General features: G+C 49.9%; 6 protein-coding genes across 16 annotated transcripts; 3 read left to right on the top strand and 3 right to left on the bottom strand.

Moving 5' to 3' along the window:
- The first annotated feature begins 14334 nt into the window (after positions 1-14334).
- TCP11 (t-complex 11) lies at positions 14335-19183 on the top strand. The gene is made up of 6 exons (XM_075442911.1): positions 14335-14383; positions 14555-14617; positions 14857-14987; positions 15309-15493; positions 15946-16121; positions 17695-19183. The coding sequence occupies exons 1-6, from the start codon at positions 14335-14337 to the stop codon at positions 17994-17996; spliced, it is 906 nt and encodes a 301-aa protein (XP_075299026.1). The 3' UTR covers positions 17997-19183.
- Positions 19184-19228: 45 nt separating this feature from the next.
- On the bottom strand, positions 19229-131438 carry ANKS1A (ankyrin repeat and sterile alpha motif domain containing 1A). 9 transcript variants are annotated; one of them, XM_075443113.1, is made up of 25 exons: positions 131179-131438; positions 102927-103007; positions 102032-102188; positions 99992-100054; positions 93952-94248; positions 93196-93271; positions 92812-92913; positions 91422-91517; positions 91116-91312; positions 89203-89295; positions 85176-85293; positions 77575-78146; positions 60070-60136; positions 51258-51364; positions 32991-33089; positions 32436-32588; positions 32177-32284; positions 29280-29444; positions 28790-28915; positions 28511-28582; positions 28008-28094; positions 27533-27670; positions 26711-26881; positions 26154-26252; positions 19229-25458 (listed from the first exon to the last, which is right to left on the bottom strand). In XM_075443113.1, exons 1-25 carry the CDS (start codon positions 131382-131384, stop codon positions 25339-25341), a joined length of 3570 nt encoding a protein of 1189 aa, XP_075299228.1. In that variant the 5' UTR covers positions 131385-131438; the 3' UTR covers positions 19229-25338. The 9 variants fall into 9 exon arrangements, with proteins under 9 accessions (XP_075299228.1, XP_075299220.1, XP_075299219.1 ...); XM_075443105.1 differs by lacking the exon at positions 26154-26252 and having other exon boundaries at positions 19229-22354; positions 25361-25458; XM_075443104.1 differs by lacking the exon at positions 26154-26252.
- Positions 131439-133204: 1766 nt separating this feature from the next.
- TAF11 (TATA-box binding protein associated factor 11) lies at positions 133205-136249 on the top strand. Its single transcript, XM_075442692.1, has 5 exons — positions 133205-133393; positions 133476-133615; positions 133939-134026; positions 134539-134635; positions 135704-136249. Exons 1-5 carry the CDS (start codon positions 133205-133207, stop codon positions 135832-135834), a joined length of 645 nt encoding a protein of 214 aa, XP_075298807.1. The 3' UTR covers positions 135835-136249.
- A 276-nt stretch (positions 136250-136525) lies between these two features.
- On the bottom strand, positions 136526-178800 carry BLTP3A (bridge-like lipid transfer protein family member 3A). 2 transcript variants are annotated; one of them, XM_075442689.1, is made up of 30 exons: positions 178705-178800; positions 164941-165103; positions 163278-163316; positions 162728-162819; positions 162327-162516; positions 161740-161880; positions 160990-161160; positions 159709-159886; positions 158592-158678; positions 158119-158283; positions 157462-157604; positions 156564-156705; positions 155836-156029; positions 154955-155101; positions 154368-154508; positions 153618-153788; positions 152337-152514; positions 151220-151306; positions 150747-150911; positions 150090-150232; positions 149192-149333; positions 148464-148657; positions 146180-147729; positions 145739-145935; positions 145066-145217; positions 144817-144964; positions 143634-143905; positions 142657-142765; positions 141960-142075; positions 136526-140571 (listed from the first exon to the last, which is right to left on the bottom strand). In XM_075442689.1, the coding sequence occupies exons 1-30, from the start codon at positions 178746-178748 to the stop codon at positions 140446-140448; spliced, it is 5787 nt and encodes a 1928-aa protein (XP_075298804.1). In that variant the 5' UTR covers positions 178749-178800; the 3' UTR covers positions 136526-140445. The 2 variants fall into 2 exon arrangements, with proteins under 2 accessions (XP_075298804.1, XP_075298805.1); XM_075442690.1 differs by having other exon boundaries at positions 145066-145190.
- A 2259-nt stretch (positions 178801-181059) lies between these two features.
- On the bottom strand, positions 181060-186832 carry SNRPC (small nuclear ribonucleoprotein polypeptide C). Of its 2 annotated transcripts, none has more exons than XM_075443160.1 (7): positions 186741-186832; positions 185761-186102; positions 185476-185518; positions 184967-185075; positions 183471-183563; positions 182748-182852; positions 181060-181465 (listed from the first exon to the last, which is right to left on the bottom strand). In XM_075443160.1, the coding sequence occupies exons 2-7, from the start codon at positions 185766-185768 to the stop codon at positions 181341-181343; spliced, it is 483 nt and encodes a 160-aa protein (XP_075299275.1). In that variant the 5' UTR covers positions 185769-186102; positions 186741-186832; the 3' UTR covers positions 181060-181340. The 2 variants fall into 2 exon arrangements, with proteins under 2 accessions (XP_075299275.1, XP_075299276.1); XM_075443161.1 differs by having other exon boundaries at positions 183471-183560.
- On the top strand, positions 186512-220838 carry ILRUN (inflammation and lipid regulator with UBA-like and NBR1-like domains). The gene is made up of 5 exons (XM_075443159.1): positions 186512-186877; positions 201250-201404; positions 205038-205235; positions 207658-207986; positions 216752-220838. The coding sequence occupies exons 1-5, from the start codon at positions 186720-186722 to the stop codon at positions 216785-216787; spliced, it is 876 nt and encodes a 291-aa protein (XP_075299274.1). The 5' UTR covers positions 186512-186719; the 3' UTR covers positions 216788-220838.
- The last annotated feature ends 18996 nt before the right edge of the window (positions 220839-239834 follow it).

Below are 239834 nucleotides of genomic sequence, written 5' to 3'. Positions count from 1 at the left end.
ATAATCCCAGCCAATTCCAGTTTTGCAAGAGAGCAGCAGCAGCAGGAGCAGCAGCGCTGAAGGGGGGAAGCAGGCGCCTTGCCCTGGTGCTGAGGACCTGAGAAAGGGGAGTGGAAAGGAGAGCCCCATCCAAGCAACGCCCTTTTTCTCCCAGCCTTTCTTTCTTTCTATTTGGCTTTGGTTACTCCTTCCCGGCTCCCCCCCTCGCACCCCCAAGGCTGGGCTTTGCCTGCAGGAATTTACAGTCTGCGCTGGAGGAGAAGGGCCAGTAGCCATGGAGACTGCTTCCCTGGGAGCAGGGAGGTCAGGCGGAGACCATGGGCGATCAATGCATCAATGCAAAGCCCCCCGCAACCCCCAGACCCAGCCCGCGCCTCGCAGCCCCTCGGCCAGCCGAGGGCTTGGGGTGGTGGCGAGGGGAGGGGGGGGCAGGGGGAGGCGTATGGCATGGGAAAAGGCAATGGGTGGAAAAGAAAAGGGGAAGGAAAAAAAATATATATATACAAGAAAAAAAAACAAAAAAGAGTTTGCAGATGGCACAACCTGGCTGGGCTCGGCGTTTTGGGGTGCAGGACCGGAGAGCAGCTCTGCTGTTCGCAAGGGAAAGGTGGGGAGGGAGGACTGGAAATACGGGGGAGGGGGGAAGAAAAAGACCTTTCTGAAATATTCAAGGGGATTTTTGTTTGCTTGTGGGAGCCTCTGGCAGCCTGGCCCGCTGCAGACAGCATCCTGGGGGTGCAGGGGGACCCCGCGACCGTCCCTGCGCTGGGAGCTGCTGGCACCGTCACTCTTCCGGGGTGTTTCCGCTCCCTGAATCAGGAGAGGCATCGCCAGCCAGGAACTGCAGCAGGGGCTAAGGCTGGGAGCCGGGAGCAGGGAAGGTGTGTGGTGATTCCACCTGCCCAGGGATGCGGGGTCCCACAGCCCCTGCAGTCAGCCTGCTCCCGGGGTCATCCTGCCCATGGGGTCCTTCCAGCCCACCGTGCTGCCCTGCAGCCGCTCCTATCCCATTTTGTCCTAATAACTCCTAAAGATACAATAAAGGGGGCTGGAGGAGATGGAAAACGTCCAGCTAAGCCAAGACACTCACCGCCATCCCACTGTGGAGAGGAGGGGAAGGGAGCGCAGCTGAACAGGAGGATGCTGAGGAGTCCTGGGGTCTAGTTCTGCTCTCCCTACAAAAACGCATCACCCTTGGGCTGCCTTCACGGCACAGGGACCTTCCCTGAGGGAGGAGGTTTCAAGAGCAGGTCTGTTTTCACAGGGCAGATGCAGCGCAGCCAGCCCAGGAGAGCAGCATGCTGGGTCTTTCCAAAGGCAGAGACCAAGGACAAGGCTCTCTCTCCTGGCCCTGCGGAGCCGTCCTGCACCCATGCAGCTCTGCTTGCTGCCAGCGGGTCCCCCATGCTAAGCGTCGGGGTCCTAAACCCACATGGGAACTGACCCCTTCCAGGGGAGCAGGACACCGGCACCAGCGGAAGGACATATGCACAGACATGCCAATTATACCCAGCACAAACCTCCAACGTTCAAATTCATGTTTGGGTGGTGGCTGCAGGTGAACCCGGAGCTGAGGGAGGCTGCATGGCTCTTGTCTGCCCGCAGCTCAGGGCAAGGCAGCTTCCAGCCCACCATAGCTAAAAGGGGCTTCTCAACAGCGACAACCGGCTCCGCCACAGCCCACCCAGATAAGAAATCTAGTGGAAGAGCACTTGCATCAACAAGACCAGCCCCAATAACTCACAGAACATCTTGCTACGCTATATTGAATCAAACCAGTGAAGCAAAACCATCCCTGGCACAGCCAGGCTCCAGAGCAGCCTGGGAAGGGGCAAAGGTACAGAAATTATTATTAAAGCTGTAAAAGAACTTTATATATAAAAATACGAATGCAGAGGTGTCATCGTCAGGATGTATTGGGAGAGGACCATGACCCACCAGTGGTAACGTGCTGTCCCGCTCGGCACTGCTGCTGGAGCAGGCTCCTGGCACTCCTGCCAGCCCCAGTCTGTGCCAGGAGCTCTTAGGGATGAAGGCTGCTACTCCTCACATGCGGTGCCGAGCAGGAAGGGGCTCTGGTCCTTGCAGCCCACGTCCTGGCACAAGCCGAGAACATCGCTAGTGGGATGCCACCACCCTCCTGCCAGCATCGGCTTGGCAGCCGTGGCACCGCTTTTGTTTCTGGGCTGGGATTTGCCGTGTAAACACCAGTCTCTGTTACGGCTGTCGTAAAAGCAGAGTCAAAATGGAAACTCTCTGCTCTCTTACGCTGGCAGATCGCTGTGCCCGGCTGCCGCACCTCGGAGCAGGACACGCATGCATCCCATTCTTGATCCTTTATCATCATAACCAGAGGAAAACTAAACAGTCCTCCTTTTTTTTTTCTCTCTAACCTGTCTTCTAAATCTGGAGACCAATCTCAAGGCACGAGGGACAAGACCTTCAGTGATGTTGATTTATAACCGAGCTTCTAAATTACAGGTTTACGCATTAGTATAAACACCCATAAACCAGTCTTAAATACACAGTATCGTATGTAATCAAAATGCCAAAACACTGGGCAGCCATGTGACGGCACAGGGGCATGAGCAAACTCCTCATTCGTGCCCAGAGGTAAGCGCTCCCAGTTAAACCAGTGCCTTGCATTGGGCATTGAAGGCAGGTCCTTGGCCGACGGCAGCATCGCTTGTGCCGGGGGAGTGCAGGGGCTGAGCCCCACATCTGGTTCCTCCGAGGGGGTTGCAAAGCACCACGGCAAAGCAGCGGGGTTGGGGTGAGCTGCTGATGTTCAGAAACTCCCTAAAAAAAATTACATATAATCTTGCTTTCTTCCAAAAGCTTGCTGCCTGGCTGAGCGGAAAGAGGGCCGATGGAGGTCCCAGGGCTGCGCATGGCGTGGTGCCCCTCTGAGCGCAGGGCCGTCCCCCTGCCCGGCACACAGATGGGGAAAGTCAGGCAGACGGAGATTCCCGAGATCACACAGGGAGTCTGAAGGGAGGGCCATGAATCACACTTAAATCGCCTGCAAGACAGCCCGGCGCTTCGGCCCCGAGGGCTCCTTACCAGCTCCTGCTGCCGCGCTGTGGGGCTGGCATGGATCCGTCCCTGCAAGCCCTCTCTGGAGCTCTTCAAAGGCATCAGGACAACCCTGCCAGCCCGAGCCGCGTGCACACACGTGTGTGTGTGTGTGTGTGTGTGTGTGTGTGTGCGTGCGTTTTGGGCAGGGGAGGAGGTGGCAGGACTCTCCTCCCTGCTGCCTCCACTCCCCGTCGTGCACTTCTGGGCAAAATCCATTTGCTTTGGCTTCATGTAGAGCCAGAAGATTCGGTCCATTGTGCTGCGGCGCTGAAGAGCCGGTGAGGAATTGTCAACCATGCTGAAACGGTTACATGGGGAGTAATGAAAATTTACTGCACCCTGCTCCAGTCCCTAGCCAAGAAATAAAAGCAAAAGATCACAACAGGCATTTTTTTAATTTGAAGCAAAATTAAAAAAAGAACGGATCCGCACTTAGAAAATAACAACCACATCCACAGATCAAAGCATCTGTTCTCCTCTCATTCGGGGTTTTAAGAGGCTTCTGCAGCTACAGGGATGTTTACACAGGGAGAGAGATACATACATTGTGCTGTCTGGATGCTGCCTCTCCCCCCTTCATCTGGCAAAACATTCCCTGGGAGGCGATATGAGGTCATTCCTAGACCCTGCGTTGTTTTCCTCAAGCTGCAAGGCTTCGGGGCAAGAGGCAATTCATTTCCCATTAGCACACACACGTTTGCACTTGGAACCCTCCCACGGACATTTTGCTGGGGGAGCTCGGGACGGACGGGGGACCGGCCCTCGCCAGCTTATTACTGCGTTCCCGGAGGGACTTCCAGCAGCCAGGGCTGCCAGGAGGGTCAATGGCTCTGGCGAAGTCCCTGGGAAGGGACCTGGAGCCGGGAGGCGGGCTGGCATCTTCTGCAGACCAGCCTTAATGTTTCTGTGGCTTCCATCACTTTTATTACGAGAGGGGCTGAACGGCTCTGGGGAGCACTAATGGGCTGTAAAAAGCTTTTTCCCCTCTGCCTCCTTGGCTGGAGCCCAATTCGGAGCGGTGGTGAGCCCTGCTCCAGTGCTCGCACAGGGACGGAGGTCGCGGGAACCAACTCTCCCTTCGCCTCTTGGCATCAGCACGTTGGTCCATGTGCTCCACGGGCAGTGCCTGCTTCGGCAAAGCTGACAAATTCCGGCTTGTGAGCCACCCTGCACTATCTGTGCAAACAAAATGTAACTTTGAAACTAGACCTCCCCATCTCTAACACGAATCTCATGCCAGATGCTATGAACGAGCTGCATCTTCAGCTCTGACCGTGCATATTTGCGTGATGCTGGAGCCAAAAGGGCTTTCTGAGACTGCAAAAGAAGCTGCTGCGAAGTAACGGGCAGGAGCAAAACTCTCATAAAGCACCTTAGAGATCGCAGAACCAGTCATTGAATCAGGCAGGGATACTGGAGAAAAAAAGAGGCCTCAATGCTGCAAACTGGGAGATTTCCCTTCCCCTCGGGTTCACGAGGACCAGAGGCACAACCCTGCCAGTCCAGCGCAGGACCAGACCTCTTCGCTGCACCCAGAGCTCCCGGCAGCTGGGGCAATCGATGCTGGTACCGTACCCTGATGCTGCTTGCAGGAAGGAGCTGGCTTGAGAAAACAGCAACCGAGACAAATGTCTAGATGCCCTAGCAAGGGGCGCGGTCTACAACTCAGAACAGAATAGACTATTTTTAAAATTGGAGAGGAAAATACTGTATTCCCAGTAATACGTCAATGGCCCAGGCTCGAGCGACTCAGCCAGTCCCCATCGCCAGCTCCCGGCTACATCCCTCATTTCCCCAACCTACAATTTTATCAAGATGCCTCCAAGGGGGGTGAAAAAGCACCGAGTCCCACTAAATGACTGCCTGTCACCCTCTGACACCTTTTTTCCAGTGTCACGGAGCTTCTCAAAACGCTGCGTGCGGAGAAAGCCCTTGTTTGTAATTCCCGGTTTGCAGCAGGAGAAGGTGACACACGCTGAGGTGAGGTGACTTACCCGGCGTCACCAGGAAGGTCGATGGCAGCGCCAGGAATAGCCCCGTTCCCAGCTAACCACTAACCACACTTATCCCAGAATAAGGGTCCCTTTTTCCAGCTGAATTTATAACAGCTTTCCAAGTGACATAAGCTCTTACAGAAATAGGCAGGCTTTTATTCCAGAATAATTACTGGGAAATCATACTGGAGCATGTATAATTACACTGGTGTCACTGCTGCTATGAGTCGGACCCCGTGCTGCCGGCAGACTTGCTGCGCGCTCCGTACGGCTTTTATCTCGTCCTGCTTTTCCATGAGCATGCGTACATCAACCGGTAGATTGTCAGGATGTGGGCGGAGAAGGAGGGGGCTTTGGGTAGAAAGGAAAGTGATACATCACACTTTACAGCTCTTTTGATCGTATTTCCCACAGGCGATACCCCAGTAATAGCTCTTACAGCTCGAAGCCAACAGGAGTCTTTCGGGGTGCGCTGCATCACACCCCAGATGGATTCAGCAATGCTCTTTGCATCTGCTTCAACTTTGTCCCAGGCACGGCTTTGGAGCAGGTGTTTTCTTTCAAATGCATTTTATGTCCCACACAGGTGAAATCAAGCTCAGAGTTCAGGCTGAGGCCTGAAATGCATTTCTGACATAAGCGGTTGGAACACACCATCCTTAATACGCTTCAGAAATGAACTCCTAGCATTTATCAGGTGTTGATATGTCCGTATATTCGGCAAGAGCGCTATCTGCCAAGAACAGGGTTGCCTGCCCCGCCTGCCGTTACGCTGCGAGAAGGCGAGGGTTAACTCGGCACCAGTGACACCACTTTAACTCCAGGACCCAGCCTCAAGTGTTTAAAAGTAGCACTTCTCTCCTTAAAATAGTTTATGAATCTTACTCGGGGATAAATCCAACACCCCCGAGCAGAAGGAGACCTATTAATTCCTGCGTTTTTTCACGCTGTAGTAAAGCGGCGATTTTATTTGCCCGCCTTGCGTAAGATGTCAGTCATTTTCCCACTTGCATTTCCATCTACAATTTAACAAGGCAGCAGTTTATTTCCAGAAGCCCCAGCCAGACCCCAGCCAACTGCGTCAATATTTTGTTGCTTACACAAACGCCACCGTTAGAGTCAACACCGCGTTTTGGGGGAGGCTTTTTTCTCTTTAGGTTTTTTTTTTTTTAAAAAAAAAGGGTTCCTCCGGGATGATGTAGGTATAGTTCTTAAAATACTACGGGTAACACAAGCCTTTCAGAGCGGCTTACCTGGGTGCAGAGGCATTGCTTTAAAGTATGAAGCACGCTACTGGAGGGCACTGACCTGACCAAAGGCATTTGCTAATTAATTCATTCTTCCAAGAGACTTAACTGCCTCTTGCCTTCGGAAACCAAGGCAAACCCGAGCCAAATCCAAAGCCTGTCGGAAAACACGGAGAGACCCTTATTGACTGCAGAAAAGTTCAGAGCCGGGAGCTGGCTCCTGCTCGGCTGGTGCCAGCCGCAGAGCCGACGCGGGGCAGCCGGCCAATTCAAGCTGGCCACTGCCCTCGCTCCCGCACGGTTCCTCGGTGCCGCTTTCGGGATAGAGGAGGGACGCAGAGCCCAACCCCCCCTACAATGCTGTTTTGGGGTGTCTCTCCTATGCTGCAGCAGCAGCAAGGCACGGGCTTACCCTGGCTGTTGGCTTGTTGGATGGGTGCTCTTGCAGTCCGCACTGTCCTGCTGCCTTTGGCACGCTCTCCTGAAAACCCTCAGAGGTTTTCTGGTCCAGCGTGAGCTCATCCCTCCGGCCCAGCCTCCCGAGCACGGTTCCTGAGCCACGGGGCTCTTGACATCCCCCCAAGTTCCTCCTCACCTGCCGGCACCCCAAAAAACTGGGTGTTTTAACCAGCTAACAGCTAAAAGATCTAACGAACTCCTGAGTCAGGCACAAGCAGGGGAACAAGCGGAACCCAAAGGACAAGTTTCCTCCAGCACCGGCAGCCGGGAAAGCCCTGCAAGATCTCCCTGAGCCAGCACCAGACCAGTTTCACACAAGAACAGAGCAGGCTTAGTGTGTCAACAATCCCTAAACATCCGAGGGCAGCTGGAAGTGAGCTGCCATTATTATTTTTTTTAATTTAAAACGAACTTCTTAACCTACAGGAAAGTAAAAGTTCATCTAGGATGGCCAAGAAAACCACGCTGGGATTTTCCAAATGGCTATGACTGACTGTTTATGAGCAGAGGCTTCTAAACGCAGAAATAAATGGCTCGCTCTCAGCAGGTTTTCCTTTCTATATTTACCCTCACCTGAAGTGAACATTATTGCACACTGCAACATTTATTCCCTCTGATCAGGGGAGCGGGCGAAGAAACTAACCAGCCGCAACACGTCAAATAAATTGTTAATCTGCTGTTTGCTCTGGGGCAGGGGGAGGAGGGAGTCCCCAGGTTTTTGGGCAGTGCCCAGGTCCCGCTTCCAGCTTCCATTTCAGCTTTGCAGGAACGCTTCACTGTCCTGCTGCTGCTTGTGGCTGCCGAGAGCTGGAGCTGGGTCCTTGGTGGAGCTGACCTGTCGGTACCCACCGGGTCTCCGGCCCCCTCCCCATGGCACCCAAGCATCCCTGATCACAGGCAGCTGGAGGAAAGGGTTGCTCTCCCCATTGCACAGGAGGAACCGAGCTCTGAGGTGCAAGGACCTCCCTGAGGCTGCAGAAGCAGCTTTTCGCAGGTCAAGAAAGTGCACCTAGATCCCAAGCGAACGCACAAGCATGAGACAGCCCTCTCCAAAGCGCTGGGCTTTGATACCCTCTCGCATCAGTCCCAATTTCCGCACTGGGTGTTTCTCTGCCTGTTCTCCAGGTGCAAAGTCCCTACAAATGCAAAGGGGTGATCCCTCCCAGGGACGGGTCCCCAGCAGGCATGAACTGCCCTGCTGACATGCAAAGTGGTCATAAAAAACCTAAAAAGTCCTTCCTGACAAGGGGCCAGGGGGGCTGAGCCGTTGCAAACCAAATCTTAACGTGAAGCCAGCCACTCAGCTGTAAAATCTCTGCTAATCCCAGCCCTGGGGAAAGGAGAGGACGGGGAGATCACCTGCTTCGCCAGGACGTCGCCCACATCACATGGCTCCCCGGGTCACACTTGCGCCCACCACCACCTTCAAATCTGGGCTTGACCTCCAAATTACCTTGAAGTTCACTAACTCACCGCGCCAACCGCTTTGGTACGCCAGCCGAAAAAGGGGTTTGCACTGCTCCAGAGAGAACGGGGGGATTAATCCTCCGCCAGCAGCGGGGGAAGCCGCTCCATCATCAGGGCACATGGGTGCCAAGGACGACCCTTGAAGGCACCCCATGGATTTGGGCAGCGGGGATGAGAACAGCCTTGCTCTGTTCAAGGGCACGCACATACTCAATGCCACACAGGACCTGGCGCCTTTTTTTTCACCCCAGCTCAAACTTTTCATTTTATGGAAAAGTCTGTCCTCGTCGGAATAGCTGAGCAAACCCTTCCCCAGCCAGCCATTCCAAAAGCATTTGTGTTAATCCAGCCATTCCAAGAGCATTTGTGTTAATCCAGATTAACGAACATAAAGCAATTTAGATAAACCGCATTAAGCTAAAAACACTTTTGAACTTTTTTTTTTTTTTTTGGATCAAAATCCCTCCCCGAGCGCTGTGTGTGGTTTGGGCCTCCCCGTATCACAGCTTTGCCAGAGCAGAGCTCTCCACCGAGCAATTATTAAGTAAAGTCAGCACATACGAAGATTACCCAGAGCCAGCGGACCGGCCGTTTGCACATGGAGCCCAAAACTGATTCTGGGTCCGGGGGTGTCCGACGGGGCGAGACGGCACGAGGAGCATCGCCCCGGCTCCGTGCACGTCTCCTGGCCACAACACCTGGGCTCCGGCCAGGCAGCCTACGTGACCACGAGCCAAACCCCTCCAAGCCTCAGTTTACCCAGCCCCAACCCATCCCCTAAGTACGCGGATGACGAGATCGGTCTGAAATGCCCCGAGATCGGGCGCTGGCCACAGGAGGCTGGGCAGGACGGGTGATGGTTTGCTCGAAGTGACCAGTCCCCACGGCTCGGACACGTGCGCCGTGACCAAGGTGGCAACAGTGCGCTCATGCATATGGGAATGTCTCATGGAAAAGGTCACGCACAAGCTTAGGAGGAGGGAATTAATAGATGCTGTAGTCATTGGTGAAGCATGCGGTGTGTTAAGGGCACGTACACACCTTGCACGTCCACGCCAGTGCCATGACTGCAGCAGACACTCGCCTCTCCAAAGGACTCCCGAACCGAAATCGGGGGCTACGGCAGACCTGACGCCCAGACGCCTTCTCACCTGGCCAAGGCGGACAGCAACACTTCCTTCGCCTGCAGGGAAGCTGCGAGCTCCTCGGGATCCAGCCACCTGCCCACGTGCTTGCACCAGCATCCAGCACAGGAACAATCCTGACCTTGTCTGGTGCCCCAGGAGCTCCTGCAAAAATAGCTTTTCTGGCTGATGGGGCAGAGGAAAACCCCAGACTTCCCCAGCTCTCCCCTCCATACCCTCCCAAAACACCTGCTAATGCTTCCTGCCCTCGGCCCTGATTGCCTTCCTCCTAGGAGGAGGATTCTTAACTGAGCCAAAGCTGCAGCTCGTAGGCTCCAAGCTCCCTCATTTTTTGGAAGCAAGGGGCTGTAACACCAAGTGGACTTTGCCTCTCCCTTTGGGACAGGGTTCGCTTTTTTGCAAAGGGAGCTCTCCGCGGCTGGGCGGCCGCTGGCAGCCCGGTGCCCTGTGCTCGCCGAGCTGCGCTCCCGGGTGACTTGGATCAGGATACACCAGGAAGTTTGCTTTCGGCTGCCTCCGTCCGTGCGTGGGTGTGCAAACACTGACCCATTTCACTGCCGGTTCGACTCCTTTAAATGGGGACTTTCACATTTGTCAGGCTTGAAAAAACAACACCATCTTTTAAACAAAAAATCCATTTCCCCTTCCATCGGCTGCCGCTGAAGGTATTTCTGTTTGAACGAGCAAGCCCTTCCCAGCCGCTGCCGCCTCGCTGCGCCCGGCGGGGTCGTGCTGGTGGGTTTGCAAAAGCATGGCTGCTCCACCGGTGAGGATGCTCCAGCCATGGAGCGCTCTCTGCTTCTGCCAGCAAAATGGGAGCTTTTTTGGAAAGCTGAGCCCTCCCAGCGGGGCTGGTTTTGCTTTCTTAGGGGAGTTGCTTGAAACAGGGCAGAGGAGAGACCCACGGGCTCTCCACCACACACCACTGATGCTGTCGGTGATGCAGACAGGTTTGCAGCTTGGATGGTCCCTTTCCAATGTGATCATCGGGGTTACAAATTTCTGAGGTGATAAAAGGGCAAATTGGAAATGTCCCTGTGGAGTTTGCTGCCTGACACGCAAGCACTCACCCTGAAAGACTCAAAATCCCAATTTCCTCTGTTGGGATTTCAGTTAGATGGCTTAGCTAAAATAAATGAGATTAATCTAATCAGAGAGATGGATGGAGCTCATTAAAACAGTAGATTAAAAAAACCCACCCTGCCTATTACCAGTGCTCCTGAGGTCTTCTGCCTTTGTGGCAAGTTAAAGCCACCCAGGAAACGGATTCGCTTGCACAAACTTGCAGGAAATGCATTAAAAATACATTCTGCTGTTACAATTCTTCATGTCACCAATCACTGGGGAAAGGAAATGAATGCAGGGCAAGTGCATATATGTATTTAAGTACACAAAATTGCCTCCTCTGGGACCAGGATTTATATGCTGGGGGTGGCAGGCTCTGCTCTGAAACAGAGAGAGACAAGAGCAAATTGAAGTCACTTGAAGAGCTGTGCTGGTTTATTCTCTACAAATGCTGTTTCCCCACCCTCAGCTTCCTCGTATGAAGCTGAGGATCAGGAAGGGGCAGAAGCAGGTTTGACATTGCACGAAGCTGAACAGGGAGCACCAAGGGGGAATTCCTGAACAGGATCTGGGCCAGATTGGTCCCACAATGAGCTTTACTGGTTTTATTTCTCATGACCAGTTGCTTACCTGCCCACAAGCTGCCTGCCTGCCCCTTTGAGCAGAGCAACCAGCCCCAAAGCCTCTTTGTGCCACTGTCCGTGGGTGCAGGAACTCTTTTGGATGAACCTACCACATGGATGCTCCCACACGTGCAAATGTGACCTTCACATAACATGCAGAGCCCCATTGCCTTCTCCTGATGTTGAGTTTTCCATGCAGGAGCCACCAAGAGCTGCTCCAGTTGCCTCTCCGAGGCATCGCACATCATATTTTTAGAAAGTTTCACACAGTAATTGTCAGCTCATGCATGGTGAGCAGACCACCCTGCTTCTGCCCAGGGTCAGTTGCTGCACAGAGACACACATTGTTGCTTGGAAAAACAGTTAAAAAAAAAAAAACCAAAACAACAACCAAAAACTGTTGGTTGCCCACAGAGTGCACAGAAATCAGTGCTAAGGCCTGTGCCGCTCAACTGCACAGCCCTCTATTTGAGGAGGTGAATTTCCCTGGGGCTGGGTGACCTGGCAAACCCCACATGCCGGATGGGGCCCTGGGGTGCTTCGAGAGAAAGGAAAGAGCAGAGGAAAGGCCCACGCATCGGGGTGGATGGTTTTCCCAGCTCATTTCTCAGCAGTGTCTGCCCCCAAGCCAAGGGACAGCCGAAGCCTGATGTGGCTGCAGCGCTGCCCAAGCCAAGCCGTTTTCCTTTACTGCTTCTTGATGGGACAATTTTTACATATCCCTTGGGGCTTGAGGAAATCACCGACAGTTTAAGAACCAAGTTTAAGCTCCAACACAGCCTTGTGCTGCAGATGTACAGCAGGACAGATGTGGCGTCAGGCTCCAGCCACCCCCTGTTATGCAATCATTTATGACAGCTAAACTGGTTACAATTCATCAGCTGAGCTGCATTAATTGCACTTGTAGCTTGCTGCAAACCCAGGGCAATGGTGGCAGCTCCAATCTCCTCTAAACCCACCTGTGATATTTTCCTCTGCAAGGGCAGCAGGCTAGGAGAGCAGAGGTGTTCACACAACCCAGCTGTGAAGCTGTAATTAATTAGGGGTGGTAACAGGGTTGTCCGTCCCCACATGGTTTGCCAGCCCCATGCCTTTCATCCTCTGAATTTCTCTAGTCACAACAGCCAGACATCCTAAGTGTTTTGCAGACTTGGGAGGACGGGACTGTGCCCGGGCTGTTTTACAAGGGGCGGATCAAGGCTGCAGCTCCTGACAGGCGGGCTCTGTGCTGGTCCCTCGCACACACGGGGCTGGGCGCAGGCCACCGTGTGTGTGGGACTGGGGGACCCTGAGCCCCCCCATCCCCTGCCCCACGGCCCCGCTGTCCTCCGTCACCTCCCAGCTCCAGCCCCCAGCTGCGCAGGGGTCAGCGGGCAGCCATTATCAGATGCTTAGGAAATAAATCTGGAAGGGAAATAAATGATGGAAGGGAGAAGAAAGGCAAACGGTTCATGGGCACACAAGGAGCCTCACCTCACAAGGAGCCTCATCCAGACCGGCATTTTGTCCCACGGATGATTTAATCCCAGTCTCCGCAAAGTCCAAGGAAGGTTCTAGCAAAGGGGTAGACGGCTGGAGCCAGCCACTGCTTTCTGGGCCCACCAGTAAGAAAAATGGACAAATTCAGCTGAATAAGGCGAGCAGGAGGGACACCACAGCTCTTGCGAGGCCAGCAGCTCTCTCCAGAGCCTTACCGGCACTACACAGTCACCATTTCCCCCTCATGCCCTCCGGCAGGCCCGAGACTGACACCCTGGCAGTGACAGGCTCTGCAGCCCCTCACAGGCTCCACAACCCCCCATCAGGCTCCACAGCCTGCCCCCAGGCTCTGCAGCCCCCCAACAGGCCCCGCAGCCCGGCCCCGGGGCCGCATGGCAGCTCCTCACTGCGAGGCCTCGCCCGGCCGCTGCCCCTCTCCTCACACCCTCCGTTCCCGCCTCACTCCCCTCCACCCCCCCCCCCCCGCCTGCAATGGGAGAGCCCTGCCGCGCCGCTTCAGCCCAGCGCCTGGCGCGTTCCATTCGCAAAGCGGGGTGGGGGGGAAACAGGACACTGCGGCGGCGGCTGTTCCCGCTGCGGGGCGAGCCATCGGCACCGGCGCGGAGGGGTGCTCGACCCGCCGGGCTCCTCCAGCGAGGCCGCGCCCGGGCGGAGGCGGCTTTGCGCGGCACCCCGCGGGGGGTCCGCGGCTGTCGGGCTATGGCGAGGTGCGGCCGCCCGGAGGTTGGGCTCGGACCTGCCCGGAGGCGACGGTATCGAGCTCGGCCTCCCTCGCCCGCCGCGCCGTGGCTCGGCCCGGTTTGAAGGTGTGGCGGGCCGGGGCCGGCCGGCACCGCGGGGTAATGGCGGTTCCGTGAGGGGAGAGCGGCCGCACCGGGCCCGCCCGCCCGCGGAGCAGCCCCAAGCCCCGACCCGGCGCCGAGCGGACCCCGCGGGAGGACGGCGAGCCCTGCAGCGAGGAGCGGCCGGCCCCCGGCCCGCCACCCGGTACGGGGAAGGGGGAGTCGGAGCGGAGAAGCGGCGAGCTGCCGAGGCCGTCGTGTGCGGGAGGCCTTGGCGCTTCTTCACCTCCCCCCCGCCCCGTATTTAAATGAGGTTAATTACGATTAATTGGCTGCTCGAGGCTGTGCTCCCGGCCGCCGCGAGGTGTCAGCCGCGCGCCGTGGGACCCCGCGCTGCGTGGGCGCGGCCCGTGGGGCCGGGGCCGGGGCCGGGTAGGCCAGGCCAGGCCAGGCCAGGCCAGGCCGCTGCCCGTGGACAGACCCCGTCGTTGTCACTCTGCCACGTAGAGATCTGTCCGGGAATTGTTTTAAACCCTCTGCTCCTGGGAGGTGTTTGCGTTCCCTCACTCGTTCGCTTTTATTCTGCTTCTCCACAGCCCGGCCCCCCCCCACGTGCTCTTTCCACGAAGGAGCCACAGTGGAGAACGGATGGCGTTTCCCGACAGAACTGCGCTCAGCAGGGACTTCGGACCGCCAGCGGCCAGCTTCCCCCCAGAAGGTGCGGAGGTATTCAGGCGTGGCTTCTTTCTGTCACATTGCGGAAAACGTGGGAGAATGGGGGAAGGAGGTGGGTCTGGATCTGACTGCAGAATTAACAAGACAATAAGATAGCTCCTGAAATTAAAAAAAAAACAAACAAAAAAATAAATGGAGCTTGTGATTTACTAAAAAGTTCTTAAATATGATGACTGTCAGATCTGACTCACTAACATTGAATGGGTCCAGAGGCTACAGCTGCGTAAGACATCTTTGACATGCACAAAGCAGACTTTTCAGTGAAGATCTCCTCTGAGGTTCCTGCATGTTAGCTGAAGACGCGTTGAAGTGACTGGCAGTCTCTCATCACAAAAACAAGCACTCGCCAGAAAAACGTTCTGTTGATTTTCTCTGAGCACTTGGGGGGTTTCCTTGAAAAGCGCTATGCTCTTTTTACCCCTCGGTTAAGACAGGTGAAGTGCTGCATTTGATGAACAGGGTTGAAAGGGAGGAGCTCTACTTCAGAGAATTTAGGTGGAGATTTCCATGAGATAGAGAAAGGTGAGGTGCATTGCTGCTGGGTAGGAGTAAAGACTCGGGGAAGAAAATGCCCACGGATTTGAGCTGCACCGAAAGCCGAGGGGAATGGTCCCATTGAACGGAGAGGCTGTGTTTGTCTGATGTTAATAGAAAACCGCTCCCCTTTCTCCTTTGTTAGCCTGGAAAACAGAGTGAAGGAGACGTTGCACAAAGCCTTCTGGGACAGCCTGGAGGAACAGCTCTCTGCTAGCACGCTGCAGGCTCAGACCCCCCTGCACGCTGGCTGGGGGCTGTCTGCAGTAGCACAACTGTGCCAAGTCTCGGGTCCGTGCTAAATCGAGGATACTTGAATCTGCTCTGCTGGGAGCCTGGGCAAAAGGAACACCCTGAGGTAAGAGAAGTGCTTGGATACCTTTACAGCTTTTTCATAAAGACGTACAAAACGAACAAGTGTACCACTTCTACATCTTCTGTAGAAAGAACTGGCCAGACTCTCTGTGCCCTCTGCACCGTGAGCCATTGCACATGGCTTTTCCCTATGTGAAACAAATTGGATTTTTCATAAACTAAACCTCCCTGCTGCCAGGCAGCTGCCTTCTCCTCAGCTTCCTGGGGCTGTTACAGCCCTGCTCCATGGCTTGAGAGCCACTGCGTTACCACAGCTGCTGTTTCCACACCCCCAGGCTGGTCTGGTTTCCGTTTCTGTTCACAGACACTGTTTATGGATCAGGGCTGGCTGCAGCAAGCACAAGCACAGGTGAACCAGCTTGCCATCCTAGCTGCAGTGCTGCTGGTGACCAGCAGCACCTGTGGAAGCACCTTAGGTGGCTCACCTGGGTTTGTAGCGAGGCTGAAGTGGGTAACAAAGGTCCTCTTGGAAGGGCTGTCTTGTACCTGGTGGGTTACTTGGAATTTTCTTTTCCAGAAGGAGAAGAGTGAGTATGCAGGCACTGGCTGGTGGTGGCATGAGCAGCAGGAATCTTCCCTGGGAGATTGAGAGGATCTGAGATCCAAATAGCAGCCAGGTCTGCTGAAGGAGCCGGGGAAGCCAGCCAGCATTTTGAGCTGGGAGCTAACTCTCTAGAGCAATTGATTAGATGGGAAAATTAGTAGTGCTGATCGTTAATTTCTTGAGTCAGCCACTGGGCAGCCTACTGCTTGCCAAAGAGCGGGGAAGGGAAGCTTGGTGCACAGGGCTCTGGCTGGCTGTTGGTTGCCCTGTGCTAGCTGGCTGCCATGGCATGGTGCAGGCGCGAGGAGAGACCTCCCTCCTTGCTCTGTGCCTGCAAGACCCCTTGCCCAGCCACGGTGATTCGCAGCCTGAGTGCATGTACCTTTGTATCATTTAGGTATGAAGAAGCTTTAGAAAACATCAGTGACCAAGCGCTCCAGGAAGTCAGCAGGGCTCTCTCACAGCGGGGTTACGCTGCTTTGACCACCGACAGACAGGCTTCCCTGAAAGGCCAGGTAAAAAGCAGCATGGACAAGGACAACGCAGTCCGGCATGTCATCGCTGAGTCTCTGAGCTTATCTCTAACTCGGATTTGAAGCCACTTTGCACTCTCAGGCCACAGCTTAGGTTTAGGCTGATGACTCTGGAGGGTGCAGGACAGGTCTAGGATCAGTACTACCAAAGCAAACTCCCTGTGCTGAGCAGAACTTGAGGGTGGGAGCCGAGTTCAGTGTCTGCCCCCTCCACCCAGCCTGCACAGGAGGGGAGGTCAGGGGAGCTAGGTTTAGAAACTGCCTTCATTTTCCTGTTCCACCCTGAAATGCTCCCAAGCAGTAATTGCTTTGAAAAACCTCTTAAATCCTCCCATCCTTGCTAAAAGCTAAACAGGCCCAAGTGCAAGGTCTGCTCCTAGGTAGTGTTGCAATCTTCAGGCTAGCATGTAGAGTGAGAGCTTAATCACTGGCTGCAGTGAAGCACCATGCTAAGATCTTTAAATAATATTTATCCCTAGAGAGTGCACTGCTTGGTATTCAGCTAACCAGCCGCCCTGTAATGCTGCTCCATCAAAATATTTATTCAAATGGTTTGGGTAAGAGCTGGTTATTTTGACCTTTTATTAGTACTCTGAACGCTAACACTGCATCAGATTGCAGTGCCACAGGCAGCGAGTACACTGCAGGAAAGATTATTTCCACATGGAAGACTAGCTTTTATCAGCCATGAAAATAAGGTGAGGCTCTTCCTGCCCACCGCTTCATCTAGCTAAGTATCCTTCCCAGCCCCTGTGGACTCCACCACACTGTTTATTTGGGTTTATTCTTTCCGTGTCAGAGCAGGCTATTTTGTTTTAACGTAATTCAGAAGGCTGAATTAATAGCCTAAACCAAACCTCGATAACCAAACCTCCAGGCTGGGCAGCGTGTGACAGCAGTGACTCACCGACGGTGTGGCACTAGAAGCTGCAGAACTAGACAGCCTTCCCCCCCGCTATGTCTAAAAATCAAACCCGTGCCTTGCCTGCACTCTTGGCCACTAAAAACATTTTCTACCTACTCCCTTCAAGTGCGAGAACGTCTGACGCAGCCGGGTAGGTGAATCTCAACTCTGTGTTCCTCAGAGAGGTTTCTTGAATGCTTTCAATTTCAAAATGCTGCTGTGGCTCACAAGAGAAATCCTGAGCTCTGAAGTTTTATATTCCATTATGCTTCTAACATGCCTGACGCTTGAATGCAGTACAAAAGGTCTCAGAGTGAGTGAAAAATCTTTACTGTTGACCTGCTCCACTTTCATGCTGGGTTTGATGGATTTGAGTGTTCTTAAGTCCTTCAGCCCAGTACCGCAGCGAGAGCCACCGTTAGAAGCAGCTACCCAGGACACAGTGGCACCTGACACTCGAGTACTCTCCTTGTGTCCCACAGTTTCACCTCGGTTCCTGTGCTGGACGCTGTTTCATTCCCTTAGGATCTGGAAGAGGAACTGTGTCCCTGAGTCGATCCAGCGCGTTACTTGTCCACAACACCCTGCCAACAATATGCGGCTGTCCTCAGGTCTGCTCTTGACTGTGTGAGCTAGCCTTTGTCTCAAAACTAGCTTTCTGGGCAAAGGCTGATTATTTAGTTTATTTTCATGCTTTTGCTCCCTACAGAGCAGCAGATTCATTCCTTCCTCCGCCTTTTCATTTCTCCCGATGGACAGAATTCTCAGAAAGACTTCCCAAAGGGCCTTGATGCCATTCAGGAAGAGCAGCTGGAAGCTGGGCGCAGCTTCGGAAGCGTGATCCACCACAACAGGCAGGTGTTTGGACCTTACTACTCGGGAGTTCGCAAGAAAGCGCTTCTCCCAGGCGCAGAACCAGACTCAGACGCAGGGGTGGATTCTTTCTGGTCATCTTCACCACATTCTGGGACAGGGGTGGAACGCATTCTCCAGTCATGCTTCAGCTTATAAAAATCAATCAGACAAATCCACCGGGGCCTGCACTGCTACTGGGAAGTGACTCTTGGCACGTCAGTATCTGAATAAACCTCTCGAGTACAAGAGGTAGTGCCTTTTTTCCCCAAAAAGCTATTTGGTGGGGAAGGCAATGGGATGTGGAGTTCCTGAAACTGCCATGCAGGTCAGGCTTTTTTTAATCCAAGGTGTTAATTCTGCTGTGGACCTGTAACCTGCTTTGCTGAAACATTAGTCCCAGCCCAGGGACGCTGTTTGCATTTGATAAAGCCATGTGGTATTTAAGATCATTAAAACTGCTCAGTATATTTCAATGGTAGCTTGAAAACCTGACTTAGTGGATTATTAGAAATGGAACATATGGTATAAATTTAGCAATCCCTGGAGTATTTAGTATTTTACATCAGCCAGATTTTACTTGACAGAAAAATCTGAACTTTAACCTGTATTTAAATGTCTGGATTTCTCGCTCTATTTTTATATAATGAAAATGTCCTACTTCTTGGCAAGCCAAATATCTTTTCTGGGTAAATACTCATACAATGGCTGCCCAAACTGCTGCAGTTGTTACATGAATCAGTGGCTGCTGTGCTACAGGAAAGTGATGTTAGTGTTTATCATCAGTAAATGAGGGTCCTGACAGTCCCCCGTGGAGCAGTCCTTGCAGATGCCCATCAGCGGGGCTAAAAACGAGCTTTTCTCACCACGACGCGGAGAACAGACACAAAGCGGCTGGAGACTGTCATGCTAGAGACAGGTCTGTCCTTAACAGAACACGTGGATGCGTTTTTATCTATAAATTAGTTTGTTTCAGAATAACAATATTCAATATTTGGGGTCATTATGACTAATTGCAAAAAGAGCAGCTTCAACCAAAGCGACTGCTCGGCAGCCAGCACTCCCCGCCCCGCATGTCACACGCGACAGCACAAACCCGAGCTCCGCTGCCCAGGAACTACGGCAGGATGGCTCCCACCTCGTCGGCCTCCTGCGCTCTGCTCCCACAGCACCGCATCTCTGCGCGACGCTCTGACGCGGCCTTGTTCCTCACGTGGACGGAGCCGGGGAACGCAGGCGCAGTGCTCGGCCGCGCTAACCGAGCGCCCCGCTGCTGCCTGCCCTCACGCTGCTTCTCCTCCCTTGGCAGGTCGGGTCTGTTAGACGGGGACGAGAGCAGCAGCGCTTCAGCAGAGATGACCAGGAGCTGGAGGTGACAGTGACAATGGGGCGAATGTGTGTCTAAGTTTGTTTATTAATTCAGTCTGTTCTAAGTTGTACAATTATGAAAACAACAAAACGACTGCTGGAAGCCCAGGAATATTTACAATCTCGCCTTGTTGTAGTGAGGTCAGTCTATGTTGTTGCACAGATTGGTTATGTTTGGTACCACAAGATGTTTAAAATTCAGACAAATTTGAACAGATTAACAATTGTATATACAGGAAATAAAAGGAAATTCAAGTATCAAAATACAGACAGATTAAATAACATTTGTATTACAAATCAGTCCCACTGCCATACATCACAATTAGCAAAAATGTCTACATTGCAAACTGAACTCGACTGTTCTCTGCCCTGTTAGGGAATCTCAGGTTATTCTTCCACGGGTAGGAAAAATGTTTGAGCTAGATTGACTTTGCAAGAGCAGCACAGTTACTTCCTTTTGGAAAAAGAAAATAAAACAAAAAAAAAGCAGTAAGTAATGCCAATATGAGACCTAAAAGAGAGACCTTTTGCAACAAGACAGCGTTGCAAACACCATGCTTGCTCTAAAATAAAGATCTGATTGCCTGGAAGTGAGGCGAGCAGAAGAAAGCCAGGGGAAGTTCTGCTGCTAGGGACGTCTGAAGTGGGGCGGAAGGAGCGTTAAAGCAATGGGCTCCACTTCAGCCGCACACAGAACGGGACGTGTTCGGAGGGACGATTTGGCATTGGTCTGTGTCGCAGCAGCCTGGTGAAGGTACAGACTTTTCCCTAGAGGCACATCCTGGAAGGTGCCGTATCTTCGCCCTGCGAGGGGGACGGACATGTACCCCGCAAAAGTTGCATAATTTCTTCTAAAAAGAACAATGCCAAAGCACGTTCAAAGACAGCCGAACAGCTAAGATTAGGGTTTTTTTGTAAATACAAAATGAAAAAGGATAAAGCAGCTTCGATTTGGAAAAAAATCATCCCCTCTTACATAAAAAAAAAAAAAGACGACATCAACTCTGCATCTCAGTTGACCTGTCTTGAGTTCTCAGCCTGGACTCGTGCCATGCACACAGCAAAGTCTGTAAAATCCAGTCTGCCCTTAAAGAGGGGAGCCAGGCCCCGGGCAGCACCACCTTGCCCCAGGCAGGGATGCAGCAGGTGCATTTTGATTCAAAGTCTTATTCAGCACCAGAAATTTTAGGGCACTTTCCTCCAGATACCATGAAACCCTGTAGGGAGAAAGAGCCAGAATACTGTGCCGTGGCTGGGTTAACGGACTGCTGGGAGTCGGGGATGGGCATGGCCCAGGATCGGTCTCCAGCGTGCAGGTACCTTGAGAAAACCCATTAAAATAAAAGGGGAGATGCACTGCCAAAACAATTGCTTTGTCTGTGACGTGAGAAAGAGAGTATCTGGCTACAGAACTGCTGGGTCACTAAAGACAACCACGGGGTTACATGCGGGGCTGGGAAGGACCACCAGGGTCGCAAGCCCGGACCCCTGAAGATTGGAGTCTTCATCACCACATCGCCTCCAAGCCAACCTTCGAAAAGCTCATGCATCAGACAAAGAAAGGTGTCCCTCCTCCCAAGCAGAGGTTCAATTTGCAATCTCTTCAGAAAGATTTGTTGCCAACACACCAAATATTTACACTTACACCAGTATGAATTGCAACATATGCAGAATAAGGAATGTTAGGTTTCCTAAATTCATCAACTTAAAAAAAAAACACCTCTCCACTTCCCCCTCCTAATCATTTACAGGTCTATGCCCTTGGGATTACGGTTCACTTCTCTCCCAGCCTTCCTGGCTGGAGAGACTAAATGAAATCCTGACATACAGCAGCAACCGGAGTTAAACAGAAATCATTTGGGCATATCATTTTAGTAAAGCAGCAGGGTACCACCTCCCCAACCATCGCAATGCCTGCCGAGATCGTAACGGATGCTCTGCGCTAACATTTTTGCGTCTGAAGAATTGAAATCACAACCATTTTAACATCTCTCCCTTGAGGGGAACAGCTGTGTGGAAACACATCAGTCACAGCCAAAACTACTGTTAAATACTCTGGTAATTTGGAAGGAAAAAAGCAAGCACACAGCACCTTCGAGGTGGTGGTACCTGGGGACAGGCGGGGCCGAGCCATCCTCAGGTTGATATGATTGATCCTCAGGTTTGGATTGTTTCAGTGTAATGCCCAAAATTTAACTCCTTATTTGTTCATCTTCTGAAACTCTTGCACTAATTAAATAACGAGCTAGTATCAAAAAAGTGCTAAATCACAATTGAATATACTTAAAAAAACAACCCCACCCCTTCAGGGCATAACTGCATCTAAAACCAAGCCGGGTGCACAAGAGGCTGGAGAAGGGAGTCGTCTCCAGGTATTCAGTGCGTCAATCGGCAGAAATTGTGTCCTTGCCCTAGAAGTGTCAAGTATTGCATCGCAACAGTTCTCTGTAGGGGAAGCAAGCTTTGTACCGTCGGTAATACTTGGCTACGACCACTCTGGCGTGGAAGATCCTCTGCAGACTCCTTCCCTTAAGTTCTTTCCATTTGCTATAGAAGCGCGGAGTAGCTTTGCAAACAAAGGGCGCAGACTTACCCTGCGAGGCTTCTCGCACTGGAGGAAATTATTTCCAAGAATTTGGCGTTCTCTACTGTTCACCCAGAATTGAAGCAGATTTAAGTACCGTTAGAGATGTGCACACCACTCCCACTGCTAAGACTTTCTATTGTACTCCTTGCCGGACTGCGTGGATTCTCAGTAAATAAGGATTTTTTTTTTTTTCTTTTCCTCAGCAAAAAACTGCAGTGCTACATTTAAACTGTGAACTGGATTTGCTCTGTATCATTTCACACGTTAAAAAAAGCAACGGGTCGAAAGACGTTTGTCTCAGACTAGAAAAGGCGACATCGCTCTCGGCCTTGGAAGTCTCAGCTTTCCTTTGCTAAACGCGGCGAGAGCTGCTTCGCTCAGCTGGTGGCTGGGATCCCCTTCCCCCCTCTGCTCGGGAGCCCTCACCGAGCAGCCATGCACCCACTCCGAGGCAGACACCAGTGCCAGATGGAGATGATCTTCGTGTCAGCAGGCCACTGCTTCTTAGGTCTCTGCCCCGTTACTACATTTCCGTGGTAGGAGACAGCTGCCCGGAGATCAGCTTTTCAGAGGCAAACAGAAAGGAAGATAATGGAATGAATGATTTCCGAGTCATAGACAAAAACATGCGCTGGGAAAGACGAGGCGAACGGCCAGGAGATGAGACATAGCCGTGAGGGTTACGGACACACAGCGGAAGCTCTGTAGCGTGGGCACGGCCGCCTGTGATCCCAGCTGGGTTTGGATGGTCACCCTTAGAAAGGCACATGCTCCAGTGACCCGGGCTCAGGAGGTGCGGAGCAGCCTGCCCTTCCCTGCTGCAGGCACGGCGAGACGAGAGCTCCGACCTTCTAAAGCCAGGCGGACACATGGGCAACCGCATGGCAAATGCTCACACGCAGAAACCACGCTACCATCGCCATCATTAATTCAGTTTCCGAAGGATATAAAAGCCCTCGGGGCACTTTTAGAGCTTGGAAAGATGCTGGTCAAACCCGGAGCCAACCTCTGGGAGCACCTCAGACACAGCAACATTCTGCTGCCCACACGCAGCACGGCCTCTGCTTCGGGGGTCCTTGGGCTCTGCGCTCAGGCGCTCCATGGCATACGAAATACATGTACTAGATCGAGCTTCCTTTTTTTTTTTTGCTTTAAAACAATCCTTTTAGTCCTCTCACTTGGGTTCTCACTAGCCTGGCCTTTATCTTGAAGTCAGTTTGCTGCTCAGTGCCATTAAGCCACCAATGACTTGAGAACAAACTCATTCCTGAGAAAGAGCTAAATAAAGATGTTGAAACATCAGATTTCACCACAAGTCTGGGGAAAAAGAAGCTTTGAGGCAACAGCTCTCAAGGCCCAGCAAAACTCGGACAAGCTTGTCCTAGCCCCTAAATACCAGGTGTATGGATAACCAGGGCTGCTGCTCTGACTGCTCCCCGCTGATGCCAACTGGTGATCGCAAAGGGACATTTGGGGTGAATTCTAAAAGCTGCTTTGGAAATGGAGCTTTACTGGAGATCTGAGCGCTCCCCTCTTCCCCACTTCTGTCTAAGATGTCCACGCAGACACCTCATGCCGCGGTGGAGCAGGGAGCTGCCGCCCACCTCTCCTCACAGCTCTCCAGCAGACCCACCGTCACCACCGGCTCTCCAGAACCAGGCTGCGAGGGGATTTTTCTGAGATGCGAAACCCGCGGTGAGTTCAGGTGAGATCAGCGAGCTCTGTGCAGCCCAACCACCGTACGGCTGCAGCCCCTCTCCCTGGACGGGAGCGACAGCCGCTGCCTGCCAGGAGCTGGGCGGGGGCCAGGACGCAGCTTTGCTACGAGCCCGTCTGTGCGAGTTCAGTGCTTCATCTGCAGAGTGAGCGAGGTGAGCGCTGGGGGTTTGCTGCCACGGTGTGGAACTCGCTGCGCCTTTCACTGAAGGGTCTTAAAACTGCTCGGCAAATGGAGCGAGCCTCTCTGCCCCGAGCCGTGGGTAAGTACGTCCCCACCCTGGACACGGGGAAACTGAGGCAAGGAGAGGCGAAGTCGCTTGGACGCACAGCAAGTCAGGGAGAAGCAGCACCGGGGCAGCAGTCCTGCCTCCTAGCGCTGTTACTCATCAGATCCTCCTCCTCCTCCTCAGCTTCATCTCGGTGAGCTTTGCAAATGCAAGCGAAGGAACCAGGGGTAGGGCCACGGGTGGCTCGCTGGGGCTTTCACGGGGTCGTGAAGGGCCGTATGACATTCCCAGACCTGTCCCAGCTTTGCTCCCACCTGGGCCAGGTGCTCTGCGGTCTCCAGCAAAAGACTCCCAGTCACATTCTGGAATTAAAAGCAGCTTTTACTGAGATACACAGAAATGGGGACGTTTTCCCAGAGGAAAAACATGCGCACTGAGCAACTGCCAGAAAAGGCAGCGGTGCCCATTGCAGGGCCATCTCCAAGCGCAGTCCTCACTCCCGAGGACAGAAGGTGACAGATGTTTCAAGATCCCTATAGCCCTCATCGTGCAATGGTTTTAGACTGAAAATCAGCTTTGGGATCGGCAGCAGACTGATTTCAACCAGGTTTCTCCCTTCGGCAAAAGAAGTACAACTGCAGCAAGCCCACTGAAGGCAGCAGAGCTCCGTCTGCTTTCTCAGACCTCTCAGCGCGCAGTAGCCAGCCCCGCTCTAGCACCCTGCCTTCCCAACACGGGGCTAACAACATGTGCCTTTACAAGCTGAACCTCTTCACAATCTGCCAAGTGAGACCTGCGCCCACAGCTCACGAGAAGTGTGGCGAGTGTAAACAGAAGGGCTACGAGGGGGGAACAGATCCTACAAGGGACTGAAATGCATGCAACCAAACGGCACGGTGTCTCCAAGAGGGGACAGAGCTCACAGTGGGAAAGATCACACCCCGGCCCCAACCAGCACTCCCATCAGAGCAGGTTTTCTGCTCCAGGCTTCGAGGGGAGAGACTGTGGGCAGGGGCCCTGTGAGGAAATCTAGCGAATGTGTGTTATTTGCAGACAGCATCACAGTGGTTAGTGTCGATTCGAACGGCAGGTAAGAAGAGGGGTGAGTTCACTGGAACAGTACACAGCCGTGGCTCAGTTGGGAAGAAGAGGATCTAGGAGGAGTGAGTGCGTGCACCGCAGAGACAAGAGGCCTCCATCAGTCCAAGGATAAGAAGGTGAAATAGAAAAAAAGGCCTGGGGAGTGTCACGTTGCCCCAGGGATTCACAGTGCCAGAGCAAGGGGAAAGACGTGAAAACGGCAGGCGGCTTCCTGGATCCACATCTCCGACTCCCCCAGCCTGCTCCCCTCTGCACCCCCCACCTCACAGGAATCTAACAGCGCGTTACCCTTGTTTCCGAGTAAGGAGAATTCACAGTGTTCAGCAGTGATCAGGTACAAAAGCCGTTTAAGTCTACAGTCTCCTAAGTGCTGCTGCCTTTGACGTAGTGCCTACGCGGGGCTCAGTGCGAGCAGCTGGAGGAAGAGGGAGTTTAGAACAGCAGACAGATCAGATCGCAAAGGCACGGTTAGACTGGGTGGACACGGGGTGTGTTTGCTTTAGAAGATAGTGGTCTCATACTTAGTGCTGAGGGTCCGCTTGGAGTCCTGTTTGGGGTCCACGACCCAGGAGACACTGGCATGAGACTGGGAGTCTTGGTCCACTTCAGGGGGCTCCAGCTAGAAAATAAGGAGAGGAAGGGCATGTGAGGTCACCCATGCTTCTGGGAAGGAACAAGCGGGGATTCAAAGCACGGAGAGGCTGCTGCTCTGCCTAACGCCTGTCCCCAAAACGCGCGCGTGTGCAGGGGAGCGGCTCTCCCTGGAGAGGCACTCGAGTCGTTCACGGCTAAAACATGTCTAGCCGCGTCAGTCTCAACCCAGCACCCTGCGATGACTTCCCGAGTCAGGCCTGCGAGCCCTTGTTACCATGAGTGACAGCTTCGCTTCATCTCACAAACAAGCACGAAAAATTCAGCGCTATTAAAAAAACAAAAAATAGAGGCAAAGGGAGAGAGAGGGAGACAGCTCCAAGCAGGTGAGCTCCCACGTGATTTACTCTCCTGGTCAAGCCAGGCTCTTTCATCTTGTCCTCCTAAATCAGGATCCTACAGGAAGGTTAACAACACCACAAAGAGCAACGCAGTTAGTCGAGAGCTGCCACTCGGCATCACCGGGGACGGATATGAGCGGTTTGCTCCTGGGGTACATCTGAGCCCCTGGCATGGCCCTGGAACAAGCGGGAAGGGAGGACAGCAGCGAGGACACAGGACCACAGCAGGAGACACGGGAAGCGGGGAGGCAGGCGGGCCGGCGGCAGCGGGGGCAGCCCGGGTGGGATCGCAATGGAAGATGGCAGGAAGAAGCGTAAAGACCTTGGCTCCGGGACTAAGAGACTGCAGCGGCAGGTAGGAGGGGCGGTGTGTTGTACAGGTGTGACAGTAACAACAGCGAGAGTCGGGAGGGAGCGGCACCTGAGCGGGGGGAGCAAGCAGAACACAGACAAAAGGAGACATTAAAGGAAGGCAACGGCTTAGGCAGCAGTCCCTGCTCCTCAGCAGCTCCAGTCTCGGCTGGGTTTGGCTACAGCGGCAGTCCGGCGCTGCAGACCGCCGGCTACCTACTGATCACACTGCGGCTCGGCAGGGTTTGCACACAGAAGCTGTGCTGGACCCAGCAGGGCACGTCACCCCCATCCCACCGGGGCTATTTCCACCTCTGCCTGCCCTCCTCCTGCCAGGGGAAGCCCTAACACCGCAGCAGGACCACTAGCAGAGCCCAGACACCGCAGTACCGGCAGCGCCCGGAGCTACGGGCACTGTGTCTGCCATCTGGGCTCCCCCCACCACAAAGGGGGAGGTTTCAGCGTGTGGTGCCCAAGAAAGATCTCAGCTCAGACCACGTAGATCGCACCCGGCCTGCACATACGTACTGCGGATTTCCTCACGCCGGCTCGTGGTTTAGGCACCGGTTTGGAAGATTTTGTTTCAATCATTTCTCCTGCCGCAGCACCCAGAGGCTTCGCTCTCTGGGCTTGGAGGGCCAGCTGGTAGGCGACCTCGAACGCCTGCCCCAACGTGAGGATGATCTCGTACGTCAGGTTCTTCGGAGAGACCAGAGAAAACACAAAGCCGTTAGGTGCAGACGAGCTACCTCGCCCTGCGCGGAGTCCATCTGCTCGGCAGCTCGCTCTGGAGAGCCAGACCTCGGCAGAGCCCATCGCCCTTCGCGTCCTGCCGTACCCCTGGCAAAGCCGCTGAGCTCCCGCCCCGCCGGAGCCGGCACCGAGCCACCTCCGCGCCCGCACAGCCCTGGCTGGTGGGACCAGCGGCGAGCCCGCTACAGCCCTGCAAGCATCGCAGTTTAGCAGCGTTTTGCATTGTAAAGAGAAAAAGCCCAAGTGTCTTATACAGCTGATTCTGCCCAAGAATAAAAAAGCAAGTTAGGCTTCCACACTCTCGGCGAATTAAAAAGCTGTTAAATCAGCCTATTACGCTCAACATAATTGAGAGCGTATTAGGGTTTTGTTCACGGCATATTCCTCAGGAGGGAAAAACTCCTGCCCTGCTTTATTCAGCACTGGAGACTACAGTAATGGAGCCAGACAAATACTCTCCTTGTCGACAGAGCTCCGAAGTAAAAGCATTTTGAGCTCGAACGGACCAGATCGTGGTCTGTGACTCGCCAATAAAGCTGAGTGATGAAACAAGTGGACTGCAGCGCGCCAGGAGACGAGATGCGATAACCCACTCACCACATCCACGGTGCTGAAGACGTGGCAGTAGTGGTGGCTGGTCTGCAGGTCCTTGGTGATGTAGGCGAACGTGCAGAGATCCTCGGGGTCCTGAGCAGCGCAGGAGATGTTCCGGATCTCATGCTCAGCGATGACATTCTGCCAGGGTCAATGACAAGCACCCATCACCCTTCTGGGGATGGCAAATACACCCAGCTAACAGTGGTCGCGGCAAGCTCTCCCAGCCAGACCAGTCCTAGCTCCCTCCCATGGTGGGAATAAATGGCAGCACGGTCCACAAGCAGCGAGCTTGCCAAGCCTTCGGCGTTCAGGTGACCATCACCACCTTGGTGCTCTCCTTTAGTCCTGAGAAGCTGGGCTCCTCAGGACCAGCCGTAGCTTCTGCAGCCACCTGATATGACCTCCAGTCCCCCAGGCAGGTGGGACTGCCAGTCTTGTCCCTCTGGACATCAGCTTCAGGGCATCTGAAGCTCACCTTGTTAGAGGCATCGATGAACTTCACCCCCTTGTACGTGATGGACAGTATTATGGTCGGGATCTTCTTCATATGCTCTGTGGATTTCTTCAGAAACAAGAACATTCAAGCAACCAGTTATGAATGAATGCTGCCTTCCCCACCACTGCCCCAGCCCACCCGGGGACCCCCAGCCCACCTCCCCACAAAGGCAGTCCTGGGGCGCCTTGGAGCAGGAAAGCCTTCTCTTGGTGGAAGCAAAGGGGAAGGGACGGGGACCTGAAGTGAACCCAGCAGCCCTTTCCCCAGTGCAGATGCCCGTCCTCCCACTGCACAGACCTTCAGACTGCGGGAAGGAGTGCTGGGGAGGGACAGTTCACCAGCGACAGCGGCACTGCTGCTCTGCGCAGGGGCAGCTTGCCGGGACTGGGGAGCCGCAGCTTCACCGAGATCCCCCCATGCTCCTCCCCACATCACCCAGCACAGGCTGTGAGCGGATGCCCTCGGCCCCGTGGCCTCCGTACCCTCATCTTGGCACAGGCGTCCTGCGTAGACTCTGTCCCTCGGAGGTCTTTGATCAACATGGAGCCCAAGTACTGTTGGAAGAGGGAGAGAAGTTAAAGGCTTCAGGCAGGAAACCCTGCCAACCCCAGGGCGATGCCACGGCCCCGAGCGGCCAGCAGCTGCGGCTGGGGAGGGACAGGTCACCCAGGGAGGGGGAGGAAGGATGACAACTCCACACGCAACAGTCTGACCCCAGAGCCTCCTCATCCTCATCATCCCACAAGCTGAAAGCCACTTACGTTGGCCTCGTACCCGCAGGACTCGAAGATGAGCTTCTCTGGCTGGTGCTGCCAGTTTTGGACTGGGGCGTATGGGGCAGCCAGGCTGGGGGGGCGCAGGGTCAGCTTCGACTCCCGACGGTCCTCCTGGAAGGGAAGAAACGTGGATGTGAAGCCACAACAGGGCCAGCCCGGATTGAAACACGGATCCCAGGAGGGCTCTGTGGGTCGATGCAATTGGGGTTCACCATGGCCAAATCCCGCAGGGGCTGGGAGGAGGCAGCAGGCTGCGGGTGAAGGTGCCAGCACTCACGTAAGAGCGAGTTGCCCATTTTCAAAGTGAGACTGAGGCATAAATGAGCTGCTGGCTCTAATGCTTGAGGGGAGCTGCGCCTGACCAGCTCCCTGGCTCTCCATGCATCGCCCTAACTCCTCGCTGGCTCCAGAGAGGGGGGAACCTGCCCTGAACTGAGCAGAGGGGCCCCCAGGACCCACAAAAGCACCCACTGACCTGTGCCTTGTAGCGCTCAGCTCTGGAGTAGGGAGCAACCTCGGTGCCGCGGTCGTGTTGCCTCTTCCCGGTGTCCCCAGAGGGCAGCAGGAGATCGGCAGATCTGCCCGTGCAGGAGTCGTTCTGGCTCAGAGGCGACGACGTCTGGGACATCAAGTCCTGGCACTGAAACGAGCAGACACCAGGAACCATCCCGGTCAGCCTGGGCCACGGCTGTGCCCACCCCTCGCCCCCCTTTAGAGTCTGACACAAAGGGTGCAAGGAGCAGAGTTAACGGGGCAGCTCCTGCTCCACAGGCTCCTGCCTCAGTGCCACCCGTGACAGCATTTATTTCCCACGTGACGACACCCGGTTTGCTCCAGGACGGTTTCCAGCAGCCCTTTCTGCTGAGCACGCCTCCACCTCCCGTGAGCCGATCCCGGGAGGGCAGGAGACACGCCGAGCTGCGGGCAGGGTGTTTATAGGGGAACAGGCTCTGCTAAAGCCCTCCGCGAAGCCCTCCAAGCCGCTGACGATCAGCCACCCCAGAGAGAAGCCCCGGGAGCCCAGCGAGAGATGAGCCCAGATGCCTGACAGCCTGGCTCTTTCTGCAGGTAAGATTCGCTGCCCGTACGTGCCAACCAGCCCGGCAGACAACGCGGGCAGCTCGCAGCTGCAACGCGCATTAGTCCTATTCAACGGACTCGCTTAATTTGCCATTGACGTCCTTCCGCTCCCCGCGCCGGAGCCAGGCGCTGGATGGCACCAGCTGCAGCACCAGGAAACGCTGCAAATGGCCCATTCTCTTCCACAGCCTCCCCGTCCAGCATATCAATCAGCCCATGCCGCACCAAAGGGCTCCTCTCCCCACTCCAGTCTCCTCGCTCTCAAGAGGGTGTCGCAGGGAAGCCCAGATCCTCGGCTGGCTGCTGCCTGTCCGAGCTTTCGTTGTTCGAAAAGGGGGTGGGTGGTTGAGCAGCGGGGCGAAGGTGTGGGGTTCGTACGGACACGGGACCCTCCCGGCTCCCGAGCACACGCTCCGGGTGCAGTACCAGTGTGAATCCTCTCTTCTTGCACCCACACCCCAGTTCCTAAAAAATCCAGTGTGAGCAAGCAGGGCACAGCAGCCCAGCTTGCTTCAGCTAAGGCTGTTTTGGTTGAAAAGCCTCGGGAATCCAAGGCAGAAGGGAAGAGCTCTGCAGCAGAGCAAGGACCAGATGTTTGGGCCGGGAAACTCCAATCACTCCCAATTCCTGCTCCAGGAAGCTGATCTGCAAACACTGTGAGGAAGCAGCATGACACGCTCGCCCTCCGTGGCACGCTGCCCCGCTCCCCAGCCCACAGGTTAGCTGCGAGCACAACGGGTTTTGCCAAACTCAGCTCTCAACTGTCGGCTTTCAGGAAGAACAGCAAACGAGACGGCTCCCTCCCAGCCAACCCCGATAACGAAGGGCCTGACATCCAAAGGCTCCCACTCCCGCTGCAAAAAATCAACATCCACAAATCACATCGAGTGCTATTTGGCAGCGAGAGCAAGAGCTCTAGAGCAGCCCAGCCGGTCCAGGGAGACAGATCTCCGACTCCCAAACGGCGCAATCAAAGCACAGGTCCCAGCTGCATCCCGTCTCGCCCGCCGAGCCGTGCCACCCTCCTGCTCGGGAAGGCTGCCTGACACCCGGCCGAGAAACAAGGGGAAGAAAGGCAGCTCGGTATTCCCCTTCGGAGCAGGGTGCAGAGCGGGGAGTAGCACCCTGCTACCCGTTCGGTGCAGGCACCTGAGCCGAAGGAGCTGCCTGACCTTTCCCATGGGGCAGGCATCCAGAACTTGACCCGCAAGGGCTGAATATTATCTTCCCCCGCTCGCTCCGATAGCAGGGTCATGCCTGTGCCAGTATTTGCTGCTTGGGTCGCTGGAGTTGATAAGGTGAAAAGCTGAACTGACACAACTGGCCATGATAAGATTTCTCCCAGCACCGATGTGTTCGCACACTTCAGCTTGGTTTTGCACAGGGAAGATGGAGCTTGGCCCGCAAAGAAGCAAGCTAAGAGCGGGTAAAGCCGTCCACCGCTTCATCCGGAGCGCATCTGTCCCAACAAACAGTGACGTTTGCTGTTGTGGGGCCCAGCCACAGCAGAGTTTGTACAGCACAATGTCAAATCTGCAATTTGTTTTTACTCTGCCCAAGTGCTCCAGGTGCTCCGGCCAAGTCAGAGCCGGCCTGGCTGTTACATTTCCCCAGTTGTGCTTGACCACGCTCGGAGTGGGAGTACTGGGCTCTGCACCACCTCCAGCAGCAGCCAAGGTGCATCCGTGGGAACCGTTCAACACAACCCCCCTCCTCCGCACAGCCAGATGTGCGGTTGCCTCAACGCTTCAAGAACGTTCTTCCCAAACCACCAAGTATCTGAGAACCAGGAGTAACCCAAGCTTCCAGCTCAAATCAATTTGTTTCAATAAGAAACAAGCCATTTAGGTTTACCCTTTCCTTCTTTTAAAAAGCGATGCAATTTTCAAAGATCACTCTCTACACTTATTACTCTCAGTACTTACTTTCAAAGGAGTTTTAACTGAAATATTGACATTGTAGGGTTTTTTTCCCCTTTTTATTGATTTTGCTAGGTAGAATTTCTTGTGCATGAAAGCAGCAGAGTAAGGCTGAACGTGCCTCCCTCTCTGAGCCCAGATACCCACCCAGGACCTGAGCTCTCAGTAAATCTCCTCTGCAGATCTCCCAGCCCCCCCCAGATGACAGCTGCCAATCAGAAAGGGGCCGATCATTCCTGACAGACCCGGGTTTAGTTCTTTGAAAGAAAGGGAGGAAAGTGAAGGAGAGCCAGGGCAGAAGAAAGCACCCCGGCCGCTGCCGAGCACGCTCCGTGCAGACATCTCGGCCAGGCAGGGAAACACAGTGACTCACTCTCAGCTGCGAGAACCGCGGCGGCTTTGCCGGTGGCTCCTCGTATGGTCTGTCTGCCAGGGAGGCGATGATCCTCTTCCGATGGCCGAGCAGATTCACTTTCAGCACCTGCAGGGAGAGATCAGGGTCGCTGCAGGCTTTCCTGCCCTCGGCAGGTGAGCAGCGCTAATCCCATCGAACACGACTCCCCCCAGGTCACAGCCCCGGTGGGAACATGGGCAGGACCTCACTGCCGTGGCAAACGAAAGGCAATACTCACATTTACGATTTCAAGCTCCCAGAGATTCTTCACAGTGTCAATAGAGCTGTAGCCACTCGAGAGGAAGGACTGAACGTAATCCTGCAGCCCCAAAGAGTCGAGCCACGCGGGAACCGAAGGCTGGCTGTTCCCATCACAGCCTAGGGGTTTCAACTGTAAAAGCACAAGAGCAGCGTTAAAAGCCCCAGGGGGCTGGGATCCCAAGGCATACAGCATAGCTAAAATCAGTTTAAAGGCCATCACCATCTCCACCAGCAGCTTTAAAGTAAAAAAAATCACTGTATAAACAGGGAACGCACAAGGGATCAAGGCTGGCAGGAGGGACAGCCACCCTCTCCCCAGCACAAAGCCATCCCACCCACACAACTTGGTCGACCAACAGACTCGTCCTCTTCCCTGCTGTTCCCAAACCCCTTCCCACAGCCCCTGCGATCCCCCCGTGGGTCACAGGGACGCGGCTGGAGTCACAGGGACTGGCTTCTTGCTTCCTCTGCTTTCACAGCCATGCTGGGCAATGCCCTGTTCCTGCTTCCCATGAGGGACATCGGTGCTGACCTTTGGGAGGGAGCGAGCAGCCTGGAGGAGCTTCCGACGGTGCTGCGGGTCACTGATCCCGATGTCCCGAAGGTCCTGGTCTTCCATGACATTGCAGCCCTGTGGGGACAGGGAGGAGGGACATGGGAGCAGAAGGCAACAGAAGCCACATCAGCTGCGGGAGCAGAGACCATGCAAGGTTACAGCACCCTCCTGACCTCACCTCCCAGCACGTCCCCGCGACAGGAGGAGGAGGAAGGCTCCCAAGGATGGCAGCTCTGCCCCACACACCGACCTCGGGCACCGAGAGGGCTGACACGAGACGGGCTGCAGCATGCACTGCATCGCTGGGGCAGAGCGCTGCCATCCCCTCCCTCCCGCGGCCGGCTCCGCGGCGTCCTCTGCCAGGCGTCACAGCAACCTCCCTGCCTGACGCGCAGACGCTTTGATCACCGCGTAACGACGCCCAGGTGAACCCCAGCCCCTCCACACATGGTGCCTGAGAAGGGGCAGCTGGCTCCGCTCAGCGTCCCTCCGCAGACACAGAGAAATCTGAATTTCTTTCCGCAAGAGCAGGCGACCTGGTGAAGGTCAGATTTATCCTCCATCCCCTGGGGCAGCGAAGCAGCCCACCCCTCTCCAGCAGACGCTCTGCTTGACGTGCACCCATAAAAAAAGCCCATTTTCTGCCCTCTTTCCCCGTGCAGAACACACCGACTTCACCCCCCGCTGAAGAGCCTCCATCACAACCTGCTTCCCTGCCCCTCGTACCTGGGGAGAGCTCAGCAGGAAGCCCGGGCACATCTCCCCGTGGCTGGGAGAGCCACGCTGCTGTTTGACCGAGGGCTTCGGCTCGAGCCCGGACCCCCCTCCCCGGACCTGCCTCCCTCTGCTCTCAGGAGAGTCACAGCTGAAGGTCTGAGCTGACAGCGCTTCGCTGTTCCACATTTTGGTTTTATAAGAGAAACCTAATTAAAATTGGCTGTCGGGCACTACGCTGCTGCAAGGGCAGGCAGGCTGCGAGCACAGCAGGCTCAACGGCCACGGCTTCAGGAGGGAAGGCCAGGGGAAGATGGCCAAGTATCCTCTTGAAAGGACAGCAAACGTTTTATATTCCTTCCCACTCGGCACTTTCTTAGCGTTTTGCTAAGTACTACCTGCTCTAAACGGAGCAGCCCAACGTGAAAGCAGGGAGCTGCTCTCTGAGTGGCCGAACCACCGAGCGGGACCCCCGGGGGCAAGGGCTGCCCCTTCCGCTCTCCAACGCTCCTGGACAAGCCCACGGGCCCGGCTGCAGCCCGGGCAGCCCGCGGGGAGAGCTGGCCTTTGGCGGCGGCAGTATGAGAGTCACCGGGGGCACGTCGCGGAGCCAGGTGCCAGTCCTGCAGCCAAAGGCCAACCGGCTCATTCCCAGCATCGCCAGAGTCCGCTTCGCTCCGGACTCGCCTGGTTTGTGCCTGGTCCAGGGCAGCACCGCGCCTGGGCAGCACCACTCACAGAATCCCAGCATGGTCGGGGTTGGCAGGGACCTCTGTGGGTCACCCAGCCCAACCCCCTGCCCAAGCAGGGTCACCCAGAGCAGGCTGCACAGCACCGCGGCCAGGCGGGGCTGGAATATCTCCAGAGAAGGAGACTCCACAGCCTCCCTGGGCAGCCTGGGCCAGGGCTCCATCACCCTCAGAGGGAAGAAGTTCTTCCTCATCTTCAGCTGGAGCTTCCTCTGCTCCAGTTTGTGCCCATTGCCCCTTGTCCTGTCGCTGGGCACCACTGAAAAGAGTCTGGCCCCATCCTCCTGACCCCCACCCTGCAGATATTTAGAGGCATTTCTAAGGTCCCCTCGCAGCCTTCTCTTCTCCAGGCTCAACAAGCCCAGCTCCCTCAGCCTCTCCTCGTAGGAGAGATGCTCCAGGCCCCTCATCATCCTTGTAGCCCTCCGCTGGACTCTCTCCAGTAGCTCCTCATCTTTCTTGAACTGGGGAGCCCAGAACTGGACACAGCACTGCAGATGGGGCCTCACTGGGGCAGAGTAGAAGGGGAGGAGAACCTCCCTCGACCTGCTGGCCACACTCCTCTTGATGCACCCCAGGATCCCAATGGCCTTCTTGGCAGCCAGGGCACGCTGCTGGCTCATGGTCAACCCGCTCCCACCACCTCCACGGCCCGGCGTGATCACCGTGGGGCGGGATGCCAGGCGGCTCTTCCCCCAGCCACAGAGAGAAGTGTTCAGAGAAACCAAGAATGAACGCTCCAGAGAAGAGACGCCCAAAGCAGCGCCGCAGGGAGAGCTGCCCTCAGAGGCCGGGCTGCAGAGAAGCCATCACTCAGCGAGTGACAGCGGCAAATTAAAGCGGTGGGGAAGCAGGGTCTGGCCACCGCTCCGAGCATCAGCACCCAGAGCACCGAGGCGGGGGCTCCTCTCCCTCCACCCTCCCGTCTCAGGCAGGGATCCCGACACCCTCGGTCACTGGCCGGCCGTTGGGGACCGAGCCCGCAGCTCTGGAGCAGGCAGCCACAGTACAAAGGCGTTTGTCTATGAGTTGCTTAAAGAGCAGAAAGACCGTGCAGCTGATCGGGGTGGTTCGCTCCCCGTTTTCCGAAAGGTCAGTTTGTACCAGCAGGCTGTGGCACCGCGCCGACACCTGCGCCGCTGTCTCGCATTGCGCCCCGCATCCCGCAAGCAAGGCCACGGGACCCCCCCTGGGTCTCACCCGAGGGGTAACGCTGCGCACAGAGCTCCCTGCAGGGATGTAGCTAGAGAAGCTGGTCTGTGCACCCCTCAACTGCGCAAAATGAATAAATAAAAAAAGGCTTTTTCTTGGGTGAAGGGCCTGAAGGTGCCCATTTGGTGCAAGAGCAGCAGCAGGCTCCGCCGCACCGAGAGCAAACCCCTGCACGAGCGGAACGGAGAGGCTGCCGCTGTCAGAAGCAGCGATCACACCGGCTTGTGAGCAGCAGCATCCCACCAAAAACACGAAAGCATCCCTCCCCTTTCTTGCTCACAGATTTTAAGCCGAAGAGCCACATTTAATGTGCGTTCCCGTGACAGTGGCAGATCATGTGCTCAGCTCAGGGGAAGAGGGAAAGCACTAACGGCAGCTCAGCTCCTCTGACACGCAGCTTACCTGGCACGAGCGGTTTTGCGTGCTGCAGCTCTGCTGCGGGGGCTGCCAGCAGGCCCTTGGAGGCAGCACGTGCGAGGAATTCGTCTCTTAGAGGGAGATGGCTTTTAAAGGGCTTTTTTAAATGGACAGAAGAGGGCTGGGGCAAGCGATGGGCTTTCTCCCACCAGCCTGGAGAGCGAAGCATTACAGCGTGCCCGGGGGCGGCCGAGGGAAGCGCAGGAAGGGACTGACTCGCCTAAGTCATAAAATCATAGAACAGTTTGGGTTGGAAGGAACCTTTAAAGGTCATCTAGTCCAACCCCCCTGCAGTGAGCAGGGACATCTTCAACCAGATCAGGCTGCTCAGAGCCCCGTCCAGTCTGGCTGTGCATGTTTCCAGGGATGGCACATCGATCGCCTTCTCTGGGCAACCTGTGCCAGTGTTTCAGCACCTTCACCATAAAAAAATTCTTTTTTATATCTAGTCTAGATTTACTCTCCTTCAGTTTAAAACCATTACCCCTTGTCCTGTTGCAACAGGCCCTGCTAAAAAGCCTGTCCCCATTTTTCTTATAAGCCCCCTTTAAGTACTGCAAGGCCACAATAAAGTCTTCCCAGAGCATTCCCTGCAGCAGGTTATCGTCTCACCTCCAGGACCTAAAACCTGCAGCTCCGGACCCCTCAGCCCGCTCCGCTCCCCGGGCTGCCCATCCTGGTGCTCCGCCACTGAATTCCTCTGCAAGGAGCTGGGTGCCAGAGCCGCAGCAGGCGTGGGGGCTCCAGGAGGATGCTAGCAAGGGCACGGCTCACCACAAACCCATCCCGCCCCAGCCAGGACACCAAGGACGGTTTGCAGCCAAATGAGCTGTGCCAACGGGGCTGTGTAATTTTCCCATATAAAAATTAAACAAGCTTGCTGATCCTATTTACATTTTTACTCATGCCCATTTTTCAGCGTTGAGCCTTCCTGGCGCTAATCCACTTTTGCACAGCAGTGCCTGGCTGGCACGGCCACGCTCCCACGCCAGCAGCACGGGGCTGGCAGCTCACGCTCTCCCACGATGCCTGTTCTGCGCTGACACGGCCAGCGCCAGGCCTACAGCAAGGCAAGACGTGTTCTCCCTCTTTTGGTGTCTCAAAACTCAAGGAAAATTGCTGCCTATGTAGCAAGGATACGAGCTGGTTAAAGTCTACAGCTTTCTCCAATGCTTCTTATTTTTATGTGTCACATTGAATTCCCTCAGTGCCAGTCCGTATTCTCAAGGTACTTAACAAGGGTAGACAAAGCATAGCAGCTCCGAGTAAATCATGACAGCCTATTGTGCATGAGCCTCCGCTTAGAGAAACGTCCTCTAAACCCACCCCGATTTCATCTCCTATGGAAAAAAAAAAATAAATCTGCCGCTAAAATAGATAATTAAATGCAAACACACTGGGGATGTTTTAACCTTTGCCAGCTGAACAGATGAGCTGTTTAAACCAGACTTTAAACCCGTTTGCATTTAACACGCTGTTCAGACAAAAGCCGCCGGGCAGAGACGCTCTGCCTGGGCCACCGCTGCCGCCTGCCTCCGAGCCGCGCTCCTCCGGCGCAGCAATCGCCGCGGGTTTGGTTCGTGCCCTGCTCTCTGCTCAGGCTCCTGCGAAACCACCTCTCTGCACAACCAGCAACTGCTGACTTTGCACAAAAAGCCCCCTGAGCAAGGAGGGTTCCAGCCATGGACACCCAGCTGGGGGCTGCTGTGGCTTTCCTCCTCGCCTGTCTCTGCCGGCGTGTCCCGCTTGCTTCTCACCGCCATCCCCACCCGTCCTGACCGCTGCAGCACCAGCTCACATCAGGCACTGGGCTGTCGAAGGCTCTGCGGTCTGTTCCCGAGCCAGGAAACAGCCATTTCTTTGCTGTACCGAGCAGGGGATGACCGGAGACACGTCCACACCCAGCAGCTCTCGGAGGAGACGCGAATGAGGCATTCATCACCGCGATGAGACAAAGCCTCTTCGTTACAAAGGGCTGCTCAAAGGGAGACGGCCTTGACGCAGGGCTGCAAAATTTCAGAATCACTGCTGCGAGGGTTTGTCAGCGTTCTTTGGGGGAGGTAGTTTTTGATTTTTAAACACTATCCCAATGCAGGATTTTGTTTGGCGGGGTTTTTTTTTCTTTTGGTTTTTAAAGAGAAGTCCCCTTTGGTTCTGACAGCGGTCAGCACCCAGGGCAGAAGCTGCATCTCCCAGGTGCACAGTGGCCCAGCCAGCCTGGCCCCGCGCCCCTCTCCGGGTGCTTCAAGGACGGGCTCAGCGAACGCCCAAGGCAGGGGAGAGCAGAGCTCCCAAGGACTCACTCTGCTGCTAGTCTGGTCCTTTGCGATCCTCCGGCAGCAGCCTCAGAAATGCCAACTGGAATCAAAAAGACTTTCCAAAAACTTATTTCAGACTTTACTCGTTGCGACAAGCGCTTTTTACCTTGCGCTCTTCTCCCGGCTGCAGGGCTGAGCCGAGCGAGCGCAGCTCAGGGCTGCGCCCAGGCCAGAGCTCTCGCTTTCATCGTGCCGGGGGAGCGGGGGACATCCGAAAGCCCCGTTCATCCCCACACCTCACCCTTTTCTCCTCGCTTCCAGCAGGAACGAGCTCTCGGCATCTCCTGCACAGCAGCTGGCTGGTTCAGGGTTTGTTCCTAGAACACACTTCCTTGCGTTAATCCGGATTTTAGTATCGCACCACGCACCCACATTAACCAGTCTTGGAAGAAAAAGATCTTTGGTGGTTTTTTTTTCCCAGGAGAGCTGAGATGATCCCTAAAAAAAGGGATTCAGCAGAGGCTGAATTTTTTTTTGCAGTGGACACAGAAGCACAATTTCCCCCCCTAAGCCTCAGCTGCACACACGGGCGTTTGGTCGAGGGAGTGCTTCTCCAGTGGACGTGCACCTGCACTGGGGCAGAATGCATCACCCAGAGGAGTCCTCCGCTCCCACTGGCAATCCAAGGGCCCTGAATGATCAGCCGAGCTGCAGACATCTGAAATTGGGCAAGGTGAATCCCGCTCCCCGGGCCCGAAGTGGCAGAGAGCGGCTGCTGACAGCGTGGAGGAGCTTTCATCCCCCAGCCTGGCCTTCAGCTTCCTCGGAGCCGAACAGAGCTCCCACCGTGGAGAGGCACAAATACACAGGGCCATGACGGGCGCCTCTGAACCCTGTCTGCGCTGCCTCGGGGAGCCCCGACGGACGCTGCTGCAGCCGACCCGCCTGCCGAAAGACAAGCTTTCAGAGAAAGGGTCTGCTTTAGTCACGCTTCACATCTTGCACTGTAATTAAACAGCCCGCAAGGCTCCAGGTTTCTCATTAAAGGAAAGAAAAAAAAAGAAAAAGCACAGTCAGAGTCTACATTGCAGGAAGGTATCGTCCCCTCCTGCTAGTGAGGTGACCCCAAAGGTAAGCGTGCCAAAAGCAGAGCTGCTGAAATCTGCCAGCATTCCTCCTCCAGCCGGGCACTCGGCAGGCACTTAACTACCCAATTTTCGGATGCTGCTTCTTGCACAGAGCCTGGCTCCACTCCATTCTCTCTTTCCAGCTAAGGAAGGGCCCGAGGCAAAGAAAGTTCGGTATAGGACACGCAGTCCTATCCAGCCGGCAGTGCAGTTTAACGAACCCCGACCGTCTCGCTAAGCTCACGCTCACGCAAGTGCTGCCTTGGATACTGAACCCTGGTATTAAAGGCAGGCAACGGACTGCAGGGAGGACGGGGACCAGAACGCGTTTGCTATTAAAAGCAACAGATGCACAACCCAAACACAGCTTCTCCAGACTACAAAGGCTGCTGCAAACATCTATAGCAGAGTGCCTTCAGCTGGATGAGCCAAAGCATCCATTTTTTCTTGGATTAATGCATACAAAGCTCTTTTGCTTTTCCCCCTCAGTACATTCAAGACAATTTGCATCTTGTCAAGGATTTTGCTGCCACTGCTATTGCTTTACTTTTGGCAACCAAAAGCTTGGATGTGGGAGATGGAGACACACCCAGCTGCCCACAGACCCTGCCTAAACAGAGATGCTACGCAGCAAGCCCTGAAAACAGAGGTTGCACCTTCCTTAACCTCAACACCACTTCGATTTCTCCTTTTCAGGTAAAAAAAAAAAAGGATCCAGAATCTTCATTTTGGTCACCTTGGTACCAGCCAGCTGCAGCGTTCAGGAGCCCTGCAGAGAGTGGCTCAATTACATGCCCAGCCAGAGGACTTGGCAAAACCCGCGTGGCTCGGCCTGAGCTCCTGGGTGCTCCTGCTACCAGACTTTTAAACAACCACTGGGCTTCACGGTCCCGGGTGGCATCCCAAGGATGACGAAGGCAGCGAAATTCAGACGAGCTATAATGAAGGTATTCCTGAGAGCTGACAAAGCCACCGCAGCTGGCAACAAGGTTCCCGTCCCCAAATCTATCAGTAGTTAACGACGAAGTGCCTTCTTTCCCTGCCAGGGCTGGAGGCTGCGCATTTGGCCTCATCCAGCCCCTCGGAGCCGAGTGTCCAAACCCACCCCAGCAGGGTGCAGGGGGCTGCCAGCCGAGCCCTGCTCCCACCGCAGACGCCGGCCAGCCTCGAGCCCTTATGGCATGAGGGGCTGTACAGATCTGCACTTGGAGTAAAAAGCTCCGCTAATATATCTTGTTCAACGGGACAAGAGCAGCTAATGCCTCGTTAATGGACTAATTTATCAACTGATCCTAGAAATAAGCTTGCATTCTGTCTGTATATCTGCACGACTTGCAGCTAGGGGCTTTTAATCTGAGAGCCCCACTGATACCACAGAGCATCACTCCCTTTTACAGACAAAAAAAAAAAAGCTAAAACCTCCCAAAATACAGCTTTGATTATAGGCTAGATACCTACAGCTCCATCAGCCATCCCTGGCTGCTCGGCCCCTCCAAGCCCTGCACGAGGGGCTTCTTTATCTCAGAGCAGGCTGCCGACCCCAAAACCAGGACCTGCACACCCCAATTTCAGAGCCAGGGGACCAGGACTCAGTCACACAAGTGTGTATTTGTAATTGGCTTCGTGATCACAGCATCACAGCATGGCAGGGACCTCTGTGGGTCACCCGGCCCAACCCCCTGCCCAAGCAGGGTCACCCAGAGCAGGCTGCACAGCACCGCGGCCAGGCGGGGCTGGAATATCTCCAGAGAAGGAGACTCCACAGCCTCCCTGGGCAGCCTGGGCCAGGGCTCCGTCACCCTCAGAGGGAAGAAGTTATTCCTCATCTTCAGCTGGAGCTTCCTCTGCTTCAGTTTGTGCCCGTTGCCCCTTGTCCTGTCGCTGGGCACCACTGGAAAGAGTCTGGCCCCGTCCTCCGGACACCCACCCTAAAGATATTTAGAGGCATTTCCAAGGTCCCCCCTCAGCCTTCTCTTCTCCAGGCTGAACAAGCCCAGCTCCCTCAGCCTTTCCTCCTAGGAGAGATGCTCCAGTCCCCTCCTCATCGTCGTAGCCCTCCGCTGGACTCTCTCCAGTAGCTCCTCATCTTTCTTGAAGTGGGGAGCCCAGAACTGGACACAGTGCTGCAGATGGGGCCTCACCAGGGCAGAGCAGAGGGGAAGGAGAACCTCCCTCGACCTGCTGGCCACACTGCTCTTAGATGCACGGGAGTCTGCGCCTTCCCTGATGGTGTCTGCAGTTTGAAGGAGTTAGGCGGAAACTAGAGGAGAAGAAGTATTTGTCTAGCTAAGCGCACAACAACGAAGCCCCAGCTCTTCACAGAGCATTGATTATGGAAAGGGCTCGTATACAAAAACCTACAATAAATCCTAGATTAGCACACAGCCACTTCATTTTTGTTTAATTTTCTTCCCCATGCAGACTGGCAGCGTGACAATGGCAACGGAGGGAATCGGTCATGGTTGTCAAGTTCAGGCAATTTTATTGAGAGAAAAAAAAATTAACTGCTACTTTAATGGCTTTTTTAATGTTTATTGGGCCTGAAGCTACTAATGAATCAAATGTAAGCATCCTCTCAATTGCAAGTTCTGGTCCACCCACTTTGTTCCTCAAAATTCACTCTGAACTCGCTGCTCGCTGTGAAGTCCACTTTCATCATCTGGAGAGCTTCAGCGCAGCTCTGCCGCGCCTCCCTGCTCAGAGCCGTGGGGTGAGCGGCTGAAACGCCCTCTCAGACCCTGGATCATCGCATGTCTCCGCTCTCACCATTCCCTTCCAGAGAAAACCCCCAAACCCATACCATCGTGGACAAAGCACAGTCCTTGTGAACCACCCAAGGAGCATCTGAAACCCACTGGAGAGCTGTCCAAAAAATTTGTTTCATTGTATGAATCGAAACCCTTACGCAAGGGTCCAATTCTACTCCTACGGGGTGTTCATCCAGGGCATTAAAATCCATCTGGGGCCCAAGGAAGAAATGCATTGCCAGCAGCTGGCAGCAGTGATAAACAGTAGACAACACCACGCAGTGTGGCTGATGTGCTCCTTCCCCATGCCATAAAAATAAACAAAAGCCATCTCAGTAACAAATCTGCCAGTCGGCATGAACCAGGCCAAAGAGACCCCCAAATCTGATTAGCAGTCATTAAAGGGCAGGCTGCCAGCACGGCCAGGTATTACAGAATCACAGAATGTTTGGGGTTGGCAGGGCCCTCTGTGGGTCACCCAGCCCAGCCCCCGCCGAAGCAGGGTCACCCAGAGCAGGCTGCACAGCACCGCGGCCAGGCGGGGCTGGAATATCTCCAGAGAAGGAGACTCCACAGCCTCCCTGGGCAGCCTGGGCCAGGGCTCCATCACCCTCACAGGGAAGAAGTTCTTCCTCATCTTCAGCTGGAGCTTCCTCTGCTTCAGTTTGTGCCCGTTGCCCCTTGTCCTGTTGCTGGGCACCACTGGAAAGAGTCTGGCCCCGTCCTCCTGACCCCCACCCTGCAGATATTTAGAGGCATTTCTGAGGTCCCCCCTCAGCCTTCTCTTCTCCAGGCTGAACAAGCCCAGCTCCCTCAGCCTCTCCTCCTAGGAGAGATGCTCCAGTCCCCTTATCATCCTCGTAGCCCTCTGCTAGACTCTCTCCAGTAGCTCCTCATCTTTCCTGAACTGGGGAGCCCAGAACTGGACACAGCACTGCAGATGGGGCCTCACCAGGGCAGAGCAGGGGGGGAGGAGAACCTCCCTCGACCTGCTGGCCACACTCCTCTTGATGCACGCCAGGAGACCATTGGCCTTCTTGGCAACCAGGGCACACTGCTGGCTCATGGTCAACCTGTTGTTCCCCAGCACTCCCAGTCCCTCTCCGCAGAGCTGCTCTCCAGCAGGTCAGCCCCAAGCCTGTACTGATGCATGGGGTTGTTCCTCCCCAGGGGCAGGACCCTGCACTTGCCCTTGCTGAATTTAATCAGGTTCCTCTCTGCCCAGCTTTCCAGCCTTCACTTCCACCCGCAGCAGCCCAACACACACCGAGGTACAAGCTCAGTCACCAAACACCACTGCAGGGCAAGCCTTTGCAGCACGGGCTTTGGGAAGACCAAGCCCAGAACCAACCACTCCATAGCTCCTGCCTGGATGAACCGAGTTTGCTTCAGCTTGAAACCAAGCCTACCTGCCCAGGCACAGCCTACCCATGGCGGCTCACCTGGGTCTATACTACAGTATTCTTCAACAGCTGCAATCACGCCAAAATTTCTCTTTGTTTCACCAAGTGCATAAGCAGTAGAACCTTCTCCCTGGGATCTCCAATAGGTCACTGTTCTTCACAGATCATTACCGGGTGCAAAACACTACTGGAATCTGTCAGTTAAGTCCTCCCCGGATGACTGCTATAAAATGACAAGTTTTATATGAAAACAGAAATAAGCTCTGGGGCACACACATTCTCAGAGCATGCCAAAAGCCTGGTTGCTGCCCAGGGGACCAGCATCTGCGAGCCAGGCTGGGCAGTTGTGAAGTGGACCATGCAAAGCAGAGCTACAGCTCGCTGAGGACACCAGGAGATGCCCCGTGCTCCAGCAGGACGGGTATTGGGTAGAAAGGAAGACTGTGCAGATGTCAGCCAGCACCCAAAGCACAGGGATGAGCCGGGAGAAGGAGACCCAGGTCCATGCTGGGCAGGCTGTCCTTGGACCCAGCGTGGCCGACACTCGTGTCTGCAGAGCTGAAGTGCAGCCCAGCTCACACATCAAGCCAACGCCCCAGCTCTACGTTTTTACCAACCATTCACCTGCACACACACAGAGGAGAGAAGAGGAAGGCTCTTCCGCAACGAAGACCTCTGCAGGCTAACCTAACACGGCACTGGATTACACTGAATCAAATTAATGTCACTAAATTATTTGCGGACACCCCGTTCTTCCAATGCCATCATGTTTCCACCACTTCTCCCCAGTTATAAAGAAAAAAACAAAAAACCAACAGAGGAGCCCAGGGCACTACACGAGGAGAACAGATTTCCGTTTCTGACGCTGTCTCATTGAATCAGCATTAGCTGCTTTCCACACACTCCATGGGAATCCAGGCTTGAACAATAAAATAAAGCCATAAAACATGGTTTATGTTCTGTTTTACCTGCTCATTTGTGAAGCAAAATATCTTTGGACTGAATAAAAAGTTCAACTACAGAATAACCGTACAATTGCCAGAGCATGCGAGGTTTGCCCTTCTCAGATGTCAGCCTGAAAAGCTGTCTGGGGTAGCAGCAAACATTCAGCCCTCCGAGGGAAAGCAAAAGTTTTTCAAGCATCTCAGACACATTTATGGGATCTGTGGGATCACAAAGTACTGTAGTGAGGGTGCAAGTAATGGCATTTCCTTCCCTGCTTCCATGCGGGAATTCCACCATGGGTTACTGCAATTGCTCCTCCTTTACAGAATCACAGAATGGTAGGGGTTGGAAGGGACCTCTGTGGGTCATCTAGTCCAACCCCCCTGCCGAAGCAGGGTCACCCACAGCAGGCTGCACAGGACCTTGTCCAGGTGGGTCTTGAATATCTCCAGAGAAGGAGACTCCACAGCCTCCCTGGGCAGCCTGGGCCAGGGCTCCGTCACCCTCACAGGGAAGAAGTTCTTCCTCATCTTCAGCTGGAGCTTCCTCTGCTTCAGTTTGTGCCCGTTGCCCCTTGTCCTGTCGCTGGGCACCACTGAAAAGAGCTTGGCCCCATCCTCCTGACACCCACCCTTCAGATATTTATAAGCATTTATTAGGTCCCCTCGCAGCCTTCTCTTCTTCAGGCTGAACATGCCCAGCTCCCTCAGCCTCTCCTCGTAGGGAAGATGTTCCAGTCCCCTCATCATCCTTGTAGCCCTCCGCTGGACTCTCTCCAGTAGCTCCTCATCTTTCTTGAACTGGGGAGCCCAGAACCCTTACCCCGGCAGCGTCCCTTCTGGCCCAGAACAGCAGAGTCCAGCCTGGCCGCTCCCTCCAGGTCACTGCTGTGCTGGCCACGGGGCACTGGGATGCCCTGTGCATCTCCCAGCAAAACCAGTTTCCCGCAGACCTCCCAAAGGCGCGTCTGCTGCAGGGGCACTGGCAATCACAGGAGACACGATGGGACCAAGCAGCAGAATCCCTCTTGGTCCGTACTCCTGTGACCTTTCTCCTACTCCCCCAGCTCATTACCAGCCAAGGCCAATTAAGTCGATTTATCGTGCCTTTTTCTGAGTGACACCGCTCACTCACTGCCCCGGCTTTGTGATCTGACCTTCTGTTCTCCTCCTCCGGTGAAGGACGAGGCAATGGGTCTCCCGAACCCCGCACAAGGGCTGTGCTCCTCCACGTGGGAGGTAGCAGGGCTGCCTTCTCTCGGGCGGTGGGGTGCTCTCGGCTCATCAGCACTGCTCACATTTGGCATGCAGTTCTGCTGAGGATTTTATTCTACTTGCAAACCGTATTTTTGCTAAGTCAAGGATAGCACAGCCCATGCCAGTAACACTCAGCTAGCAGCTTCAATTCAGTTCTGTTTACCCATCACACAAATAAACCTTTCCCCTCGAACGAAAGAATTCCAGTAGGCTGAGAAGCAGAGAATGCGAATTTGAAACACCATCTCCATTTTAGCTTTTTTTTAATCCCCAGCTGGTGAACCGGCTGCTCTTTGAATTGAAGTCCCACATTAAAAGCAGAAGCTGAGCGTCACAGTCCGATTGCCCCAAGCCAGCAATGCCGGCAGCGAAGGTCACTCCGTGGCAATGGAGAGGATGAGCAAAAGAACCTGCAGGGTTCCAGCAAGGAAATCAGGGAAAGCCTCCTTCCCAGCACTGCACATGAAGACCACAACAAAGCTGTTGTCGGCAACTTATAGGGAATATAAGAATTTCTCCAGACACAGAAATGTGGCCCAATATGCAGATGTTGGTATTTGGAAAGAGAACTCAGTCTTCTAGAAAACTAAGGTACCTAAAATCCATCTTTTATAGCCGTTCTCTTCCCTCAACCAAGCCAAAAGATTACACACAATCCAAATCAACATAGACTTCAGTCCCTTCCCAGAAACACATTGGCAAGGAAGCTTTAGCATCACGTCAAACTGATGTTTAAATAATCCTGCTGACTGGTGTCAGCAATAGCCACCCCTGACTGAAGCCAATGCTTGATCCAGATCCTTTGAACTAGTCACAAACGTTCCTGGTTCTGCATCTGACTGTGCCACCAGTCAGCGTCCCCGAGACGCTCTCGCACGCCGTATCCAACGCTGCAGCATTTTGTTTTCTTCTGCACATTTAACAAGAATTTTACATTACAGAAACACTGATCAAGAGACTCTGCTTTCAGTGCTGGAACAAAGCGACGCAGCAGTGAGGCCACCACTGCAAACCCAGCCTGTCCGCAGCCTCCCAGCCCAGCTCCAGTTCCCACAACATCCAGTAGCTGCGTCCAGGCAGGGTGACAGTCATCGCACTTCTGAGTTAACACTTGCGATTCCCTTCTTACCGTGGTTGTGTCGACTTTCCTTCCCCAATAACCAATTCACCAGCCCTCAAAAATCGCTGCAAGTTCCAAAAGTGAGAATATTCCCAACAAGCCTCGTCTGACACCGCTCAGAACCAACTGGTACTACAAATAATACTGTTCTTTGTCCTCAATTCCCCTAAAAGGGAAACAGCCCTGGTAGAGGCGCGCACACACACGAGGAGGGTCAGTCCTGACTGCAGTCATCACCCTCTCGCCAAAGCAGACCTGAAACGCAACAGAGCTTGTCAGTTTGGTGACAACTGAAGTGCTGATCTCGCAAGCCCGAGGACAAGGGGTCCTGCTTGAGCACGAGGCCTCCAGCTACAAGTGACTACAACTTTGTCCCAGCTACTAAGTCACGAAGTGACTACAACTTTGTCCCAGCTACTAAGTCATCAAGTGACTACAACTTTGTCCCAGCTGGAATTCCCAAGAGCAGAGAAGCCTCAGCTCGACACCCACACCCACACCAGCTATCTGCTGAAATACACTTCTACCTTCCCTTTTCAGAGGAGACTCTGTAAAGCGTCCACAGCTCACATTTACATCCTGTGAACACTGCAGGTCTCCAAAGCCTGTGTCGGCCGCCAGCGCTGCCCGTCGGGGTGCGGGAGCAGACCCTGCCAGAGACGCAGCTCGCACCGAGCAGTCACCACCGGGACAGCCGGTCACCTGTCCGGAGAGCACAGCTCATCACCTGGGAACGACTCTCCGGATTTCTGCAAATAACGGGATTATTGCTCTTGGAAACAACACGTGTTTCTGCCTTCCTAGATTAACGCCTAATTAAGGAGCCCAATATATTTACAGAGCACTTTTCACAATCACTTTACCACGCTGTGCGTTCATGAATCATTTCCCTTATCTGGGGGGTACGGGCTGCGGTAATACCGGGTGCAAACTCACACAAGAGCCAACGGCAAATAGACAGCAAATCAGGAATTCCTGACAGCGGAACTGGCGAAACCAAGGGCTCCAAACGCACTGAACAAGCACCAGGCAAGCTGCTGCACCCTCCGCTTTCTGTCTCTGGCCAGCTCTGTACTACCTACTCGGTACATTTTAAACATCTATTTTTCCTAAGTGAAGAACAGCACCAAATGCCACTGTGCCATCAAACACGGGATTTCACCCAGTCCCCACCGCAGTCACAGGACACGCTCTTTGTCAGCCTCTTCTCTTCACCCTACTTTAAGCTACCAGTTGCAGGCTGAGCACCCTTCCTGGGTGTATTAAAGAGCTCTTCTCCCAGGACGCTGCCTCTGCTTCACGGCTGTACTGTCACTGCACGTCTAACACTTTGCTCTCGCCATGCTCTTCTCGTCCGCCCAAGGCAGAAGCTGCTCGTTTGCTCACAAACGGGCACCCGGGGACTCCGGCAGTGAAGGGAGCAGCCTCGGCGCGCTGAAAAAACCCCGCAGCACTGTACACAGAGAGTAACACAGTGCAATGCCTTACACAGAAAACAAGAGTGTTTCCGTATCAGAAGACTCCAACTTTTTAATTTTTGCTACTAAAACTTAATTAGCCCCATAGCCCATCCGGCAATTTGCAAACCGTTACCCAGTATACTTTGGACCTTGAAATCTTTAACACAGTGAGGCCCTAACAGGGGCTAATCCTTTCACAGAAACCATTTAACTCCAGGAAAATAACGCCACTTCGTTTGAAATATTCTTCATTAGCAATTGAAAGTGGCGGTTAATAAAGATATTGCTATGTAAAAAAGAAAAGGAATGGGCAGCCTGCGACGCCAGGAGCCAAGCACCCAGGTCCTTTCAGTACTCGCATTAGTCAGCTTCAGTGTTTACAACAACTTTAATAATTCATCTGAGAACATCAAAATCGCTGCTAAAACCATATTAACCACTTGTTCCTCATTTGTACTGTATCTGGAGCTTTAACTCCGACATCAGAAGCTGAAGGCAAGTAACACCACAGAGGAAAAGGTTCTTAATAATTCAACTCTCCTGCTGGGCTGACTGTATTAGCTTGAAGCTCCCGGAACTTGGGCGAAAGGATTTAAAGCCAGTCGTGACACGGGTGCCAGAGTCAGCTTCCTAGCAAAGGGGATAAGCAGCAAAATGGAAATCAGCCAGGGTTTACAGGAAATCTTTGTTAAATTATTTGACCTTTTAAAATTGAGAGGAATGAGCGGGGAGAGCGTCCCACTTCCCCAGCTGATTTCCTACACTGGGAGCGGTTACCCAGCATTGGATGGCGAAGAAAAACACCCAGCTGTGAACAACATTGAAAAGCAACTGCTTCCACATACACCACAAAGTCACAGTCACATGTACACAAGGAGCCTTCTCTTTCATCTTAGGACAAAATTCTGCATCAGACAGTTTGCAACTAAGTGTTGCTATTTACTGCAAATAAGCACAATCAATAAAAATTCCTGCTTCCGAGCCTCCAGCTCCTGCCTCTCTGGGGATAAGTGGAAAGTTAATTTCCTTCGTTATTAAACTTCTGTGCTGAGAGAGCTCTATCATCACGCTTGTCAGGCAGGGCCAGTCAGAGTACAAGTGCTTTTATCTGCTGACTGCGGGAGTGAGAGCAGCCCACTGATAGCACAAAGGCCAAAGCTCCGTCAGCAGAGGATCCCAAGCAGGGATCTATGGGGTATTATTTCATTTAAAGCCATTGCACCATCCCCAGAGCATCCCAGCAGCTGAATCAGACTGCCCCAGCACGCAGGGATGCCGAAACCTCGCACAGAGCTGAATGCACCTGCCTGAAGCACAGTGGTCCCAGTGCCTGAGGGCCCACCGGAGGGCTGGGACCAGCTGGGTGGGACACTGGGGGGGCCAGAGCCCCATTGGAAGGAGCTGCAGGAGCCGTCCCTGCTCCTGCATGGCTGCGGGCCGTGCCAGAGCCTGGTGAGGGCACCCAGGGCTTCTGCGGGAGCAGCTCGCCCCAAATCCTCCCCTGGGAAGAGGGAAGGTGCCACACACAGTGGTAGGAACAGGGTACGGCAGAGGCAGAAGGGTGCGTGGCAAGACCATCGCCTGCCACGGGCAGTTCCTCTTCTGAAGGTGCCCACACCACGGTAAAACCCAGCTCCCTCGGCGAGCGAGGTGCCCACACCACGGTAAAACCCAGCTCTCTCGGGGAGCGTTGGCCCTGCTGGGCTAAGCGGAGACAAAGGGACAAGCTGCTTGCCATGGAGGCCAGGAGGGATGGCTGGATACTGCCACGTTATTCAACTTTTAGTGGTGCCTGGAGATCCCACGACACTCACCAGGGCATTTATCCTGTTGGTCAGGTCATTCTTTAAAAGCATAATTACATCCTGCCTTTAAGTACCCCCGCCAACGCTGCTCCGACATGCGCGTCCTTGCCCCTCCACCCATGCCCTATCCAGTCTTCCCTTCTTTCTCCAGCTGCCCTCCACGCACCGTCGCCGCTGCCGGACGGCTGCTGTGTTTTCTGAGCCCCTTCACCCAGCTCGCCACACAGCCGCCAGGCACACATCCTCCTGGAAATCACCTCTCCACACCGTGCACAGGACCAGAGATGCCCCCCCTCCCTTTCCAGGGCAGGACATTACATTAGCCCAAATGACTTCTCCAAAGGTCTGCAGCCATTTTTCGAAATTCTTTATTTGCGAAACTTGGAGTCTGCACTCCAAAAGCATTTCTTTAAGCCATGCAGGAAAAACCCTGCCAAGGCACCAAGATTTTCTCCTTGCATTTCATCATTCCATATGAATTCTCCGATTTTCACATCATACAGCTTTAAGTTTCTAGACACTGGTTACTGAAAAAAACCGACCCCTCAACACAGAGCATTACTGGGTTGTCACCATTAGGTTTCAGAGCCAACAGTGTCAGTGCAATTAAGCACAGCTCATTAACATCCTGCCTGCATGCTTAGAGGAAGGATACTTCCAACAACAGGTCTACCACCTCCCTCATATTCCAGAACACAGACTGCTCAGTGATTTCTTCAAAACACTGGTGACTTTCAGCTCCCATTTCTGAAGTAAACTGGATAATACAGATTCAGTGGGCAGAGTAAATAAAATTTTACATCAAAACTATAGTGAAAAAACTGTCACACCTGAATTAAATGTGAAGATGAACGACCCTGACCCAACACAACCCTTCTTTCTTCCTTTTGTCTGACCCTCTACACACCGCCCAGATGGTTCTGCTGGGCTGCAGACCCAGCCCTGCTCTGCAGCTGACATGGGGCATCGCTCGCAAGGAAGGTTCGGCCAACACATTTGTTAGAGCCCGGGGTCCCACCCAGCGACTTACCAGGAAGCGGACATCATCAAAGCCGTTCAAAAGCAGCTTACTCTCATACTGCTGCAGGCCAATGGACTCCAGCCACTCCCCAACACTCTGCTCCAGCATCCGCGAACCTGACGAGAGAGGAATCGGCAGACGCTTGAAAAGGGAAAAACCGTTAAGGCGGTAGCAGCGGCACTCTGAGGAAGACAGATGGCATTGCCACATCATAGTCATTACCATAAAGAAACTCAAAAAATTATGCTCAGAGTACAACAAATCGGCTGGCAGACAGTTCCTCCTGTGTGCACAGACCATGGACAACAAGCTTCCAGTGCCTCCGCGGGCTCCGGGTTTAGTTTGTGTCGCAGTTAACACTCGGAAAAGGAAACACCTTGCCCTGGCAAACTGTTTAGAAGCGCTCCTGGGACCACGACATCACATGCACTGCGCTCAGGGCTCAGGCGAGGTTCTTGCCAGGCAAGCACACGAAGCCCAGCCCCACGGGGCTGCGGATCCACTCCTTGGCTCGTCCGGAGGGGGCGGGAGGAGGGCACCGAGCTTCCCCCCACGGCATTCCCAGCCAGGTGTAGGTGCAAGGGGACGCAGCGGAGCCGCTCACGAGCGCACCGAGCTGCGCGGGTCCTCTCGTCCACGCAACTTCGGGTGCACTACCCTGCTCGGCAGGCCAGCGGCGAGGGCCAGGCGCGTCGGAGGCACAAAGCAGCTAGAGAGAAAATGCATCTTCATGCAGCCGGGACACAAAACAGACATGACGGGCTCTCAGAAAAGCAGCAGAAGCCAGAGCAGAGCAGCTGTCCACGGGAAGACATGCAAGACAAAGAAAGCACACAAACTGCAGCAGAAGAAAAGAAGGGCTTATACTTTTTTTCCCCAAGCAATCCTGAAAGAGGCAAACCATGGCAAGGGCTTTTTGCTCGCCGTTATCGTGTTAAGAGGAGCAGAGGCGTGAGAGACCCCAAGCACGGGTCTGGGAGTCCTGGCATTTTACCACCTATCCGGACGCATGGCATTTCAGCACGCTGCTGGGACGGGGCTGGCTGCACCGGAGAGTCTGACTACACCGCTGCGCTGGGTGACAGCGGGAGAGACAGAGGAATCGGTGCAGTTGGCACCCGACACATCCAGTCCTGTCAGGTGTTTGCTGCGTGCTTGTATTTGCCCTTCCTTCATTTTCTTCAGCTAAGCACAGGCTGCTGCTGCCGAGCCCCTCACTCAAACAGGGAGCAGCTCTGGAGGAGGAGGCATTAGTTCCTTGCTTCCAAACCACGTCAAAACAAAAAGAAACCAAATGCAAGCACACTCCCTCCTCTTCTGCAGCAGCTCAAGTCCAAGACATGCCCTGGCACCTCCTCTCAGCCTCCGATAAACGAGATTCTTCCCAACACCCTACAAAAGCTGTGTAGACAAGCTCTCCCTTCCCTCACCCCTGGGAAGAGTCCAGTGACTTGTTACTCTCCTCTAGAACAGCTTGAGACTTTAAATATAACAAAGAAAAGTTCAGAAATCTCCTTTTCACCAGGGAATTTGCTATGCAGGACAGGCAGAATTTTTCAGGCTTCTTAGCACATCTGTTTCAAGGGTACAAGCAAATAAAAAGATGATCAGGAAAACCAAGTTTGCTTTCTTTGAACATTCAGGTCAGCTGGAGCTGGTTGGTACCTTCCAAGCCATCCTTCCCCCCCACCCCCCGCCCGCTGCAATGGCTGCACAACGCAGAGCTCACAGTGGTGTTAGGAAATTCTTGGGGTAAGGGATCCTGCTGCTCTGCTCCACAGGAGAGCTCCTCTGCCAGGCGAGCCGTGCTCGGCGAGTTCCAGAGAGCTGGCCAGTCTTTCCAGCGCACACTGCAGCACGAGAAACGCCGGGATCACAAAAGGTTTCCGTCTCCCTCCCTGAACACAGCCTGTGCAGAAGGGCAGCATCTAAACCCGGAATTCATGCAACAAGCTCCCGCTCGCCCGGGGTCTCCGTCCGTCCCTGCGTCGGTCCGCCGGCAGCCAGGCAGCCGTGTCCCCTCACCGAGCGACCGCGCGTCCTTGCCGAGCGCTGCAGCGGCGTGCTTTGTCTGAAGGCAGCGAGCTCCACGCTTGCCGTTCCACTCTCAGTCCTGTCTCCTGCTCTCGCATTGCCTGTCCCTCCCTTCTCTTCATCCTCTTACCCCTCCCAGCTCTTCCATCCGCTGTACAAGCAGCGCGCAGCCTTCGCAGCAGAAGCTGCAGGGGAGGGGAGGGAGACAGCAGCTTTATAACTAACTCTCTAGTGCAAATTACTGACTTCTCAATATTTACTCAGTGATGGACTACACAGCTTAGGTTTTCAAAAAATAATGTCACAGGTCTGCTTTGACAGTTGAAGTGATTTGTGGCTGGCTCAGAATTAATTTATCGAGAGAGGTGAGGAAACTGCTTGCTGCCTACTACAGCATTTCTGGAAGCAGGCGGAGTATTGGCAGGGGGAATGAAACCACAGCGGTTCCTTCCTCTGAGCACCTGAATCCCCTTTTAAGAAAATTATTTACTCTACTCAGCCTTTTGTACACTTGTAAATGTATTTCTGCTTTTAAATTGGAAACCTACAGTGACACCACGTGCAAGTTTACCGTTTTTAAAACCACTTCAAACAAAGACAAAATGAAGGGAGGAATATTTAAAGGAAGAGGAGTGGAGGGCTTTATTTTAAAAAGAAAAAGAAGAGAACAGATGTCCTGGAACATCCTAGGCTGAAAATAAGGAAGTCCAAAATACATTGAATATTTGCATTTTACAAGGATGACACAGGAGCAAATGAATCCCAGTCACTGTGCCCCTGAGCAAGAGCCTGCTTCACAACTTCTGATCAAAACAAACTCCTAATTCTCAGCTCCATCCTTCTCCTTCTGCTCCATATTTTAGGAATCCTGCCTTTAAATGTCTGCGGATGGCAGAGGGGGAAACAGTCTAATAGAGTGTAGTTAGAAATAATTTAAAGTATTCATAAGTTGCAAAAAAAGCCAGCTAAGCAGTTCAGTTCCTTTTGCAAGACATTTTTCAAGTAACATGGCATGCTTAAGAGAAAACAGTAAAGGGAGAGGGCTACCAGGGTAAGGAAAGGTCCTTTTAGGAGTTATTGTTTCAATAATGACGTTTAGTGCAAAGTTTGAGTCTGTTTGGAGGAAGAAATCAGCACGGGGGCCATGCCAGACAAAAAGCATCACCCCTTCTGCTCACGGAAACCGGTAACAGTTTAACACAGCCTGGTGTGGCCTGAAGACAGGTGACCAAGCTTCACCTGGAAGGAAAAATTGCAAGTCCAAGCAAGTGTTGCTGAAACCACTGTCCATGCACAAAGCGAGCATGCAGGACAACCACGTCAGGCGGTTATTGCCACAGCTGGGGCCGGTCTCCAGCAGCATGTCCTTAAATCCATCGCGGGGGGCCATAAACTCAGGCAGTGCATTAGGCAAGATGGATGGGCGAGGAGAATGTAGTCATTAATGCTATCAGATGGAAGAAATACAGCCAGCCAGCCGACTTTACTGGAACTAAGATCAATTAGCCAAATGCAGATTGCTAACAAATTTCTCCCTCTTTTGTCAAGTAAAGCACCAAGCACGTTTCTCACGTCTCAAGTCAACTGCAGAGTTCACTCACCAAGCCCCAAACGCGTCCCCTGTCCGGTGCAGCATGCCTCCTGCCTGCGTCAAGCTGATTTACTGAGCAGAGACCGCTCATCTCCCCTAATTTTGGGGAGAGAAACGCTGCCTGACAAAAACCACCATAACCCAGTGAGGAACACACAGGTTTCTTGTTCAAAGCCAGCGGCGAGATGAGATGCTGCAGTGGGGCTGAGTTTCTGCTGCAGACGTGTACTCCCCTACCCCTCTGCCCCACATCTGGAAGGAAGAGACGATCAGAAGTGGGCTGCTGCAGCTAAATAAATGTGTGACTGCAAAACACACCGGCAGAGACACAGACTGAACGCAAACATCTGCTTCCAGGCCAAAAAAAACCCTTTAAGGCAAAGGTTCGGTGGAATCTAATATCCTTTAAGAGACAGCGTTCCTCGATTCCCCAACCTCCAAAACGCACTTACCAACACGGATCAGTGACAGACTTCTCCCCTCCTCCTGCCCACCCCACCCCACCCTCGGGAAATACAGCTGGAAGAGTTTCTTACAAGCTCTACCAGGAAATCGGAGGGTCGAACCTGTTGGCCAAGAAATAGATTCTGGCTCCAAATTCTGTAACCATGTCAGGATGCATCTAACGATCTGATCACCCAGGGCCCTCAGAAGTCTGATGTGCTCGTCTACAACACCATGGCAAGATTTGGAAGTTTTCTCACCCTGTTTTATGGAGGAAAACTTGCTGGTACAGAAACTAGCTATTTGCCCAAATTTCTGCGGGAGGTCTGGGGCATGGCAGGGACCTGACACCCAGCGTCTCGGGGTTTGGGCTTCTTCCAGCACGACTCCAAGGGCCCCTGCTTTCCCTAGACCCGTCAGCTGTATGCAACAACTGCTTGAATACACAGACTGCAAGCACACTTCTCTCCACAGCAACTGCCACGCAAGGCACTTTACCTTTACTGGCTAATTAGTGATTCCACAGACCAAACTTGCCAGGAGTCCCCATACCCTCAGAGTCCACCCATTTCTGAGGATGTGAGAGCATTTGGAAAGTTCCCTGCAGGTTCCTGCACATTTGGACATGATCTGAAGTGTTAAAACAGCCCTAGCAAAGTCCTGAGGAGCAAAAGCTAAACGCTGCTAGAAAACCAAAATGCAAGGGTGCACGCAGCCCCAGCCACCCTTCCTCCTCGCAGCAAGGGGCTGGCAAAGCACTGCCCACTCTCTGGCCTTCAGGAGAGGAGTGAGAAACAGGGAGTGTGTACAGCAGCTGAGCTGTGTGCGAGGGATCCCAAACCACGTGTAACACAGCACAGCCCGCAGCAAAACACGCAGCTAAAGGACAAGGCAGCTCCCGGGTCCGCCTGCGTCCACAGACGGGTGTCCATTTTGCTGAAAACTCCCTGCATGCCAGCAGCTTTTGCTGAAGCGCTGGCTCCTCCTCTCCCCTCCATGTTAGACCTCTTCACTGACGGTATTGATCCATCACACGCACTGCTACAGCTACGGACCGGCTCGGGGAAGGGCGGGCTTGTCACAAAGCAGGGTGCGAAACGGTTGCCATCGGATTAGACCACAAACCACGCTCCGTTTCGCATCCCTCTGCAAAGGCCTCTGACCCTGGAAAACATCAGCCCTAATCAGTACGGAGTATCCAGGGCAGGCACAGGTTAAACTCCCACTGGGAATGCGTGGTGGATTCCTCCTCACCAGAGCAAAAACCCAAATGACAAATGGATAGGAGCTAAGCTTTATTCCGGCACGCGTGAGCTGCGTGTGCGGATGCACATTAGCATCTCATCAAGGGGAGACGCTGCCCACCCGGAGCAGTTCGGATGCGGCAGTTTGGAGGTGAAGGATTTAAAAGGACAGAATCCCTCGCGGTGGCAGCTCTCCAGCATCCTCCATCACGCTGCAGTAAAGGCAAACAAGCTCTCGAGTTCTGCTTTGTCTTTGTTCTTGATTTAAAGGCAGAGAAGGCCATTCATGTTTAAAGTACAGGGGGGAAGCACCCATCCTGCTAAACTACAGGGGGGAAGCACCCATCCTGCAAGCAGCCTTGTTTAGTGGATATCGGTACCTGCAGGAACACTCACAAAAAGCCTAGGGTCACCCAAGCTGAGGCACATGGCAGATTAACCACATCCAACGAGCATGGCCACCACGACACCTGTGCTGACCCACAACCACCATCAGCCCAGCCCTGCTCCTGGTACGGCTGCTGCCCTGACAGAAGGGTCTGGGGAGGACAATCCTCCCCCCGCAGAGAAACCCCAGAGGCATGGGGCAAGGCCGTGTCCCCGAGCAGGCAGGACTGCTCCCGGCTACTGGGACTGCGGCACTCGGGTCAGCCTGGAAGCGTCCCAGAGGACAGCACTGCCACAGCCAAACTGGTCTCACCAGCAGAAAGCATTTCCTACGACAACAATTTCCAGACGTAGATTCTTCCGAAACCCTTGAGCAGTACATGATATTTAGGCACCTTCGGTCCCCAGGCAGCAGAGTTCAGCGGCATCCATTTAATAAGCTCTGTGCCTCACTACAAACAGCTCCGCTTCAAAAGGCACCATTAAAGCCAAGCAGCTCTCTCCTCCTTTGAAGGCTGCAGACTCGGCTCCCAGGACCCACAGCTCTGCCGGCAGCAGCAGAGAGGACAGGTTCCTTAAACTGCTCGATCCCAGAGCGAAGCTGCATCCCGGGAAAAGAAGAATTAAAATAAACCTCCCGAGCAGCTCAGCAATGTAGAAGCGTCCAGAGAGTCGGCTGGGAAAGGGGCAGGTTATTTCCCGGCTCTGCAAACACTACAGAGACCCGCCTATGGGTATCTGCACCGATATCAAAGCCTCCTTCCTCCGTTGGTTCCACCTCTCCTTCATACCTCCTTTCCTCAAAACAAGGCACAAAAAGCATAGGAAAAAAAGCTGGAAAATGGCAAAACGATCCTGTTTGCTGTGCAGAGGCAAGGCACGCAGTGAGCTCGCTGCAGGAGCGACGGAGGAAGATTTTTAACCAAGACTTGGTTCTCTCTGCTGCTCCAGTCCAGACCCTGAACACAAACTGGGCGCAGGGTTCGCTGTTCCCCACACCCCGGCCGCCTCTACTCACAACGTTTCCCTAACTACGAGTGTTTTAACCCAGGATCGTCGCCCGCTGCCCTGCTGCTGCATTGCGGAGATCAGAGTTGTAATAGTCGCCAACATGGCTGGAGGAGGACGGTGCTCCGTCTGAGGAAAATCAATGCACTAAATGACACCGATTCCTTCTTCACCTTGTTTTATGGAAATGAGAAAAAGCAAAGACAAAACGGACAAATAAATCATCTCACGCTATTTATAAAGTTTTACTGTAAAATTAACAAAACTACATACTTCAAGGTCACAGAAATACGGAGATGAAATATACAGAAAAAAGAAATTGTGATGAGTTCTATCTTTTTTGAAGTAATAATAGAGCATCTAGCGTTTTACAGGTGGAAAATCAGAGAAGAAAGTTAAAATATTCTGGCAAAAACATTTTCTGGGCTGCAGAAAACCAGCAGCTTTGCTGGAAAATCGCCGCAGCACTCCAGCAACTCCAGACAGTTCTTGTTTTAGAGGCTGGGTGGTGGAAGCAGCTCTTTACGCCTTATTCTATTGCAACCAAACTAAAACCTGACCCTTGGTAAGCTCCAGTTAAGACAAATGGCCTGAGCAGGACCCTTCGCCCCGCACAGGGGTTCGCCCTCACTCAAGCGTTTCTGGTCCCAAGGAAACGCTCCTTAACCTGTGAAACAGGAACAGCCTCCCAGGGACAGCTTCTCACACAACCCAGCGGACACTGAACCCCACTGTGCCTCACCGGTGGCCAGGCAGCACCTCGGAGCCCACCATTCCTCAGAGCAAAACTGTCCCGATGCGCCCAGCAGTGAAGATTCAGCCGGGATGGGTGAATTCCCGGGGAGGTAACATGGATAGTTGGTATCTTGGCTATAGTTGCTCTGATGTAAAACTCTAAATACAAAATCCCCATCCTGTCCTCCCAGGGCTGAGAGGATTTTGTGAGCCTTAAAGAACAAAATACCAGAATGTGGAGGGCTACAGACAGGTTCTGCTCATTTCCAAAGTGAGACACCCACACTTACGTAACAAAAAAAGCCAGAAAAAAGAGCATCTTGCTACTGCTTTACGTATTTGAGACAAAAGCGAGACCGTTGTGGGGACTGTGAGACCAGCCAGACGACAAACGCGTGGCGGCTCTGTTTGAGACTGACTGCTTAAAGAAAATTTTGTTGCTATCCACCAGAGAAGAACAGAAACTTGCAACAAACACATTCTGCAAGGCAGGAGAGAACTGCAAGCAGTCTGTTCGACTTTCTCAGAGGGTATGTTGAGAGCAACAGTAGTTGCAGGAGCCAGGAGAGCAGCAGAGCTTTCTATCCCTGGGATACTGGCTGGAGTCCTTACACCATCTTTCAGCTGCAAATTAGATTTTTCTCGTATACACAGAAAACCTGATCTTCCTCCTCCACATTGAGCAAAGACCAGTTGTGAAGTTTTACGTATCAGAGCAGAGGGGTTATTGGGCTGTGCAAGCAGGGGCAATGCGCCAGCCACTCCGGAGCTGACGTTACTGCTGCAGAGCACAAGAAGCGTCCCAGACCCCTCTCATCTCCACCTAAAGGGAGGGACTATACGGAGTCACTTCAGGTATCAGAAGCCACCAGTAAAAACTCCTCAATTCTCAGCAATAAGCCTTTGTTTAAAGCTATTCAAAGATGCAAAACATCACCTCAAAATTTACCATGTCCTAAACAATACCAAGCCCAAACATTTATAAGCAGGCAGTTTCAACAAGAAACAAGAGCCCCTACACACATCCCTTTGCTGTCATTGGGTGAGTAGTAACGAACACTGGGGTAACCAGGGTGTCCCCCCCCCCATCAGGCTGGGGGTACCAGCTGCAAAGCTCTTCACCCACCCAAAAGCCTGCTGCGAGGGAAGGACAGCTGCATCATACAAAATCAAATGAACCTACCTAGGGGAGTATTGAATTAATTGTTGGTAACAGTATTGAGCATTATGCTGGGAAGCTGAGGTCTCCTCCCGTGCCAGAGCCTTCCCACCCCTTCCGGGAGCCAAAGCAAGTTAAAGAGCCCTGCACGCAGGAGCCAGCACCTTGGTTTTGTAGAGAGTACAACCAAGACGGACACACACGAGCTGGGTACGCTACCTGAGATCCTCTGCTGCTCCTGAGAAAAGTCAATGCCTTCGCCAATGGAACTCATGATTTTCTCAATCTGAAAATAGAAAAAAAAAAGCACATGCTGCATTATTCATAAAGCCTGAGGAAAAGCTAAAGCAGCCCCGGGATTTCACCTGCGACGTGACTGCCGAAGAAATCCAGGAAAGGATGTTAAGATACCTCTGACCCAGAAAAGGTACCCTTAACACCTTGCCCGGAGAAGTCTTGGTAAGGATGGCTGACCCGGAAGGGACGGGGAGAGACTGGGACTCCACCGAGCCTTCCCTTCCACACCTTGCTAGTGCCTGAAAACAAACCGCTCCAACAAAAACATCCCCCTGGAGCACAAAATTCGGGGGAAGGAAAGGAACCCCAAGCTCCCGGGCTCGGCCGGTACAAACATGCAGCCGCCCTTCACCAGCAGCAAAGCCCGAGAAATGCAGCGCTCCGACTCCTTCCCAGCACGCGGAAAGCAAGCTCGGCTTCGCCTCGGTCGAGGTTTTGTCGGGTATTTTTGGTTTGTTTTTTTTAAACCATCACATTTCCCAGTCCTGCGCATGTACGCTGTGCTCCTCACCACTTCCACTGAGAGCAGAGATGCTTTGGAAGAGTTTGGAAATAGATGAAGTTTGCAAAAGCAGCAACATGGCGGGGGCAAACGCCTTCACCACCCAGGAAAGGGAGCTGAAGGCAATTTCATCCCCCCAGATTTAAGCGAGTCACAGTCAATAGCTCAAGGCAAACCTCACACAATTAAGAAAAAAGGTAAAAACTACTGCCTGAGACGGTGTCCAGTCCACTTAGGAGCTGCATATAAATGGCTGCATTTACCACAAAAAAAAATATTAATGCCTGTTGCAAGTTTCATACAACCTACAGGATACTTTCTTACATGAGAATAGAAACTTTTTATAAAAAACAAATCTTGAGCAGAATTTGTAAATCAAGGCTTTCTAATGCAATGCTGCAAAGGCAAAACTGGCAGTGACAATTACCAGGTTAATTGTGTTACGGCGAAAGACCTGACAAAGCGCACCTCACTTAGTGCAGAATCTTCTGTGATCTAAAGCACTAAAGCCCACTGTTTTCCCAAGAGCAATGAGACACTTCAGAGGCTCAGGTCTGGCTGCTTACCCCAGTCTTCAATCTATACTCGAGCAGAAAAGAAATAAATAAATAAAAGAGCCCCCAGTGAGAGATTCCTGAACAGAAATCTTCCAAAAAATTGAAAAACTCCTCCGAGACACTTCAGGGCGGTTGCTGCTGAGTGCAAAGCTGATTCATCGACTGGCAACAGAGAGTCGGGGGGGGAAATGAAAGTCAGCTCTGACACAACTTCCCCCCCCCCCGGGTCTTTTAAGGACAGATTCGAGGGAGGAGTCCAAGTTTTCCCAGACCTCATCCCCCCGCTGCCCTTGCCCTGCTTTGCCTGGTGCAGCTGCGCGAGCTCCCCAAACCGCCCGGCTCTAGCGAGAGGGGCTCCCGGAGACGCCGCGGGGAGTGGGAGTTTGACTTCCGACCAAAATCAACGGCAGCTCGAAGCTGAACTCTACCGGGGAGGGCTTTTCTGGTGAAACAAAAAAAATAGACAGTCTTCCCAGGCTTCTGCCAAGTCAGATCTCCTATAAAGTCCTTCCTGTCAGTGGGGCGCAGACAGGCAGCGCGCTCGTCACATTAAATCTCACCAGGGAGAAGGCACTCATGTGATCTATAGAAGAGTCACTGAAGGATGCGGATCCTCTGCCCCTAAAAAACCATGAGGATGAGCACTTCCACTGGGCTTGAAATACAGTTAATACTAGCTTAGTGGGAGCTTTAAGATCAGTCTGAAAAAGAAAAAATCAGAATTGAAAATTCAAACATGTATGGAAGCAGAGTGAAGTATGTTCTAAAAAGAGATTTCAGTCAAAGGAAGGGTTCTGAAGTCGTGGACGCACGGGTCCTGCTGTCGGCACGCTCCCTGCAGTACGCCAGGCAAAAGCGTTCATTGCTCCTCTGCCCCGGCTCCAGCCTGGACCCGACCCTGACCTTGGCCAGAACGGCTGGGAGATCTCTGACCCCAACGCCGGGCTCTCCACTGGGCCACCGGAGCCGTGCTGGTCTCAGACAAATCCAGGCGCCATCCAGCACTGACACTGGGGTTAACAGTCACGAACAGGGTGGCAGGATGAGCGATCAGATCCCTTATTTCAGAGGAGGGTAAAAACGACAAAGGAGAATTGATGATAGCCTGGGACACGAAAGCTTTTACTCACACAAGACAAGTCAGTCAGAGCTTTAATCAAAAACTGCAAGCTAGCTGTACCAGAAATGGGATTTTGTATTTCAAGCTCAAGCTTAAAAGGATGCACTAAAAAAGGATGAGGCCACGTAAAAGGCAAAAATATCCCTGTTTCAAGTGGACGGAGGCAGGCCTTACATGACAAAAACCAAACACAGACAGGGCGGCTCATTTTGGAACTGCTCACATCACTAGCCCTTGCCTCAGATACAAATTACAGCGCCAGTCACCGCGTCACCTGATCCTGCTATTTAGACTCACCGGGGCTGAATAAGGCAGCCCCAGAAATACAGCTTTGAGATGGGCAGGAGAAAGTTGGGGTTTTTTTTTCCTCAGCTAACCTAAGGCTCTTGAGTAAATGAGCAGCTCTGCAGTATCAGCAACAGAACTGTGGGATCAGCTAAACTGGAACCAGTTACAAAGAAAAAAACGAATTTAAAGTCTGCCTCATGATGCCGAGTTTTTCTTCTCCCCCAATGATGCCTGTTAATTGTTCCCCTCCGTTGGAGGCGTTTGTGGCAGTCGCCTTCGCTTCATCAGCCCTGCTCCTCTCCACAAGCTTGGTTTTAGAGAACTTTTCCATTTCTGATAAGTTGTGATGGAGCTTGAAGAGCGCATGAGCGATACAGCAGCAGCTCCTCAAGCCCACAGACAATGCGAAATAACTGAAAAGTGCCAACTGCCTGGTATTTCTCAGCAGAGGTTACTGCCTGGAGCCTAGAGGCTCGATGCACATTTCTGCCGGTCACCACTGCGGTGAGAACCACCCGCTCCACCTGCTTTTGCCCCTCTGAAGCAGCAAACGCTCCCCAGCAAAGCCTTGAAATTCCGTGGTGCCCTGATGTATCGTCAGTACCCCAAGGCCATGCGAGACAGGAGGGAAGCACAAGGGATGATGCAAAACAGGCCTCAACTCCAAATAAGACCAAGAACCTTGGTACCCACTGTTTTCTTCACCTCCGTGGGTGGGCACCAACCCCGAGCTGCAGCAGGATTTCTGGGATGCTGCCACAGCCCCGAGGGCTCGCTGCAGAATTTGGGTCTGGAGGTCAATTCAGTTCAAGCTCCAGAAGTTTAAGAGCATAAAGCTCTGAAGACTTACGTCAATTAGCTTCATTACAAGGTGTATTTCTAAGCTGGAGTAAATCCTGTGCCTGCTGTCCAGGATCTTTATCTAAAAGACGTTTACTTCAGTGGGTCTGGAAGCCTGTGAGGTTCTTTAGTCTCACAGGATCATTTGGAGCAAGAATCACTTGGTTCCAGACAAGCTTTTCCTATTAACAGTCACCAAGCGGGGAAAAGAAAACTTAAAAAAAAAAAAAGAAAAAGGGTGGGGAGGGAGGGCAGAGAGGAGGCGAGGAGAAAAGCGTGTTTGTTCAAGCAGCCCCAGCTCCCTGCGACTGTCTCCCAGCAACAGAGGCAAAGCGCTTTGCAGATCTCTTACGCTGTGCCGGGACCCAGCTCTGCGGACGCGCGGGGACTGCTGCTGGCGCTGCTGGGAAAGGCAAAGAGCACAAGAGCATGTTTCCATGGCAGATTCAAACCCCACACTCACAGCCCCTCTTTGGTCAGAGCTACCACTCTGAACGTTATTTGGCAAGAGCCAGGTAAGCTCCTTCCCATCAGATGCTCGTTACAAAAAAATCCCATTTATTTCCCAGCATTTTTGCATCAGCAGAGCCAGTGTTTCACCCTCTCCCACTGCGCTCCATGCTTGGACGCCCTCTTCTACCCTTACCCACTTGCGGTTTTGCTCTTTCATGATGAAGGATGGGCAAGAGAAAGTTTTATCCCAATTTTAAGAAAGGTCGGCTCCTCTGCTGTATCTATTGCTGGGAAGAAACAATTCCTACTGCAGTACTACGGCCCTGGAGAGGACGGTGCCGGATAAAAGGACCCTCTCCATCTTTTCACTTCCTTTAAATGCAGAGATGAGTTTTCCAAAAACAACTTCTCCCCCATGCATGGAGGTAATGGCTGCCCAAAAGCTGCAAGAGGACAACATGAATCCAGGCCACAGCCCCTCTGCTCTCAGTGGACCAGAGGAGTTCCCCTGCCCAGGGAAGGTCACCATGGTCTGACACCGTGAAAAATTTGCTTCCTTCCCTGCATCCCTTTTCCATAGCTGGATTCAAACAGTTCACTCGTTTCCATCACGCTGCCCTCCCCGAATACGAAAGGGACTCGATGCTTTCCAGGTTCAGACCCCAGCACTGACAGCTCTGCAGTCCAAGCGCGGCGGTGAGGACTTGCAGGTGCTCCTTCAGCACTAAAACACCCACAAACTTTTCCTCAAAAGCAGAGAATGGCCTTGTGCTATCTAAAACTCAACGGCAATGAAATAATTGCACGGCACAGGATTACCTTTCACAGCCTGCCCTTCACTAAACACCAGTTTGATCTGGAGGCGGTCATGGTCAGGCACAGTCAAAACTGCATTACAGTTAATGCCAAGGGAAATGCTGCTTCACGCCCTCGGCTCTCCACGGAAGGGAAGTGCTCTCCCAAGCCACACACCAACCCCAACACTCGTTTACTGCTGATTACCTTGATTTAACTGTTAAGAGGTTGCAAAGAGAAGAATCCAGGGGAAGGACACAAACCTAAAGGGGGAATGAACACTTTAGAGCATCCCTGTCCTCCGCAGCCAGTCCTCAGCTGCACTCTACGGCACCCAGATGGGGCTGGAAGAGAATATACCTTGAAAATAGCCCACGCTACAGTTTTTAGGCTGCTCTTTCCCAGTGGTTAATTATTAAAATACAAAAATACCATGTTTAAATATAGCACTGCAGTTCAGACTTAGTTATAGCCTGAACACTCAGTTCTGATTTGTTTTGGCTTAACCTGTTTTTTTCCACTGAAGCACCACGCACCCATCTCCGAATAGGTTGGGGGGGTCGGTTGCGGGTGTGTATTTTTGTGGGTTTTTGGGACTTTTTTTAAACCCACAGAAATAAAGTCACAAAATCCTTTTGCCTTCTAAATTAATACAATCATATCTGTTATTCCTAATCTAGAGGGGTAGCTGGCTCCACACTATAATAACATTTTAGTCCATGGGGCCTTAAAGCCTACCAACAAAGGAGACAAACTATTGCAAAGCTGAGATACTCCGGGAGAAGGAAAGGCTGCAAGGACGGGAGAGAGCCCTTCAGTGAACCCCACAGCAAGGGGTGCGACGGGCAGGAGCTGTAGAGCGGTTACCAGGACTGAAGCACACCAATTTCTTTTTGCATTTGCCTACGTCTTGCCGAAAAATAAAAACACCCTGAAAAAAGGAGCTGGGTGCGGCTGAGAGTCGTCCTGGGGCTGGGGAAGCGGTCAGCTCTTCCACGCAGCCAGGCAGGCAGCCACAAAAACATAGCAACTGGCAATTTACTCCAAAACAGAACTTTATCTTAAAACAAACCATCCCAAGCGACCGAGTTCTGATTAATGGAGAGAAAGGTATTTGTTTGTAGAAGGCCAGTAAAAACCAAGCCTGCCTGGAGGACACGCTGGATGCTGAGGTTTGTTCTGCCGGCAAGACAGCGGACATTTCATCACCAGCATCCTGCATAGTGATTCCCCACCTCACAGCACTTGAGGCAGAAGCACCTACGGGCTTCCAACACGGGGAGGATGCAAAACATCCCCCTTCCTCTGGCACCAGCCTGCAGGACCAGCGGGAGCCCCGGAGATGGACGGGTCCCACCGCGTCTGCGAAGGGGATGCCAGGAACGGGGAGCCCTCTCCTCGGAGGGCACGCGTGGCCCCGCAGGCGCACGGCTCTGCAGCCAGCCCCGATGCCGCTTCCACCCCCCAGTCCTGATGGATGGGAAGCCGTGGCGTCCGTATTAACCTCTCCAGTTTTTCCCCCCCAGAGCCAACGCTGAAGTTTGGAGCCAGCGAGTCCACTGAGAGAGAGAGAGAGGACGATTAAACCAGTCCCAGGGTCTTTTATCACCAAAATAAAAGACAGCTTCACGCAATACAAGCCGTGTGCCGCAACTCATTTGCATGCAGGGAAAGGCAGCTTCATTCAGAAACCACAAAATAGAGCTGCACTCCATTAGTGTGACCCTCACCCAGGTTCGGGAGCATCTTTATGCTACTAGAGCTTTCTGGAATGGGCTCAGTATAAACCCTCACCTACGGCTGAAAAGCCCTTCCATTTACCATCAATGTAAATGCAGAAGTTTCGTGCTCAGTCTCTGCATGCAGCATCAGTGGTTCCCAAGGACACAGCAAGGTTGTCCTGGGAGAAGAAATAAAATACATATATGCGCATGCCACCATTTGGATAACCAGATATTGCCCAGGGCTGCAGCTATCCCACCTCAGGATATCCTATCCTCCCCCTTCTCACCATCCCCTCCGAGAACATTGGGTGGTCAGAGCACCCAGACGCTTCGGAGTGCTCTGCAGCTCCACAGGCGTCACACCCCGCAGCCCCAGCCCGGCTCCAGGCTCTGCGCCCCACAAAACACCTCTCGTTAGAGTAAGGGCACGCTTCCTTGCTTCGTAATTAAGGCGGCCAACCAGGAGGGTCGGTTTGCATATGTTAACCAGGAGGCTGGAAGCGTGCTTCAGATCCAGGCTCTGCTGGCCAACGTTTCCACGCAGCGTGGTCTTTCCAACACCTCCCTCACACACACACAAGCACACGCTCCTTCGCGGGGAGCTTATTTCTGAGAAGCCAGATATTACCATTAAAATCCAAACATGCCTTGACACGCAAAGGAGAGCCCCTTTCACGCTTTCATTGCGGTAAAACAGCTCTTGGAGATAACTCAGCGGCACTGCAGAAAAACGCCAGTGAAGCATTTCGCTCTTCAATCGCTGTGACAACTTCAGACTTGTTAAGTCAGGTATGAACAGAAGGAGCCGTAACAGTTTGCTTTATTCTGCTGCTTTTCACCGGCTCCTCGCCGCTGCATCAGCCCCTGGCACCCGGGCAGCTGAACGGGGAGCTGCGTGGTACCACCTAGGGATGACCTGGAGTTGAAGGTCTGTCTGTGCACAGACATAGGTGCACACATAACTACAGCAAGTTGCCTCTGGGAACCAAACCAGCAGAAAACAAGCTTTTTTTTTCCCCCCCCTTGTGGTGCTTTCTGTGGTTCAGCAGTTCACGCAAAGGTGACAGCAGCATCCCCAGCTCTGTGACATTGGGGGACTGTCAGCTCGTGCCATCACCAAGAGCGGTAGGGGACGGCGTAACAGGGTTTCTCCTCAAAACCTCTCCTGCCCTGTGCTTCCTGAGCTTACCTTCCCTTACGATACGATTGCTGGTACCACGCACCATTGCCCATCTCCTCCTGAGCTCTGCACGGAATAAGGAAAAGCCCCATGTGGGGTCAATGCCTTCTGCTCCCTCTGTGACCCCTTCCCAAACCAGCAGCTCAAAGTCACCAGTCCCAGTGCCCGGTCACAAGGCAGATCAGCTACGGCACGCCTGCCCACGCGTCCAAGAAACAGAACCATGGAGCAATCAAGTCACTCAGATAAAAGTCTGTAATTGAATAAAAACACATAGAAACAAATGGCACGCTATCTACCATCCGTATGGCATTAGTGCATTGTAATGACACCCTGCAGCATTAAGCATAATTAAGAATGTATCAGGATTCCCATTATAAATCCGTATTATTAAGGGGTTCATCACCTATTGTACAAACTCGCCTGGGGCTCGAGCTCGGCAGACAAGATAGCAGCTCCAGCAGCATATTTTATTCTTGAAAGCTACTTACAAAGTTGGGTTTAAAGGTTATCAGTATTTAAAATTTCTGCAATTCCAAGTAAGCGTCAAGGGTTAAGACTTCATTATTTTTAAGGTTCCACAGCGGAGAAATGGGGCAGATTTGGTTTAAAATTATAAAAAAATAACCCAGACAAGCTTCTTGTTTAAAAACCCCTCGGAGTACAACAAACACCTCCACTCACAAAGCAACCAGGCTCGTTACAGCTCGGTGGGCTAGCTCTAAATAGCAGGGGAGAAAAATAAGGGTGCTTTCGGCCAAAGGATGATGCTGGGGAAGCACAGAACGCCTCCATCTGATGCTTCTACTTCATACCAATACCACAGCAAACCCCAAATACAGATCAGCCAGGAGCTGTAGGGTTGTCTGCACACAAAGCTGACTCTCAGCCTCTACCATCACGGTTGGAAGTTTGTGGCAGGCAGTGCCGAGGTGACTCTGGCTGAACACGGCGTGTTACTAGCTGTTTACAACTCTTTTATGCAATTTCTAGCAAACAAGAACAAGTTATTTTGGGGTTGCTAGGAAGAAAAAGAAAGCAGAGCTATTTAATCAAGATTTAGGGTTTTCTTTTTTAATTGCTGACTTGTGAAATCATCTCTCCAGAGATGCAGTGTACGGTCCAGAGGGGACAGAAGAGGTCAGCACAAGCAAATGACTCAAGTGGCAATTGCACAATGGTGCTGAACATCAACACCCGGGATGAAAAACCCAGCTTTAACTCGCCTTTACGAGCATCTCAAAACTCAGCCCTAATTTACACCACAAGTCCTGTAAATGGTAATAATGCCAATTTTCCAGGCTTGTCGGTGCAGTGGTAACTGCAGCAGCCCAGCTCCCCCTGCTTCTCATTCCAAGTTTCGGGAACACACGGTGAACAGGCACCTCGGATAGCTTTCCCCAGCAGTCATACCGAGCTGAAGTCCACTACATTTGACACACTGCTTCACATTTATTGGCTGCATCTCGAAGCACTTGCTGCTCTTCCAGCCCGCAGCCCAGCAAAGCCAGTCACAGCGAGCGCCCAGGGTCGCACACTCAGCTCGCTGCCGCAGCTCCCAAGCTTTTTGCAAACTCACAGTAACTGAAGTTGGACGTGACAACAGCACAGATACCAACAGAGGGGCCAAAGCCAACAGAAAGGCAGGCAGCTTTTCTAAAAGCCAACACAATGCAGGCCCAAAACACCACTGTGACTGGGGCACTCGCGGGAAGCGGGCGAGCCCAGAGGACGCTGCGTGCAGACGTTCATCTGGGAGACAACGCAGCAGGTGCTGCTTTATCAAGCAATTCAGTCCTGCCTGCTTCCCTGTTTATCCTGCTGATGCAAGACATGAGTGATCTAAGGCATTTTCCCTGGAAGAGTCTTTGATTAATGGATACCTGATACTACTAACTGGTATTGCATCCCTGAAGGTGGAAGCAAGGCTGCTCAGACCCAGCTGGGATACGTCCTCGGAGAAGAGGGATGGCTGGATCGCAGCATCCACCAGGATCTCTGAAAGGGAGGGAGTTGCAAATGTGCAGAGCAGGAGGGGTATCTGGGACAATACCTGCTGGCTCCTTAGCGCAAGCGTAGTCCTGGGAAATCTGCATCTGGGACATGAATCTCATTTCTAGATTGGTGACAGCATATAAAGCACTTCCGGTTTAGTTTGTGATGTCTCGGCTTATGTTCCCAACATCACCAGCCCATAGAGCAGAAGCCTCATATTTCATCACCCAGTATATTCTGTGCATATAAAAGACACCAGCTTGTGTTGCAAACCCAGTATAACAAATACTGAAGACCCGGAAAATATAATGCTCAATTTATTAATTCACAGCTCAACTACAAACGCCAGTTGTTTGAGGCACATTTCAACACTTCAGCTCCAGAGTTCCCCACGCTATATCCTCCTCCAGCAGCATGCGCTCTCCACACACACTGTGAGGGCTCACTAGATCTGTTATTTATTTCAAGACGTTCTGCAACTGTTCATTAGTGATAAAGGCGCACGCATTTTCTGGCTTAACGTGGTCTCTGAGAAACTGCTTTGGATCAGGCTCAGGGACGGTCGCTTCACACCACTCTGTGTGTCCAGTCTGCGTTTCTGTACAAATCCCAAAATGACAGATCTCAACACATACCAGAAGAAAAGGAACTCACGGTACAAAGTTGTATTTCACAACCAGCGTGTGGTGGATCTGCAGTTTCAGAGCCCTCCAAATATCAATGGTTTTTGACAATTACCCAGTAAAACGCGACGTTCATATGACAAGAAAGATGGCCAAGTGCGACAGCGCATCTGCTTGTAACAGTGAAATGGCTGGACACTGGTTATTTCAAACTCACAATAAAAAAAGGGAAAAATCTCATAAGAATATCAAATCAGTTCACTGTCTTCACAGCTATATTTCCGTACTCTGACATCCTCAGACACAAAGCCACAAGTGATGTCCGGCTCTTGGTGCAAAGGTGGTGCCCAGCACGCAGGATGCGACACAGCACGGTGACGCCCGTCGGAGACTTCAGACAGAGCTACAGAAATGCTTTCTGGAAAATACAAGCTTCTGAAGTGCTGCAAGATGCGACGTGAAGTGGAAGAGAACATAATGAAAGGCTGAATTTAGTAAGGACACTGAGGCCGGACATTTCTGTTCATGAAAGAGTCCTGAAAACGCTAATGATCACAAGACCGTTACATAACCAAAATATCCGTCAGAGCACAAATAATTTACATAGAAGAATCAAAAGCTTCCGATTCAGAAATACTGAGTTAATACACTTGAAAAGCTAACAGAAACAGCAGCAGCGGACTGAAATTGCTGTATTATTCTAGTGCACTGGACGCACACACGCCAATTCAGACCCACGTTATGCCTGTAATTGGTGACCTATAAATAAGAGGAGAAAGAAGTCATTGTGCATTTAAATCTGTGTTAAGGGCATTTTCACAAATCCTTCTGAATGCGTGGACGGAAGCCTCTTCATGCACCGGGCAGCCGGTAAGCTGCAACATCTCATTGTGTTTTGCAAACCCGCCGCAGGCAGAGCCGCCCTGGATACCCGTCCAGTCCCAGGTGAATTGATACGATCCAAGGAGCTGGCAAATATAATCCTTGTTAGGTTTAAAGCTTGCTGCTAAATGTTGGAATAAAGTATGCTTGGTCTTCATATTGGCCTTTCAGACCAGAACACCAATCAAGTTTACCTACAAGACCAGTAAAATGTCTTAATTCGGCCTGGATTGGCTTAGTTCAGTATCGGTTTATAATTTAACAGGCTGCCCATCTGGGATACACAGAAAGCAAACCTGTAAGGTGGAAACACAAAGGCTTTCGCTTCCAAAAGTTAATCAGGATGGAGGAAGTCTCGCCACTGGGGGCAAAGGGACAAGAGATTCAACACGAGGGGTGATGTAAGAATTCCTGACCTTAGCACAGGAAAAACAAGAGGAAACATTGGGATCTGGAGATAATAGAATAATCAGCCCAATAATTAAGATCCCAATGGAGACGCTTGTTTAGAATAGCAGAAATCAGAACAAAAATACTGACCACGTTACTGCTTCTACCCCGAACAAACAAAAAAAACACCACAAAAAAAAACCCAAACCAAAAACATTACAAACAGGCAAAGGGAAAACTGGAACGAGAACTCAGAAACGAGGGCCAGCTCTGGGCAAGGGACATCAGCCAAAGAGCGTGCCAAGCACACCTCGCGTTGGAAACCAGCTCTGCCTGGTCCCACAGGCCAAACCCAGGGCAAGCGAAGTGTTAAGGTTTAAACACCTGCACCAAAAGGATAAATTGAACATTTTAGGAGGGACAGGCTTCTGCCAACCAAGGAAGGAGCCTTGTGACCCCCACAGCGGGGACGTCTTTGGACCAAGCAGGACCACACGAGCCAGAGGTGCGATGGCCAGCCTGCACACTGCAGGCGGTATGGAGAGGCTGAATATCTTGTTTTCTCACCGCGTTTCTCACTTGAAACACCAGTGTTTTGATCTATGGCACGGGCCATACGGCAGCCGTGACCCGGCAGGTAAGCTGCATGAGCTTGTCAGCACAAAAACCATGGAGCTTTTACAAGATGCAGTTTCACCAGGCACAGAAACAGCAGCTCTGCCCCTGCATAACAAGGGAAATATTTGCATTTTCTTTCAACACCAGCTCGCAGCTCTGAATTTCAACTTCTGGGCAACGTTTGAAGGCAGCAGCAGGTTTTGCATCAAGAGCTTTCCTGAAAGTTTCACATCTCAATGCAAATGTTGTTAATCCTCAACTGTAAGAGTGTAATTCGGGCACTAATTCCACTGGGTCCTTAAGCACCCAAGCAGCCCTGACAAGGTTAACGAAGCGCAATCATTTAAAGGCACCGCACAGCAGCCACAACCTCTAACAACCTGCTCCCCAGCTCTTCAAAACCTGCGATGGAAGGCACGACGGACGTGCCATTGACTCCTGGCATCCATCCTTCTGTGACGTTAAGAGCCCCAAAACAGATCAGCAACAGGTGAAACACCACATCCATAGTTGCTGCAAATGGGAAAGAATTCCTTCTGCGGCGACAGCGAAACACGAAGCAGCACTGCAATTATTCATAGGAGATGATGGTTGTCCAGTGCCATAATTAGTTACAGAATATTCATTAATTCTTCAACTAATTCACTTGGGGTGAAAAAAGGCATCAAAGTGGTGGACGGTGCATCTCCTTTTTTCCTAAAAAAAGCTAAAGTAAAATGCATGTTTTATTCAGATCCCTAAGTTTCTTTTGAAGGAGGTTTGATCTCTTCCTAAAAGACCTAAGGACAGAACACACAGCAACCACCTCATTTCGTGAACTTGATGCTGGAATCTCCGAGCCCAGTGCTCATTACAAATTCAGCACTGAAGCCACTTGATAGCAGACAGCTGGAAGTGGAGGATTAAGGGATGTCAGGAGCCAGGTCTCAGGCTAATTCTCAGCAGCCTGCCTTACTCTGCCCCTGAACACTTCACAGATCATTTTTCTTACCAACACCTATGACCCAGAAGAGCAGCTAACTTGAACAGCACCGTGCCTCAGCTCCCAACGTCTCCGCTCAGGGCGTGGATGCGGATATGGGCTGGTGACATCAGGTTGCACAGATTCATCTCCTGGACTGTACACATGTGAAGAACAACCACACTGTGACCTTCAAAAAAAAAAAAAAAAAAAATCCCCCAAGCAGGGCATCCTGGCCACACTGTCACACGGGCAGGAGCGCGGGGAGCGGAGCAGCAACAAACGACGGAGATAACGGCGGGAGCAGCAGTCCATTGCAAACCTATTCAAAAGGCACTAAACCTAAATTCCTGAAGCCAAGACACTACCCAACATTTCTGCATTTTCCAAAGCCAAACCTCTCTCCTCTTCCTCCTCCTCTACAAATGGAGCTTGTTCATCGGCTCTTTACATTTAGGGGCTTTCACTCCACCTCACTCGGTCCTGTGAGAAGCGAGGCTGCGCGGGACGCAGCTTCCAAACACCCCTACATCGCTTTTATCAGCCCGACAGCATCTAAGGGACAGCAAGCGTTTGCCACAGCCCGACTTCTCCAGCCACTGCAGTTTTTAGAGGACTGTTTTACAACATCCTCAAGCCCGGCCATAGCTCCTCCGCCGCTTCCCCCGGGAGATTACATCCCCGCTAATTACTCTCACTGTCAGGAAGCTGCTTCCCCAGCAGAGCGGTGGCAGCTCAGTGAGTGACTGTGATAAAGTTTTACTTCGTCTTGCCCGGGTTCTCTTCTTTAGCACAGACACGCTGATCTATCAAATGGATAAAGGGACCTGGAAAAAAAACACAACAGCAGCTAGGGCAGGGGGAGAAGTAACCATTCAACTCCTACACCTGCACGAGAGTGATCAGACAGCACGGGCTCAGAACAAAGCAAAGTTGCTGTACACCCCTCAGCCTCTGTTACACAGCTTACTGTTCACGTTAGACATGCGTGTGCTGCCTTTCAGCCAGACAGACCTGGAACAGCTTATGATGAAGAGAAATGAGTTCAGCCCCTCCTGGCTCACGCTCTGCGGGTGGGAGGGTTTGCTGAGCAAACTCCAAGGGACCAAGGGACTCCAGGAGCGTTTCACACGATGCACGACGAGGCTCGTGCCTGAACCCAGGCAGATGTGCAGGGCTGGAGCTGCTCTGCGGAGGAGGAAGGCAGAGCAGATGCGAACTAATCCACCCCGGAACGAAGGCTGGCAGCCGAGTCGGGCACCGAGAGCCCCCCTCCTCCTTCAGGAGTGCAAACACAGTTTACTCTCCTATACAAAATTCATAGTGAGCTGCCACTGCCGTGTGCTCATCTCCCATCTGCTAAATATTTACGAGCTGATTACAGAAAACAAATTTATCATTTTAGCCCTCAGCCAAGTTTGGAAGGATTCAAATATTTACGCTGACTAGGAGCTCTATCCCTCGCACGCTTCCACTCCCCCACCTTGCTTCCCACTCCAGCGCAGGACTGAGCATTTTCGGTCCTCACCCCTCTCCCTGGGAAATACATTGCTGTTTGCTTTCATAATTTCTCTGGCTTGCTTGCAAGGAGTTTCTGTCTGACAGCAGCTGAGGAGGAGACCACGTGTGCATTCACGCTCCCGCGAAGGAGCCGGTGGGTCAGGAGGCAGACGGGACAAGCCGAGCAGATTCCTTTGCAGCACGGAGCACAAAGCAGTGCTGTCGGCAGCTGTGATTTGGGCCAGGTCCTGGGAGCAGGGGAGCTGCAACTGGGAGCAGGGGTGAGCTTTGCCAAGTGAATCATTTCTTCCCCATCCCGCCCTTTTGGCAAAGCCGGCACCACCTTCCACTTCCAACAAAGGGCATTGGCAGCACTCGGCTGGGGAAGGGACGTGACCCTTCGCATCCAAACAGCGGATTTTCCTGCTGTCCCCGGCCAGCGAGACAGAGCAGAGTCACCCCTGGCCCAGAGCGATGCTAGCTCAGCCTCGGCCACGGATCCCATCTGAGAACGGACACAAACACGTCCCTCCCCAACTCCCCGGCGCCCCGAACAGACACACCTACTGCTGGCAAGGCCAGTGGGCAGAATCCTCAGCTTGTTTGCTACAGCTGCACATGGATCACTTTCCTTCTCAGTTGCCTGCATAAAGGCTATTAAAATTAACAGAATAATGCATATAAATCTGCCATTGTTTCCCCTCAACACAGAAGAGCCAAATGGTTGCTAACAGGGGCGGCTCAACAAGGTTTTATATTAGCCTGGTAAATTCAGGGGCTGCAAGTTGCATCTAATTCAAAGCAGCTGCATTATCCCATTCAGGGAACTAATTAAACCTCCAACAGCAGCACTACATTTATGTTTAAATCTCACTGTTGCAATTATGACCAGCTAGATCAGTCTCCTTCTGCACATACCAATTACTGCAGAAAACCCCCAAACATCCCCCACAGGCGCATCTTTACCATTTCTTCACAATCACAGGAGTCTGCTTCAGGATATTTTATAGCAAGAACTGGCCTGACCACATAAGCCACTGATTATCAGCAGCTCCATGTGATGCTGCTTCTCTAGAAAATTGCTCTGCCCCATGAACCATGCCCCTCCTGCCGACAGCATTAAAGGGTGCAACCGTTGCACCAGGAGTCAGAAGGAGACCCCAGATGCCTCTATACAGACTTTGGAAATTAAAGAACAAATCAAGCTGAAGGCAGTGAATCAACAGCTGCTGGCCTGTCTCCCTTCTTATGAGAATATTTCACTCCACAGAGTGTTTTTCAGTGAGAACAAAAACATGCTGCAAGAAGAGGCTATCGCCATCTCACAGACGGGGAAACTGAGGCAGAGAGGAGAAACTCTTCTCCAGAGTCATTCAAGCTGGTTTGTGACAGCCATGAGACCAAAGCAAACCAGAGCTCTAAGCCACAGGATGCTACTACCAGACTAAAGCAATTCCACAAAATGTTTAAGTTACACCAGAAACTGGCAAGACAAATAAACCCATCAGGTTTTGATAGTACAAATTCTCTGAAGTTAGACTTGCCCCATTGTAGGCAGATGTGCATTTTTCACATTCTTTCCCCGATTTCCTCACCTAAACATAACGGGAAGGAAAAGCAGATTTTCCTCTTGTGGCTTGTTAGGCTGACACTGGGTGGAAATGATGCTTTTTGTTTACAAGCAGGGAAGCAGATCTGCGGGTTCATTCCTCTGAGCAGAGGAAGCACAGGCACCCTAACACTTGACCTCTGCTACCAGTAAAGTCGTGCAGCACTGTAAAGCCGAAAGCTCCTTCTCTTTCAGTGTGTGCTGTAAGTAGTTCAGTTAGGCATGAAAAGCACCGTGAAAGTTAGCTGCTCCTTTCAAATAAGCCTTCTGCTGCACAATCTTGCACTCACAATCATAGTACAACTGACCCAGGTAATGAACAGCAAAGCCTCTAGAACCAAAACAGCTACAGAGGAAAACTGATCTATTTGGCAACCCTGAAACACTGCAGGGAGTGAGTGAGCTGAACGATGGGCTTGTACCGAGGATTCCCACTTTGCTTTTAGCATCTTCAAACACCCCCTCTTCCACCACAGAGGGTTTTATCTCCGAGTCGGGATCAGAGAGGCAGCTGAGCATCACTCAGAACACGGAGAACAGGCAAGTGGGGGCACAACCGTCCCACGAGTTCACACACCTGGCACGCACAGCTCCACACGCCCAGCACCACGCCGGGGGCTTTATTTCCTTTCAGCCTACAAAGAGCGGTTCATCTGAGCTTATCTCTTCCGCAGCGCTGCTGCTCTACCAGCAGAGAATCATCTCCAAAGAATGTTTCAGTAACGCTGCGGTGCTGAGTTTCAGAGGGACACTTAATCTTGCCTGAGTGGTTCACTAGGGCCAACTTTCTGAGCATGAAATATTTAACTATCCACGGGCCTCCTGCACTATAATAAAGTAACTTCTAACAAGCCTCCGAAATAAATATGTGAGGAGGAAAGCGGGAGCTATTAAATTCATAAAACACAGCCTAATTACTCTCTTCCTTCGATCTCCATGAACCCAGGACACCGCTTACTCCCCAGCAGCAGGAACCCAGAAACAAAACATCTCTGGATGCTGTGAGAGTCCACAGGGGAAGAACTGGAAAGAGGAGGTCAACAAAGATTTGTGAGGAGCACTGTTATCAACTCTCCCTCATTTTGGGAATGTAAAAATTTATCTGGCTTGCCTACAAGAAGTCAAGCCTTGTATTTGAGCAACTTAAATATCTTTGAAGAGCCCCTCACTTCTTGCAGTTCTGCTTCTCCCCCACTCCAATTAACTCTATCTTTTGGCATTTAACACTTAAAAGACTTACAAGTGAGTATTTGCCTCAATGTGATGTGAGAGTTAGTAAAAGTAACGAAAACCAGCGAGGACCCCCTCCGAAGGCCAGCGTGGTGGAGAGCAGCTCACACTGTACAGATTCATGCCCAGCACAGCAGCTCTGCAGCAAGGTCAGCCTTACCTCATCCCACTCCGAAGCGAAGGACGGGGACTTCTCCAGCCTCTTCTTCCCAGTGCTGCAGTTTGAGAGCGATTCGCTCCGGCTCCCCATGGCATCGTCCTCTGTTGGAGAGCAGGTCAGAAGATCAGAGTCCGATTTAGACAAGCTGCGGCTGAGTTTGAGCTCGGCTTTGGGCTTGCTCGCCGGGTGGGCTCTGCCCACAGCTCTGTCCCCCTCTTCCTCAGCACCGCCGGGGTGCTGCAGCACGTGGGGCGTGACTACAGTTTCAGGATCCGCCCGGTTGACGTGGGTGTGCTGGACGGTTGCGTAGACCGCTTTCTGGTTTTGGTCTGGAGAGCTGGTCCGTACTGATCCAGAGGCAGGTAAGTCAGCATCCTCCAGCTGCATAGCAGGTGGGTGGCTTGTAGCTTCCGTGCCTCCTTTCTCCGCAGAAGAAACGAGCCTGAAAGGGTCCTCACTTATCTCACAGATCGGGGAAGAACCGTGGAGCAACCCTGAAAACTGCTCCGGAACCTGGATGTCCTGGCCGTCGGCAGAGTCCTGGCTGCGGCTGCCACTGCTCCTCCTGTGGTCTTCAAGGGGATGAAAACAGAGGGGGGGGCAAATTAAGAACATGGAAGAAGCAGCAAAATTCCAGCTCTCCCCCTGCCCTCCCTCGCTGAGGGAGGGAGAGATAAAGAGAGAACAGTTCAGTATTGTTCTGCATGCTCAACTTGTACCCAAAGTCATGGCATTTACGAAATTCCAAACACTGGCCTGATTTATGCAGTCTGGCAGCTCTCCTTGTTGTTTTATTCCTGTTAACACTAACTATCAGGCTTGGCTATATAAGGCTAAGAGAAGTGCTAACTATATCCTGTAGAGAGAGCAAGTGAGGTAGGAGAAGCAGAGACAGAGGCTCCTGGAACATCTGATACATTTCCATAAAGGCCAGAGTGTTATTTAGAGCAGCACTCCCCGCTCTTGGCACGAGCTGCAGGGTGGGAGAACTTCTGGACTGTAATCAACCTGCGAGTTCCAAAACACGTTCCCCCAAAAAAGCCACTGCTTTCCTCCCTAGTGGTTTCCGAGTTTAACCTCTCCTCCTTACTCAGGGGAGAGAAATAAACAGTTTATGCAAGAAAAAACTTGATCAAAAAGTCTCTGCAAGCAAACCACTGAACACAGAATGATCTGATCTACTAACGCAGCGAGCTGCGCGGAGTACCAGCTGTCCCAGAAACACAACGCTGTTACTCAGCTCCTCCTGCACCAACATCTTTAATCTCGGGTACCAGGGTCCTGCATAAATCAGGAATAACTGACTGATCCCCGTTGCCAAGCATGTGCACAGACATACGTGTACTCACCTTGGTCACACCACACACATGGTCACACCACACACATGGTCACACCACACACATGGTCACACCACACACATGCATTTGAACGGTAAAAGCAAAACTTTGTAAAGCTGAGAAGTACAACTTCTGTTCATCAGGGATTTTATACCTGCCCATAATTGCTTGCAAATTTTAACCACTTCCATTTAGTGCTGAAGAATCTCTCTTCAGGCTGAGGATCAAAAAATGACGCTGCAAAGGCACAATAAAGCAAAGCACCCCGATAATGTGGCTCTGAAATGTGAAGAGGATGTTTAGATGTGAAGAGGAAATTGCTTGCTTTGCAAGACAGCAGCTCTTGGAAGCCAAGGCAAAGGAACCCTCATTTCAGTGAGGCAAAACACACTAATGAATTTTACTTCTCTTTAACTAAAAGCAGTCTATTAGCAACAACTGTGAGATCAACTCCTTCCCCCCAAGCATCCTTTCCAGCAGTAGGCTTGACCAGGTTGTTTCCAAACACTACCACCTCTCTGGTTTTGTGGTCTGTCCTCACGCCCAGAATGAGGGAGGAAAGGACTGAATTAGTCATTTCTCTTTGCAAGCCGCTTCAGATCCTGGGGTCTCACGTGACCTGTGTTTGATGAGCGTAGCTAGTCCCTCTACCAGGCATTTGTTTACTCCACAGAAATGCTAAAAGCAGCTTGCTCAGTTGGCAGCCGAGTCAGGAACAGCAAAAGCCTGAACAGAGGTTAACTGCCAGGGCAGCGCACCGGCAGACCTCGCTTCTAGCTGGGATCAAGTGATGCAAGGGCTTATTTCACTCTGGATCCTATGAGTTAAAGATTCCAGGACAATGAAGTAGTTGTTGATTATCTTGCACGGGCACACAAACCACAAGTTCAGCAACTGCAGTTGCCAAGGGGGAGGCACATCCCCGCGGGCAGGCGGCATCACCAGCATCACTCCTAATGCTGGCTGGGAGCGCCAACAGCAGCACCCGATCAGGAGATCTCAAGACCAGACTATGTTCAGTCACTTTGCATAAAGATACGAAGCTGTAGTGCTGGAGAGAAACCTTAGAAGAGAGAAGACATGCTGCATTCACGGGACAGACTGGTATTAATAAGCCAAAGCTACCGACCTGGTTAGAGGGACACAGCATTGATGGGACAGTCACGTTAACCTGATGGGGAAGGAAAAACTTTTGCAATATGGACAGCCTTTCTTCTTAACCTCTTTCCTTCCTTGGAAATAATTCCTTCCATGCCACAATTTAACCTTTACTGACATTTCTGCTGAGGGCAAAGAGGGCGGCCGGTGAAAGTTTCTGCCACATGCTGGAGCACTTGGGCCCAGCCAGAACAAAGTGCTCCAAATCCAGCTCCAGAGCCTCACAAAAGGGCTCCTGTTGAACAGAAATCACAGCCACCCATTCATCCTTGTGTGAAGGAGGACTTCGAAATGCAAGGCAGCTGCCAGGGAAGGAACGGATGAAGCAAGGGCAACAGCACTTGCCCAGATGATGTGAGGAACATCTTGAAGGAGACATTACAGAGCGTGTACAGGCCTGTGCCGAAAGCTGCAGACAGAAGAACCAACAGAGGCAGAGAACGATCTCACTCCTTTCCACCACTGAGGCAGGAACAGAGGGTTCCCCAGGGGATCCTGGGGTTTCAAGAAATCCTTTTGGGGTTTCAACAAAAGGTGCCCCAGGATGGGCAGCAGAGAGGCCGGAACAACCACTGGCTGTCTCGTGCAAGTGTACCTTTTTGGGGTAGGTGACAGACGTAATTCAGCTGAGCTGATCACTTCTGTCATGGCAAAAAGATGAACAGTACTCATTTTTCAAGGGTGTAGTGAATTTGGAGAAGGGGAAAATAATACGTAGGTGCTAGAAAAGTAGAGATACCCCAGTTCTATCCATCTGCTGCACTTCAAGGGATCCAAAAGCATCCTCCTCCAGTTACAACTTTTAACTGGGAAAGGGAGTCATCCCTTAACACAAGGACTTCTGTCCAGCTCCCTAAGCTCATTTTACACCCAAGCACAGACATCTGACTGGTCCCGACTTCTTCAGCCAGTGCCTGCTGCAGGTGTCACCAACAGGAGGAACTTCCAACACCCACTGGGAACAGGAGCCCCTTTCTGGGTACAGACTGTCTGCTTCCCAGGGAGGATTCAATTAAGAGCTTCCCCGCCAGCAGCCTGATGATTCCAGACACGAAGCACTTCCCTAAACTCTTAACACTAAGCTGCAACCGCCCTGCCACGATCAAATTTCTTTCCCTATATATCAGCAGCAGGATTTGTTTCATGCCCCTGGATTAGGAGAATGAAGCTGGTATTGCAGCTGCTTTTTGCTCAAGCTTCCCAACCTTAAAACTAGCGAGGGAATATGCTAGCCTCTAGCTTTCATATAGGAAAGGCTCCCCATGCCACATCACGCCAGAATTTGCAAGTGAGGAGCAGGCAAATCGATCTCCTGTGGCACAGAAGAGAGGGAAGCTGGCCTTCAGGGTGCTACTGTAGAGATGCAAAAATAACCTTCAACTTCAGTAAAACTAAAAGCAAGGCTCATTCACACAGTGAAGCACAGCCTGTGAAACCCAGAAGCGTACAGTACGCTTCTGTATTCGTCTCATCTAGCTCAATCATTTCAGGCAGAGTTTATCCTCCAAAAGCTACCTGAACTTGTGCTCATTTGCGCTCCCTCCTCTATTCCCCTTTTCAGACAAGCAGTAAAACACTGCCCTAGCTGCTAAGAGATCACTAATGGCACTCTGCACAGAAGCTTCTAAATACATCACGACAGCAGAAATGGAGGCTTGGACCTGAGACATGCGAGAAGGGTTTTCCTCCAGCAATGACAAAACCAAGGGAGGGCATGCAGGCTGTGGTTCTACACCATCACTCATCTCACGGCAAACCAAGAGGTTTCTATCCCTTCCAACATCTGTTTGCAATATCCGTGTGTCCCCACAGATTCCCTATAGCGGCACCCACCCCACTGCTTCTGTAGCCATACTCTGGCTCTGAAAAGATATTTTCTTCAAATCTCTCAGCAGCACATTTTGTCTTTTATCATTGGGTCAGACAGCTGGTTTTGAGCACAGCCGTAGGTCTGGTTGAGCCAGTACAAACCATAAAGAAAAACTCTGGCAGGAGGAGGGACAAAAGTAGAGACTTCAAGCTGGGCTTCCTATAGAAGCAGCACAGAAGAACCTCAACAAACATCAGTTTTTAAAAACCGTCAGAAGGAACCAAGTCAGTCCTACCTGCAGCTGGTTACTGCTGACAGCACTTGTGGATGACTCTCCTGAGAAGCAAGACAGACATCAAAACTCAGAAGTATTTTCCGTGTTCGTCCTCCACCAGATCTCTCTGAACGCAGCAGGAGCTGCACAGTCTCCTCCCGGTCAGTTCGCCACTCTTGGCCTATTTACAACTCCCATTACAAGGTCTGAATGCCCTGACTTCATGCCTGCGATTGCACGTAGTTTCCTTACCAAAGGGGATGGGAAAGCATTTGGCTCAAACCACTTCTGATACTCTGCCCAAAACATGAGGCCAACTTTTCCCAGTGCTCCAGCATGTGACAGCAAACTGCTGTAACACACACACAAAAGGCAACCAACGCCAGGCAGATAATACCACATTCATGTAGTCACTGGCTACAAGACAACTTGCAGCAAGAGGAACAAAGGCAGCTATCACATATGAAAGGCGCCATTAAAAACAGCAGTGCCTGAAATTCAGCCTTTCAGCTGCCCTGAAAAGCCCCTCTCAACAGCCCGCAAGAATCCGAGTCCTTCTCTTCTGACCAAAGGCTCCTCCAGAACTCATCTGGTAACATCTAGAAGCTCAGCCTCTCAGATCGAGGGCCAAGAAGCAATTCAAAGCCATGCTTCAGCCTGCTTCTTGTCTTGGGACCGAGCTGCTGCTTTTGATGCTCCAGGACCCTTCTGATCCAAAGGTGGGAAAATTCTCCAACACGTCAATTAAGGCTTCAGCCCCTCACTGAACCCTTGTTTAACTTTTTGCCAAAACAGCTCTGCTGCTTCCTAAATGCATCTTCTCCCCCCTCATCAGCACACACCTCGCATTTCATACTTAGCCACGTCTGCTTCCACATGCCCTTGTGGCATCTGACCCCAACGGCTGCGAAAGCCGGAAACACTGCTTTTGTTCCCAGTGTAAGGAAGCAGATTTCAAAGCGGATCCACCCTTCCAGATCAGCTATGAAACTCGTGCAGAAAGAAGCAACCGGTAACACTCTGACAGTAAGCAACGATGAACACCGCAAAACAGGAAAACAGTCAGTGCTAAACACAAGAGAAAACGGTCAGTGTCTCATCTCCTATGGGGGCTGAGAAGCCTGAAGTCCCCGAGAGGACAAGCAGCAGGTGAAGGATGACATGGGGCCCGGTCCAAGCCCAGCTGCTCCTGCAGTGCAGCGAGCGCTGCCAGCTGGGGCCACTGCCATGCATGCAGTCATGCCACAGGGATCACCAAGATGTTCTGGAAAACTGCCGGTGCCCTCTGGAGAAGGAGCGCAAACAACCGTCACCCTTTCTGCAGGTCCACCACGAGGAGCAGTGGGAGATGGCCCTGGCAAGCTTAAGAAATGCAAGAGATGAGAAATGCATTGGCTGGGCCCCTTTCCCTAGGAGCAGCTCTTCCCCTCCACCAGATCAAAGGCTCCACTGCACTAGTCATAGTGCTAATTGCATTTAAAAGAGCAGTCAAGTCCTGGAAGATGAAAAAATTCAACTGCATCCTTGGATTTCTCCCACTACAACAGTGGAAAGGGCTCTAGGTTTATTACAAACCCAGTAACACTTTCCACAGACTGCTAACCCTGAAGTCACAGCTATTACCTTTCTAGCCGTACATTAAAAGTCAGGACTCTGCTCTATATCCTTAACAGGCTAAAGACGCTTCCTGCAACCTCTCCATGAAATGGGGCGTAGCAGCCTGCAGTACCGACGGCTTCAGCATTCCGGGGAAGAGACTTGCATAAAGAACACGCAGATGCATTGAGATTTTATTTTAATCTGACACATAATTACGACACACCTTCACTCATATTAATCGAGCCTAAACATGGTAGCCAGAGAAAGGAGCAAAGCAGTCAGGAATAGCTCACACTTGAATCACCAGCAATAGCTGCACACTGAAAAGATAGCCTGAAAGCCTCTGGTTCAATGGCCGTCGCCCAAGGACTATTCCTGGCCGAGACCACAAAGCACCAACCTGGAAAGCATTCTAACTTTGCCTCCGGCAGCAAGTGGCTTTGGCAAACGCTGGTGGGAAAACAATGACCTCTTGTGCCACCCTATACAGGCCAGGAGTGCGGCAGAGCTCAAAGAATTAAAGCTATCATGCTGCAAGGAGGAAGAAAAAAGAAGCTGCAGGTCTTAAGGGCAGTCAATGAGGGATCACATCGAGTCCTTCTTATCCTCTGTTCATCCTCAAAGTGAGATGGTTTCCAGATTTAAGGTCCAAACAAAATCCTTCCAAATTCCTGCTCAGGACTTCTGCATACAGTAAGAGATGTTTTTTCCTCTAAACAACTCTTTTGTTGTTGCTGTTGCAGGAAAGCCGAAAAGCCCAGCAACAGCCCAGCACAAGCGACAAGGTGTTCCCAGACCCTTCCTAAACACCTAACACCGCAGTCCCTCTGCGAGGAGACAGACGAGTGCGATACTTAACCTGGCTACAGAGTGGATTTTCAGTCAGTTCGAGAAAGGGGCTTGCTCTGCTCATATTTGTTTTCCTCCTTTGTTATTTTACATCTTGAATTAGCTTTAATACACAGCAGGATGTTGTTTTTAAGACAAGGATAGCAGGGCCAGTCATCTGCTGATATGAACACGCAACGCCAGCAGGTCGTCAGATCCAGCGGGATGCAGAATACGGCTCACTGAAACGCCTGCATTGGGTCAGCTCACTCGTAACAACACGGCACAGCCTGCCGCCCCTCCGCATTTACCAGACTGTGCACAAGATTTGCTTATTTTCAAAGTTAACAGAGTAGGTCCTCGCAATCTCTTAGTTGTCAAAATAGCAGGGTTGCCCTTCCTCCGTGTACATTTTGTGCAGGAACATTTGAATCTCGCCTTTATAAAAGTGAAGATTACCAGGAAACAACACAATCGCAATCCAGACCCCAGCCGCCCCACCCAAAGAGTTTAATTGTTCCACTTGCTCTCTGCCCTCTATATTTTTGGTAAATGTATCTAAGCAAACAGCTCTGCTTTTTGGATGGTCACTTACCTTTTGTTTTCCTATCCGCTGCAACTGGCTTTTTAGTTTCTGCTGTAAGCAACAGCTCGTAAGGGTGTTCCTCTTCCTCAGCTCCGCTTCCCCTGCTCTTTCCTCGCGCAACAGAGGCCTGGTGAAAAACAGCATAGTGTAGTGCTCCACAAAGCAATGCTGTTTATCCCGGCAATTAAGCACAAGGTCTCTTTATGCCATGGTTTAAGCAAGGAATTGGCAGAGGCACCACCTTCGCTGTGGAGTGTGATCCAAAATGTAATACTCCCTTCCCCCTACCTCCCGTAGAAAAACAACCCAAACCCCCTTTATTTGCTAGTATTGGAGGTTGCTGACAGCTTTCTAGCACTGACCAACTGATTCACTGCACAAGGTCTGCTGACAGCCTGGAAAAGAGCTGAGATCGTTATTCCTGTTCATCCCAACTCAGACTTACTGTTGCTACTGGAATTTGCATCGTCATTCACTATTTAGTTGCTGGCCCTGTTAGGACACAGATTAAAAAAAAAAAAGGCCCAAATCCCTGCCACCTTCTCAGAAGTCTCAGCTCCAGCATTTCTAACCTCAGGACGCAGACCGTATTTAGGAACAAAGAGCCCTCAGGCAACACTGCATAAACTCAGTTTAACCTCAGAATGTGCAGCAGTGGTGGTGCTCATTTAAATCCCAGAAAGCCTCTGATTAGAGTTTGTTCGTAATGTTGGCAGACCCTCCAGCAAGCTGCTCTGGAAAGCCACCATCCATGTGCAGGGACATGGTCTCGATGCAGAATCCAAAGGAGCCTTGCTGCAAACTCGCACATGTTGGTCTCCCTCAGCGCCAAGGAGGGCAGGCGTTCGACATCCTTTGAGAGCCACATGGGCCATCCCAGTGCTAACGGGGCTAAACTGGGCTTCAAGGCACCCTGCCTGCATGGTCGCCTGCCTGTCAGCACCATCTCCTGGCCAGACCCCGGCAGGCTGATGCAACCTTGTCCCAGGAGCCACGGATGCCTACAGCCAACCACAGTGGGGTCAAACCCAAGCCAGAAAGCCAGTGACCCCAACCTGCTGCCAAGGCAGGGAAGAACAGGTCTGAAGAACACATCGCCCCAAGGAGGGCTCTCATACTGCTCATGGACTCCTGGAACTGCCGCTGTCTAGACAGTGGGCTAAGCACCACCTCCCATTTCTTCCCCAAAGTGAAAGCGTTGGAGTTGCTTCGAGGGCAAGCAGGTACCTACCTGCCTGCAGTCTAGCCAGGCTCTCTGGAAGCTGGGGGAGTCTTGGAAAGACACACGGGAATCAGCAGCCCGGACAGGAGTCCTACATCCGTGTACTGCTTCTGCATAAGCCCAGCTGGCTTTTAAATCAACTTTCTCAATGGGAGGAAATGGGCCATGTCCGGCAAAGAAAGTATTTATTCTGCCTGCTTCAAGCGTGAGCTGTCAGGCAGCCCTGCTCCTTTTCAGCTGAAGGAGCTCATAATGAGCAAATTAAGGGAAAAAACTTCTGACCAGATGGTGGCACAAAACCATCAGACCGTAACAGTAGGTAACCAGCTCTCGCAAGAGATCCTGGAAAAATACTGCACAGCAGCAGCCTGTCCTAACAGTGGGAGCCTGGACCTCCAGCCAGGCATCAAGACACTCCTCAGGCTCCTGCAGATGACGATTGCTGTGCTGCCCTCCTGCAAACGCACTGACCGCGTTCGAGGGCAGTAGCTCTCTAGCAGCACGCAACTCCCAGCTTTTGCTTTGTGGACTTCTGTGTGTGCATTTATAAGTCTGATTACAATTTATTTTCTCTCTCTCTCATCCTTCCAAGCTTTAAATAGAGTCTCAGGTTCAAACCCACTCAAAACGAAGGCCATTGTTTGCTGGAGAACTCTGCTTGCTCTGAAGGCTCTGCAACCAGGAGTAACAAACTCAAGTAAAACTTTCTTCCAGCTCATCTTTCATTTATTTATACGTGTTGGTTAGCATGTATAAATATTCGCTATTACCAAAGCCCCAAAATAAGAGATTGTTAATACTGAGCATGCTCTTTAAAGTGTGTTAATCCACAGCAGTGGACTTTGGAAGACTTTTTGAAGGGTAACTCATCTCGTTTCTCTCTTCTCCCCCACCAGAACTGCAGACCAAACTGCTGGAACAATCATGGCTCCTTGTCTTTTGTCTGCACTTCCCTTTTGGAGATGAGCAGTAAACAAATGAAACAAAGTATAATTTGACAACGCAGACTCTTACTCAGCTACAAACCCAGAAGGTTTCTGCAGATAGAGAAAGAAGGCACGCCAGCACCTCCAAACAATCAGCTTTTTTGCCTGTTTGTACTAATGTTTTCCCATGATGAAAGTTAAAAGTTTCTTGTTTATGCACATCTGCTTTGACTGATAGCCCTATCTTGGCAAGGCACTAAAAACGACTGCTTCTGAAACTAGAGTTGGGCCCAGCCTCAGAACGTTCAGTGACTAACTGTCCTGGCTCGAATGCGAGAGCAGGTCTGGAGGATGGCAGATCAGGATGCTGCAAGGAGAGGTTTACAGCATTCCCTGAGCATATTCCTGTTCACGCCTGCCCAACCCACGGAGAACATGTACGGAGATGATAAATAATGGGCAAGAGTCAGAAAAGCAAAGCACCCCAGAGGTGGTAAGCAAAGCAAGAATCAGACCCCAGCCTGCCTCATCGGTACGTCTAGCAGGTCATTTCCAGGCAGCGATGCACACTGCCTGTATCAATGAAATTGGTTGCAAATCAAGAACTCCCCAGCGAGTCACTCTGCGCACAAGTCTATTTGCCAGCAAGATTTCCTTTAACGGATCATGTTTCCAAAGCCATTAATGGCAGGACAACACAGCAGGTGTTTTATAATTAAATATGGCAAGATAACTCAGCAGGAGCAGTCAATGCACATTGCCCTCCCTCATGTTTATCATCATAAACCAGTTCTGCGTTCCAATTAAGCCGTGCCCTGCTACCCAGCTCTCCTCTGCCCAGAGCCGGGCACGGGACTGGTTATCCCACACTGGAAAACATTTTAACAGCAGCGGAGAGATCAGCCCGCAATTTCACATTTCAATTTTACTGTTTATGCACTGTTTGGAGCATTACTCTCCCTCTAAAAAGTCAGTTCTGCCAAAGCAAACAATGTTTACTCATGTCTGGTGTAGTTTTGACATACTTCAGAAAACAGATCGCATTTATGCCTCGTAGGAACTTCAGCAGATCAACACATTCAAAGCAAAGCATCTGGTGAGCTGGAGTCTGTTCCGACTGCTAGCGGCAGCACACGCTCCACTTGTTTTACGTACAACCCACTGCATTTGGAAACGCAGGGAAATCCACAAGGTCTGGGTTTGCATTGAAGATTTTCTTGGGTGTCAGCAGAAGCTGCCAAGACACATCTGTGGTTTCACACCCCCCCATACACAGGTCTCCCGGAGAGCCCTCACATCTGAGGTTCGCAGGCAGGTGAATAAAAATGAGCAATAGGAAGCCCAGGAGCAACCATGCAGAACAGCAGAGCTTTAGTTTCATCAAAAAGTATCTCACACGCATTGACCTCTGCAGAAGACAGCTTTAACACATGCTGGGCCAGATTCTTGGCTGAATTCAAGCCCCTGATCCCTGTTCACGCCAGTCAGGCCCACAAGCCCACGCATCTCTTCCACAGCTGGAAGCTCAGAGGAAGCAGGAACTAACAGCCCTCTGGGCTTCAGTCTCAAGTGAAGAAATATTTAGTGGGACCATTACAAGTGGGCAACAGTCCACATTGCAACGTGATTCAGAAAAATCTCTTCCTAAGGGAATTCTCAGCCAAGAATAGGAAAGTAAGGCTGAAGGTCAACACAGAGGTGCCCTGGAAGAACCGCGCAGAGGAAGTTCCCATGGCCAGTGACAACAGCAACGCTGGAGTGAAAGAAAACTTCACATTCACAACCTGACTTGCAAGGGAGCTAATATCCTAGTTGGCTCCTCCTACGCTATTAAAACTGGTCTTTAAACCACACTCCTACAAAACACCCCAGATCAAGTCCCACGTACCTCACATGAAGCACCATGGCCTATCCTCTTCTCTACATGCTGCTCCTCCTCTTCATCAGGCGGTGGCTTGGCAGGCGGGGGTGGACGCTCTCTCTGTGGTTTAGAAGATCACTGTCAACTGCGTTGTGTTAAAGCACGTCCCCTTCTGCTTCCACCAACACTACGCCCACACTACTGGGAATGCAGCATGGTAAGGACCTCCTCAAATTAATCTGGGTGGAGGAGAAGTTCAGTCCTAACAACACAGAGCCTGACAATAGCTTCTGCCTCTCCTCCTCCTCCTCCTCTCCAGCAGGACACCGATTCGGGCAGAGAGCCCTTCCTGCAGATTCACGGTGCTGCAGTCCCGTGGATGGACTGCTGTGACAACGCAGACCACCCACTTCTGCTCCACAGCAGCAGCACTGCACAAGGCCAGCTCGGACCCATGTGAGCACCAACTAGGCTTCCAGGAGAATGAAACTGCCGGGGTGGAAGGTGCTGTGTACACAGGTTTATTGCTTCATTACTTCAGCCGGTTCATTCAGACCCAGACTGGTAATCTCAATGGCACAGTGAAGGTCAGTAATGAACTCATGGGTAGAAAGGGAAGCCTCATCACTTGTGTCTTAATGAAACAATAACATGAATAAGTGATTCCAGAGGCACCTTTTATAGTGAAAAACCCTAGAGATCAAGAGACAATGCTGCACTGCATTCCTCAAACATCCCAAGATTGCTGGTGGGCAGCAAGAGCTGTCTCATCTTGTGAGAGCGCAACACCTCTCCAGGGCATCTTCTGCCCTGCAACAGCTCCATCTGATGGCAAAGCGAAAGATGGCTGAGGAGAACCGCTCGCTCCAAAAAACTCCAGTTTTGGGAGAAACTCCAGCAAGCTCCTGAAGCACGTCCCTCTTTCTTCTCCCTTTTCACTGCAGTTCAGCCTCTCATCTTTTCTTATTGGTGACAGAGCTGAGCTTATTTCACATCAGACACTAGTAACACAGCACAGTATGTAGAGGGATATAAATCACTGAGATTTAGTTAATAGGATAGTGCATCTTGTACAGCATCCCCTAAAGAGAGATCTGGCTGAAATGTCAGTCTTCTCAAGCTTTTGTCTCATTTTACTGTATTTACTAATAGCACAGGAAAAAGGATGCACCTCTCTGCAGAGAGAGGAAGCATGGTTACAGTACCACCAGCAGTTTAATTGTTCATTGCTGCTTTGCCTTTTGTCCAAAAATACATCTGTGGAGCAGGCTTTGTAAAATCAGCCAGGAAACAACCCCCGAAGCTGTCACAGCATGCTGCAAGGCCAGCATCCCATCTCCCCCATAGCGGCATTGCCTTTGATTTCTAAGGGGGCAGCAGATGCAGCTAACAGAAGGTGAGGAAGACTTCTCTGGAGGCAGTTCCAGGGGCTTTGCATTGCCTTGTAAAGCCTTGAGTACCCTCTACAGATCTCTGCAAGTAATACAGAAAAACGTTTCCACTGCTAACCAGTTTCCAACAGGATATTCTTCATTTCTTGTGAGCCTTCTCTTGTACAAAGCAGAGAGCAAGAGACAAGAAAAACGCTCCACACACAGGAGTTTCCAAAGCTTTCTTCCAGACAACAAGTTAGCCCTTCAGCTAAATGCAATGGCCTGAGAAACTAAAACTCACCGGCACCAGTATTCAACTGCCAGAAAACAGAAGGATGCAACACTAGGTGACAATCAGTCATGTGGAGGTGGCTACTTGTGGGCAATGCAACGCAGGTTATGTGAACAGGCCAGTGAAAAAGGAGAAGTACCTGTCTGCTCTAATCAAAGTCAGGGATGAGCTTAAAGATTTCCTCAACCTTGGCAGCCTGCTGCAAAATCATGAAAACAGTGATAAGTTACCCATCCTTCTAAAGCAAGCAGAGATGAATGCACATAGCTACATACAGGCCTGACTCCGGCTGCTTTGAGACCAGTTGATTCTGCTTCCTTATTCACAGACTCTCGATCTGAAGATCTCCCACTGGCAAGGCTGTCCAGGGAGTGGCAGGACGTTGCATTGTATAAAGCTTCATACGGGCTCTCCTCTTCTGGGTTCACATCAAAATCTATGATCAGTTCTGTCACTGCTTTCTCCACATCACCTGGGAGAGGAAGAGAGACACAAGCACATCACTCGGGGTTTCTGCCCTTGGCAAGGCAGCTCTTGCAGGAAGGAGAGTGCAGCGGCTGCCGTGTTGCATGGGAGCGTACCCTGAGATATCCGGCACACGGGATCAGTGGCTGGAACAAGCGGTGCCTGAACAGTCTTCTCTGCAGCTTTGGCACTTTTCTTCCCAATCGTGTAATCTGCAATGAGGTGGGGCGACAGGGTCAGTTTACATCAATCTAGTTTTACATCCACTTCAGCACATGGTACCTCCTCCCTTGTGGATGGAAGACCAACAGTCAGCTTATTAAGTCTCCAGAAAATAACCAAAGTACATTATTAAAACTTGCAGCTCAGATCCCAAAATAGAGGCAGGCAGCCTCTTTAAATCACATGCGCAAGGTTAAGGATGGTTCTTTGAACTTTTACAGAGTCTTTAATCAGAAAGCTGCAAAGCTCCTGTATAGACACATCATCAAGGAGCAGATTGTTTCACGCTGTAGACACAAGCTACATCACTGAACAGAGCAGTCTGGTCTTCTGGAGTCGTAAGACAGAGAAACCAATTCTAGCTGTGGTCCCCTAACCCGAGGCAAAGCCAGAACCACTAAGCTTGCAGGAAGAAAGTCAGCCAGAGACACCTCATGCAGCTAGTTCACCTACAGCAGCAAACTAACAGCGTTTATCTGCAAAAACTTCAGTTTTAAAGCCTACCTTTGTCTTCAACTTCAGAATAGAGATAATACCTACGAGCCTCACAGGCAAAGCTTAATTAAAAGTCTGCAAAGTGCTTTGAACCTGTGTAGCTCTCAAACACTAAGCATGAATAATGCACACCAGTTGCATACGCTTCTGATCTTTCTCCCCACAGCTGAGAGGAAATTGAGATAGCGTAATTACAAGGTATGAATTTAGCTAAGACGCCACATTTCATTCTCTAACTTGGACAGACACAATGGGCCAAGCTCCTTTATAAACCACAAGTAATCAAGGCCTTTTCTGTAAATCTCATCTGCAAAATCCATGCCGAAACTTCAAAATGAAGTGAGGACTAGGATGTAAGACCCACGGATGACTATTTGCCTACACAGACACATAAAGGATAGTTAATCCAAAACCATTTCTAAAGCTATTACTCTGCATTCTGCAAGCATATTTAGGCTATCCTTAATTTTAATTAACTTCTAAAGTGAGTTAAACAAAGCTGAATTAAGCCCATTTAAACTGTAAAAGTAACACTACACTCCTTCAGTAAAGGAGCTAATCCCCCTAAATGCCCCCTGCAAACATTTGGTCTGCAGACAGCTCACCCGAGCATTTAAGCATCACTCCTTCCAACAACTGTGAGATTCCCACCGAGGGACCTGACCTGGCCTGAAGCTGCTTTGCTTTCAGCACTTCCCAGAACTAGAGACCAAAATCCTGTACTCACACTGGCACAACTGGCACCCCAAACTTTTCCCTCCTGCCTGCAGACAGAGCTACATCACTTACCTTCGATGAGAGCTGCTATGTGTTGGCTTTTCTGAGAAGGAAGTTCCCTCACAATATCCAGAGCTGTCAGGCCTCTGTTATCCTTTATGGTCACATCAATACCTATGGCAATAGGTGAAAGCAAGAGTATTTTCTAACTATGTGCAAATTCAGGTCTTTCATCGAGTCACATCCTACATTTGTGATCATCACTGGGGTGAGTTAGAAAATGCTCTACAGAGGCAGACCTAAAGCCAACACCAAGAGATAACCTCTCCTACAACCCTCTCCGAGGAACTTCTGATAGCTGGTTGGAGACACATGTTGCCACTATTAGGGGGTTTCCTCAAGTTCTGGGCAAAGGGATCACCACGTTATTGCTTCGAAAGGGGATCACTCTCTCACCTGCAGCCAGCAATATTTGTACCACATCTGTCTTGCCAAACAAAGCAGCTTCGTGCAAAGCACTGCCTTTTTCAGTCTGCAAATTAAATGGAAAAATAGCATGAAGCTAGACAGTGGGGAATGGTGATGGAGGCATGTTTTTGAAGGTTACAGAAGCAATAAATACACAGCATCACATACAAAGTGTGAGCAACAATATCTACAGCTGAGGATAGACTGTCGATATCTTTACAACGCTGAGAATTTGGAATGGAAAATGGGAATGGTCTCTTCAGAGAGACATGCAGGCCCAGGTTAGAGACCAAGAAAGGACTTTCTACAGCTTAGCCAGAGGTCATGTCCTGAAAAGGTAAAACAAGACCACCACACATAAGCTACTGCTGTGGAAACCGCGTACTCTCAGGTGGCTTGATAGGAAGAGACTCAGTTTGCCTCCATCGCTGTCAAGGGCTCACAGTATTGCAGGGCAGAATAGCTTAAGCAAAAAGGCTTTTTCTCCTCCCTTGCTATGCGTCTGGGGCTCTTTCTCCAACTAACAAGCAGGCGTGAAGCATGCACAGCACCAGAATCCCTCTGAGCAGCTTCTCGGAGCAACCAAGAGCTGAACAAACAGTCCAGAGGAAAACAAAGCTATCGCTCATCTTTCTTAAACGATCCCTTTGGGAGGGTTGGGTGGAGCTCTCTGTATCATGACCACAGGGGTTCTCCATCCCCCAGCAATCAGACCAGCCCTTCACACACAGACACGCCAGATACCTGATAGTTGCTATCCATGCCAGCATCCAGGAGGACATGGACTACAGTTTTGTGACCATTCCTAGCTGCCAAGTGCAGAGGAGTGTGTTTCTTAGTGTTGCAGCTTAGAAGATTGGGGTGAGCATTCAAGAGCATCTTCACGACTTCCAGCCTCCCGTAGAGCGCAGCCAGGTCCAGGGGAGTCTCAAACTTGTTATTGCGCATGGTGGGGTCCGTCAGCTCCTCCAGAAGGACCTTCACCACCTCTGTGTGGCCGTACTGCGCGGCGCAGTGCAGCGCCGTCTCGTTGTCGTTGTTCTGCGGGGTCACAAACGCCAGCGTGTCAGAACGGGGGAGAACAGAGCTGCTCCGTGCCTCGCTCAAACCATTGAAGTTTAAATGCAAAAACAAGACAAAAAAAAAAAGCAATTGGGAAGCCGAGAGCCCAGTCTGAAACAGAGCCCAGAGCACTGTTTTCACCATCTCACTAGCCATTTACCGGGCACAGACATCCCCTCACGAACTCACCAACCGACCCACCCAGTAAAGGTTCCAAAACATTCAGAACAATAAGGTTTACTCAGACATGGGAAATCTGCTCTACGGGAGATCGGTGCTACTCATGGAATAGCCTGCTTTCAAAGCACTGGCATCAAAATCAAGGGACCACACTAAAGCTGAAGGGACTGTTGAGCTGTATGTGGATTCCCATTAATTCTGCTAGCACTGGGGGAAGGCAGTCTGTTGTTTGTTGGCAACATCTCATACTTTGGAGTGCCACAAAAATAAAAGGCTGCAATATATGACAGGCAAGCTGCAGCATGAATTCTACCTGCTGTAGCTTAATGGCCATCATTTTAGATTTAAACTTCAATTGTTTCAAATCCTACTTATCCTGATTATAACAGTCCTTCCACCTCTGCAATTCTGAAGCTCGCAGGCTGCCCGGTTTAGAGAAAGAGTGCATGAAGTCATATGCAGTTTGTAAATTAGAAAGCAGCGCAATTAGATCACTCCACTAACAAACCCTTGTAGTCAAGGTCTCAGGTCAACTGAGGGAAGAGATGTCTAAGCAACAAGAGAACACCTCCACAGTGAAAGCCAGATCCAATTAATGCATGCAGCATCTGTCAGGTTAAAAATCAGCAATGCCAAGCACCGAAAGGCAAGCAACCGAAGACATTTCACTTGCAGGTGCAAAATAGGAACTTAGGCAGATTTAAAAGAGCCCTTTCTCAAATTAAATTCAGCTCAAGTTTCTAGTTTTACTACTGTGTGTTATACACAGAGGGATTTCTATTTAAGGGCTTTAGAAACAAATACTTATCTAACAATTTCACCCAAAAAACTTTAGTACAAACTGTTACACACTTCAACTGTAGCTGAACTTTGGTTGAATTGGTCATTTTAAGAACAGTTCCCATTAAAAAAAACAAAACAGAGAATCTGCTTGTCTTGATGGAGTTAGAAATACTACTTTAGAAAGTGAATTTGATCAAAAAACTTTCCTTTTTGCTTTGAGAGCACATGCGCTTTTTTGGATACCAGCTTGTAGGAGCATTCAGTATTTTGCACCATTTCACCACCACACTGCAGAACTCGCTCTGCTGTACAAAGTACTTTAATCCTATTAACGTGTTAAGTCATTCTAGGGATTACAGGAGTCATGCATGCACACTCCCATTTGTTTTTTTCTGCTATTTGCATCATTTTTCAGCCACGTGAAAAGCATAAGGGAAGCGAGGGGTTCTGGAGAGGTTCTCTGCAGCTTGTACAGAAGCAAGGCTAAGGAAGCAGCAACAGCCACGTGCAAAGCAAGATATTTCACAAGGTAAGGAAAGCACGGCATCACTGTTAGCACAGAAGCTCAGACAGCAGGCTCTATGCTCGGAGTGGCAGAGGCAGCCATGGTGAAGGAAGGCACATACAAGTGGACAGAAGCTACTGTAGAATAAAGAAGTCTGCACATAAAATACACATACGGAGCAAGAAGGGGAGAGAACAGAGAGCTACAGAGATTACACCTTTCAATCAGCTTAAGGTGCTGGTCTCGAGGCATTTAAAAGGTTGGTAAATCACATTATTCTCATTTGACATGGAAAGGAACCCAGGTATTGGTGAGACCACGACCCTCAGCCTGCCCCACAGCACGAGGGAGGCTTGCTGCCCATTTCTGCAGCAAGAGCAGAAACCCCAGCCCGTCAGCAGCAGCAGGTATCTGCCAAAGAGCCATGGGGAGTATGCACTGCGCACGCCACGCCAGCCCTGGCTCCAGAGGATTTCCCCTGCTAGGACTGTCCCCCTCTCATCCCTCCCTGGCACAGAGACCTTGTCCCTCAAGGGTGCTTTAAAGCACGCAGCAACTCCAAACACCTGCCTGGCGGCTCAGAAATGGGAACATCACATCCTTTAATAACATAATTGTTGAAGACTTCCCCCATCTTCACTGCAATTTAGTCTAATTTTCCTTAAGCAGGTCGGGGCTCTGAGGCTCAGGATGAAATCCCCGGACTCTCCTCCTGCAACAGAGATCACCAGGTGGCAAACTCGTCATTACAGCAAGTCTTTCCCCATCTCAGACTACATACTGGAAACTCCCAGAATTGCATAAGTCTTTATTGCCTCCATTTTATGCGAGCTCTGAGCAGCCAAAAAGGAGCCGTTTGAGTTTGCCTCCTTTCCCCACATCGCCTCTCCAAGCACAAACTGGAGCAGAGCCTGAACAATGAGCATGAGCACTCAGACATACGCATTTATCGGAGATGGAAAAAGAAAATGCCCTTCCAGCAGCCAGAAGGCATCTGAGTTCAAATTTCAAAACTTCAGAAAAACAGAGCGCTCAACAGGGCCCAGGGGCTGCATTCTTGCAGGAGAGCCAGCACCCCCCAGTTCACAGCTGGGAGCGAGAAGCTGGGCTCATACGATGCCCGCCTACAGACCACAAACCGGGAACACAAGCAGAAATGTCTCTGCTTTCATATGGGCTCCATCAAATTTTTCAAGCCCTGGTAACTAGGTACCACATAGCCTTTATGCTCCTCATCACACAATAAAATGGAGCATCTACAGCTCCTTTACATAGATCTGTCTGCGCTCCTGTCCTCAGCGCACCGTAAGAGGGCTTCGATTCAAGAAAGGGAGACTTGGTTTAGATAAGGGAAAGTTTTCTAACTTTCTAACCTGCAAAGATTCGAATGGTCAAACAAACTGCTAAGGCAGACTATAGAGCTGTCCCTCTCTGAGGGTTTTGAGAAGCTGCTAGACAAACACTGCTCAGGAACAGTTTAGGTAGAGCTGATCCTGCCTTAGGGCTGGGGAAAGAGTCTGCACGAGCCTTTGGTCCCATCCAACCTATTTCTGAGATTCCTTTTCTGTAGGTTTTTTGCCAGCATGTGAATGTCTAACACAGGCTCGCCCTATTAAAAACTTGCAATTTCGCTGCTCCAGTGATGCGACCGGAGCACAGAGCAGGGCTGCCCTGCTAACACCCACTCCAGGAAGCTTCAGTTCAAGGCAGGCCAAAATGAAGGACAAAAAAATAAGTTAAGCAAAACCCAGACTTCACCAGGAGGTGACACCCAAGGCACATCACAACCTCGGGCACAAAGCAGGCCAGAAGAGTTGGCTGGAGCTGCCCGCTCAGCTGTACCACCTCCCACCCTCCTTTTGCACCACACAATTCCCATCGGCATCCCGCAGGGCTCTGCCAGGAGCCGAGTAAGGATGAACAGGTCCCCTTGCTTCCTACAGGTGTCCAACAATGCCAAACACATTTCAGAAAAAAAATTGATCCCCATATGCCCAACAAGCTTTCCGGAGCTCTGCGGGTGGGTTCGCTGCCCGGTTTCATTTGCAGACTCCAGATGGTAGGCTTCCACTTTTCTCAACAGCCCATTTAGATTTATAGCACTTTAAACTCCATCTGCATGATTCATTTGCTTCCAATTAAAAAAGACAAAGGTAGTTTGTGCAGTGCACAAGTGTGAGCTATGTGACAGCTTTCTCTGAGTTGGCTCTGCTCAACTGGTTGGTTCCTTCATAGAAATCAAATAACCAAATTCAAGACAGCAGCAGTTACTGCAGCAAAGTTGCTGCTCCATCTCTTAATTTTGCTTCTATCATTCGCTTCTCAGAAGCCCCCCAGGCCTCTAACAGACTTCTTGCAAGGACCACCTATTCAACAAAAGATGTTCAAATCGAAGGGGCACAGAAAGAAGCTGTCAACTATTTCTTTAACTTTTATGAGAGCAAGAAGCTTCTGGTATTCTTATCTCTTCCTCAACGGAACATTAAATTGTAGTCCAGCCTTCTATAAATGCTTTCCCCCTCTTCTAAATATCCCAAAATTTCTGGAAAGATGAAACATCTCGCTTCGATCATTTCTGTCTAACATCCCATCCCACGTGGGAGCTGGAAGCACCAAATAAGCAAGGACTCTTACACTTTGCACCTGGACATTTTTGGATTCTCCCACCTGCAGCCAGGCTATTGAGAAAACACCAGGCTTTGCAGGAGAGGTATGATTCCACATGCTCTTCATCAAACCTGGTCAGAGACTGGTGGAAAGCTGGTCAGAAGTTGTGATGAACCCAAAAGGCTGTGTATAAATCCTATCTCTCCTTAAAACCAGGGCAAAGTTTTCAAAAACATTAGCCTTGTTCTCAAGAGCCCTACAGCCCTCTTGATAATTGAGCTGAGAGTTTAAAATAACGCACTTGTCAAAAATCAAAAATCCAAAACAAAATACTTAAAAATCCACAAGAAAACAAGCTCAATTTCATCTTTATATTCCTTCTTCATTGAACATTTTAATGCTGAAGTGTAAAACTTCACTCTGTCATTGACAACGATTTAGAAAGCTCCTTTCAGGCAGTCGAACCCCTTGACTGATATGTTTCCACAGAAGACATTTGTTGCTATAAAATTCCCATCTGTATTTTTGTAAAAATCACCGATATGGATGAGCTTCATAAAAATGTATTTGTGCTTAAAGAGGTATGCACTGGAGTATTTCCCGAAATAGAAGTCTGCAAAAACAAACCTAATTCCGAGCGGTTAGCAAGCTCAGGAATTTTCAACGTGTGTTTTTAAGGTGCTGCAGATCAAGCAGAGTGAAAGTTTTAACCAAGCTTTGAGAGACAAATCTGCCATGGATGGCTGGATCCAAAACAATTGGCTGGAAGCAGCTGTGGTGTGGTGGCTTACAGCAGAAGCATCTCATGATAAATCAGCAGACTATTATGCCATCCCTGGCCTGCAGTTTCGCTATAAATAAAAATGAAAAATGGTGTCTGAGAAAACACCACCAGGAACCTTCTTATCTGCTTCCTCAATTGCTCAGCCTTGGTGCATCTTAAGTGCTGATGTCATGCCTTTTTGTAGCTGAAGAACAACTAAGAGCAAGAGAGGAGCAAAATAGGCAAGAAAACAGGAACAGCAGACTAGGGCTGAAGGGTCAGACGACACAACAGACTTCACATCAAAAAAGAGAGACTGATGCAATAAGCAGGACATGAAGGACTTGGGAAGGGGGGCACGAACGTTACTGCCTTCCCTTCTCCCCACCACCACCACAAGAATTAACTGTCCACTCAAACAACAAATACAGCATTATGCATTTTGTAGGAGAAAAGGCATGAAATTCACTCCAAACAGCCCACAGAGAAAACGCACTCATGTTTAAGCAGGAAAAGGAATGTCCTTCTTTGCATTTATCAACAACATTAGCGCACGAAACACAACCTGAAGCATTTTAATTGAAATAACATTACCTTTTGGAAGTTGTCCAGCCAAATCAAGCAAACTGACCGTCACCGTGAGTCCTACAAGGCTAAGCAATGAAGGAGCCCCCAGGAAAGTAAGGAAAAGCTTCCCTTAAATTATGTTTCTATAACTGCTTTGAAGAAAGAAACCCACAGTAAATAAAAGGTCACATTTTACTTTTCCCCAAGCAGCTGCAAACTGAACAGGTATTACTGCAACTGGATGACATTGCACCTGGAAGCACGCGAGTGCAGCTTGGAGTAATGATGCAGTGAAATGCTGACAGCAAAGTACACACCTTGGCATTGATATATGGGTCAAAGGGGCCGTACTTTTTGAGTTCTTTGATCTCAAGAGCATTCTACAAAAAGGAAGAGGAAAAAGAAAAAAATGTGATAATGAAATGGGTGAGATATAGCAACAAAGCAATGGGTGACTCCCAAGGGGTGGAAATGACAGAACACAGCATCTTGTTCCAGTCAAAGCCATTAGCAGCCGATTCCTGTAACCCGAACCACTGTGCATTCCATTTACAAGACTCCAAACACAAGCAGCACAGGCTATTCGGCTGACTTTTCTCATTTAAAAAGGTTCCTACTAAACAGATGTTAATGAAACATTATCTGGAAGGATTACACTCAGCTTTTAATCTTTCACAAAGGTTTCCCCTATACCTGTCCTACTCGGAGCAGAACAGTGTACACTCAGGGCCCTCAGTCAATGCTTATCAGACTGACTGTAAGCAGCTAACTACACTTCTCAAATCTGTTTAAGCACACTGAATGCCTGCAGCTGTGCCTGAAGACATTATTAAGCACAGCCCCAAACTAGAAAATTATCAGACATTAAAACACACACTCTTAGTTATTTCTGCTCAGTTGAACAGCATTACCACCATATTTTTCATTTCGTGATGCTTTAGAAGCAACCATTTCGCCTTGGACCAGCCTCGTACATCAAGTCAGCTGTCTTACACTGAGGAACAGAAAACCTAAGCACTGCACTTGGTCCCCAACAAAGTGTAGCTGGAAGCAGGATTAGGACTCCTAAACCGACTCTGAAGGGAGACGCTTCTCAGTTTCTGAAAAGTATACACTGCAGATCAAAATTAACCAGCAGAAACTCAGCTCCCAGCTGCTCACCTTGACTCTGACAGATTTTGCTAAACTTGAGCCATGAGCACCTGACCTACTTGTGAATTAACTTCTGAATGAATATACATTTTTAGCCTTGCGGTACTAAGGCAGACAAACTTATTTTAGTTCACCGCTCTCCTCCTGGATGAAAACTCGAGTGGTTTAGGAGTCGATTCCCAGGGACATTAGATATTCCTGCCTCAGGGACAGGACAGCCAAGCACTACCGATGCTTTAACCGTCCGATTTGGATCATAGAATCATAGAATGGTTTGGGTTGGAAGGGACCTTAAAGATCACCTGGTTCCAAGCCCCCTGCCATCAGCAGGGACATCTTCCATTATCTGTTACTGCATGTCTGCCCAAGCTGGCTCAGCCACAAGTGGTTCAGTAACACTGCTCAGCTGGCTGCACTCAGTAAACCAGTCCCTTTACCCAAAACTCTGAAACAAAAGAAATATTTGGGTCTTCTAGCAGCAGCATTTCAGAAGTTCCCTGGAATTGTAAGATACCTGCTGACTTCCACAGGGCAGTTACACGGGAGCCAGCCCTCCGAAGTGGACACAGCAGCTGCTGTACGGAATAGCCATCTCACACTAATCAATGCCTCTGCATCCGAGACCAAACGCTATCAGCTTGACAAAGGGAAGAAATCCACCAGATTATTTTTCTTGCCTGACTCGAGAAAATAATTCTTTAAGATTAAGCTAGGGAACTAACTGGGGGCAAGTAAGGTTAAAATTATCTTACAACTTACAAATTAGTTAACTGGAGCAAGTGCTAGAGACAAGCCAGGAGAGTAGCTAAGAGAGCATGGCCAAACAAAGACTAAATAAAGCTGCTTTGATTAGTTCCCAAAGAAGTGAGCCAATGTATCCTTCAACAGAACCAGAAACCTCAGCTATCCAGCAACTGAAAGGAAAAACTATGGGTTAGTTTTAGAAGCCCAGTATGAAAGCAGGAGACCACTCCCTAAGCCTTGAGTGGTTCTCATTTATATATCGCTATATAAACATACATATCTTACTCATTGAACTACTAAATCAGATCTGGAGGTGCTTTAGGCAGTGCCCTTCTTATCCCATTAGCAAGTAGGACTTTATAACCCCTGCTACTAATTTGTGAAGGGTCAGGACTCAGCTGAAGTAGTCTCTCCATCCGAGGGAAGCGATTCAAAGATGTATTAGAGAAAAACAATCAGACCTGCTCATTCACTTTAGTATGCGAAGGTCCCTGATGGATGAGGAGTTTCACTATGTCTGCGTCTCCTTTCCAAGCTGCCAGGTGAAGAGGGTAACAGCCTTTACAGTCTGCTACGTTGGTGAGCGCGTCATTCCTCAGCAGAACTTCCACCACATCCCTGCAAGAGAGGTAAACTTGATTCCATAAGATATAGTTCATCTTAACAGGAGTACTTCAGAGATCCTCTTGAAATGTCATTTTAAAGCATTCCTATCAAATGCTGCCCAAGCCAAAAAAAGACAGACAGCCAGCCTGCTGAGAGGAGCTCAGGAAAGATCTACATTACCTTCACACTAATGGGGCTGAATAGGGACTGAAGTCATCCGCAAGCCACTCTGGTGAAAAGCGAACTGCACCAGCACAATGAAGATGAATAAAGATTTTAAGTCTATTTAATTTCTCAATATCTTAAGTAGCAATGAACAATACAAGATTTACCACACTGAAGACTGGAGTTACTTCAAAATGTAATATGCACGAAAGAAAATTTGAAGTGGTGCAGGCACAGCAACACACCGGACACCAGACAGACTGCAGAGGACTGCTGCTGGGGGAGCCACCTTTAGTATGGTGTTCTCTCTTACCCAAATTGCTTATAAATAACAGGGTGGTCAAAAAACTCAGTGTTTCACCAAATCTTTAGAGAGAGGTCTGATCATACCGTGCAGCAGCCAATGCCTCTACAGCTTCACGGCACTGATGTTCTTCACCTCTTGGCCTGAAGATGGTGTAGTGCTGCACCATCGCCACATTTTCAGTGCAAACAGCATTAGATTGGTGAACGAATTCCACCCAAACGGTAGCTTGTAAAGCACATGGCATCCCCTGTGATCAAAGGCATTGTAAGATGACTCACTTATGACCATTCAAAGCAGCATGGTGCAGTGGGGTGTATCCAGTACTGTCAACGCAGTTCACATTTGGCCCTCTCCAGATGCTGCAAGACAGAAAATGTACAGGGAACACTTAGACATACACCAAACAGACAGACAGCGGGCAAGGACGAGTTTCAGCAGAGTTCTCGCACCGAGCTGGTTATCTGGGAGAAAACCAGTGGCTGGACAGCTGTGGTTAAGAGCCGTAATACAGAGCACAGACGGCACAGCACTGCGCCGAGCAGAGGGGTTAGTGTCACAAAGAACACAGCCGGTACAGGGATCCACTACTTGACGCTTTATCAGACCATCCTGGCTTCAAATCAGAGCTCCCATGTTCTCCTGCTACTAGACATCTTTCAGCCACATATGCGTTTTTCAAAAACCATCTTCAGAGGAACATATGTTTATCAAAGTCAACCACCAGAGACAGTAAACCACCAGGCCACCGCTAATTCACACCCCTCTGCAGGATTTGGATGGGTCTGGGAAACACTCTCCCCCCCATGGCAAGGGTCACTAGGGCTGTAAGTCAAAGGCTGTGGGATACAGAGCCTGGTCCGGGTCACCAGTGGGATTCCACACTGACTCCATACTGCCCAACAATCATTTCCATCTGAGAGCTGTTGGCAGTCTGTATGAAAGAGCAGGTGGTCCCAGAGCACTTCCGAGAATACTGTGAACTTCCCCCCCTTGTTCAAAAGTCGAACACCAAGGATTTAAGGATTAACCCTGTAGAGGATTAATCTTCCCTCCAACCCCTGCAAGGTGTCCTATTTAAAATCACTGGAGAAACGCACATGTAAGAAACTGGCACTGCTCTTGAACTTGCTGTTAGAGGAGTTTGGTTTCTAGTGCCACCCCTCACCAGTGCTACCACCCTGTCCCATAAAGAGTATGGGAACTCAAACCAATACGTTCTTACAAGCAAATTGAAACCCTTCACCTTTCCTAAAGGCAGCCAAATCCATTACAACCCATCATTCCTCGTATGCTGGCCTGTTTTAAACTTCTGACTTTCAAGAATTATACAAGATTTATTACAAGCCTAGACAATCATGCTTTTGCTAATACAGTACATTTTCCTGCTTTGTTTTCCTTAACTAGGGGTAGAACTTAACAGCACCCTCTAAACCCCATCTTAATTGGTTTAAAATAAAGTCAACTGTTGCTCTTTATGAAGTAGGCCTTTCCTGATCATTTCATTTCCTCCCCAGCATGTAATTGCTCCAACTCATTGTACAACAGAGGCAGCTTGAGCAGCAACTAGATTTTCTAAAACAACAGTCATTATTAGAGGGCTCCTAGCCAGAAAAAACTCCATACCACAGCGTATAAAAGCAGCAGGAAAGGCACCAAACCAACAGGAATCTCATATAGACCAAGTGGAAATTCAGAGGTAAACTAAGCGGTACGTTTCAGGTGGGATTCAGGAGCACACTCTGAAATGGAAAGTCTCTCCCCTCCAATCGACTCCTGACCAGGCAGAGCATTACCAAAGGCTTTGCAGTCCCTAGACAGACACGAGCTCCATTAGAGGAGAGGCAGCTAAGGGGAAACTTTATCCAAGAGGACAGGGAAGTAAGCCACTAAATCCACTTTGCAAAGGATCAGCCGTCTTATCCAGAAGCATTCCCGCACACCACACACCGTCCTGCGCCGCAGAAGCAAACCGCAAACCAATGCGTGCACGCAATGCATTCCAAGTGCTACTCGCATCATTTGCTGGATGACGGCTTAAAGCATGTCCAGAAGATATGCAAGACACCAAATAAACGATTAGATTGAGTCCCGGAGGTGCCCTACCCCATCCAGCTGCCACAGCCCTGAAGCATAAAGGGCATCTGAGTAATTCTCTGGCTCTGGTTTATTTTTGGCAGTGGGATCACGCAGTGTGGTTGCCCAAACAATTTATTGCTGGATTGAAAGTGGCAATTAATGGTTAAAACTAGTGCCAGCAAGACTTGTGTGCAGTCTGAAGCAGTTACAAACACTGCGCCTGAGCATCCCCTTGCACAGGCTGCTAACCTGACCAAAGCCAGAGAGTCCAGTGGTTTTACATATTAAACAGAGCTGGGTTTTGATGCTGAGCTCAAAAAGCTTCAGGGTGTACATATGAAAAAACAGTAGCATGTTATACAAATAATTCCTTCAGCTGAAGTTATGAAGTAAGGAAAACCAAGGCTGGTGGTGTACTGGGCGTAAACCAAAGCACTTGCTCCAAGGGACCCAGCCAGTCGGCAGCACGACTGGGGCCTGGAGCCCAGCATACCCATCTCCACCAGAACGTGGTCTCCCTGTGAGAAAACACACTTCCATAAACTTATTCAGAAATTTTCTGGTTAATGCTTTAGAGTAAAATGCAAAGTTCACTCAAAGGTTTCAGGGGAGGAGAAACGCTGAAGTCCAGGATGCGGCTGGTTCAACGGTGAGCACTGGGTACTGCAGAAATCAATGGCTACGATTTGAAGATCTTTAAAAAAAAAAAATCTGCTGTGTCCTTTCCTCCCCCTTGCCCTTTTATTCTTGCAAATAAAGAAAGCTTTTATCAAAGAAAGGTCAAATAATCCAGAAGTTCAGACTGAAAGGATCCTAGCTGTTTATATTTAGATGTGAGGACTGCAGTGAGTATATCAGTTTCTTCCCTCCTCTTCCTCTCCAGCTCTGCTAGGGAGGCCACACAGTTCTCCTGAGTTAAAAGAAACCAAAGCTTTCACCCCATTTTTATTTATGCAGTGCATAACATTAAAGCGACAGACTAAGATAAGATCCTGAACTTCTCATGTTAGATCTAAACACAGGAAAAGAACTCTGCTCTGATCTGCAGAAACTAGGAGCTGGAATAACACTAGCATGGGAATGTTCCTTCTGAAAGACACCGCAACTTCTCCAGAGCACCAGCGGCAGCGCCTGGTGTATGGGATTTCAGTGACATCTCAGGCACAATCTGTAGGAACTGTGGCAGAACAAAGCACAGGCTCTAATCTAAAATATTAGGAAAAGCCCCTCAGACCACTTCGGGAAGGAGGTGGGTACTCTGGGATTGAAATTAGATCTTCTGAAGTGAGGATTTTGTCAGGTCTTTTCAGGCCAGACAGGGAAACTTAGAGAGGTTCAAGTCAACAGGAACAACTCCACAAGATTTTGAGATGTCAGGCACATGGCTACACGGAGCCCCGCTCAGCCAGTCCCACTTCGGGAACTCTTAGCAGACAAATAAATAAGGAATAGTGTCTCACTGCTCTTCGTTCAGCAAAGCGAGAGCAGATTTCACAACACTGAGAACAATAAAAATTACACATTAAGAATCGAGTGAGCAGGTTTTATGGAAACACAAAAATCACAGCAGGGAAATCGGGAGTAGGCAGCAGCTGGGCAGGCTCAGGCCCTTTCAGAGGGATTTCCCCTTCAAGTCACCAACCTCCCGCTGTGCTGGGCACAGATGCCCACAGCAAGGCCAGGGTCTGCATCTCCACATCGAATATATCACCTCCAACGGCTTGCAGATGAGAAACGAAACGAGAAAGAGATCACGCAGTGGTAAAGCCTGAATCATTTTATCTTAACAATACCTACTTACAGACCTGTTGCCCTGATCTTACAAGGCAGAGGGGAACTAATTCAAAACAGAGCAGCATAAACGTTGCTCTCGGCAAACACAGACAAGACCGAACAAAACGCAGGAAATCCTAACGCCAGACCAAGGCGATACTCTGAGACTTGCAGCCTGGGTGTAGATGACGACTCTGGAAGCCACAAGGGCTTTACTTCCCGCTGTGCTACGTACCCTTGGCAAAAGCTCTACTTCCAGACCTCAGTTTTCCCTATCTGTAAAATGGAAACACAGCACCAAGAGAAGCAGGGTACAAAGCCAAGTGCTATCTATGTACACTGTGATTTTGTGCTGTTTCTGATTAAACAGAAAAACAGATCCCTGCACAGGAAGGAGAATGCTGTAAATACAAGTTTCCAATAAAGCTCAGCGAAGGTCTGGAGCCAATTCAACTACCACGCTGTTTGCTTTCTTTCCCCCCCAATTCCTCAAAACCCCCTCACATCAAAGAGGGGGTTTGCTTTTGTATCAGCAGTCTCCATTATGAAAGCAAAGTTCTCAAATGATTACCTAGATTTCACCCCCATTTCGCTGCACCAGGGTAGTATTCTAATGACGTTTCTGATGTATCCGATTCAGGCAATTAAGACTAAACATTAAGGACATAAGAAAAGGTCTGAACATTGTCAAATCTGCTCTGTTTACACTAATTCTTGCGCTCGGTTTTCTCTTGCTCCATGATTCAGCAAGTGCTGTAGCCCTTTAACTAAAGCTTCCTGTTTGTAAAAATTGCTGAATAAACCACATTGCTTCAGGTCACGACAAAAGCCAATGGTTCCTTTAAACGAGACCATATTTGTCCTGTCGCATTTCCATTTATTTCTTCCTGATCGTCGTAACTGTACTCACAAAACCACCTGAGGCCAGTGGGCTAGAGCAAAGGCCAAGTCACCTAGGGAACAACTCAATGTTTTCAACTCAAAGGATGAGCACCAGAGCCGATTTACAGTCTGACTTCTCTGGGTTACAGCAGCACCCAGAGACTTCAGGGACCAGCGCTCCGAGGTGTGCAGAGCAGACAGCAGAGGCCATTGCTACCCCTGTGTATTTATATACTCAATACTAAAGACAAAAGGCACAATACTAGCGTGCTATAGCTGCCTTGGATACGAGAATCCAGTGCACACGAGTCGCTTGGCCCAAGGTCACAAAGGAAGTTTAAAGTAGCTGAGAACTGGTCCCAGATGTTTGGAGACTTGGTCCAATGCCTTAGAGACAAAGTGTCACGCGGGCAGTTCAGGCTGGAGGCAGATTAACTCCTCGTCCATTGCCCGGAGGACATCACCAGCAAGTCCATGCACACAGCTATTAATATCCATACAACTGCTAGATTCCTGCAATACTCACACAACCCTCTTTTGGGATTTCCTGCCTATAGACGGGCAATACAAACAACTCCAATGCTTAGGTTTAGAAAGTGCACTCGAACGCTTCTGTGGAGCGAGGAGGACAGCGCTACGCCTGTCTCACCAGTGGGAAGGGGTACGGAGCGGTACGGCTCACAACGGAGCTGCGACCCCTTTCCTTGCATGCCTCAACCACTAGATAATACAACAGCCTTTCCAAAAATAAACTGCTGATGCAAGGCTGGAGAAGATTAAAGCAGAATATTCCTGGGGCGGGGGAGAACGTGGCTAGATCCCAAGCAATACTTTCTCAGCCCCTCTTGGCAGGCGTCAGGACAGACCGTGGAGAGCAACCTGGTGAGCTTCCAGCTATCGGCGAGGCTGCACAGGAAGCCAGAGCAGTGATCTTCGGCTTCTACACTCCTCAACTTCTCTGTCCAGATTCTTCTTTGCTATAAAGAAAGCAGTCAGCTGGGATGATTTCTCCTACCCAAAACTCCTTGGCTGCCCTCTTCCTACACTCTTGTCCGCACTATCATCCTCTTACACCTTTCACATCCCCCTCTTCGCTCTGTTCAGCGGATTCCTTCCAGACTCGACTGCCCCCCACCCAACAAACCAAGGAACATACAATCTATGAATCTGCCTGGTCTGTCCTGTTTGTAGAGCACCTAGCTCAACGTGAGTTCATCATGACTGCCGCTTACAGCTTAACGTACAACTCGTCACAAAAAAAGTGCTTTCTGCCTTTGCTGGTATTTTCCACTACCTGCAGCAGTTACATCTAAAAGCACAGTATTTAAGAGCTTGGCATTGTCATTTTACAGCTGTAGCATCTCATCAGTTACAAAACCAAATTCAGACATACTATAGAAAATGTGGGTGGCCATTTAATATGGAGGCTAATTATCTAATGCTTTGCAGAGAATCCAGGCATTTTAAACACATGCAGAAGTCTCACTTCACATTCCAGTCTTATGCAGGAAGCATTTGCTGTATATAAAATTCTCCCACTACCATTACTGCCTCCATTTTTCTATTGTAAAAAATAAAATACAGTAATTCACATTCAGCACTTCAAACATGATGATGTTGCCAAGTGTTTTACAACCAAATACAGTAATGACCTTCTACCTTGTAGAAGAGCTCTGCTCAGGGCCAAGGGGCCGCAAAGGGAGAGGTACAGACTGGTTTTGTTGGATTTGTTGTTTGAGTTTGGTTGTCAGGTTTGGTTTTGTTTTTTTTCAACAATTCAGAGGAAAATTTTCTTCTTGACTGACAAGGCTGAAATGCAACTTCATATGCTTACATGAAAGGGAAGAAATTGAATGATCTGAGCTAATACTACACGAGCTTCTCAAGTGCCTCTAGACTTGGGAAAAACACGTGCAAGATGAACTGTCAGCAAGGATGCTACCCACAGATCACAGACCCTGCAAGACCTCAGGAGAGCTGAGGGTCTCAACCAGCTTTTCACCCTGAAAGGAGCAGGGAAGTTAGAGCAGAGTATTCCCAAAGCTGTCGCAAGAGGTGTGGAAAAATCCTTCGCACTGCAAGCAGCAAGTTACACTGATAAATCTCGATGGCAAAATGAATTGGAAAAGGATTACAGAGTTCTAATGATTATGGGTAAATTAAAGAGCGGATCAGGATTTACAGGGCTGTCAGCCCTCCAACCACCAACACTGAGTACAGACCACTCAGAAGGGGCAATGCTGAGTCTGTCATCTTACACTGGCTATGAGGTACTATCACCCACACTTCCTGCTTGCTGGAACTCACCGGATCCTCACTGCTGTGCTTAAAAATCTAAAATTAGAGGAAATGGGAGACCACTGACCCGACGCACAGGAATTAACACACTGAGAAGTACAGCACTCTTGATGCTACCGCATCAGCACAGATTTACACGGTGCTTTTAATACCTCTCCCTTCAAGGAAGCACCAACGATACATGAAAAATCACCACTGAAATGCTGTTAGTTCTGGGCTGCAAAGCAGAAATTTTCCTGGCAATTAACACACAGAAGCAGGAAAGCAACACCTATAAGGAAAGAACATTGGGATCATAAACATCTGTGCAAAGCATCCAGTTTTCAAACATGAAAAGAACCAAACCGCCAGAGCAGACAAATTGATCCTACTGGGATTTGAACACACCGTTCCAGGAAATCTGGATACTTGCGACACGGCGCATAGGTTAAAGGCAGTGTCAAGGGGCACATGCATTAAACGTGCAGCCACTTAAGAGACTGCTGAACGTAGCCACAGAAGACCGGTAAGCAACATTCCTAACCCGACAAAGCATGCTAACTCCGGGCTCCTTCCAAGACAGACGCACGCCGACGCCGCTGCAGAAAAGACGCTGTTAGTGTGGGGATGACTCACTTGCCATCAGCGGAAGTCTCGAGCTTGCAGCTATGGGATTAATGTTGGGTCAGCCCATGCAAAGCGGGACTAAACGGCAGAGGTAACAAAACTATTTTCAGAGATTCACAAGGCAGCAATACAAGATCTTACAGTCTCTATTTTTTGCACATCGTCAGAACATACCTTCTTTCCTTACAGAAATGTAGGCTTACACCAGACAGAGCCGAGTCAGGCAGTCAATCTATCAAGGAGCAACAATTGTGTTTCCAATTAGAGCAAACAGGTGAAGACACGCAGTACATACATCGCAAAGAAGAACTCGGTGCCTGCTGGAGGTGCTCTTCCCCACTCTAATTGCAGGCAGCTCTTTCTGGAAAATTCCTTTCAAGTACTCGAAAAGGAGTTAGGTTTCCCAGTGCATACGTTTCTTCGCACAAATACCTAGCAAATCTTGAAAACTAAACTCGGTGGAAGCCTGCTGAAAGCACTATGCTGCAGCATGAAAAGATCTCCTTGAACACACGGTAGCCTCACCTAAGAGCAACTTCCAGATTTATGGACATGTTCGTAAGGAGAATTTGTTTATTTTGCAGATGCATTTGTGTATCGAGTAAGTTTTATGGGAGTAACAAGTGTTTTCCACAGCTGTGTCCACAAACCTCCCTGTAATTCTCACAAACCGCTCCGTCTGCATACAAGGAACAGCTCCACGTAGCAGGGTACGCTTTCATCTCATCCAGTAGCCGCAGTATCAGCTCGCACTTCCCAGCTGACTTTGTTTCAACAGATTTTAAAGTTTAGATCAGGATCTTAGTGCAGAAGTACTCAATAGCTACGCATCTGCAACTTTGAACTGAAACAACCACCTCAAATTCCCTGGCACTCACATTTTGAAGAGGGACAGTTAAGAGAGTATGACACTAAAATTTCATCATCATATCAAACAGGAAAATTCATAGATATTTACATAAATCAGAATGAGAGAAGAGCAAATTTCCCATCTCAATTAGTTCCCTGGTAGGAAGGAGTGTGGCTGGAAGGAGAAACAACAGCACAGCTCTGTCATGTTACAGCAACAAAGAAAAATTGGTGGTGAGTTTTTACTAGAGTGACTTTTTGATCTCCTACATGCATCTGGATTTCTTCCCTTTCAAAAATTTGGCTAAAAGAAGTAGGTTTGGCACACGAGAAAAACATAACTTCCTCTAGAGCAAAGCTGTCACGCCGCCCAGTTTCCAACAGTGGGATGCAGAGCTGAAATATCCCCAAGAGAGGGGAATCCGTCTGTCCAGCAGGGGTGATGGTGGGAACATGTCTTTGAGAAACACAGCAGAGGAAACAAACCACCTCCACGTGCAGGCACCAAGACCCACAGCATCGGGGTGACCACTGACCGAGTCCTCGAGGAGCCAGCACGGACATTTAACTCCAAACACGTACGACAGCATCCATCTGCGCCGAGGCCGTCACGGGATTTTGGCCACCGTCCCACTCAGTTCCTTTCCCCTTGCTCTCCAGGGACCGCTTCAATTATCACGCAAGCAAGGAGGCAGTTCTGCTGCTATTTAATTGGTATCTGTACCTCCCCCAAACCACTACACACATCCTACACATCAACTTGCTAATAACATCCAGCCACTTGGAGGAAAGGCTTAAAAGCATTTTTTTGGAAATCCTCCTGGATTTTTTTTTTTTTTTTTAACTCCAAGTAAAACAAGTGACTCCAGCGACCAAGTGACTCCTCACTGCCCACCACCACACTGAAATCCTGGATATTTCCAAGCCTGGGTCACATCTAACCCACTGCAAAGAATCCAAAGACACTCTTTTCAATGCACCAAAAGGACAAAGGCACATGCTGTCACCTGTGGGAATCACAGGACTTCCAATTTACGGTTATGGCTAACATCACATTTAAGGCTCGCGTTCCCTGTAGTCGAATACTTTCCCTATTACTAAGCGTGCTAAACTGCAAGACCAAGTATACAGGACAGATGGATTAAAAGACTTAATCCTATTGCACTAAATGAAATACGCATGGAAGGGATGTGTTAATACCTGCAAGCAAGACAGAGCTGACTGTAAATACAACTGAAAAAGCAGCTACTGGGGAACACTGCTGTGATGTAAAGTCTGAGCAGCAAGGCAAACCTTTGGCCATTTCGGGTCCCAATTCATTTCATTCTCCCTTTCCTCTACAGCATCAGAACAAGAAGCTTCAAGCTGTTCTGCCTTGAAAGCCTCAGGGCTTATTTTTTCATGCTTGCCAATTATTTGGCAATGCCAACTCTGCACATGTGCCGCGCAAAAGTTAGAACTAGCATGAAGAGGATGAAGTCCAACCCCTTTGCTATATCCCACCGGACAAATTAGAGCCAAAGACAGCTTAACAAGGTAAATTTTCCTCAAAGTCACAGAATCATGAGCTCAAGTACATGATGCCAGAATGGATGGGGAAAACGGGGACCTTAATAAGGGTAGAACACGTGAAAATGACCCAGCTGACATTGCACAACACCACAACCCAGCCCGAGAGCTGCCGGAGCTCAGGCTCCCTAATCAGACCCTTGCTCTCAAGGCACCCAGCAGCGAAGGCAGAGCTACTGACAACGGATTTAGGCAAAAAGGCTCAGCTTCAGTCCAGCTTTCTGGCTGACACACCACGCCAGCCACAGACTGTGCCTGGCCCTCTGCACCGGCACCGTATGAGACCCAAAGCTCCCAACCCCCAATCGTTTCCACTCTGCCAGCTTGTTTTCAGTGTGAAGCAATAGCTACAAACAATGACAGCGAACAGCTCCAGCCTCATTGCCCAACACTGACAGACAGCTCAGCCAGCGTAAGGTTAACAGCATGCTGTGAAAAAGCCAGCATTTCAACCAGTGGAGCAATACCATGCAGCAACTGATCCTCTAATGGCCAAACTGGTCCTTCTCTTTAGGAAGGGAGCTGAACCGCTCGCTCCTCCGATGCAGCCACTGGCTAAGAGCAGGCAGCAGGAAATCTGCACGAGTTTTCAGAGTGACAGCAACCCTGTGAAGGACCAGTCCAGAACTGTAAGAAGCAAAAGGTAAGCTCATCTATTTCTCTCAAAACCAGCCTACCAACTCCCACTCCTCACTTCCACGAGAAGGTTCTTTTGGGGTAGCACAAGAACTACAACCACCACACGTTTAACCTCTGCGCTTGCAGGCTCACGCTATAAAGGAACAAGACAGGGTTGGCATGGCTAATAGGAAAGCATTCATCCAAGCTAAAATTCCCCACGAGGAAGAGGGCAGCCCTACTCTTACAGATGGCTCCTGGCAGTGGAAATGCATTTCTTTAAATTTAATGTATGGTGGGGGGGTGACAGTGGGCTGCGTCACCTCCCGCATTATGCAATGGGAGACAGAAAGGATGGGTCACGCGTGCATGTTACGCTACATCAAAGAATCCCTCTGAGCAGGAGGCAAAATAAATAGCTGCAGGAGACGAAAAAAAAAACAGGTCTGGTTTAAGTGCATATGCTGCCCTTTATTCTTGAAAGCATCACAGACGCTCGCTCTGCAATCTGCTCCCATTACAGGAGCACTTCCAGCTGATTACAGAGAGCGGAGCAGAGTTCACACACAACACGGGCTCTACACACTGGCACTGACTACAAGGCAAGACCTAAACAAAGCTTTTCTGAAAGAAGTGCAAAAAATTTCAGTCATCAAGACAGGGAAAGCCAAGCAGTGTTTCCAGGGGAGAGCAGCCAGGAGCTCTGGTTTCTGATGTATACGGTGTCGGGAGCATCCCCCTCTCCACGCATGGTCCAAGGGCACCGTGTTGGTAGGGGAAGAGAAGGGAGAATGGGAAGGTAACATGAAAAGGGCATCACCCTCACACCAGTCCTTCATGTTTTCAGCTCACAAACGCTACCATGCCTGACTACTTTGGCACTTCACTCAGCTGAAGACAAATCTCTGAAGAGATGAGGAGATTTCAGAAGGAAAGAGAAGGGAAAATGCTGACTGGAGACATTTTAGAAAGGGAGTTTAGCTTCCAGCATACATCAATGTGTGCGAGATGCAGTCTCCACTAGCACCTTAATAACAGGTCATGCTCATGGCAGAGGGGTTGGAACCAGATGATATTTCAGCTCCCTTCCAACCCTTACCATTCTGTGATTCTATGATTCTATAACAGCATTCTGAAACTGGAGTGCCTGCATTTGTCAGGGAGCAAACCTTGAGAACCCAACATGCAGATGTAGGATTTTTCACAAAGTACTGAAGCTGAAAAAGCTTTTTCTCAGTGGCGAAATCGACTTCTAAGAGCGGAGAGAAATTTGACAACATTCATAAAATGCTTATAAAACCCTTAATGAGGTTTACTAAATATCAGTTTTGCTGTGCATTCTCCTCTCTTGCATCTGACTAGATGGAGTTTTGAGGAATATGACCAAAAGGAAGCAAAACATTCCTGCAGAAATTCAATAAACTGAGCAGCATTATGAATGTCACATAAAACAGCCCGGAGCTGACAATATCACAGAATGGCGAATGGGGACTAGCAGCACTGCTAAGGTAAGCATTCCTCACTCTTCATTTGAAGATGAGCTTTACTGCTTCCACAGTGCTGGAGAAGATGCAACTAAGTGGAAAAAATGCAGTATTAATAAAAAAAAGAAGTAGATGCAGAGAAAATTAGCAGGACACTTCCAGATGGTGCAGGCTCCCAGGTTCTGCTGAAGCACAATTCCTTAGAAAGGTGCAAGACTTTCCCTTCATCTTTCCTCCATCCAGCATTTCCAGAGAAACGGAAGCAAGCTGCCTGGCCAACCACAGATTCTTAATCAAAAAATACCAAGCAGCTCATGCTGTAGCGCTGAGCTGGCTACATCTGGCAACCTCGCGCTCTGTTTTCCCTCCCCCTTTTTCTTTTGCGAGATGATTTAACAAGCTACAGAATCCCCAGAGACATGACAATCAACCAACAGAAATAGAGCATCGTGTCTTGAACTCTACATGTCCATCTGCGCTGTTCCCCTTTGACAGACACAGAAAAGGTCCGAGTTTGGAGTAAAAATTTTGCCAAAAGGAACTTGTGCAAAGAAAAATCTGGCAGGATGCATTTCATTCCTGCTGCCTGTCATAGCTCCTGTATAGGGGGAACTGATGCACCAATTAAGTGTTTCGGGATGGCAGAAAATGTGTCACCCTCTGCTAGCTGTCTAATCTGCAAAACAGCTACGCATTCATTGTCAGATGAAATCAACAGGATTAGAACAAGTCAAAGTTACTGTTTTTTTCCAGCACCGACAGTGATCTGATCCAACACGCAACTTGGTGAGAATTTGAGATTTCTAGCGGGGAACCTTGCACCTGGAAGTGTATAGGAAAGGTAATACTTTATTAAACATGGACACCCTCCTCCCAGTTAAGTCTTAAAGATGCCCTATACAGAGACAATAAATACACCTTCGTGCTTTCCCCCACCTCTTGGTGCCAGACTGCCCAAAAGACCTGCACCTCCCTGCACCCTCCCCGCCAGCCAGGTTCAGATGCTCCATTTGGGCACCGTGCTCTCCAGCCCAGCAAAGCTGTCTCCACTTCATGCCTCATCATCGGGAAACCATGCCAGCCCGCTCACTCCCGCAGCAAGGCCAGTTCTTCTTTTTCAGACTGGTTGCTGCCCAGAACTGATGCCCAAAATGCTGAACAGCGGCGCCTGTGTCTGACCCGGAGCAGACGAGAAACAGGTAAATAGGCCAAGTTAAGCAGAGCCAGAGAAACAAAGATTTAGAGACTGAATTACCCTTCCCCTACATCAATTAAAAAGCAAACGCAATTATTCTGTACCAATAACTACATCTAGGGCGCACTTTTGCCTTGGGGAGACTAAAAAAATGAGACAGGGGCTCATACAACATCTCATTTCCCTTGTGACACAGCCAAGATCAGTGACATGAGGGCTTTGAATCTACACTGACACTGAAGCGCTTAATTGCTCCAACAGCCGGGGAGAGGGCACTGCACATGCAGGGAGAGACCCCAAAGGCCCTTGGGGAGAGACTCCCAGGGCACCAATCCCAGTACATCAAGACAAGCAGGGAGAAACGTTAAGCTTAAATAAAAGGGAAATTAGTCGCTCTGATATTGAAGACCGAATGCAATGAGATGGGAGAAGAGGCCCTCAAGGAAGGGAACACGGGACTGGAGAATTAAGGGCCACGACAAACCTTCCACTTAAGCATTTGGAGCAGGCTTTCTCCTTCAACACAACCCACATCAGCAGTCAAGCCGTTTCACCCACACAACTCAATTTTAGCGTGTACCAAATCCCAGTGCTCCGGCTTAATCAGAAGTCCCTGAAGGCTAGAGAAAGACACGGCCAGGCAAGAAATTAACTGGCAACAACATGGGACACAAAAAAAGCAACTACATACCACTGCACTGACTCCAGATGAAATTCTTTCTTGATGAGCTTTTTAATTGGATGCCCAAAGAGCAAGTAACAGGGAAACGACAGGGCAAAGAAGCAAACAGAAAAGTGACCCAGCGGTGGCTTTCGTGGGAACATTAAGGACACACCTGAGCGGTCATGTTTAAAGAGCACTGTGATAAGCTCCTGCTCGTTCTTGACATGCGTCAAGCAAACAGAGAAAGCATCAACATAAGGCAAGACAACAGTTCTTCAGAAAGCTTAAGAAAAGTAGGATGGAAATTAGAAAGGACATCCTTTTACTCTAGAAGCATCTGTCTAATCCGGCCTGATAAAAAGCGGGCACGAGCGTGAATGGCCAAGGCAGCAAATTATTTCCGAACCTTGAGATAGCTCCTATAAAGTTGCCATTACTTGTCTATGCTATCTGTAGAACAGAGATAAGGTTAGAGCTGAAAAATACAAGTGTATAAGCCAGCCAGCCAAATGACATGTATTAAATGCTAAGGTCCCTTCCCCGCTAACCGCCTGTGAAGAGTTGTGGGGAAGGCCAGAAGGGCAGGTACCGCGCCTCAGGGAGCTGGCAGAGACATCTGTAGACATCCCTAACACTGGTAAACTGAATAAATAATGGAACAGGCAGCTGAGAGAGCTTTTTCCCACACATTTCACTGTACACCTTAAGCTTCCAGCTCTCTTTTTATCCACCTGCCAAATTTGATTTTGCCCAAGATGACAAGCCAGCCTCAAACAGCTTTTTTCCTCACCAGGAAAAAACACATTTTCTTTGGGGAACATACACAACACAAGATAATATGTTTCAAAACCCTTAAAATATTTCTGCCCACTTATTTGAAAGCATACAAAAACAGATCTGGGCTTTTTCTCTGCTAAATACAGTTCTCCCAGCCAGGAGCTGCTTTTTGTGGCGAAGCCTTTCCTAGCCTAACATTTTTTATGTACAGGAGCAATGTATATACGCTAGTCAGACTACTAAATTATAAACTTATGCAGTGATAAAACTCTCTATTACTTCAAACAGTTTCAGGGTCACTGCAACTCTATCCCAGCAAATAATTACATCTCAGCTGTAACAACTTATACCCATACAACTACCAGGCTCCTGAGGCATTTCAGGTGGCTTCAGAAGCTTACCCACCACCGAGTGACAGCTTTTGAGCTGGAAAGCACAAACTCCTTTTCTCAGACAGTAGCTCTGCATAGCTGTCTTGGAGCAGCACTTAAGATCATTAAATAGTACCCAACTTTCCTGAGGAATTTAGAAGAAAAAGTGTAAGTGAAGCACAAGTGAGTTGGGGAGAAAACACAAATCTTCAATTACCTCGAACTGAGATAATGTCAGAGACTGAAAACTCAAGTCTTGTGAAGCAGTTAAGGTCAATGCACAAGAAAAAACAGCTTATTGTATATTTAGGCACACACGATCTAAATGTGACGTTTAACATTCAAAGTCTTGCTTCAAGATTCAAATTTCTTACATTTGGTAACCGCACCTGAAGAGCCGACATTCACCCCAGTTATCTTTGCATCTGAAACGCTGGTTCCAGACGATGTCAACAAACAAGCCCACAGCAGAGCCCGCACTGCACTTCTGGACACAGGAAATCATTAAAGCCTAACGAGCGTCTCTCGAGCTAAAACCGCCGCATTCACGAGGATGAAACTCCGGGCACTGTAACGGTGGTAAGCATGAGCAGAACACGGCAAATGACGACCTGCCTCTGTTCCAAGCCATTTCGAAGTCGTACTTGTGATCTACAGCACCTCTGGGCTCTCATTCTAGGCTGGAGAGGACAGCAGGGCTGGACTCCCTCACACAGCTCCCCCACAGCCGAGCGGTTTCCAGCACGAACCTCAGCACACGCACCGAACAGCGTGTTCGACTTACATCCTCCAAGTTGGGCAATCAGAAAGTCAGCAGTTTGGGTTTTTTAACCAATTCTCTTCTTAGCTCTTTATTTTCAGCGAAAAGGAATGTCAAGGACACATCCTGTTTCACTCTTTCTGTGAAATAACTCCCATTGAGGTTAAAGGCAATACTCCCAAAATGCCCAATCCCGCACTAATTACACATCCTCCAAGTTCTCTGTGTTTTCAGCTGTTTCTAACTCGATGGAGAAGAGCCATAGGAGTTCAGACATATGGCTTCAGACTCCACCAGGCTGAAAGGAGGCTGTAAAGAGAGCCCGACGTCACGAGGGGAATGCGAGTAATTTTAAATCACGCAAAGGTAGTTACTAACTATGCTCCAAGGCAACCAGAAGTCATCCACAGGGGATCACAGGATGAATCGAGGTCATTTAAATGTCTCTTACATGGCAGCCAACACTTTAGCAGACCTAACACTGTGCAGCCAGAAACCGTGGCTTGAAAAAACAATGGAAAGAAGTACTTGCAAAAAAAACAACCCCAAGTCCATGGGACATATAGTCCCTCATTTAAGTCATCTGACAGACTTCACAATCCTTGCAACAACCAAGACCAGAATGCAAAGCCTTGAAGTTTTCAGAGTTCAAGGTTTTATGATAATCCTGTTCCTGCTTCCTAAAAAAAATTGTGCTAATTTCTGAAATTAAGAGCAGTAAGGAAGGGTCTGGGGAGCCCATCTGTATCATCGCGTGGGCAGGCTTCAAACCTTACCAGGCACTAGGCTTCTTTAATCGGATTACATTTTAAAACCAGGCAATTTACTTCGTGATGCCAAACTTGAAAGGATTTCTCATAGTGTCTTAATTAGGATGAGGCAAAAGTCATTCCACCTAATTTCCAACCCACTTCAATATTAGATTTGGAAGACCACCTATGACATCTTCAGCCTTGTTTTGCCTAAGAGTCTGAAAAACAGCAGGCAACAGGATTAGATATAAATCTAATGAGATAATGTATTTACGTAATATTTATGGCGCTCACTTTTAGACAGGGTTGTGTTCTTGCATCCTTAGCACATGGCACTACAGACACTTCCTTCTAGCTGGAAAAAGCGTGAGGTTTATTTTTAAATTTAATTTCCCTTTAAAAGAAACCATGTGTTTAAATAACAAGGGAAGAGTGCTAATGTAATTGGGGTTTACCAAACCTACCCAAAGTCAGGCTCTGTCTTTTCTTACGCTAAATAACACAGACTCCCTCAGACAGCCTGGTAAAAGCTTTGCGCACACTCTCCTGTTTTAAAAGCAACCTTTTCTGTAATTTTGTTAACATCCTGCTAGTTTCAGATATATATATACAGGTTTTAATCTGAAACACTGAACAGCCATGCAAGGTGGGATGCGGCATCAAGGCAGGAATGTACACACACAGTGGCCTCAGCACCGCGCATCTCGGGGCCTCCCAGACATTTACGCAGTTCATCTTCACCAGCCGCCGGGTAAAACAGCCACCCCGACAGCACAGTACGTACTAGAGTCGGCTATAACTCCTGGCTTAGGCAAAAGTCAAGTCAAAACCTACATAAATCTACACACTGTACTGATAAAAAAATAACTTTCAACTCAAGCACCTCATCCACCCATCTGGATGCTCTACAGAATTTTCTTCCAGGACACAAACACTTACAGAAAACTCTGCCCTCACACTCATTATGAAGCATCCAGCTCCATATCCAGCTTGAGCTAAAGAAAATTTAGCTCAGAAATTCATCCAGACTTCTCAAAGGCCATCTCCCAGTTCATGCAACAAAGATCCCCTGCTAAACCTTGACCATTTCTGAAGCCAGGCACAGTGACTGACTGTGCAGCAGTGTGTCATTTTAAATTCAGGTTTAAAAATGCGCTCCTGACACAACGAACGCCCAGGTACCGAACTGCAGGAGAGCCCTGCCTGGCTTTAAGCAGGGCATTTCCCCACCCACGAGAGGGTGGAGGGCAAGTTCTGGAAGCAGTCCTTTGGGAAACAGGATCTGAACAGCTCTGAGGACACTACAGGCTCTCCAGGTTTTGCACAGAAAAGAGGGCACCTTCACACACTTAGCACCAATTTCTTTCCAAACGCAGCTCACATCTTCCTGCCCTCCATCTTTAATTAAGCATTTTACCCCTTCACCAGCCTATCGAGGATCTTTCTTTTGCTGACAGCTACAGTCCCAGGTGAACTAACATTTCAATTCCTGTTTTTCTCCCTTCTGCAGAGAGCAGCTGTATTGGCTTCTCCAGGCTGTTGCTATAGAAACAAATCAATCCTCAACAGTTTTATTTTTACCAGTTTCTGTGAAATAGGATTTCTCATTTCCATGACTAAGCTGTATTGCAGAGCAAGCTCTTTGGACAGTGACAGCGCAATCCCAGCATCGGACAGGACCTCCTACCCAGTGTCAATGATGAGTAAATGGCCATCACCCTTACTCAAAGGCACCTTCATCATTTCAAGAGGACACTTCACCTTGAAACGATTCCCACAGCCAGAGTGTTACTGAGATGCAGCTGCATCCACGGAGCAGAAAAGAGCAGAGGATTGGATGGCACAGCCTGGAAGACCACAGATGGGCTGGGAAAGCTCGGCAGAGCACCCACCAGAAAGCTTGAGCACCCACCAGATGTCAAGCACTCTCTATACAGGCAGAAGGATCGTCTTCATCGAGTGCCCACAAAGAGCTGCACACACAGGCTGAATTCAGCTCGGTGTACGCTCCTCACGAAGGGCTCCCATGGGAGTCGAGGCATTAACATGTTACCTGCTGCTAGCCAGCGAAGCAGCCCCTCCGGGCGCTACAATAGAAGAAGCTCAGCCTGCAGGAGCTTGTCTTATCCTTGACCAAGAGCAGTTGGAAGGGGGCTTTCCCTTTTGGTCTGGGATGAACGCAGGTGTAATCTGTGTGTATTACCTCTATCCTGTATCACAACTTCCACTTACTCTTTTATACCCTGCTTGCTTTCCTTCAATCTCAGTAAAACAATGCATTACATTTAAAAAAAAACCCACTGGATGAGCCCTGTTTCTTGGCTTAGCTGCTCCTAATATATCAAACACTGTTTCATACATTCATCTTTAGAAAGTTCAGTTCTCTGCCAAGCAGCCTTAATCAGCCAGAGCAGCATAGGACCCACGTCACCAAGCTGAGCAGCTCCACTTCTATAAATACATGCTATTTAGGCAGTCCATATGCAGATATGAATTACTGCATACGGAGAGCTGCAGCAGGACAACTGCTCTCCATGCAAAAGAGCAGGGAAGGAGATCCTGCTCCTCCGTACTGTCACCTGCAGGTTTCTGCCATATCCCTCCTGTGGGACCCAGGAACTGTGCAGCCTCACGAAACAAAAAGTGTTCTGTTAGATCAGCCAGCTGGAGTGATTCACTCTGGCACAGCCACACAACAACGCAAATTACTATCGGCGAAAGAAGACGGGGGAGGACAGGACCACCACTCTCAGCAACTAACTGCTGGACAAGCTTAGTTGTAACCTTCAGATTTCACTATTAAGTGCCAAAACCCATTTGTTAAATATTCAGCGTCCAGCTGAACTCTGTGTAGCTCCTGCCTTTGAAACACAGAGCACTCTGGATGTACTCAACTCCGCAGTGACATTTCTTCAGTTTTAGGATTACAGACAAAACTAATAGTAGTAAGAACAAGGCTATGGAAATGTCAGTATCTCATTGCTCAAATATCCCATATTTGTTTACACGCATAGCTGTGGTTTTGGTCCTGAAACTCCTACACACAGCTCAATGGTAGGATAAGAAGTTGGGGTATACAGATCAAAAAGCCCTCAGGGAATCTCACAAACATCCACTCAGTCCACTGAGGTCTCACAAGCATCCACTCTGCCACCAAGGTAAACCCAGAGAAATCCCCCTGCACAGCTGCTAACTCCAGCATCAACACAGGGAGCCCGAAAGTCTTCGAGATGCACATTTCAAACCAAACCGCCAGTGCGCAGCTCAAAGCGCTCCTGTGGGCACCCTGAACACAAACCACCTTCTCAGTCCTTGTGCTTCTTACAGCTGTTTAGGATACTCCAGCCAGCTCCAGAGCCAGCCTTATCCAGGGCATGGAAAATAAGTAAACTGCATGTCATAGGATCATAGAACAGTTTGGGTTGGAAAGGACCTTTAAAGACCATCTAGTCCAACCCCCCTACCACGAGCAGGGCCATCTTCAACTGGATCAGGTTGCTCAGAGCCCCATCCAACCTGATGCTGAATGTTTCCAGGGATGGGGCATCTCCCACCTGTCTGGGCAACCTGTGCCAGGGCCTCACCATCCTCACTGTAAACAATTTCTTCCTTACATCCCGTCTAAATCTCCCCTCTTTTAGTTTAAAACCATTACCCCTTGTCCTATTGCAACAAGCCCTGCTAAAAAGCCTGTCCTCATCTTTCTTACAAGCCCCCTTTAAGTACTGGAAAGCCACAGTGAGGTCTCCCCGCAGCCTTCTCTGCTCCAGGCCGAACAGCCCCAGCTCTCTCAGCCTCTCCTCACAGCAGAGGTGCTCCAGCCCTCGGATCATTGCTGCGGCATCACGGATGCATTTCAATGTTCTTGCCGTGATGGGGCAGAGCACAAACCTTCCGTGAGCCCTGTGAATGCTAAGAGCTGTAAAACGATTCTCCTGGGATGGAGTGTAACCTAGCAATTGGAAAAACACCCTGGGAGCCGTGCCTCCTCGGCTCTGCTCCTGCCCCCAGCCCCCTGCAATGCACGGGGATGCTGCAACTGCTTAAATCCTGGCATCCGTCAGTGGACAGTGACCGCCTTGGTTCTGACATCCTCAGCATCCTCAACACAACCTGACCCACCCAACACTCTCCACCCAACATTCTGACCCACAAAACACTCCTCACACCGCGTCTTAGCCCACAGAGTATTTGAGGTAATCTGTATGAGCATACGGATGTTTCCAAAACCTGTTTGGCACTTCAAAACACTCTGCTGAGAAACTCTCAAAGTGAAAATTAAGCTAATGTGTTCTCACCCTCTGTCTGACATAAACACGCTGGCACTCCCAACAGAGCAAGCCCCAGGACACCAGAGGACTCGGCACATGGGTAAAGACCGATGGGAAGTCAAGAGCAGAAGAATTCGCCCCAGCCTGGACACCCACCTATATTATACGGCCAACGTTAGATTAATCAGTCACCGAGGTTTTGAGTCACTGCCTACACAGTTAAGACACTTTTATTCAGTGTTAACAGAAAGATTCCAATCTGATGTGCTGTGCTCGGAGCATTTTGCTCGAAGGCTGCACCACTTCAGTTGATTCACAGCTGCTCCCAACTCATTACCCATTTAACACAGCTCTTGCACACCCTCCCCAGCACCACCACACCTCCCTCCAGCTTCTTACCACCTTTTCTGCCAATCAAACTGGGCAGCACCCGGTCGCTGCCCTCTACGTGCACGGCATGGAAACCTCAGGCTGCACACAGCGCGTCCAGAAGGAAGCAGGACAAAACTCTCCCAAGGGAGTTTCACAGAAAGGGAAGCCACCTACACAACAATTCTCATGCATGCTCCAAGCAAGCCCTGGGTGCTACTCAAACAACAGGTCCTCCTCTGCAGAGGAAAACAGGCAGCATCTGCAGCTCAGGTGAGCAACGCAGGGCATGGCTGATGTGACTTGTCTGAGGCCCCACGGCAAGTTTACGGCGTGAAAACCCCAGTCCTCCCCAGACACAACCCTAATCACAGAATCATGCCGACCAAAGCAAGCAAATAAAATATTCCAAAGCTGAATTAGAAGATCACACAGATACATAACGCCTAAGAGTCACTGCCAATAACTGCAGCCTTCCTGAATTATTTAAAAAGTGCTTAGAAAACAATTCACAAAAAAGAGCTGGTGCACACCTAACGCCTGTGGCACTCACTCCTACCAATACCAGCATTCAGGTATCTAATTAGAGAGATCTGTCCTGCTTTGCTGTTTGCATGGTAGGGTGTGGAACAAAAGACAGTTTAAAAGTGGGCGAGAAATTATTAATCACAGCACAAGGAAGAGTGAAAGACCCAGCAATGATTTCTAATACAGCCCTTTTTTTATGAGAATGCACCAAGGGCAACTTCCTTTTCACGGGGCAAGGGGAAGACAGGGAAATTATTTTGTCTGCACCTTTACACAATCCTGGAAGCCTGGACCTTGGAGCCGAGCTGCCGTTCCCTGCCACTATCTCAGCCAAACACTGCAGGACTTGCCACTTCATCACCAGACCTGGGCACACGCCACGCGATAACAACGCACCTGAGAAGGGACACACCAGCAGCTTTTCCTCTGCTACGTACGGGGCGATTCCCCTTCTCCGCAGCCAGCTGTGCCGCCTGCGCCGGAGCTCCCTTCCCGATGGAAACGCAGCAGGCAGAGAGGTTGCAGCCGGACTCTCAGACCCCCAGAACATGTAGCACCAACAAATCATTTTTTTAAATCATCCAGCTGCGTAACAACAAATATGAAACCCCACTTCTTTGTAAACAGAAATCATTTTTCTGACTCCTAACCACATTTGGACTATTTGAAGCTACTTCCAGTGTGCAGCCATTACACTGTGTCATTTCCTAAACCAAACCAAATACTCCCCAGTAATAACTGCTGCAAATTGCCTAGCATGCTTGCTGTGGTGTCTGCGAAGCAGCAGCCGATCCCTTTCCCACAGCAGATGTATACAAAAAACTCCTAACTCACAGCAGAAGTTTCTCCTTGATACACTTACAGAAGATCACATATACAATCTGGGGCTCAACAGCAGCCTCAGTTTCCCTTCTTGTCAACAAAGATCCAGTCTTTTCACATCAATAGATGAAAATAAAAAGCTTTTTCTGCAAATTTGGCTTTAACACAATTCACCCGTTACCGCTACTGGCAAAACCTACTGAATGCAGCTTGATATTTCAGGCCACAGATTGTTTTGTTGCTTCCTGCCTTTAACTTCACAGTGAACCGGCAAAAAAAAATATAACCAAATTCTGCAGCCTCTATGCAAAAGTGACCCCTAAAACCCAAGAAGCCTCATGGATTCACAAAGCATTTGCGATTTCTGAACCTGCTTTTGCTTATAAGCATTACGCTGTGTTTACATTCAGTTGATTTTATCTCTAGATGCTCACTGATTCACAAGAAATGCTTTTGCCCATGCTGTATGAGCTATGTTCTGCAAATTGAGCGGGCAGGGTATGATCAAGGAGCACAGATCAGCATCAGCCTCCTGGACCCGGCTTCCCGCGGATTTCCAGGCCCGGAACGGATCCCAGCGATCAGGTTATGTCAGCAGATCCCAGAGGCTGCGCGGACGGCAGCGCAAAGCCAAGCCTCCCCCCAAACCCTGGCAAGCCACCACCTCTTTGTAAGCCCCACCATCTGCTTCGGCAAAAGCCAGAAACCGATCTCCCTCTCCTCTGCTGCTGCTCATCCTCCCCGTATTCTTCTTATGACCTCAACCTGCCATCTGCATTCCCCGTTTCACATTAGCTTTCCACTGGGGTTTATATTCTTGCCTAATATTTTTAGTGTTGCGCAGTGGCACGTCCATCCCCGAGGGAGAGACGTTATCTTCAATTCTGTCTTCCCGTTTCCTTCTCGTTTGGTTTATCACGGTCTATCACATCTTGCTTCCTGCCTACCTGCAGAAATTGGTGATTTCGCTTGGAGTTTGTGCGCGGCGCTCGTACCCAGAGGGCTCAGCTCCACGATCTCAGCAGGAAGTACGAAAGCCTCAGACCTTGACAAAGTTCACACCTCAATTATAATAAACATGGTGGGCAGTTAAGTTTATGGGATGAAACACCACCTTCTATGAGTTTACAGACCAGCATTTGCTCTCTTATTGTTAACAAAATGGCAAAAAATGGTTAGTGTCCCAGCTCAGAGCAGTCCCCCAGCCCAACACAAACGCTTCCCAGGCGTAGGCGCGGGAATGCAGCTTCCCGCACCATGCCCACAAACACGTGCGTTTCTTCCAGGAAATGCCTGTTTCGTACCCAGTCCAAAACTTTGGTTTGGAGACATCTGAAATGCTGCAGAACTGCACAGAAAAAGCTGGGACCGGCACCTCAGAGGGTCCTTTGCAAACAGGTAGTCCAAGCACTGAGACTTAAAAAAACCCCAGGAACTGACTACTGTGCTGACATCAGAGAGACCCGAAATCAGCTGGAGGAAGGACCAAGGGAGCTCTGTCAGCCCAGCCGAGCGCTTCCGACCCTGTGCCTGGAAGGAGCTTCAGGGGGCAGGGGACAGCTTAGCAGCCCCCGTACCAGGAGACACCTTTAAACACGTGAGCAGCTTCTGCAGGCCCAGGAAGCAAAGTGACCACGCAAAAAGCAGAAGGCTGCCGAAAGTTGTTTGAGGAAGGGAAAACATGAAACGCACAGAACTGACCACAGACAGGTTTCTGCAAGGCGTAAGAAAACCTTCATTAGAGAAGTTCCCATGTTCTAGCACTGGTAAAGGTAAAGTTTCCCACACCACACACATCCTTAGAATCAAGTAACCTGTCTTGTCTTCACAGCTGATGCAGACCCCCGTCCCATCAACTTTGGCCACCCCTCACCTTGCAGGCCGACAGGTTTGGCAAAGCGACTGCATGGGTCTCAGAGAAGCTCTTCACAAGTGCCCAGTGAAGAAACTGTGTCTGGCTGTTCTAGAAGGCACACGGCCGTATCTGCCAGAAGCTTGCAGCAGGACCCACTTCTGAGCAAGGATAAAAGCAGTCTTACCCCCGTTTCTAAATACTTCCAAATCTCAGTGACAAAGCTTTGTAACCTAAATTCTCTCAGATACAGCTTTATCATACATACAAAAAAACTAAATCCCTGCTCCAGATACCTATTTTGTGATTTCTTTACCCACCAGCCCTAAAGAGATCTATTGTTTAAGCAGCTTTCCTGCGCTGCAGAGCCTTGACAACTAGCCACTCACTGAAGCACCTGAGCCATCTCCATCAACTCACCTCTTCCATTAATGCTCCTACTTAATCAGCACGGTGACTTTCTCTGGGCACGTGTCCAGTCCATATTTACTGTTTTTAATTTAGAAAATGCATCTAATCATCATTAGGAAAAAAAAAAAATCAGGAAAGAAGAGTAAGCTTTAAGAGAAAACACTTCAACTTTCGGTTATTCCAAAGTTGTTCTTGACCTGTTGCCCACCTTCGGATGCCGTACGCCAGAGAAGGCAGGGGTTGGTGGGGTGGACACAACGCAGGCTCTTTTCTGTCACCTCCATCCTCCTCCCACAGCCTCCGGTCCCTTTAATTTGCCAATCCTCAACTTTCCATGAAGTGTCAGGCAGACAAAATTTCACGTTCCCTGTTTCCAAACCCTTGAAGTTATTTCAAAAAGAGTACAGAAAGGCGAAGTTGGGTATAATTATGCACCGTCCCTGCTGTGGAGTAGTCATTGCAACATCCTCCCTGCCCCCAGGAAACCGCCGGTGAAGGTGCTCCGGAGGAATTGCGCACCTCAAGAGACGAGCAGAGGAGTCAGCAGGCTTGGCACCAGGGGTGAGAGCCAATTTCACATTTTGCAGGGTGAAAACCGACAGCTACAGAGACAGGGTGACACACAGGCAGAAGACAACTGCCCAAATTTCTTCTCTAAGGCCACTTCGAAACTTAGTCTGGCTGCTTTTTTTTTGGAAACTCAGTCCCCAAAATCCAATGTGCTGCTGCTGTGCTAAGGGGACACGAAGGAGTATGTTTGCTACTACAACAAAGCTTCCAGCAGAGCTTGTAGGTCAGAGCCATCTCTCAGCCACACCAGGATGCTAAGCAATCACTGAGATCAAGCCTGCACCGCAGACAATGAGTTTTGAACACTGCTCAGCTTGTCCCAGCCGCTCCCCAAACCATACTGTCAGGTAAATTTAGCAGCTGTTTCTCATAAAAACCTCCTCACAATAAAACAAGCACAAGTCTTCTCACATGGAGTCATTTAACCCAAAGTAAAAGCCCAACAAATTGACAGAGCACCGGAAGCAATCAAAAAGCCCCTAAATCATGACAAGACCATTTTCAATACCTAACAGGCATCATTCACCGCAGCACCCAAGCCCTCAAACAGTCCCCTGCCGCGCACGCCATGGCCCCCGGAGCTCCCAGCCACTGTCAGCCTGCAAGAAGCGACTGCAGGCGAGGACAGACTGTCCCCACTGTCACTGCCCTGCGTCTGTCACACTGGCAGCAAGGAAGGCTGCAGCCACTGCTCGTACAAACGTGGTACGGAGGTCAGGATCCACGCAGGTTTGCGACCACACTCGGGGCGAGCACCCATGTGGGACGTGCATGCAAAGCCTTGTAAACCCAGGGCTGCCGCTGCAGATCTCACACAGCAAGTTAACGATGCGCTGCAATGACTCCCAACACTCGGAAAACACCAACACGCTTCCAGAACGAGAACCACTACCATAGATATGCAAAAAGCCTGACTGGAACTCAGCAGCAGGGAGAAAAAGGTTCAGGGATTGGGAAGTTTGGTGGGAGAAAGGGATCATTTAAGCGTCAACTGACAGACATTTAAGACAGTCAAGTTAATGAACACAGAAGCTATGAGTGACAGCTGTGACATTCACCATCCTTCAGACGCGCATCTACACACGAAGCCACGTTTACACGTGAAAAATCACGCTAACTGACCAGACGTCAAACAGCCTGCCCACTCCACAAACCAGCTGGTATCACAAGCAGTTGTCTTACCAGGGAAAAAAGGTCGCCGTCATCACCACGCATTGTCGGGAAGTGCGGCGGAGCTGTTAGAACAAGAGGCTGATAACACTCGTGGTGTGTATTTAACTCACTGACCCTCTCCACTTTATCTAAACACCCTCCAAGTACATCCATCTTCTAACGCAGACAAGCCTGAAGCGGTCAGAGCAATTTCCCACTCAAAACAAGGATTCAGAGTGTTTAATATATTAAAAGAGAAGAATCAAGTTTGACCTGAGAGCAGATTTACATTTCAGAGGAGCAAATGTATGCACCGGGAAAGCACAAGCTCTCCCTGTCAGCAGGTCTCTGCCACTCAGCTCCATGTGCAACAGCAGAGTTCCCATAAGGTTATGCGAAAGGAAAAATGGATCAAATTTGGCCAGAAATGGGCAAGTCATATCCTTCTAAATAGTCAGGCTGCACAGTGACAGTGTCACTCGGCACTGGACCCAAATCTCCTACCCCAATATAAACCAGTTGCTCAGGGAACAGCAGCATTTCCAGCAGAGAAGCTGAAACGGCAAAAAGCTGCAACTCAAGAAACACACCAGCAAGTGGCTTCCTTGGGAGATGCCAAAAAAAGGGGAGGAGAAAAAAAACTAACAAAGGTCTAAGAGCTTCAAAAACAGAGCAAACTACATAGCATGGTACTTCAAATGCTAAAGCAAATGCCTGTGCCCTCCACCTGCTCGTGCAGCCCCCAGCACGGCAGAGCTGACCCCCACGCCCCACCAGGCACCCCCGAGCTGAAGGGCAGCAGAGGAGCATCACTGCCAGCGGGGACAATTCCTGAGGAAGGGCGAGCGTGCAGGGAGCAAGAGCAGGGAGAGGACACCTTGCCGAACACCCGGCTGCACATCTGCCCCAGTGAATTAACCCAGCAGCTCTCCTCACCGCAGGAACCTACACACGTCCTGGCCGCAGCATCAGCAGTCTCTGCTAGCACCCTGACCCGGAGTCCTCCTCCAAATGCATAACGTTTTCCCAGTTACACCAGTGTGAAGCTACCGACGGCAACCAGCAGCATCCACAGCCCCGGAGCCTGCAGCAGTCGGATCCCCTGGGGACATACCACCACTGGGCAGCAGCCAGCCCTGGAGCACCCGCTCCAGGCAGCCTCCTCTCCTCTGCTCTCCCAGCCCACCGGCCCCTGCTGCTCCTTGCCTCGGGGCTCCCCCAGCCCCCTCCAGCACAGCCTCCTCGCACCCCTGGCCCCACGGGCAGCACCAAACCCTCAAGGCTCCCCCAGCCCACCCTCACACCCCACTGTAACGCCTGAACCCATCCCCTCGGCCCCCGGTTCCCATCCAACACATCTCCTCCATGGCACTGCCGCCCTCCGTCCTTCCGCACCCCACAGCCGTGTCCCCCAGGGCTCCAGCCCACAGCACCGAGCCCCAGGGACACCCAACATCCCCTCATCCGCAGCCCCTCACCGACAAGCTCCACCCCAAGAGCAGACCCAAACCCCTCCAGCTGTCTCCTTGCCCTCCCACCCCTCAATTCCCCCTGCCCCTATCGAAGCAACCCCGTAACTCCACGCTCCTACGAACACCCCAAAAGCCCACTCCTCCTACCTCACCCACAGCCCTACAGCTCCCCGCATGCCCTCCACACACCCCCCAGTCCTATTGGATGGCCCTACAGAGCCCCCAGCCCCACGCACGCCACCCCCTACCCCGAATCTCCCCAGGCCACACACCCCCCTCCCAGCTCCACAGCCCTGCAGCACCCCATTCCCGGACCCCCCAGACCCCGCGCTCTCCCTCAGCCCCCTCCCTCCTCAGCCCTGAGCCCCGCTTCCCGCCAAGGCCCTCAGCCCCCTCAGGCCGCGCTCACCTGAGGAGACTGGACAGCGGGTGCCCCACACCGCCGCTCCCGCCGCCTCCTCCACCTCCTCCGCCTCCCCCCGCGGAGCCGCCGCCTCCTCCACTTCCCCCGGAGCCACCGAAACCGGAGCTGAGGCGTTTCCCCGATAACAGCTTCTCCACGGCGGGCAGGTTCCCGGTACGGGCGGCCTCCAGCAGCTCCTGCTCCTTCCCCATGGCCCGGCCGGGCCGCCGCCGCCCGCCGCCACCTCCTCCCCGCAAACCACGCCCCCCGAGTGGCCTTCCGGGGCGGGGCCTGAGGGGGGAGGTGGTGTTCGAGGGGGGCGGGGCCTGCGGGGGGCGGGCGGGGCCTGTAGACCCGCCCGCCCCCCCGCAGGCCCCGCCCCCCTGCAGGGTTATTCCATTAATAAACCCTTTACTCCGTCTCATTTTTGGGCTCATTTTAGTTAATTTTATTCATTGAGGGCATAAATAATATAGAAGCAGGATTCCAGCAGGTGCTGCAGGGTGAAAAGAGCGGGTTTTGGTCAATTCCCATCTCCTGGGTTCCTACTGCACCGGAGGAGCCCGGTGTCAAACACGCCAAAATGCCTGGGGTGCATCAAGGAGTGTGGCCAGCAGGTCGAGGGAGGTTCTCCTCCCCCTCTGCTCTGCCCTGGTGAGGCCCCATCTGCAGTGCTGTGTCCAGTTCTGGGCTCCCCAGTTCAAGAAAGATGAGGAGCTACTGGAGAGAGTCCAGTGGAGGGCTGCGAGGATGAGGAGGGGACTGGAGCATCTCTCCTACAAGGAGAGGCTGAGGCAGCTGGGCTTGTTCAGCCTGGAGAAGAGAAGGCTGAGAGGGGACCTTAGAAATGCCGATAAATATCTTTAGGGTGGGTGTCAGGAGGATGGGGCCAGACTCTTTCCAGTGGTGCCCAGTGACAGGACAAGGCGCAACGGGCACAAACTGAAGCAGAGGAAGCTCCAGCTGAAGATGAGGAAGAACTTCTTCCCTCTGAGGGTGACGGAGCCCTGGCCCAGGCTGCCCAGGGAGGCTGTGGAGTCTCCTTCTCTGGAGATATTCCAGCCCCGCCTGGACGCGGTGCTGTGCAGCCTGCTCTGGGTGACCCTGCTTGGGCAGGGGGTTGGGCTGGGTGACCCACAGAGGTCCCTGACAACCCCCGCCATGCTGGGACTCTGTGACTGGCAATGCCTCGAGGGGGTCTGCGTCAGCCCACGGAGCTGCGGGCTCCCGAGCGGCCCCCCAGCAACTCGTCTCCTCTAACACCCATTTTTTTCTGTTTCTGCACAAACATCCGGCCCCCGCTCCCCGCTGAAGCCCCCCGCACGGCTCCCCGCAGGGCCCCCCCTCGCCCCAGACCCTCACCACCCCCTCACCCCAGCACCAGCACCAGCCCTTCCAACCCCAGTGTCCCCCCCCCAGTTCCCCCAGTGCCTACAGTGCCCCGGTTCCCCCAGTTCGCTCAGTTCCACTCAGCCCACTTCCCACCCCAGTTCCCCCACCCCGGTTCCTCCAGTTTCCCCAGTTCCCACCCCTGGTTCTCCCAGTTCCCACAGCTCCCCCCAGCCCATTTCCCAGCCCAGTTCCCCAGTTCCCCCAGCGCCCCCATCCCAGTCCCACCAGCCCTTCCCACCCCAGTTCCCCCACCCTAGTTCCTCCAGTTCCCCCAGTTCCCACCTCCATTCCCACAGTTCCCCCAGTTCCCCCCAGCCCATTTCCCAGTCCATTTCCCACCCCAGTTCCCCCGTCCCAGTTTCCCCAGTCCCCCCAGTCCAGTTCCCACCCCAGTTCTCCCAGTGCCCCCGGCCCTTCCCACCCCAGTTCCTCCAGTTCCCTCCGTCCCCACCCCCGTTCCCACCGTCCCCCCAGCCCGTTTCCCAGCCCAGTTCCCCCAGCCCGGCCCCGCGCCTCACCCTCCGCCGCAGGCCCGTTGCCCTGGCGACAGGCCCCGCCCCCCCGCCACCGGCACGGCGCGGCCCCTCGCGGCAGCCGTAGCGTTGCGTCATCAGGAGGCGCCGGCGCTGCGCGGGGGGCGATGGCGGATCCCGGCGACGCGGGCCGGGAGGAGCTGGGGGCCGCCGCCCAGGAGCCGCCGCCCGCCGCCTCGTCCCCCCCGGGGGATGGAGCGGCGGCGGGGGAGGAGGCGGCGGGCGCGGGGGTGGCGGGCGAGGCGGGAGAAGCTGGCGGGGGCGGCGAGGTCAAGGTGGAGGCGGCGGACGGGGAGGTGAGGCCGGGCCGGGCCCGCTGGGGGGGGCGTGGGGGGAGCGGGGCCGCCGGGCCGAGCCGAGCGCTGCGCTCTCGCCCAGGTGAGGAGCGCGGAGGGGGAGGCGGCGGACGGGGAGGAGCCGGGCCTGCAGCCGTGCGCGGCCAAGAAGGTGAAGCTGGAGCTGAAGGAGCGGAAGGAGAAGAAGCACAAAGTGGACGAGGACGAGATCCAGAAGATGCAGTGAGGGCCGGGGCGGGGGGGGCAGCCGGGGGGGTCAGCCCGGGGGGGCACCGCGGCCCAGCGCGGGGGCGGCGGGGGGCGTGGTTACCGCTGGAAGCTCCGCAGTCAGCGTCTGATCGGTTTACGAGGCCGCGGTGAGCGATGTCGGCGGCTCCGTCCCCGCAGCCCGGCCGCTTTCCGTCCCGAACCTCGGCACCACCGTTCCCTTCCCGGCTCCGTTCGCTGCCGCAGGGTGGTAGAAAGGGCTTCGCGGGGAGGTTGCGGTGGCCTGACGAGCTTCAGACTTTAATTTTTGCTGTAGAAATCAATTCTCTCTGCTGCAGAATACTGGTCTCTTCCTTTTCTGAAGAACAGCTGAACCGTTACGAGATGTATCGCCGGTCCGCTTTCCCCAAAGCCGCGATCAAACGGGTGCGACTTCGGTAACGCTTCGCCGCGGCAGGAGTCGGAGCGGGCTGAGCCTTACTGAGCCCGGCTGCGGTCACGGCCCGGCCCTGCCCGGCGGGAGCTGGCTCTGTGGCTCGCGCAGGCCGTGGGTGCTTCCCTCCAGCTGCTCATGTCCCCCGTGGCTGGGACCGCTGACCTCAGATCAGCTTATCCCATTACGGTCCTGCTCCATGCCCGGCTTATGCAGTTTAAATAGGAGCTCCTCTTAAGTAAGGGTGGTCTGGGGGGCTGTGAGGCAGCGGGGAAATGGGATTGCTGGTACAGGGTCTGCAACTGAATGAGGGTGAGCTAAAATCTTGACAGCCAGTGTGCACCCAAAGCTGTAGGACCCAATTCTAAAGCTCCGTTACTGCTGTTCTGCACGTTTCAGTCACCTGGGTTGACACTTGACAGGCTCAAACTGCTAAATACGGGTTAAAGTGTTTCGTGTTGCTGTGTGTGCATCGCCAGGCTGACTGTCCGTGTCTCCTGTGCAGCTGATCCAGTCCATCACCGGCACCTCTGTCTCTCAGAACGTCGTCATCGCCATGTCCGGCATTTCCAAGGTCTTCGTTGGGGAAGTGGTGGAGGAAGGTGAGTGGCAAATGTTGAGTAAAAAGTGAAGAACGGGGTAAGTTCACTGCTTGCGGCAGAGCAGAAGGACGTGGAACGAGAGTGGATGCTCAGTGCTCCCTGTCTCGGGGGCCCTCTGACCTTCAGCCGAACACTGCAGCTCGGGGTGAGGCCGGGGAGGGCCGGGGCATGGTGCTGCCCATTGTCCCTGCTGAGCCCGTCGGTGTCACTGCCCACCAGCCAGCAGAGCTTGGCTTTATCCTCTCCAAGGACAGCAGGGATGGTCCTGCTTTGCGGACAGGCTGCAGCAGGGCAGGAAGGATCTTTAGCTCATCCTGCTGTGGACACTTCAGCTCAGAGGAAAATGAGTTGTTTAAGCTGCTTAACCCTAAGATTCTTCCTCTATGGGATGACCCGAGATCTCCCGGGGACACGGGGCGGGAGGCTGACCCTTCGCCGCTGGGGCTGGAGGAGGGGTGGTGCAGCCTTTGATGCCATCCAGTTCGTACAGACTTGGCACACAAAACATGGTCTATATGTGCCGGGATCCCCATTACTGGGGTGATGCAGCTCTGCCGCTGCGGTCTCTGCAGCGCTGTGCGTTGCCTGAGGTGGTGTGGATAGGCAGCTTCACTGCTGTTGTTAATTGCCTCCTGTTAATTGCTTTATGTCCTTGGCAGGAGGCGTGAATGATACTTAGTGTAAGTGATAGAGAAAAAACTGGCCCCCAAGTCCTCTGGAGGCTGCACCTCCCTGTCACTGCCGTACGCAGCAACCCCAAAGCGCACTGCCCAAGCCAGGGGTGGCTTTAGAGTAGAAGGTTCACGAGTGTAAGTTCTTGTGTGATTCAAAGCAGCGCAGTCCGCTGTAGCTGGAGTGGTTTACAAAGCAGTTTATTCTGGTCTGGTATCGATGCCCCTAGGACTGACTTTTCTTTCAGACAAAGCAGTTTCATGTATTAACAAAATGTGAGCTGAAACCCTACGCAGAAGTGTTACCTGTTGCTTTTAAAATGAAAGCTCAGACAGTAGGAGCCTGGCTCAGCTTAGCTGTCCTGCTCATGGGAACTCCTGAATTTTTTTTGTTTAGCGCTGGACGTGTGTGAGAAGTGGGGGGAGCTGCCGCCTCTGCAGCCCAAACACATGCGAGAGGCGGTCAGGAGGCTGAAGTCACGAGGACAGATCCCCAATTCCAAATACAAAAAGATCATCTTCCACTGACGTGTCCGAAGAGCAGCGGGAGAAGACAGAAGTTAAAGCAAGCTTCCTGTGGCGAACCTCACAAGAGCTACAGCAGAGCTACGAGACAGAAGCTCCCTCAGGAGTGTTCTGATGGACTTAAGTGACTGCAGGGAGGCCTCCTGCCGTCACTGCTGCAGCTGGCATCGCCATCCCAGAAGCTGGCAGGAGCCAAAGCCCTGCCAACAGGCAGCCAACATCCCAGAAGCTGGCAGGAGCCAAAGCCCTGACCTGGAGCTTTGGGCTCCTCTGCTTCAACACAGCAGGGACAGCAATGTTGAGGGTCTGCAGTGACCTTACCCCCAGGATCATGTGTTCTGCTGGCACAGATGGAGCGGTGTCCATGTACAGCAGTGTCTCACTTTTTTTGTACATTAAACTTGTTATTGTATTCTTAGTCTTGCTGGGAAATACCAGTTGTGTAAGGGTGTCTGTGTGATTCAGAGTAGGGGCAGTGCAACACGATGATGTGTCTCAACAAACCCTGACGTGTTCCTGGAGCTGTGCCTTGCCTCAGGCGGGTACTGTTCCATTAGCATAAGCAAGCTGACGCTTCTGAAGTCATCACTTGGCCGTTCTTCCCAAAGCTGGTTTTATAGAGCTGTCTAGAAAACTACAGTGAGGAAGGTGAAGGAGGAGGAGAAGGGAGGGAAAAGAAAGCACGAGCCTGGAAGGAGGTTAACAAGTTTAATTTCTTTTTATGGTTCATAGAACCAATAAATGCATGAGTGGAAATACACTGCAACAAAGTTCCAATACTGCTTAAAATTCAGTTCAAGTTCAGACTTGCACATTACCCACCTGTACATACAGTAATCCCCTGTGAGCACGCTGCTTGTAACTAAATGTAAAAGATGCTGAGGCCATGTGCTCTTCCTAGGGTAACTGTAGTGTAGTTACACAAAGGATTAAGTTGGCTCTCATCATAACATAGAAAGAGTCCTTAAAAGGCTCTAAAAAGTAAACTTTGCTAATCATCATCAGTGGAGAGGGGGGGAGTTTTTGTCCTCCCACACATATGCCTTGTACAAAGGAAGTGGATTTTGTTTTACAGTACTTAAAACAATGGAAGTGCTTTAACTCTTAAACAAAACCAGTAGACTTAAGTTGCTGGAGCAAGAAGTTTGCTGTAAACAACCTGACCCCAGCTCTGTTCAGTCTGCACACGTGGGAGGGAGCGGTAAGGAGCTGTGTGACACAGCAAGTAGGCACCACCTCCGAGAAAAACCTGTGCACCCTACTCATTGCCCAAGCTGGCTGAAGGTGAAGCTGGACACCTACTCCAACAGAGTCATGAGCATTTGAGAGAAAAGAGAAACCTCCCCTTTTCAAGCAATTAGTGAATAAAAAGTAAGGATACCATTGCATTCCACCTAAGGCAAGCATTCTCGTAGGTCTTGCTTCACGCAGGAAGAGGGAGCAAGCACAGCAGCGCAAAGGTTTGACTACAAGTTCAGCTCCTGCTGACGCGGGCTTTGCGCAGGCCGTAATGGTACTTACAGTGAGCTGTTCGCACACAGGTTTGTGTCACAGCAAGTCTAGGGACGCAGCTGCTTTGTTACCTTCTTTCTCTCGTGCTGTGAGAGCTACTCGCAGCACGAGTCTTACCACAGAAGATCACTTGCCATTTGGAACCCCTGGTCTTTTACTTCTGAATTCTACGCACGAGGCAGTATTGGTGAAGGAGATGCTCGCTGATGCTGAACAAGTTAAAGTGCATTTTCCTCTTGTGAACAGGCCTGACGGGCTGCTCTAGTGCATTCTCCATCACAGGCAGCACCACAAATCTGTCCTGGCAAAGGCTGCGAGGAGCAGGGGATGGGGCACGGAACGTGCTCCAGAGAGAACAGCCTGGCTGTAACAGGAGCAAGGAGCAGTGATGCTCTCCCGCAGAGGAGGGGAAGCAGCTGGCAGGAGTCACAGCACCCAGACATCAGAGCTAGCCCAGGCGAAGTGGCTGGGGAGCACGAAGCCTCCCGCAGCTCAGTTCCCGCGCTTCTGCCAAAGCCAAGTACTCCTCCTTTCAATTCACTGCTGGCTGCCTGCTTCCCGAGGTTCTGGAAGGAAGGGTCAGGCTCTCGCTGTCGTGTCTGGTTGTAGGCACTGGTCAGTCGGAGCTTGGCAGGAATCCTGGAGCCCAGCAGCACAGCCTGCCCCAGCGCTGCCAGCTCAAACCTAGTGAACGAGGACTGATTCCAATAAATGCTACTCGAAGCTACCTTCAGTCTAATGGAGCCAAACAAGGAATTAAGATGATGATCTGAAGAGTGACAGTGGTTTTAATCACCATCCCTCTCTTACATACCCTCTTTTTTCAAAGTGAAAGCTAACAACCACCAGGAATTCACTCCTGGCTCTCCACAAACCACAGACAGCAGTGCCTCCACATCTACAGCCGAGCGCTGTAAATACGTCCCTGTTTCCCCTCGAGCTACAGGAGAACTAAAATGATCTTGGGAGTGCCTGTTCAGGGGAAGTGTTCATCAGCTCCGGAGCTGGGCAAAGGGACAAGTGCATAAGAGCACAGTAGGAAAAACAAACTTAATTCCCTGGTTACTTGCTTTCTTTTGTGTAGTTTCCAGGCCTCAACTCATCATGGCTTGTAAATCAGAGGCTGCTCCTTGCATAGTGAGCAGGATCAAAATCGTGTATTACTTTAGCTAAACTAATTCCAGTGGAGTAATGCTTACATAGGAAAAAAACCCAGAAAAATCCATTAGAGTTTTGGAAAACACCTAACCTTTATAGACAAGGGAAGTTTTGTCTGATTAATAAAGGAGAATCACATACAATCTGTCACTCTTCCTAGCACTTAGTGTGTGGCATTCGCTACCTGATCTACATGCACTAACAAGCCTGTGCACCAGAAATGGTACGTTTACACAAACACAAAATGCATCTGGAAAAATCCGTATCAAAGTTTGAAATAAGACAAAATCTGACAAACTCTGCAGGCAGTAAAGGTGCTGTGTATAGCAGGGGAGGGCACGGGTGTTCACCCATAGCACAGAAGGGCTGAAAGTCACACCCTTCTGCATCGGAACAGAGCAAGTGCTGCTCCAGAACAGCTTCTGCTGTCACAGCGGCCCCTCACCCCTGCTCCCTTCAGCACATCCACCAGGCATCGCCCAGGCGAGCGGAGCCCAGAAACCACGTAGCAGTTCGCCTTCAGGAGCGAATCCGATTCTTGCAGTTCATGAATGACATTTCCTTCTTTACTTTTCAAAATTAGTATTTGCTTTGTATTGTACAAGGGCTTGCTTTCTTCCCCTCCACACCTGTAGAGGCTATTTCTTTACAAATTAAGTCAGTCGCTGACCACGGAGACTTCTCCCTCTTCAGGAAGCAGCTCCAGAAAAGGTGAGAACGCAAACCATGCTCAACCCAACAGCTACTGTTTCACCTCCACCCCACAGTGAGCAGTTAAAGGCGTCAGCCTCCACCGACGGGGCCTGGTCAGCACCCTTCTCCCCACGCACATACCAACATCCCCACTAGCAGACATTTGAGACCAGGCAAGAGCTCAGTGCTAAGAAAACACACGACCATGTAGGAAAGCAGGCAGCTACTTCCTTGTGCAGCCAGTACTGCTCTCCCGCTCTGCACTGGTGAAACTCACATACATACAATGGTTTGAGGACAGCATGCACCCCAAAGAAAATGCATAGGTGATCTCATTCCATGGCTTAATCGACTTCCTTCATCCCCGTTCTTTGAAAGTGAAATTAAAGTTTAAACAGTGCCTTGTAAAGAAATAAATTATTGATGCAGAAACGCAAAGGAATTAAGGCCAAACATTGGGGGATTAAGTGAGAACGAACTAGACTAAGTCTAATATAATACCAATTCTGTCTTGACACAATGAATTACTGGTGGAAAAAGAAACCTGAAGGAATTTCTTCACTGTCCTGGCCCTGCTCTTGAGGGAATAGTGAGCTGTAGCCTCCTTACTCCACAGGGGGGAAATCCCTTCTGCATCTCCCACACCCACCCACCCTCCTACGTTTCTGTTTTTTGTGTGATAGCACCCGTGCTTTCACATCACAGCTCTGAACAATGTTTTCTGCCATGCCTATTCTCTGTCACTCCAGATGTGGTGAAGTAACTACACTCTTTTCTGCGTTCTTTGGCGTGCATGATTGGGCAAGAACACAACAGGGAAGGCTGAAAGAAGCAGAAACCCCAACACAGACCATCTCTCGATGCTACCATGAAAGGTGAAGGCTGAAAGCACACTGTCACTGCCACCCACGGATGAAGAGATACGGGGCATCACCCCCAGGTTCTGACCTTTCGTTTGTAGGCTGCCTGCTGCCTGCCCTGGTTCAGTGACAGAGGCAGCATCGTACTGCCAGGACAGAGGAAAGTGGCTGCAAACAGAAAACTCCTCCTCGTTCCTTCCCTGTTGCTCAGCCAGGTCCTCCTTCCTTTCTCCCTCTTTCAAGTTCGTTTTGCAATCACAGTTGGTTTCCATTCTTTGGGGCGATCGGTCTCCAGGAGGGTGACCTGTTTAGCAGCAATATAATCAAACTAGCCGCCTTAGTGCTGGTGGTGGCCTCCGCTCCTGAGCAGCTGCAGCCTGTGCCTTCACTGTCAAAGCTGGAAGAGGGGATTGTATTTCCTAATTTCCTGCAGAAGGCGAGCCTTGTCCATGTTGGCTTCTGCAAGGGCTATTTTCATGGTCTGAAGCTCTCTTTGCAACTCTGGCACTTCCTTTAACTGCAAGAGACAGAGGGGGCGGGGGGGGGGAAATAAACCAGGAGTTTCCAAAGGTAAGCAGCAGGGCAGATCTGACTACACTGATCTGCTCAAAGAGCAAAACCAAAGCAGGAGCCTTTGAGATGAATTACACTGTGTGACACAACCACACAAAGCTCGCTGACAGCCTGACCCAGTTTGATCTGCAGGAGTAAGTACTTGCCAGTTGGAGCCTGCTCACTTCCATACCTGTCACTAGAGCCAGCTCAGGCTGCCGGTGATGGCTGTCTAACAACTGTTTTCTCCCAAGACTTCCCTTCACATTTTTAGCCATAGGAACAAGACTTGCAGTGGGCAAGGTTTTGTCCTGCCAAGCAGCTAGGTGATTCTGGCTGAAGACAACTACACAAAGCAAGCATGGAAAAAAAAAACAACCCACCAAAAAACTGGGCTCTGATCCACATTCTTCTTTTATAAGGGCTCCTGATACACCTCTAAAGCTTTGTTAAAATTGAAATGATAGCTGGAGCAAGCAGATGCCTGGCATTCCTTGTCTCCATGAACAAAGTTAATTCTGTCCTCAAGCACTGCCAGTGAGATCCCACTGCAGTTTCATGGCACAGGACAGTTTTATCTTTGGGCTGTCAGAAATATTTTTACTCAAGAATTTAGCCATTGCATTTGTTCCTAATGGGTCCAATAACATCAGAAAACAAACTGCAGTGACTGTGATGCTTATGTGCTCCAGTTCTGGGCAGGGCCCTGTTTCACAAGCTGCTATGAATGGGAAGAAGAGAAAGTCTCTGCATTAAACAGAACAGAGGCAGCGGAGGAATGAAGCGATGTGCCACCAACTAACAAACCGAATCCAAAGTCCCAGTCCAGTTCTGTATCTGGTCAGCCCCATTGCTCCCTTAATATATATTTTCCCATAACAAGTGATCAATTTACCAAGTAGACATGGCATCAAACTGGAACTATAATTAATGAACACTACATGTTTAAAAATAAAACAGTCATCTGAATTCCAGATATACGGATCAAAATGGAACGAAGGCTTACTCTACTCTGACAAAACATCTCTTTCTTTGTGGGAACCTCCTGATTCCTGTTTTTCTAACAAGGAACAAGACACAGTGGGAAGATGGAGCCAATCAGGAGAAAAAAAAAAAGGGTTTGTGAAAGGGAACAAGAGGGTTTATGCTGGACAAGGTATCCTTAATTGTCAGAATGCCTGTAAAAGGAGCTACAGGCTGCTTCTGTGCACAAAAAGCGTGTGTGTTTTGGTCCCTATCTGCAACACACCACACCTACCAGTAACTGCAAACACATGAAGACAAAAGACTTCATTTTCCAGCCTACTGCCAGCTACCTAGCTGTCCCGACAGCAGCAGGCAGCAGTGACTCACCTGCAGTCCACGTGTTCCTGCTGCTGGGGCTGCTGAGACACACTGGGCTGGAGCCTTCTGCTCCTGAAGAATTGACACAGGTTTTTCCTGTTTCGGCGAGCCCTCCCCTTGCAGAGCTGGAAAGAAGCATAGAAAACATTCAGGTGTGGACATTTATAGAACAGGGTTCTCCAGATGAAAAGAGTAACTTTAACTCTTTTTGCTTTTTTTCCTCTCTCCCCCCCTCTCTTTTTAAACAGGAAAAAGTCTCATTCCCATTTTAAAATGGAGAAACTCAAGCAAGGGAAGAAGCAGTAATCTGTCCTGACAGTATGAGCTCAAGTAAACATCAGGCATGAATTCAAGCTGGTAGTTCGTTGTTTCAGGTACTGTTCTGCCGGAGGTATCAAATTTGCTTTCCAAACAAAACAACAAAAGCAGCAAGAACGAGAGAGGCATCCAGAGGTTAACATAGCAGAGCAGCCAAAGAACCTGGGTGCTTACACTGAAGACAGAAGATTGTCTGCCCATTCTGGCAGAAGAGGCTGCAGAGAATGAAGGTAGGGACTGCTCACACACCAGAGCCCATCCATCCCAGCAACAACCCTCCCGTTTCAGTTCCAGCCTCCAGCACCAGGCGCAGCGGAGTACTCCACCTCCAGCACAGCCTGGGGGTGCTGAGAGAGAATAAAATAAACATTTCCCCCATGTTGCTGACCTGACAGATAGAACACCCCATCATCTCTGCGCTTCACAACGATGTGATCTACTGCCAAGGTGATAGGAACAGGGCCAGGGGAAGTAGGGTATACCCGGGGGCTGTCATCCTGGAAAAAAAAACACAAAAACAAAGCAGAGATTAACTGCTGTGACAGCTCTGGCAACTCTGCAAAGGATTCCCCTAGTCCCCAGCCTTCACGGGAGTAGCATTACTGATTGGCAGCACTGCCAGAGCTCACCAGGGTCACCTACCATATGGAAAAGCCTGGCAAGGCTGCATGCGAGTCTTAATCTGTGTAGAAAGCATTCCTATAGATCAGAACAACGTTCTGTCACATCCATAATAAAGGCTGAGGAGATGCCTACGACTGTCTCCCTGAAGGCCACTCTCTCAGTTATCCTGCAAATTCCCAATTCAAACCCCTAAGCCAATATTCCTTTGCCAAAAAAAAAAAAAAAAAAAAAGCCAATATCCCTTAGTCTGGAGATTTTCAGTGTTGCTCTGCAGCAACACTGGTTCCCGCCTGTCAGTGGAGCCAAAGCATTAGTTTCAAAAAGCCTTAATCAAGAACTGTCAGTGACCCCCTCCTAAATATCAACCAGCTCTTTCATAATGTTTTTCATTTGTAATTCTCTAAATGTTTACAGAAAAGGTCAAATGTTTCCCACTTCACATCAGCACTTGGAGGAACAGGTACTTATTTTTTTTTCCCCTGAGTCTGCAAAACAGGCCATCAACAAAGCTAGGGAGAGAATCGGGAGGTCAGGCTCCCATTTCTCCACAATCTGATCACTCAACAATTCCATTGTGCTACTCATTCATCCCTAAGGCAGTTTTCAGAGGCAAAATAAAACAGCATCAGGAAAACAGGACCTCTACAGAGGCCCAGAGCATCCTTCCCAGGCAGCACCTAGCAAGCGAGCTCTGCCCAGGCTGCCATCCTGGGGGAAATCTCTGGTTCCCCACACACTCACCTTCAATGTGATTCTGGCATCCACAACTTCTATCTCCATGGGGATCACCTCTGGAATTATTTCATCCTCAAGAAAGGGGCCGAGGTTGGTAAGGAAGGACATGCAGAGCTCTGCTGTGTAACTGTGGACCAGCATGTGAAGGAAGCCATTCTGGACAGCAAGTGGTGAATGCACAGCAGCTTTAGGGCCTACTTCAAGGCGCAAGCACACTTCTGGTTGGGTCTTACTCGCTTCAGGGACTGAAGGCTTCTCTGTGCCCGGATCTCCTAGAGCTATAGCAGAAAGGTCTCATTGCAGAAGATGGCATCAGTAATGAGATATAAACTCAAAATAGGTATCTTCAAAAGCCCTTTACTGTCCAGATGCAGAATGGAATCACGTTCACGACGACAGCAGTCTGGAATCCTCCTTCACGTGAAATGAATCCAAATTTCAAACGACTAAGAGTCCACAGCACAGGAACTAACACCAGGGCTGGCCCATTTAAGCCTCCTGATGCCCCCCTCCCTCTCACCATCTCAGCACACTTTAAAACTACCCTTGGTTTTGCACATACACGAATTGACCACACACTCACCAGAGCCCACCAGCCTCCCCACTCTCCTCACGGTCACCGAACCTTGCATGCCACTTTGCCCCCTCGTGGGCACAGACAGTACTGCTCAAGTGGGAGCAACGCTCCAAGGACCGCTCGGGCTTTCACCTCAATGTTTGGGCTGTAGTTGCTTTTGGTTTCGTATTTTTTTGGAGTTGGGTTTTTTGTTTGTTTGCTTGTTTTTTACATTCGAATTCAGCCCTGGGGAAGTACCCTAGCCCAGAAGCATTATTCTCAGGCACAAATAACTCCAGGGTTTTCCTAGATAGCTCTATTCACTCTTTTAATTAAATTTCATGCATCCTAGCAGCAATTAAAAAAATCCCAGTCAATGATCACTAGGCACTATAGAGCTTAACTGCATAGGCATTTTGGAAACATCTTTCAAATATCAGATTTGAACCACTGGCAAAAAGATTCTTAGCATCCACCTTTCCTCACAAACAAGTCGTATTCAACCCTGAATACACTAAATGTTAACACTGAAGGACCGGTTAAAATGGAATATTCCCTGAGGGTGGCCACTATAAAAGCCAGTTATAAAAGTGCAGCTATAAAAGCAGCAGACTCCAGGAGCCGGTCTCTCACCCAGATAGCCACGTAGATACTGCCACATTCCAACGTTGTTCAGCTGCTCTGGAACCACGTTCATTACTTGTAAAGCAACAGACAAATCATCACCTCGTGCCTCTATTCCACAGTTCACCTCATTCATCTTCAACACAAGGACAGACACCTGAAACAGCAAACAAAAAGCTCACTTATTAAAACAAACACCACCGCACTTCCAGATTCACTTAGAGACAATGTGAGAGTGAAAAGGAACAGAACTCTGACCAGCTGAAGGCTGGGGTCTTCACTCTGCGAAGTCGAGCTGTTTATTTCAGGAGACACTCCACCCTCATCCTCTGCCATCAGGCTTGCTCTGCTGCCTGTGTCACTGTGGACATGAAGAAGATGCCCTGGGGGAAGAGGGTCCAGGCTGGGTTCTGAAATGAAAGTGACAACTTTCTATTCTTCTTCTTCTGGTTTTAAGAAATCTTGATCTCAGTATCAGCCTATACCACCCCCTAGGGAACTCTCTCCAGCTCCTCAGATGAATTTAAAGCAATACAGAGCCGAAGTGAAAAACATCAACCGAAATGCTCAGTGTACCCTATCTCCAACCAGCCCTTACTAAACCCTTCCTAAATGTTGTGTACCGTCCACCCACCTGCACACATTTACAGCCCTTGCTGTAATGGCCAAATGCCTTAGAACACCATTGTGATGTGCAACGGTCACCCTCCCCACTCATTTATACTCCTTATCTCAAGCAACAGGCACCTATAAAAGCAGAAAGAGCCATTGTGGGCAAACTGCTCATGACCTTCAGAAAGAAGAAGTGGCACAAGTGAATTCCATATGAACACAGCATGACTTAGGTGCCCATGGCTGAAAACTGTTCGCTGGTTTTCACCCCATCGGGGAAATTAGAGTGTGGAAGAGGATAAAGCCAAGCGCTTCTTACCAGAGTCCGTGAGCATCACAAAGCCGTCGCTGCCATCGCTGTCCACAGACAACCCATCCTCAGGGCCACTGCCATCCACAGACGTGGTGTCAAAGGAGTGCTGGGATGCTGTCCTCTTCATGGAGAAGAAACGCATTCGGCTGCTGCCACCCCCGCCCGGAGTCACTGCTCCCTCTTCTGCTTTGGGCACAGAATCCCTACAAAAAAAAAAAAAGTGATAAAGGCAAACAGCCTAGCCTCCAGATTACACAGCTATTGGGCTGGACTCTGAACGCTTGCAACTCAGACTCCAGTGTACCCAGACCATCCCCCAGAGATGAAGATCTAACCTATGTCTAATTCAAATTATATGGAAAGAAAGGGAGCAGTCAGCCTACATTTCCCCCCTTCCCAGCAGCCTTGCTGCTGCTGTCATGAAGCATGGGAAGACGGCCCACTCACTTGGCTGGGGGAAGAGAGAGCATTTTCTGCATGGTGGAGGTCATCTTCTCCCGGCTCAGGCTCAGGGCATCTTTTGTTATAGACATGGCTTCTTTGGTGAGGTCCATAGTCACATGCAGAGCTTCCTTCGTGGCATCCTTTGTGATATGCAGTGCACTAGTCAACTCCACCTCGATGTTCTTCAAAGGGACGAGTTCTGCCTGGCCATTGAGAGTGATGTTTCCTCTCCCCAGGGGCTGCGTGTCTGAGGTTGGGCTAGAAGGGAGGGCAGGAGGGCTCTGAGGGTGGCTGCTGGTCTCTGCTGGTCTTTCTGCAACCAGGGCTTCCACAGCTTCATGTGCTTCCTCTATCAAACATTTCTCCTCTATGCTCTGACTATGTGGAACTGTACTCAGAGCTCCATCACTTGCAGATCTTGGGAGTCTCTCCAGCGGTACGCTGCTTACACTGGTACCCGTATTTTCAATCCCACTGTCCTCTGGGACCTCTGAGGTACTGCATACTTCCTTCTCTGAACCGGTCTCCGATTTCAGCTCCTTCTCTTCAGCCGCCAGTCCCTCCTTGCTGTCTGAAGGTGAGAGCTCAGATTCAATCAGGCTTGTTGTGTCTGAGCCAAGGGATCTGGGTTCCAAGATGGACCCCTGTGCAGGGTTCATGAGTAGGGCCACTTCAGCACTATGGAAGAGAACTCCTACACAAGCAGACACAGGTTCTAAAGGAGAGCCAGTTGCTTCCTGGGTATCTTGGGCCAACTGCTCCTGTAGTGTTTGCAGAACTTCTTTCATCCTGAGCAGCACCAAGTATTGGTAGTGGTTGAGCCGAACTTTGACATGAACAGATGAGGACACAAGCACATGGATATCAGCAGAGGCTTCCAGCTCTTTATCATCTACTCCATCATCAATTTCACATTCAGATTCTCCCAAGACATCCATTGTCTCTGGGGCCTTGTAGATGTTCTTCAGATCCTGGTCAGTCTTTGATCTTTGACAAACCCCATGTTCTTTGGAAAGGTTCTCATTTTTGGAGTGATTACTAAAGCTGGCAGAAGGCTTGATTTTCAACTCGGAGGTGGCCAGTTGCTGTCGTTTAGATATCTGAGCTTGCCCCCATCTCTTGGGAAGGCAGGCCCAAACAGAAAGGGGAAAAGGGTCAATAAAGCTAAGGGCTCTGCCTTTTGAGCTTTCAGCCCCCTCGAAGTCCAGGAAAAGCTCAGTGAAATTCATAGACCATAGATCCTCAGAAGCAGAGGTTTTGTGTAGTAACTGGGGAAAGCCTGTGTGCTTCTGAGGCCTATCATCCACCTCATACGCATGGCGCAAGAAAAGGGTGTGGAGGAGGCTGAAATTATCCTGAGACCTTGGGAACTTAGTGTAGCTGGAGTGGAAGAATTCTGAACTGGCAAATTTACGGAAGAGGCTCTGGAGGTCCTGACAGCTGCAGAAGGGAGCGTGGCGGGTGTTGGTGGCAGTCATCTCCGATGCGCAAACGCAGAGTGTCTGTGGACGATCTTGATGGTCAGTGACTTTCTTCTCCACGGGGATGTTAAGCTACATGGAGAAGAAAGACATTACAAGTTAAAGTGGTGAGGAGGGAAACTAACAGGGGCTTATCCTGACCATTTAAACAGAAGGTCAGCTGTGGAATATATAAAGAATTGAGAAGTCTTAGTCTCTACTAAAACCCCCAGAGGTGGACTAGACTCTCAATTTACCCCTCTATGAAGAATTAAATAAAATTTACAAATCAGGGAAGAGGAATCAGACATGAGGGAATTTAAACTGAGTTTTATTTCAGGTTCTTTTACCATTCATGGCTTATATAGCAGCCCAACTTACAACATTTGCTTTGATCTTTTTCTGCAAGGACTTACTACACTTTCAGGCCTTTAAGCCTCCTCATAAAACTGCTGACAAGGGTAGTCAATGACAAACACCATAGGACATCAGTGCAGCAGACATAGGTCCACTGGGAACAGTATGAGAGTCAAAGTGGTTTCCAAAGACCAGAAAACAACTTTTGACTACTTGAACCATCAATTTCTCCTTGAAACTCTTTTCATAAATACTGACTTGCTTATCTACTCTGGACTAGAATGCAAGCACTTGTTTTACTGCCCATAGATCAAAACAAAACTAACACAAGTGATAGACAGAAGAAAGTTAGAGACAGGCAAAGGTTTTTTTTCCATTCTGGACTCCAGCTATGTCCTGGTCTCATGCTCTTTCCACAAGCGGGAGGGAGAGAACACTGTAGATTGGGTAAGGAAGGAACTGAATGGTACCTTCAGCCGGAAGCCATCCAGTCGAACATCAACATGCTCATCATGCTTGCCTGAGTCCTCCAGCTTGTAGATGGCTTTGAACTGCTCCAAGCTGCGATAAAGATCCAGACAGAAGAGGTTTATCCAGAGCATGCTTGCTGTATCCAAGGTAAGCATCAGGCCATTCAGCTGTACATACAGGTTTGGGCATGGAACTAGAACAAAACAGAATCGACATAGATTAATAGTAGCAGAAAAGACATTTCAGGTGGTCTGCAGCTCAGTGTACAACCTGCCCTGACAATACCAATGTACAGGGCTTCAACACCCACTGGAAGACAGATGTCTTGATGAAAGGGAGAAACTGTGGTGTACCAGAGAAACGAGGTGTTCCAGGTCTCCCATCAACCCATCTGCAGAGCACCTAGAGCACCCTACAGTCCAACTCCAGTGCTAATCAATAAGGTAGCACCCCAAGAATTGGGCAGACACAGCAGCTCTCTCCATACTTTCCCGGATACGTTGTTTTGCAAGCATAACTTTGCCTCCACATTTTGCACCAGGCAAACTCTACCCCACTTTCCCACAGGCAAAAAAAAAACCCCAAAAACTAGAAAGGTAAACATCAGAAAACTAAATAAAAATGGACACCAAGAGAATACGTAACAGGGTTAACACACCGAAAGGATTAGGAGTTGACTGACTCTTTAATAAACTTATGAAAGAAGCTGCTAACCTTGGTGTATTACCTGGAAAGTCCTGATTGTCTGGGAAGTAATACTCTGTGAATTCGATATGGATTGCAGAGACCTGGTCAGGAAGTTTGAAGAATTTTCTACTACATGAAAGCAAGGTGGAGGGTTTCTTACTTTGCTGGCCAGCTGTAGAAACCTGAAAACACAACGGTAAGCAGTTGTGCAGAATTCAGATTTGGCACAACAAAGTGCCCCAGTAACCCCACAGTCTCCTGTATTCAATCCATCTCATTTACACATCAAACATACGCCGCTTTCAAGCAAAAACAGAACCTCTTTCTACCTGCTAATATTGCCAACTCCTCTCCTTTCAGAGGATTTAGTTCTTTACATCTCCTATCACTGTTAGTAAGAGCCATGACAACCAAAACTGGTTGATGTGAATAAACAGAACTCAAATCTATTACAGTTTTCTTCAAGATTAACAATACGCTGGTAAGTCCACTATAGTATCTGGGACTGATCACGCTCCTGCAGTGGTTACAGGGTGTAGGGATGTAGGGCCTGATTTTATCTAGTGATGCTTTCTGTCCTGCATGAGGGAAGACTTATTCCTCCTCTGTCAAATATTCATATCCTCATTAACTTCTCAAATGCATGAAATCTTTTACTCTGGGCCTGCCTAATGCTCGATGCAAGTTTAGATGTGAACAGACACAGAGTGCAGAAACCGCGGTTATGTACGCAGTTTCCTCTGAACGTGAACATTATCAGCAGTTCATACTCGGTTTGTAAGTTTTACATGCAACATAGTAACGACATTTGGCTTCTCTGTGCAGAGTTTTAATTGTCTTGATGACACAGGATTTGCAGGATTTATTTCAAGCGTATCAGATTAAATTTCTTTTTAAAAAATGTCATTAACATTTCCAGACACTGCTCAAACCCCTACCTGGTGAACATCCAAGTCATCCACTCGAACTACCACACAGCTGGATCGAAGCCGATTCCAGGGAGGGTGCCGGAGTCGCGGCAAACTTGTGGGAGGTACACGGCCTTTCTCCAAGGGACTTCTATGAGGACTCAATGAAGTATCTGCGGGGATGGAAAAGCAGAACCAGCAGGGTTTTACTCATCTCCTTTGCAGCGAACTTCACCACCAATACCAACATGTATGCACTTACAGAGCAGAATTAACAGCCCCAAAATTAGAAACAGATGGGCACAGCTAGGCAGGAAAAAAAAAAAAGCAACTTGGGACTTCTGAGGGAAAAACACCGTGAAAGATTAGTCTGCTCTGTAGCAAGAGAGCACATTCTTCAGCCAGGCTTTAAGTATTTAATTTACTCCTTAAATACTCACTTACGGAGAAACTCAATAAGCAAGCTAGGAAAGTGACCACTGTAGTCTGTCCATGCTTGCTGCAGTGTTATTTCAGTACAACAGCCACTTTCTTTTGCCATTATACTTATGATTGTTAGTGTGCTATGGATTTCTGCACCCACAAATCAGCCCGCTAAACTGGGGAGAGGTAACTAGGGATATTGCTGGACGGAGCAAAATTGTTAACGTCTCCTGCTTTACTAGGAGTTTTATCAAATACCATTACCTGGTTTCCTTTTGAAGGGGGAAAGTGGAGTCCTGGAAAATGCAGGGTCCATTTCTGCATAAAGCTTCTCAATCTTGCTTTGAAATTCACTGACCAACTTCTGTGCCCACTGTCCCCGCGTTTCCATTGCTTCGCTGTACCTCACCCAGTGCTTGCAGGCATCTCCTGCATGAAAGCAAATATCCTGGCTTTAAAAAAGAGGTTCCTGGATACACACAACCCTCCTGTGCCTCTCATGCATACGCAAACCTGTACAGCACTCCTCTTTCTTGATACCACATCTGGAATATGCAATATGCAGCATACTAAGTGCTTGTGAAACAAGTGCAGGCTTTCACACAACAGAGCTGGTCCTACCAGCGAGTCATTTATGTAGCCTTTCTTCCAGTCCTGCCTGAAGCCACGTATCATCACTGTTCTTCTAATTCTTTTTCACCCCCCTTCTCAAGGTGGGAGGCCATACACTCCCCTACCTGCCCTGTGGAAAGGATAATAGTCAAAAGCCATCCTCCTGAAGGTCAGCTGCATGGCACCTCCCAGCATCCCATGCTTCAAAGCGCCTGTGGAAAACAGAACAACAAAAATCACGATCAGCTCTGCAATCCAAGTCCTGACCCAGGACAATTCAGAACAACGTTGCTTTGATTGCCAGTGATTCATTGTCACTGTGGTGAGGCTATCACCTTTTAGAAAGCTGTAGCAAAATCCTGTCCTAGGGAAGGAAAATGGTAACTGAATGCAACAGCCCAACAGTTCTCAAATACCAAAATGCAAGATCCCATTGCTTCCCAGGCCCCATCAATTACACTTCCCACTACAACAACCAGCACTTGTGTTTCCAACATTTGCTGGCAGGGCCAGTGAAACTAAGACAACAAAACTGAGCTAAGATGTTGATAACAGCAGCTCAGGAGACAGTGATACACAGACCAACTAAAAAATATCTGAAATAGTGATGGAAGTGGGTAGGGGATTTTTTCTTTATTTTTAGGGAATAGGTGTAAAAGCAAACCGTACAACTTGGATCAGAGATGTCTGTGCACAAAGAGAGGGGTACATTTGCCTCAAATGAGAAAAAAGTATTTAGAAGCATACCTGAGTGGGGGGGGCTAGGACTAAAACAGACACTAGTTAGCAGAGCCTTGCTTGAAAAGAACATGGTAGGCAAGGGAATGGTGTATTAAAGCTGGCCAAGAATCCTTGTAGCTATGCTACTGTGAATGTCCTGAGCACTGTCAAAACACACATTTTCTCACCAAGTGGAATGATCACACTTTATTCCCATTGCTCCATGACAGATTGTTCCTAGAGCACATCCTCTATGACTTCAACTAGGTCACTGACAACCACATCCACTGATGGACTTCCCCAGGTTTGTCCCAGGGACCCAAGAAAGATTTTCCCATACCTAGTTCAGACACACAGAACTGATCTGTCCATCAGCCTGAACAACTGCCTGTTGCCTCACTGCGAAACAGTAGCATGGAAGATGCTTGTTTTCAAGAAGAAAATCCTCCCTTAAGAGAGAAAACTGATGACCAGATTAATGTTTTCCTCCTGCAGTGTCCTCTTCCTGCTGCTCTCAGTTACCTGACTCTCGAGTGTGGCTGTCATCACAGATATGCAGATCCAAGCGTGAGATGAGAAGGTGGTATGATGACTCTTTCATGTCATGCTTATCAAAGTATTGACCAATGCTACTTGCATTTGGGCTGACTCCAAATGGCTGAGACCAGGACTGCTGGGTACTTGGAGCAGGTGGTGTGATCTATTAGAGAGAAACAAGCTCGGTAAGAACTAATAGAAAGAAAGAAAAAAAAACAAAAGAAAAAAGAGGTTATAATGCAATTAAAAACAACCCATGCAATATTCCAGACTGCAAGGCATCAATTTATAGAAATTGAATTGGGAGTCCAGAAATCTGGATCCTTTCCTATGTTCTCACGAGGACAATTCTTTGTCTGTTGTTTTGCTTCCTCTACATCTTGCAATATGCTTTAAGACTCCCGGATAAAAAGGGCTAAGTATTCCTGGTCCCCCTTCTACGTAATCCCACTGCATTATGCGCATGGCTCTCCTTCCCCAGAGCTTCCACCACCAGCAGCGATATTCCTCTTCCCTCATCCTTGTCTCTGAAAACATCTTTTGTCCTCTGCCCTATGTCTTTATTCCATCACCTTAGTCACACAATTACTCAGCACAGCATTTTGGAAACAAAGAACTGGTAAGGGAAGTTCAAGGTTACTGGCAGAAGCAGCTGTTCTAAGGTTCTCGTACACTGATTAGCTATATGCGAACCAAAGAACAATTGCAAAATCAAGAGCTCTCTCCAGAGTATTAGGAAGAAAAAAAGAAACCCAAACAACAACAATTGGATGCCAATGTTTACGCCTGAGCATCACAGCTCACTATGGTTTTACGTCATAATTTATTACACCAGTCCCTTCACCCAGGCCTCCGCAGATTGTCATTCAGAGGCATAAAAGATTATTTCTAGAACATATTCATTGCCTGTTACCAAATCAAATCCTCGTGGGACCCTCTGCAACTTTCCACATGCCAGCCAAATCCAGGAAGCCATGCAACTTAACACCACATCTTCCCGGCCATCAGACAGAATCTAGCCTGTGACTACGTATGAACACTCTCTAATGTTTATTGGCAATGAATCCAACTCCTCTGGTCACTTCGTTATCCAACAACAGCCCACAGTCCACGTGATGCTGACCTGACACCAGGTAAGCCTACCAGTTCCCATCAGGGAGATGCTCTGTGAGCAAGGGCCAGATGCCACACAAACAGAAACCATCTCTTTCACCTTGACTTTTCCTTTCTCCTGGCAGACCAACATCTCAATGATGACTCACTCACCTGTACGGACTCCGGTGCCAAGCTTTTCCTCTGCTGGGCAGACTTCTCCATGGCTTCACTCAGAGACTCTGCATATTTCATCATTGCTTTCAGTTGAGAGTCTGTCAGCACCCAGAGCAGGTCATCAAGCAGAAACATCAACTTAGACGCCACCACGTTGCAATCTTTGGTCTGAAACAGCAAGTAGTCAAGGACTTTAAAGAATTGCAATCATATACACATATTCGTCATAATACACAGAAGCTGTAGCAGAAACAAGAGATGCTGCTCCGAAATTCAGATCTGAGAGAGAAGTTAACTCATCTGGTGGATGTCCACAGTACCTCCTCTGAGAAGGAAAGTAGTCAGAGCTACCTCCTCTTTAGGAGGACAACTGATTACTGATTTTGATACAAGAAAAAATAAAAACCATTTAATTTTTTTAATCTACTCTTCATCACATTTCCATTGACAGCTAAAAATAAGGCTACCAGGCTTTAATCTCCTAATAAAGACATGACAGCTGTCCTTGTGATGTTCCAACGGATTTAAAACTCACTCCATACATGTTATCCTCCCCTGGGAAACAAACTGCTTTGACATTTGGTAAGAACACAGCTGTCTCCCAGAGAAAACACAGAGCAGTACAGCAGCTTGGGCTCAGCACTTGTGAAGGAAAAGAACGGTTGCTGCGGAACGTGGGAGGAAATATGCATCATCACTGCACCAAGCAGTGAGACTGTATCCACAAAGTATGGAGGAAACTCTCACCCGTCTCTTGAGAGAGATCTGGATCCTCCCCTGGTTGGTAATGAGTCTCAGAGGAGTAGTAACAGGATCCTGATCGCCACTGTCAGTGGCATCTGCTTCTATCCGAAGTGTCTGCCAGGTGAGCTCTTTGAATGTCAAAACCTACCCAGAAGGAGAAAAATAGGAAAATGCTGAGATTTTCAACAACTTCAAGGATCACACTAAATGCTTAGAATACATGGAATGAAACAAGGCCACAGAAAATCACTCACCACACTTTTCTTCCGTGATCCCAGTACAAAAACAAAATCATGTCCCAGGTAACATCGAACCCCCTCTCACACTGAGTTTAAAACCAGACAAACCACAAGGGCATTCAGAGCTTCTCCAGTTTCATTCTCTCAGATTAGAAGAGCTCACAGAAAGCTCTGAACACAATTCAGCCCTTGGCCACCCCATTCCAGCAAACGGTAGGCAAGCTCACCGAAGGCCCCTACCATCACTGTATGAGAATTCAGAGAACAGCCTGATCACCCCAGAGAACTGGGGTAGCACAAGTGCCACTCTTCCATGCACATTACGACAGGCAACATAAGATGACTCGTTACCTCTCCTCTCTGCGGATCAGTAATGCGGGTGAGTCGCAAGTCGCTCTGTTGCCAGTTTGGGTTTACACTGTAGCCTTGGAGCTGCCATAGCTCAAAAGAAGCATGATCTTGATGGTCAGTGACTTTCTTCTCCACGGGGATGTTAAGCTACATGGAGAAGAAAGACATTACAAGTTAAAGTGGTGAGGAGGGAAACTAACAGGGGCTTATCCTGACCATTTAAACAGAAGGTCAGCTGTGGAATATATAAAGAATTGAGAAGTCTTAGTCTCTACTAAAACCCCCAGAGGTGGACTAGACTCTCAATTTACCCCTCTATGAAGAATTAAATAAAATTTACAAATCAGGGAAGAGGAATCAGACATGAGGGAATTTAAACTGAGTTTTATTTCAGGTTCTTTTACCATTCATGGCTTATATAGCAGCCCAACTTACAACATTTGCTTTGATCTTTTTCTGCAAGGACTTACTACACTTTCAGGCCTTTAAGCCTCCTCATAAAACTGCTGACAAGGGTAGTCAATGACAAACACCATAGGACATCAGTGCAGCAGACATAGGTCCACTGGGAACAGTATGAGAGTCAAAGTGGTTTCCAAAGACCAGAAAACAACTTTTGACTACTTGAACCATCAATTTCTCCTTGAAACTCTTTTCATAAATACTGACTTGCTTATCTACTCTGGACTAGAATGCAAGCACTTGTTTTACTGCCCATAGATCAAAACAAAACTAACACAAGTGATAGACAGAAGAAAGTTAGAGACAGGCAAAGGTTTTTTTTCCATTCTGGACTCCAGCTATGTCCTGGTCTCATGCTCTTTCCACAAGCGGGAGGGAGAGAACACTGTAGATTGGGTAAGGAAGGAACTGAATGGTACCTTCAGCCGGAAGCCATCCAGTCGAACATCAACATGCTCATCATGCTTGCCTGAGTCCTCCAGCTTGTAGATGGCTTTGAACTGCTCCAAGCTGCGATAAAGATCCAGACAGAAGAGGTTTATCCAGAGCATGCTTGCTGTATCCAAGGTAAGCATCAGGCCATTCAGCTGTACATACAGGTTTGGGCATGGAACTAGAACAAAACAGAATCGACATAGATTAATAGTAGCAGAAAAGACATTTCAGGTGGTCTGCAGCTCAGTGTACAACCTGCCCTGACAATACCAATGTACAGGGCTTCAACACCCACTGGAAGACAGATGTCTTGATGAAAGGGAGAAACTGTGGTGTACCAGAGAAACGAGGTGTTCCAGGTCTCCCATCAACCCATCTGCAGAGCACCTAGAGCACCCTACAGTCCAACTCCAGTGCTAATCAATAAGGTAGCACCCCAAGAATTGGGCAGACACAGCAGCTCTCTCCATACTTTCCCGGATACGTTGTTTTGCAAGCATAACTTTGCCTCCACATTTTGCACCAGGCAAACTCTACCCCACTTTCCCACAGGCAAAAAAAAAACCCCAAAAACTAGAAAGGTAAACATCAGAAAACTAAATAAAAATGGACACCAAGAGAATACGTAACAGGGTTAACACACCGAAAGGATTAGGAGTTGACTGACTCTTTAATAAACTTATGAAAGAAGCTGCTAACCTTGGTGTATTACCTGGAAAGTCCTGATTGTCTGGGAAGTAATACTCTGTGAATTCGATATGGATTGCAGAGACCTGGTCAGGAAGTTTGAAGAATTTTCTACTACATGAAAGCAAGGTGGAGGGTTTCTTACTTTGCTGGCCAGCTGTAGAAACCTGAAAACACAACGGTAAGCAGTTGTGCAGAATTCAGATTTGGCACAACAAAGTGCCCCAGTAACCCCACAGTCTCCTGTATTCAATCCATCTCATTTACACATCAAACATACGCCGCTTTCAAGCAAAAACAGAACCTCTTTCTACCTGCTAATATTGCCAACTCCTCTCCTTTCAGAGGATTTAGTTCTTTACATCTCCTATCACTGTTAGTAAGAGCCATGACAACCAAAACTGGTTGATGTGAATAAACAGAACTCAAATCTATTACAGTTTTCTTCAAGATTAACAATACGCTGGTAAGTCCACTATAGTATCTGGGACTGATCACGCTCCTGCAGTGGTTACAGGGTGTAGGGATGTAGGGCCTGATTTTATCTAGTGATGCTTTCTGTCCTGCATGAGGGAAGACTTATTCCTCCTCTGTCAAATATTCATATCCTCATTAACTTCTCAAATGCATGAAATCTTTTACTCTGGGCCTGCCTAATGCTCGATGCAAGTTTAGATGTGAACAGACACAGAGTGCAGAAACCGCGGTTATGTACGCAGTTTCCTCTGAACGTGAACATTATCAGCAGTTCATACTCGGTTTGTAAGTTTTACATGCAACATAGTAACGACATTTGGCTTCTCTGTGCAGAGTTTTAATTGTCTTGATGACACAGGATTTGCAGGATTTATTTCAAGCGTATCAGATTAAATTTCTTTTTAAAAAATGTCATTAACATTTCCAGACACTGCTCAAACCCCTACCTGGTGAACATCCAAGTCATCCACTCGAACTACCACACAGCTGGATCGAAGCCGATTCCAGGGAGGGTGCCGGAGTCGCGGCAAACTTGTGGGAGGTACACGGCCTTTCTCCAAGGGACTTCTATGAGGACTCAATGAAGTATCTGCGGGGATGGAAAAGCAGAACCAGCAGGGTTTTACTCATCTCCTTTGCAGCGAACTTCACCACCAATACCAACATGTATGCACTTACAGAGCAGAATTAACAGCCCCAAAATTAGAAACAGATGGGCACAGCTAGGCAGGAAAAAAAAAAAAGCAACTTGGGACTTCTGAGGGAAAAACACCGTGAAAGATTAGTCTGCTCTGTAGCAAGAGAGCACATTCTTCAGCCAGGCTTTAAGTATTTAATTTACTCCTTAAATACTCACTTACGGAGAAACTCAATAAGCAAGCTAGGAAAGTGACCACTGTAGTCTGTCCATGCTTGCTGCAGTGTTATTTCAGTACAACAGCCACTTTCTTTTGCCATTATACTTATGATTGTTAGTGTGCTATGGATTTCTGCACCCACAAATCAGCCCGCTAAACTGGGGAGAGGTAACTAGGGATATTGCTGGACGGAGCAAAATTGTTAACGTCTCCTGCTTTACTAGGAGTTTTATCAAATACCATTACCTGGTTTCCTTTTGAAGGGGGAAAGTGGAGTCCTGGAAAATGCAGGGTCCATTTCTGCATAAAGCTTCTCAATCTTGCTTTGAAATTCACTGACCAACTTCTGTGCCCACTGTCCCCGCGTTTCCATTGCTTCGCTGTACCTCACCCAGTGCTTGCAGGCATCTCCTGCATGAAAGCAAATATCCTGGCTTTAAAAAAGAGGTTCCTGGATACACACAACCCTCCTGTGCCTCTCATGCATACGCAAACCTGTACAGCACTCCTCTTTCTTGATACCACATCTGGAATATGCAATATGCAGCATACTAAGTGCTTGTGAAACAAGTGCAGGCTTTCACACAACAGAGCTGGTCCTACCAGCGAGTCATTTATGTAGCCTTTCTTCCAGTCCTGCCTGAAGCCACGTATCATCACTGTTCTTCTAATTCTTTTTCACCCCCCTTCTCAAGGTGGGAGGCCATACACTCCCCTACCTGCCCTGTGGAAAGGATAATAGTCAAAAGCCATCCTCCTGAAGGTCAGCTGCATGGCACCTCCCAGCATCCCATGCTTCAAAGCGCCTGTGGAAAACAGAACAACAAAAATCACGATCAGCTCTGCAATCCAAGTCCTGACCCAGGACAATTCAGAACAACGTTGCTTTGATTGCCAGTGATTCATTGTCACTGTGGTGAGGCTATCACCTTTTAGAAAGCTGTAGCAAAATCCTGTCCTAGGGAAGGAAAATGGTAACTGAATGCAACAGCCCAACAGTTCTCAAATACCAAAATGCAAGATCCCATTGCTTCCCAGGCCCCATCAATTACACTTCCCACTACAACAACCAGCACTTGTGTTTCCAACATTTGCTGGCAGGGCCAGTGAAACTAAGACAACAAAACTGAGCTAAGATGTTGATAACAGCAGCTCAGGAGACAGTGATACACAGACCAACTAAAAAATATCTGAAATAGTGATGGAAGTGGGTAGGGGATTTTTTCTTTATTTTTAGGGAATAGGTGTAAAAGCAAACCGTACAACTTGGATCAGAGATGTCTGTGCACAAAGAGAGGGGTACATTTGCCTCAAATGAGAAAAAAGTATTTAGAAGCATACCTGAGTGGGGGGGGCTAGGACTAAAACAGACACTAGTTAGCAGAGCCTTGCTTGAAAAGAACATGGTAGGCAAGGGAATGGTGTATTAAAGCTGGCCAAGAATCCTTGTAGCTATGCTACTGTGAATGTCCTGAGCACTGTCAAAACACACATTTTCTCACCAAGTGGAATGATCACACTTTATTCCCATTGCTCCATGACAGATTGTTCCTAGAGCACATCCTCTATGACTTCAACTAGGTCACTGACAACCACATCCACTGATGGACTTCCCCAGGTTTGTCCCAGGGACCCAAGAAAGATTTTCCCATACCTAGTTCAGACACACAGAACTGATCTGTCCATCAGCCTGAACAACTGCCTGTTGCCTCACTGCGAAACAGTAGCATGGAAGATGCTTGTTTTCAAGAAGAAAATCCTCCCTTAAGAGAGAAAACTGATGACCAGATTAATGTTTTCCTCCTGCAGTGTCCTCTTCCTGCTGCTCTCAGTTACCTGACTCTCGAGTGTGGCTGTCATCACAGATATGCAGATCCAAGCGTGAGATGAGAAGGTGGTATGATGACTCTTTCATGTCATGCTTATCAAAGTATTGACCAATGCTACTTGCATTTGGGCTGACTCCAAATGGCTGAGACCAGGACTGCTGGGTACTTGGAGCAGGTGGTGTGATCTATTAGAGAGAAACAAGCTCGGTAAGAACTAATAGAAAGAAAGAAAAAAAAACAAAAGAAAAAAGAGGTTATAATGCAATTAAAAACAACCCATGCAATATTCCAGACTGCAAGGCATCAATTTATAGAAATTGAATTGGGAGTCCAGAAATCTGGATCCTTTCCTATGTTCTCACGAGGACAATTCTTTGTCTGTTGTTTTGCTTCCTCTACATCTTGCAATATGCTTTAAGACTCCCGGATAAAAAGGGCTAAGTATTCCTGGTCCCCCTTCTACGTAATCCCACTGCATTATGCGCATGGCTCTCCTTCCCCAGAGCTTCCACCACCAGCAGCGATATTCCTCTTCCCTCATCCTTGTCTCTGAAAACATCTTTTGTCCTCTGCCCTATGTCTTTATTCCATCACCTTAGTCACACAATTACTCAGCACAGCATTTTGGAAACAAAGAACTGGTAAGGGAAGTTCAAGGTTACTGGCAGAAGCAGCTGTTCTAAGGTTCTCGTACACTGATTAGCTATATGCGAACCAAAGAACAATTGCAAAATCAAGAGCTCTCTCCAGAGTATTAGGAAGAAAAAAAGAAACCCAAACAACAACAATTGGATGCCAATGTTTACGCCTGAGCATCACAGCTCACTATGGTTTTACGTCATAATTTATTACACCAGTCCCTTCACCCAGGCCTCCGCAGATTGTCATTCAGAGGCATAAAAGATTATTTCTAGAACATATTCATTGCCTGTTACCAAATCAAATCCTCGTGGGACCCTCTGCAACTTTCCACATGCCAGCCAAATCCAGGAAGCCATGCAACTTAACACCACATCTTCCCGGCCATCAGACAGAATCTAGCCTGTGACTACGTATGAACACTCTCTAATGTTTATTGGCAATGAATCCAACTCCTCTGGTCACTTCGTTATCCAACAACAGCCCACAGTCCACGTGATGCTGACCTGACACCAGGTAAGCCTACCAGTTCCCATCAGGGAGATGCTCTGTGAGCAAGGGCCAGATGCCACACAAACAGAAACCATCTCTTTCACCTTGACTTTTCCTTTCTCCTGGCAGACCAACATCTCAATGATGACTCACTCACCTGTACGGACTCCGGTGCCAAGCTTTTCCTCTGCTGGGCAGACTTCTCCATGGCTTCACTCAGAGACTCTGCATATTTCATCATTGCTTTCAGTTGAGAGTCTGTCAGCACCCAGAGCAGGTCATCAAGCAGAAACATCAACTTAGACGCCACCACGTTGCAATCTTTGGTCTGAAACAGCAAGTAGTCAAGGACTTTAAAGAATTGCAATCATATACACATATTCGTCATAATACACAGAAGCTGTAGCAGAAACAAGAGATGCTGCTCCGAAATTCAGATCTGAGAGAGAAGTTAACTCATCTGGTGGATGTCCACAGTACCTCCTCTGAGAAGGAAAGTAGTCAGAGCTACCTCCTCTTTAGGAGGACAACTGATTACTGATTTTGATACAAGAAAAAATAAAAACCATTTAATTTTTTTAATCTACTCTTCATCACATTTCCATTGACAGCTAAAAATAAGGCTACCAGGCTTTAATCTCCTAATAAAGACATGACAGCTGTCCTTGTGATGTTCCAACGGATTTAAAACTCACTCCATACATGTTATCCTCCCCTGGGAAACAAACTGCTTTGACATTTGGTAAGAACACAGCTGTCTCCCAGAGAAAACACAGAGCAGTACAGCAGCTTGGGCTCAGCACTTGTGAAGGAAAAGAACGGTTGCTGCGGAACGTGGGAGGAAATATGCATCATCACTGCACCAAGCAGTGAGACTGTATCCACAAAGTATGGAGGAAACTCTCACCCGTCTCTTGAGAGAGATCTGGATCCTCCCCTGGTTGGTAATGAGTCTCAGAGGAGTAGTAACAGGATCCTGATCGCCACTGTCAGTGGCATCTGCTTCTATCCGAAGTGTCTGCCAGGTGAGCTCTTTGAATGTCAAAACCTACCCAGAAGGAGAAAAATAGGAAAATGCTGAGATTTTCAACAACTTCAAGGATCACACTAAATGCTTAGAATACATGGAATGAAACAAGGCCACAGAAAATCACTCACCACACTTTTCTTCCGTGATCCCAGTACAAAAACAAAATCATGTCCCAGGTAACATCGAACCCCCTCTCACACTGAGTTTAAAACCAGACAAACCACAAGGGCATTCAGAGCTTCTCCAGTTTCATTCTCTCAGATTAGAAGAGCTCACAGAAAGCTCTGAACACAATTCAGCCCTTGGCCACCCCATTCCAGCAAACGGTAGGCAAGCTCACCGAAGGCCCCTACCATCACTGTATGAGAATTCAGAGAACAGCCTGATCACCCCAGAGAACTGGGGTAGCACAAGTGCCACTCTTCCATGCACATTACGACAGGCAACATAAGATGACTCGTTACCTCTCCTCTCTGCGGATCAGTAATGCGGGTGAGTCGCAAGTCGCTCTGTTGCCAGTTTGGGTTTACACTGTAGCCTTGGAGCTGCCATAGCTCAAAAGAAGCATGAAAGGCCTTGGAGTGAATCTTGATGGTGATGGAATTGACAACAATAAACATCCCCTCCACAACCTTTTCAGCAAAGCCATATTCACTGCAAAGAGAAAATCCCTCAAAGTCATCACCTATTACAACAAAAGGCCTGGTAGAATTAAGACTACATACAGAAAGACTCCAAGGTTTATAAGCAATATTACAACTACTCAAATGTGCGTGCGGAGAGGCCAGTGGTTAACCAGCAAGAACAACGGCCACTCACACCCCAGTAACATGTCAGAAAGAAACCACAGGGCTCAGGGTCTGACCTTTGACCTGCAGCAAGAGCAATGGGAGACTGTCCATTGGGTGGCCGAGGCTCTTCACATGTTCGCATCTCTACCTCCACTTTATCCAGGTACTGTAAAGACAGAACATGGGAGCCATAAATACAAGACCGAGATGCAAGCTCAGCCTACCAGCCTGGTCTGTGACTCCAGGGCAGGGATAACCCATCTCTGGAGTCTCAAGCCTTTCCAAGAATCTCACGTGCTAAAGCTCTCACATCACCAGTGCCAGGATCGTTGGGTAATCTGAATTCCCAGAAGTGGGAGAAAATCAGACAACAAAAACCAGGCACAAGGTTGCCCTGGACTTCACTGAGAGCTCAGCCCAGCTCCATCCTGTACTGAAATGTGGGTCTCATGGGAGGTCACTCATCGCCAAGCAGGACTATTCTCAGAACTCCCCTTCCCCTATGTGCTAAGGGCCTAGAGGATTTAGGTCAAATGAAAATTTGAATATGCACTTCACAGTTTTCCTCTGCAGAATTTTTCTCAAGTAAAGAAGGAAACGAATGAACAAGAGAGGAAACATTACCAGGCAGATTGGGTGTGTTTTCAGCTTTGTCCACTGGATCTGGAAAAAAAAAAAAAAAAAAAAAAAAGTTGAGGTTACAAGAGTTCTCTTCACACTGGAAAGTTTGAGAAATTGCAGGAAACCATTTGAGCCCCATTTTTCTGAGAAACAACCACAATGACAATCCACCATGTCTTGACAAGTCCAGGTCAAACAGGCTGACACAGACAAGTGGAAAGACATTCCAGATGCTAGACCTGTAAATTGAGCTTAGCTTTTGGATCTCACACATATCACAAGTAACAGATAGTCTGCAGGCCAAATTCCAATTTTTCATATTTCTTTATGAAGAATATTCTTGTCCTTAAAGCGTTTACAATTAATAGCTGCTGTTACTGGAAGTCAGGTAACTCTTTTGAAGACTGTGCACAAACCAAAGAGATCCATTTTATTTTCTTACAGCAACACTTCTTCTGCAATTCTCACAGGAGGGAGCACAAATGTTTGTTACTAAATTAAGCAGATCTGACTTTAAAAGCAGAGTGGATCAGACAAGCAAAGCAGGCTCACTTTTATTGTCACTTGGCAGAGTAGAACGATATTTCTTTTGTAGCAAGTCTCTTTGACATACCAAAAACTTTTGCCTTCGTGTAATGCAACTATAGTTAGTACCAACTGAGCTTATTTAATCTGGCATTTCACATAAACTGGAAAAAAAAAATTGGTTTTTTGCTCTAAAAAGCAAAAGGAGGAAAAACTTGTAAGAGAGTTCAGTGTACAGAAGTACAACCGCAAGCACATGCACTATTTCAGTGATTATGCGTGTGAATGGGTAACTGTGGGCATTGACTGAGTGCAGAGGGCAGCTCTTCACATGCACTATTCAGGCAGTTCCTACAAATTGCATTTTCAACAACGAAGACTTGAGTGTGGTTTATTTTTACAATACCTCACAGCATAATTAGGCTTTCAGAGAACTGCACTCCATTTCTCTCTGCTTCCTACTCCTGCTGGAGGTCTGTGTTACTTCTTCAGTGTTAAAAAAAAAGTCAGTGGGGATGAGGGACGATACAGAAAACTCCCTCTGTTATCACAACAGCAGGGAAACAGGAGGGAATGACCAAACAGAGAGGTCTGTAAAATCCTAAGTGACAAGAAGGTGACGAACAGGGAACTGTTGTTCACTATTTCTTACAGTAACACTATCAGCACGTTATCAACTAAAGCTAGCGCAGGCAGGCTTGATACAAGCAAAAGCAGATGTACTTAAGCTGTGAGATTCCTTGCCATAACATGCTCTGTATGTTAAATACATAAGCAGGTCTAGAAAGTATCTGGGCAAATTCCTGGAAATCTGTCAGTAGCTATTAAATACAGAGACCCTCACTGCTGTCGTAACAAGTTCCTCTGCCACCAACCACTGGAAGGTGAGGAAGGATCACAGCACACTTCCCCTGTGTTTCTCAGCATCCCCTACCATCGGGCAGAGCGCCTGGTACAGACAGCCTTTGGTGAAACCTGCTGTGGCTACCTCATAGCACCCAAACAGCAAATCTCACACCTAAAGCATGGGGTTTGAGGTGTGCGGATCAAACCACATCATGATTCTTCATCAGAAATTCCCAAGTGACAAGCAGAAGCTGCCACTGGAAGGCCTCAGGTGCGTCTGGCCTCCTCTGCTCACCCTGATAGATGCCTTGTTACAGTAGACCCGAGTGATGGCAAGCCAGGTGGGCAGCTCCAGCACATTCTGCAGCACCTCTTCATCCAGCTCCAGGTTGGTCAGCTGCCCCTGCCCTTTCAGTGTGCTCAGGTTGATTTTGTCTGGAGAGAGATTCTTGGTAAACCTATAAAAGAAGAAAGAGAAGACTATAAAAACAACCCCCAGCAAAGCTGCTGAGAGCTATTTTAAATACAAGAATCTGACTGCTGTTTTGTTAAACCCTTTCTGACATTTTCAAACCCAGGGCACGTTGGTTGCTCTGAAAAAAAGTCTTTACACTTTGACATTTAAAGGACTTTTTTGTCTGAATTTGAGTTAGAACAAAAAACAAGTCTGAGAAAATGAAAATTCCTTCTAAAGCACTGGGAACCTTGAAACCAGCAAAACTGCCCTAGGACAAAAGCAAAGAAAGCCGAAGTCAAACTGCAACTGGTCAGTAATTTTCTTCCCCCCAGAAGTACCATATCAGTCCTGAAAAGTTTAATTATCTAGATTTTTTTTTAAGTTTTTGACACAGGAAAGTAAAAGATCATTAATAAATTGCTTTTACAGCTGTCTCTTTAAACACCAGCCTCGCAATCCAGCCTGCTCTTTGGGTAGCAGGTCCAAGCACGCAACCTACCTCCCCTCCCCAGTGACCAGCCCAAGCTCCCCTCGTCCTCCTCCTCTCCTTTTGGCAACCAGCAGCTGCTGGTCTCTCTGGTTGCAGCTCCCTCTCCAAAGGGCTTCTGTTGTTTCCACCTCCCTTGTATGCAGCCTAGTATCTTCAGCTCCCTTCTGTGCCCGAGGTTTAAATGCAATGGATGCAACAATTTCTGCAGGACTGCTCAAGAGCAATGGATTCTGGTGTCTCTGACTTCATTTAAACCACCGTGGCCCCTAAGGCACCAGAAGAGCCGGTTTGGAGGGCAACAGATGGCAGTGGCTGTATGCGTGTCAGCAACACCTCACGGGGATGGCTGTCTCCATCGAGCAACCCTTCTGCGCAGAAGGGGCTGCCGCCAAGGGAGCAAGGCGGCTTGCACTCCGCAGTCAGTCACAGGATTCAAAGTTGAAGACTTCCTGCCAAGCAACCTACCCACTGCTGAAGCCAGGGCTTACTCCACACACGCCTCCGTGCTAATGCTAATTCTAATTCTGTACAGTGGTCCAGAAAGCGGAAGGGAAAGAAAGACCCTATTGTCAGCGTAAGCAGGATCAGTCTCACAGCTAGTCACACGCTACCATTCCCTCTCCTTTCCCTGCACCAGCAGCGTGGGACACTTCTCTGTGAAAGGCACAAAGGGCATCTTGAACAAATTCACTGCTAACAGAGGGGAGGGCAGGAAGAACCAGAGCAACTGCCAGGACAGCAGCTGATGTGGCCGCTGCAGGAGCAGGAGGTGTGGTATAGAACCAGCCGAGATGCCTGGGCAGCCGCTGGCCCGGCAACCCAGGGCTTCCTGGAGGAAAAGCGCCTTTCCAAAGAGCGTTTTGTTAGGGAGAGAGTCTGACAGCGAAGAGCCTCTGCTGCCAACCCTATGCTACTGGTGCAGCAGCTCCTGGAAGAGGTGGATGGTACAAACAGCTGGGAGTTTGCCTACTACTGCTTTTTACCTTGATCCCTGCCACTGTTGAGTCCTCTGCTGCCACAGAGGCCTGAGTCAGACATTTACTGTGTCACGCTGTCACCTCCCTCCCCTGAGCTGAAGGTACACTGACAGCTGATTAAAGACCAAGTTTATGACACAGCTGCCAGCATCTCAGGCTGACACGTTCACTTTAAACTTGCTACTCCCTTTAACCAGAGGCCCTCTTGTTTAAACACACCCAGGAAGGCGGCCAAGTTCAACACTGCTTCTCAGCATCTGTACAAAGAAATCACATATTCCAGAGCGTGCTACAGCAGCTGCTCCACCGGAGGGGAGATGCAGGCACAGGTGGAGTGTCTGTAAAGTTTACGCTCGGAGTTGCGTTGTGAGCACCCACAACCTCAGACGCTGTTGAAAATTAGACCAAATACCTGCACAGACAATATATGAGCATTCTTGTCCTGTGTTAGTGAACCAGCTCTGTTGAAAGCTGTTGTAATATTGTCCACTTGGGACTGGATACTAAGAATAAAACAAATACAGCCTGAACAGGTAGGTAATAAAAAGCACTTGGCACTGTTCAGCTCACAGGGTGCTGTGGGCAGTGATCAGCTTACAGGTGGGGAGAGGCTGAGGCACAGAACAGCTTTCTCACACTTGCAAAGCAAGGATCAAATCCCAGGTGTCTCAAATCCTCCTCCTGGGCTGAGCAAGCTGCTTTCCACTGGTAATGCAGAAGAAAAATATAAGGACACACCTAAACCAGGGCATTACTTTTATTTAGTGTGTATGCGTATCAAAAAATCCAATAACACTGTGAAAGGACGCTAAAGCCGTGAAACAGGACACTGGTGGAAAGAGTGATATGAAACATGATCTAGCTAAAAACATATTAACTATTTGTAACCATCTAAAGGGAAAGGCTGCAGAGATCCTGCTGAACAGGTAAGAAAACCACCAGGAGTACTACCAGCCTCTACAGACATGCCATTCTTGATGTGCCAAAATGTGCTGTTCTACCCCCAAAGGAGAGGTTTCAGACCCCGCCGATGATGGGATAACAGAAGCTGCAAGTTTTGCAAAATAATAATCTAAAACAGAACCAGATTATCTCTTATAAACCACACAGACAAAATTCCTGAAGGTATGCCTATTGCCAAGTCCCTCGCTCTCAGCTCCTCCCCCTGTAAAGGAATCGGAGCTCTTCAGATACAATCATCTCCAAATTTAAGACATTTTGGTCCATGTAATGCGTGTTAGATGGGGCTTACAAGAGGAAAACAGATGAAGTGTGCCTGCGAACTTGGGAGTTCACAGATGCCAAATCTTCATTACTTCTTGAAGGGAATTGCTTCGGTCACTGCCAGGGGAAGGGAAAAGCAGTGAGAGCAGACAGTTTTAGATGTTTGTTGGCAGACTCGCTCCATTCATACTCATCAACAGTAACATTTTTGGCAGCATGAATCGCTGGCTTAAAGAAAAGTGAATGAAAATGGTAGCTATTAGGAAAACTGACAGTGTGGGATACTTACACTTTCTTTTTTTTTCCCCGCAACTCTAACAGAAGTCACACAGCACTAAGCCCATAAACTCAAAGGACAGCACTTCTTTTGAGCTTGCCAGGATTACCATGACAAAAGTCAAACCAGAAAACCTTTTTTCTGTCTTCTATGGAATTGTCACTGCAGAGTCACAAGGGCATTTTGCATCTGTGTACACTTACACCAGCACGCATGCACCCACACTGACAATACCCTGAGCAACATTTTGTCTCTGAAAGCGTCTGCCAGCCAGCAGCTCATGTGCTGCACAGCAGCCAAATGGACCACGGCAGCCACCAGCATCCAGAGCAAAACTTCAAGTGACTAAAATGGTCTTGCTGCCTTCACAATCCCAGCAATGGGAAATACAAGCCAGAAGCTTACAACAGCTATAGCTAGGGAAGTCCTGCTAGGTCAAGCCTCTTTCTTAGCCCAGTGGTTCGTGGAGAAGAGCCTTCCCTACAGCCTGTTTCCCCACTGTTTCTTTCCACGTCAGAAAACACGAGCATTAGGGCTCTCGGTCAATGCTCATAAGAAGCAGACAGATACAGGTCGCTAACAACGCTATCCCAATTTCACGGCAGACTGAAGGCCTCACTCTTTCCCAAGAAGCTAACAATACCCAGATAATATAAACCTCAACACCTTTTGGGGATTTGGCCTAAAGCTACAATGTTCTTTACAGAAACCCTCAGCTTTCCTGGGCAGCTTCTGAGCTGAAGGGCAATGATTTAATTTGCTCTGAAGCCTCATTTCATGTTTTAGATGCAGAAGGCACAGGAGCGTCGGTCTATTTGTTCAATCATCAGCTTGAATATACATCCAAAAAATGATGTCACTACTCAAAGAATGCCTGCCCGATTCATCAGCTTGCATATCCAGAGGCCACAAACTCACTGATTGCAAGAGGGAGCTTGGCCAAATCTGATTGCTGGCCCAAAGCCAGGCTATAATCATAAATAATAAATTTATGTTCACATTTGTAGCTGTCTGGCTACACTGTCTCCAACTGAGCAAATATATAGACAGGTAATGTCAGGAGAAGACATCTGAAATCATAACATTTCTTTTCAGATCTCTCTCTCTCATTAGCTTTCTGCCACATGGTAAAGAACACTCTCATCAGTAGCTTCATACACTTGGACTAGATTTTCTGCCTCAGCTTCTTCTGCAGTTCTTCAGTAATCATTGCCTATTGTATGTAATCACTACCTACAGCTAAACACATTTATTTCTATTAATAGCTTTGTTACTATGGTTATTATATGCGAGAACTAATTAGCAGCACACCAGTGACCTTGATTTTCCTTAATAACAAGCATCATCTATTGGCAGAAGCAAGTAACTGTGTGGCTTGCAATACTAGCCACGGTCACAGATAGCAGACGGAAAAATACTCAAAATGCAAGTAAGTAAGGAGGAGGTAACTTGTCAGCTGCAGTCCAAAAACAGACAAGCAATATTCAGGACCCCAGGGAAACTGCTGCAGAGAAGGTTCTTGCCATCACAAGGGTAACAGCAAAGGAAGAGATGAAGATTTCCTGCTTTCATTTGGAACCAAATATAGAATCTAAGCAACCATGGCAGAAGGACGCTAATTAAGACGCGGAAAAAACCTATATTCTGGCCAATGCAGATTTGCGTCTCATCAAAATCTTTCCCTGAGCCTTGTCCCATTAGGTTTCAGACAGGCCATTTCATGGTATTTCCATCTTCCTTGGGAAGATCTTCTCAAATCCAAAAATCTCTGTGACAGGACATTTCCCCTCATATCAAACCTTATCTCAGGAGCCAAAGAGCATCTTTACTCAGAAGAAAAGGTTCATGATTAGTAAAAGAAAAGGTCAGTGACTTCCAAATACAGGAAAACTTTCAAGGAAGACAGCAGCAGAGGCTTTAACTGCAAGATACGTGTCAGAGTATGAACTGAAAAATAATTTTAGAGGAAACAAAACTGGGCAAGTGATCAAAACTTCTGCAAAAAGGGAAAAAATAGCTGCCTCGAAGACACATAGGAAGAAGAAGTAAAAGCCCTTTCCGGAATAAAAGTCATTTTATTTACTCAAGCTTTTGGTATAACTGGAGCAATCTGACTGGTGAGCATGCACAGTACTACTCAAGATTGAGAGACTCAGAGTCGCAGACAAGGAAGAGAAACACACTGAATTAGCAGAAGACAAGACTAATTTATGCACAGTATTACGTGATATCCAATGCTAATCTAGTTGGTATCACACCAACTTAGTGTAACACCATTCAGAATTTAAGGGAATCTGATGAATACCAAACCAACCCATTGTTTAGAAGATGGAAAAAAGCACCACAACTTATTAGTGAAAATCATCTCCATAACTCCAGCTCTACACTGTGTACAGTACTGGTGTACCCTAGACACACTGGTAAGCAATAATATTTTCCTTTGTGGACAAAGAGCTCCCAATGCAATAAGCCAGATGACTTCTCCCTGCTTAAGTTACACACCAAACTCTGCAGACGTTACCACGTAACCTGGTAACAGCTTTTAGCACTGTACGGGGAGGCTCCTTCTCAGGGCGGATTTAAGTGCATTGACGTGCCTGTATCCACATGCCACTGGTGGCTTGAAACTATCATCTTTCTGTTTTTCCAAGCTTCAACTACATTGATTAAAAGGCTGGATCACTCAACCACCCAAAGCCAAAGTTTCACATGCACCACAAAAAATCTTTAGGCCCAAAACAAATGAGTTATCAGTTCTCTTGGCTCCAAGTATCTATTGAACTAAAACACGGCTAAGGTAAAAAGACTTAAAGATTCAATTAAAAGTTAAACTTGCAGAGGAAAATCAACATTTCAAAACAGATCAGGAACAAGACTGATATACAAAGCATGAATGACAGGTCACTCCCCCCTGAAGTCTGCCGCCCCACATACTGAGGACACTTTCTCAGCCCAAACAGGAATGACTCTTAAGCACCTGAATACTGGAACACTGCAAAGGCTCCAGGCCAGGTACGCTTCTTGCACCACCCCACTATCGACTAATTCGGTACCGGAGACCTGTTTGTAAAGCAAACCACAAACTGATCCGAAAGGAAAAGAGGGCAGGTTTTTGGCAGGGGTTGAACTCCACCTCACTGAGGAACTGTTTTACTATTTCTAGCTCGTCAGCTGGAAGCTCAGTAAAGTTTAAATGCCAGCTGCCCCATGCTCCAAAATCTGGAATGCAAGCTCTTGCCAGCTGCCAGGGAATTTCCCAAGACTAAACCTCAAGCAAACAATAACACATGAAAGCAAATTAGGAAGAAACCTATAAATAAACGCACTACTCAGAAGCCCCACTTCTCAGATTTTAAGAAATCATTTGCCCCATTATCCAATCCGCATTTTTGTTTCCAACCTGCAGAAAATAACAGGTTATTCTGTAATTCAGACTCAACCAAGGAGCTGGAAAGGAGGTAAGAGCTCAAAAAGCCTAAGAGAAATAAAATGAGCGGATAAGAATCACGTTAACAGTCCCTTTTCCTCACCCACTGCTTAGTCTGAAGAGCAGTGCTGGTGTGGAGAGGTTCCATGCAGCCAGCGCAAGGCTCTGCAAAACCCAGCAGCTGATGTGAGGACATACCCAGCTGTGCTTTCCTCCTGAGCTACTGAAGTGCAATTTATTTTTTGCTGCAATAAGAGTCTATTTAGCATTCCGGAAAGGGCACGCACTTCTCTCTCGAGCAGAGTGGAAGTGGTTGGAAACACCTTGCATCCAGCAGCTGACAGACACTTCATAAAACTGACTGTTTGGTTCTTCTGGTGAACTACAGCACAGCAACTCTGATTGTAGAGATTACTCCCCACGAAAGGAAAGCGCCACGTCCTGTTTCACACGCACTCTCTTGAACAAAGAACTGTGAGTCGTTTATTTATTCCGTAACAGCCTGGGGTTCCGTCTTTCCATCAAGAATTCCTCGATATTAACATTTTAAAAAGTAAAAAAGCTATCAAAATACACTAGGAAAACAAGAAATTTCCAAATTCTAACATTCAAGGGTTTGCATCCAGCCTTAAATGCTTTGCTAGGCACAGCATGCAAGAACTTAAGAGACAAACTTATGACAAGTGTTTCAATGCTCAACACCATGAGAGCTCTGCAAACCAGCAGCCACTGCTGGGAAGGAGACTTGACAAAGTTGCTTTTCTATAAATTGGCTCATAGTTTCTTGCTACAAACTGTTGCCACCCCATTCCCAAAACTGCTTCTACTTGCCAGCGGTCCAGGGCTATTTTCAGAGCAATGTACAAACTGGCTCGTTAGCATTATCTCTGCTTAACTGCTGGGGAAACTATGACACCAAATGATGAAGTGACTTCCCCACAGCCCTGCGCTGCCGACTGCCCTCCAGACCCAGCCGCACACCCTACCCAGCACAGCCCAGCGCCGGGTGAGCTGCGGGCATCTCCCATCCATCCCCAAACCCTCCCACCTTCTGAGACATGGGTCCTGCTGCTCTTGGCCACGTGAAGATCAAGACGTAGAACTTAAAAATTCCGCTGGCTTACCTGCTCTCTGTAACATGCTTGTGCTGCTCAAGTCCTCTTCGGCCATGCCAAAATGCGTGCAAGCCCCTTGCAGGTGTGAGAACACAACCACATCCCTTCTCTGCTGTTGGTTGCCCAAGTGCTGGCTGCAGGAGGGGGTTATTGTGGCTGTAGCTACCGGATTTGTTTTTCAAGCCTTCATTTTTTGGATTCCAGCCTGTATGCTTTGTGGCACTTGGGCACCAAATAAACTACTACCTGGCCAAACAGAATGTAGTGAAAAGCAGGAACAGAATGCTTTGAAGATGGAAAAGTAATGACTTTATCAGCAATTTTTAACTGCTAGCAGCTTTGTGGTTTCACGCATTTCCCATAGCTGCAACAGTTATTTTAGGCAAATTATCATCTTCAGCAGCAGAAATTTCCCTGATCACTGAAGGAGGATATTCAAGCAGCTAAAGCCAAAATTGCAATGCTGGTCTCAATTGCAGCAAAGAGACTCGGTCCCAGACAAAGGTTCTCCAGAGTTCCCTTCTGCCCAAACCACTCCATCATTCTGTAGCTTTGTCAGGCCATTCCCAGATGGGATTTCCTTGCTTTCCTCCCTACCCTCTTATATTTCTTTCAATTAATTTATAATCAAGGTCAGGAAACTGGGAGAAACCTGAAGGGTTAGGTGGTAAGCACACACCTTACACTGATGGTAGATCTTTCCAAATCAGAGGGTTTCCAACTCTTCTTACCCACTGAATGTTCCACCACATTGACTGTCACTGCAAGAGCACAGCTGCTTCTCAGCATTTGAGCACCCAGCAATGCTGCAAAACACTTCAGGACAAGTGAGAAGTAAACAGATCAGAGAATTCAGACTGTAATTTCTCACAGTAATTTCCAGATTGCAGCATTTAACTAAGAAATTGAAGCACTGAGTGGGGAAAAAAGTGCTTTTCGGACTTAGGGAATTCCCCGCCCCTCTGTGCTGGGCAAATGACGCATACCCGGTAACGTGATCTGGTCTGCCCAGTGCAAGCCACAGAGCCTATCTCAATGATTCCTGAACAGCACAGGCCAAATCCTGTTTTTCTGGCTGAAGAACCACTGCTTTTACCTCTTGGTCCCACCCTGTCTGAGGCACAGGATGGGTCCCCACGGCATAACACATCTCACTGCTGCCATCCTGACCTCAGAGGGTCTTGTAGCACCAAGCAGCAGGATGCTCATCAGCTACAACCACCTTTCTTTGTCCTGGCTTAGCCTGAGAGCACATTCCTGATGTTGGGTGCAGACAGAAGGCAGGCAAGGAGATCGCAGACTTTTGACCGCAGAGGTACAAACAACTCCAAGACCAACTGCAGGGCTAATCCAGTAACGTTACAGAACAGGCAGGGCTCGTGGCAGAGCACAGTTCTGCGTCTTGGAGCCAGCTCTGAATTCTTTGCATGTGGCACAGAAGCAGCACGACTGCCTGGAAGGGGTAGTACCAAACGTATTTTTAGGGCTAGAAGACGCTGAGATTCTTCCATCCAAGTTATGAAGTAACAGCCCACAGTAGCCTACGCGTTCCTAACTTGGCACACTCTGCGACACCCATGTGTTCCTAATTGCTAAATTGATCTAGAAGAAATTAAAGAGACACTGCAGGCTTTCCTGGTATTTTCACTTAGCTGCCACCAGTGGTTTTAGCTGTTGCAAGGACCAGGTACAACTGCAAATGCAAGAGGGGAGGAGTCAAGGCAATCTCGTCTGGAAAAAGGGTTATACGGCCTCAGCCACCGGGAACGGAGAAGAAAGGCTTTGCTACGATGCAGTACAATTTAAGAGGAGTTACACGATGCTGTTTCTTCTGGCTGCGTACTTGACCTACATCTACAAGCATCAAAGTATTGCATCCTGCACATGCTACTCAGTTGTTTTGTTCCTACAATTTCTTACAATACTGTTTCTAAAGTCCACCTTATTTATCCAAAAAGGTGGCTCCACTACTGTGCTGTGAAAGACAGTTCTGCCAGCCTCTGCCACGTGCCGTCTTCTTCTGTACGACATTGGGATGGAGAAGGAGTGACAACTGACAGCACGACCGACAAACCTGGCTGTGCAGCCTTGCACCAGCCAAAGACAATTTGGCTTCAGCCTCCATTGAAAGGCTGTACTGAACAAAATGCAGCCCATCATTCAGCAGCCTCCAAAACCCAGGAAAGGAGAACACAAACCAACCAGCAGAAGCAAAGCACAGTGTAAGATTACATAGAAACCCTTGCTACAAACACTGTCTTCATCACTTCCACAGCTCCCAGTCTCGCTCCACAGCCACACGGCACCTTGCAGAGACTGTCCCAACCAACACAGGGAAGAGCAGCTGAGATCCTCTGCCAAATAACCCCGTGTAACAGACTGGGAATGAATCAGAGTGAAACCCCCAGTGCCACTTGAGTACTTCACACACTCAGAAAAGGGCCTCTGCGTTTGTCAGGCCCTGTTCATAAGTGTGGCTCTAGCAAACACAAAGCCACCAGCCCAGTATCCCCAGTACTTCTGCTGCATACATCTGTTATCAACTGGGCCTCTGCCTGGACCGGTGACTCAAAACACTGTGCTGTTCCCTCTGCAAACAGATCTCGTTTCCTGCGCTGGTTTTCCTCCGTATTTTCTCAGCGATAGTGCTGGTGTTACCTCAGCCAAGTTTTCTCTCCCATTCCTCCTCTGCCTCCTTCTCACCCTACTCTCAGAGATTCCTGCAGCTCCTCCTCAGCTGCAGGTCTGCAGGGCTCCTGTCAAAGCTGGCTACACTCGTGGGCTCCTTCCCCTGCCTTCAAACCTGCTCCCAAAACCCCACCCCAGTTCCTCTGCTGACAGTGGCTTTTATTTCTTTCAGAGGCTTCTGACTCAGTGGCTCTTCCACACCAGCCCTTTGGAACTGGAGCAAGCAAAGCTATTACCTGATTATTGTCTCCACCTAACTTTGTTCTTCCAAACAGAAGGATTACATGTTGCATTTCCTCTGGAAACCACGCAAAGTGCGCAATTAGATGGCCTATTACTCCACAACCTCACGTTTTAACACATGTAACAAAAGAAAATGTCACAAAGCAGTTGTCACACGCAGCAGTGGATAAAAGATTCCTAATGAAATTAAATAATTTTGATAAGGATTTCCACTGCAGTGTTGAGAACTCAAATCCCAAAGTGTTATATTAAGTAAGTTTCGGCGGTTTGGTTTGCCTCAGTTTCCCCATTTACCAAATGGGTCTAAATACCACCTTTATAATACTCTGAGATCAAGTACCTACTACAGCTGCACTGAGCACTACATAAAAAAAAAAGGGACAATAAAAAGAGGCTACTTTCAAAGAAAATGAGAATGGGGTAAAGGCAAATCATTGTTTTCATTTTAAAGCAACAGATGTGTTTACACGACTAATTACAGACTGGTAAACACACCCGCAGCCCTGCTCTGGTACAGCCTCAGCGGAATTCAAACCCGATTCCAGTTCAAACATGCAGCAAGCAGCTGAGGCTTCAGGCAGCTCGAGGGAGAGCCCTTTGTCCCGGCTCTAACGGTTCGATGTGTGGTTCTAAACGTTCCCCTGCAGAACCTGCCACCCCAGTACTGCAGCCATGTGCCAGCGTATAAGAACCAGAAAGCGAAACCACCTAATCTGTTTTCTTTTCCAAGCTAAATATAGGACAAAAGAGTGAAAAGCACAGATGGTGAAAGCACTGCAAGTTTTTAAGATTCTTCTGCTCTAGGAATTTAAGCTGCTAAAGCACAACACAGGCTAAGCCTTCTAAAATACATTCATAACTCAGCTCCATCACCGACGGCAAAGCCCAGCTTTACGGATCAACGCAAGTGACCACTGTCATCCTATTAGACACGTGATTCACTTGATCTGAGCAGTGAAACAACCCTTTCATATTTCCCTGATCTTGCTCTCTCTCGTGACCCTTCCTGCAAATTTCCAGATAGAAAAGGAACAAAAACGCACCCCATGCAGAAATTATTTCAAGTGAAGACATAACAAGAGGAACAAGGAATTACTTCATATGCAAACGGAAAGTAGAAAATAAAGGCAGATTAACGATTCAGTAGCAAAATTCTTCCAGGCAAATGAGCAGAGCCGAAAGAAAGACCCAGAGGGAGTGTAAAGTTGAGGTATTTAGAGGAAACAAAACCGGAATGGAAAACCATCCTCTTTTTATACAGCACTAAAGTGTGTTCAGAGTGCATTTCTGAAAAACATCCACAACACACACACAAGAGAGGGGTGGGATCAGACCAACCTCCCAAATGACAAAGTCCAGCTAGTAGGAAAACAGGTAAAGCTCCAGAATTTTTTGTGACTCCCTGTTCTCCCTGGGACCCCAGAAAGGAGTCACAGGTGAACACTAACTGGCCTGGCTGGAGGGGAAAACAGGCCCTTTGAGCTGGAACATGTTGTAGCAGTGCAAGATAAGGGAGACTGAAAAGCAAAATAAAGTAAAACCACGAGCAAGAAAAGCGTATTTATCTAAAGTAAGAGAATTATCCATAAGAACAACACATGCACTCTTTCATCCTAGGAGGATTGGTACCTAGGAATAAAGCCCAGCTCTGTTTCAGCTTCCATTAACAACAGCTCTCATCCACCACTCCTTGTTATAAATACTTCAGTGCCTCCTGACAAGATGACTGAATCCATAACGAGTACAGCCTGCTGATTTGAGGCGGAAGGAGACAGAAGGTTCAGAGATTTGTGATGTCGGGTCTAGCAGAAATTCATTTAAATTAGCGCACTGTTCGGATCAAGCAGCAGGCTCTATTACACCGCCTGGAAAGCTGGAGTACTGAGCAACTAGTGACTCGGAACTGCTGCAGACAGATGCTTTATTGAGGAGACTGCTTGCTTAGAGTTTGCAGGGATTCTTCTGAGGTTCCAGAAACGTTCAGGATTTACTACCAGCCTCAGAGAGCCAGGATTCCCTGGTCCTAATGCCTTGCCCCAGTACTGACACCATGTAAGCCCGCACAAGCCACTTCAAGGCCCTCACTTGAGTTTCCCCACCAGTGAAACAGAAAGGACTTGATCATCTGCAGCACACAATGCACAGAGGAGAAAAGCACTGTGCAACGCTGTGCCTTCACCAGTATCCCCCGAGATATGCCACCTTTATATTTCATCAGGTTATTCCAATCTTTTGGCAATGCCGAGGGAGGATGTGCCTGTGGCCATGAGATAACACCAGAACTGCTAGCTCTCCTGCAGCTCTTGTCTATTAAATGAGAGGGAAACTGAGGCACCGTGACTTGCCCGAGGTCAGTCCCCCCTCCGGTGACAGAGCCACAGCTGAAGCTGTATTTACTGCCTCGTAGTCTCACACACGAAGCACCAGATGACGGCCTTCCTCGATGCACCTTTCAGTGCCTTTAATGAACTTCACGGAGAATGACAAAACCTCAACAAAAACGACGAGCCAAACCCCCCGAGCGTGTGCTACGTGTCCCAGGTACCGCAGCACTCCTTCCCGCCCTCGGTACCTGCCGCTGTTCACGTTCTCCTCTCGCCTCTTCAGCTTTCAGCCAGCCCAGCGGGAGCTGCTGCTGGGTGCAGCCCGGGCCCGCCGCTACCCCCAGGGCCACCGACCGCGGCCCCACGCAGCGGGAGCCGGCCCGGGCCGCAAACCCCCACCGCAGCTCCCGCGCTGCCCACCCGGGGCTCTGCGGGGCCTGAGCCCGCCGGGACGCGGCCCTGAGGGGAGGGCGGCGAGGCCCGCTCCCCCCGCGCCCTCAGAGCCCCCCCGGGCCCTCAGACACCGCCAGGCTCGGCAGCTCCACAGCCCCTCGGCTCTCAGACCCCCCCCAGGCCCGGCAGCTCCACAGCCCCTCGGCTCTCAGACCCCCCCACCCTGGCAGCTCCACAGCACCTCGGCTCTCAGACCCCCCCACCCTGGCAGCTCCACAGCGGGGCCCTGCGGTCCGCAAGCCCCGCGGCGGCCCCTCAAACCCGGGCCCTCACCCAGCGCCGCGCCTCAGGCCCGGGCCCTCCCTCACCAGCAGCCCCCGCGGGAGGAGGAGGAGGAAGAGGATGAAGGAGGAGGATGAGGAGGAGGAGGAGCGGGCGCCTCACCTGGACAGGTGCTTCAGGATCTGCTTCTTGATGATGCCGGCCATGCCGGGGGCTCAGGGCTGCGGCCGCCCGGTCCCCATCGCGGCGCCGCCGCCTCCCGCCCCGCCCCGCCCCACCGCGCCCCCTGGCGGCCGCGCAGCCGCACTCCACGCGTGTGCGCGCCGGGGGCGGCCCCACGGGATCCCCCCCCCCCCCCCTTCCCCGGCCGCGGCCCTGTTCGGTGCACGGCGAGGGCTGAGGGCAGGGGGGGAGGCTGCGACGGAGGGTCCCAGCGGTTAACGAGGCGGCGTTGCCTTCATCAAGTGACGGCGATTCCTCACCCCCCGGGAGCTGCGGGCGAAAACCCACTAGGGCACGGACCAGCTCAGCGTCACAGCGCGGCTTCGCACAGCTCCTCCCCACGAGTGTCCCAGGGCAGCCAAAAGTCACAGGACAGAATCACAGAACGAAGAGACTCATAGAACGCTTCCAACCATAACCCTAAAATAAGTTTGTTTTGTTTAAAGGGTGATGGAGCCCTGGCCCAGGCTGCCCAGGAAGGCTGTGGAGTCTCCTTCTCTGGAGATATTCCAGCCCCGCCTGGCCGCGGTGCTGTGCAGCCTGCTCTGGGTGACCCTGCTTGGGCAGGGGGTTGGGCTGGGTGACCCACAGAGGGCCCTGCCAACCCCTACCATGCTGTGATGCTGTGTTTCTGTAAAGAGGCTCTCACGCCACAAAAATAAAATGTTCAACATAAAATTATGTTGATTTGATTGACTACACAATCAGCGAGGCTGCCTGGAAGGAAAAAATTAATTAATCTTAGCTCCAAGCAGTTTCTGTGCGCCTTGGCTGTGACGCTGACGGACGGTGACGCAGCAGAGCATCGGGCACGCTGTGCCGGACTCCAGCGGGGATCACGGGGGAGCGCTTTGCTCGGCCGAGGGAGCCCCGCACCAAGGGCTACGCCGTTCCGCAGGCACGGCCCACCCACCGCAGCCTGACGCTGACCCGTCGGCCTCTAACAGCTCCGTGACCAGAAAACCACGCGCTCTGCACCTCACCGAGTCTATCCACATTTAACCTGACGGTAGGCGGGGGGAGGTTTGATGTGAAAGCAAGCCAGCTCCGACGTAAAGCTGAAAAACATTCAGATTATCCATCAGGGAGATGCGGACACATTCTAAGCCATGCATCGGTGCAACCAGTTCAGCTCCTCGCACTCCACTCGGTGTCCGATGCTTGCAGAACCCAACGCCGCTGCGCTGCCAGCCCTTCGCTGTCAGACACGGAAAGGCCAAGAGCAGCGGGACCGCCCGCACCGGTGCCGCAGCACCTCAGAGCTGGCCCAGCCCAAGCGCCGTAGAAATCTACTCCTAGTATCGTTCATTGTAGAAACCTCCTTTAACTTTAGCCTCATCTCAATGTTTGTTGAGCACAGCTATTAAATACCAAGCTATTCAATATCCGATGTCTCAGTTACATCACATTCTTGACAGAAGATTGTTTAAAGCACATGAGCTCCTAAAAATACAGTCTCCTCTAGATGACTGGGCTGTCCTGTCCCCTAGCAGAGAGCAACTTGGAAAAGGAGCCCTCGGTGTCCTGCTAACTAAACACTTTCCTGTAAGAAGCAAATCATTCCCACGCTTTCACACTGGATGCAAACAGGCCAAGCGTGAGTTGGACAGATCTGCAGACTGAAACGGATGGCGACAGGCACGCACAGAGCAGCCGGTTATGCAAACAGAATAAATTCTTCTAATTCAGCTGGAATTGTGCGCCTGCTTCACGTACGGCTCATCAAAAGCAAAATCCTTGTCATAAACTAAAGGGCCTGGGGTTTGTCTTGAACAACAAATCCCTTCATGCTAAGAAGGGAACTGAGCGTTAATAACTACTGACTCAACAACTCCAATAACGCAATTAAAGGTGTCCACACAGACGCCCCAGCAGCAGTAGAAAAGCAGGAATACGTTTGGCAGCAGCAAAACAATTACTGCAAGAAGAAACCTTTTAACAGCATCTCTCTGCTTCCCTCAGTGGAGAATCAGCATTTTATTAAATTAATCCTATTTTCTGCTAGTAAAGTCACTTAATGTTGCAGTCTCCCCAGTTAGAGATATCACTGCAGTCTTCTCTGATGTCACTTTTTTTTTTTAAATTTTGTTTTTACACGCATACTTGTTTTGAAACAATTCAAAATGCAGATAGCAATACATCTCTGGAGGGGCATGACATGAAAAATGAGACTACCAAAGAACTAAGGAGAAAAAAAACCCACTAAAAATTCTGTGCAAAACAGGTAGAGAGGGAACAAAGCAAACTGCCATCTCTTTCTGCCAGGCAGATAAACCACACAGAGTAAGGCTCAGATTCTCCATATGTAAACCAGTATCAATGTTTTATTGTTGTGTTTTATGATTCAGTGGAGGGGGGGGAACCAAACGAACAAAAAATCCAACCAAAACCAACCCAGACCAGGTACAAAAGCATCAGTCCAGTGTGCATCTAGGTCAAACCATCTGCAATCTGAAGTAACAGCAGCTCTCCCCTACACACTGGTTTAATACAAAATCCTAGGGACACGGGTCTATGGTATTTTATCACATGGAAGATCGTAATACGAAAGAGAAAAGGTAGCTCCATTTCCACCTTTATCTGTCTGGACGGGTCATTCCCGGCCGGGTTGGCACCATCATGGGGCGGGAGGGCGGTCTCATCATCGGGGGCCCCGGCATCATCGGCATGTGTCCTCCCATCGGCGGCCTCATCCCCGGAGCTGCCAGGGGAAAGCGAGGGCATTAGAGAAGAGCTCTCGGGAGCAGCAACGGCCAAGCAACGGTGCGCAGGTTCTCTCCCCCCCACCCCCCAGGGAACTTTCACTTTACGAGTGCGTAAGCTTTGATCTGGAAGCTGGCCAAGACAGATGACATTTCCCCGAAGGACACCAGCAATGAGCAGAGGAAGAGCCAAGCTCCTGGCTTACACGCCCACTTTTGACAATATTGACTGGTAAATTATTTTCAACCACTGAAGACAGACACTAGCTTCATTACTGAATTGGAAAGTTCATTTGGAAAAAAGTGCTGCAAAATCCTCCAGTGCATTCAAAAGAGATGCCTGGTGTACTTCTTACAGCTGGGTAACAGCTTTAGCGAAGAACAGCAGGTGCTTTACTAAAAAGCACTGACATAATGGTTTCCATCCCATTTCTCCATTTACTTTCAGGCAGCCGCTACGCTGCTTAAAATTGCAGATTATGCACGTAATTTGTGCCTTTAAAAGACACTTAAAGAACCGTTTCTACCAGCAAGACAATAATTGCAAAGACACTTCGCTACTTTTAGTGTGCGTGTGTGTATTGCTTCAGATTTGTTCCAGTAACTGCTTCAGTAAGACGTCCCCTGAGAATTCTTCAAATGCCAGTAAGCTCACAAGTTAAATGGATCAAACACATTTTAGTCTGCCTTTCAGCTCTGAAAAAAAACTTTTTACGGCACGTTGTTGCTCTGGAACACATTATCTGGAGACATTTTTAAACAACAAAATTCATTTAGTGCTGAAATGTACCCCTTGTGCAAAAACAGCAGCACTACAAACACAGAATTCCTGAGCAATTATAGATTGTACTGCTGAGACTAGACACAGAAAAGCTACAATTTACCAGGGCGATAATTTCAGTTGTAGAGGGGGACTAGTAACTCTCCACAAGTAGTAAAGGAACTTTAATTAGCAGGTGTAAGGCTGGTTTATGTCTCACCACGCAGAGACAACGGATCACCAAACGTGTGTACACAGTACACGCAAACCAAAACCCTTCCACAGCTGGACACGTGGGGCTGCCCATCCACGCTGCGTCTAACGATGTCCGACGTGACGCGAGCTAGAAACTAGAGCGCATCGCTCCAGCCAGCACCCCAGTACTGCAGCTGCCTCATGTTTTCCGCTGAGCTCCTTTCACAACTCTCTGCTGCCCAACGAGACAGAAAACGGAACCCAAACATCCTGCAGACCACGCAGTACTGCAGTTTTTACAGAGACTTCCCAATTCCCAGACTTACCGGGTCCAACCGGCATCATTCCTGGCGGGGGTGGGCCCATCATTGGCATCATTGGGGGGCCACCCATGTGAGGAGCCGGCATCATGCCAGGCCGCGGGGGGCCAGCTGAACACAAACACAAATCGGTTACGCGTCTGGCTGCTTTCACATCCACCAACAATGTGCAGTTATTAAACTTCATGGGAAGTTTTAGTAATTAAGGTGCCTTAGATTGTTTTACCACTGCCTGCCTCCTTTTCCAGTTTCAACTCTGACATCAGGTGCCAAAATGTGAACTACAGGAAGAATATGCTATTATTTCCAACTTTGCATACCTAATGCAGATTAATACCACCTCCCTCAGCAGGACTCCGAGCAGAAAGGGATCTCATCCCTTTCTAAAAGAAGGTTACCAATCCTATTCAATTTAAAATTTAAAAAAAAACAACACACCAACCCAAACTCGTGGTGAAAGTTTTAATGAAGTTACCTACATGGCAGCTAGCAAGTAATGAAGACGCACACATTTCTATGAATGTGCTCACCATCACAAAAATAAAACTAAAGATGAAGATGGTTGCTGAAACACTCTGACAAAGCATTCTCTCACATTTTGGTGTTCAGACGCTCAAAATGCAGTAGCTTGTTTTCAAGCTAAAATGACTTTTCTTCACAAGTCCAGAAAACATGCAACAGCTCAGGAGAGCTGCCAGCCCAGTCAAAAACTGCCCAGTTCAGACTTACGGATGCTGGGAGGAGGCGGTATCATGGCTCCTGCCGGAGGTGGTGCCGAGAACGGTGTCGGTGGGATTTTCCCTTGCTGAAATGCAGCCGCTACATTGGGGGGGAAAAGAAAAAAAAAAAAAGGAAAGAAAGAATCCCAGGAGAAAAACCAGTTACTAAGCTCCTGCGTCAATCTTCCTCCTCATGCCACGCGGTCAGCGCATACTCCGTGTCATGCTGGCGTGCTCGGCTGCTCTAACTCTGGAACAAATCCCTGGTTTGTGCTGCTGGTCATGGCGGAAGCACCTGATATTCTTGAAGACAATTATTACAGCAATTACTCCAGCTGAGACTAGAGAGGTCCTTGATGAATTTCACACATCTAACAGGAAGGCGGATGGTGGAGAAAATGCATCACGCGATCTGCAGCTGCACCTTTCACCTGGGATCACTGGGTTAAGACATGCTATCCTGAAAATGGTAACAAGGGAATGACTTGGGGAGGTGACAAAAAGCGTGAAAAACATCTTATGGAGAAGGGAAGAAATTCCAAAGACTGGAATCGACTAGAAGGAAGGCGAACGATGTGAAAGGTGGAAGCATCATGAGGAAAAGGGACACAAGGAAGTGGAATGAAGCTGCGTCAGGGGAAGCTCAGACTGCACGTTCGGAAAAGGCCGAGAGGGTGGGTGGTCACCGGAAGGGGCTCCCCAGGGAAGCGCCTTGCAAGGCGCCCGCTGGCGTGCAAGGAGTGTCTGGACAACGCTCTTAGTCCTATGGTTCAGTGTTAGGCAGCCCTGCGAGGAGCAGGGAGTTGGATTCAATGATCCTTATGGGTCCCTTCCAATTTGAGATATCCTATGAGTCTATGATCTAAAGAAAGTTGCCATGAAAATTAACCTGGCATTTGTGTTTCTTTTCACAGAGAAAAGAACCATTATTCAGAGGATAAGCAAAAGGAAAAGAACCCCATAAACTAACAGAGGAAACACTTCACATTTTATTCAAGCCTTTAATAGTGCAAGAGAGAGAGAGAAAAAAAAAAATTAATATCCCTAGAGAACTGAGGGCAAGCAACTAAAGCATTAAAGAAAAAAAACAAAACACACAAATCCATACATTTTAAAGTCCGTCTTCCTATTTTTTGGACTTCTTATTCATGCTCTTCGCATAAATGTGCTGCTACCAAAATGCAAATGTGTGTTTCGTGACCTTGTATGACATCCCTAGGAGTGCTGAAGGCAGTGGTACCTGCAGATCTCTCAACCACAGCAAAGCGGTAAACGCTGGCTCACATCAACCCCTCGGGCAGAGCGCTCAGCCTTACGTGGAAGCCCAGACCCTGACGAGTTCAAGATTCAGCTTCTAAGCAAAATTTTCGCTCATGATTCACAGAGGAAAGACTCAGCAGGGAAGTGAGGAAGAACCAGCAGGGAAGAACGGAAGAAAAGCAGCAAGAGGAAAGGCAGGGAAGGCAGCGGGGGAGCAATCCAGAGTCACAGAAGGATTAGCCTTACTTGTTTTGTCAATCAGGCTCTGAGCTTGCTCCTCCATCCATTTCTGGTAGTAGTCTTTCACATTCTCCTTGTGTTTTCGGCCACTGCAGTGGGTTTTTCTCACGGAGGGCTGCAAAGAGCATGTAAACCCAAAGCTTACATACTGTGACATAAATCCAAAGTGTATTGGGAAATTATAAACGCAACTTAGCAGTATAAAACAGGTTGGTTTCTGTGCCTAAATAGATGGAGAGTGATGTGCAAAACCTCTACGTATCAACTACAGGTGTTGAGACTTGGGCTTCTGTAAACGCGGTTGCCCTCACTCCCCGCGACACCCGCCGGCAGCCCCGAGTGTCGGCTGCTCTCGACTGACGCCCAAAGTCCCCCCGTTCTCCCCTCTATTTTTGCCAAGAAGGAGGAGAGGAAAGCAGTCAACCAAGCAGGACAGCGCCGTCCCCCGAGTAACTCGGCCTCAGGCCACCCGAGGCGCATTTCAGTGCACTGGACGCGGCTGAGGCGCCACTTACCGAGTCGTGGGTGAGGTACGTGTCGCAGTAATCGCAATAAAACCTGAAAAGGGAACAAATTCTTGTCGTTAAGAAACCGCTGCGCGCCGGGAGCGTCACCTCAGCCCCTCACAGCGGCACCAGGGCCTCCCGCCACAGCCCCGGCACTCCGCGCCCGCCCGAGGCCTCAGCGAGAGCGAACCGCCCCGGGACCCCCCCAGCCTGGGGACCCCCCCAGCCTGGGGACCCCCCGCCCCGGGCCCGGCCCTGCCTCCCGCCCCCCCTCAGCGCCCGGGCCGCACTCACTTGGGCATGGCGCTCCCCGCCACCAGCGCCGCCAGGAAGTGACGCGCTCACGTAGCGACTCCTTCCGCCGCTTGGCCCCCTGAGGCTCCCGTGCGGCGGGGCGGGGCGAGCCCAGCGCCTGACGGCGGCCGCGAGGGGCAAAAGAGGCGGGGGCGGGCTCGGCTTCTCCCGCCGCTCCCCTCCGGTCCTGGCACGGAGCTGGGTGCCGCCATCGCGGTATCTTGTGTGTGTCCCTCTCTCTCCCCCCCCCCGGTGCTGGCGGGGCGAGAACACGGGACCTTCCGTTGTCCTTAGGGGAAACGCTCGGTGTTACCGGTCATGGAGCCGCCGGGCCTCGCGGGGCTGGAAATGGGGGGGGAAAGCGTCATTTTTGGGGAAAAAAAAAACCAAAACAACAAAATCCCGCCCAGCGAAGCCTGCCAGCAGCGCCACCCCGGCAGGCCTTGCGCCGCCTCGTTTGCATAGAGCCGCGTGACGTCACACAGTCGCTGATTTGCATACATAAACACGCGCCTGCACCGCCTCCTATTACGGAGGAAGATTTTGCTATGCAAATTTAACCCCGCCCCCTTCGTGACGCATCCCGCCTTCTCCGTGCGCGTCGGAGCTCCCCGCGCATGCAAAACGCTCATTTGCATACCCCGCCCCCCGCCCCCCTCGCCCTTGCGGCTCTCCTTCCGCCGGGCCGCCGACGCTCCGCCCCCTTCTCCTCCTCTCCCTCCCACGCCGCTCATGGGGGTGACGCCACCAGGCGCGGTGGCGTCATAGGCCGCGTGCCCCTGGCGCGAGGCGGGGTGGCGCTTGCGCACTGCCGCCTGAAGCGACTGGCGTCGCCCGCGCCCCCCTCGCCCCCCGCCGTGCCCGCGCTTTCCTCCTCCTCCCTCCCCCCCGTTTTTCCCTCCTCGCCCCCATGCAGCGCTGAGGCGGCGGCGGCCCCGGGGCCGGCTCTTGAAATCGCCATGGAGGGCATGGACGTGGACCTGGACGCGGAGCTGATGCAGAAGTTCAGCTGCCTGGGCACCACCGACAAGGACGTGCTGATCGGCGAGTTCCAGCGGCTCCTCGGGTTCCAGCTCAGCCCCGCCGGTTGCGCCTTCTTCCTCGACATGACCAACTGGTGAGGGGGGGGGGGGGCAATGGCGGGAGGCCGGCGGCCCTGAGGGGAAGGGCGGGAAGAGGCCGCGCACCGGGACGGGCGCCTTCTCCCCCCCCGCCCCGAGCCGCCTGAGGCGGCTCGGGGCGGGGGGGGGTGGGGGAAGGCGCCCGTCCCGCCGTCTGTGGAGAAAAGAGCGTGGGCCGTGTTTTTCTTCCCGTCCTCCCCTTTCCCCTCCCCTTCCCTGGGGTCGGTGATGGCGGGGAGCAGTGAGGGGTGGGCCGGGTGCGTGTAGTTGGGGGGGGGGGGGGGGGAAGGAGGGAACCTATCATGGCAGCTCGGAGGGAGCCGCGGGTTCGCCTCCCGCCTCAGGCTGGAGGGGGGGAGTTGTGGTTTTGCCAGACGGGTGGTCAAAGGGCTTCGGAGCTGTTAAAGAGTGACTAATTACTGGGAAGTGCGGCGGGGATGTGATCCAGCGGACCTAGAAGCTCTTAAAAAAGGTGTTTTCTCTGTGGAAAGGATGAGCTGAATCCAGGGATGGAATTACGGTGCTCTGGACCCTAAAGCAGGCTCCAGGAGGAGGGAAAACTGTGGTGGGAAGGCTGTGTGGGAGTCTTAAACCTACTACGGTCTCCATGTGAAAGTTACCTGGGTGTTTGGTAATAACTTGCCGTCTGCTTGCAAACTACTGCTCTTCCTCGAAATACTCTGGCTTTCCGTGTGTTTTTTGTCTTTATAAAACCTCTTTGTCGCTGCCCTAGGGGAAAAAAAAAAAGGCAGGTACAGGTTATCGGTGAAGCCGCAGCTTGAGGAAGATTGTGGGAAAGATGCGCTCTTACACTGAAAAACTGAAACCAGGAGTGTTGGTGGTTCAGATAGCCCGGTGACTGCGAAAGAATGTTGTGAAACTGCTGCCGTCTGATTTGCGGGGTTTGGCTCGTTATTACAACGTGCATCTTTCAAACCATCTCTAACAGCCGTTGCATAGGGCACTACCCAAAACGCGACCCTCTTGTTACATTTCTATCTCTTTGCTGTGATGGATGCTTTAGAACCAAGTGTTTTCTCTTTCAGGTGTTGCTAACAGACATTAGTTAGCGAAGTTGTAGTTACTATTTTTTCCTCAGTGGTGTAACCTCAAATCCAGAAACTTCAGGTTTGAAAACTGAAATCCAAGAGAAGGTCTTGATATCAACAGTTGGGAAGAAAACTTGTGCGGGATTGTTGAACTAATAAACAGCAATAAGACAACTCTGCCACCTTTTTCTTTTCATCTTTCCCTCCTTCTACAGCTCTATATTAAATCATATTGGCAAATCTGCATCTGCAGAGGGAGTAAGGGAATAGCAAATAATACCATGTGTTTTGTAAGCTGATACAGTGTGAAAGAAGGTCTCTCTCGAGGAGTTCAGGAGTTTGCTTTGGAGAAGTAGTTCTCAGAAGATGATGCTTTCCCACTTTATTTGTGTGTTGGTAATATGAATAAAACTACCAACACTGCAACGTAATACGGTTTGGGATTTTGGTTTTTTTTCTTGTGATGTTCCTTGCCAGAGCAGGAAGCTTAGCAGAGCTGAACCTGAAAGTTACTTGTGAAGATACTATGTATAACGATAGCATGCCTGGTTTGTGTTGGAGCAACTCTTTCAGGAGTATTTAATTTCTTTTTGAAGTAACAGTTATCTCAAATACAAACATTACAATGGCGTTTTAAAAAAATCTTTTAGTTACAGTTGAAGAAAATCTTAAGTGATGAAAATAGTTTTAATTTCACAACTTCTGTGGCTAGTTTGGTTTTGAAAATGTAAGCCTTGTAGGTGGATGAGGGCATGTAAAAAGGAAATCTGTGAAGTTGGTGTAATGCATACATTGGCACAGGCTGTAATGTGGTTACTCTTAGAGTGGGCTCCAAGCCTGGGAGAGTTTAACCTTTCGGCAGCAGGGAGCTGAGTTAGGTATGCTGACAGGTGCTGCTCATTTTTCTTGTGTGTTCTTGCTGGGGCACTGCTGTCCTGACCTGTGGTATTGTTTGTTGTCCCTGGTTTTGTAGTTTGCAGTTCTGCCACTGTGTTTCTGTCCCATTCTCTGGCTCCCACCTCTTCTTTGGTTATCGGCCTGAATGGACTAGCCCTGCTCTGGGTGATTATAAAAAGCTGCAATCAAGACACGCATACCTTTTCCGGAAGCACCTTTGCTTTGTCATGTGGAGGGACCCTGTGTCATCCACACTGCCCCAGGTGATGTTAGGCAGTGCTTGGGCTTTGTGGCCTAGAATTAGGGTCAGAATCTGCTATCAGCACTCTGTCCTGTGAATAATTTGTCTTGATGAGGCTGTCAAGTCACTCTTCTTTTTGTTAAGGGTCTGGCACTTTTCTGCGGTGATGATCCCTTCACTCTCACTCTGCATCAGGATTAATGTTCATCTGCAGGAAACAGTGAGGGAGTTCACAGCGGGGGTGAGAGAAGTTAGCGATGCCCGTGTATGGGTTAATTAACAAAGACATAAATAATTTTCACTAAAACTCTTTTGACAAGCATAGCAAGCTGCTCTTTGCAAAAATTATGTAGTCTCCAGACCTGAAGTTACTTCCCTGTTGTATGCCTTTCGCGTATTGTGTAGTAAATAATCTGAGCTGTAATGTGTTTTGAAAGACTACTTCGAATAGTATTATTAGTAATTGTATTTAACATAGTTAAAGTGAATTTGATTTGCAGTTCTGCTGAAATAGATGAATTATTTTAAAATAGCTTGTTCAGACAATTTGGGGGAAAAAAATAGGGGTTGATTGTAGAGCAGTACAGATACTTGTAAGTAGCCTTTAGAAGTCTGTCCACTTCTCCAGTCTGCCTGGCATTTCTCAATGCACTTCCGAAGTTCTGGCAGACTTGGGACAGTACTAAGAAACTGCCAGCTAGTTTTATTAACAGGATTGCAAGAATGTTTCAGGTAGAGCACATGCATCCTAAGTTTCTGAGACTGTTCCTTGATCTTCAAGAAATACAGGTTAAACACTTATTAAACACTTTCCTAGAGTTCTGCCCCTTCTTAATTAGGCATGGAGTTCTGTTTGTGGGCTGTTGTAACTTCTTAGCTTTCTGCTACATAAACCCGAGTTTGCCCTTTCTGAGAGTCCCAGCTGTGTGTTCTTTAAAGGCAGCACACATTGTCACTCTTTACTACTTACTTATTTATTCTTTGTGAGAAGTTGTGAGGCCTTACAGTGAGAGACTGAGCTTTCGCTTTTGGCCTGAAACCAAAAGTGAACTTCTCCAAAAGATGTTTTGGCACCGGCACATTTCTTCCTCGGGAGGGAAACCCAGGCAGCGTAGCTGGGAGGGCATTTTGCTGCCATTGCATCTAGGATAGAAATCCACCCTCCATTAAATGGCATGCTTAACTCTCCCCGCTCGCTCCCCACTCCAGATGTTATGCAATGCAGAAGCCCGGCTGCCTGCACACTGAAGCACATCCAGCGCCGCAGGTTTGAGGGAGGGGGCTGCTAGGAGTGATTTTTGTGGTAAAGTGAAGTTCCAGGTGTCTACAGCTCTTCAGTGTTATGTGATAGTATGGCCAGGAACGTGTCTGAACTTGTCTAGGCTCAGTCTACCTACATAAGAAACTCCTTCTGAAAACCCTTTGTGTTAATGTTTTAAAAATAGGGATTGTTTAGGTCAGGCATTTGATGGCGAATGAGTCTGTGCCAAAATACCTACTCGCAGTCTTCCTAGCACGAGAACGGTTGTAGGTTGTGGTTGATGGTACCAGGGCTGATTGGACTCTGAAAACTCGCAAACAGTTGTTGTGAAGTGTCAGTGCAGCCTTGACTGCTTTTCAGCAATGTGGATTAGTGTGAGTGTGAGAGCGGAGGAAACTTTGCACAGAATGTGCATTTTATTTTTTGTTGACACTCAGTTAAGGCCTATTTCGTGAAAGTCATTAGGTTCCTCTAAAGCTGGTATGGAATTTGTATTGTGACAAGGAAGAGGAAATTTTTTCTTTAATTGAAGTGTATACCAACTTTGAGGGTGAGAGGCTGCAGCATAAGGCTTGGAGCTTCTTTAATTCTGTGAGAAAGTGAATTAATTTTATTTGAGTAGCTGGTGGTGCTGGATTTAAAATCCATATTTCAACACACTTGGCTATGAAGGGATTCCTAATTTGGAATACTTAATGTATGTATATTTCACTAATTTCCATATGATTTCTTTACATTCTCTTTTTAGCTGATGTTTAGAAAGCTGAATTTTTATTACTCTAGTAGGTGTGATATTTAATTGAAATGTGTCAGATAATGATGATTTCCATTGTGTGTGTGGGGGGGGAAAGTTTTATTGTTTCTAACCCTAGCCTTTTTTGATCTAGCTTTCTGGTGAAAAAGGTCTTTTTAAGGTCATTGTTTGTAAGGTAGTCAGATCTCTTCTGAGGGTCCGCATTTTTTTTCTTACACTTGGAAGAATTTGTAGCTGTATCATAGTTTAACTAGTACTGTAAAGAACATGTTTTGCATTAAAATATTTATAAGGTTGTCTCTGAAAATACTACAGAAATCTGCTGTAAAACCTCCTTCTGTGTTGTGTAAGATGTAGGGCCTTTCTGTATGAATGAGGGGAGCTAAGTTGAGGCAGGCATTAGCTCGTGGTGATACTGATTTTTACACCAGCAATCTGAAATTATTGAGCATAGCAAGGAAAATGTATCTAATATTTTTGTGCAAGTGTTTTATTGGTTGTGGAGAACAGGCAGAACATTGGCTTTTAACAAAATTAAGATTGCCTTATAAATGCATGTTTTTATCCCTATGGGTGGGGATCTTTCGATCAAATGAACTGCCTGTATTGCCCAGAAGTAGATGTACTTGATTGTGAGTCTAAAAACATGTTTTAGCTAATAGTTCTCTTTTTTTATTGCTTTTACTCTGACTTTATAGAATTGTATCATCTTTGCTTTCTAGCAAAGATGACAGGGTGCTACTTTAAGTAAAACTCGGATCTGTGGATGAAAGGATATCTATTTACACTTGATATTAGTGCTGGAGTATAGGTACTATTCAGAGAAATACTTCAAGTGTATTTAGGTAAGACATCAGGACATGCAGAATTTAATAGAACAGGCTCAAATCAACAGGATTCACTCACACATGATGCATTTCCCACAAAGGGTAACACTAGTACTCCTGGTCTTGATTTTTAACCTTGCAGGTATTTGCAGAACTGCCACAAAAAAACCCAAAGCGTGCAGATGTCCTCCATTAACAGATTTTTGGACTGCTTTTCAGAAGAAGCTCTCCAAGTGTGTGTCAGGAAGAACTCAGGTTTGAAATGCCCCTGCTCGGCTGAGACACAGACAGGGTACCATGTGTTGACCAAAGGACAGTACTGGTGTGTGGGCAGGCTCCTCACCTCCATGCCCTTGGCTGTCCTGCACATGCTGTGTTTAAAGGGTTTGCTGATACAATAGACCCAGTCACCCCATGGTGTGGTGCTTTTCCAGTCTTCAGGTAGCTGTGTGTTACATTTCAAAGATCTATGGAAAAAGCATATGTGGTGGGCAAATATAAGGACATGCAAAGTCAGACTGTGCAGCCATAAAGTTTTTACCTGTCAGGGTATGAAAATTGAGGTGGAATGTGGGGCCTTAGCTGCACCATGAAGCCTTTGATTGTGTGGTTATATCAAAAGTCAATTTTACTGATTACAGCATGACTCTACGTGATTGATCTGGTAGAGGGGTTCACTACAACTAACTGCTGCCATTAAAATACCTGCATTTTTATTCCACCCTTGCTTAAACACCAGCAACCCCCCAAGAATTTAGTTGATCTCTTAAATCAGAACACTGGTTTTATATCATTCTTTAGATGCAGATATGCTTCTCTCCTGTTACTGACCAAATACTTCTGATTATAGACCTAATATGGTGTTAGATTTGTATTTGTCGTAGATTTTGTTGTGGGGGAAAAGTCTATTCTTGTCTGGTCTTACATGAAGATCTCTTCTCTAGTTTTTATTTGGAAATCCTGACTGAAGTGTAGTTAATTTGGTTTCCTTAGCTATTTGAAGACAGTGTTCTTATTGATGTCCAGTAAACTAATCAACTGCTATCAGAGAAGATTCTTCAATAGCTGTTCTGTCTTGCTACATTTACTGAGTTTTCCTCTTTTTCCCCACATGTGAGAAGTCAAATGGAAGGTAGGATAAAACAGCAAATGGTAGGATTTTCTATTTCCCTGAACTAATGAATATAAACCCTTCTTTCGTGTTCGTACTGGCATTGCTGGATTTGCCACAGAGATGATTATGCCATTGCGAGTGGGGAGCTGTGGTGTGTGTGTGTTACCTTACAAGAGTTCCGGGGTCCCTGCTGTCCATGTTTTGTTGGCTCTTTGTCTCAGTCTGTGGGACTCCTGTGACTTCCCTTTTGCTAATTCATTCACATAAATCTGAGGAAAACTTCCCCACCACTCTGCAAGTCTGTGAGATTTATCTTGAGCTTAGTCTGGATACTCCTTTCCTTTTGAGAGGGCAGTGGGGAGAACCCTTATGTCATGGAGGAGGCAGGAAACTCGAGATCTGATCCTTCAGGTCAGTCCTCCTTCTTCCCTGGAAGAGTCTTTGGGGTAGTTCCATAATCATCCAGGCATCTATTAGGGAAGTGACAGCGGCGGCTGGGAAGTCATGTTACTTCTCTTCTTCTTATATCAGGTGATAAAACAAAAACAGTCTTGTGTTCTTTGTATGTCTCAGTATGTAGGACGTTTTTAAAGTAATCTAGGTCTTACTGTGACACTAGTCAGATTAATATTTGTGGGTGGTGACCAATCAAACTGTATCTGATGAGAGGGGTGAAGCACTTGGTTTAGCATGTCCTAAAAGTAAAGTAGTGGGAAAGAGGGAAGATGAAGATTTAAACTTGATGCTGTTCTTACAGTGGTTCATCAACTGTTTTAGGGTCCTTACAGGCATAGAAATGGGTCTAGTAGCTCTTGAGGTACTGTTGCCAAAATGCCAGAACAGTCTGGCAATCTCCAAGCTATGGCTGCTGCTGAGCAGTGTGTACATAGGGTCATTCATACCCTGTGGCTGGGGAGCAGAAAACAGCTTTTAAACTGTGAAGTGTCTCGTGGCTGACTTAAAGTGTAGTGAATGCTGTCTTAGTCCATGTGAACTATTGTAGACTGTTGCTTCTGTGGTGTCCACAACTATCCCCTGATGCTACTAGAAATAACATTAAAGAATTAAACAATTTAAAATTATTTTCTTGGACAGCTTTTATCTACTGCGTTAAAAACCGCACACATTTCTTCTCCAGAATAACTCAAATATTTGACCTGATTATTGTGAATGAAATCTAGACTTTAAATATATTGTATTTTTAACTATGGAACTTACTATAATTGTGCTATGCTCCAAGTTAACAAAACATTTAAAAATTGGGTGCATGTGAAATGGAAATGTAAGCAGACAACTGTAGCAGAGGGAATTGAGTGCAATATAATTTTAGTCCAGCTGGACTGCCTTACATGCCTGAACTTGTTCTCAGACAGTTTCTGTAGCTTAATCCCCCTTTACTTTAATGCAGACAGTTATAGATCGGTGACATGGTTTATACTGAGGAATTAGCAGTTACAGAACCTTTTGCGTACTGTTGGCTCTTGATTACTTTCCACTGGGAAGAGCTGTTGCTTGTTTTCAATGGCAGCAAGTAGAAAGCAGCTCCTGCTGTGACATTCTCCAAATATTTCACCCCACACTTAAAGCTCCTGACCACCTGCTTTAGGAGGGTTCAGCTGCTGGGGATGGCTGTGTGGGTGGACTCATGCTTGCAAGCAGCATCGTGGTATTGATTCTGTCGTTGAAATCGCTTGCTGTTGGTTGGCAAGGTACAGTGCTCAGCCAAGTGCAGGCACCACGATAATGGTTGGACTGCCAGGGTGTGTGTGTGTGTATGTATATAGAAGCCTGCTGAAGGAAAGTGATTTCCTCTGGTGGCTTGGGGTGCGCTGAAAATGGTGTGCCTCTGCTGCGGCCTCTCGGTTTCTTTCCTTGTGCTGCCCCTGCAGAGAGCACAGTACTACTGCTTCTGTCACCGCAGGTTTCTGTCTTCTTCCTGGAAAATCCCTCTGTATTTGGCACTGGCTGTTTTCAGCGAAGACAATGAAATGTTTTTCTGTGGCTTCGTATGAGAAAGTATGTAAGCTTCGAATTAGCGAGCTCTTTTTTTCCCCCTGCTGCTTAAGTTCAGCTTAAAGCTTTCAACTCCCCTCAGTGGTCCTTTTGGATCACATAATGTCGTCTAAGGTAGTTTCCCAACCTTGTAGTTTGGTGTAAGAGAGGTCAAGAATGAAGATAACTGATACACGGATTTTTGCTTTCTGAAATTATGTCTGTTGAAAGCTATTCACTGATTAAAATTCCAGTCCTTCAAAACATCTTGAGACTTTCCACTTAATTGCCATGTGTCATCTGTATTGAAAATGTTTGAATTGAAAACTCCAGGTAAAAGTGCTTCCCTGTGGTGTAATGAGTACATCTCCCACCCCCTTCAGCTTTCTCTAAGGCTCTGAGTGAGGCGTCTCCTACTTCAGGAGTGGTTTCAGATGTCCTAGCCTGTAGTGTGATCAATCCAGTTCCCCAGTAGCTGGGGCAAATAAAATCTGTATCAGATACTAGAAGACTAAGAGACAAAAAAGTGGACTTAGGATTGCCTCATTTGGATGTCCTCCATGTACATTTTTAGTCTCTCCCACCTGTATCATGTAGAGATGTTCCATTATTTAGGAGTGAGAAATTATCCATCTGCTGCGGTATTTCTTTTGTACATTTCTTTTTGTTTTTAACAATAGACACCTTACAGGGCATTACGGTGCCTGGTTACATACTGCATTTGGAGAATGAGAGAAAGGTCTGTAAAGAATTCAGTTACGGAAACAGTACAAGGTGTTCTACGTAACATACTATGTTCTTGAGATTTTATTGTACTTTTAGATCACTGCTCATTTTTTGCATTGCAGGCTTCCAGGAGAATAACACCGAAGTTTTTCTCATGACAAAATACTGCGCCATATGTGAGTGCTGAGGACATACAAGGAACATGCGTTGCGGCTTGGGCACTTGCCTGGCTTTTCCCTTCCTCCACATAGGGAGGGAGATGTAACTTGGCATTCACTTTATTACAGTTGCTCTGCAGAACAAAGTGACCGAGTCCATTTGTCAAAGTGCTTTCTACTTGACTTAATAAATGTCCTCTACTTACTGTCTGTGTATGATCTAAGGGCTACATCCTGTGTGAAATTCTGAATTGAAGGCTAACTCGATATTGCCTTTGACAGTGCAGGAGAATCAGAGCACTGGAAACTTTCACCCGTTAGCTGGTGAGAGGTGGTGTGGCTGCAGGAGCTAATAAGAGCAAAATTTGCATGCTGGATTTTGAGCTTAAGCTGGGACTTGATTTGAATTTTTACGACACAAAAATCTTATTTTCTTAAATCTTTGGCTCTTTCATCAAAGAATTTGACAATAAATGAAAACTTACAGATTTCTGTAACATAGTTAAAAGTTTAATTTTAAAGTTGTTGCTTTCTGCTGTAAGTGTTACTTTGGAGTGGAGTTCTTGTGTGTCACCAGATACACTGGACAACCTGCACATTGTAGGGATTTTTTCCAGTTCCAATCTTTAAGCTGCTGGATTGAAAAAAAAAAAAAAAAAAAAAAAAAAACAAACAACCAAAATACTGTTCCTTGTGCCAGCCATGCACGATGGTTGGTGGGAGAGGTGTGTGGGAAGGTTACAGCTGCTGGATGGTAGGCGATTCCTCCGATTCACTTTCTCTCTACCTGTTTTGAGACTATCTCTTTGCCAGGACTCTAATGTCCCTTGTCTTGTAGGTTAGGACAACCTCTTTGTGTTGCTTTCCTTCTCAGATGCTTAACTTCTGTATGTTGAAAGTGTTATATGTTTTGCTGGTAACAGAAGGATTAGGTATTGTGCATATGCCCTGCTTTGCATAAGGCCGCAGTGAGTAAGCCTCAGTGCTTCGGTTTCTTCATTCTCCTAAAAAAAGAATCTGATTCAATTAATTAAAAAAATATTTCCAATTACCTGTATGTTGCCTTTTGTTTGCACAATAGTTAGGTTGTATAAGGAGGCCTCTAGTTTGTGGATTGATTTGGAAGGGTTTCTATTATTTTTGAATGCTGCGTGTGACCTAGTTAATTGGGAGTAATTACTGGCTAAATATATTGGTTTAACATAACAAAAGGCTGTCTGGAAAAAGACAGGGAAGGGAAAGAAAGGCTCGCGATAAACCACCTCTTTGCAAATACTTAAGAGTTGTTAAGGGACATCTCCAGAGCTATTAGCAGAGGAGGTTTTAACTTCAGTATTGTAATTTAGCTCCTGAGGCTTGAAACAAAGCAGCAGAGCAAAAGAATTGATCTGAAAAGGAACACTTTCTCTGGTTCTGCGGGTAGTATTTTGTTGGAAAAGCACTTGACTTGTAAGAGTCATGGGATGCCCTTGGAGAGGAAGGAGTGGGATACCTGCAGCTACAATGGATTTGGTTGATAATAAGGAGCTATAACCTGTATTTGCTGCCTTCTCTCTCTCTCTTTCCTGAGTCTTGCTCTTAGGACTAAAATTGAGCACTGTGTTGATTTTAAGTAGGCTCAGCAGGTCTCTGGGGTGACTTCTGATTGCAGGCTTTTCTCAGGAGTTTGAGCCTAAATCCTGTCAGACCTGCTCTGTAAGTATGGCAGAGGGACAAACTGTTGCTGTCCAGGACTTCTCTAAAAATGGAAAAATTGCTTCATTTAGGAAAGGTAAGGAGGGCCTGACACCTGAAGGGCTATGTTAAGAAAGAGATGAATGGCCATCCCTGTAATTAGTGGAGATCAGTCAAGTAAATTACACTGGCTGGATTTGGCATGCTCATCTTCGTTTCAAAGTTGTTTGGTTTATAATAATAATTTATCTCATGTGGCAAAGAGCAAAGGGGTAGTGTGGTGCAAGTCACACCTAGGAGGAGTAAAATGAAGCAGGCATGGATGTGTAAGCAGAAGCCTTTAAATGATAACTCCTTCCTCTGAGGTCTAACTCCTTGTTCCTGTCCCTGAAGTGTCTGAGGTTGGTGCTATGCAATTACAACTGGGGCACAAGGGTACAGACCTAAAACAAAAAAGTACATATATTTTTTTTTAAGAGACAAATTTCAGGGCCTTGAGTGTGTTTGACCTTGAAGCTGTCTCTCTCATTAATGCTTGCGTTTGCGTGTAAAGTCCACTAATGTTGTGCCTGTAGTAGAAAGGCAGAGCAGCAGGCTGTGCTGCTTAGTCTCAAGAACCTGCAGATGATCAGGTTGCAAGTAGTTTGCCTCAGCAAATGGCACTCATTTTCCCCAAGCAAAGCAGTGCCTTCAAATTGATACTTGGACTTTTCGGGGGGGGGGCAGAAGAGGAGGGGGGGAGTGCTGTCTCTTGGAAAGAGTGGAAACAAAGCTAACAGTGATACGTTGCGGGCTTTGCTGGTTGTGTAAGCAGAGAAAGTGGCTAAAATGTGAGCTCTGTGGGTATCTCTTGCAGCAGACCGGTGCCATGCGGCCTCTCAGTGGCTATCTCGTAGGGTCGCCTGTGTCAAAGAGCTTGAACTTCAGTCAGATTTGCTTTGTCATCCTGACTTTGGCTCTTGCCACTTTCAATTTCTCTTTAGATTCTGGAAGCTTCTTTCTAATTCTCTAGTGGGAAGGCCAAGATGTATCCAAAAACACAAAAGGGCTCACCCCAAGCAAAACCCTCTGTACATTGATTAAAACACTGGGAGCAGGAAGGTTCATTTGTGAATAACTGATAGCAAAAGGGTGGCAAATCTGTTTTGCAGCACGTGTGCTTCTTTAGTTAGGTTTTAACTAAATGCTGCAGAGGACTGGAGTTGTTTCCCAATGGCAATGCAAGCAATGAAATATGACACAGGGAGGGGAAGAGAGTTGGCAGAGGGCCTATGTGCACAAATAGCCCACTACCTTTTGAAGCGTATTTACGGCCAAGCAAACAAAAAACAGTACAGGCTGCCTTACAACAAATTACAGTAGAAATCTTCCCCTTGGAACTTCTATTTTTTCCTGTTAATGTCAATGAAACTTCATTGCTACTGATTCCTAAATCATAACTCTCAAGGTGTTGTGCTGTGTCTGAAAATGTGTCTGTGTAGTACTGGAGTAGGAAGAGAAAGAGCTGTATTGCTGTCTCTTGTAGCTCTTAGAACGCCTTTTGCCTTGGGTTACTGTAACACAGGAAGAAATCCTGGTGAAAACTGGACTCTAGATCATAGTGTTAGCTGGTTGAGCGAACAGGAGTCTCTTGGCTCAGCCCTGTTGTGAGTTATGTAAATCTTGTGCAGTGTATAAGCAACAGGCGGTTGGTGACGTAAAACAGCATTTGTCTCTATTTATTGGCTAATGTGACATGCACCCTTCCTGTAGCATTTGACTGAGCTGGCTGTATTAAATATAGCCTTGACACTCCTAAGTAGAAAATGCTTCGAGCTGAATAGTGGCTTCTGGTCTGAAATTCATTGTTCTAAACACGGAAATCTTACACGGTGGCTCTTTTATCTCCCCTTTGTATCAAAGTCCGTTCCATGTTGGTGGTGAAAAGTCTCACTGCAAGCCTCAATTTGCTGAATTTGCCAATCGATTGCCGTGGCGGTGCTGTGCAGAACATTCCTCCAGTGCCTCCTAACACACCGGCTGTGCTCTGGGAGACTTAGCAGGATGTCAGTAGCTCCTGCGGTGATTATCTTCTGTCATTTGTGACGGATTACCAAACTGATACATCTGTTGTTTAGGTCCTCTCCCACCCCTTTCACAGGTGGCTCGCAAATGTGCCTAATACTGCTCTTAGCCCCTTTGACCCAAGCTCTGGTGCTGCTAGCTACTACGCTTTGGGTCTCCCATGTTTTCTGTGATGAGAAAGCAGTGATACGTCTCCCATGCAGTTCTGATTTTATCCAGGATGTCTGATTTTATTTTTTTTTCCCCTTGAACACTGTAGGAATTGAACAGGAGGCAGTTTCTTTGCTCACTGTTTTGAGCTTCTTTCCAGCTGGCAAGCAGTCCGAAAAGCCCTATGTTTGCTTTTTCTCAGGGTCATGCTGCAAATGTTTCTCTTCCTTTCACCTTGGCTTTCTGGCTTTGGTTTAGACACATGACACTCCACCACACAATACAAACCCTCAATATATCACTGTACCCGTATAGGGCAGCTTCTGACTAGCCATGTACGCGGCGTTGTTTTAGGTGGTGGTTCCCAGTTCTCGAAGGTTTTGGGGTTTTTTCAATCCTGCTCAAAAAAGCAATGCAGATTTTTGTCATCATGAATAAAAACCAGTTGTTACTGTTTCCATTGTGTTTGAGATTTTACTCATTTCTATTCTCACAGCACCAACTCACAACGTGTAAATTAGGGCCACAACCTCACAGACATGTGTGAACAGAGAAATTACATGACTTGCCAAACACTTACATAATAACTTAATAGTATATCGTGGAACGGCAGCTAAGACTCATGAATCCTCTTCCTGTTTGACTGCTCCTCTGTTCAAATTAATTATCATACGAGTTTCAGCTATACCACGACTCAGGAATCAATAGCATTTGTGGCTTTCTGAATGTCCTTAGTGTATCACAGACTTCCACTGTCATTTGTCTTTATTCAGTACAAACTTTTGACTCAGATGGTTTGTAAGTTCCTTTCAGTTGTGACTATCCAGAGCTGAGCAGGCACTTGAATGACTAATAAATAGCCTTAGATTACTCGTGGCTCATACATGACCATATGTTTCAAAAGCAGCAAGGCTGGAGTTATTATCCGTAGTTACTGATGCCCTTTGGCCCTGAGAGTTATCATAAGAGCGTTGTGTTTTGTTCATCTTGTGCTCCTTTTGGACCTTTTGTGCCAAAATAAATTGGAGTGGTTCAGTCCTTTTGAAATTACCTCGGGGAAACAAGGCTGGTATAAAGCAACTCCTCTGTTGTTTACATGCTGCTGCATGACACTTCCCTCAGTATCTCTTGAACTTCTTGGCAAACTTCATAAAGAGCTAGTGGGCTAGAGGTCTCCAAGACTCGTAAGTTCCAAGATTTCCAGTGAAAATAAGAAGCAGAGTAGAAAAGTGGTTGAAAGTAGTGTCCCTGGCAAGTAAAATGATGTATTTTGAGCTCTGTTATCTTGGTGCATCTGTGTGTGATAAGAGATAAAAGCTTTAAAAAAAAAACCATGAGCAGCAGAGCTAATAGAGTCTGGATAATATTTCTGTTTAACTGTTTAGGATGACATACGTAAACCTGTGAAAAGGACCTGACCCAGCTGTACTTTAGGTTGTAATCTGCTTTTTTGCTTTCTAGGAATCTACAAGCCGCTATTGGAGCCTACTATGATTTTGAGAGTCCAAATATCAACGTACCCTCCATGTCCTTTGTTGAAGATGTCACCATAGGTGAAGGAGAGTCCATCCCTCCTGACACCCAGTTTACAAAAACATGGAGGATACAAAACACAGGTAAGGCTTTTAGACTGTAGCAAAACCCGTGTAGTGTGTATTATGTGGTAGGATGGCAGATCTAATGGAAGAGATGCTGGCTTGAGGCAGGAGGTTCGTGTGCATTTAGCTTGGAGTAGAGACACCCTGTTGCTGAAGGAGGTGGCCTGCCAACCTGTGTGTATTCCCCTTCTTCTGTTGGCGCAAACGTTTTGTGACGAGATGAGCAGCTCGGACAGTTTACCAGTCTTGTTCCTTGTGCCACCACACAAACAAAAACAAAATCTTCTAGATAAAAGTAATTGAAGTACAAGTTGTTTTGTTGGTGTTTTTTTTTTTTAATGGAAGTAGTTAGATCTGAAAATAGATTAAGAATCCTTAGCTAGTCATGTTTCTGATCACTTGATACAAGCAGTTGGAATATGTTTTTAAGTCAATGAAGAGATCGCTTTTAATCTCAAAGCCTTTTAGCTCATGACCAGCCTGTGTATTACCACTACCCTTCATCACACTGTTTCTCTGACCACCCCTGTTGTTCGGTCATTTGGCTCTCTGTAGAACTGTGCTCTCTGTGGAGGCAGCGATGCAATGATCTAACTCTGAGAAGAGGTAGCGATGCAAGGGTAATGTGGCAGGTACCCTTTACTACTTGATGCACTTTTGACAGAATTGCTTTTTCATGCTCTGAGAGGATGCACGGCTGGAGAGGCCACATTCCAGTATGAAAGAAGTCAAAACAGTGACTGGAATCCAGGAAGTGAGACTGGGCAAAATACCTTCTCAGGGCTTGATCTTCTGGATTGCAGTCAGAGAGAAAAATGAGATCCATGGATGCAAAGCGGAATACCTTGTCTTCCAGTGTTGCAATGACAGGATGTTGCATGAATGTTTAAGCTGTGTGTCTGAATTTAATTGTCCTGCTTGCACTTTTGTGAAGAAGAATGATAGCACAACAAGGTATAATATCATGAATCATCATGAGTAAAGTTCAGCTGTGTTAGTGTTTCTGCTTGTAAATAACTGCAGTGCTCGAGTGCTGTACAAATTTGTGCTGAATATCAGTGTGACAGAGACTGAAGCCATATTAAAAATCTAGGAGTATTTCCTCAGGACATGAGGGGTGAGAAGGGAAAGGGGGAGGGTTTTGAAGAACACTGATTTATAGATACTGTATTCTAGAGAAAGGGCTTAATTATTCCAGTTTACTTTTTCTGCCTCCATTTGTTTGAGTTATTATGGTGGAAAGGTGACACTTATAGCTTGCTTAAATTCCAGTAAGGTGAAAAATTGACTGGCGTTTTTTTATAAGTGTCTCAAATGCAGGTCTTGTTTCTCCACTGTTAGTATCTTAATTTGTGTGTGTTATGACTACACCCCTATCTTGCTCCTTTCCGACTCCTTCCTCTCTTGTTCCTCTGATGTACTCTTCCCTGCATGCAAATTCAGCCTTAATTTAACATCCTAGTTCAAGCAACGTTTCATTGTTCTTGGAACGTTTGACCTTCTGAAATCCATGGGCCTTCTAAAATGAGGAAAGGGAGTTAATCTTGACTTACGGGTTCCTGGCATGGCCAGCATTTGTTTTGGCTTCTGTGTGGGTTAAAGCCTGACTTCTTAAAACGTACATCTGTGCTCTAGCAGAGGTGCTGGAGGCCAGCTCTTGTTAAAACCATGCCATGGAGGCATGTTTTAGTTAAATGCAACTTCACATATTGTGTTATGGCTGTGCCATTTAAGGAGAACCATAACCATTTTAAAAGCATTTTATGGTTTCATTAAGGTATAATGTCAAAAAAGACTGTAGTGTTTCCAGATAATATCTGCTTGTTAGGTAGACAACTGAAGCAAAGCCAAGGTTTTTAACAGCTCTACAGGAACCCTTGATGAAATGACTTCAGTTCTAGAACATGAAATACCTGAGGCATGTGTCACCAAACCATTAGGTGTCTGACGAGTATGACAAGCAGAACTCTAAGAGATTGTCTGTTTTAAGTGTGCAAGCTGTAAGCTAGGTTCAGTCAGGGTTTCATATGCGTTATTAAAAACTAATACCTTCCAAGACGGTGCTTGGCTTGTCTGCCGAAGGGCCAGTTTGTCTAGTAGAACCATTGCTGAAAGAGCAGCAGGATTTAACAGACTTATTTCCTCTTCCCACTCTACTCCCAGCTGCTGCTGGCTCTGCAGGACAGTTACTACAATTTATCATCTCCTGAGAGATGAGTGTACTGAAATAGAATGACATAATCATCATTTCATTTTATGGGGCTTATCAGTTGCAGCGTTCTAGGCACCTTGCAAACCTAAAGCCATTAAAACCGATAAAAATCATATAAATTATTTAGACTGAACCATGTTGCTGGGCTGCCAGCCTTTTTAGATGAGACTTCATACTCAACTCCCCCACGCCATAGTCTGAGGTCAGCGAGTCACTCGGCTGCTCTTCCAGAGACCTCCCTACCTCAGCACTGTTTCCAGCTGCAGTGGTACCTGCCTGCCTCTCAATATCCCCCACTGCTCGTTCACATCCTGCTTTCCCTGCTAGATGGCGAGTTCCACAGATAAGGACTTGACTAGAAAACCAGTCCCTGCCATGTCTTCACTGAAGTACCACAGGGATTAAATTAGCAGGCAAGCTGTTGCAAAGGATGCTCTTTGGGGTAACCGAAGGTTAGATCAGCATCCACCATTCTCATCTCAGACTGGACATAGAGTGGTTCCAGGCGTTTTTGGTGGTTCAGACTTCCCTTAGCTGTTTCCATTGACCTCAACCTAGCAGAAGGTATTCTCGAAGTCATTGGCTTAGTCATGTCACATTACTGGGTAAGAAATAAAATTCTGCTAAACAGATTTTTCACGAGTCTCAGAAGCACTTTTCTTTTTGTCTGTCCCAGTGCTTGTTATCTTTGGCGGAGATGGCTGTGCTTGCATGCAGTAACTGTTTTCTGTATCTCTACAGATTGCCAGGTCACGCTGTCAGTCCCACTATCTGCAGTCTAAACATTGATTTCCACAATAAATCATATGTTCGCAATCCTTTCCACCTTTGCACAAGGCCAAGAGAAGGTTTGGTGCAAGAAGGGAAATAAATCCATTTAGAAAATAGTGCTAGCTCTTCAATTATAGTTCAAACTATTAGTTCCTCCTGAGGCTGCTAACAGGCTTAAAAAAGAATGAAGCCCTGAAGGAAAATGTTTCCAGCACTTTGTATTAATAACGTGTATTTTGATGTTGCAAGGCTCAGGAGCCACATGTAGAGAGGCAGAAAGAAATGGGAGGGGGTAGAACCCACACCTGGGTCTGACCTCATCTTCGTCTCTGGCATTGGCAGAATATCTGTGTGTGTCGGTTATGTTGATTTTTTGCAGCTGTTGCACTGTGACTTTGAGAATTTTTTGATGTAAAGAAAACCTAGAGATTATTCAGACAGAAATATAAATTGTCTTGCTGGTCTCTAAATGGACCAGTTACACCTCCTCTGAAAACTGTATTCTTCAGCATCCATCCCTGGCTGTGATGTGGGGATCTTGGTGTTCCTTTGGCTGTTCAGCAATTGCACAACTGTTTTAATAAGCGTGTTTCATCCAGCCTGGCACAAACAGACACAAAGCTTTTCCTGGTGCACTGTCAGTAATTCCTTCTTCTCTCTGATCCCAGGGACAGAGGCATGGCCCCCGGGGGTTTGTCTGAAGTATGTCGGGGGAGACCAATTTGGCCACGTAAACATGGTGATGGTCAGGTCCCTGGAGCCCCAGGAGATGGCAGACGTCAGCGTTCAGATGTGTAGCCCCAGCACAGCAGGAATGTATCAGGGACAGTGGCGAATGTGCACTGCCACAGGACTCTATTACGGAGGTGAGTGATCCCTTTTCCGGCACTTCGGGCTCTGCTTCGTGGTATTCCCACCACTGAGAACATGGACGCTCCCGGCCCCCTGCAGGGACTCTCCTGATAACCAAGTGGTGAAGGTAGAGGGCTGCCAGCTCTGGGACTAAATATAGAAAACAGAATGGAGAAAACATCAAGTGAGCTGCTTTGTTGTCTTGGTCAGCACAGAACTGTTTTATAAACACTGGGACAAACTGCAGATAACGCAAAGCTCTGAAAAACAAAGGGACTCGCACAGTTCTGCTGGAGATGCTTTCCCAGTCGGTCCTTGTCAGGGTTCTTTCCCAGTTTTCCAGCGTTGAACATTGTGGACTACATACGGGCCTAAAATCTATTTAGGTGGCAAAAACCTCATCTGAGAAGTTTAATTAAGGCCCAGGTTTTAGTAGTGGAACTTAGTGCATCTACTTTGAACCATTTCTTGATGTTTAAAAAACCACTTTGGTGTTTTGCCTGGTGCCTCAGTCTGAGCCACCAACATCTCCATTCATTTGGAGTCTTGCAGTCACTTTTAGCCAGCTTTAGTTTATACTGAGAACATCTTTGTGTCTGTTTTGCAGCTGGGAGTATCCCAAGTTACAAGGGTTTGAGTGAGAGATGTTAGCGCTCGGAGTCAAAAATAACTCTTTGCTCAGAAGTCCCGGGGTTTTGGCAGAACTGCCAGTAAACGTACGAGTCCCCGGCGTCGAGAGTGGATGTGGCCTGTCCCTGAAGGAAGGGCATCAGTTCCTCCCGGCAGGTTGAAGGGCCTGTTCAGCTCGCGTTGCCTGCCGCAGGCCTGTGTCTTTATAAAGCCGATGTTTCCCAGCTGCTGACAAACACCTCGAGCTGTTCCTAAACTTCCCGAACTTGCACATTTTGAAAGAAAACTGCCCACAAGCTGAAATCCCTTTGGCTACCGAGCTCCGAGTCACAGATGCCCTTCCCCTGCGGTATAATTAATGGCTCTTATGCTCGTTATCCCCCGGCGGGTAGGCCAGCAGCAGTGCGAGGGGCTGGCAAGCGGCCGGGGCTGTCGCCCGGTGGTTTCCCCTCCCGGCGTGGCTTTGGTAGCCCCGAGGCCACCAGGGCCAGCGCGGGGGCGGGGCCGGGCCGGGCGAGCGCGGCGCCGCGGGCGTTCAGCAGGGGGCGCCGCAGAGCCGCTCCGCGGCGGGGCGGGCGCGGGGGCCGGGGCCGGCGTGGAGCCGCAGTGGGAGGAGGAGGGGGGAGGGATTGCAGCCCTGGGAAAGGGTTGCAGCCCTGGCAGCGTGCTGGGGGTCCTTAAGCGAGTCGTGGTTTGGTAAGGTAAAATCCCCGCTGTCTTTAATTGGGTCGTAAAGCGCAAACTGATGAGCCCAGCCCTGCCAAACCTGGGGAGGGACTGGAAGGAGAGCTTCGGTGAGTCAGTGCTGCCTGGGGAGCAATGGGGGTAAAACCCAGCAGAAGTACCCGCTGGCAGCTCCTCCAGGCCTCCGGTGGCAGCGTGGAAGGGCCCCTGGTAGGTTAGCACTTGGGTGCAGAAAACCTGGAAACAGTTACGTGACGTGAGGTGCTGTTATTAGATGGCTGAGATAAGGTATTGCTGCTGTTCTTTTTAATTCTCCCTCTCCATGCAGAACAAAAAAAAACCCAGCACATTTAATGGAGAGGTGAAATAAAACTGAATTTGGATACATACCAAGAAATGTATTTATGTAAATAGGCCGTAATGTTTGCATGAAGTGTAAATGAAATGGTAAGTAAAATAACAATCTTATCTATGTGTGAGAGACAGACACGCATTAGGTAAGAACTGTAAATGTTTCTCGCTCTAACCAGTAGTTTGCAAATTTGTGTAATAGTCTACCAAGCCTGGGTATCTTATCCACCTGCTGTGAGTGTTTTGGAACTGGAATGGAGCTATTTTGAAGTGAATTGTCATAAGCATAATTACCTTCTAAGTCAACCTTTTGTTGTGTTACTTTAATAGTCAAGCGTTCAAAGTTAAACAGAAATCGTTGCCTGTCTTTAACATCAGAGTAGGAGATTGGCACTGGTATCTCCTGGCTCTCATTTCAAGTCTTTCTGCATAGCCTTGGATAAAGTCACTTAAGGCTTTCTTTTTTCAGTGCATCCTGTTGGTAATCTGAAATATGGAGCTTCAAGTTGTCATGTCAGTTTGTTTTTCATATGTTCTTATCTGGTTCGTGTAAATTCAGTAGGAGTAATACTTGCCTGGTTTTCTTGAAAAATTGGACACTAATTTAGGGTCTAACCAGTAGTTCTGATGTTTCGTAAAAATCTATTTTAAACAATTAGTCTTTTTTCTTCCTATTGTAAAGGGTGGAATTCATGTTCTGTTTTTCGCCTTCTGCTCCCTTCTTCATAAACTCCATCTAGTGACAACCCGAGTGTCTATCTTTTTCCACAGATGTCATCTGGGTGATCCTCAGCGTGGAAGTTGGAGGACTTCTAGGTGTAACACAGCAGCTGTCGTCCTTTGAAACGGAGTTCAACACGCAGCCACATCGCAAGGTAGAAGGAAACTTTAACCCATTCGCCTCTCCACAGAAGAACAGGCAACCAGATGAAAACAACCTAAAAGACCCTGGGGGTTCTGAGCTAGGCACAATCAGCAAAAACACATGGGGGCCTGCTCCTGACCAAATTGAACAAGATCAGAATGGACTGTCACAAAACTCTGTAAATCTCTCCCCCAGCAGTCACTCGAACAACTTGTCGGTAGTGACGTACAGTAAGGTAGGTGCCCTGGGAGAACAGGAGAATGGGTAGGTGATGAGACTGTGATGTATGTAATAGTTCTTCGTTACAAACTGCAAAGCCCTTCCCTTCTGCTTCTGCCAGACCTGCTAAGGAAGGTTTTGAATTTGACTGTCTGACTCTGCCAACTCCTCATGTTATACTAAAATTTTTTTGCCTCTGATAGACTCTACCAGATCCACCTTTTTGGTTTTGCTTCAAGTCCTTCTTAAAATTTATATAATCTTGTCTGGGTGCTGTAACTGTTAGTGGCTGGAGGCTGCTCCAGTTGCTTGTGCAAATAAGTCAAAATATCTCTCTAGATGTGCTCCTGAGTTTTACATAGTTTTGAAAAGAGAAAAAACAACCACATCCCCAAAACCTAAGATTAACCAGATAACTTCTTTTTAGCTGGGGTGGGGAGACTACAGAGCTCAACATTTTGATCCCAGAAGCTACCTGTCAGGAACAGTCAATCAAAGGACTATTCCTGTCTGTGTCCTTGTCTTGTTTATAATTGTAGGTGACTTTTAAATTATCTTTACTTTAAATCTTTCTCAAAAGCTTGCTTGGTGGATGCTATATGAGTCTGAGTGATATTTTGACTGTTTTTATTTGCTTGTGTGTGAAAAATGAATTGCAGGATAATTTACAATTCAGAATCCACCTGTTAATGCAGCCAGTATGTGTAGGTGTGTGCTGTCATATGTCAAACTACTTTGATTTTTAAAATCCTTTAAAAATGCTTTACTGTACTTTAAGCAGGCTGTGTAGGACAATAACACTTGGTTGCTGAATGACTTAATAAAGCCCTAATGTTAGTTCACCTACAGCACTTTAGTTCCTAACTGGATGAACTGCCTGTCCTCTACCAGTGGATCATATTTTAGTGACCTACTTTGCACCAGGGCTATGCATTTTTTTACTGATGGCATGCGTGGGATGAACTGTTTGACAGACTACCAATCACTGTTTTTGTGTTTTGCACCCCAAACATAAATTGCTATAAGCTGTATTGGCACCTGCTTCAAGATTCTCGCTCACTAAAAGTGAAATGGATGACTTAGGAAATGAATAAAAATAAAGCGTTTCACCTGTCAGTTCAGATACAACCTGAATTAGCAGTGACTGAAAGTTCCTGCCTTCTGGTGGTTGCTTGGTGGACTGTGGTGTGGCTTGAAGAGACAGGCCGTTGTCTGACTGCAGAGGCTGTCCATATGCTGATACAGTTTCTCTGCATAAACTTTCTCAGGTGCCTCAGGTGGGGAGTGCTGCCGTGCGGCTGTCTGTTGTACGTATCCCAGCAAAGACTGGTAACAGCTCTGCGTATCAGTTGATGAAAAATAAAAATGAGGTGCCAAGTACAGCTTGGTGAGATAGTGGGTTTACCTGAGCCTTTCATAGCTAAAATACTAGGTTTAATTTGGGTGGGAAAGCTCAATTCCACTTTTGGTGGTCAGCTGTAGGCTGGAGGTGGCTTTTTTTCCCATTGCCTATTTTCTGAGTGCAGAGCTTGGCAACTGCTTCGTATTTGATTTGCGCTTGCAGGTGGATAGGTGTGGAATTGCTATTTTATGCACATCTGAGAAAGTGCCTGCATAGAAGTTCTGGATGTGGGTTTTTAGCAGTAATGTGGCCTTCAGTTGTCACTAGGTCTCTGGCTGTGGTAATAACATCCTTACCTTTCCTAGTGGGAGGAGAGTGGTGTGGGCACCGGGCGGTGAAGTGTACCAACAGACTCTCTTGGCTGAGGGAGTAGATGCTTTGTCTGTTCTAAGAACACAGGTGTCAGAAACCCATACCTATTGAAGGTGCAGAGGACATAGCGAAGGTCAGCTGTGCTGTGAAAAAGCAAAGCCAAAAAGGGGAGTGAAGCACTGCCAGAGAGGATTTTGCTAAATTTAAGTAAGCTGGTTTAGCGAGTAACCCAAAGTTCATGACCAGTACTCTATGAGATGTGCGCCATTATAATCTAACCTCAGGCTAAGTGGTCTTTCTCCCTTCTTTCTTTGTGGTTGTTTTGTTCTGGGGTTTTTTGTTTCATTTTATATTTACAGAATATTCTTGGGTGGGTTTGAGGTGGATGATCTGAGATAAAAGCAGAAATTTTGTTTCTTGCTTGCTTCAGAAGGGATAACTTTGTGGTCCTTTTTGGAGATGGGGTAGGGTATGTGAAAGTTCATTGATTTTTGAAGGTTTTTTGGGTCTCTACTACAGAGTTTTTATTTGTGACATAATAAAACAAGTTAGCTTTTCCTTTGGAGGCCGTTATTAAGGTAGGTTTGAAGATAGGAGTCCTGTTCCAGCCTTGCCCTTCCTGACCAGGGCAGGAGGCATTCTGCCACAGACTTAATGTGCATCTTGGTACAATACTGTTTCTGTGGTGAGCAAGTTTGGGTAGGTTTGACATCCTGGATACTTGGTCTCGTTCAAAATTGCCAGGTGAACATGCTCACCTTCCCTGGTTTAGGCACTATTACATTTAGGCACTATTACATGCCTTTTTCCTGCAGTCTGGCGAAGAAGATACTCTTTTTTTTTTTTTTTTTTCTGAAAAGGTGTAATGTAAAAGTAGTATCCCCAGCTGAGGATACTGCTTAAGCAGAAAAGGGCTTATTGGAGGTGATATCAGAAGTATTAAACCACCTGATCAGCAGATGGTGTTCCAGTAACTGTTAGGAAAAGCTGTATTGGGCCCATCTTCCCTACTTCCCCAGGGGCTTGACCTGTACTCTGCAGCTTGAGAGGGGGGTAGAAAACTGCTGTGTTTGGAGCTGTTGTCTTGTGGTTGAATATTCATGTGAAAGGCTTTATTTCAAGCTCTAGGAGCAGACAACAGAGTGCTGTGGGTTGGTTACGCAGTTGCACGCTAGGATTCCTGGATTTTATTTCTCTTCGGCAGGACCTCTGATATTTTCATCTGCTTTCATGTACCTGGAGAATGGAGTGAATCTTTAGGCGGGTTTGACATGCCATTTGGTGAGATGTAGCAAAGGGGGTGGGTAAGGTCTTGTTAAGCTGTTCAGAAGGGCCATGTCCCATATTTAGAAGTAATGTAAGCCCTTAAATATTTCTAAGATCAATGTGGAGGCTTCCTCCATGCCAAGAGATCGTGCAGTTGCATGAGACCGTGAAATCTTTGAGATAAAACTGGCAGTTTCTGGCATCTGCAGCTGTAAAGCACACTGGAAGTTGCCAGACCTCGTCCTGTATTAGTTCTCCCTCTGGTGCAGCCAAGCAGGTGTGACTTTGTCCTCTAAAATTCCCCATTGGAGTCAGGATATCAGTGACACTGACGTGCCATCTGCTGCTGTACTAGACAAGTATATCAATGTTTCACGTGTGGAAACATTCAAAATGCTTTTATACAGCAGTTTAGAGTACACGGTTCAGATGCTCTGCTCAATGAACCAAAATTCCCTAGGAAAACAACAAAAGATGCTGAATTCCTTATAAGCAGATCAGATTAAACCTGCAATACAGTTGAAACAAACTGATTGTGATCTTTATTCCTGCTGTAGCGTATGTCTTCCCTGGGTCTGCCCTGCTTACCTTATCAAATAAGCTCCTGGAAGGTGGTATATCAGGGTCCGCGTTCAGGTCATTGCTTTAAGCATGTTGTTGTTATATCCATTCCCAGTGGAGTTTTTGCATGTTCTTAGAATTAAAGATCTGCTTCAGTGCAGAATAGGATGCTTCTCTCAGGGTAGGGATGAGTTGGATTAGAGTCCGGATATACCCATGCATGGGTATTTTATTCTGCTCTTTGTCAATCACTTTCTCTCTATATTCTCAGGAGAGATGAGGCTAATATAGTTTCCTTCTATTTACTCGCTGCTGTCTCATAGCAACACTGTTGAGGTCACTGCTGCTCTCTTGTGACAGTCTTTTACATTAAAAGTGCAAGATGCAGTCTGACAGTGCCTGGGGAATTAGAGTTAAGTTTCTTAACTAAGGAAAGAAATGTAGAGGTGTAAATGCCTAAAAAGATCTGCAGTAGATAGCCATATACTGACATTCAGATTGTACTTGTCACCTATATATAAAAATATATATATATCTCTAGATCTGTTGCCCATATGAATTGAGGAATTGCTGCTTTCTGTGTTAATGCGGAAAACTGCATGTGGAAGTTCTGATTCTGCAAAGATTTGCCCATACAGAACAATTTGCGTAGTCGCTGCCAAAGCAAAGGGTGTTCTACAGCTCGTCTGGTATTATTAATCTGTTCAGTTCGTTACTCATGCTACTCTTAAACCCAAAGAAGCGTATTTGGAGTTCACAGAATTAAAATCTGAACACCTTTTTTCCTGCTGTATTTATGCTCCCCATCTTACTTCGTTCTGTGTGGAGCTGAACTCTGATCCATGCTACTTGGCAGCTTTCTATACATAAGGGGAAACCAAACCTCTCTCTGTCCATAGAGCCTTTAACTGGCTTCCCCTCTCTGAGTTTAGAAGTTGCTGCCGCTTCGAGATGCGTGCTTCCTCCAAACCAGCGCTCTCCAATTTGCATATTTTTGGAGTACCTCTGTAAACTTTAGACAGAAAGTTTTTTCACTGGAAACTAGTTGGGTACCAAACTATATTTGTGGATAAGGAAGATGCCCCAGAAATGTTTGCTTCCATGTAGAGGAGAAGCTTCTTCCATCCTGGTATCTGGGCTTCAAACCGGGCTAGTTACCACATGGTTAAATTCATTTAGGACAAGGTGGGAGAACATTGAACTCAAACTGCCATAGCTGCTCTTTGACAGCCACACTGCTGCATAGCATCTGCAGGCTAAACTGATGTTGCATGAGCTGGTTTGCTTATCTGGTGAAAGACTAATGTGTTTGGATGCTGCATGTTAGCTCATCCATGAAAACCGACAGTCCGTGTGCTTTTGGACTGTGGGAAATGTGAAATAATCTGATTTTAGCTTAACTTTGCTCCATTGCAGGCCAGCAGAGTTTCCCTGTTCTTTTATCCCTGCAGACTAAAAGCACGCCATTGATTAAGTTACAAGAGCTAAGTTGTTGCATGGTAACTTAATCATGTACCTGAGCCCTCGTGTACTTCATCAGCTCTGTGCATCTAAACCAGCCCTACGAGTGGCTGCGCTGTGAGAAGATTCTTAACTTCCTGGTGGTCTTAACTGCCACGCCATGTTTGCACAGCATGCATGGAATAAAAAAAAAAAGTGCTCAATACTTTGTTCTTCTGTTTGTGTTCAGTTTACGTAAGTTAGTCAAGAGAACTCTGCGTAGTTTGGAGAAGCACTGACTAGGAGTGGCCCAGGAGGTGACGAGGAAACGGGGACTTGTAGCGTTGTCTGATGCTGCTGTCAGTGTACACTGGGAGACACCTGTATTGCTTTGCAGCCGTGCATCAGAACCTCTGTCTCTCCTGAAGTATACCTTTTATTGGTCTTGATTCAGTCACAAGGTGAAATAAAGATAGCTATTTGAAAGCCTGTGTTGTGATGGTTTATGAAAGATTGATGTAATCTTCGTTTTATTTCTGGCACAGGTGCCTGCATTTAAAGAGCTCAGTATTTACAAAGGCCTTTAACTTTCCAGAGGATCTCAATTCCCTTCTAGATGCAGAAGACAAATGATAATTTATATCCATAATTTTCATGTAGAGTCATATCTTGGAAAAACATGGTCCTCTCTTCTCACATACTTATCTGTATGAATACCCAGTATGCTTTCACTCGCGAGTTAGCAATTACTTCTGTGGAAGATATTGAAAGAACTGAAAGTAAATTTGCAAAGCTGCAGCTGAGCTTTTCATAGAGGCAATGATCTCATTCTGAGAATGGAAGGGAATTCGCCAAAAACAGTGTGAATAATTCTGCAGTTGAAAGAAGTCAGAAAAACTGCAATTGTATGCAGAATTATTTTTGCAAGTTTGTGATGTAAAATACTGCATACAAGGGATTATTATCCTTGAGCATGTCATAGAATGGAGTTTGGTATTTGTATTGCAGCAGTAACTGAAGTTTTCAGGTATCAAGACACTATTACACTGTGCATGTTGAATAAATGTAATGAGAAACAATTGCTCTGCAGAGAGCTTGCATCTTACGGAGGAACAAGAAAGAAAATATTCTCATTTCGCAAAGAGGAGTAAGAGTTTCTTGCTCCGGGTCTGTTGTTAAACCAAGTCTACATTTGGTATTAAAGAAAAGAAACAAGTGTTTTTAATTTTGCAAGTTCTCATGTACACTAAGAAATCGCACGGGTAAGTGAAATGCAGTAAAGAATGGCAATCCCAAAAGCAAAGATTTTTGGCTTTTTCTTGGTGAAATTCATTGGGTCAGGAGAAGCTGCCCTTGGTGGCAGATTCTGGGACTACTCTTGGAATTGCTTGTGAGACGAGCTCATCTAGGGGTGTCAGCCTGTTAAGCGCAGTGCAGCAAGTGGTACAAAGCTGTATATGCTTAGTAACTTGACACTCTGAAGGTGAGCTCAATTCTGGTGTTAATTAACACATGATTAGCATAATTGTGTAGGTTTAATTAGATGCTGCAGAAAACAGTATCTGGAGATCCAGAGGGTTTCACTGAAAACAAGGTTAATGGCCTCTGCAGAGGCTCTCTGGGTACGAAAGGAGTAATGACCTGTTCTGATGTCTGACTTCAGCTGAAGACTCTGGACTGTGTACTGATCAACTGTGTTAATTCTTCTGTGTCACGGGGTGATGCAGATGCCTTGCCTTATGGCGGTCGCACGTTAAATCAGCAAGGTGTTGCCAGTGACACAAACTGGCGTACGTCAGCGGTGCGAGGCCGGCTCTGCTGCAGGCGGCAGCCCGGGCAGCGGGAGCAGGCAGCTGGGAGCGGCTGGGGTTTAAACCACTCTTGTGAGGTTTGTGAGTGCTTGCCAGTCAGTACCTGCAAACAGAGCCGCCTGTGCAGATGACTAAAAGATGAAGCAAATTCTGGCAAATGTGTCTGTACAGGAAATCGGCAACAAATCCTGTTTTTCTTCGGTAGAGCAAGAGCTTAACCCCTTTGAGGTGAGACTGCTTAGGGTCTTGCTTATGCCATTGCTTTCCTTCTGTGTCCTTTGGGGTTGTTTCTGTGCACCTGTTCACACTGTTTTAATGTTTCTCTTGTGCTCTTCCCCTTCCCTCTGTTTCAGTGACTGTATTTTTTGGATATGTTTGATATCTCAGTCTCTTGATTTTGGTGGGAGTTTCTCCTTTCTGAGCAACTATTGTGCTGGAATCTGCTGGGTGTTCTCTTTTGAACAGCTTGGTTAACAAACTGGGAGTGCAGCATATTCCTAGGGTGGAAGAGTGTTTGGTTTTCCATCACTCACATGTATTTCTGTCTGCAAACAGCAATTTCCAAGTTTCCAGTCGTCCGTACTTCCCACACAGTTCATGAGATGTCCTGTTTAATTGTCTGCTAATCTTCCTTTCTTGGTGGAATTTTGAGAGCTGCTGACAGATACTTCATTTTACCATTGTCTTGTATTTTGCCAGATGATATACCTAAAGAATTAACGTTTTCTCACCAGCTCTAGCGAGATTACAGGCTTTCTTATAGCACTTTCTTTAACATAAATGTACAACAGAGATCTTGAACTTGGGTTTTTGCAACTGGGCTTAAGCTAATGAAGCTGTCTTTTGTACAAGTCATGTTGAAGACTCATTGCTTCATGGCTCTGTGGCTTATGCGGTTAGGTTGTTAGAGTTATAGGAAAACAGGCAGGAGATGATGTTTCCTTTGAGATTTGGCCTGTTAAAGGCAAAATGGTGAAAACTGAAGTCAGAGTGTCACTTAAAGACCAGGAATGGCTCTGTGTTATTTGGGCTCTTGGTTGCCTTGCTCATCAGCATGCTGGAAAGAAGCTGGACTGTCTTAAAAAGTATTTGCATAATGATCTTCCAACTTTGACAATGATGCGTAATGAGCTTTTCTCCCTTGTCTCACTTCTGACCTGAGTGTGTGTCTGGATCTTACAGGAGGATTTTGTGTGTAGTTTGTACCTTTGTCGTTATGACAAACTTTATATCCCTATGACTTGAGATCTCTTGCCTTGCCTTGCCTTCTGTTGCTTCCTGATGAAACCGTGGATAGCTGATTTGAACAATAGAAAGGAGAACTTACAGAAAGGAGTTCCTGTTAATTTGAGACCTGTTACTAGATCTGTCATTGAAGTGACTCACTTTAGGACGTAAAGGAGGGAAAATGGATTCTGTAGGAAGCATTTTGATTTTTTTGGTTAAATGTTGCGGTTGATTTTCACTTGAGGAAAATGTGTATTGTTATCTTGAGAGTGCAAAAGTGGCAGTTGTGGGATGGTGGATTTCCAAATACTGATTTGTTTGGTTTTTTTTTTTTTCTTAAATAGACCCTTCTACTAGTTACAGCCTCTTACCTCACTGTTTGCTGTAATCTTTAGAATAGAGTTGTGAAACTGCAGTTGTTGTCCTTGCTGGTATTGTAGTGTCTATAGGGGATTTTTGCTCTGGTGTAGAAAATACAAGTTATTTTATGGCCCAGTAACACCTGGCTATTACCTGGCCTAAATAACACCTGAAAGAGGTAAGTGGCTAGCACCAGACATCTTGGGGAAACCAGCTGCAAGCACTGAAACCTGCGTATTAGGGGTGCTTCATAAGGCTGGGCAGCACAGGTCCTGTTGGTGGGTAAAGGGCTGCATTTGGTTTAGAAGTGCTGGGATGGGCTGGTCGGCATTTGTAGGTGTACACTGATCAATTTTTATTTCTTGCCTATTGAAATTGATTATGTCTCCAACTTTCTTTCAGGGTTTCCACGGTCCTTATCCCTTCGGACAGTCTTAAAACACAAAAACACAAAACGGGTATCGACAAGAGGAGAATTTAACAAAGAACTGACTTTTCGGGGAAGGGAGGGGGATTCATGTGGCAGACAGACACAACGTGGACCCCCCGTTCTCTGCCTCCGTGTTCTGGATAAAGAAGAAAAAAAAAAAAGCCCAGTAACTTAAGACTAGCTGTTTCCAGAGGAAAATACAAAATCAAAGTATGCATGTGTGAATGCTGGATTTCAGGAGCGTTGTTAAATTCTATGAAAAAGAAAATATACCAACACCATGGGTTTTTTTTAGAAATCATTCTCACACGTAATTAGGTAGCTTGAAGTTTAAAAAATTTAAATGAAAAAGCCATCTTTAAAAAAAAAATATTTTGCCTACAGAGCGGTTGTAGTTTGAGCAAATGTTTAATTTCTGTTTGTTTCTTGTTCATATTTTTTTAAAGAAGGGACAGCGTGCATTTTTATGAAACTGTCATGTTTTGCTTGCTACCGAATGGGAATTTGCTTAGCATCTTCTGGGGTTTGCGCAGTGACTTCTTTTTGTTGGACATTTTTTAATGACAGGTTGGGTCTGCACCCAGCTCTGCATTTTTAATATCATCTACTGGTTTTAGTTGCCAACTTTTTAATCTTCTTTTATTTCTTTTTTTTTCTTTACCCTTTGGTTTGGGTGTTACTGTTGGTTGTCCTGCATGTCGTCGGAAACCATGCTGAAGACCAGGTCTGGGTATCAAAGTTGGAGAGGAAGACTCTGGGACTTCTAGGATAACAAGGAGGGCTCCTTTCCCATCCCTTTGTACATGAAGTACACACAAATACACACCCATATTGATAAGAAACAGATTTATTAAAGTTCCAGAGCTGTCCTGTGTGGTTACATTTTAAAATACCTTTTTGTTAACTCTTGATGTACAGTAGCTGTGCCTAGAGCAACCAAGCAAGCGTATCAGTCTTGTGCCAAGAGGAAACTCTTTCTGTAGCGGTAATTCACTTGCTAGTAGTTGCAAAGCTTTGCAAAGGTCATGTCCTTTTAATTTTGACTCTCCCATCTCTCTCTTATAGTGTATAAGTTTGCATTCTTTTCTTCTGTGATACAGTATTAGCTTAGAGGCTAATTGTTTGCATTTTTGAGTGCAGAGCAGGAGTTAGCATCATCAGCTGGATTCCACTCTGTCGCCTTGTATTCGTTTGCCTTGATCATCCTGGCTTGTAACTTCGTTGAGGCTCTTGCCTGCTAAATGGGCTCTCCAGGGCTTGGTGTTAGAGGATTCGCTCCACTAAAGATTCGGGTTGCTCTGCTGTTCCTCCAGTTACGGATTGGGAAGTCCAGCGTGAGGGGAGGGGGAATGGCCTCGGGTGCTGTGGTGGATTTCTACAGCGCTGCATCAGCACAGATCCCGCTGAAGGGGAGCGAGGTGAGAGGACACAATCTTACTTGGAAACGTGAACAAGGCTGGAACGGCCATCTGCCAAAGATACAGTAATATGCAAAGCTCCCACTACCTTCTTCCAGATCTTTCCAGCAAAGACTCTTGTTCTCCTTGTAGGAGCAGGGTGCAGGCTTGCTGCATGGTGTGTGGCTTTACACCGATTGCTCTTGAATAGTTGTATTTTCTTGGTTGGTTTTGAAGGGGGGATTCATTTTCATTGCAGCTACCAAGGGCTCTCTTTATCTTAGAGCATACAGATGGATCTTGTGAAGGCAGTGGAAGTTCCTTGTAGCCAACAGAGTAAGAATTGGGCGATAGATTTTGTTGTATTTCAGAGGTTCGGTTGTTAAAGGTCACTGTTATCTGAAGTTTCCCTTTCAAAAATCTGTTTGCTGTGAGAAACAAGTATAATGTAAGAAATCATCTGCATCAAAGAGGCACTGCAGGGTTTGGACTGCTAGCCATGTGCACTTGTGTTTTGGTGAGCTCCTGGGTCTGTCTCAGCAGCTTGCTAGAGCTGGGTGAGTGTCGAGATCCAGGGTGAACCCGTGGAAGCTGGTGCTGTGCTGCTTGGTGCAGCTGTAGTGTTTGGTTCTTGTAACATCATTAGTTATCTCCTCTTAGCATTCAGTCTAGGGAATGATTTGCATCGTTGTAGTGTAGTGTGGGCAAGTGGATTCTTTCTTTGCTCCCTCCTTCCCAAGCAGGTGGCTTGTGCAACAAGCTCTGAAGGCCTGAACATGTACCTGACCACACATCTTCACTTCCCTGCTGAAGGCATCTGAAACACTGGAGGCTGCTGTTGGTCCAAGTGACAAAGTGATTCCTTATCTTTATTAGCTCCTTTTATCAGCTGTGTTAGTGGAAGGGGTGGAAAAATCAAGATCTGAGTCTGTATGTTATAGCTGGTGCTGCAACCTTTGCCTCATGTCAGCTGAGGCATCTGTGAGACCCTTGAACTCGGATACCCCCACGCTGGCTTTCTTCTGCTCCCAGCCACGTGTGCTCCTCCTGTATATAATGGCTGCCATATTCGTGTTCCTGTGCTCCTCCTAAGACTGAATTTTCCTTTTCTTGAAAAAAAAACTTGCATGCACCCCAAGTAGTCGTGTGCTTTCCCACTCAGAAGGCATACTTGTTCTGCACAGACTTGTATTCTCTCTCCTCTCGAGTGTTTTCAGTCCATGGTGTCCTTGTGACAAGGGTTGCTTACTCCAGGGTGTGAAGAAAGGCAGGGCCAGATCCGAGTTGCTGCTGGAATCTGCAGCCTCTTGCTGCTGACATTGCCGCTCTTCCTTGAGCGTGAGCATGCTCCTCTGCAGGAATGATCTCTGCAAACGGTGTCACAGAGCTCTGGATGCTGTGAGGGTTGGGGTTGTAACCCTGGCTGTGACAGTGCAGAAATGTTTAAATTAGTGGTTGCTCTATCTCTGGGTTTTTCCTTGAGTAAAAACTGTTTTGCTGAGGCCAAAGGTGTTTTTATCTCCTCTGGTTCCATGGAGCTTAGTGGTGCAGCCAGCCCTCAAATGGCTCTCGCTGTCAGGTTTCCAGCTTTTAAAGAGGGGCATTTGAGCTGGATTCCGCAAAGCTCTTTCCAGGTGACTTCAGGGCGCTGTGATTGTGGTGGTTTCTGTAGGGCTGGCGCATTCAAACTCACGGAGTCTTAGCATCAGGTATGTGAAACAAATGGCCTGGTTTTTCAGAAGTGCTGGATGCCCAGTGCTTTGGTGAGCCCGCAGTGCGTGCGGCAGCTCAGGGCACCCGAGCCAGGTGAGTTGGGCACACAGAGCTCAGGCCTGCTGGAAACGAGAGGAAATCCATACTGGGTTGAGACTGGTGAACCAGTAAAGAGGCTGTTAGCCCAGCGAGGCTGGTGTTCCTGACTGGGAGAGGGATGGGGCTGGTACCCACTGGTATAAGAGGGTGCAGTGACAGAGGCTGGGGCCGGCTCCAGTCTCTGATCTTGACCCATCTGTCCTGAGAAGGGGGGGAGAGAGACCTTCCTTACCCCCCCCCACCCCTACAAAAGGAAAAAAGACAATGCAGAACATCTCTGATAGTCTCTAAAATGGGTCCCTGTGTCAGGCGTGAGCCACCGTGGCTGTGGAACCGTATGGCTGATAGAACTCGAGCAGTGGCAGCCCAGGCACCCTCTCCCAGCCTCGGTAACCTGGACCAGCCCCAAACTGGCGATGCCACGTGAGGGGGTGGGGGAAGCTGCAATCTGCTGCCCGCATCTTGGGGGCGTTGGATGCGGACCCCGCCGAGGTTTGGAAGATGTGGCTGCCCCACCGAGGGGCAAAGCCGGGCGGTCAGGGAGCACGGGGGCGTGAGAGCAGCTGGAGTCTGCAGGGTTAGGAAATGCACGCTGTCCCACGTCTGGGTTTCTGTTGTGTGTTTAATTTTTTTTTTTCCTGTGTGTGAGTGCGTGGGTGGTTCTGCAGCCTGTCTGTTCTCTCCAGGGGGAGTGCATGTGTAGAACAGGATGGTGTGTCGCCTCGTTGAGTCTGGGAGAAGTCCTATGATAGCACATTGGGGGTAAAAATAAAGGAAGCTTTTTCCTTAATGTATAAATGAATATTTGTATGATTAAATTAACACAGAAAAAAATGTTCTGTAGCTGTTGAGAGTTTTATTGAAGCTGCAAAAATTTTGGAATGTGACCTTCTAGTTAAATGTACCCAGCTTGCTCCTATCTCCAGGGCGTTTCCAGACACCAAGGCACAGTATTCTTAAACCCAGTTCTAGCCCTGTCTTTACCCCAAATCACTTTAAAACCAAACCAAAGCAAATTCAGTGCGTATTGAGTTTATCAAACACCCTTTCCAGTCCAGGCAGATGGGTACGAGGATGGCTGAGAGGCCCACGTGGATATTTTTGTGAAGGGCAATGAGGGAGGAGAACCTGTGAAGAAAGGAGGGGGCTCACTGCAGCATTGCGTCCTGGAGGGCTCCCACTGGGTGCGCGGTGCCAGTACGGACCGTTGCCGCAGACGGTTGTATCTGTTCACCAGTGTTGGCAGTGGATGCTCCTCGTTACAAGGTCAGGTAACTTCTCCACCATAATGCTGTCTCTCCTGCCTGCGCCAGCCCTCGGCCAGGGCGCGCGAGGTGGCTGCGGCTCAGTGCCATGCCAGTGCTCTGGGAGGGGATGGCAGGGACGGAGGCGAGCACCAGCTCAGCACCGCGCCGCCGGCACCTTCCGCGGTGATCTGGGCCGAGGCAGGAGGGCCGGCGGCATGGAGGGGTCTGGGTGCAGGCGTGAGGAGTGGAAATCTGGTTTTTGGTGATCATACGGGGGTCACCAGCACAAAGCAATGCTGCAGCTGCGGCCAGGTCCTCAAATGCTCCTTCGCGGCTCATTCACATCTGGCGCTTTACTCGGAGCCTTGGCGTGGTGTGCAGCGATGCCTCAGACGGCAGCGGCGCAGACCTGCCGTTTCACGAGTCTCTCGGTGAGGAATTTGCAATAAAAGAATTCTGGTGTTTTCTTTTTTCTTACTATCACTTAGGGAATATCTGGTGCTCCCGTTGATCAGGATGGGGGGCATGTGAAGGTCTCTGGTGGGTGTTTGCATGCTCCTCTCGGGCTGATCCTATTTCCCCAAGCACGGCCTTCCCACTCGGGGCACCCAGCCCTAACGTTTGCCTAAATAAACTATATTGTGGAGCAGCTTGGCTGAAGCCATTCTTTTGCTTACAAGTGACTTTGTTACTAATCCTTGCAAGAAGCCTCAATCTGTGTGCGCTGGGTTTGCTTTTTAACATTTGAATAAATGCCTGGAGCCTTCATGTGCTATTTAAGCTTGAGTGAAAGCCTTACTGGGAACAGACATCCTCCTACCTGTGCCTACGGGTATTTATTTTGTGCCTTGAAAAGAATGCACCCCTTGAGCTCTTGATACTCACGGGTGTCTTTAAGACTGATCTGTTTGGGTAGGTTAGGATTGCCTCCCCTTCTCTCTGCCCAACTTTCCCTTTATTAGTTGTTTGCTTCAAAGAATCTGTTTGTCTTTAGGGTTGCAACCTGTCGAAGTTCGCCAGCACAGGACAATACCATCGCGCCTTCTAATGCTATCTCCTGAGCAGGCAAATAACTGGAGGGATTGCTGCGAAGGAGGTCATCCCACCGCCGTGGTCCCTGTGCGCAGGCTGGGTGTGGTGCAGGGTGGCGAGGCAGGAGGCCAAGTCAAACGGCTGCCGCAGTCACCGATGAGCTACTTGGGTTTGCTTTTTCTGCTTATTTATTCTTTTTAGGGGAACCAGATTGTTGTCCGTTAAAAGTTATAAAAATAATTCTTTTCTTAAGCAGCTTTTTTGGGTCCCTGAAGCGATGCTGCGGTAGGCAGGAGGATGTTCTGCGCTGTATGGCTGGTGCGTGATGAGTTACAGCGAGGAAGGCGTGCTCAGCGCGCTGGGTAGCGCCCAGGACCAAACAGCACTGTGCCCTTGGCCTCGCTGTGTCCCTGTGCTCCTGCTGGCATCTGGCAACATCTGGCTGGATGTGGCCTGCTTGCCTGGCTGCCGCAGGGCAAAGTGCAGGACGTGCCCCAAATCCCCAAGCATCACCGCAAGACCTCGCACCTGCAGGCATGGGCTGGAGGCTGCAGCAAGCTCCCTGCCCTCCAGGAGCCACCACTGTGACTGCAGCAGAGAAGAAAAGGGCAGGTTTTCATGATTTTTTTTTTTTTTTCCTTCCCCCCTCTCCCCCCCACTTCTACCTGCTGTGTCCACTAAATCACGCAGCCTGTGGCGCACAGCAAGATGCTATGGGAGGGATCCGTGCTCGCTTCACCTCTTCTTCCCTCTGCTCTTCCTTCTCTGCAAATCCTTTGGAGATGCTCAGTGAAATATCAACGGGCCAAGGGGGAAGCCAGGCCGTGCTGTCGAAGGAGATGCTGTGAGGGGGTCTGTGGGGAAGTAGTATGGGGTCTGCACGTATGTAGATGGCATTAGGAATAACTTCTGGTGTAGACTTTCTCTGGAAGCTTTCTGTAACCTGTAATCTGTTGTTAGCGTGCTCCACCTGTGTGTTAGTTGGAAAATACCCAGTTAAAATAGAAATTACTTAAGGAAATCTAACCTCAAATGTTTCCTATGCCATTCATAAAACAGCTGAGTAGTGAAAGCATGCAGCAGAGACCAAGCGGGGAAGCAGATGGCACACGCAGGTAAGGACCAGCCTTGTTTGCCCCATGGAATGTCGTGGGCTCAGCTCTGCAGAGCAGTGTGGAGCAGGGCTGGCTTGAGAGCTTCCTCACTTGTAGTACTTCCTTACGCTGATTGTCTTCCCTGCAGAAGTGATACCTTCGTAGTAACTTAAAAGGCTCAAGGCGGGGTGGGGAGAGTGCATTTTTTTACCTATTTATGAATGGAGTAACCTGTGCAGCATCCTGCGAGGCAGCTTGGCTCTGCTGTGAGTTGGTAACACCACAAATCGTGGCTCCGTCTTCTGCCACGGTGATGGTGTTGGGAAAAGGGCAATGCTGGGATTTGGGTGGAGGGGTTGATGTGACCGGGGTGTCCTCTGGACAGAGGCAGAACAGCTCGCTGAGAGCTTCCCGGTGGCAGCAGTGCTGGCTCCTGCCGGTCAGGGCTGTGTGTTTGAACGCCTTTCTGCGTAAAACCAGTTGTAGAACCAGCTTCCCAGCGGCTCCCGTGGTCTGCTTGGGCTCTTCTCCCAGCTGAGGTGTGCTACCACTCAAGCCAAGGGTGTTTGAACAAGCCTGAGGCTGGAGACTGGACGTAATTATTCTCCTTCACCAAGTGGTGTTTTTTTTCTAGCAGTCAAGTGCTAACTCTTCGTCTCTGGGGCTGTGCTAGATTGGCTGTTCATGGGAATTCATTAAGGATCTCTACAAACAAGGATAAAAACCTTCTCAAGAGCTTTCCCACTTGCTGGCAGGGCTCAGTGGTTGCTTGGGGAGCGGTGTGCCTGCAGCTTGCTTGGCTGACTCAAGTGCTGGTTAAGGTGTGCGTGCTGTCCTGGGGAAGCGGTGTGCCTGCAGGAAGGAGCTGAGTGATACTGAGGCACCGTAAAACTCTTCAGAGCCACCGACTTCTTGCAGGCAGCTGTTGAAAACACTGTTAAAGTGTCCACAAACTCCAAGCAAACCCCGAATTTGGGTGGCCGAGAGGAGAGCAGGTGCGTGGGTGGGGAAGGTCATGTAGGATGTCTTGCAGAGCCACTGGTGCTGGCGGCTGCGGTGTCTCCATAGCAATCTCCCTTTATTGACTTCAAGGCTCCTGCTTCCCAGCTGCTGCTCTGGAGCGTGGCCGCTGTGGGTCGAGCAGGGTGGGTCAGGGCTGAGCATCCTGCCATCATTTAATGCCAAAAAGAGCTCGTGGCTGTCTCGTCTTTTCTCCCCAGGGCTGCGGCTCATCCCTGCTGCCCCAGCTGACCCTCGCCGAGCAGTTTCCTCACCTCTAAGACAGGAATGAATACCCTGAGCAGGCTGGGCTGTGTGTCCTTCTGCTGAACAGGCTGCTTGCGCTGGGTCGCAGTGTGTGGCAGGAGCTGGGGAGCATCTCCTCGGCTTTGGGCTGGGCAGGTGGCACCGTGTCCTGCGGGCAGGGAGAGCTGCAGGAAGGTGCCTGGAAATGTTATTTATAACCAGGGTTTGCTGGGGAAGGGCCTGGCCTGGAGCAGGTGCCAGCAGAGGGAGCTGAGGTTGTTCATTGTTTGCGAAACCCTCCAGAGCTGCTGGATGTTGCTTTTCCAGGTCTGGGGACATGCTGGGGACAGTGGCTGGCCAGGCGTGAGCCGTGTCCCCACGCACCTCTGTAGCAGCTGCTGTCCTGCGCTGAGTGCCGTGCCAGGCTGGGGAGGGGGCTGTGCGTTTCTGGGTGCGTGGATTGTGTGGTCCACGCTGATCCCACCGGGCAGTGGGGTGGCACAGTGTCACCCGGCCTGTCACCACACTGTGGGTCTGAGCTGGGTGGGAGCCTGTGCTGGGCAGGGATGTCCCGTCAGTGGGGATGAGGAAGGTGTCTGAAGACCGGTGGGTCCACGTGGTGTCTGGGTTTGGAGGGTGACGTGCTGCTGGGCAGCAAAGGGGCTCTGGGTAACGTAACAAGAACCAAATCTTGCTCGGATGTGGATGTGGAAGGGGTGAGCGTTTCCCCCTTTGTTGGGACCCTGTGCCTGTTAGGGTGCAGTGGGGACAGTAATTCTGCTGGCCAGGACCCTGCCCTGCCTCTTGCTCCACCAGGGTGGAGCAGCAGGTCCTGTCCCCCCGTGTCCCTTCGTAGCGGTCGCTCCCACCTACCCGCTTGTCTCCTCCAGCAGCAATGGGGAGGCGGGGGACCCTGCTCTGCTCTGGCTGCCTGCCCCAGGGCGATGCACGGCTCAGGGGGAGGGAGGGGACGCCCAACCCTCGGGTCAGGGGTACGCCAGACTTTTTTTAGGAAAGTCACCCCATAGAAGGGGGATTTCAGCCTCTCCTGGGGCCGAGCTCCCTGCACTGCTGGTGGGGAGCAGCCCGGGTCTGTGGCAAGGCTTGCCATCCAGGGGCAAAACAGCAAGAACCTCACATTCCTCGTTATCTAATCTGCCCCGTTTTCCCTCCTTGTTGTTTACCATGGCTGGGTTTCCTCAATTAATTCTGACAGCTGCAGGCTGGGCTGTGACGTCAACCTGCGGTCACGAAGCCCAAACCCCAGGCTGGTGTTGGACGGGACCCTGGGGCTGAGCCTGGCGGGACCTTAAACCTCTCCAGTAGGCGACAGCGAGAGCTGCCCGTGGGCTGACGCTCCCGAGTTCGGCAGCAGAGAGGGTCTCTGTCCCCAGCGAGGCTGCGGGGACGTCCCCTGTCCCCGCACACAGGATGCCCGCGCCCATCCTGCCTCCGGCTCTGGGTGCTGCTCTGATGGGTGCTGTTAATAGCCGAGAGCGGTGCTTGGCTGGACTTTGCACGGAGCAGTGTTGGGTGACTGTGGCCAGCTGCTGCCGCTGCCTTTCTGGCTACCTGGGCGAGCACCCGTGGCTTCGCCCACCCCAGGCACCGCAGAGGTAGGGGGAGAGGGGGCTTGGGCAGCGCTGGGCTTGTCCTTGCGCGCTCTGGTCCCAGGGAAAGGCCTTGTGCAGTGACTCTCCGTGGAGGGCAGTGGATGTGTAATGCCATTTTCCTTCCTGACCCCCTCGCTGGCATCCCCCCCCTGCTCCCCCGAGCTTGGTGGGACTTAGCAGCAGCCCCAAAGCGTCCCTGTCTGCGGTGGGATGGGGAGAGGGGGACGAGCTCCCCAAACCATGGCTTTGGAGCATCCCGTTCGCCAGTCTCCAAAAGGAGGGGGTAAGCGAGGGCTCGGTGCTCTGCACGTACCTCCCCGAGCAGGACAGCCTCGTGCTGCGGCCGCTCTGCCTCGCCCGCAGGGAGCGGGGCGGGAGGGAGCAGGTGACGGTGCTTGAGAAGCAGGTTTGTCAGAATTTTAAAGGGATCTAAATAAATAACGATAAGGAAACAATTATTTAAAGAGCAAACAAATGGAAACTGCTAAATGTACTTTTTTTTTTTTTTTTTTTGCGGGTGAAGGGTGCAGGGCTGCTGCTGTTGAGTGCCGGGAGTGGGTCGCTGTGGGGGCTGGATCTGGGGGTCGGTGGCCGGGCTGGGCTGGAGGAGCCGCCCTGGGGTGGGCAGCGAGGGGAAGCACTGCTTGCTCAGCCTGCAGCCCCAGCCAACCTGGAAACCAGCCTTGCCAGGACAAAGATTCATTTCATACCACCAGGAAAAAGGATTTATGCTCATCTGAAAATGCCAATCCTCAGGTGAGCCCGTTCGTGACGGGCTCCCGGTGTCACAGCTGAGTGCCGGCTCAGCGGGGACGTGGGACAGGGATGTCCCAGGCTGTGCCGAGGGCAGGTTTGCCGCGTGGACACTGCAGTGCGTGGTCTGTGCTCGTTGGCTTCGCTTTGGTTAAAGGGAGAGAGAAGCCTTGGCTTGCTGCTGACGCCGGGCAGTTGCTTTGGAGCGAGGATGTGTTTCTTGCACCTCCTACGAGGTGCGCAAGGTCCTGCTGGGGTTTAAGAAGGCGCCTGGATTTGTGGCAGGGCTGGAGCTGGAGAGCCATTCCCCCTTCCCAGCCCTGCTGCAGGGTGCTGGGGCTGCAGGGTGCCCGCAGGGACCGGGGTGCCGGTGGGGGGATTCCCATTCCCCTCATCTCTCTGGCTGCACCAGCGCCGTGCACCCCGGAGATGCCATTGCCCGCTTCGGGGCTGTGGCTGTCACCATCAGGGCTTTGTTTCAAAGGGCAGCTTATTCCCATCCTTCCCCCCCCATGGCTTTTTTCATCAGCTTTTGGTTGGGGATTAGGCACGTGTTGACAGAACAAACATTTTGCTGCCCTCAAAATCCGCTGCTGAGGAGAGGAGTGATGTTCTCGCTCTGCCGGTGCCCCGAGCCAGCACTGGGATGGGGACAACAGGGCTTGGGGCCGGGGCAGCACCGCAAGGGGAAAAGCGGAGCCGTTTTGAGGTCACGTCCCACACCGGGGCTGGAGCCTGGCTCCGGCTCTCTGCTCTCTTGCAGAGCATTAATCGCTTTCTGCTTTAATATCCTGTCCTGTGAAACCAGGGATGCCACCGAGGAATGCTGCCCGTCGCTGAAGGGGCTCTGGCGTGTGCTGGTGGCCCAGGTCTGCCGAGAGCTCTGCGTCTCCCCTGCCTGTCTCCCATATCGGTCACAGTTTTGTTCTCCCCAGGCCAGGCTCCAGGAACCGAGGAGGCTCCTCGTGGGGCCAGGGAGGCTGGCAACGCCGAGGATGCCCGCGAACTGCCCCACGGAGGTGAAGTTTGCCGGGGAAAAGCGGATTCCTCCAAGCTTCAAGGCCAGCCCAGCCCCTGGGGAGGGGGTGCAGGCAAGACATGCTGCTGCCATTCCCTGTCCCCAAGCACCGGACCTCAGTTGAGCTCCGCCACCCCCTTTTTGCCTACCTGAGCCCCCCAGGTCCTGGCTCCCTGCTGAGCCCCCAGGACAAGGGTGCCTGACCTGGGCGATGCTCACTGGAACCACACAACGCAACACGTTTCCTTCGAACTGGGTGACTCACCGCTGAGTCACGGCTCGCTCCGCAGCAGCTCGGGGCTGTCTTCATCCCCAGCCTTCCCCCAGCCCCCCAGGGTTTACCCTGTCCCCACCGTGGCATGCGGGATGCCGGGGGACGGGGCGCACGGTGCCTTTGCCCCGGACCAGGGACTCCATGCGATGCTGCGGGATGTGGAACAGCCTCATCCCTCGTGGGGTCCCTGCCCTCGGGGGGCTCAGGGGATTTCCCCCCCCCCCCCCCCCCCCGAGCAACCCTGGCTCAGCGGGGTTGGGGCTTTCTGAGACCAAGAGCGGCGGGAGGGGGGTGGCTCTGGTCCCTGCTACCCCCCCTGCCTGCCTTTCTCCATCCCGCCAACCCTTGCTTCGAGCTGAGATAGGGCTGAGTACGGCTTTTAGGGTTATTTTTAGGGATTTCTCCCTGGGGCAAAACTTTCTGTGATGGAGACTGCCAGACCCAAGGGGAGACTGCGGCCAAGAGCCTCTCCTGCTCTCCGGGGCATTGCGTGCTGCCCTGGCCCTGCTTGGCTGTGGGACCATTGGAACTGTTCCCGCTGCCTGCTCCCACCCGGGAGGGGTTTCCCTGCCCCAGCAGCTCCCACGCTCTCCGGGGCCGCCGCTCTGTGGGGCCGTTATGCCCAAGGATCATTTTGCATGCGGGAAGAAAGCAGAAAAAAGAAAGAAGAAGAATGAATTTGCATTTCTGAATGGCAACCACTGTGGGAAACAAAGCCGCCAAGGGTTTCGCTGCTGCTCGGCCCCGCACCGGTGCTGTGTGAAAAGACAACATCCCGTCTGCTGGCACGGGGCCCTGCCCGTCTCACCTGGCTGCCTGTGTGTGCCTGGGAACCGACGGCACCCAGCGGCCCCGAGCCCAGGACACGGCGAGGGGGTGCTGGCCCCATCACCCAGCCCTGCTGCTGGGACGGACGGATCGCGGTGAGGAAATCATAGAAAGTTTTGGGTCGGAAGAGACCCCTGGAGGTCATCTAGTCCAACCCCCCCGCAGCGAGCAGGGACACCGCTAACTAGATCAGGTTGCTCAGAGCCCCGTCCAACCTGGTCTTGAATGTTTCCAGGGATGGGGCCTCCACTACCTCTCTGGGCAACCTGTTCCAGTGTTTCACAACCCTCATTGTAAAGAATTTCTTCCTTAACAGGGGCACGGTGCTCATGTGGGTTGTTCTGGGGGGGGTCTCCCATCCTGGCTGGGAGTTGGGGTTTGCATGCCAGTGCAGCAGCCGTGGGGATCCTGGGCCAGGAGTCATCCCTGCAGGTGGATTTCCCTGCTCTGCACCCCGAATTGCTGGGGGGGGGGGGCTGTGATCTTTCCTCACCTCCCCTCTGCCCAGGCTCACCCTGCCACCGAGCCGGGCGCACCCACGCTGCTCTGAGCCCTCTCTTCCTGGCACCGCCGGGTGACCTGCAACCATTTCCAGGCTTTTAATCCCAAGAGACAAAAGCAGAAGTTTAAGGCAACCGGAGGAAGAAAAGAGCAGGGCTTTGAGCAGGGAACAGCAAACACGCCAGTGGATCCCGCAGCTCCCAGCCCGGCCGGGCACCCTGCGACCTCCCCGCCTGCGTCACCCGGGGTTTGGGCTGGCAGCGAACCTAGCCTGGCATGGGAGAACCGTCCCCATGGGGTGCCTGGGGAGGGAGCGAGGAACTGGTGGTGTGGGCAGGGTGCTGGGAGCAGGCAGGGGAGGCAGGGCAGTGGGAGACCAGCGTCGTGCTGGCATCACCCTGGTGTCTTCATCCCCTGTCGGTTTGTCCTTCCCCAGCTGCCCTCCCAGGCATGGCCGCACCGAAGGAACCCGGAGCCAAACCTCAGCGCGTCCTTCCACCGCGGGATGCGAAGGAGCCTTTGCATGGGACCAGGCAAGCACCAACACCTCCGTGCCCAGCCAAGGGGTGGCTCTGGGACCTCCTGTGGCACCAGCACAGCGCAGACCCCCATCCCTGCACCCCCGGCGTGGAGCTGGGTTCTCCACAACCCCCTGTTTGCACCCTCAGGGGCTACGTGGGAACACGGGTGACGCCGTTTGGGTTGTGGTGCCATTAACTCTCCTGCTGCTGCTTTTCTTTTTTGCTCAGATCTCCCCACCGCAGCGTGGGGATGTCAGGAGCCACCTCGTGCGGAAGGGACCAAGCAGCGGCCGTGGACAGCAGCCCGGCTCTTTTATCAGGGTGGGCCCCGCGGCCGGGTGCCAGCAGCAATAACCGCGGTTGTTTGCCTCGAGCATACACGCGTCCCCCGTAAACAGGGTTTATGGCAGCATCTGGGAGATGGGGGAGCCCGGCAAAGGCAGCCCCGGGAGGTAATAAAGAGGAGTGGCCCTGCGTGGCCCCGCAGCGGGGGACTGCTCGGGAAATGGGTGTATTGGACTGGGGCGAGGAGGAGTTTCAGGGGATTCAGTTGGTGTCTGCTCCGGAGCAACCGGAGGGATTGGAGAGCTCTGAAGATGCTCCCTGGTAGATCTGCACGGGGTCACTGAATGCACGAAAAGCATGCTGGCTTCTCCGTCCTCTTGCACTTTCTGGCCCTTTGGTAAACTCTGGGGTCGCAGCTCTGCTGGAAAACCCTTTTTCCCCTCCCAGCTCCCCTCTGGGGACAGCGGAATCCTTGGCCGATCCCCAGCTCGGGCGGGTGCGCTCAGCCCTGCTTCACAGTGCAGCTCGTGGTGGGTGCAGAGCCAGCCCCTCGCTCCCTTTCCCCGCGGCCGTGGCTGGCCGTAGCCCTCTGCAGAGGGGCTCGGGGGGATCCAGCGGCTCAGCTGGATGCTGGCGTCACGCTTTCTGCTGTTTCCTCCAGTTTGGTGGCGTGGGGACGCCTTGCAGAGGCTCCGGCTGCAGGAACCCTGACCGCAGGATGCTGCGCTGCGCCGGCACCTCTCACCCGAGCATCTCCAAAGCTCATCCGCGAAAACCAGCCTGCCCAGAGTATCTTCCCAGAGAACGGGACACACGGTTTAACTGGTGAGTGAGGTGACCTCTCCCAAGGTGGGCACTGAGTCAGGACTGCAAAGCAGATGGGAGCTGGGATGGAGAATGTGGCCGGTATTCCCACCCTCTGCCAAGCCCACTGCCCTTTGGGGAAAGAGGAGCTGGCAGGTGAGACGTGGCCGAGATCCGCTGGCTCCCGGGCCCTCTGATCGCTCCTCCCTGCTCGGCTCCTGCCATTGAGACTCTTTCTAGGAGCGCAGGGAGCACTCCAGGCTCTGACCTTCCCTACGTCTGTTAGCTTGAAATAACACACAAGCGAGGGCGATAAACCCTCTCGGTGGAGGCCAGGAGGAAGCGAATTGCTGTTAGCAAACAGCCAGTGAAGAGCAATTAAGATTACGGGTGGCAGGAGGGGAGTGAGCAGCCGCTGCTTCCCGCCAGGACCCTCCTCCCGTACTGGTGGCTTCAGCCCCGCCATCCCTGGGCTGTCCCTCGCCCTCGGCAGGGATTCCCTGCATCCGGGTGCATTCCCTACAGTTCCTGGTTAATGGGAAGGCTGGTTTCTGCCTTGGTCTCAGCCCAGCATCGGGAGCATCCCCCTGTGCCCGGAGCCCCCGCCGGTGCCAGGGCAGGGGTGTTGGTGCTGGGGAGGTGGAAGCCCTGAGGATGCTTGGTCCGGTGGCAGCCTGGGAGCATCCCTCCTCGTCACACTGCCAACCCGGAGCCGCGGCATGCGTCTCAGGACAAAAACACCCGCCAGATGTGGGGCTGGCGTGGGCTGAGGTGCTGAGCGCTGCCAATGTGGCTCCCGTGGGTTCATACCTGCAGAGCAGGACTGAGCCAGGGGGTGCGTTAAAGGCTTTTCAACCATTTCAACCCTTTCCAGTCTCCTTGGGTTGCAGAAAAGCCTGAATGAGCCCATCCCACAGCCTGGGAGCGGGGATACATCCCCCTTGTACAGCCCAGCGGCACGGAATGCAGGATGAGGCCTCTTGGAGGGACCCAAGCTGATGGGTTTGCTTTGCACGGGGAGCACGGCTGGCCCCAGACGCTGTGTGGGAGCTGAAGCAGAGGGAACCCCGCTGCTGGGGGGGACCAGGAAACGCCGCTCAGCTCAGGGACAGACCAGGCTCGATGGCCTCTGTGGTTCTTGCAGTGACATCAAGTGCCTTCAATAGTTTTATTATATATTACATGGCTGCTTATCTATTATTCTTGTGATGGAGCCAGAGATTAGCTGCAGGCAGGTGGGCAGAGAGATTCTTCCAGGCTGATTCACAAGCCGTTTCTCCATCCCTCCCCTCCGGCCGTGTTCCCAAGCATTGAAGTTTCAGCCGTGGCGAAAGGCACCGGAATCGGAGCCGGTGGGTTGACAGGGAGGACAAGGAAAAAAGCCTTGAAAACTGCGCACACCGGGCAGAAAAGCCAGACTTTATTTCCCCTCTTTTGTTGTTCCTCAGGTGTTGCAACGTCTTCTTTTCCTGGTTTGCATATGCAAGCAGAGCTGTGCCGAGCGCTGATTGCGAAAGGCGGCGGCGAGAGCACGGCACGGCCGGTGACGCCGGGCGGCCGCAGCCACCAAACCTGCTTTGGGGAGGAAAGCAGAGACCTCATTTTGGGGCCTTTTGGCTGTTTTTGTAGCTCCGTGTCGTGCTGCCCAGCTCTCCCCGAGCACAGCAAAGCAAATGTTTTTCCCTTTAATCTCTTATTGGTAGTAGCGGAGATTTCAATACACAAAAGAGGAGCAGGGGAAGCTTTTCCACACCCAGATGTGAGTTGGGCGACGGGTGCCCAGACAGACCGGGATGACCCAGCTCCAGGATGCTCTGGAGCAGGGACCTGGCACCGGGCGCTGCCAGCATGTCACCTCTGCCTGCTGACCCCCTGCTCTCGCCCGGTGTCCCCAATCGCGCTCCTCCACTTTGCTCCCGGCTCCTTTGGGTGCACAGTTCTGATGTTTGCTCTGGTAACCAGTAGCTGATTAAACCTAATAAACGAGGGAGACCTGCGGGCGATGTCCCAGCGAGGAGGTGCAAATCCAGCTCGTGCAACCCGTGCAAACAGCAACCTGCATGGCCAAGTTTCCCCCGAGCCGGCAGCCCGGCCGCGGGGCAGCAGCCTGGAGCTGCCGCAGGAAGGTGCGGGATGGCCGCAGCGATTCCCGGCGTGGCTCGGGTCTGCACGGGTGTAGAGTTTGTGTGTGGCTTTACTCTGTATCTGATGTTTCCGTGCAGGGAGGGCTGCAGCCTGGGCTCCAGGGCTGTGCTGGGATGCTCCTGCCCCTGGTTCCTGCGTGCAGGTGCTAGGGTGGAACACGGGAGCAGGCTTGGGTGCTGTGCACCAGCCCCGGTGCGGTGTCCACTGCTCCCGGCTTCCTGCAGCGGCTCTGGCCCGAACCCAGCATCATGGGTCAAAAACACGTACGAGTCGGGGGGGGAGCTGCACCCCAACCTGCTGGAGCCTTGCACCGGGCTTCGAGGGCTGCAGGACCAGGCCAGTTGCTGCGGGGAAGCAGTGCTGGATCGTGCATGTGGTGCCTTGCCCGAAGCAGAGGGGAGATGCCCTGAGCGGTGCTGGGGGGCTCTGCTGTGGCTGCTGCAAGCTGGGGCACTGGGGGGGGGAGTGAGTGGCTGGGACCCCCCTCCTGGCTGTGCCACATCCCCATCCCGTGCACCTACCCCATGGCAAAGCCCAGCCGGGGCTCATGGCTTCCCCATCACAGCCGCTCGCTCCCCGTGTCCCCCCCAGCCCACGTCGTCCCCCCCCGCCACGTTGTCCGGGCCCGGCTGTGTTTACCAAAACAGGGGAGAAAAGCTCCCCTCGTACGTCTGGAGCCCTAATCTGGGGGGAACGCTTTCCCCACCGATAAGATAACATTGAGGCATTTCAAAAGGGAGGCAGAAATTCCTGGTGCTGCCGATAGCGCGGCGAAGCCCTTTGCCAACGCGCCGGGCGGGCCGGGGAAGCCGTAACGCAGGGGTCTCCTTCCTATGGGGTTTTATTTTCCTCCTGGCAAACAGTTCTGCTGGACGGCTTATCGGCTGCGCCGTGCCACTGCCGTGCGCTGGCCCCGGGGTCAGGGCGGCCGAGGGATGCTGGCTCGGCCGCGGCGCTTTCCGTGGGCTGGGGATGCGAAGCCCAGGCGCGACGGCCGCTCGGCTGCCGGGACGTGGTGACGTGGGTCCGACCTGGGTTGCACCGCGGGCGTTTGTGGCCGGGCTTCTGTCTGACGTGGGTTTTTAGGGCATGGGGGAGTTTGGTTTCAGCAGTGCTACGTGCACGGGAGAACCGCCTGAACCGCCTTGCGTTCTTCATGTGTTAAAAAAAGACAATAAATACCAACTTGGTGTCTGTCTCGGTCAAAACAGCTTTTTCCTGCTTATGCCGGTGAAGACAACCCAGGCCCGGAGCACTGCACGTTCCGGCCGTGCCCCCGGACACCCCGTCCTGCCCGCAGGCAGCGGCAGCGGCAGCGGCACGGACCCCTGGGGCGAGGGCTGGTTTGGTCGGTGCGAGGGGCTCCATTTGTCCCTGACGGGCTCTGAGCATCCTCCCTCGCAGTCTCCATCGCAAACCTCTCGTGGCCACAGCACTTGCGTAGGGGGGTGCTCCCGGTGTGTCCGTTGGGGATGCTCCCAGGCTGTCAGACGGGGACGCTCCCGGGGTGTCGGATAGGGATGCTCCTGGGGTGTTGGTTGGGGGTGCTCCTGGCCCCAGCATGGCCCCCCCTGCGCTGCGGGCGCGATGTCGTGCTGCAGGGTCTGGCCAAGGGACTCTTGTGCACCCAGCAGGTCTCTGTGCTGTGGGGTGCAGCTCCAGGAGGAGCCTTCAGTCTCGCCCGCCGCGTTGTACCCGTCTCTTGGGTGGGTGTCCCTTGGTGGGGGTGGGAAGGGGTTAACGGTGCCCAGATCTGCCCCGCTCCCCTCCCAGGGCCCACTGGGGGCTGAGCCCGGTGCCTCGACGAACCGCTCAAGGGTTAACCCTGGCTTGGGCTATTCAAACACCTCCAGCTGAGGTAAGCACCCAGCTTGTTTGTTCAGGTAAATAAGGAAGGGATTGGATATAATGGGCAAAGGAGGCATTTGCTGAGCACCTTGCACTCGGCTGGGCTGCCGGCTTCCCCCTCGCATACCTCAGCACACCCGCTGCCTGGCTTCATCCCTCCGCCGCCCTCGGAGCTGCTCGGGGTGCCCGGTCCTCGTCCCTGTCCCCGTCCTGCTGGTACCCGCTGAGAGCCGATGTGGCTCAGCCCGCTGTGGGGCCGGCGTTGAGCCAGGCAGGGTGCTGCTGGCCACCCACCCTGCCGGTGCCGGGGCACCCCGCTTCGGGCCATGCCCGCCCCGGCTGCCGTGCCGAGCACCGCGGGGACGGCTCTTCCCACCCGACGCCGGGACCCATGCGGCTTCTGAGCCGCCCGTGCACCCTCGAGGTAAGAACCACGTTGCTGCCGCGACCCTCCCCGGCTGCACGATGCTCCACCAGCACCCACCCTCCCTCGCTCCGAGGGCTCCTACAGCCCCCTCGGTACCAGTCTGGGGCAGACACGGTGCCGTGCCCTGTGAGCATCCCATTCCACGGCTCCTCGCACCTCCAGGTGCTGTTAGGGCTAAACGGGGATGGGTTGTCCCCCAGCGTGAGGTTCTTGGCTCTTCTGGGGATGGTGTCACTCAAAATAAAATGGGATTTGACAACTTCGTGCCTTTGCAACCCCCTCCTGCTCAGGTGAGGAGGGTGGGAAGGCAGCCAGGGCTCCTGGGGCCGGCTCCTCCCAAGCCCACCCAGCACCAGGAGCACAATGAGGGTCCTGTGTGCCAGCGAGCGGCAGGGGACGAGGAGCTTTGTGGCACTGTGTGACCGACAAGCAACTGGGATCCTTCACAGAGCATCCCAGGTGCTGGGCGGCCGTCGAGGAGCTGCCAGCTCAAGGGTGTCCCTATAAAGCACCTGGAGTCCCTTTACCAGCTCTGCACCGTCTCAGTGCTGCTCTGCTTTTCTGATGGGTGTTTGTTTTTTTGTCAGTGCTGAAGGCACGTTGGCTCTAGGTTTGATTTTTATGGTTCTGCTCGGTTAGTGAAACACAAACGCCGCTCGGCTGCCAAATCCCCCACAATACGGGCTTTCTCATGGGCAGGGAGCTCGCGGGGGAGGAAGGTGCTGCTATAAATAGGGGCTCCCTGGCCCTGCATGGGGAACACCAAGCTCTGCTGCTCACCTGGGGGACACCGAGCACCAGGGCTTTGCTCAGGGCACCGGCGGGTTGTGCCCGTCCTCCCCCCCCGCTGCTGTTTGCCTCCCTGCGTTGATGGAGAGGGCAGCCTGACCCAGGGCGTGGGGACCCGTGGGGACGCCCGGTCCACATGCCAGCACCCATGCAGGTAACAGCAGGAGGAGTCAGGGGGGGCCTTAGTGGTGTTGGAGAAGGCTGGAGGGGAACGGGGGGCCCGGGACCCCTGGGATGGGCTGCATCCCATCCAACATCAGCCCTGGGCTTGCCCTGGCCCAGTCACCATGCAGGTACCAGAGCCAGACCCCTGAGTGTCGTCCCCTGCCCCGGCTGCAGGGACTGATTTTGGGCAGTCCTTCCTTCCTCCACCCAGCGATAAATGGGGTGCGTGGCACAGGCGGGCAGGGTTCGGCAGCCGGGAGGGACGTGGCACAGCTGGCACGGCGAGGCTGGTGGGGTGGGTGGGACGCTGGCGCTGGCAGGACACCAAATTGTCACAGCCCCTGAGCACCCGGGTGTCTGCTGCAGCCCCGGCTCAGGGGGGTCTCTTTGCCTGCGTAATCTGGGCCCCGTAAAGCGGCTCGTGTCTCCTCCTGGCCGGCAGCCATCCGGCAGAGCCACGGGGCTCCATCGCCTCTCCGTGCCCCGGTGCGGTTGGCCGCAGGGTGTGCATCGCAGCATGGGCTCCTCCTCGGGGATGGGGCTGGAGATGGAGAAGAGCTGAGCCCAGGGAGATGGCTGGGGAAAGAGATGTGGAGTCAGACCAGACAACAGGGAGAAAACATCCAAATCCCAGCCCCAGCAGAGAGAGGATTCCTGGGTCCATGGGGTCCCCGTCCTCTCTTAGTCCGCGGTCCCAGCTTGCTGTGCTGGGGCATGTGGGGTGGGCAAAGCTGAAAGGATCAGTTAAAGACAAATCCCACTGCCCAGGGGGCTGTTCCGGGCGTCTGGGACAGCTCGGGATCCCGCACGTCTCCAGTGCCTCCCCAGACAGCACAACATGTCCTCATCCCTGTCCCTGTCTCCATCCCTGTCCCCAGCCCCAGCCTGGGGGCTGGAGGTGACCCTGACCCTGGTGACCTGGCCCACCACTCTGGCTGCCTGGAAAGGGCTTTCGGAAGCACCCAGGGATCTGGGAGACGTCGTGGGTGCCGGGGGCAGCACCTCCTCCCGCAGTGGGCCAACCTCCGCCGCTCCCACAGGGCTTCCCGAGCTGTGCTCCAGCACAACCTGTTTAACCGCAGATTTAATTTTAATTAACGGACCCATTGTTTGAGGGTGGTGGTTGGGTGGATTGCTTAGTTATTTGTTTTATTTCTTGCTCCCAAGGGCTGATCCCAGCTCTGCCCCATCCCCAGTGCCGATGTCGCTGCCCCAAGCGATGATGGGTCGTGTTTGCCAGGAGAGCTCAGGGCGATGCAGGAGGTCCTTGTCCCCATCCCCTTCCCCCCGGGCCATGGCATCCACTGCTTCCCTGGGCTGCGGATGGGGCTGAGTCGCTGTGACCCCGTGGCGCTGAGCTGTGACCCAGCACCACCCAGAGCCCTGGCTGTCCCCACGCCATGGGACCCCTGTCCCAGCCCCACCGCCCGGGGCTTTTTGCTCGAAGGGAACGTCTGAGATCGTTTTCGCAGCCGCTGCCTTGTCCTCCTTGCCCTGCTCCGCTCTGCCGTGGGGATCGAGCCCTCGTGCCGGCAGCTCAGCGCTTTGCCGCAGCATCCCCGGGGTGCTGGTGAGAGCGGGGAGCACCTCGCGCCCATCCCAGCTGCCCGGGGTGTCCCCTCCATACCCACGGGAGCAATGCGGGGTCACTCGTTGTTTTGGGGACAGCAGGTGCCTCCTGCTCATGCCCTTTGTTGTGGGCATGGAGAAACACAGCTAGGGGACTCGATGGCTCCATCCCGGTTTGGGGTCTGCTCCGGGGTCGCTCTGCACCGGAGCTTTGCCTGCCCGTGATGGGGTTGGAGGTGGCACCGGTGCATGGGGAGGGCTGGGTGAGGGTGCCGGGGCAAGGGCGAGCACCCCGCTCTGCCTGGCACCCCAGAACAGCTCTTCTCTCGCTCGGAGCCTCTCCACCGGCTGCTGAGCCCCCGGCACCGCGTCTTGGCCCCCGCGTGCCCAGGAAGGCAAAACCTCGGTGGCCTGGCAGGCTGTTATAGCTCGGTGGCTGCTGTTGAAAGGTGCCGTCAGAGCCAATTCCCTGATCGCTTCCCCTCTTCCTTGGGGCGGTGGGATGAGCACGATGCCGCGTTGGTGTGGCCTTGCCACAAGCAAGCTCCGGCGCGAAGCCCGGGGAGCCACGCTCACTGCCGGCAGCGCGCACGCAGGGGGTGGTCGCCAGGGCCGGCGCGATTACCGGCACAGCCCCGTTTATCTCGGGCGGGGGATGTGAAGGTTTTCAGGGCGCTGCTCCGTTTGAGCACCTCAGTGTGCTCGGGGCTGCTCCTCCAGCTCTCCTTTTCCAGGGAAAAGCAAAAAAGGGAGACGAGAGGGAAACGGCTGCCCAAAGCGGCTTCGTAGAGCAAACAGGTCCCCACCCAGCCCGGCCGCCTGCGTGCCAGAGCGGGAGAAAGTCAAACAACGGCCCCCGCCCTGGGAGTACAGCACCGTTCGGCGGGTGGGTGCCCAGGTTTTTGGGGCGACTTGCCCAAGGGATCGGGTCCTTCTGGTCCTGGCTGGGAGGAGGGGGACGGGATGGGGATGAAGATGGGGATGGGGATGAAGATGAGGATGGGGATGTCCATCCCGCCGCGTGCCCAGGGATGGCTCTGCAGCCCTGCCCTGCCGTGTGTCCGGCTTACAGCTGTGGGAGCGGGGCCCGATAGAGTCGGGATGAGCAGAGGATGCACCACGACCCCACAGCATCCTGGAGCCCTTGGGGACGAGACCCCCGTCCCCTCCCCAGAAAGCCCCCGCGGCCAGCGCTGAGTGATGAGCTGGAGCCATGCAAGCTGTTACCGCTTCCCTTTTGTGCCGGGAGCAGCGTGAGGCTGGATTTAGGGCTGAGCTGCTAAAGCTCTTCTTTTAATCCAGAGCAAATCAAGGAGAGGTTTGGAAGCCGGCACCATCTCTCAGGGAAACTGGGCAGCAGGGGCAGCTCGGTGGCGTGGGCACCCCTTCTCCCTCCTCATCCCCACTGTTGTGGTACTGAAACCTCTCGGGGACGTGGGTTCCAGCGTCCAAACCTGTGCCCTCTCCCCAGGACCCCTTGGGCTCGGGCTGACGTGGGTGCTGTTCAGGCAGTCACAGTCCCTCTGTGCATTTTTCCAAGCTTCTTGGGCTTTGCAAGGGTGAAAGGATGGGCAGAGCTTCGTCGTGGTGCAGGTGATGCAAAGCCGCGGGAACCATACTTCTGGGGGCATTAAAATCCCCAGCAACTGCGTTAAACCCATCCCCACCGGTACCTCTGTGCTGAAGGG

This window comes from Opisthocomus hoazin, chromosome 25, assembly GCF_030867145.1.
Source record: "Opisthocomus hoazin isolate bOpiHoa1 chromosome 25, bOpiHoa1.hap1, whole genome shotgun sequence".
NCBI classification, from domain to species: Eukaryota; Metazoa; Chordata; class Aves; order Opisthocomiformes; family Opisthocomidae; genus Opisthocomus; species Opisthocomus hoazin.
Note: the sequence above shows the minus strand (reverse complement) of the source record. Positions and strands in the feature narration are given on the sequence as shown.

Bases quoted from the DNA above. Each gene is read 5' to 3' on its own strand.
- TCP11 (XM_075442911.1), top strand. From the start codon at position 14,335: ATGCACAAAGCAGACTTTTCAGTGAAGATCTCCTCTGAGGTTCCTGCA. The intron at 14,384-14,554 runs GTTAGCTGAAGA...TTTGATGAACAG, and splicing joins CTCCTCTGAGGTTCCTGCAT to GGTTGAAAGGGAGGAGCTCT. The intron at 14,618-14,856 runs GTGAGGTGCATT...AGCACGCTGCAG, and splicing joins TTTCCATGAGATAGAGAAAG to GCTCAGACCCCCCTGCACGC.
- ANKS1A (XM_075443113.1), bottom strand. From the start codon at position 131,384: ATGGGGAAGGAGCAGGAGCTGCTGGAGGCCGCCCGTACCGGGAACCTG. The intron at 85,294-89,202 runs GTACGTGGGACT...GTTTTTCACCAG, and splicing joins GCCATGGTGCTTCATGTGAG to GCCTCTGTTGCGCGAGGAAA. The intron at 78,147-85,175 runs GTAAGTGACCAT...ATCCCCTTGAAG, and splicing joins AGCGGATAGGAAAACAAAAG to ACCACAGGAGGAGCAGTGGC.
- TAF11 (XM_075442692.1), top strand. From the start codon at position 133,205: ATGGCGGATCCCGGCGACGCGGGCCGGGAGGAGCTGGGGGCCGCCGCC. The intron at 133,394-133,475 runs GTGAGGCCGGGC...GCTCTCGCCCAG, and splicing joins TGGAGGCGGCGGACGGGGAG to GTGAGGAGCGCGGAGGGGGA. The intron at 134,636-135,703 runs GTGAGTGGCAAA...TTTTTTGTTTAG, and splicing joins TGGGGAAGTGGTGGAGGAAG to CGCTGGACGTGTGTGAGAAG.
- BLTP3A (XM_075442689.1), bottom strand. From the start codon at position 178,748: ATGGCCGGCATCATCAAGAAGCAGATCCTGAAGCACCTGTCCAG. The intron at 162,517-162,727 runs GTCAGACCCTGA...TTCTCTTTGCAG, and splicing joins GCTCTTGCTGCAGGTCAAAG to TGAATATGGCTTTGCTGAAA. The intron at 158,284-158,591 runs GTAGGGGAGTGT...GCTTTCATGCAG, and splicing joins TTATCCTTTCCACAGGGCAG to GAGATGCCTGCAAGCACTGG.
- SNRPC (XM_075443160.1), bottom strand. The intron at 183,564-184,966 runs GTAAGGCTAATC...TCCCCCCCAATG, and splicing joins GAGCCTGATTGACAAAACAA to TAGCGGCTGCATTTCAGCAA. The intron at 182,853-183,470 runs GTAAGTCTGAAC...GTTTGTGTTCAG, and splicing joins ACCGCCTCCTCCCAGCATCC to CTGGCCCCCCGCGGCCTGGC.
- ILRUN (XM_075443159.1), top strand. From the start codon at position 186,720: ATGGAGGGCATGGACGTGGACCTGGACGCGGAGCTGATGCAGAAGTTC. The intron at 186,878-201,249 runs GTGAGGGGGGGG...TTTGCTTTCTAG, and splicing joins TTCCTCGACATGACCAACTG to GAATCTACAAGCCGCTATTG. The intron at 205,236-207,657 runs GTGAGTGATCCC...CTTTTTCCACAG, and splicing joins CACAGGACTCTATTACGGAG to ATGTCATCTGGGTGATCCTC.